This window comes from Colias philodice, chromosome 26 (genome assembly GCF_061535455.1).
Source record: "Colias philodice isolate Cphi_HAF_F1 chromosome 26, ilColPhil1 Martin Lab GWU primary, whole genome shotgun sequence".
Lineage (NCBI taxonomy): Eukaryota > Metazoa > Arthropoda > Insecta > Lepidoptera > Pieridae > Colias > Colias philodice.
In genome coordinates, this window is record NC_143111.1 from 6,114,623 (window position 1) to 6,402,980 (window position 288,358).

The following is a 288,358-nucleotide window of genomic DNA, read 5'->3' on the forward strand; positions in this document are numbered from 1 at the left end:
TTGACATAAAGATTGAACAAAACTTATTTCTGCCATAGGTACATTCAAAGCTTGGCCCTCCGCCCTGCCAATTTTATGTGTACCATGTTTTATAGGAACCATAAGTTTAACCCCAATTGCGCTTGTCCTAAAAACAATAATTCAATTACGACTCTTCTGTTAGTAAAATTTACTTGGTATGATACCGCGTTATCAATTAATTAGAGGCTAGAACAATACTTGTCCGTATCCTACATACAAAAGGTATTAACAAACTAGTTTACGTGATCTATCACACCGTCATCTGGTCACGCAACGCGCTGGTACATGGTACGCATGGAAGGCTTTGTGGTCAGGATGTTGAGGATAGCTGTTGCAGCTGTTCACACGATCATAGCTATAGCTATTTTGTAGCCGTGTGAAAGGAAAGATATCTTATTATTGAAAATTTAGTACTAGGCAAATGTGTGTGTGTGAAAAGACCCTTCTTTGCTCTCTTTACTCAAACTGTAATTAATTCGGAATGTCACTTAAACCTGAAAAAAACTCTAAGAAACAAGTGTTTTCAAAATATATTTTAATAAACCGCCCATGTGTCTATAAGGCTATAATTTCACGCTTAGTGGTGAATTTAATTACACGAAAGAGTACTATAACAGAGGTCATAAATATAATGCTATGATTTTACACAGTCTATTTAGAATTTGATATGAAGATTACAGAAACTTATAAGTAAAATAAAAATAAAACCTCTTGTATTTTTTAATCAATTTTCTTTTCTTATATTTAGTTTCGAATTAAGTTTCTTGTATGCGTATCGCCTCAAGTGCGTCAATTTCAAAGTAACAAGAGTTTATGTACGTCTATAAAACTAATATTTCTATGACGATGACGCGTCTACAATATTTATATAGGAATACACGGTATAAATTGACGTAAGTACCTGAGTAGCTTCGCTGGTCATTCATGCCTTGAGAAATCATACAAATAGCAGGTAATATTTAATTTTCTTTGCCACAACCTCGTTCTTTCTTCTTCATAAACACATTGTTTGTTTGGATGAATAAATGTTTTTTACTTGTTATTTTTGTTTAAGTATAAATATTTTAAGACAACTATAACTTTAAGATGATCCTGGCTATTAAAAAAGTCATATTGAAATATGAGATTAGAATGTGTACAAGACTTATCACTTTCATATAATTTAGTTACTACGTAACTTCCACTAAAACCAAATGCATAGTTCAGTGAGGATGAACGGTTAATTAACGACCTCTTGCAGATGAATTAGTAATAGTTTTTCATAGGGAAGTGTCAGCGAACAAAAACTGACCAATTAAGACTATTTCGCTCCATTTCGCCTTTTGATTGAATCGTGCAAAAAACATTGAGGAAGCTTGTTCCGAGTCACTGGACGTTGAGATGGGTCTCTTTTGAACCTTATTATTCTAGTACTTTCCTGCGCATTTTGTTATTAAACCCCTATAAGAAGTTGCGTATTTCACATGTTTGTCTGTATCGCAGATCTGAAACGGATGAATCGATTTATGGGTGTTTTGTTTGAATCGATAGTGTTGAAATGATTGGCAGCTCTTATGTGAGGTAGATATTGAAGCAGTCCTATCTTATTTCAAAAGTTTGATATTTAGATTAAGAAGTATTTTCAGGAGGTTTTAATAACATTTTTATTTGAACTTGTCCCTAAAGTGAATAAAATATGATCATCTTATTCTATGTTAGTTATCTTTCTTATTGGCAAACTGGAAATCGCAGGTTTGACTCCAGGGGCGGCAATCATATTAAATTATAAATATTATCGCAAATCCGACCACTTATTAACATTATGTCAAGGCATGAAAAATAACTTCGTTTGTAGATATTAAATATGTATTTATCGTAAAATGCGAGTTGTCCTTATACGAGTATTATACACGCAGGGCTTATTAAGAGCCCTTTGTACTGAAAGTTTAGGCATTTTAGGCACTGAGATGGCTCGCGCCCGCGTTGCGCAGGAGCCGGCGCGGCATGAACTCCGGTGACCTATGAAGGCGGGTGATTATGCCACAGTATAAATAAATCAGTAGTTCGATTTTATTTGCTATCGTAGGAATGTTGTTGATATATAAATTTACTACTTATCCTATACCATTAAACGAGCAATATTTGCATATTTATACAGGGTGTCCCAAAAAGTAGTGATATACTGAAGCTGGGAGGTAGAGGACTTAGAGGGCTATCCGAATCACCCCCATGTGTGTTATGCGATTTTTCGTATTTTCGGAGTTATTACATTTTTTTTCAATTTTTCATCTATCGCCGAGTACGATGAGATTTTTATTTATGGTGACGTGAATTATTGCGCTAGATGCTTGTTTTTTTTTGTGTGCTAAGCTGAAAGATAGGCCAATTCAGTATGGTAACATTTACTATCGTTAGATCTTCGAATGGAATAAAAAAAAGAATTAAATGCTATGAAAGATAAAATTACCCAGTATGTTCATAACTTCAAGGGCCCATAAAAAAATAAAATCACATAAAAAAGGTTTTCCATTTGGCTTTTAAAAACTTGCTCTATCGATCAGGTAGCTACCCTAAAAATTTCATTTTATTATTCTGAAGGCTTCAATCGAAAAATTGAAATCTAAATGTGGTAAGTGCAAAATTTTTATTAACATGATGATTATTAAAACCAATAAATAGGTGTTTAAAAATGAATTTTTTTTAAATAGCCCCGCTGTTGCTCAATGCAAGTGCGACATCACCGTAAAAAGTTGTCTTTTTAATGTCTGAATGCTCTTTTATCATTTTTAATGGTTTCTTCTGCTACTATGAATTTCCGGGTTATTTCGTCCAAATTGTGGCAGTCTCTCGTCTTTGTAGTATCCCCACGGAAAAAATTCAATAGGGTTTATGTCCGGAGACCGTGGAGGCCAGGCTAAAGGGCAAAAATACCCTGAAAGATGGATTGGTCGTTGCAGCCTGCGCATGCGCCGGTGACGCCTGCTTTAAAGCCTGGCCTCCACGGTCCCTCGAATAAACCCCATTGATTTTTTTTCAATGGGGATACTAAAAAGACCTCGGCTACTTGAGAGAATGCCCCAATTTGGACAAAATAACCCGGAAATTCATAGTAGCAGAAGAAACCATTAAAAATGATAAAAAAGCATTCAGACAATTAAAAGACAACTTTTTACGGTGATGTCGCACTTGCACTGAGCAACAGCGGGGCTATTTAAAAAAATTCTGGTAATTAAACACCTATTTATTGGTTTTAATGATCATCATGTTAATAAAAATTTTGCACTTACCACATTTAGATTTCAATTTTTCGATTGAAGCCTTCAGAATAATAAAATGAAATTTTTATGGTGGCTACCTGATCGATAGAGCAAGTTTTTAAAAGCCAAATGGAAAACCTTTTTTATGTGATTTTATTTTTTTATGGGCCCTTGAAGTTATGAACATACTGGGTAATTTTATCTTTCTTGGCATTTAATTCTTTTTTTTATTCCATTCGAAGATCTAACGATAGTAAATGTTACCATACTGAATTGGCCTATCTTTCAGCTTAGCACACAAAAAAAAACAAGCATCTAGCGCAATAATTCACGTCACCATAAATAAAAATCTCATCGTACTCGGCGATAGATGAAAAATTGAAAAAAATGTAATAACTCCGAAAATACGAAAAATCGCATAACACACATGGGGGTGATTCGGATAGCCCTCTTGGTCCTCTACCTCCCAGCTTCCGTTCATCACTACTTTTTGGGACACCCTGTATATTTGTTTGTATATATACAGTGTGGAAATTTTCGATGTGCCCTGAATGGAAAGTACTTGAAATACTAGGGATAGCAAATTTTTCTGAAAAGAAACATTCCTTTTTCAAATTTTATTTTATTATTCAAATCGATAGAAACAATATAAAAGATAATTTATTGTTAATTTCTCGTAAAAATTTTTTGGTCTATTTTATACATACATTTAAAGTTTAAAATGAAACTCTCGTTCTGGATACATTAATTTATTTTCTTCTGAAAATATTGGTAATAATAATTTAAAGTAAAACAAATAAAAAAGGCAAAATAATAATTGAATATAAGTATGTAATAAGTAAGTTAGTGTATTCTAAATTTTTGAAAATCTTTGAATGCAGTTCTATTTCTTTTTAAAAATAAAGGAAATTTGCTATCTCCAGTATTTCTAGTACTTTCACCCAGGGCCCATCGAAAATTTCCACACTGTATTTACAAACAAATATATTAATATGCAAATATTGTTCGTTTAATAGTATAGAATAAGAAGTTAATTTATATTTACAACAATAATCCTACGATAACTAACAAAATCAAACTACTGATTTATTTATACCGTGACATGCTCGCCGTTTTACTCGCCGCTCGGTTCTAATACGCGAACGGCGACTGCAACGTGGTCGGGAGCAAAACTAGCACAGGTCCTCCCTCGATAACGTCCGGCTGGACTCTGGCTGCACTGACGTGGTGCGCGCGAGTCGCATTTTACGTATTATATTTTATATAGAAAAAAATAAGGGCTAAATTAAAAATCTATCCAAAAACTTCCCTGTAAAACCTGATTAGTAAATGAAATGTCAAATTTTCATAAACATAGCGTTCCCCTAATTCTCATAAAACTGATTATGCTTTTAAAATCGATGTTACTTCTGATTTTTTTTTGATCGAGTCAAATGTTTAATATTGTGTTTTTATCCAAAAAAGTCACTAGATCAAACGTTTATCTGTGCTATATATTTTTTTAGGATTTTAAATATGATGATTTCTATCCAAAAACCATGATTTAGAAACATACATTTCGGAGCAGGGCCCCTTAAAAACTGGTTTGTCATGAAAAAACTGTTTTATATACGTAAATCAATGCAGCTATCAACTCATGTTCACAAATAGTAGTGTTCTATCTATACATCTATACAAATATTATAAAGAGGAAAGGTTTGATTTTTTGTTTGTTTGTTTGTTTGTATGAATTGAATAGGCTCCGAAACTACTTGGCAGATTTGAAAAATTCTTTCACTGTTGGAAAGCTACATCATTTCTGAGTGACATAGGCTAGGTTTTATCCCGGAAATCCCACGGGAACGGGAACTATGCGGGTTTTTTTTTGAAAACGCGGGCGAAGCCGCAGGCGGAAAGCTAGTTTTATATAAGCTATAAGTATTCATATTTACTTGCACCGGTAGATATTATATTTTAAAAACGAAGTACCTATCTAATTTGAGTATGATTGTATCCAACCTTTTCTTTAAAAAATCAAATCAATGAAATCAGTAAAAATCGATGGTTTAGTAAATGTATAGCAAGACACACACATACATATATTTAATTAAACGTGAGATGTTGTCATGCACATGGTTTAGCCAAATGACACATTAATGTAATATAAACCACGACCCTTTCAATAGGTGTAAGTAAATAATATTAAAAAACCATCTCGAACTTATCCAGTCGTAACTCGTATAATTACAATAGAACCTCACTTCAGGACAAATCTAAGAATAAAAAGTAAAAAAAGTGAAGTCCCATGTCCCCTAGTGGGGTAAGGGGCAGATGCATTATACATCTGTTTCACTGATCGATTTTCTTTAGGGACAAGTAGGTGATCAACCTTCTGTGTCTTACCAGACCGAGACATTTTTTTTTTCTTCGTCTCCACCGGGAATCGAACCCAGGACCCCTTGGTATTACGCTCACGCGTCAACCACTGCACCAAGAAGGCGGATATAAGAATACACGAGCACAAATACTGTTCCCTATACAATGCTACGAGTTACGACGAATAGCCACAGTTCATTGCCAATGTCGATCCATTAGGTTAGGACTTCGTAGCCTCAAACAAATGGTTAAGTTCATGACAGAGAACACGCGAAGGGAAATAACAAGGTCACAGGGAGTTACGCGCCTTTTCGTTGTCGATGGTTATATTGGTTGTATTCCAAAGAAGTTTGTGATGTTCGTTGGAATCGACTGCTGTGTTCCAAATTTGAATTGATATCTGATGCACGAGCACGAAAACTACCTATCGTCAAAGAATACGTATTTTCTTTTAGCTAAGTATTTATTTAAAAATATTGTTTAAGTTATGTAATTTTTACTTTATGATAAAAGTACTTCCTTAAAAGAAAAAAACATGTACATGTTAACGCCCGCATACAACTTATGCATGGTTTTTTATCAATGCCAGAACAATAACATAAAATATATGAAAATGATAACATTCCTACAATCAACATAAAAATGACAATGCTAATTATGCGGTTCATTAATTCATGCATTATTTACAAATAATCAAGTTCATCGACCCTCCATTTATCGATAGCAGACATCACTACAACACGGAAGGTAGCGAAGGACGCGCCTTGGCCCTCATGGTCAGAATATGCCCTTCCGACGTCGCTTTCTCTGTTTGATATATTTACCATAATTATATGGTAAACTGTTTTTTAGTATGTGATAAGATATTATTAGCCTTTATTCGTTTTTAAATACTCTATTGATTGGTGTGAGGGATGTACAAGGTTTTATATTATGCGGTTTTATTGTGTATGTAGATACCTATCTTGTTGTTTACAAAGACGTTATTGTGATGAAATCTATTAATTTAGTTATTAAAAATAAAAAATTGTTCATACCTACTCACTGGATTTTGATTATGTACATATATGTATTACTTATTTGTTTTTATACAGATTAAGGCAGAAAGTAAAGAGATGTGCCATCTGATGTTAAGTGGTCACCACCGCCCATAAATACTAGCAGCATTAATTTAAAATAATGTTAATGCACATTCCCAAATTTAATGAATCGATACGTATCAATTTTATAGTTTCAAATTTAATGTTCTTTGTTTTATAATTTATATTTTGGAATGATAACATGTTAGTTTTTCAATTAATATCCAGGACAAATATCTAGAATACTAAGCCCCGATAGCCTTCTTCTAGTTCTAATCTGCTAAAAACATATCGTAATGTTCTGCTAACCGATACAGCGGTTATTGACCTTATGTAGAGATAGCAAATAAATAATTGTTTGTTTTTTTTATTTTTTTTCAAAATTATGTCTTTGTGAAACTTATCGTGAGAATTATTTTAAATGAGTTTATGTAACCTTAATTTTAGTATCTCAGTGGAAGATAAGATAAATAATGAGAACGTTAATTACTTACTTATTTGTTTAAAACGTTTCTCTGCAATATTTCCTTAAAAGATTTAAAGAATATGTGCAAAGATAAAGAAGTAGTCCGTAATTGTAATACCAAGGTCTTTTAGTCAAAATGTCGATATAATATTTGCATATTTTATCAATTAATTCTAAGTTGTATGTACCTATGTGTATAATGTAGTGAATTTACAAGTAGAATGTTAGTTCAAAAGATTTTGGGATCCATTAATAGTAGAATTCTATTTAACAGTATTTCATTGAGATCGGTTTACGCTAACAGGTGACCTGTTTTAAAGGATAACATTAGATTTCGTAATCCTTTTTCCTGAGATTAGCGCGTTCAAACAAACAAACAAACTCTTCAGCTATATAATATTAATATAGATTTGTGCTATTTTATACGGAAGGGTAACCGTTTCTTTGTGAAAAAATAGGTTAGTTGTTATACATATGTAGTTCAACTGTACAATTATAATAGGGACACTTTCATGAAATAAAAGAAACGTATAAAATAGAAAAGACGGACCATACAAATACTAGTAAATTAAATGCTACATAAAAATACTTCCTATTTCCTACACAAACTAACAGCTAGAACCTAATACAAACAAGTTTACTTTGCACTTTGCAGATTAATTCAAACAAGTAACGAATACAAAACGTTTCAATATTTTAAAATGATTAAATATTTGTAATAAAAACCTTCGGCCTTGTAGATAACATATACAGCTATCTACAATCATTAAAGGTGACGTAGAATTAGCAGACAATAACTATATACATAATATAATATTATGTATGTCCAATATTCATGTTTGAATGATATCATTTTGTTCTATTTTATTCTCCGGATTTAATTACTAATAGGTACGACTATAGTGAGAAATCCTTCATTTTTATTTCTATTTATATTGATGTCCAAAGCTTTCCTAATTTTTCAGTGTTTCATTCAAATCAGATTAAACACACACGTTATCCTAATTTGACGTCCGATTCCTAAAATACATACCTAATTTAGGAAATAATAAAAAAGGTAGGAATATTCTTGTACGTGATGTCACGGATATATTTTAACATAGCAAAAATACTAATACTTTACTCCATAACTTTACCTACTTCCTCTAAAGATTGCGCCTTATTTCATTGTTTGCCAATAAAAATTAAGATAAATCCCGCATTCCCAAAGAACTTTATAAATTCCATTCAATAGTGCAATAATACAGGATGTTTATTTTTTATTGCGAAGTCAACGTACGTAAGTAACGCAATACTAGATACCTACTATTAAGTATTACGATATTTTATAATGCAAACAATACAGTAGGCTGTAGAAAAGAAACATACATTCAAACAAGAAAACAATAAGCTCGATTTTTGTAATCTTTCCTATATTAAACAAAAAAATGACATAGACAAAATGGAATTTGAAAAATGAGTCTTTTCTCGGGATATAAACTTCTTAGTACATATATTTCTAGCTAGAGTTAGTACTTTTTTTTAATACTTGACACACACTTAGGTTTTCTTTTACGGCTCGGTATAGTGTCCTAATTTCCTGTACCTTTGTGTTTTTATGACTATTTCACGGCCTCAATGCGTTTTATAGTTTTTTTATTTCGCATTTGTCTGTAAAAGACGTATTAGTTGTGGGCTTAATAATGGGAGACTTGTAGCAATGTAAACATTATTTTTGGTGCTCCATCAACTATTAATGAATCAGGTATATTCGTCACAAACAAAATAAAATGAATATACATGTCAATTCATGAATATTCCTTTGGAGTCGATTATTGAGTTTGGAATAAGCAATGACGATGTAATAACATCAATGATCAAAGGCTGAAGAAATCAGCTTGATTTACTCTGTTGGTAGCAATACTCCTGTCGCCTTCTTGGTACAGTGGTGAACGCATGAGCGTAGAACCGAAGGATCTTGGGTTGGATTCCTGGATTCTGGAGACGAATAAAAAAGTCTTGGACAGGCAGGATAAAAGGCTGATCACCTACTTCTTCTGTGAAACAGACACGGGACGCGGGAGTCGCTTCTCACTAGCAATCCTACTAATAATAGACAAAGCAGTTTATTTTACTGCATAGTGGCGATAGTCTGTTTTCTTTTAGATAAAATTGTATATTGTATATTATATCTCTTGGTTGGTTGTAACTAAAAATGTTGCGGTTAAGCAGTAACACAAACACGCTGCGGTCGTGCAACATTATTACTTGTAAAACCAATTATAGGTGAGCATTAACTATCATGTTTAAATATATTAATGCCACATACTAATTCCTCTATTTGTATGTAGAAAAAACATCCCTTATCCAACTCTTTTTAAGGAATAACGTTTCCCACTTCGTCATTTTCACTAAGCTTGTAGTTCACACATCGGTTCTTATTTGGCTTTATTTCAATGTTACTTTCCAGTAATTTATTCTCTCACAAATATTGCAAATTCTCTCGACACATATTGTACACATTCATCCCGAATGTGTTAATCCTGTGTTTTTGATTAATTTAAGTCCTTTGTACTCATTTTCTGGTCTAAGGGTTTTCAATTACGCATTTAATGGAATTCTTTCACATTTTTACATACGTACCTATACAGAATATTAGGTTTAGAGACATTTATTTCAAATAATTTTACAATTCACTTATTCTAACGATTTATAATAATACTAGCGACCCGCCCCGGCTTCGCACGGGTGCAATGACGGCCGGCCGGTACCGCCGCAAACGCTGCGTTCCGCAATTTTTAAATCTGTAATATCTTCGAAAATATTCACTTCATACGGTGTAAAGGGCCATATAGATCTATATTAAATGAACAATGTATTCAAGGTATTTAATTGGTTAAGGATTAATGATGTATTGGTTAAAATCGCTTCGAAAATTATCCATTATTTGTAGTAAAAAGTAAATGACAAAAAAAAGTTATTGTGGGTTATCCATAAGAGATAGACATATACCATCGCGGACTTTTCTGTAGACCTTTTCAATGTGTACAATACTTAGTACATTATTTTGATAAAACTCGTAGGGTTCAGCCTGCGTTTGCAATATAAGCGGAAAAAAATGTAATTATTTACGACATCACATTAGAAACCTCAAAAATAACAGTACTTCTCCACTATTTAATGGATGTTATTATACATATAAACCTTCCTCTTGAATCACTCTATCTATTAAAAATAACCGCATCAAAATCCGTTGCGTAGTTTCAAAGATTTAAGCGTACAAAGGGACATAGGGATATAGGGACATAGGGACTGGGAAAGCGACTTTGTTTTATACTATGTAGTGATGATGCGCTGCTATATATACATATACGTTTACATTTTCCATTGCGTATTTTGTACAAAAGTCGTGAGCCTTCTAATTATTATTACTTAATAGAAAAATGTCGTGACTCCTCACAATTGGAAACGTGTGGAAATATTGTTACACCATCGATAACTTTAATAGGGTATTTAATAAAGGTCATATCGGACGTCGATCGAAGATTTTTATTTAATTGTTTTGTTATCTGCAGAAATATTAGGGTAAAATCTGGCTATAGTCATTTGTATATTCTATTGTATTATGTGTGTAAACTCAAAATATCATGTATCTATAAAATCATTCATTGAATTCTTTTAATTTTCTGCCTATAAGAATAAACCAATTATTTAAAAATATACTATTAGTTATAAATACTTACAGTTCTATATTTAATACACGTATTTTTTACTTAAAAACAGTAAGTAATTCTATCTTCGCAATTTTTTTTACAGATTTTATGTAACTTGTACCTTCTTAGACCGAAGCCTTTCTTTCATCAGAAAATTAATGAAGCCTCTATTATTATGCGGTTATTTTAAAATTATAACTAAGTATATTTAAAATTTTGTGTACATATTGTATTTTCGGTTTTCTTATTTTAGACGACTTTTAAAAACCAACATTTTTATAATTAACCTGTTTTATGCATTTTGCTAAAACCTTTTGTTTTAAATAAATAACATATTTCTTTTAATATTTCTGCCAATTGAAAAAAGGGGCCTATCTATTGGTATTAAATAAAATATAAATAAACTTATTATTTTATTGATTGCTACGGTTATTGACCGCGGTTCAATGACCTTTCCATCTGTGTGTTTGTCCGTGACCTAATTGCAATAAAATCCAATATGATTATAGTTTCTTTCGATGTGTTTATATTTATTTAATAGGTTTGTTTAGAAATTTTATAAACATTTAATTTTTCAAAATATGTTTAGAATTTAAATTTAGCTTGAATAATCGAAATAATAATGAATTTAAGATACAGATGTAGGTTTTAAGCTCATCAAGAAAATACTATGAAAAGTCTAGATTCCGTTAGGTATATACGTGCAAAAACTGCCTACGTGAGACCTAACATGTAGCCTGAGTCCTATAATTTGGAAAGGCATGGCACGAGGTTTTGTGTCAACTTCGTGTCAGATTTACATGTTATGTACGAGGCTTACTGCACATAACTCGTGTTACTAGATAGTAGAGGTCCGCGCCACGCCGGCGTGCCGCCGCCGAGAGACCCCGGCGCGCCGCCGCCGCCGCCGGGTCACAGAAAAATTGGCGCCGAGTTCAAATTTTGCGCGCGAACCATGTGTCACGCACGCGTTGTTGTCTACAACACGGCAACGTCGCATCGATATAGTAGACAATGTCTACTATATCGATGTACTATATCGATATATCAATTATCCCACCTCAAAGGAAAGCCTCAATGAGAGTCGAAACAAACTTGTGTCTGAAGTCGAGTCTTCTTTCCAAGAAGTCTCGGATTGGGGCGAACTTAATCTTGTCGAGTTCAATCCCCTAAAGATACAAGTTTGCGCGTTCATCGCTAAAAAGACCCCATTTGTCGTAGAACATCGGTTTAAAAGTACTCCCCTTAGTATATCGGAATCCTCGGAGTTGAAATCTCGAGTGACGTTCAATTCCGCAGTCATTTGGAAACGAAAAAACTTGGTGTGCTCAGTAGATCGAGACAGTACTTCAAGCCGGCCCACCGACTTCAGCTGTACAAGGCTCAGGTGCGACCGCATATGGAGTACTGTTCTCATCTCTGGGCCGGAGCCCCACAGTATCAACTCCTTCCTCTTGACCGCATCCAACGTCGAGCAGCTCGAATTGTCGATGACCGTAGGCTTTCCGATAGGCTCGATCCACTGTCAGTGCGAAGAGACGTTGCGTCTCTCTGTATACTGTACAGAATCTACTATGGGGAGTGCTCTGAGGAATTGTCCCACCTTTTACCTGCCGCACAGTTCCACCACTGGACCACACGCCGTAAAAACCAGTTCCATCCGCACCATCTGGATGGTTGGCGCTCCACCACTGTCCACTTCACCCGCAACTTCCTTCCGCGTACGGTGTAACTATGGAACGATTTGCCACCTGCGGTGTTCCCGAACAACTACGACATTGGGGCCTTCAAGAAAAGAGCTTATTTGTCCATAAAAGGCCGGCAAAGCACCTGTAACACTTCTAGTGTTACAAGTGTTTATGGGCGGTGGTGACCACTTAACATCAGGTGGCCCACCTGCTCCTTTGCTTGCTCTGACATAACATTGCCAATAAAATTATTGGCAATGTTTATAATTATCATGTTCATCACTAAATAGTTAAGCTACTTGATTTTAATAAAAATATTTTTTTTTATTAATGTTAAAGAGAGATTTTTCTACTCTATACTCTATACTCTACCGCCCACCCCCTAATAACTTTAAAAATAACTAGCCCACGCCGGCGACGCCGCGCCGCGCCGGGTGCCGCACCCGGCGCGCCGCCGCTGGGCTTTTGGACTGCGGCGCGGACCTCTACTAGATAGACTGGTTTCTTTATGTATATTGAAGGTACAGTCACGAGCAATAATATATGCCTAGGGGGCGATGTGCAAAAATATCTGTCACTAGAACTAATTCAATAATATCTGTCTGCCCGTATACAGCAAAAATATCTGACATTAGTAGGCAGCATAATAAAGTGGCATCAAAATTATGTGACGAAAATGTTACAGCAAATAATTGTGACAACCTCTCACGGCATAAATATGTGACATCAACTAGGAAGCAATAATATCTGACACAATTTCATATTTCTGTATTTTGCATCGATTCCTCATACAAATCTATAGTAATATTATAAAGAGGAAAGGTTTGTATGTATGTATGTATGTATGGTTTTCACGCATAAACTACTGGACCGATTTTGATGAAATTGGGCACAGATAATCTTTAGACCCTGAGAAAGAACATAGGCTACCTTTTATTTCGAAATATGTACCACGGGCGAAGCCGGGGCGGACCGCTAGTCATAAATATGTGACATCAACTAGGTGGCAATAATATCTGACATAATTTCATATTTCTATATTTTGCATAGATTCCTCACAAAAAGCATAAATATGTGACATCAACTAGGAAGCAATAATATCTGACACAATTTCATATTTCTTTATTTTGCATCGATTCCACACACAAAGCATAAATATGTGACACCGACTAGGTGGCAATAATATCTGACACAATTTTATATTTCTGTATTTTGCGTTGATTCCACACTAAAAGCATAAATATGTGACATCAACTAGGAAGCAATAATATCTGACACAATTTTATTTTCAATTTAATATTGAATTAATACAAAATAAATAAATTTTATTTTAACTACGTTGTTTTAAAACATTATTACCATATTAATTAAAATGTGCCGTCGTTGTATATATACTACATATTGTATGTCTAGATATTATATCCTACTAGTTTAACACCCGCGGCTTCGCCCGCGTTTTCAAAGAAAAATTCTCATAAAATCAATCAAAGCTCTCATAAGCGTTAATCCAAGTTACCTTCTATGTGTGTGCTAAATTCCATTTTCTCTTTTATTTGTGTGAAAGAGTAACAAACATCCTTACATGATACTCACGAACTTTCGCATTTATAATATTAGAAGGATATCATATCATGACAAAATTAAAGTATTCATATACTTAATACTTATATGAATGCCCACTTATTGTTCTGTGGGTAGATCTATTTTATTTGAAGGTTCAGTGTAACCTTCGTGTATTATTTAGAAATTGTTTTGTCACATGTTTTGTTATATTTGACGTTAGCGGCGTTTGACACGATTGCTCCGTTATTCATTTTCATTTACCTATAATTAGCCTATAATATTGCTATTATTTTATTGAGTATCGAAAATTATGGCAAGTTTTCATATTATCGTAATAACATATTATTAAAAAAAAATATTTACAAAATATAATGTGTCTTTTGTTCATATTCTTACCCCAGCAAAATACATAACACTAATTCAATAAATAACGTTTTGCCTTTTTAAAATCCTATCCTATCTTATCCTACTAGTCCTACTATAATCCTACTTCCTATCCTACTAATCTAGTATTATTAATGCGAAAGTTTGTGAGGATGTGTATGTGTGTGTTTGTTACTCTTTCATGCAAATACTACTGAACCGATTACAATAAAATTTAGCAGACATATAAAGGGTAACTTGGGTTAACACTTAGGATAGGTTTTATCCCAAAATTCCCACGGGATCGGGAACTATGCGGTATTTCTGTGAAAACGCAGGCGAAGCCGCGGGCGGAAAGCTAGTGTCACATATTTATGCTTTTTGTGAGGAATCAATTATATTTTACAATACAGAAATATAAAATTGTGTCAGAACTCAGACATTATTGCCTCCTAGGTGACGTCACATATTTATGCTTCGAGAGGTTGTCACAATTATTTGCTGTAACATTTTCGTCACATAATTTTGATGTCACTTTATTATGCTGCCTACTAATGTCAGATATTTTTGCTGTATACGGGCAGACAGATATTATTGAACCCGTTCTTATGACAGATATTATTGCTAATCTGCAAATGGTAATATATTTATGCTTCTGACTGTAGTAGGGATACTTCATGAAAGTTACTTTGTTGCTTTTAACTGAATAAACTTTTAGTTATTTTTATACGTGGAAAACACGAGAGCTATGCTTTTGACACTGTTTTATGACATAAATAAAAAGCCCTTTGTATATTTTTTCTTGCCTTTTTGCGCATTTGTTAATGGAAAAGTTTATGTAAAAATAGTGTTAATTTACGTCTTCAAATAAAGTTTAATTTAAATAAAACGAGGTAAAATGAAATAATTGAGCTTTAAATTCATTCGATGAACCTTCATATTATTGGTTCAGGTTATTAATAATTTGTTGTATTGTTCTCATTCAATACTTAAAACGGAACAACTGCGCAAATAAGAATTTATTTTTCAGAACGGACATTACATACGTAAATTATAATACTAGGTATGAATTGTTTGTCACAGTTGTGAGTTGATATTATAAGGGCAATAATTTCCGTTTCTCAGTAATGAAAATACAAACTTGAGGACAAGCGATGGTTTTCTTCGAATCGCCAATTAGGCTACGCGAGTGATTCATTACTTCATTAGCCACATTATTAAAACAACTAACGTCATGCTATTGTTACAGGTGCCGGCTGTCGTGAAGTACCTCGCCGGTTATGGGGCAGCTGTTGACTTTCAGACCCGTGTTATGATATCCTAGCACCACCCATGCGGGAGGCTGCGTCGAAGACGATAACTCTCGCATAGACTCCACTCGGATATGACAGCGTTCTCAAACTAGTGTCTCGATAACGATAGCAAGAACCCGGTCACACTGTGTAGAATCGTGCGCGCACGCAGACGTGTTCCGCGTTCGAGCTGCATTGACAGTACGTAGCCGAAGTGAGTTTCGATTGAATGTGCAGTGTTTGTTGTTAAAATGCGTGCGGAAGACCTCTGGTCGGGCCTGGCGTTGAGCTGGGTAGTGACTTTAGTGGGGTGCCACTCTCCGGGGAGCGAGCTGGAGTCGGTCCGCTACGGGCCCGGGGACGAACGCTTCACGAGCGACACATACACCATTGCGAATATAAACATTACATACGAGGACGAACACGGCGAGATCTTTAATGATACTTCTGAGGTGAGAAAGACACACTTCGCAAGTCAATTCGTGAGTAGATATTATGGACATTCGTTTTGTTACATTATTGACGTAGTGTAAGATGGTTTTTGCAACTAAACATTAACTAAAAGAATAAGATATATATATGTTAAATGTATACGTATTCGACATAAAACCTTGCACGTATCGTTATATTCTTATCAATACAAAAAATATTAAAAGCAAATAAACTTTCGTATGTTCATTTTTTTTGCGAAAACTAGGCCGTAGATATCGTATCAAAGACCAAAGTAGGTACGTTACTCTTTGAAATTTTATGTTTCTATTCAATTAATGTTGTGTTAAAGATAAACCAACGGTTGCTATGCTGTGCGAGGTATTTATTTTAAATTTGAATAAATTATCTATAAAAATAGATTTTTGCTGGCCGGGCTTATCGTACAATTACACCTATTATTTTATAAACAAAAGAAATCTACGTCAGACGATATACATTTTCCGTATAAATAATAAGTACACAATAATATTGTGGAAGCGATAATTGTTCCAGTTTTTTTAAATAACGTCCGACATTTGTTTATTGTTGTAAAATAAGTGATTCTTTTCCGTTGAATAGTGAACAAACATCAAGAACCTTATATAAGGTATTTACTTAATACTTAAACATTATTCTAGAAACGTCCATAAAACCTAAATACGTGTATAATAATAATTTTGATAAGAAATGTTTGAACTAGAGCAGTTGAGTTAGTCTAGTACCTATTTGAAATTTAAATACCTACTTACTTTAGATAAATGTAGTTTTTAATTCTTACCTTACAAAAAACCGCATCAAAACCCGTTGCGTAGTTTTAAAGATTTAAGCATACCTACATAGGGACATAGGGACAGAGAAAGTGACTTTGTTTTATATGTACTATGTAGTGATAAAGGCTGTAGCACTGTATACTAAATAGCATGCAATGGGATGTTTGTTTGCACTATTATTTAAACACATTTAATCGTAACCTCCATAAACAAATTACTAAATACATAATTAATTGCGTCGGGAAACATCTAGAAATATCATATCACGTAATTACTCTTGTAGCACGTAATAAAAACGTATTTTTAACATTAGGTACATATATCTTATTTATTTTACATTTATGTGTTTATTAATTTTTTTTTTTTTTTTTTTTTTTTTATGAGAGAGGAGGCAACAGAGCAGACGCGACGCCTGATGGTAAGCGTTCAGCGTCGCCCATAAGCACCCACAACGCCAGGGACATTGGAAGTGTGTTGCCGGCCTTTTAGGAAAGAATACGCTCTCTTCTTAAAGGTCCCCAGATTGTAACCATTCGGGAATACCGTACTAGGAAGCTGGTTCCATAAGACGGTTGTGCGCGGAAAGAAGCTTCGTTTAAAGCGCACAGTTGTCGACCGCCAGCAGTCAAGGTGGTGAGGGTGGTATTTCTGTTTATGGCGGGCTGTGCGGTAATGGAACTCAGCGGTGGGTAATGTTCCAAACAATTCCTCAGAGCACTCCCCATAGTAAATGCGGTAGAGAACGCATAAGGAAGCGATATCTCTTCGCAATGCCAGAGTATCAAGCCGATCGGTGAGACTCGGTTCGCCAACGAGTCGTACAGCTCTCCTTTGAATGCGGTCAAATGGAAGGAGGTATTGTTGGGGTGCTCCGGCCCAGAGATGGGAACAGTATTCCATGTGCGGCCTGACTTGCGCCTTATAAAGATTGAGGCGATGGCGCGACGTGAAATACTGTCCCGCTCTACAGAGCACACCAAGTTTCTGAGAAGCCAACTTGGCTTTGCCTTCCAAATGACAGGAAAACTGCACGTTACTCGAGATTTCGAGACCGAGAATACCAATACTAGCTGTGGCTGATAGAGGAGTGCCCTGAAAAATAGGGGTTACATCGAAGGGAAGCTTTTTAGCGGTAAACGCGCAAACCTGTGTCTTCTTCGGGTTGAATTCGACTAAGTTTAGTCGACCCCAATTAGAAACTTCGTCTAAAGAAGCCTCAATTTCAGACACGAGGTTGTTCCGGTACTCAATGACGCGATCCTGAGAGACATTGCTACGGCCGGTGTAAACTGCATCACCAGTGCTGTCGTCTGCATAACAATGAATGCTGCTGTTGAGCAGCATATCATTGATATGCAGAAGGAACAGAGTGGGAGACAGAACGCAACCTTGTGGGACACCAGCATTCACAGGCTTAGGGTCGGAGCAAGAACCGTCGATAACGACACTCATGCTACGCTCTGTGAGAAAACTGGCTACCCACTGGCAAAGTCTCTCGGGAAGCCCATAGCATGGAAGTTTTGCTAAGAGCGCTTTGTGCCAAACCCGATCAAAGGCTTTCGCTATGTCCAAACTGACCGCCAAGCCTTCACCTTTGCTCTCAATCGCTGCAGCCCATCTGTGAGTTAAATATACAAGAAGATCACCAGCTGATCGACCGCGACGGAAACCGTACTGTCGGTCACTAATCAGCTGGTGATCCTCCAGATATTTCAGTAGTTGGCGATTAATAAGGGATTCCATTATCTTGGAGAGCAAGGAGGTGATTGCTATAGGTCGATAATTGGACGGATCAGAGCGATCGCCTTTTTTCGGGATTGGGTGCACTAACGCTGTCTTCCATGAGTTCGGGACAACGCCTGTGGAGTAGGAGTACCGGAAGAGTCGCGTGAGGACCGGTGCTAGCTCAGGTGCACACATCTTCAGCACAATTGGAGGAATACTGTCGGGGCCACTCGACTTGTGGACATCTAGGGCAAAAAGTCAGTCAAGTAATTATTTATTAACTAGACAGCTAGCTCATTGCAGCATCAATTATTATTTCAAAGTAATTTACTTCATTCTTAATATGTAATCAAATTTTATTTCACTGTTCGATAGTCCATTTATCGAGGAAGTCTTATCGGCTAAGACCAATTGGGAGCGGCGCAATGCGGGTAAAACCGCTGTGCACAGCTAGTGTATTCAGATAATTGAAACACTTAAATTGTAACAGCCTCATTAACAGATAACTCTCATAACAATGCCCAATGATTTAAGGAAGAACCCCGTAACTATTAACTGTAATGTTTATTTAACCGCAATTAAACAAAACACGGATAATATTATTGTATAATTAGGTGAGTTAGCGGTAAAATGTTTCAAGGTATTTGAAAGGCTAAATATAATTAAGTTTTTATTCCTTCGGTGGCTCGAATTTTCTTTTCTGTTAAACTAACTCATCGTAAATAATGTGATATTTATTTAGTATGCTTGCCTACCCTCGTCAATATAGCTACTTCAAGTCTTTAAAATATACTCATCTATTAATATATAATATGTTGTATCATATATATAATATATTAATTGTTGTATCAAAATAAATAAATAAATATAAAAAACGAAATACATATTGTATTTCGTTTTTTAACCTTTAGAGATCACTGCACAGCGATAGAGCCGCCCTTTGTGATTTTTATTTAATGTCATATTATTACCTTTTTGTACCAACTTGTTGCTATGCAGAAAAATGTCTTAAATTTAATAAATAATTGTATGATAAATTGAGTATTAAAAGAATGCAACATTCGACAAATTTTCCTATCATCATGACTAGACATCGGATTATATGCATTTGCATATTTGCATATGCAAATGCATAAAACTCGCTAATTACGGCGTTAGTGCATATTTTAGCCTTTTTCCCCAATAGTGCATATTTCGTTAAGTAACGGGAGTTTTGATTGGTCGACTAACCTTTATTAGCCAATCAGAACGCTCAGCGAGTAAACAAACCCTATTTTGGCATGGTAAAATGGCGAAAAATTACAAAATGGGCTCCATTTTAAGTAAATTTTGAGCTATTCAAAATAGGGCTAGATTACCCTAAAACTTAAAACATGGGTTGAATTCCAAAAAAGGGCTAGTTTTAGCCCGGAAAGGTCTAAGGTGGCAACACTGGGCTCGCGGGTGACAAACGTCACAAATTTGGGCTCGAAAATTAGGTAAAAATGCCTAATTGTATATTGGCACAAAAACTATACTAAATTTCATGAAAATTTCACTGTATTTGTACAATCTTTGATTTAAATATATAAAATAATAAAGGTTTTTTGATTTTGTTTTGTGCATATTTTAGGCATATCAGTCGTTTTTAGTGCATATTTCGGCCTTTTTTAGTGCATATTTGCATGCATATTTTGGCATTTTGTTAGTGCATATAATCCGATGTCTAATCATGACCATAGAGTAAAGCTGATTGTACAAGCGTATCTAGTATTACTTCAACAAAGTGTATGTATCATCGCGATACATTGAGAAATCTCTCTGAAATACATACGAGTTTTTTTTACGTTTAATATATAAAATATTAGTATTGGTATAGAAAAAAAACTGTTTACAAACATCGTGTGAATGTACTCTACGCTTGTTGGCTCGGTCTCAAATTGAGCCTTTAGATACATTGTTGCGATAAATTTATCAGTTGTTAGCCTCTACGAAAATATCTGATTAAATATTTCTTACGTATTATCCGAAGTATTGATAAACAACTTTATTATTGGACAAAATATATAAGTTGATGTCTCGTTACTTACTAAACTAAATTCTTACATCTGAACGTCTGAACGACTGCTGAATCGATTTTCTTCATCTTTAAACTGTTCCCTAAAGTCTAAACATTTTTTTCTGTTTTGTAAATTTCCTGAACCCTCGTTTACATATTTAGATTATTTGTTTTACAGCACTACCTTATATTATAGCTTTCTTACATTTTATTTCACAGTTTTCTATAGCAGGGTAGTAAAATTTCATATTTGTATTTTTACGTTTCAAGGATTTTAAAGGCACATCACAAGGTTTGCGCCACAAGCTTTGCCCGCGTAGTCAAAGGTCCCATGGAAATGTGATGTGTAATCGCGGTAAAAAATAATTAGAAAATCATAATACCACTCAGTTGTATCGTGAAAGACAGACAAACAAGCACACATTTGTAATTTATAATATTAGTAGGATTTTATGATAGTAGTATATAGATAGTAGGACTTTATTTTGGCTCGCCATTTCGCTATCACATTGGGGAAGTTTGTTGACTGCCGTATCTATAGATATTGTCTGTAGATATTATTATTATCTTTATTATCATATCTTGAATTTAAATCCATAAACAATATTACTAGAGATATGTTACGTAAATGTAACACACATTCGACTATTCAATTGTTTCATTGTTTCACGGTGGGTTATTTTACTACAAAGATACTGTTATGAGAAATAAGAAATAATCTAGTTGTATGAAAGCTTATATCGTGGCACTCTGACTATTATTATCGAGGTTTATTTTTTTTTTGGTATCATATATTAATCTTTAGTAGGTATTTCTGATTGTTTTTCTAATTAATTTATATTTTTGCTCTCTCTTTAAAAGACTCATGTTGTAGATACGGATTTTCTGGAAAGCTGTAACTCTTGTTTAAGAATAAACAATACGAACGTTTTACTTTATAATGTCTATTTTAGTCATAAATGCAATTAACCGTTTGGAATTAACAGGGAATCCCTACGGGTTTTGTAGTGATAAAATATTTCTGTACTTAACGTTTATTCCATTGAATTAAGATTAATAAGTAGTCAATTTTTACAAAATTACTTTTTTAATGACTGTTACTATAAATATACACAAAATACATACTACAGACAAACATAAAACCTCCACCTCTTTGGGAGTTGGTTAATAAAAATATACAAATCTTCGTAATACATATTTTGTTCCAGTTAAAAATTTCGGTCAATTAACAATATCAAATTGAATGTCATTTGTATGACGGTAGGGTTGACTCACGGTAGTAATGAATAGTAATGATTTTTCACAAAACAATTAGTCATTGTTCAGAGGCAATCGATTGTTAATGATTTTGGCGTCAGCATTTTGAATTGTTAATTTGTTACAATGTAACATATCAAAATGATATTTGCGGCAACCCTGAGCAAATTTAGTCTTCATCAAAATCCAATTACGTACACAAAATTGTTGTTATTTAAAGTAATAATGTAATTTGTGTAATTAAATAAATATGTAGTAGAAAAGGTATCTATCGACCTTTATTGTGCCATTATTTCTTACCTTTATGGCCAATTTGCCAGAAGTGAAATACAGAATTTTGAATATGTGCCATATTATACAACATCTTAAATTAAACTGAATGCTGAATTTCTCTCTCTCTCTCTCTGCTGTTATTTGCTCCTTACACAGTACATAACATGACGAAAGTTCTTTTAAGAGCAAATAAATGTCGTAACATAGATAAAATCAACACACTAAAGGGCATTGGATATCATATATCACGATGCACGTTATATAACAACTTTCACTCAATTAATTAGCTTCATAATAAATGACCTTTACCTTTCGCCTTTTATACGTAGATGGAATAATAACTAACCGTTATTATCTTAGCTTTAACTAATTTACTTGTTAGGAATAATAAGAAGTTATTTAGTATAGTTGATTAAGGGTATGTCATTGAATAAACAACTTTCTTTTTAAATGTTTTTTTCACGTTTTTTTTTCCAAGTAAGTGTAGTAATTGAACCGATAGTTCTATTTGATAGATATTTGAAGGATCGGTATTTAAATTGTAATACGAGTAATTAGGTAACGTATGTAGTTTACTTTTATTGCAACAACTTTTACTCCGTAATATATTGGATTGTGAGTGATATCCACTTGCTTGCACTTGTAGTGAATGTTTTTCTGAGAATTAATAAAGATTATTGTTTTTATCAATTGTAAATGTTAATATATTTTTAACCAATATATGACTCACGTTAATTGTAAAGCTTTCAACATCGCTTAACAAATGCAAACTGCAAGTTACGCCCACATACGGTTTGTTAACTGTACTAATTTTATTAAACGATAACGTATTTACTGCGAAATTCTATAAGTTGTAATATGTAGTACAACTTATAGAATGTGTATTTGTTCATAAATGTATCTGAGTGTAAACTACTCGATTATAATAAAATTACATTGACAAGTTCAGAGGATTTCTTAAGTACCAGAAATTTTGGTGTAGATGTTCCACAATCAGTAAGTTTTTTATAACTTGTTTTTTTTTTTTGAGTATATAGTTTTCTTTATTATATATGGGGCTTTCGTTGTACTAGCTATGCATCCCGGCTTGGCGTGCTGTATACTATACAGTGCACTGCGCTGTATAGTTTACAGCACGAGGTACACACTGTCGAAGATAAGTCGTACCTTAGGGTCGTACAAACTCAAAAACGTTCGTGAGCTCATGCACAACGTGTGTGTGTTTCTGTGCTGAAGAACATCACATGATCAAATTCATAGTTTACACTACTATAAGGGACATAAAGACAAACAACATTTATGCAAAGGTATGTTATATAGGTAGTGCAAATACCATTACGTGTGTTACAGTGTCGGTTATCATCACAATTACGATAAGCTGGGGATATTAAATACTTTTATACTAAAACACGTTTAAACCAGGAAGTTTAAGGACTTCTTTATAAACCAGTATTGCCATTTTCGCAAGTTGACTCAGCTGACCGTTACACGTGTGCAAAAAACCTTGTCGACGTAAATGTACATAGTTTTTGTTTCATTTATTTTATAGTTGTCTTGTTTTTTTTCCTATAGTTTGTATGAATCAACTGAATAGTGTAAGATGGTGTAATTTTGGTTCTAAATTATTGACAAATCATTGCTGAAGATATATTGTCGTAATAAAGCGAAGAAGAAGAAAAAATAATCTTCATACAAATATTTATTTTGATAAATCGTAAAACTAGTAAAAGTGGAAAATTTTTGGAACTTTTAAACATGATAAAGACGTCAAGTCTCAGTAATTTCGACTCGATTGAAACTTAGCAAAATTGTAATATTGTGAGCCGATTTTTTGATTGATCGAAGCCAGTAAAACTTTGAGAGATAACAATTTAGTTCGTTCGATATTATTTTGCTGACTGTTAGCTGATAAGCGGCTTACAACTTAATCTTCTATCTGGGTATGTTTTCAATCTCGATTTGTTAGTTTATTAACTCGATAATCAGTATTTATTGTGCAAACTGTCGGTATTGACACTAATTAAAATAAACAGCATGTGTTTTCTATTTATTTGCAGGAACAACTTTATACATATCTAAAGAAACAGTCTTGCAGCTGTTTAAGGGGCTCAAATCCAACGCTGTTGGCATCGATGGTTTATCTTTGGATATGATGCAGATTGTAATGTCAGATTTATTACCCGTTGTTACTCATATTATCAATTTTTCACTAGACTCGTGCACTTTTCCGTCTCTGTGGCAGCGGGCAATTGTGAGACCACTTCAGAAAAACAATAACCCTACTGATTTCAAAGATCTTCGACCTGTTAGTATACTGCCATGTCTCTCAAAGATCTTAGAAAAAGTTGTGTAAACCAAATATCTTATTATGGGAACAGCAAAACAAATTGAGAAGCTTGAAAAACAGCAAAATATAGAAGTGTCAATTAAGGGCACGGTCCTGCAACGTGTTAATGAAGCCCGCAATCTAGGAATTATATTTGACGAAGGTTTGAGGTTTGAAAAACATGTGAACAAAATAATTTCAAATTGTTTTTATCGTCTTAAGGTCTTATACCGTCTGAAGCGTTATATAAATTCTGAAGTAAAGGTTAGATTATGTGATACATTAATTCTCTCAAAATTTGATTATGGAGATACTGTATACGGCCCTCGTTTACTTAAAAGAACTAAAAATGCTATTCAGCGGGTTCAAAATGCATGTGCTCGATTTTGCTGGAACATACCTTCTAGGCATCATATATCACCTTATCTTAATAAAGCCAAAATATTAAATATGGAAAATCGAAGGCACATGCATTTTGCCACCTTACTATTTGGAATAGTAAAGTCTACTAAACCTGAGTATCTCCATAATAAAATAACTTGGGGGCGTAATATAAACAGCAGGTATAATACTAGGGCAACTCCGTATATAATGTATTTTCAAAAATTTCATACAAACGCATTCAGAGGCAGTTTTAAGTACAATGCAACTAAATGTTGGAATAACCTGCCTCCTCCTTATCGTAACATTCAATCTGTGACTAATTTTAAAAATAAATATAAAAATTATCTAATCATAAGGCAGGTAGGCCAGCTTTAGTTGCATCGTAACTAAATGTTTCACATTGTTTGCTCCCCTTACAACCTAGTCAATATATATGTAGTAAAGTTTCTATAATTCTATAACATACAAATTATAATGTAATTATGTATATTGTATATTTATGTAATATGTTTTTCTTTTTTAATATATTAATTATTTATGTATACCTATCGCTTTCTCTTAACTATATAAATATATTATTTAAAAATTTACACTGTTCCTTTGACTGTCGAGGAGGGCCCACTGAAAACCGGTGCTGCGATGCCTCTGCATCACAGAATATCACCGAGTGGTTCCCTTTTTTAATGTTTGATGCTGCACAGACCCTATGTGTTAATGTTAAAATCAGTATTGAATATAATTTTCTGTTTTCTTCGCACTCCAAACTTTATTGTATTTTACTATTCTCTGTTTTTTTCCTGTGTGGCAAGACATTAAAATAAATGTATTTTCTTTCTTTCTTTCTTTCTTACATAGATACCTATATGTCTTATTATTACCTACCTTAAATCTCAGATGCAGTTATTTATTCTTCTATTAAAGTCATCCTAAAACGAGGACGCGTAGGTATTTGTTGCTAAAATCTTTTAATATATTAACAACTAGCGGTCCGCCCCGGCTTCGCCCGTGGTACATATCTACGTTTTCTCTACATAAAAACCATCCTCGTACTTCAAGGAATATAATAAAAAAAGAATTATCGAAATCGGTTCAGCCGTTCTCGAGTTATGCACTTACCAACACATTTTGCGATTCATTTTTATATATAAGACTAGCTTTCCGCCCGCGGCTTCGCCCGCGTTTTCAAAGAAAAACCCGTTCCCGTGGGATTTTCGGGATAAAACCTACCCTATGTGTTAATCCAAGTTACCCTCTATATGTGTGCTTAATTTCATTGTAATCGGTTCAGTAGTATTTGCGTGAAAGAGTAACAAACATCCATACATACAAACTTTCGCCTTTATAATAGTACTAGCGGTCCGCCCCGGCTTCGCCCGTGGTACATATTTACGTTTTCTCTACATAAAAACCATCCTCGTACTTCAAGGAATATAATAAAAAAAGAATTATCGAAATCGGTTCAGCCGTTCTCGAGTTATGCGCTTACCAACACATTTTGCGATTCATTTTTATATATAAGAAGATAAGAAGATTATACCCAGGGCCGAGCCGCCCCTGTGTGCGAAGTGTGCGGCGCACACAGGCGCCAAGACAATAGGGGCGCCGCGCCGCCACTGCCACCAAAATTATTTTTGTTACCTAGGTATATGATTGTTTTTTGTAGTGGAGTATCGACAAGTAAGTAGGTACAATAGGCGCAACATAGGCCTTGTAAACAACAAAACATCTATAACGCTTCTTGAACAAGTCTCTCAATATTTAATGTTTATTATTATTCACGTTTATGGTTTCATTTTACGTTTAGGGTTACATTTCTTACGAGCTCAACGTTAAAACGACGGCAGTTCTTTGAACAAGAGAAAAAGTACTAGTTATTTTAAACCGTAGAGGCGCCGAGTTTGTATGAGTATGAAATTAGTCCACTCATTTCGTTCGAAAAAAAAGGCAAATAAAAGAAAGTGAATTTGCGCATCTATTTTTTTGATATGTTGTAGGGGATACCTAGAAAAGCTTAACTTGAGTTTTTCGACCAAGATTTCCTATGAGCTTTCGTCGCCATCTTGAAAAAAGGGGTAAAATTGGTTTTTCGGCAATAACTCGGCTATCCGATGAAATTCGGAAATCACTTATAAGACACTTTTTGTTCCTTTTTTAATGCTCTACAATTAAGTCCTGACCATTTTTACTGTATCGTGCATAGTTATCGAGATTATAAAACCTGGCATCCGTTTTGACGAGTGTGTTTGCATTTTTTCAATTACAAAATTTTCTTGAAACCATTTTTCATTCATTTTACCGTGTGTTGTACTTTTTTTCGCTCAATTGTACAGTTCAACTTTTTTTTTACTGCACAAACAAATTATTTGTTTTAAAAATATACTTTAGTGTGATCTTTAATTTGTTCTAAAGTCTGGTCTATGTACTTATTTTTTATCCCATCAATTTCCTAAACAATTTCCCATTCGATTCGCCATGCGAACACAACCGAGCGAGCAGCTCGCTCGACGGTGAGCGTGAATTCACCGACTCTGCGGCGCGCTGGAGATCGTAATTTTTGTCCAACTAAAAAACTCCAAAAAGAAAATTGTAGGTCTGCATATTCTCTACAAGTTTGAATTCTACGATTTTTTAAATACATCTATATGTATTAGATACATATTATACATAATGTAGGTATATGTATTATGTCCTAAACAAAAAAAAGCAAAAAACTAAAAATGTGTCCTGAATTTTTGAAGTGAAACTTCTTTATCGGGGTTGGAAAAAAATTGAGTGTAACATTTTTTCGTTACGCGTTACGCGCCATCTTTTTCTTATCCCTACCACGCGTGATTCGACGTATTTCTGTAAAGTTGCATATAGTAAATTATTTTTTGAAAAATAAGGTCATAAAGAAGTTTCACTTCGTACGTGTGTACACTAGTACACGCACACATTTTTTTTACTTTATCGATCAATATCTCGATAACGATGCATGATACGGAAAAAATGGTCCAGACTTAATTGTAGAGCATAAAAAAAGGAACAAAAAGTGTCTTATAAGTGATTTCCGAATTTCATCGGATAGCCGAGTTATTGCCGAAAAACAAATTTTACACCTTTTTTTTAAGATGGCGGCAAAAGCTCATAGGAAATCTTGGTCGAAAAACTCAAGTTAAGCTTTTCTGGGTATCCCTACAATATATCAAAAAATTAGATGCGCAAATTCACTTTTTTTTTAAATGTATATAATGAGTGGACTAAATATGAATGAGTGAGTTTCTGAACGCAACCCGATGCGATGCGTGCGACGCAAGCGGGGCCCGGGGGTGGGGTCATGGGTATTCCCCGATTTTAACGAACAAGATAGCTAAGGCAAAACAAAACAAATGAACAATCATTTGATTGTAAGTGTGTGTGTGTAAGGTGCGCATTGAATTTTTATAAAAAAAGAGGCGCTTCATAGGTTTCGCACACAGGCGCTGCCGGGGGTCGGCGCGGCCCTGATTATACCGACATTAATAACTGTTGTTGTAGTTAAAATATTTTCACATTGTGGTACTTACCTATCTAGGGAACTGTTTACACTCGTACAAAAGTTTATTGACACTTTAATCCGAGATTTTTGGGGAATATATTGATATCGAGTGCATTGGCCGTGCCAAATCGTATCATTGGCTGAGTGCCATGGGCTTCTATAAAAACTAAATGACCTCAGGTTATAGACCTGGATTAAAAGGGCGAATACCAGTTGGTCCTAACATTTATTAATTTATATTAGAAATGATTCGAATGATCGATGACAAGTGAAAATAATAATTTGGAAAATCCAAAAGTGCACGCCTCATAATTTTTTTTTAAAAAATATTTATTGATTATTATTTTTTTTTATTTAATAACAATTAAACCACATCGAATCAGACCCTGAAAAATGAAAGGGTTCTATTCCTGAGCATACTCAAGCGTAAGAGAAAAAAAAAGACTCGATTAGTAAAGTATTTCAACAACGTTAACAAGAAAAAGGATCCGCACATACAGACACACGGACGTCCAAGACAGAACTTTTTTAAACTGTTTTTTAACTAGTTTAAATAACAAAAATGACATCAAAAATATCATGAACGTTAAAAATAGTGTTTTTTCTTAATATGTGTGTGTATGTATTATCTTACAAGTGCAATGTATGATACATAAAGACATTTTAAGTTTGAAAAATCAGATGTTTTGCGCGAAGTGACAGTAGTACCCACCTCAACGCTTCGCTTATGAGGCGTGCAATAAACTTCCTTTACTCTAAGTACTAAGTACCTAGCAATTAAAATGCTAAACATATACTCATTTGATATTTAGTGGTTAAGTTTTGACCGGTAATATTTACTAACGTCGTTTAGGTATCAACTATCTCATACTCTAATAATATTATGTACGTATAAATATGTATTTCTTTTTTTTTTCAAAAAGTTAACTTACGAATGTTATGTTTCTCAATAAAGTTGACATTGATTCTGCGTGCTAATTGTGGGTGTTGCTGTTAAGTGTTAACGAAATAAGTGAATATTTCTTGACACATAGGTACCTACTACAATTCAGGGCTACATCCCTGACCTTTTGTAAAATAAAAAAAAAAACCTATTAGTGTTCATAATACAAAATGACTTTAACAAAATGAAAGGAGGTGTATTTTTCCTGTATATTTACAACTAGAGAATCCAATCCCGCATCAAAATCGCGATCCCGCAAGCCTGCGGGATTAAGATCATCAATCCCGCGGATCCCGCGGGATTTGCGGGATTGATTTTAATTATTATTATTTTTGTTTCATGTAATTTAAAGAAAGAAAATACACACAAATATTTTTTTTTATGATTATTCTTATCAACATGAAGCAAAGTTATCACTTATATATATTATGAATTAAATATAATGATGATGTTTAAGACAATACAATATTTCACACAATATTTCACGTTTCATATTTAGATTTTTATTTGAAATAGAACATATTCATTGGTTTTAGAGGTATTTTAAATCAGCTTATTTTTTTTGAAAATACTTTCGAAGAAATGATAAAGTATCAAACTTTTCATCTTTTAGATTTGATCTTATGTTGTTGCATAAATAGCCAGCGGCGGAAAAAGCACACTCGGCTTCCACACTTGTAGGCGGAATTGACTTTACATAAGTATAAACAGCTTCCAAATACTTCCCCCTATTCCCTCCACTTTCAAAAAGTGTCAATATCAAATCAGTTGAATTATCTCGAGTGGGTACACGCACAGCAGCTCTAGACTCTGCCACCCATTCAGTACGCGCAAAGTTAAATCCCCGTGCGCCGTAGTGGAATCCCCAGTCATAGAGTACCTACTGGAACTGACATTGATTACGTTCCGTTCCGTCCGATAATAGTTCAGATCATCGTCTGAGCCTATTTTTCTTACTTTTTTTCAATCCCGCGAACGTGCGGGATCCCGCATGAGTAATCCCGCATTTTTGATCCCGCAAAAAAGGTGCGGGATCCCGCATTAGCGGGATCCCGCGTTTGCGGGATTGGATTCCCTATTTACAACAGCTGTTACTACCCAGCTGTTTATAGTAAAATATTTATTAGTACGTTTGTATCAATATTTGAACAATATTTTAAGTCGCGAGTGATAAAATTTCGGTAGAAAAACAAGAACTACAAATATATTTATTTGTTGAAAAATTTACTTTATAACATTAATTTAACGATTTTAATATAGATTGAAATATTACGAATTGCCTATCAACATACAAATGATTGCAATTTGCAATTTCATACATATTATACGCAGATAGATATGAACAGTAGTAACTAGTAACACACTAGTCTTTGGTAAATTATGGTATTCTTTGGGATAAACTGGAAGCAACAGGAGTTTCTTACAGCGTCTGTTGAGAGTCTGGTACGGAAATCAAACAAATTATGTCAGATGGGGCGACTCCATGTCTAGCGGGTATAGGTTAGAATGTGGAATACACATGTACAATTATATTATGTACATTGTAACTTGCATATGGGAACACAATATGTCCTGAAATAAAACAATTTTATTTATTTTTATTTTAAAAGTTTCCAAATAACATGTGATAATTACAAAATTTTCATTAATTGCTATCTTACACAGCATTGCGACAAGTCAGTGAATAACATTACCGTAATGATAGGATTTGTATACAAACGGTAAAAAGATAAAACTTAATATTGACTTCTGATTCATTTTTCACCATTCCGTGTGTTTAATGATGTGCCAATATTATATTAGCTTATCATTTTTGTTAGTTTGTCTATATGTATGGTGTTTGAGGCTCAATTTATATTAAAACACAAGGATGATGCAATCACTTTTATTTGACACCACAAACTGACATACGATCGGTGACATTATTTGTGTGTACCCTCACTAATATACTACAATCCCTCCACCTTTAGTTACAACTTAATGACTAGGTATTACAAAAATTTACGTTTTTTACGTATACGCAAAGGATATCTACGAGGTGTCAACTGATCGTCACTCCGGGGGTCTATAGGGGCGGAAGGAGAACTCACGCTAGTAGTGACAGAGCTTCCTTCAGAATCTGAGCCAACTGGTACCGACTCACTCCTCTCCTCCTCTACCTGTTCTTGTTGAGGAGCTGGCGATGACAAGACGTTTGAATCATGAGGAACCCCCTGCAATTGCGGTGGATCTTGTTCCGTAACATGTTCCCCAGGAACTGAAGATTCAGTCACCTCATTAGAAGTGTAGTCCCCGAAGCAACTCACATCATCAGAAACATGTTCATTGTATTTTTTAGAACCCTTATAAATCAAAATTTGGTCTATATGTTTGCGAACGTAGACATTTTGTTTTGGTACATAAACCAAATACATCCTTGAGCCAATGTTTTTCTTAATTATACCAAATTTATAAGTATGTTTGGTTCCATTTTTATAATAGTGTTTAAACAAAACTTCATCTCCGGTTTTAAATATAATTTTACGATGACCCCCATAGGCGTTACTTTGTGAAATCTGTTTAGCATGAACATTATCCTTAATGACACTTGACAAAGACTCTGAGGTTGGTGAAGTGCCACCAGCCACCGTACTACGTTCACAAAGTAAATCTAAACGGCAACGTAACTTACGGCCAAACATCAACTCTGCGGGAGAGACACCGGTAGTGCAGTGAGCCGAATTTCTATAATTAAATAAATATTCGTATAATTTATCAACCAACATTTTGGAGCTGCCTTCGTTTAAAATCACCTGAATGCTGCGTTTAAATGTTTTCACAGTATTTTCGGCCTGACCGTTAGACGCTGGGTGGTACGGTGCAATGGTTACATGTTTTACTCCATTGCGTTGACAAAAATTTTCAAAATAAGCTGAACAAAAATTAGTTCCATTATCCGTCACTATAACTTTAACTAAACCAAATCTACTAAACATTTCACTGACTCTCAATACCACCGCTTCACTATCTGTCGTTGACATAATAAAACATTCTACCCATTTAGAATATGCATCAACTGCTACTAAAAAATTTTTATTGTTCAACGAAAACATATCTAAATGAATGCGCTCCCAAGGACGCTCGGGGTAGGACCAATGGGCGAGGGGCGCGCGCGGGGGGCTGCTACGAAAAACATTGCAAATACTACATGAACCAATTTTTTGCTCAATATGTTTATCGATGTTAGGCCACCACATACGAGTGCGCGCTTCGTTCTTAGTTTTAACGATTCCAAAATGAGAACTATGCAATTCATTCAATAAACGTTCACGTAAAATGGTAGGAATTACAATCTTATGGCCGCGCATAATGCAACCATCTTCATATGAAAGTTCATTTCTACACATAAAATACGGTTTTAAATCTACATCCGCAAGCTTTTTAGGCCAACCGTGCTTAATGAAATTTATAATTTTAATGAAAATATTATCATTTTCAGTGGCGCTCTTAATTTCGTTAAAAGATATAGGTTTTAAAAATAAATTCGCAATAAAATTAACGTATGAACATGAGTCGGTTGTATTTAAATCACATTCAGATTCAGACGGAATTTCTAGAACCGATCGAGACAAAAAATCTGCAACATTGTTATTGCTATTAATATATTCGATATTAAAATTGTATGCCGATAAAAACAACGCATATCGCTGCAAACGGTTCGCAGCGAGTTCGGGAATACCCTTTTTTGATGCAAATATCGACAACAAAGGCTTATGATCAGTTCGTAAGGTGAAAGGAACAGTACGACCGTACAAATAATGATGGAATTTTTTTATTGCAAAAACTATAGCAGATGCCTCTTTCTGAATCTGCGCATAATTACGCTCCGCGGACGACAACGACCGCGACGCATACGCCACTACCCGCTCAGCGCCGTCCGGCTGCCGCTGTGCCAGCACGGCGCCCAGCCCCGCCGGCCCCGCGTCTGCCGTCACTATCGTACACAGCTCGGGGTCGAAGTGAGCCAGCACCCGATCCGAAGATAATTCTTGTTTAATTCTACAAAACGCCTCATTCTGTTCACGGCCCCAAAACCATTTTGTATCTTTTTTTAGTAACAAATGTAACGGATCCAAAACATTCGATGTGTTTGGTATGAAACATCTATAATAATTTACCATACCTAGAAAAGATTTCAACTCACTAACGTTCTTTGGGCAACTTGCGTTTAAAATAGCTTCAACTTTTTGTTTTGATTTATGTAGACCGTTTTTATCTATGACGAAACCGAGATATTCGATAGATGTCTGAAATAATTTACATTTCTCTCGTTTTACACGTAAACCCGCATCCTGCAATCTACTCAAAACCAGCTCCAATCTCTGCAAATGCAATGCTTTTGTAGGACCCGTTATCAAAATATCGTCCAAAAAGACGCAAACTCCTTCAATACCCACCAATAACTGATCCATAGTACGCTGAAAAATGCACGGAGCGTTCGATAAACCAAAAACCAGTCTATTGTATCGAAAGAGACCCAAATGAGTGTTGATACATGTCAATTCTTTGGAATTATCTAATAATAATTGATTGTAAGCCCTAGAAAGATCTAGCTTAGAAAATTCTAACCCTCCGTGTAATTTAGAAAAAATATCTTCGATTCTAGGCAGCGGATAATTATCGATGTACAGCACTTTGTTTAAAGTTACTGAAAAATCCCCACAAATTCTTATATTACCGTCGGGTTTTAAAACGGGAACGATAGGTGTTGCAAAATCAGAGTAATCAACCTTTTCCAAAATACCTAAATCAAGTAAACGATTTAATTCCGCCTCCACTTTAGTTTTCAATGGAATCGGCACCGGTCTAGGTTTAAAAAATTTCAATTGACTCCCTGGTTTGATTTTTAAAGTCACTTTATATTTATTAAACGTACCTAAGGTATCACTAAAAAGTACAGAATATTTATTTAAAATCTTATCTGCAAGTCCGTTTGATTCTAAACTGTTGTAGTTACACGAACTAAACTCCAAACTAAAAATAGAAATAAAATCACGGCCTAAAAGTATCGGTTGGTTTTTGTGTGTGTTTACAATAAAAAAATTAATCGGTTTAACGATATTATCATAGGTAACATTCATACAAATATAACCCAATGGGTTAATTCTAGTCCCGTTATAACAATTAAACACCACACTACTCGGTTGTAACAACAGTTTACGTTTAAAATATTTTTCATAAATAAGATATGGCAAAACGGATACTGCACTACCGCTGTCGATTTCACAAATAAACTTTAACGAATCCAACAACACCGAAAGACGCATAGGTTCTCCATTTAAACATTTAATATTAAATAACTCACCAACTTCAGAGTCCTCGCCGTGCATTTCTACATAATTATTACGCTTAACATTAACGTTACAAACTCGTTGTAAATGCCCTTGTTTACCGCACTTATTACAACTATAACTTTTAAAACGACACTGCTCTTTTGAATGGCCTTTACCACCGCACACTACACATAACACTTTCTCACTGAAGCTGGGGCCCCGGGCCGCCCTCCCGGGGGCGCCGGGACGGACGGCGAACACACCAACCGGACCTCGTTCAACTCCCGGCTGCAAACTCGCCGATGATGCCGAATCAGCACTTTGCAATGCCAAGCGGGCACACTGCACGCTTAATGCCATCTCCAACGCCTTGTTGAAAGACAAATTATCGATATTCTCAGCGAATAACTTTTCTTTTTCTTTGGCATTTACTAGACCCAATACGAATCTATCACGTAGTGCTGTGCCCAATTCGCCCTTGAAGCCACAATGTTGCGCTAAATGTCGTACTCGCGCCGCCCATTCAGATAAATCTTCCCCCGGTCTTTGTTCAGCCTTATAAAACAAATATCTTTCAGCAAAAGTACTTCTCTTCGAGATAAAATGATCGTTTAACTTCTGTACGAGTGTGGCGTACTCGATGTTTTCTAAATCCGAAGGAAATACTAATAGACCGGGAGATACTGACACAAAATTTCGAGTCATTTGTAACAGGATGGCGGTTCTACAGGGGTCTTAGTACGCAATGACAAAAAGAAAAACGATGGCGTGAACGCTGGTACCGGCGGCTTAGTCGCGTGGGCGTTAGTCGAACTCGTCGGAAAATAGCGAAAGTCAAACGATTTGTAACAGTATGGCACTTATTTTTCCTGTAAGTTTGAGGATCAACAAATATAAATACAAAATTTCAAAGATCTATGTGTTGGAAATCTTCACTTATATAAATTAATAATAAATTAAGTTTTCAAGTATGACAGCACTTTTTCCCCCTACTAGAAGTATGGCAAATATAATAATGGTCATATTTTATCAAATACTCTCCAAAAATCCAAATGCAATACTGGTACAAAAAGTATGGCGAAATAAAAATTTTTTGCAGATTTTCGGCGGTATGGCGACCATTTGGAATCGTCCGAAAAGTATGGCATGGCGATTTTCGTAAATGGCTGCACGACGATAGTTACCTGTGCAAAAGTTAGCCTGGTACAAATGGTTGAATGATTGTTTTATTTAAATCAACACATTCGCGTCGGTATGGCGGGCTGTAAGTCACACCGGAAAAGTATGGCATGACACTACCGCCTACTACTTTTTTATGGGCTATCGGTAAATTCTAAAATTTTTGTGTTACAAATCGTTTGACTTTCGCTATTTTTCCGACGAGTTCGACAAACGCCCACGCGACTAAGCCACCGGTACCAGCGTTCACACCATCATTTTTCTTTTTGTCATTGCGTACTAAGACCCCTGTAGAACCGCCATCCTTGTTACAAATGACTCGAAATTTTGTGTCAGTATCTCCCGGTCTATAAATCTTTAGCGACGCGATAAGTGTCTTCTACCAACGCTGTCAACAACAACGCGCGGCGCTTCACCCCGGCTTTGTCTGTATTTTCATCAATGCTGTTAGCCGTGCAATACTGCTTAAAACGACTAATGAATATACTCCATTCTTGCGCGCGGTGGTCGAACGTGAGATTGCTGCCAAATGATGCATTTCCAACAAAAGACATATTTCACTGTATTCTTTGTACTTTTTCACGTGTGAATTACTATTTCCTCGTCGCCAATTATGGTGTTTGAGGCTCAATTTATATTAAAACACAAGGATGATGCAATCACTTTTATTTGACACCACAAACTGACATACGATCGGTGACATTATTTGTGTGTACCCTCACTAATATACTACAATATGATATCAAATATATGTGATAAAAACTTATTTTATCTTATTTTGTAGACGGAAATTGAAGAGAATCTGGATATTTGGACTGGATATCAAAAGTGAGACTATTTTTTTTGCATAGCACAGGTAGAATCTTTTAAAATGTATAGTAATGAAGCCGATATCATCATCATCATCATCAATACATATAATAAAATTCTAGAAAAGTGGTGTCTGTACAATGAAAATATGTAAAAAAAAATTAGCAGGGGTTATTACTAAATCGATCCCAAACCCAAAACTGTTGTTAAAAAAATTTTTGTCTGTTTGTCTGTTTGTCGGTTTGTCTGTTTGTCTGTATGTTTGAACACGCTAATCTCAGAAACGGCTTATCCGATTTAGATGCGGTTTTCACTAATATATTGTGGTAAGCTTCATTTAACATTTAGTGTTTATTTCATGTCAATCGGTTCATAAATAAAAAAGTTATGACCATTTAAGTAATCACAGCGAACATTTGCTAAGGCATTCTATACATGAATTACTTTATTACGTAAATTATACGCTAAAGTTATTCCTTGACATGTCCAGATGATCATATTATCGAAAGTCCCCAAGCGTGGGGGGGGGGTGGTTATGCTGAGGGGGTAGTAGGTAGGGGGGGTCAAAGGACCTTTATTTAGATTTTTGCTCATAAGTCTAAAACCTGCACAAATAGCATTATGGTTACTTCTATATAAAAGGTCTTTGAAATTATATCGTAGGTATTATATTTTTAACCCCCGACGCAAAAAGAGGGGTGTTACGACCGCTATGTGTGTATTGCGTGTCTGTCTGTGCCACCGTAGCTCGCTAACGGGTAATACGAATTAGATGCGTTTTTTTGTTACATTAGTTGTTTATTATATTATATAGGGGTAAGTGGGAATGAAAAAAACGAATGTTAGTTGTTAATGTAGGTTATACCCAAGTGATATATCAAATGAAAATAGACGACATGTCAGAAACAATTAGTCAAATTTTATCAAAATCGGTTCATCCATTTATTTGATATAGGGGTAAAAGTGGGAGTAAATAAATGAATTTTATCAAATATACTCAAGTGACGTATCTAATGAAAGACATGACGTTTAAAGTACAATAAGACATATTTTATCAAAATTGGTTCATCCATTTATTGGATATAGGTATTAAAGTGGGAATAATCAATACATATAATAAAATTCTAGAAAAGTGGTGTCTGTACAATGAAAATATGTAAAAAAAAATTAGCAGGGGTTATTACTAAATCGATCCCAAACCCAAAACTGTTGTTAAAAAAATTTTTGTCTGTTTGTCTGTTTGTCTGTTTGTCGGTTTGTCTGTTTGTCTGTTTGTCTGTATGTTTGAACACGCTAATCTCAGAAACGGCTTATCCGATTTAGATGCGGTTTTCACTAATATATTGTGGTAAGCTTCATTTAACATTTAGTGTTTATTTCATGTCAATCGGTTCATAAATAAAAAAGTTATGACCATTTAAGTAATCACAGCGAACATTTGCTAAGGCATTCTATACATGAATTACTTTATTACGTAAATTATACGCTAAAGTTATTCCTTGACATGTCCAGATGATCATATTATCGAAAGTCCCCAAGCGTGGGGGGGGGGTGGTTATGCTGAGGGGGTAGTAGGTAGGGGGGGTCAAAGGACCTTTATTTAGATTTTTGCTCATAAGTCTAAAACCTGCACAAATAGCATTATGGTTACTTCTATATAAAAGGTCTTTGAAATTATATCGTAGGTATTATATTTTTAACCCCCGACGCAAAAAGAGGGGTGTTACGACCGCTATGTGTGTATTGCGTGTCTGTCTGTGCCACCGTAGCTCGCTAACGGGTAATACGAATTAGATGCATAAATAGATTTTTGTTACATTAGTTGTTTATTATATTATATAGGGGTAAGTGGGAATGAAAAAAACGAATGTTAGTTGTTAATGTAGGTTATACCCAAGTGATATATCAAATGAAAATAGACGACATGTCAGAAACAATTAGTCAAATTTTATCAAAATCGGTTCATCCATTTATTTGATATAGGGGTAAAAGTGGGAGTAAATAAATGAATTTTATCAAATATACTCAAGTGACGTATCTAATGAAAGACATGACGTGTAAAGTACAATAAGACATATTTTATCAAAATTGGTTCATCCATTTATTGGATATAGGTATTAAAGTGGGAATAAAAGTTGTCAAATAATATACCCAAGTGGCATATCAAATGAAAGGGCATGACCTGACGTGAGAAGTATGATGAGGCATATATAATCAAAATCGGTTCATCCATTTATTGATTTATAGCGGTAAAAGTGGGAATGAATAATCGAATGTGGTCAAATAATAATATAATCAAGCGGCATATCAAATGACGTGTGAATTACAATTAGTCATGTTTTATCAAAATTGGTTAATCTGTTTATTACATACCTACTAGATTTCCGCCCGCGGCTTCGCACGCGTTTTCAAAGGAAAACCCGCATAGTTCCCGTTCCCGTGGGATTTACGGGATAAAACCTATCCTATGTGTTAATCCAAGTTACCCTCTATATGTGTGCTAAATTTCATTGTAATTGGTTCAGTAGTTTTTACGTGAAAGAGTAACAAACATCCATACATCCATACATCCATACATCCTTACAAACTTTCGCCTTTATAATAGTATTAAGATAGGGCACCTTAGGGGTGATAGTGGGGATAAATAATCCATATGGAGTACCAAACGAAAGGATATGACATGTACATAATATATAGGTATGATTAGACATGGTTTAGATCAAAATCGGTTCTGCCATTTACTAGGGGTGAAAGGGAAAAGTTGAAAGTCTGTGAAAGTAAAAGGAATATGGGAGCGGGAGAATAACCACATCCTGGAAATTTTGAACTCTTCTTCTTCGTACCTAAGTTTTATAGCTCAGTTTAGTAATAAATTTTACTAACAGTTCTTTTGTGTTATTATTTATATTATTTCTTAACTTTATAATAATGTGTAAGTACTTATAATTTAGTTATATATGATAGTACGTGTCTCAAGACGTGTTTACTCAATAATTGTGTGTTTAGTAGTAACTACTATGCAGTCACTATTCCGCGCGGACGAAGTCGCGGGCACAGCTAGTGAATTAATAAACATTGTATGTAGTGCATTAAAACACAAAAAATAACATAATATAATAAAATAACATACATATTTGTAGGTAGGTATAATCGTGATGTTTGAAAGGCACTAAGTACGTCAGAGAATAATTAATGCTTATCAGTTACCGGTAGGAAAAAAATTACCTTAAAAATACTCACTTATAACTAGGTTATACATACATAAACATTTATACAACCGTCGTTCCCACAATATCCATAAACCATATCCTAATTACATATTATTAAAACAAATCGTCATACAACACCAAAAAATAATTGTAATTAACACACAGTTCAAAGTCCATTTGCATGTTTATTATACAATAGCTTAATAAGATTTAGATAAGCGAATGATTGTTTATCTCGATATATAAACATACAGTAATTATGTAACCCATCTTACATAAGGCTCATTATTGTACACTAGCTATGCCCCGCGGTTATACCCGCATTGCTCCGCTCCTATGGCTTAAGCGTGTTGATATAATATATAGCCTAAATGTTGACCCGATCTGTTAGTACATACTTAGTAATAGTGCAAAATTTGAGTTTAGCTCGGACATACATACAGACAAACACAAAAATTCTAAAAAAAATCTCAAATATTTTTGTACTCTATATCGTTTTTGGATCACGCCCTAAGTATTCTTTAAAAAAATATTCAATGTATGTAAATTATATTTAGGTATCTGATTATGAAGCGTTTTAATGATGCAAAATAGAACAAAACTATGCGTGACTCAATGTCAATGTAAATCCAGAAATACAGTCAGAGAAGTTAAAATAGATTCAGATGGTTCAACGGATGTCATCGATCAATGTGTTGTTTTGCAAACGGTGTGTGATATACTGAATATTTTATAGTGTAGCTTATGATGGAATGTAGCTTAATGAATCATTTAACACCTATACTATCCACAGTAGAAACAAAAAGTAGGAGTTGGTTTAACAAGATACTGTAAATGGCTGATCAATTAAATTTATCGATATAGATATTATGTATGAAATTTCCAAAATTCCAAATTTGTCAGTATCATATAGCCAGAATTTAAAACGATATGAATTATAAAGCCTAAGCCATTTGAAGTGCGAATTACATATTTCTTAAATATCTTTTCAATACAAAACACATACATTCAGACTTTCTATTATGTATTATTAATGCATAATTTGATCTATTTATTCTTGTTACGTTTTCAAACCTCAGCCCTAGTCAATATAAAACATATAAAACAAAGCTGTGGACAGAAACTTAGAAAGCATGAAATAATAACAGAAATTAGTAGTACAGTCATGTTTTAGCTCTACATAACTACAGAAGTAATGATAGATAGTTATTTGTCCGCAACCAAAGTCATTCAAATCTATTATTAAAATAAAGGATAAACCAATATCCTATTCCTGAATGCGATCTGTTATAATTATGGCGGTTTTGAATGACATTTATGACTTCCAGTGTGATAAATGTATATATTGTTTATGGTCCGGGAGCCAGCAGCAGATTTTATGACCAAGTTCCTCTCAAGCGGTAATTAGTAAAATGCATCAAAGTATAGTATTATGAAGCCTCGTGAACGTCAGCTGGAGCTCGGTTGGGGGGAAGAGCGGTTGTAGCCTCCCGTATCAGCTGACGGTTTTTCCACCAAGATACAGCCAGCTGACATATATATTTATCCACAGTTACATATAAGCTATCATCAGGTAAATTTTTGTTTGAGAGGAAATAACGGAAAATAATTTTTTCTTTAAATTTAACTTTTATGTTCGAGACACCAGCTGACGTATAATACACCATGTTGTAACCAGCTGACTATTTTTTTTCGTTGAGATATTGGGTTAGCTACAATTTGACAAATTTTTAGCTGAGAGGAAATGAATGAATGAATGTATTTTTTTTCCTATGTGCGTGGGAGGCTACAACCGCTCACCCCCCCAACCGAGCGCCAGCTGACGTTCACGAGGCTTTATAATACTATACTCTCATGCGTCTGACGAATTATCGCTTGAGAGGAAATAATTAACCAAATTTGCACCTGGCTCCCTAACCATTATAAATAACGAGCAAGCTCGGCTATAATGTAATAACTCTCTAGAGTCAACAATATCGAATTAAGCTCGCTACCGTTTTAATTGAAATGTATGCGTTCAACAACTAATGTTGATATGACTATTAATAAACATATAATATCGAGCCAATATACTCTTTATTACACTCTCATTACGCTTGTAATTGGTTGCACTATTTTCACAATAATGAGATATGTTGTGCGTATACTGTTTGATTTCCGTGCACATGACTCATGAAATAGACGTGGTCTCCAGTGACCTCAAAGTTCATCGCGATAGTTGTACATCTTATTATTGTATAATATGCAAATACTTTTACGGATATTAAATATTATAATTAATCTGAAGAGTACTTGAATTGGGTACATTTTCGAATTTACTTCTTTATTTGTTTTTGGCATTTTGTAAAGTTGAGTGAAATGCGTATTAATTTTGATAAGAATGTTAATTTTAAGACGGTTCGATTTGTATATAAATACTGTAAATACATGCTTAATTCAAAACAGATATTTCTCTGTTTGTAACTTGAGATTTTACTACCAAGTAAATTATAAGGATGCGTGTTTATAGAAATTACAAAAGGGTTTCAACTTTCATTACCTAAAATTACTCATGAACAGTAAGGAAAATATGCCAGGAACATCAAACAAGTATCATAGATATAAATAGCACACAACAATTTGTGAAAATTATTCCATGTTAACATTATTTCGTATATAGTATTTCGTTCTTTTAATAGTATTAAAATGGCGTCTATTGCATTGCAGTGATCGATTTTCAGTCCTGGATAGTTGTAACTACGACATTACACAGTAATTTGTTATTTCAGGTGTTTTTACAGTTATTTTAATGATGTTAGAAGTATTATTGCTTATGTTGAAGTGCTTTAGTCGGTACAAAACATTAGTTCAGGTGCTGGGTCTTTTTTGTTAAAATTGAAGAATTTCTCTAAATTTTCTAATTAAAAATATTGACGTATAACATCTTAAAAATATAATGAACAGCCAAACAGCAATCATATAACGGTGTATCATGAGGTTAACTGAAACAATATATCTACGGGATACTATCAATGGATATCTTGATTGTCAATATTGGTATGTATAATACAAAGTTACTTTGTTTACATGGTTTTTGTTTTTGTGTGATTTGGGAAACTACAGAATTTCATTGCAAAGTCCTTATAATTGATAACCCAAATAAATGTCCGGGCGTCACATATAAAATGAAATACACATGACAAATTAAACGTTTTCAAAACAAGCAAGTTACCATACAGGGAAGCGGAAGACTCGATTGGTCCATTTGTATGCAGAGTATAGGACCGAGATCGGTGATATGGCGACTTATGTATGTGTGACTGTTTTAACTGTACTCAGTTTTAAACTGTCAAACATATAAAATTAGTTTATTTTTTACTAAGCTTATTGCCGCGGCTTCGCCCGCGTATTTAAAGAAAATGTCTTTGGAATATAAGTATTGGGGCTTACACCGCGGTAAAAGTAACCTATGTCACTGTCTAACTTCCTAACTATCTCCAGACACGAAAGTGGAACAAAGTAAAAGAAAAATCAACAAGAAAAAGACAAACATACAAACTTTTTCATTTCACAAATAATGTAGTAAATGATATCAAGTAATAATATAATGCATGTCCGAAAGTAAGAAGGAACTCGAAAGAAGTAGGAACTGCTCTTATAAGTTGAAAGTATCACATTCGTCATAGGTACCTATCAAATATTTACTTTATGATTTATTATATTATGATATTATCTATACGAGTGCAAAGAAGACTATGGTGGATCTTCATGATTTTATGAACGTTATTTTTATATTTTTCTATATAAAACTTCATAAAACCCATTATTTCCAGTTCAATAAGTTAATCGTAGGAAAACGCTTCCTATAATTGTTTTTATATAAAAGCTTGCATCATGCATATAAGCTTAGGTATTAAAAATAAAACAGAATAAAGCTTAATACAGAATTTCGTAGAAATTTGTTATGTAACAGAACAAATTCTTTCATTTGAGATGATGTTGAACAGATAGGCCTCTTGTACACACACGGTTTTTCAGGACACAGCTGTACGGGCTCGTCTACAAGCTTCCATTATAGTGACCCATACAACACTGACGACCATGCCTACACACGGCGAATTAACCGTAGATTTTCAAGTCGGAAAACCGTGTGTGTACAAGAGGCCTTAAGCGTACGGTTTTACAAACATTTATGTTTAGCATGGCTTTGTTTGAAAATTTAACAATACATTATGTCATAGTTTTGTATTACCGGTATGTACTATGTACCAACAACATTGAGTTTAGAAATTGTAAATTAAAGTTGTTTGAAATTACGCTATTAGAAATATTTACAAAATTTACAACACAATAATAGATCGATTTATTTAACACATGTTTTATCTTGTAACTAATCTTATCATATCGCAATTGTGCAACTTCTAAGATATTAAAGACAATTATACCAGAAGTTGAATAGAAAACAATTACCGATTGTATTGTTATTAATAATCAATCTTAATTATCGTGAATTCGTGACATAAAAGTAACATTAGCCTTATTATCAATAGATTATTATTAAAAGACCTTACATACAGTAGGTAGGTCTCATAGTGAGAGAAACTTCGACTGCATACACGCGTAAGAATGTCAAAGAATAAACTACACAAAAGAATAAAAGTTATTGTAGTGCAGTACCGATACCGATAAATAATACAATTATTACAAAGGAAGAATCCTGAAAAATTAAATTCCCGATAACTTCTTTGTAATGGTTTCAACTTTCAACACAATACGTTTTGTATACTATCTTAGGATCTCGAGGCTGGGCTACATTTGCAAGTGTAATGACAGACAGATGTCAAACCTGGCTATATTAAGAGTATGCATTGAATATATAATAGCAATTCAAGGCCGAAGGCCCTTACGAAAATACTCTGTAGATGAGAAAATGTATGAAAATTTAAAGAGGAGATTCCATTTTATGACCATACAATTTTCAGGCTTGTATTGCATATTATATTATTGATACAAGTGTATGTGTACAATTATTGTGTTTACTATATCCAAATTTGAATCGTCACTTGTTTGAGTTTTACAAAAGTGTGAATACAATAGTAATCCATTGCCTTGCTCTGATTATATCTGTTTTTAAAACGTTTATTTTTCACATTGTTTGCGTTAATAGACTTGTAGATAAAAAATGTGGGGAAGGATAATGAAAAACATTTTCCGAGTTACGAATTTTGTATATTATATAGATTTTATATTAAACCTATAAACAATGGAGAGGAAATATTGCAACGAATGTTTTATATTGTAAAAGTAATATGTGTGATATTCTATGATTTTTAGCCATGTATATCTATATAGAATGAATCTTTTTACCCCTTTTAATATCTGTACCATATAACAATATGATGCAGCAAAGCTAACTGAGAGGTTGATGGCGAGAAAGAGTTAATAAAAATTAAAAATATTACAAAAAAGTTTTTGCGTGGGGATACAGAAAATTTATCAAGGTTTATTACAGATTACAGCAAACGGAACATATTTTTAAAGATCAGCATATATTATTACTTATATCAAAAGCGTTTTTCTTGTTATACTAACATTAATTTGGCACTCACTTTTTATAAACTCTTTTGATCTTTGGACCAATTCCTTTGATGGAAGAAAATACTTATTTGGATTTATTTATTTTATGATATTACAAAGTAACGAGTCTTCTCAAAACGTAACGCGTACTGTATGATGTATCGTAATTTTGTAATTACAATTGCCAATACTCGCAAACTTATTCCAATGTATAAAGGACTTGTATTCTTTCTGGCTTCTGTTATATTTCAAAGTTTGAATATCAGCTTTATTAATATATAGTCCGCTTTATTATTTATTATTTAGTTTAGGTTTCTACCCCGCACTGTTGCGCTTAGGCGCTGTCTCTATATGTAATATGCTTTAATCTTTAAAACCGTGCAACATATTTTGAAGCGGTTTTTTAATAGATAAAGTAATTCTTCAGGATGGGTTTAGTAAATAATTTGTTAAATTTTCTACAAAACGAACGAAGCCGCACGCGAAAAGCTAGTAAATAATAATATAGGAAATATCTTCTTTATCCTATGTTTATCTTCCGTGGTCAACATATAAATGCTGTAAACTGCCATTAAATATATATAAGAGGTTTGTTTGTTTCTGGTGTAGGGAAGCAAATGCTATTTAATTGTTTTAACGACTTCCTTGTGAAATAAAATTGATCAATAAAAAAGATGCATGTCTTGTACATACTTTTTAAGTACATACTTCTTACGTCATGCCATGCGTAATCAGATGAATGAAAAGTTTGAAAAAGTATCGTTACTTTTTACGTATTCGTCTAAACCTCTTAAAAAGTTTTTGTACGGAAATATTAATAGAATTTTCTCAAAGGAAATGGACTTGATATCATGGCTATAAAACTGGAGGGGTGTGATTATTGCGTGTAAACGCGAATTTTCTTAGCGAACAAAGGAAACAATATAGGAAAAAATATTTGTACATTAACCATCAATACAATAAAACAACTAACGGTATGTATACTAGCCACTAGGTATATACCTACGAGAACATTTCTATAGTAAATACTGCGATCAATTGGCGATCAAAGGTACCTATATTATACATTCGCAAAGTTGACTATTCATAAACAATTCAGCACTGCGAAACTTTTGATATTAAACACAAATCAATAATCCCAAGCGAAGTTCCTGTATTCCAAACAACGTTTTGCACTGACGCTTGTTTTGTTGTTTAGTTTAAGGCGGGGATTCATATTGAAATGTTTTCGAAGAGCTGGTATAAATCATAACAAATGTTTACCGAGAAAGAAGTAAAGAACCAATTTATAGTAGAGATGAAGGCAAAGTTAACTGAGCACGCATTATGAATAATAACTCAAAAGTTGCTCGTTAGTTCTACCACAGGTTCTACATCAAATCTGCCAAATGAAGGCGCCAGCTTAGGTACGCATTAATAATCATCAAAATTGATTTACCCCATAAAAAAGAAAGAAGTCTTTTGACTAATTAATCTGTTAAAAACCTTCAATATCTAAACGTTATTTCCATTCTTTACAGACCGGTAAATACGGCGAGGGCTACATCGGCTCAGCGCGCGGCATGGCGGTGCACGTGCGCGCGCGAGGGCCGGACGGCGCGCACGACCACACCGGCTGCAAGTGGCCGCTGCTGTCCGTCGCCGCGCCGCACGACCCGCTGCCCAGCGAACCCTGGATAGCTGTGATTCGCCGGGGCAGCTGCAATTTCGAGATCAAGGTATTACATATACCTAGTCCTAAGTATACTCGATATCAGTTTCTAGCTGACTACAGCTTTAAGCTTTGCTGATTGGATGGAGGATGGATTTGTACAACAGTCAACACTAACTGCCAACCGCTTTTGCAACATTTATCATTGGTGGCCCGCTTCTATTGGTCGTAGCATGATGTTTTGTAGCCTATACAACCTTCTATCCAACCCAAAAAGAATATTTCAAGTTGAATAAGAAGTTCCTGAATGTAGCGTGTTTAACTAAACGAAGAAAAAATTGGTGGGATTTATTATATGATTTTTATAGATTAAGTCATGGGCTAGGGCTATACATCCTGCTGACAGGGAAACTTTTATAACCGAATATGTAGGTCAACATGACAGTCCTTTAAACAGAGAACGTAATGTAAATATGTATGGAAAATACTGTAAACAAGTATGTCATAACATATCTTAGTCTGATGAAGTCTCACTTATTCGGGTCAATGAGCTAAGTCCCAATTTTAGAGATAAACATCTAAATTCTCTGAAATGAAATGTTGAAGTTCAACTTTTTTGATGTACACCGTCCGTGTAAATAAGGCCAAATTACATTACCATCTAACACAGAAAAAATGAATAGGCGATATTTCTCAAGCTAAAAACATCAAACATCTTAACAAATGAGTTGTTAATAAAATGGTCATTGTTATTCAGTTCACGTATTTATAAACATGAGAAATATGCAAATTAATCCTAAGCTAAGTAATAATTTCTTAGGTAATTGCATCCATGAATATATTTTACGTGTTTTTGGGACTATGTAGTGGCAAAAAGTTTGTCCACGCTTTTGTTATAAGTGGCCATACAACCGAAACAACCATATTTTTATAGCTTGAAAGAGAAAACGATTAAATAAGATAATTAGCAGTTATTTTAACACAAAAAATATACAAATAATATAAGGTATCAAGATCAGAAGAAAATAATTTCTAATATCGGCGCGGTCGACTTAGACCATTATTTTCTGGGTGCTATAAATGTGTTTTCAGATTATTTCCTTATTTAACACTGTTGCACTAGTCTTGCAAGACTCGATTACGACTGGAACAACTGAAACGTTTTGAATATTTCTTTTTGTTTTTAAAGTTTATTTCTAGAAACAGAAAATTGGGAAAATCCGAGTCGAATCAATTTCAGTTGAAACCAAGTTCACCGGGTCGTCTAGTTTTAATTGAATTGCAAATAACACAGAATGACAGTTATATTTTTGTTTATTGTAGATGTTGCAAGCACAGGTTGCAAGTGCTGTCATTTTCATTTCTCTTATTTCATCCCATTTTTCACTTGTTAGCAAAAGGAGGTCAAACATGTGTCTGTGAATTGAGGATAACTAAATATGAGGCATAATAGATTCACATGTTTATTTTTTATTACAAGAAAAACGCGTAAATGCCTTGACCATCCACAATTGTTTAGAATTTAATGTCTCAAACGTAAAACAGAATACAAAAAGCTGCAAATACATAAATACTTTTACGACTATTTCAATGTTATTCACAACAATATATGTATATTCCTATATTTATAGGCTATATCCAAACAAGTAATATATAGCTTGAAAAATTTGTTTTAACGCGCTAATCTCAGGATCAATTTCAAAAATCTTTCACCGTTTGATCCGTGATGCCTTGTTTTTACGTGAGGAAATTCATCATGTATACCGGCTACTTCGGGGGCAGCAGCACGGTTATGTCAGACTCCTACTGACTAAAACTTCACGGCCTACAACTAAGGAGGGGATCCCGTGATCTCCGGTGGGAGCGCTCACAGTTTGATCCGTGATGCCTGCGTGCTATAATAGGCTATACATATATGTACCACGAACGGATCCGAGGCTGACAGATAGTATGTTTATTAACATGATATATACATAGTTTAACATAAATATAATCTCTTACAGGTGCAGAACGCGTGGCGGGCGAATGCGTCGGCGGTACTCATATATAATGACAGAGACACCACTCTGCTGGAGAAAATGAAGCTATCTACTGATAGTGGACGTAAGTGATGGCAATTTATATGTAGCTATTAATAATATAAGATGGTGTAGTTTTGCGAGAGATATTATCCAAGTGTACAAGATTACATAGGATTGAACATATAACTATAGGTACATAATATTATACGTAGGTTCCACGGATGCTATAGATTTGAAGTATCGTATTAAGATTTTTTGAATCTCGAATCTGAATCAGCTTATGTATGACTCTAAATGTTAAAATAAGGAATGAGAAAGTTTACGTTGCATTGATAAAATGATATACGCGACCCTAAAGGAAATGAGATAATGATATTTTTAGATCACTATTATTAGAAAAAACAGAAACTAAAACTAGAAAAGTTACAGAATGTTGTGACATAATTTACCTTACATTTTGACGAGTACCTACTACGATAAAGAATAAGATAATATATCTTTAAATAAAAAGTTTTCAGCAAAAAATATACCAATAGTTCCCTTGAACCCCACAGTATCAACTAACAAAATTTTAAGACGATACACAAAAAAAAATCCACTGCTTGGCGGGCGGAGTCTAATAGCTCGCTATCGCGAACGCGGGTGTGCGCGAAGTCATTCTTGCAAACTCGCCGCGCTGCCGCTGGCCGACTCGGGACAAACATGTATGGAGTCGTCATACAGTTATAATATTGTCATACATTTATTTAATTGTTGATTTATTGGTTTTATTTTCTTGCTTATAAACAAATAATCTTCTTTTTAACAACTACTTAGACATTATTAATAATTATTATCATTTCGTAATGTTTACTTTATTACAAAATAATACAGGTTATAAATAATCTTTAAAATAACAAAAAATATTGTTACTCTGAAAAAATGAAATGGTACTCAATAACGCGGACTACTGAATTGATTTAGATAGAATTTGATGCTGACGTAGATATTACATCATGCCCAGAAATGAAAGGTACTATTTCTGAAAGAAGTTATAAACCCTAATTCTTCTCAGTCAAAGTCAAGAGTGGAAGATATCACTAATACAGTAAAACTGATGCGAAACTTTGGATGTTAATTTGTATATTTTTTTGTTAGTTGTTACTTAATCTCGTCAAGACTACATTACCAATTTTGATAAAATATAGCTAATTGCCTGGATTTACACATAGGATACTTTTTATCCGAACTGAACACTTCTGTGGGATAAAACAGGATTCACGATATAACCTAATTCCAAGCGGGCAAAGCCGCGGTCGGAATGATATTTTTTTAAATAGAAAAATTGTTTTAAAAAAAACACAAAATATATTGACGCATGTATTTATTTTTTGCACTCTATATAATTGTAATTATTCATTACAAATAATCAAAATAAAATAGCCAGAACAAAGTTAGGCCCTGGTAGGGTAGGTAGGCAGGTACAGCAATGTGAGACGAACACTGGCTTATTAATTATACCAATAATAATGTATTATAAACATTAAATTAAGTTTACAACAAAAATACATAATATTAGCTAATGTGAAAACGAATCAACCAATCATCCCACAACAATGAAATGTGCACACAAATATTCATCCAAATCGGTTCATGTGATTAGGAGGAGTGACTGCAGCGCCATTCGCCGGGCCCAATTGTGTTTCCAGATCACCCAGGAACTCAATTTAATATACTTACACAAAATTTTTCGAAATTAAAACTCACATTACTATGTAAATATGAATATAAACCTGTTTTAGTACTAAGCAATTTCCCGCACAGGTGTAGTAAGTATAAATGAAATAAATATCAACATCAAATTCTTTATACAACATACTTATCTACCACCTACTAAGAAATGTAATTCTTGAAATTTTTTCGTATTTTTTTTAAATATAATACTACTCCAATGAGCTCCTGTTCCATATCACGTCCGCCATACTTCCACTAAGTTCACCATGATTTTTTATTTCTTTGCACTTTGTTGCTTTTTGCTAAAAATGGAATCATGCGATAAAACCAGTAGAACGTTGATAACATACATTTTTGACTGAATAAAGGTACTTACGAAGGAGTGGGTTCACATTGTGAACAATCAGTGGGTTTATTTTCCTTCTGGATTCCGGATTTCTGAAAAGATTATCTATGCTATAAATGAAAAAAATCTTACACATTCGTTATGTACTTAAAACAGGGGTACATATCAAACATCGTCTATAATACAATTATCATCAAATTTAAAATAAAACCAACTTCTTCATTAATTTGTTTCAATTGTAAGCATTCTTTTTTCTCCAACCTTTATGTTTCTTCTTCTTATTTTCTTTATTGTCCCCATTTGTCTCATTTTGTCTTATCGTGTTGTCACCCTTTTTTACGATTGCGCGAGCGACACAAGTTCCCCGTGTGACGGCCGTAGCGGGAATGACTCGTGCAGCGATCGGGGTAGGAAGGTACAGGGCGGCTCTCGCTATATTGGCTGGTCGCGCGCTAATTTCAAGTATTTCTAGTTTATTTCAAAACCATCGCATATTTCAAAATTCTAAATCGGTAGACGTATAGGTTGTATATTTTATAGTTAATATCCAAAAAGTCGTAACTTTACGTTTGTTATTTTGAAGATGCCAGAGATTATAAAAAAATAACAATGAGAACTTTGTATTTTTTTTCTATCTAGAAAATATCATGGAATCATGTTTCTAAAACGGTAGACGTATTGAACTTTCTTGTCAAGAATTTTCATCACGACAACTTTAATAATATAAAAATTACGAAGGTTTGAAAAGGGCCGTAAATGTTAGAAAAATTAATTCATCACCTTAACTTCATAATACGGGCGTGACTAGGCTATTTTAAGTAAGTTAGTATAAAAAATCATCAAAAGGGCGATCATGTGAATAAGGGTCAATTTAAAAAGGTTATTGTTATTTTAGTATAAAGTGTCACCCCAACTCAATTTGTCTAATGACTTAAAAAACTGGTTTTAGAAATGGTTATAGAAAATATACTAAATGTACAAAGGAATAAAAAAACATATGTATTTGTTAAAACTGCTTTAATAACCGTTTTGAGTATTGTATTAATACTTATAATTGAGTTAGTTGATATTTTCTAGAACTCTTGAACGACTTATCTAAGTTATTTTGTCTGCAATAATCACACTAACAATATTATAACCTAACGTATGGTTTCTGTAACATTATTTATCTTATTATATCGTCTGGAATTAAAATTAAAGGAATTATTCATTATGATGATATACAGTTGACTAGTTATGTTATCATATACTAGACTAGCTTACCGCCCGCGGCTTCGCCCGCTTTGACTTAAACCTAATAAATTATATACTAAAACCTTCCTCTTGAATCACTCTATCTATTAAAAAAAACCGCATCAAAATCCGTTGCGTAGTTTGAAAGATTTAAGCTGCATACAAAAGGACATAGGGACAGAGGAAGTGACTTTGTTTTATACTATGTAGTGATAAATGGGCTATCTAACACCGAAATAATTTTCAAATCGGACCAGTACTTGCACGTTCAAACAAACAAACAAATTCTTCAGCTTTATAATATTATAGTTATAGAAATATCTCTTTATATTATAGAAATATCTCTTTACAAACAAAATAACGACCTGTATGAAGATACTATTTATATGTAAATACACAGTAAATATATCAGAAACAAAAGAACTGACCTACCTTTCACATGAAGACGTTCTTTGTTTATCGAAAATGATGACAATATAATATTATGTTACATATTGTGTTCGTCTAATGTACAATGCTTGCTTATTTGCTTATGACGATAAATTCTAGATGTGTCATTGTTATCAGAATCCATCACAGATATCAATATGGTATTTATAGATAGGAATAAAATATTTTAAGTATGAATCCTATATCCTACAAGTCCTACTAATATTAAAAATGCAAAAGTTTGTGAGGATGGTTGTATGTGCATGCATGTATGTTTGTTACTCTTTCACGCAAATACTACTGGACCGATTTCAATGAAATTTAGCACACCTAAAGAAGGTAACTTGGATTAACACATAGGATACGTTTTATCCCGGAAATCACACGGGAACGGGAACTATGCGGGTTTTTCTTTGAATACGCGGGCGAAATCGCCGGTGGAAATTAGTGTCCGACCGAAACTGGTTTCCAGGCCGAAACCGAAACCGAAACCGAATGTTCGGCCGTGGCTTCAGTTTCGGCCGAAACCGAAACCGAAACCGAAACTCACGTGGTCAAGTATGAAATTTCTAAAAATACTGAACTTTGGGGGATTTTACCTATTATTTTGCCTTAATTAGGGCATAAAATGAAGACACAGTATATTAAATTTGTTGTAATCATTTATTTAATATAAGATAAAAAAATAATATTTTTAAAATATTAATAACTAACGGTCCGCCCCGGCTTCGCCCGTGGTACATATTTCGCAATAAAAGGTAGCCTATGTTCTTTCTCAGGGTCTAAAGATTATCTGTGCCAAATTTAATCAAAATCGGTCCAGTAGTTTATGAGCCTATTCATTACAATCAAACAAACAAACAAACAAAGTTTTCCTCTTTATAATATTAGTGTAGATAACAATTTTATAATAATTATAACGCATGTCATTAAAGAAACGAATCTTAAATGGCGGCGCTTATCATTCCCTCTTGCTTACACACGGCCGTACGACATGCAAAAAAAATTGGGAAAAGTAAAATCACTAAAATGTATTTGATTTTCCCTATAATAGTTTTTATCATAAATTAACAATGACTATTATGTATTTGCGATAGTACTTACTACGTGACCAAGCCAACTAGACCCTTTTCAACTGTGACGTCACCCGCCCATGTCTCGGGTACAGATAGCAAAAAAAAAAATATTAATAATATCACTGTTCGCTCTCCGCTATGAATAGTCTTATTTTTCCCCATTTCGAGGGCTGTCTATGAATAACAACACAGTAAAAACTTAAACAAATAACAACGAAAAACTTAACAGTCAACAACAAGCTTTAACGATTAATAATAAAAAGTACAGAAATAACTAGCGATGCGAAACGTACGAATGCGTCGATGCTGCGAACCGTACTAAGGCGAACGCGGTACCTGAGGCGGTAAGCGGGCGGGGAGGCCGCATTCCACCCGAGCGTCTAGTTGGCTTGGTCGAATAATAAATAATGTTTTTTTTGGAATTTGACAAAATATTTTCTTTGGGAAAAGTTGCTCAGTTTTATGGGCTCATTACAAGTATTATGGGGATTTTGTTGCATTCTGTATACGTAAATATGATAATTCATATAAATACACAAATACCATAACAAAAAAGTTTGTCAATAAACAATTTGAAATAATTAATAAAATACCCTACCATATGTCAGTGTCAGCTTTGGCCGCCATTGAAGATTCGTTTCTTTAATGAAACGCGTTATAATTTTTATTATTTTTTCAAATTAAGTTCTCAGTAAAATCAGTCATCTAAATCAAATCAGTAATTGTAACTGTTACTTTAAATACTAAGTATTGGTATTTTGAGATCTTTTTCTTTATTAATAGAGTCTTTAATACTTTGGATTGGTATTTGTACTTAGAAGAATAATCTCTTTTAGGTACCTCTTATATAAAAATAATAATTATTAATTACTATTACACCCAGTTCCAATCTCAACATAGATAATCAAAAATTGTTTCCACCAGCGTGGGTCAACCAACGCTTTGACAGCGTCCGTCAAAGCGTTGCCGAGGAAAACGAAGTTAGGCGAGCGTGAACGTGTGTGAACTACGTTCACTGAACTTGCGAAATAAGTTTCGGTTTCGGCAAAAGTTTCGGCCGATTTTGGCCGAAACCGAAACTGCGGCCGAAACTTGATTTTTGGCCGAAACTCGGCCGAAACCGAAACCGAAACCGAAAGTTCGGTCGGACACTAGTGGAAATCTAGTAAACTTATATTTTTGCAGCTATCTACATTTTTATAACACATCAAACAGTAAATTGTAATTATAGAATTGGTTTACAACTATAGATAAGATTTATTGAATAGTAATAACTTTTACATTTATTGTTCGTGAAATTTCGAATATAACAAAAATATTATCTTATATTTTATATTTCATCAGCTGTTGCTCTATAAATCATGAGAAGTTATTATGTTTGGATGTTTACAACTCAATATCTACTGTAAAAACAACGGACTTGTTTTGGTTGAAATTTAGTTAGTACCTTTGTAGTAATTTATAACCTGGATTTGAAATTCTTTATCACCTTTCAACCCGTACGAAGTTTCTTTTTATTTTCTTATAGCATCATTAATCTATACTAATAATAATATTATAAAGCTGACGAGTTTGTTTGTTTGTATGTTTGTTTGTTTGAACGCGCTAATCTCTGGAACTACTGGTCCGATTTGAAAAATTATTTCGGTGTTAGATAGCCCATTTATCGAGGAAGGTTATAGGCTATATATCATCATCCTAAGACCAACAGGAGCTGAGCAATGTGGGTTAAACCGCGGGGCACAGCTAGTATATTATATGAATCTTCAATAATAATAATTTAATTAAAAAGGTATACTAATTGCATATTACTGTGTATGTATTAATACTATTTTATCCAAATTGATTGTAGGTATTGTAAGTAGGTGGCTCCTTAGTTCTTACTATATTCTCGTTTACAGTTCCTAGAATAAGAAATTAACCCAGTTTAGGACGGGTTTCAATACTATATATATTCTGAGTCTATACTTAGTAACTGAATGCGCCAAATGGCAACATTAGGTGCAGGATGCAGAAATATCTTGTGAACTAACATTTGTTTATGGTCACTGTAGCATAGGTACTAGTTTTTATAACCTTTTAAAGGAGTACTTATAAATAGAATTTATACATTTGAATTAATTCATTTAGAATATAAAAATATATGATAGTAGTTCTAGAATACGTTTTTAAATGTTTTATGTATGAGATGTAGGATAAATCTTATTACCTAGCTGCTCCGCGTTTAGGTTTCACCCCCGTGGCTCCACCCCTGTTGGTCGTAGCGTGATGATATATAGCCTATAACCTTCCTCGATAAATGGGCTATCTAACACCGAAAGAATTTTTCAAATCGGACCAGTAGTTCCCGAGATTAGCGCGTTTAAACCATCAAACAAACTCTTCAGCTTTATAATATTAGTATAGATGTACTATTTTTTTACTAAAAACATGCTTGGAGTTTGGTTACTTTTGACGTATACATTATACAATAAGCGCTAAGCATATTATGAGATTTTTCTCATATTATTATCTAGTGAATTAATGTTACATGTTTTATGTTCTATAAATTGCTGAATTTAAATTATTTTTTAGGTGTTGTTTTCGTTGATACCTACTCGCAATTCTCAGACATAATTTAATTTCCATAAACATATAAATAATCAAACAGCAAACAATGTGTATTTGCTTGCAATTACATGACATATTTACATATTTATAAGACCTGTCATGTATTACATAAATTAAAATGCTACATTCTTAGTTTGTGTATCACGTAGGTCTACCTATTGGTCGTTAGAATATTTAAGTATTATCTATTGAATCTATATCGTCTGTTACTTCCTCGATTATCTAACACTGAAAGAATTTTTCAAATCGGACTAGAGATTAGCGCGTTCAAATATTAAGTATAGATATAGACAATCAATTCTAAAATTAATATTCGCCTTAAACGCAACAAGAATCGTCATATGTTTTTCACAAAGTTAATTTCTAATACTACGCCATAAGAAAACATCATACTGCTTCTGTAAAACGTCATTCCAAAAGCACAACCACTACTTGTGGCACGTGACTTGTTAATTAGATTTAACCAACTCTAACTTCAATTTACTAGTGATTAATTTTGATAATTCTTTGTAAAGGCATGAACACATATGTATGTTTGAACACGTGCTTTCGACGGATTATTTTGTCGTGGTTCGAATAATTATACGGTGTTATTAGTAGAAGTACTAACTCAATTAGGTTATATTTAGATGGAAACCAATAGTTTTGAAGTCTGGTCACGTTTGGTAAAGGTTAGGAACCTGGGGATAATGTAATGAATAGTTGTGTTATGTTTCTATGTGAAAGTTTCAATTTTAAAATGTACTAGCAAACCGGGCGAACTTCGTTTCGCCAACAGAGACACCTTTTCTTTGCTATAAACCTCACGGAGCCCGAGACCTTTCCAACGAATGCATAACCGTGGAAATCGGTTCGTGCGTTCTGGAGTTACAGCGTCAGGAAGGAAAACCCGACTTATTTTTATATAGTCGATTAAGGGCTAGGTTGAAATAGGTATGTATAAATGTATTTGAAATGTACAGGAAAAATGCATTATCATTTTATTGAAAAATAGCATCAACTTTTTTACCTTATCGTCCTACAGATAACATAAAACCTGCAAAGCCAAGTGGATAGCTAGTTGCTTAATTCTGATAATACCGTCATTGATGAGCATTCGCCTCTATAAATAATACTCAGGGAAGTACAATGTACTTATGTGTTAATGTGTGGTATAAAAAGTTTCCTTTTAATTATATTTAATGTTTTATTTATTCTTAAAATAGGAAGATACTTTTATTTAGCAATGCTTACAGTCAAAACTGTGATATTAAAAAAATCCATCATTGCTTAAAAAACATCGCCAACATAGCTTTCTATCTTCAGCTATATTTACACAAGCACAGTTGCATGCAACCTTGACAATGAAACCCTTTTAAATCTAATTAGTTCACCATAAATACATAGCTGCCTCAGTTCATGTAATAGTGTAATCAGTGAACCACCAGGGAACGGGTATAATTTGCGACTAAGTTGATTAACGGTAATATTCAATTATGAATAATTGCGTTATGGAATTGTGAAACTGAAAATCCTATTATACGCCTATTATTATATTGTTTATGTTATTATAAATCTATGGGGATTCAATTCGATACAGATAACGTTTATGTTATACCTGCATTGCGATAGTGAAATACATTTCGTTATTAGTTAGTCAACTTTGCAATGACAATGTATAGTCTTATCATTCGTACTAGCTGAGTTCCGCGGTTCTAGTTGCACTGCTCTGGTCCTATTGGTCGTAGCGTGATGATAATATAGCGTTAATCGATAAATGGGCTATCTAATACTGAAATTATTTTTGTAATCGGACCCGTAGTTCCTTTTTTTACGTGAGGAAATACCTGAAGTTCCTGAGATAACCGCGTTGAACCAACCAATCCAACAAAGTCTTCAGCACGTCTCGATTAAAAATTTGTAAATATAATATCCCCAACATATAAATGATTGAAGAAAAGGTGTTTTAAACAATCTGTTAACGATTGTATGATATGGTATCATAAGTAATTTTTTAATTAAAGAAATTGTATCGTTTACTGCAAAATAAACTGATCTGTAGAATAATCTAGAACAATGTTCCATTATAATTTAAGTTGTGGCCAGATAAAAGCAAAGGAAATAAATGTAAAAGTCAGCAATGGCTCTGTTTATTTTTTCAAGTTGTTATAACGTCGCTCGGTAAAATTAAATTTTGTATTTTTTATTTGTTGTTTTAATATAGGAAATTTCTGTTTGTTATTTTATTGAACAGTCTGCTATTATGTTTACCCAAAAGCATTATTTTAGACAAATCGTCTGTTTAATGTTCTACAACAAACAACGTTTTCTTCATAGCCTTTACAAGCACTATTTTAATATTGGCAATAAAACAATGTCATTAAATATTATACAATGTTCCTTATCCGATATGTAAAGCCATTGATATTGGTATTTGTTATCCGATAAAACTAATATGCGGTGACATTATACAGAACAATTTTAATTCATAATATTATACAAAATACTAGTTTTACTCCAGATTTTGAAGTGAAACTTCTTTAGGCGCGTTGAGAGTAAAATTTCAAGGCCGCTTCATTGGAATAAGGCGACAATTTTTGTACCTTTGAATCTTGCTAAAGAAGTTTCACTTCTGACACGTGAGCTGGCACACACGCTCTTTTTTAAACAAATAACAATAAGATCTTTACGTTCCTAAAACTTTCGGTTTTATAATACAAGTAGGTATTAGGTAATATCTTACTTGTCTTGTTAATTTCTTATCACATACATTATCTGGTAAATCGTGTGTATTTTTACAATTTCCACTGACAAAATCGTGCAACTATGATGTTTACTTTCACTCGTGATTCTTGATCTTCAAGCTATTTGTGGTTTAAGATAATTTGATCCGCAAATTAGATTTCAATAATATTATGATCGTAGTATTGAGATCAAAATAAAAACCTTGTGTGGAAACTTACTTAACGTGTTTTTGATTCTAATGTAGGTATGTAATATAAACTGACAACATTTTAGCACCTTTATGGATATATCTGCGTATATTTTTATAGTATTATTTCCTCAAAAATATGGTTAATTCAATTCAAAGGTAACTTAAAGGTTTTCAAGCTTTTGTGATAAAAAAAAATATTTTGGCCGAATTGATAACCTCCTTTTTTTTGAAGTCGGTTAAAAACAGAGTTTACTTACTCTACTATTTTTCCAAATAAATCTTATATTTTATTCTTAGTGAAAGAGCAATAAACATCTCCATAATAGATGTGTACATATTAGAAGCCTTTTTTATCATAGTAGGTATTTGACCATTTGGTAGTCGAGAAATCCCAACTATCTCAATTCTCAACTAGTTTATTTTTTCTAATAAGATAATTCATATGAAAAATATTCTTTTTCAGGAAACATAAGTGCAGTATTCATATATAAGTGGAAAGGGGAAGAAATCACTAAACTGGTGGACAATGGCACGCGCGTCATGGTAGCGATCATCAAGGGCCGGACCTTTACACATATCAACAATAATATTAATAAGTTAGTCAAATTAATCGAGTATATCAAATATCAAATCATAGAGATGATTGTAGATGCGGAATACTAGTGCTAAGTAATGAAATGTCTGAAATGAAAGGCTATGTCGTATGTCTCTGAGCCTTTTCTTTGCAAAAAAGACATGTCCTATACTTTACTAGCTAAATTACCATTTCGAGTGTAATTATATACATAGGGTCTATTATAGATTTTTAATTGAACAACATTGACCTTGTACCCTAAGGGATTAAAATATATCATCATCATCATCATCAACATCAACTGTTTACTACTTCTTTTCTTATCATATTGTATCTATCATATAATATTAGCTTATCGTAACATCCCTATAGTTTGTTTCCCCTCAGTAAATACAAAACAAAATTATGTAGAAGGTGATGATGATGATGACTTGTACATTCCAGAACATCGGTGCTGTTCGTGTCGATATCGTTCATAGTGCTGATGGTGATATCGCTGGCGTGGCTGGTGTTCTACTACATCCAGCGCTTCCGGTATATACACGCTAAGGACAGGCTCTCTGTGAGTTCATATTACACTAGATTTTCTAAACAAAAACCTTCCTCTTGAACTACACTATTCATAAAAAAAAACTGCACAAAAATCGGTGTTATATAATTTTCGTTTAGTTATTGTTATCCATATTGCTTGTGGTGAATTCGATAATGCATTTATAAATTTAGAGTATGATTAAATTTCTTGAATACAATAAGATATTGAGCTATAATTCACATAAGAACATTTTGCTTTCAATATTACAGAAGCGACTGTGCTGCGCTGCTAAGAAAGCTCTATCGAAAATTCCAGTCAAGAGCTTAAAGACTGATGACAGGGTAAGCATTAAAACTTCTTTACAATTCTTTCGAGATATAATTATTCGATTGATAACATTATCAAACGAATAATTATATATTAGATGTATTGTTATTAAATTATCTATGAACATATTATATTTTATATTTTTTTTTATATTTCAGGAGGTGCAGGGTGATGGCGAATGTTGCGCCATTTGTATCGAGCCCTACAAAGTGTCGGAAACGTTAAGATCTCTTCCTTGTAGGTGAGAGAACGCTTTATTTTTTTGTACTTTTAATATAATTTAATTCATCATTAACTTCGAACTTAAAGAGCTAAAATCAAAGACTATCCTATAACTATATAATGTCTTTTATTGGAAATATATTGTATTCTTATGATATTTGCTATTTTTAGATATTTTTATTTTTAATTTTCTGTCAAAGTGACATTTCACGCATATATCTGACATTTAACCATTTATAAAGGATACAACCATGGATACAACACTTTAGAAAGAATAAACCTTTTATGTCAAACATTCTAACATTAACTCTTTTAACTATTCATAAGGATAATATAATTTTATATTATAAACAAACAAACAGACACGACTTCCACAAGAACTGCATCGATCCGTGGCTGCTGGAGCACCGCACGTGCCCCATGTGCAAAATGGACATACTTAAGTACTACGGCTTTGTGGTGAGTACTATATTTATATGAAAAATAAATAAAATATATAAATAAATTATACTGTGTGTGATTTATAATTGCTTTATAAAACTATTCTAGTTTTAAAAACATAATGAATGTATGAATAGACTATGAGATTGAGAATCATCAAACATTCGATGGAAGAAATTATTGTTGTTTCTATAAAGCTGGTTGTGTACTACGTTTTCACAATTTTTCTTCGTGTAATTGAATGCATCTATGGTCGATAAAATTAATGGCAGTTAACGTGGGCGAAACCGCGGTCAGAAGCTAGTCAATATAAATAAAATAAATAAATAAAATAAATAAATATTACTTTAAAAAGTCTAGTTGTAATGTTCTCTGATATAAACTTACCTACAATAAAGAATACATCTATTATTTTAAATTAAAGTAATGCAGCGCATTTCGGTGACAAAGGTATTAAATCTAAAATTTATTTGCACGCTTCTATATAATCAGGCGGAAAGACACGAAAGGGCGCGACAAATTGTGATTGCTCCAATTCTTCAATATTACGACGAAATATACTTTTATCCTTCTGCACGGAGGTCCTTATACAGTACGTATGAAATACTATTCACTCGCCCTGGGTTTACTCAGGAAAATTTTATAATGATTGTTGTTTCGAAATTGGTTAAGTATTTTGAATGTGTCTATTAAAGACGATTTCACAAGTAGGCTATGGGTTTGTAAAAAGCACACAAAATAGTTATTTGGTTTTAATGTGTTTTCACACGTATAGCTATTTGATACGTACTGTATTACTGAATTGTATTTAAATTTATTGGGTGTGGTCTGTCATGCTTTATAAATTTTTAAATTCATCAACATTTTTAAATTCTAAGGCGATTATCACACTGCCACGCATAACGCACCTACGCGCGTATGTGCGAGCTGTTTTACGCACTCACGCGCGTATTTGACTTTCATAAATACTCATTTTATACAAAGCCGTTTAATACTCTTCTAAAGTTACGCACTCCGCTTTTAGGCGCATAATCATAAGTTAGTAGCAAAGTATTAAGCTATATAAATTAACGTGTGTAGATTGTTTATGCGTGGTGACGTGGGCAACGTTAAAACACGCATTAACGCATACATTGTACGCTGCGTGTTGCGTTATGTATAGTGGTTATTTAATTACTTTTTTATAGCTATAGTTACTGTCAATTTATGTCTATTTTTAACAAGTATTGCGGTATGATTTAATTTGTGTAAACGTGTGTGGTGCAGTTCACGGGCAGCCAGGAGAGCATCCTGCAGCTGGACGTGGAGGAGGCGCGCAGCCGCGCACTGTCGCCCGCGCTGTCGCCCGCGCGCACAAGGCATCCGCTCACTTTGGTGCGTGCTTACTCACTGACATTTTGCTTTTGAAGTGAAACTTCTTGAGAGTAATTTAAATTAAAAATTTCAAGGTCGCGTCATGACAATAGCGTCACGTCATGGAGTAGTGGAGATTTTGGTATATTTGTATCTTGCTAAAGAAGTTTCACTTCTGACATGTGTGCTGGGCATACACGCTTTTTTTTATTTTTTGTTTAATTTTAATAATTTTTATTATAATGTTGTGCAGTTGTCGAGCGACAGCGGGTTCGCTGCGTCGGCGCGCGGCGGCGACAGCGCGCGCAGCAGCCGCGCCGCCTCGCCCGACCAGCTCGTGCGCAGAGACGACTTGCAACACGGGTAACTAGTCACCTATAGTCTTCCTGGATAAATGAGCTATCTAACAGTGAAAGAATTTTTCAAATCGGACCAGTAGTTCCCGAGATAAACACGTTCAAATAAATCAACATACCATAAAATAAAATGTTCAACTGCGGGTAACTAACTAACTAGTGCACTCATGTGTCGGTTACACTTGTCGGCGACAGCGCGTAGCAGAAGCAGATATATCCTATAGTCTTCCTCGAAAAATGGGCTATCCAACAGTGAAAAAATTTTTGAAATAGGCCCATTAGTTTCCGAGATAAACACGTTCAAATAAACTAACAAACAATAAAATAAAATGTTCAACTTTATATACACAGAATATAATAAGAACTGTAACATATCACCTAGTTCATATTTCCAAAGATCATGCAAAATTCTGCATATTAATATTCATTTTTTCTTTTCCAGACCCGATAACGAAGATTCCCCAAGCGAGCAGAACGAGGACTGTTCGCCCGAAGAAAGCTCCGGTGCGGGCCCCAGCGACTGATGCCGCAGCTCCTCCCACTCCGTGCCAAATACCCCCCAGGGATGTCCCCCCTAGGATAATAGCTAGGATATCGTCCCTAGGAAACAATCACGCTAGGATATCCCTCTAGGATGCCTGCCCCTGGGATTACGCTAGGATATCTACCCTTGGACAATCCTCTATAGGATGTTCAGTGTCCACCCTAGAATTCCCGCTAGGATTTCCTGCTCAGGATGCTTGAAACATTGTGGAACCTTCGTTAAGATATCTGGGATACTCGAGGAATAAGATATACGCTGGTTACATATCCTCGGAATAATATGCGCTAGAATATCAAGGATGTGTTCTGACTGCAGAGGACGCGAAATTATCCACCATTATGAACGAGATGAAATAGACATATCTTTTGAAGATAAGAGAAGAGATTGTTTTGAGTTCTTCCATCCTAAGATATGAGGATTTGACTCCTAAACTGGGATTTTTATAGTGGAAAGTTTGAAACCGTGCAATGATAAGTGTCGATAAAGATTTGTAAATATGGACCAATTAGCACATCGCGATTTGATGAGTTTTATAATAATTTACTAACCAAAAGTTTGAAGTGAATTGTGGATTTTTTCGTTCGCCTTAGCTAACGTCAGTGACCAAATATGACCATGTTGTAGGGGTGTTTATCAAAGTATGGAAAAAGGCGAGTTTTATCTAAAAACCTAATTTCTAGGTTGCATCCTTTAGCCTATTTTTCAACTTTGTTAGAACTAAAACTAGAATTATATGTTGCTTTATTGTTGACTCGAAGTATACTATAATAAGGGTAATTCACAGCTTATAGATAATGTAGACGAGGTAAATTGGTGTAACATATAATTCTAGTATTAGACAATTCATTCAGAAGCAGCTCATTGTAAAATAGTTAAAAAATCTGAGTTATCACATGATAATAAATTTCATTACTCTGTGTTTTTTGAGATAGTTTTCATTAATATTTGAAAAAGTGTCAACATTTTTTTGTATTCAATATTTTCACAGGAATATGAACTTTATTGTCATAGATAAATATGTCAGATTTCTTTAAAGTATCGTGTATAAGCTGCAACTGTCGCGCCCCTTACCATTGGTCAGTATTAGCGCTAGTGTTTCCTTGTGTTCATTTATCACTAAGCTAAGGAAAAATACTCAAAAAAAGGCAAAAAAAAAAACAATCTTCCAGTGATAAGAAAGAATGGTGGACAAGTGATATTTTTTTAATGGACTATTTAGCATATAGACTAGTTATATACACCGCGATTCCGCCTAGTCAACAAATTTCATGGTACAATGGATCAAATAATAAATTTCTTTGTTATTATGCTTTTTAATGAACTATTCTGCTAAATATTCGTTGACACGACTTGTTATATCATCTTTTTGAAAATCAATTGAGTTTTTATTATTGCTTTAATAAGAGAAGTGTTGATATTTAGCAGAGTTGTTGATCCATTGTCTTACAATCGAGCCGTCGAAATTGTACTTAATCCCATTTGGTTGATCTCATCATTGTATCCAAACATTTACAATCGAACGAGTGACACGGTTGTGTTGGCCCTTCCCGCTTGTTATATCAATATCGTCATATTATTATAAGATGTCCGTCCATAGTATAATTCTATAACACTATTATTCTAACGTTTGCTTAACATTCTTTCCTTTAACGTTTTCATAGTTCGCTAGTTATTTTAAACTTATTTGTGTTGAACTTTCTAGAAATTCTTTAATAAATACGAATCGGGCCAAGCAACCAGCCGGATCAGTTGGTCTAGGTAACAGCGGTAGACTGCAAAATTCGTGGCTCTAAATAATTTAGTAAATAAATTCTAGTCTGAACTTGGAATTTCATCGCTTTCTAATCGTTTCGTATTATTCTCTTTTGGTACGTGGAATTCAACCAAAGCATCGGTACGAAAGCGATGTCATTCGTGTTATTTTTAAGTAAAAATATATTAAGTTTCGTAAGTGAGCATTTAAGTTATTACTTACTGTACTTCTAAGGTACTTATTATTGAAAATCCATTGGATTTTATATTAACAAGGAGACTGGTATGTACTTTACGGTAACAGCAGTTATGGTGTAAAAGTTATATATATGTATTTACATTCCCCTCATAAATATTCTAATGTACTCTTCGTGTGTACACCAAGTGTTAAAATAAAAACCAATACAGTATTGATATTTGTGTTTCATTTAATACCTTGTCCATACCTAACATGATGAATGATACAAGAGAAAAGCTAACTGCACAAAATTCAATAAAAAAAAAAAGTGTGTGCGTGTAACCTTTACGCGCGATTGAAGTAAAACTTCTTTGGCGTTGACGACATATATCACTGAAATGATTAAATATTAACTTAAATAAATAAATATTATATTATAATTTAATTATATTTATTATTCATGTGCTTTACAAAGATTATTTAAATGTTATATTAATATTTCGAAACAGGTAATTGAATGTCATCATAATTTCTTACGTACGAAATTATAGGTTTGTGGTAACTATAATGTGAAACATAAATTTTACTCTCTAAATTTGCTACTTTTCTTGAAAATACAGCATCTATCGTTGTACCGAAACGCGTTGTTGAATGAAGTCGAGAAGTATTCATAGATAAATCAAATTTTTCTTCTAAAAAATCAATTAACGGCTGAGATTCCTGAGAGCGAAAATTAACATTAAAATCTCCAGTTAGAATCATCGGTAATTCATGATAATTACTATTTAAAAGTCGAGAACCTTCAATTGTGAAGTGAAGTAATTGCTGATGAATAAATTTTATGATATTTGTCAGGCTAGTATTTGTAGAAATATAAATAACAACGATAATCACAGGTTGGTCATTCGTATTAACACATCGAACCAAGGCGATGTCACCAATTTGTGAAACCTCATCGGAAATTTGTGATAATATAGTTGGTGAAATATTTTGAATTGGTGTTACATTGTTCAGTGTATCTGTAGATGAATGATATACAGCTACTCCACCAGCAGTTGAGTTGGGTCGTTTGTATTGGGTAACGCAATAAAAATTTTCAATAAGAATTTGTTCGTCATTTTTCATCCAAGTTTCGGAAAATAACAGCAATGTGGACCTTTTTAATACTTTATCATTCAGATCAGAAACATGAGCACGTAAACTTTGGCAGTTGAAGGAAAATAGTGTAATGTTACTCTCATTTACAAGGTTATATAATATATAATTCTTCCTGTTGTGTTATTAGGCGAGAATTTGAAAGTCTTTCAAATTCACACTGTAAATCAACTATTCCCCCTGGACGCTTTCTTCCATGATAAAATTTGTTGTCATCGGTGTTTGAGACAATGAACAATCCATTTATATCAGTTACTCGTGATAATGCTACATATAACAGCTGCTGACTGTGACTTTTATTGTATTCATAAACGATTTGATCAAAAGTACCACCTTGAGACTAATGTATTGTAAGCGCACAAGCAGATACTAATGGAAAGTGATTTCTCTTTGCAAATATTGTCTTATTTCTATTCATTGGTACAGATGACGATCTTCGTAAAATTGGGACTGCTGTTCTACTAATGTTTAGAGTTTGAATATGATGGGCAGCTTTTTTCCTAATTTTCTCTCCTATCTTACCAGGAAACTCAAGCCTTACTCAAGCCATAAGCGTATGATGTTATCACTGTCATCACGTTCAATATACACTAACTTTCCAACACAACCGTTGGCTAAGCCATCAGATACATCAATATTGGTTGTAATAATGTAAAATTTGTTAAGAACTAATATGATTTCATAAGGCGATCCTCCTGTATCAATAACTGACATTTTATGAAATTGTTGGCGTACATATGCTTCTTGTTCAACTGAATGACAACCTATATACATATCTGTTGCTATGGATACTACTTTGTCTTCAGCAATATTTAAAATAGATTGATTATAATCCGCAACATGTTTATTTTTATTTTTAATTTACTTATTTTAAAAGTAATAAATAAACAAGTATATTTAGAGATTTTCAAAAAATTTTGCAATTTATAATAATGTTTTTAAAACTGTTGAATTTTTCATTCACTTTGCTATTCACAATTGATCCGTTTGAAAATTTGAAAATAAATAATCCTAATTGATTATGATATTTGCCACTAGCTGGCGTATAAGTCAAGAAGCGTGTAGTATATGACATATACTTACAACCAATCAGAATTATTATTTTTAAATGGCGGAAACTACACAGACTATAGTAAGCGTTACTTCCGTCAGAAAAAAAATCTGAGTTACTCCCTAGTCGCGCCTAAAGAAGTTTTACTTCAAAAAGAATAACAGAAATCGTCCGAATGACAGAAATCTTTGTATGTTTAGTTTCACCTTTTTTCCAAAGTCAATCTATGCAATGCAATAAATAATTGTTCTTTCTTTCTTTCAATGTATAACGGAGTATGAACCCTAAGCATACAATTTTTATTTGGATAAATTCAATAGTGACAATGCGGTACCAAAGTATTTACAGAAATAACAACAACTTCACACAACACAATTACCTACTTAGAAATAGCGAATCTTAAAATACTCGTAGACGAAAAATTCAGATCATTTTTAGTGCAGAGTGATGCGCTAGCAGGATTGTCTATAATTTATCTACCTACTTGCTCACTAATTATTCTGTCTGATGCGTAGGATTACACGATCAATTATCAAAATATTATGGTCCGGGAGCCAGCAGCAGATTTTATGACCAAGTTCCTCTCAAGTGGTAATTAGTAAAATGCATCAAAGTATAGTATTATGAAGCCTCGTGAACGTCAGCTGGAGCTCGGTTGGGGGGAAGAGCGGTTGTAGCCTCCCGTATCAGCTGACGGTTTTTCCACCAAGATACAGCCAGCTGACATATTATATATTTATCCACAGTTACATATAAGCTATCATCAGGTAAATTTTTGTTTGAGAGGAAATAACGGAAAATAAATTTTTCTTTAAATTTAACTTTCATGTTCGAGACACCAGCTGACGTATAATACACCATGTTGTAACCAGCTGACTATTTTTTTTCGTTGAGATATTGGGTTAGCTACAATTTGACAAATTTTTAGCTGAGAGGAAATGAATGAATAAATGTATTTTTTTTCCTATGTGCGTGGGAGGCTACAACCGCTCACCCCCCCAACCGAGCGCCAGCTGACGTTCACGAGGCTTTATAATACTATACTCTCATGCGTCTGACGAATTATCTCTTGAGAGGAAATAGTTAACCAAATTTGCACCTGGCTCCCTAACCATTAGGGGTGGCAAATTTCTTTAGCGTTGACGCAGTAGTTAAAAACAAGGAAACGAGTAATAATTGTATGAAAGGCGCGACAGTAGCCATGCGCAATAACTCCTCCACATTTCACTTAGCGCTACAGTTACGTGCCGCGTAATATTTTGGCCTGCACATCTTAAATGTACAGAATGAGTGCTGTTATATTTTCCCCACTATATTGGCATAATAATATACTTTAATAATACGCTCTAAGAATACGCTCTATAAGCTTTTATTTATATTTATTGTTGAGATAAAATGACAGGTTTTTACTGTAGGTACTGATATAATTACTTCATTTATCATGAAGTGAGGTATGGTTAATGTGATAAGAAAATAAAACTCTTGTTGGTATAAATTCATACTTTATTAAACATAAAAAATTAAAAAAACACCAACTACAAGGTATTGTAGTGCACATTTTTTTCTGATATTAAAACACAACAAGTAACACTATTTTTGATAGTACCATCTATCAATATTGATAAATTAAAATATACTGATTTTTCTAAAAATAAAATAGCAGTGTCTTTATTTCCGATTTCACACATATCTCACAAAACGTATTTAAATCAACGATTAAAAACACTTTCACTATTATTTGTGTTTAAAATTTTTTTTCTATTCATCAATTTCAACCTAATTTTAGCTATTTCACAGCACAAATGTATTTAAATATATTTTTCAGCAGGACTGAGGGCTTAGGATTAAGTTCTTGCAGTAGCAAGTTAAATAAGTGTTGATTATATAAATAAAATTAACTAAAATTTTCCTATACACCACATATTATCCATTCATGTGTATGAACTTGATATAAGAACACTTAAACATGAAATATTACAATAAAATTAGAACCGTGGTTTTTACCAAATTAAATTGAAGATCATTTTAATAGTATAAATTAATAATTATAATATTTTCATATTAACATACATATTTTATTGATACAAAAGTTGATGCACTTAACGGTTACAAATTGAAATATCGTAATTACTTTTTCATACATAAAAACGGTATTACACACACGGTTTTATCAAAATATTTATAGCAGACATTTTTAACAAGAACAAAGTAACCATACATAATACATTTTATATTCAAAGGTGGGTAAAACGACTTATCCCCAAAAAATATTGCCTACAACACAACGAGATTTCACTTAGTAATTATAATAATATTTACAAAACAATATATTTGAATTAGTTTGGGTAGTTATTTATCCCAGAGGCCAGCTTCTTTCATTTTAGCTTGGAAGTATTTTTCCAACGTATTCGCGCATCTGTAAACAAAAAATACGATTAAATGAATATATTTTTTTTTAAAGAAAGGTCAGTAAATTTCTTATTAAATAATTTTATTGATATTAATTTGATTCCTTTAATTCTTACTATCAAAAATAGTTTAAGATCATTCACCGTTTTACTGGATAATTAAATATAAAAATTCCTATTAATTAGTTCATCAGCATATCATACAAGTTAAATTAAAAATTAAATTAATTTAAAATTTGATTTCTATTTTGTCATCTATCGAGTTCGAGAAGAAGCAATTAAATTGTAATTAATTGTACATAATATGGGAAATACCATTATTTAATTTTTATTTTATTGTGATGAATATATAATTATTACTAGCCGTGCCTCGCGGCTTTGGGTCTTAGCGATAAACTTTGAAATCGGACTCGTAGATTCCTAACATAAGCATGTTTAACTACACAAACAAATAAACTTCAACGATTACAACATTCAAACTCAAACATTTATTTATTAAATTAGACTTCTTCTGGAAGCACTTTTGAATCGTCATTACATATTTTTAACATTTACCACCGATTCGGAAAGCGAATAGCTATGGAGAAGAACCGACTAGAAACTATAGTTGCTCTTTTAAATCATTTTTATTTTTTATTTTATTTATTTAGGTCATCCAACATTAGTCACAACAATACTTACAGCTAGGGTACATTATTATGTACCCTAAAGAACCCTATTGTGACTAATGTTGGATGACCTAATTATATTTAACAAAAAAAAATTACAATTGTGACAAACATTTACAGATTGAACAACATGATTTTTGAGTCAAGTCACTATGTGGTACACAAAGCAAAAAATAAAAAATAAACAAAATTAAGATAATTCCTACTTACATACTTACTTGCCTATACTTGCGGATCTTATTACAATTGTCGTGAAAAATATCAATAAAATTGTCAGTATTACAATTTAATTTTACAAAAATATGTATGTTGTTATAATATGCCAAAGATAAGTATAGATTACCTGTAATAATCCGTATCAGGTGAGTTATAAAGCCGGCAGTTGGTAAATATACGCGTCATGTCGGCTATGAACAACCGCTTGGACACGTAGTAGCGCGCCTTTAGACGCTCGCCCATTGTGCGCAGGTCTGCAAATGCAAACAAAACGAATTAGATTGTTTTAACTAAGAATACTTTCTTTTTTATTTAATATCTATATCTATATAAGTATTTAGTTAAAATTATATACATATGTATGTTTATCAGCCATCTGGTTTCCATAACACAAGCGAAAGCTTAGTATGGGATCAGATCGTGCCGTATGTGAAAATTGTCCCGAAATATTTTATATTTTTAACACGCTTTTATTAGCTTCACAGTATTTTTATTCTATGTAACCCACTCCTTTAGACTCGATTTTGACCCACTTTAAATGGACAGATTCAAACTTTGTACTTTTAGCAAGAATCGGTGACAATATTTAGACAAATTTTAAGAGTTTAAGCGTGATTTGTTTAGTTTTTTTAAAGTACATGCATTATTATTTGGGTTTTATATAAAAAAAGAAACAAGCCCTTCACTTGCATAATGTGAGTATGTATTTTGTTACTAACTTCGTCTACAATCAAGTAGACGGAGTTAGAATATGAATTATCAAGATCTTTTCTTTCCATTTGATACCTAAAAAAAAGTGAAACAATATACTCCAAATTAAAAAGCCTTCATACAGTAACTTACCCATGGGATATTTAATATGGTCATAGTAATCAGGTACTTCGGTTTTGTCTACCGGCTTCAGGAAGGGCCAAGCGGCCGCGTGGTTCTTCACCTGAAATTATAATTAATTAGATATTAAGCCGAATTTTCATTTATTTTTCAGGGAAGACATAAAAATGTTGCAATGGGGCTTTTTTAGTGAGAGGGCGCGTGATATGCGTTGCCTGTTGTTATTGTATGTGTTTCATGTGTAAATTTACATAGTGGAATTTTGGTAATGCCACTGGAATGGAGGGAAATTACTCATAATATTGTAGATAGAAAATTCTACTTTTGAAAAGAAAGAAAACTGCGTTCAAAGATTTCCGATACCCCGAATAGAACGGAGAGAATTATATTAAGGATGGAATATTTTAACAAACTCGATAAATCAAATGTATGTATGTATGTGCATACCGCGTGCTGTATGTTGCGCAGCGGCTCGTGTAGTGTGTTTGGCTCGTAGCTGTGTTATGTTGTGTGTTTTCTGATTGTGTGTTTCGGGTGTCCTTATGTTTTTCATGTACACGTGTGTACTGTGTGTTTATATGTATGTTTGTATTGAGAGAATTATAATAGAGTAGTTGTTATGTGGCTATACCTTCCTATTATAATGTGCTCTATGGTGTACAACATAATGTCGATATTGAACTGATATGAAATGCATGGGCTTACGGGCCATGCTATGGTTTATATTCCTTGAGTCAGTAGCTCGATGATATCGTCTCGGTACTACCATCGACCGCGCAAGGTGTGCGCACTGAGTCATTATTTAATATTATTTCACATATCTACCTACATATCTAGTTGTTGCCCGCAGCTTCGCTCGCGTGGAAAAGATAAATTTTCATGGTAAAAGTTTTCATCCCCTATTTTAGGTACCCCTTTAGGGGATAAATTTTCTAAAATCCTTTCTTAGGGGACGCCTACGTTATGACATTTACCTGCATGCCAAATTTCAGCCCGATACATCCAGTGGTTTGGGCTGTGCGTTGATAGATCACTATATCAGTCACCTTTGAGTTTTATATATATAGATTATGGAGAGTTATTTAAATTCTCCGATATGTATATACCGCATGCAGCATGTTCCTAAGCGGCGCGGGGTCCGCGTCGTGTGCCGGCTCGGGCGCGGCTCGCGGCGCCCGGTAGCCCGCCTCGCGCAGCCCCGCTACTGCCTCTATGGGGATACTGCGCACCTGTACACACAGCACTTTATTATTACATTTAAATAATTTATTATTATAAGCTATTGCATAGCTTCTATCGCGGGTCTTGAGCGCGGGGACCGAATCCAGAAATTTAGTAACGAAAAACCTCACGCTCCCCACTCCGACGGGCACGGAGGTGTGGCTTGAAGGCATAGCATGCAATAGCTTTACCGCGGCAGTCCCCGAGTGCCACACTTTTTTTTATTATTATTACATGCCCCACGGGGAAAACAAACGCATTGCTCTGCTCCTGCTGAACTTAGCGTTATAAATGGGCTATCTAACACCTAAAGAATTTTTTAAATCAGACAAGTAGTTCCTGAGATTAGCACGTTCAAACAAACTCTTCAACTTTATAATATTAGTATATATAGAAAAAAATCCCTATGCACGTATGTATGTACATAATATAAAGAGAGAAGTAGGCCAACTCCCGGCGTTATGTACATAACGGATATTGCGTACATAACGCCGGGTTAACCACTACATAACCTTTGATATTGTCAATACAATGGGAGGGTTTCAAGATAATTTTTTTTGATATTTCTCGATTTATTTTAAAAATTTTATTAGGTACGGCCATTTTACTCATTAGGTTAAGTACTTTCGATATCAGTTTAAAGTTTTTTGTTATCTGTAATAGTTACGGAAAAATCGCCTGTGCACACTTAACGATTACACCCTATATACCAGTCTTGAATTCTGTTTTGGCAAGTAAAAGTCCCTGATAGAAAGCTGATTAAAATTCATTTATTAAGACACATCTCCACATATTGAAATCGAATCGACATGCATTGTATAAGTCCTGTAAGAAATTATACATATAAACTCACCCCCTCTTTGAAACATGTTAAGCCAGGATGTATCTTTCGCACCTCTTTCTGTCGCATATCAATCAATTTCTTAACGATCTGTAAAATAAAATACGATTATCTTTTTGTACCGAAGAGCAAAATGCACTGAGCTAAGTATAAAAACCGGAAAAGTTAACACTATTTCTTAATGCTGCTTCAAGTTATTTAGAATGCCTTATTACACATTAATTTTCAATTATCAGCCATAAATAAAACAACAAAAAACACAAATAACGATTCTCATGCATTTTACATTTATAACTACATAGTATATACAAATAATCTTACCTCTTTCTGTCTGCGTATAACAGACGTGAACTTTGTATACACAATTCTTGGATTAAGTTCACAATGCATTAGCGTAGCTCCTTCGTAATCCTTTATATAACCTTGGTACATAGCACGGGGTAGCTTTATATCCTTACTGAAACCTTGCTTCTTGAAGTAACCTGTCGACATTTTAGTTATATGTTAGGAAAAAATAGATTATTAAATACAAGCATAATAAAGAATGAACAGATCCGGCTCGAAGGACCAAAAGCTAATTTAATGAACTAAGATTAAGATTAGTATCCAGAATCTATTGTAGTTAAAAACAATTTCTTCTTCTGCTTATGGGACCTGCAATTGCTTCTCAATTTGTACAAGTTCTTTAAGAGATTTACTTTTATTATTAATTATCTATCTCTTGATTCTATTTCTTGTCATTCAAACCAAACTGTCCATACTGAATAATATAATATTTCCACGAGATCAAGATATAACTAGGTACATAATTTCAAGTTGGTTAAACATTTTTTCATCTACCCTCAAAAAAACACTTACCAATAGCAAATTCGTCAGCAAAAGTGAGAAAATGCAGTATATTGTTACGAATGTGATAATCCTTGAGATGGTTCATGAGGTGTGTGCCGTATCCCTTCACTTGCTCGTTCGATGTCACTGCGCAGAATACTATTTCACTAAAACCCTAGAAAAATATAAATTAATATAAATAGTAATAGAAAAGGTAGCTTTTTAGTGGGAATAAATTCACTTATATTTGTGATTAATAGAAGGTAACTTTATATTTTAAATACAAATTAATTTGGAGTTCCACTTATGATATTTATTGAAATAATATGTTAAAAAAAGTAATAGTTGCCCTTAAAACAAATAAAACCTATTATAATAATACCTGAGAATGAAAAGTCCTAAAACAAATGCCACCAATCGGTCGCCCTTCTTTGATAAGAGCTAATGTTTTGTGTTTTCTGAAAGAAAAGGAAATATATTGGATATAACTTTCTTCTATTTTCATAAATATAATCTGTACAGTCTCAAGTTTACATCAATACTTTGTAGAGTAAAAAGGGTTTTATAAAGTCAATCAATTATAAAGTACGCAATTGTCTTTCATTTATTTATTACTAGAGGTACGCCCCGGCTTCGCCCGTACATATTTCGCAATAAAAGGTAGCCTATGTCCTTTCTCGGGTATCAAAATATCTCCATAGCAATTTTCATGCAAATTGGTTCAGTGGTTTAGGCGTGATTGAGTAACAGACAGACAGACAGAGTTACTTTCGCATTTATAATATTAGTATGGATTAGTCTTGCATTTATTATTTCGCGGTAATTATTTATGTAAATAGTAATAATAGTAAAATATACTCACGGATCAAAAACTAGTTGCGAAATGTATTCCTTAGTCATTTCTGGGAGCTGATGCGAAAAGACGTTGTGGAGACCTGCATTATAAAATTTAATCATTTTCTTAAACTGCTTAAACATTAGCATCAGAAAAAAAATGTGATAATGAGGATTTTTTTTTTCTATTGTTACTTTTAACCAACTTTTCCAAATAATCACGATTCGCTATCTGTTCAAACATACGAAAAAATGACAACCGATTACCATAAATTATTATTAAAATAAAAATGTAATAAATATATTTGATCTCGAAGTTCAAACTACATACTTTGTACAAATTAATACAGAATATCCTACCTATAAGCCACAACATGGTCTGTTTATTGACGGGTCCAGTAAGCGAGTTACCGATAACATGGAACTCTATGAGCTTTCTTTGCTCTTCGAGTTTGGCGGCTTCATCCCGCGGCGCTTGCATTTGAAACAATGCCTGAAAAAAAAAGATTATTTAAAAAGTAAATACACATATAATTTAGAAATTAAAGATTTTTAACGGATTTTAAACGCGATTTATTCATTATAATATTTTCCCGACGTAGCGAACACTTTACAACGAGCATGGTCACGAGGAAACTGAGATGTTATACGTTTTAACGGTCATTCAAAAATTGCTATTTGTAAACTACCTCCACCTATTTCTTCGTAGTTGATATGTGGAGTATTTTTCCGGATGTTGGCAGTATTGACTTATCGTGTCTTCTAGTCTTTTGGTACGTTTGACATGGAGATTTAAATTTTTAATAACAGGATCCCAGGTGTTAGAAAGCTTAAAATTAGATCAAATGAGAGTTAGATAAAATATTATAAACCAAAAGAGAGGAATAACTTACTACCAATTGCTGTATCGGGCAAATCATGAGATTTATCTGGATTTTTCATTGAGATAATGTTTAGATAGCCTAGATAGATATGATTAATCTCAGATATTGCACTACATATATCACATCAATCATTGGTATTTTACATTTGTTATTAAACGGTAAGTTAATGATGTTATGGCAAAAAATAATCTGGTTTTCTAACAAAGGCTCTGATTGTATTTGTAATTACATTTCTGTAAACGTAAAGCAAAATCGATGAACCACGGATTGGGGAGTTTGAACTTGTTCTATAGACAAAAACACAGACTACCATGAATTTGACACATCCACATAAAAATATTTTGTTTACTGTTTATTGTGTATGTATATTCCCAGATAATGGTTCAATTTTATACTCACATCAGGTCCACACATATAGTTAGGATCAGATATAGTAGCCACGATCTCGGCTACCGTTCTTTCGCTGACGTCATCACTCTCTTCCAATCTCCTTCTCTTGCCAGAAGAGATCTCCGAACGTGACTCTGCGCTACGCTTTAGGTTCTCTTGTTTTATGCAACCTATAATTTTTTAGAAGGATTCATTGAGAAAATAAATAAAAAACAGCACACAACTGGCTTAAGTATCAACATGTGCTATTGGCTATTGTGACTACTTTGCAGATTTCGGATTTTTTGAAATTTTTAATTACATGTTAAATTCAAGAATATGCTATTCTCTTATGGGAGTTGGCGTCTTTAGGGTAATGGTTGGTTCTTTATCCTTTTACAATTTATTTGTGTTGATTTTTACCTTTAGAAAACAACTATCAAAGAAAAGACTAATCGTCTTTGATAGTTGTTTCTTGCGTCTTTGTTAGTTGCGTATTTAGTAGACGCATACAATAACAATTCATTAAAACTAATTCCGATACATAAAATTACCGTGCAAAATTTCATGCAACCTGACCGAACAGACAAATATTTATATATATAGCAATCAAAATACCTGAGGACAGCGACACAGTGGTGAAGCCGTCTTTGCTTTCCCCCGTCGCGGTAACACGTTCGAATTCACCGCGCTTACCAGCTGATAAAAACAAAAATACTCTACTGAGGGACTTTTGCTATAATAAAATACTAGCGGATCGCCCCGGCTTTGCTCGTGGTACACATTTATTTATATATTGCATATAGGACTTAGGGATCAATGGTGAAAGAATTTTTGAAATTGATCTAGTAGTTCCTGAGATTAGCACGTGCTCTACATAATTATTATATAAGGGCTTTAAAATGTAATGTGCAGAAATTTTCCATTTAAATAAACCAGGTGTAAAATAAAAAAAATATGTAACCTATAGAAAAAACTGTATTTTTGTTAAATCACAAAACTTTAAACCCTCCATCAACATAAGGTCCATACATCTCTAAAAATTATAATAAGTTTATAACAAAATATTTTACTTATAACTTACGTGTCTTATCTAAAATAGTCTGTAGATGGTTGGGCGGCATTTGCTTAAAGTCGGGATCCCATATAGGCGAGTTGGCGCTAAATATCTCCTCCTCGAGCAAACCAAGGAAACGTGGGAAGTGGTTCAATACTAGTACCTGGGAAATAAAATTAATAACTATAAGGGCCGATTTTTCAATCGTTGGTTAAAATTTATCCATCCAATAAAGTATTACACGAACATTTTAAAATGTCACCTGTATACTGCCAAATACGGACAAATATAATATATGTATTTTTGAAATGGTAGTTTAATACGTTATTCGATGAATAAGTTTTAGCCAAGGATTGAAAAATCAGCCCTAAAAGTTATTTGGTCATAACTAGATGAACAATTAGGAAGAAAATATTCTGTAACTAAATGTCCCTCAAATTTCATAATACTAACAATATTTAATTTTGAATACACAAAACAAAACCAGATTAACTCCATTCTAATTATTATAATAGCAACAAACTACTTGACATTTTATATATTACTGAGCAGCCACAACAGGCTGCGACATGTATTATCTGAACAAAATATTCTTTCATAAACCTTGTGCATAAACTTGTGAGTCAAATTATATTCTTAAACTCTTATAAGTTTACATAAAAGAATTAGTTTCATTTTAAGATTAAATTAAAAGAATCACTTCACATGACCAGCCGGTTGGCTTGGTTGGTAGTGACCCTGCCGTCCAAGCCACAGGTTGTGGGTTCGATTCCCACCCAGGGCAAATATTTGTGTGATGAACACAGATGTTTGCTCCGTGTCTGGGTGTTAAATATCTATATAAGTATTTATTTAAAATTTTATATGTTTATCATCCATCTGGTTTCCACAAGCGAAAGTATGGGATCAGATCGTGCCGTGTGTAAAAATTGTCCCGAAATATTTATTTATTATTATTTTTTTATTTTTTGTTAATGATTTACCAACGTTTCTTTACATCACAGATAAAACATCAAAGTTAAAATACAATTTTATATGACCAATGTAAAAAAACACTTATAGGCAAACACAGCATGCGTAAAGTAAGTTTAAAAGTATGTATACAATTAATGAATTAACTACTAAGTACCTTCAACAATGAATAAAATATTTCACATAAAAAAGAGTACTCACTCTCTTCTCAGGCGGCATCCTGTCCCTCTCCGAGTGACACTTGTCCATCAGCTGACGGCAGACTGATTTGAACACTGCTCTTAATAACGTTCGTCCGAAGACGAGCGATGTGTCGTAGTGCGGCAGAGAGTCACAGAATGCCGGCACGTGACAGAATACCAGCCATCTGAACGAAAAAATGATTATTTTGTTAGTAATTGAGACTAAAATATTACTATTTTGATTATTTTTTATGAAATGACTGTGTTGAAATCTTCTAGCAATTCTACTAGCTCTTTACCCGCATTGTCAAAGGATTTTCGCTAGGAAATGTTTCACCATAATGGCGTAAGTGCCTTTTGGCTACAGCATCTTAGTCATTGGTGTCACAAACAAACATTGAATTTATTTATTTATACTTTACTAGGTTTCCGACCGCGGCTTCGCCCGCGCAGTCAAAGGAAAACCCGCATAGTTCCCGTTCCCGTGGGATTTCCGGGATTGCGTCATTTTCCCGGGATAAAAAGTAGCCTATGTCCTTTCTCGAGTATCAAAATATCTCCAAATCAAATTTCATGAAAATTGGTTCAGTAGTTTAGGCGTGATTGAGTTACAGACAGACAGACAGAGTTACTTTCGCATTTATAATATTAGTAAGGATTGTACATATATACCAGACAGAAAATAATAAGATACAATAATACAAAAAAAGAAACACGAATAACACAAAGGCACATATGTACGAAAAGGCGGTGAATGTTTGTTTACAGAATTTGTAGTGTCTCTAACCACTCAAACTCAGATCCTACACATTCGGGAATTTTTTTAGGATAATTAATTAATGAATGGTTTTTACCTGGTGTAATTTATTTGATATGCAGATATATCTTCGGGATTTGAAACTTGCTGAAAACAATCAACTAATATCAATTTTCATCTTTAAAACACCAATGATTTTATAGAATTTTGTTACAGAAACAAGATTATATATTTATATTTAGTCTTAAGCTAGTCAGTTGATACAATAATCAAACAAATTATAGTTTACATTCCATAAAAAAATATATTTACCAGTTTCCTAACGCTAGGAGTTTCAAAATTCCAATGATTGAAGCAATGCAGGAACATCTTCGCCAAGTCATACATGGTCTGCCACTCCCTCTGCGGCAGGGTGTTAAACTTGTACAGCACAAAGTTGGTGATCGCCCGCGCTATGGACGGCTTCTCAAAGGGTGGCTGGCCGAGGGGACCGTCTATTTGTGGTTCGGAACGCGTGAGGATGCACTTTCTTAAGAGCTGAAAGTTTAATGATATATTAACAATACCTATAGTTACAATCTACATAACAATTGATAAATGAGAAAAATATACCTTTTTTTCAACAAATTGGTATTAGGTAAAATAATTGGCGATTATTTTAATCAATAATTAATTAATAATTAGTCATTGCCACATTGTTTAGACTATTATAATACATGTTAATGAAGAATTTAGTAGAACCTTAGTAAAGATTTTCAATTATTTTTAACATTTAAAAGATAAAAACATGTATTTTATTTTAGTTCTCAGTATTAAGATATACTGTGAATAAAGCAGTTTGTATTTAATTACGGCAATGCACTGAGTACACCTAATACTCACACTTAAATAAATAAAGAGAGATTTAAAGTTATTCTATACCTTAAACAAAAAATAATACACTCTCTTTGTATCCTGATCATCCTCTCTATGCATTGACATAAATATATTTTCCACATCTACTACAGCTGCTAACAGTCTATTGATTTCCGCACCTGATAGTCCTTGTAGTTGCGTCACATGTTTTTCTGTAAACAAATGTTATGGCTATCATAAAAGTGGATAGAGGTTTGTAACTAGAACTATTGAAATAGGTTAGATAAAGTTATTTTTCATGTGTGTTATTTCGTTATTTGTAATCTTTAGCAAGTAATATATATTAAGTTTTTACTAGTGTATTATATAATATTAGTACTACACAGTTACAAGTGTTAGGGCCGATTTTTCAATGCTTGGATAAAACTTATTCATCAAATAATGTATAAAACTACCATTTTAGAAACGTATTCTAATTGCCCGTATTTGACAGTTTAAGTGACATTTTAATATTATTGTGTAATACTTTATTGGATGGATAAGTTTTATCCAAGCATTGAAAAATCCACCCTTAACTGAGAAAAAAATATTTGTGTAGCGAACAATTTCATGTAATATATCAGAAACCATAATCAGTATCCAGTTAAAATGTAGTAATAAATTTAGTGATCAGCCTTGAGCCTACCTAATATATGGTTGCAATTCCGGCAAGGGTCTGTGAAGCTGGCCAGCGGTTGGTTATCTGTCCTCGTGTTGGGTCTGGCTGTCTGCTGCGCCACTGGAGTCTTCCACCCATTGCAGTTACATTCTGGGGTCTGTGTAGAAAGTCCTTTCAGGTTATAGCACAGAATACATAATAGTAGCTAAACGCTACAGAACGGACACTCTCCGCCTCCCGCCAAAATTAAACACCTTACCTTACCTTACCTCACCCCGCACGATCAGTCTAAAAATGGTCCACATTTTTCTACAGGGACTATACGCAACGAAAATTGACAACATTAATCAAATTGACTTAAAGTAATTTTATTATTTTGGATTTGTGATTATCGTTTTTCGTAGAAAATGGTGAGATATTGTGCTATTTACGGATGTATTTCATCAGAAAAACGCGAATTTTTTTTTACGCTAGTCAAAATGTGCCAACCATAAAGCGTTAACACACACATTTGCAGTCTCTACAGTGTGACTGTCAAAACGATAATTTTGTATGGAGTATCCGGGGTGTGGTTATAGTTTAATCAATATGTACCTTGAATATTTGCTTTACTTTGCTGTATTTAGACAGGGAGTGAAATATGTACATTTATTTTAATAAGCAGGCAACTTATTTAATAGAATAGAGCAAGAAACATCAATATTTACAATATAGGAAGTCTTCTACATTTTCAATCACATTTTTAGTGCAACTATGATTTCTTAGCAATAGCAAAGAAAATTTAAGCATTGTAGTAACAATAACAATCCAATTGAATTATTAACACAATGTAATACTGAATATAATTCATTTTTACCTGACAAGCAGAATAAATGGCCAATTTCAGTAATTTCTTATTATGCGGCCAGTTGTACACTTGCAGCTTTCTTTGCTGAATCCGCTGCAAGTTTGATTGTCTGGACGCCTGTCCCTCGCTGCTTGCGGGGGTAGCTGCATTGCTTGACGAACCATCGTCAGCGTTTGCACTAGACGAGGCTAAACCACAGTTTATTCATTAATTAATTTACTTTACATTTTTTTTATAATAATTATTATTCACATATTAGCATAAGAATCATTTTCCGTATAAGTTAGGATAAAAAGTACAGTTTAAAAGTTGTTTATTTACCTTCATGAGCGTGTGTTTGAGAATCAGCATCAGAACCGATCGCTATGGCATTTATGTCATCTGTCATTGGCGTGGTCATTTTAGTGCAAATCTCTAAGTTTTGCCTATTTTAAGCTTCTAGTTACATGCATTAGTGATATTGTATGTTTAAAAATAAAGTATAATAACACAAATGTAGTTTTAAAGAGATATATGGCAGTAAATACAAAAAAACAGACGCAATGCAACACAACGTTACGATCGAAACGTCAATGTCAATGTCAATTTTTTTCGAATGAGTTTGGATAATTTTGGCATCAGCCATCAAGGCTTTTCGATGTGATAATTACTTAAATACTTTAATTTGTGAATTAAAAATGGAAACGTTGTTCTTGATAAACATTTTTTGTCTTTAAAGATATTCGGATCGGGAGACAAATTAAAATTTATGAAAATGAATTTTATATTTTTACAAAAAAGGTAGATGCATAATGAATCACTAATATTTTTGTTTATTGCAACTTAGAAAATAGAAACTATTACATTAAACATAAATACATATAATAGACTATTAACAAGCTAATAACCCGCTTGGTCCATACAAATATCCTTAAAAAACAGTTGCTTTGGCTTTCCTCTTATGTGTTATAACCACGGTTATCCCGTTGACCATGTGTCATGTGATTTAAAAAGTACTTTTAGCAAGATTGGCTATAAATAAAGCCCTTTCGTTTCGATTAGATCTAGTGAAAACCCTTTTAGGCTCAAACACTTTCCTAGGAAACCACTTGAAGGTGAAAGACTGGCAAACGCTTGATTTATTTTGTGCCTATGTTAATTATTCTCATTTATAAGCCCCGCAAGTTGATATTGCGATGGAACCTTGTCACAATAACAGCCGCGTAACGTCATCCGTCGCTAAAAAGTACAGATAGCAAAAAAAGTTTTAATAAAAAGTAAATATGCTAGGGTAATGGGCACGGAAATATAGAAATTATATATATTTCCATGGGTAATGGGTTTATTTGTGATAGCGAGACGGCTGTTTATGACCATAGGTATATTTCTAAGAAATTTCGGCACCATATAAAAAAATTGTTTTGTATGCTGATTATAAAAAACAATGATTTCACCCTTATTTACGTAACAATTATATTGTTGATGTGTAAATATGAAAATATTTTTCAATTAATGTTATGTTATTATAAATTATAAATAAAACCAGGTTGGTATGTAAAAAACATATGTTTATTTATTAGCGAACGGTACTGACGGGGAGACGTCGACTACGTCACCAAGATGGCCGCCAATCGCAATATCAACTTGCGGGGCTTATACATATTTACCTTTTTTGCAAGTCGTATGTGATATGGCTTTACAAAGATAGTACATAGGTAATCTTATATATAAAAATGAATCGCAAAATGTGTTGGTAAGCGCATAACTCGAGAACGGCTGAACCGATTTCGATAATTCTTTTTTTATTATATTCCTTGAAGTACGAGGATGGTTCTTATGTAGAGAAAACGTAAATATAATGTACCACGGGCGAAGCCGGGGCGGACCGCTAGTATATTATAATATTTAACATACATTATTGCCTATAATTATTATTATATAAGTGTCAATAGGATGAGAACAAAAATGTTTTAATGCATCTAACCAATCTAGAAATTTAAAAAATAGCAGTGGCTATGTGTAGGTATGTGTATCCATTTTCAGTAGCCCCAACAATGATAGAGTGATCCAATTCCTATTTCCCACCAATTCTCAGACAATTCCAGCAAAACATAGCAAAATTACTGTTACAACATTGGAACAACCACGTCATAAATTACGATCGTAAAAAGTTTTAGTAGAAAGTCGTATCTAGGATATTGGAAAAGGAGTTAGCTTCAAAGGTCTAGTGTAATAAGTCCTGGCTGAAACAAATGACGGTTTTTTATGAAACTTTCTAAAGTTTAGTAAAAAAACTTAGGACTTTATACCTACTAACTGAGTTTATATTAAATACCTAGCGACCGGATAGGAAGAAATAAGTTAAGTTAAGTTAATAAGTTACCATACTAATTGTAGTGTGTTACAAAAAGATATATCACTTACATCTAAAAGAAATAAAAATACTACATACATAATTATAATGAATAATTATATTCGATGTATCAATGAAAATATTCACATTAATGCTGTGTAACCAATTTAAACAAATGATAAAATGAAAAAAATTTATGGCTTTATTCTTCTTAATTGCATCTATTATTCATTGCGAAAAATAAATTCCAATTGAGTGCGTTACAATGCCTCATGAAACTGAATAATTCTGGTTTTACGATATCCGAAATCGTTTGAATGAATGAAACTCAGAATCACAATAGAGGAACAATTCCTTTGCAACGACATAACTACCTATGTTTTAAAACACAATAATTATAAAAGTTAAAATATGTTTTTAATTTTTTATTTATTTATTCAATTAAAATTTTCGTGTTTCTAAATATTAGACTACTAAGCTCCTCTGATTAAACATTTTTATGGCTTTTTGTGTCACCTACCGAATAGAAAATTGTGAGAAAAGATCGTAAACTATTTCATCGTTTATATTACAGATAAAAAGAGAGATAATTCTATTTAGATTTGATTCATTTTTTAAGAAACGACTATTTTTCCGCCGGCGTCTTTTACCGGCCATTCTAAGGAAATACTCAGGGGAATTCAATGTTTCACCGCGATAAAAGATATCCCATATCGTACTCTGGCCAACTTACTATCTGGATACAAAAATCATTTCTTGAAATAGCTTTTTTGCGACGTGAATGAAATATACAAAAATAAACACACTTTCGCATTTATAAAATACCTATTAGAATTTAGAACTTAGTAGCAAAATTCTAATGCAATAAGTTATGCTAACGGAAAACTGCTGAAAATCTTTTATGTTGTGTATACTTGCTCTAGTAACATTAAGGTTGCTAGACATTAATATTGTTTGAACGTTACAAGCATTATGCAAACCTTTTAAAAGTATTTAAACAGGGTTTAAGCAAATATGTGCTTTAACATTGGGTCCTATGATTTAAATTGCCTCATGCACAATAGATGACCTCACTTGACTTAGTCGTGTTAAATTTTCTATCAGTAAATATTGGCTGAACCAGGAAGTTGAGTATCGGTCTGTAGGTATTATGTAGTATTGAGCAACTTGGCAAACTTAGCCTCCTTTGACAACAGCTATAGCGTAATGAAGATTCAACTTCATACAATTAAATCTATTTGTTAGTTAACTAAACATTAATTTGTTGTTGTGTTACGCTGAATCGTAATTGGATTTCGATGAATACATAATATTATGTGGTTACAAACTTTATCTCACACACAGTCACATTCAAGTCCCTTTTGAAATTTACCTACTTGTAGTTGGCTACGAAAAGTCTACGATAAACCGTAGATCATCGTGCTACGAGAGTGAAAAGGAAATAAAACTAATATAATATGTCTACAGTTACTACGGTATTAAATGCTACGAATGTAGAACCCATATTCTATACTTATGTCACTAAAAATAAAATCATTCAATACTTTTTTTTTCATAAAATACAGTGTATAGTTATATTATATGTATCTGTATATTTAAACTTAGTATTTTACTCCTATATTTATTGCATTTTACTATGCCAGCTTTTCCCTAGTCATAAATTGTATGTAAAACAGCAAAAACTTCGAACCAGGAAGTATATAAAATCGCTCAGTAGTCTTCGACAACCCGAGCGGACGTAAATTTCCATAAAGAACATAAAGTTGGTATAAACGGAGCTATAAAATCTACCATGGAAAATCAAATTGAATAAAATCGACATGAGGCTTATCATTTTGTCATTCTGTTCAAGCATGTGAAAGTAATGTGAAACACAAAGGGATAGTTTTTCAATGTAAGTATTGCCTCTTGTCAGTTGCCAGTAGTTCGTATTGTATGTATGTATAGTAGGTATATTATATGTACATATATTGTGTATTCGGTAATCGGTATTGGCATGTGATCAGCGTTGAATTTGTATTTATACATTTTAGTCATTAATTAGGTATATAATTGTGGATACGGTAAGAAGGCGCACGAGTTCTAGAGCACCGCTGTTTGCATGAGTTTATTAATAAGTAAGTAGATAATTAATGTAAGTAAGATTAACGGTTGATTATTTTGCATAATCCCTCAAAAAATTTATCTTTAGTCCCTCAAAATCTGAAATTTATTGCCGAATTTTAGAAATCAATTATTTGTTTCCACACGTTTTAAATCCTCACTTATTTTTCCCTTAGTTTCATCTTGTCTCTACTTTAACTTTAAGGACACTGACATGGTAAATTATTGCCGGATTAGAAACTTTTTCACTTAAGTGCATCTGGGATTTGAAATTATTACTTTGATGTTACAGAAAATTCTAAGTTATTAGTGTCAACAGTATGGACGAAATACATTTGATACCTGCGATATTTTCCGCCTTTATTTCCATATATTTTTAAGAAAAAGCTTTTAGATTTACGCCAATATATTTTACAGCCACATATAAGTATTAGTTAGTTTTATTCCTGTTAGTTTACAGCGATCTTTATTATTTTATTTATAAAAGGTTTATCCCAAGAAAAATGAAATAACGGCTTCAGAAACTAGATTAACAAGCTTTGATCGATTTTCAGTCCCATAAAAGTTAGATAAGATGACCGACGACAACTTTGTAACTAGGTCCAGGGTTCTAGATACATTTTAATAAATATTATAGTTGATAGATAACTATCCTTATGTATTTATGTACGTAACGTATTAAGTAGTACGAAATTTGCTGAGTAAAATGGATTAAAAAAGGGTATTTTGTGTTATTTTTTACCTGGTGTAGTGGTGACTGGTGACAACACATGAAGCCAAGACGTAAGGCTTGTATAATACATTCTTATACCTCACAACCAGAAATATATTTTTAAACAATACATTACAAAACATACCTTCTATACCATTATGTGATTCGTGATATCCAAGTTGTGTTTATGACATAACAATTATTTCTGATTCATTTCGGTGAACATAACACATTAAAGCTGTCGCTTTGTCTACACCTACAAACTCATCATGTTACATCTTTTGTCTTAAGTATTTCATACTTGTTCGAGCAGCGAACAAATATTTTATTTTAAATTACTTATTATCCATAGTTACATTACAGTAATGACAATTATTGAGCAATAACGTAAATGAGGTCAAGCTGCCTCAGCATTATTATCGTGCGACGGCCGAGCCGGCCGGAAAGCGCAGTTCTTCCATAGCAGCGCCCGAGTGCTAATCTATCCGCTCGAATCCGCGTAAATTATATATAATTATTAGCGATAATTAAAGTGTTCCCAGTTGTCCCATAATATCATAGCATTCTTAGCAGCTTATAACGCGACCTAAATACAGTCCACATTCGATGTAATACGTAAACCGTACATTTTCGAGCCGGATCACCGTAAAAAAGTGTGCCGCGTCGCGAGTATAAAGTGTGACGTGGAACCGGAAATCCACGTGTCCCTTCTTCCCCCGTGATATTTATTCAGCGTATTATCTTATAACTACAAGCAAGCAGCATATCATTCAACAGCAGCCAAAATTAGCATTTTAACGAGATACAAAATCCAGCATTTTCAAGCCATAAAAGAGCTTGCGTCAGCTCCACGTGTCGCCACGCGCATCGCCCCGAGCAAACTACAGCCAGCCAGCAGCAAAACCCTCTACCAGAATATCTAGCAGCAGCATTCGAGCGGAATAGAAATTAACAGAACAGCAGAATTAGCAGAATCAGCAATTATCTATCAGCGACCAGCATATAGCAAGTAGCAACCAGAAATTATCTATCAGCGACCAGCATATAGCAAGTAGCAATCAGAAATTATCATTCAGCGACCAGCATATAGCAAGTAGCAATCAGGAATTATCTATCAGCGACCAGCATATAGCAAGTAGCAATCAGCAATCCGTGAACTGCAAAAGGCATCTAGCAACTAGCATCTAGCAACCAGCAATTAGCATCTAGCACTTGGCATCTAGCCTCCAGCATCTAGCATATAGCAAGCAACAATAAGCGACCAGCAACTAGCATTTAGCATCAGCATCTAGCATCCAGCATTAAGCGACCAGCAATTGGCATCGAGCATTCAGCAGTCAGCATCTAGCAATCAGCAACTATCAATTAGCAACAGACGATCAGTGACCAAAAATTAGCATCTAGCAATCAGCAAGCAGCAAATAGCCATCAGAAATTAGCAACAAGGAATCAGCAACCAGCAACCAGCAAGACGTAAGCCAGCCGCCTACGTCAGCAGCACGTGCCGCCACGCGTCAACCGCCACGTCAGCCAGCAACAGCAAGCAACCTAAGGTATCCGGGGACGTAGCCACGTCGACCGTATCCGAGACAGCCAAGTAAGAATTTTCCATTTTATTTTTTATTTCTACCGTTTGATTATTTTATATTACAATGGAAGCTTTATATACGGTCCAACTTGAGATCAAGGACAAAATAAAGAAGTTATTAGCGAATTTTAAAAAAGATAGTGCAGAGCGTAAGAGTATCGAATATTGCAGACAGCGTTTAGATATATTAGAATCTTTATGGGATGAATGCCAGAAAAATCATGAAAAGCTTTTAAAATATGAATCGACACAGCATCAATATTTTATGCGGGAAGAATTTATTAACATTCACGACATTTATATTCGAACAAAGGAAGCGATCAGTGAAGCATATGATAATTTTTTATTACAAAAGCAAGCCCATCTAGAGCCGAAAGCGGGAGGATCCGGTTTAGAATCTCAAACGACGCCTAGGTCTACAACATTTCAATCACGGGGGACCAACAGCAAATTAGACGACTTATCTCGAAAGCAGGAAGTCAATCTTAAAGCATTTATCAGAGCAGTAAGCAATATTGATGTGAATAATTTGGAGGAGAAGTGGGAATATGAAGACTCCCTTCGTATTCTCCACAATCGATGGTCAGCGGTGGAAAATCTACATTGGGAGATAGTGGGTGAACTTGGAGAGGAAGATGAAGCGTACGAAATTAATTTTACTAAGCATGAAAAAATATATATCAATACAAAGAGAGCTATAAACTCAAAAATGTGTGCAACAAGTCATAGAGATAAATCAACTCCGCAGATGGATATACCGACATTTTCTGGCAATTATCATCAGTGGGTATCATTCAAAGACCTTTTTAATGAAACTATACATAAAAATACATCAATATCGAACGCGCAAAAAATGCAATTTTTAAAAGCTAAAGTAAGCGGGGAAGCCGAGCGCCTTATACAGCATTTGCCTATCAGCTCCGATAATTATTTAGTTTGTTGGAACATCCTTAATCATCGATTTAATAACAAAAAGCTAATTTTTACATCGCACGTTAACATATTTCTCAATTTACCTAATATACAGCAGCAATCATATCTAGCAATCAAAAAATTACATGACGTCACATTAGAAAGCTTGCACGCTATAAAAAACCTAGGCGTAGATATAACTACTTGGGATCCGCTATTGGTACATTTATTATCGCAAAAATTAGACAGCGAAACTTATTCTGAATACGTAGAATCATTAAAAAGCAATCGAGAGCTCCCTATACTACAAGAATTTTTGGATTTTCTTGAAAACAAATTTACATCGCTTGAATCATCACGAAGAAACCAAAACTCAGCAGCAGAACAAAGATATCATAGAACATCAAACCAATTATTAGCAACGAACAGACAGCACATACATATTAATTCAAATAGAATTAATATTAATAATCAAGGGTCACTGACGTCAATGCACACCTCAGCGAAAAAATGCCCCTTATGCAATTTCGAACACGCGCTCACTAATTGTCCACAATTTATTAAATTATCATTTATGAATAAACTACAAACGGTTAAGCAACTACGGTTTTGCATTAATTGCATTTTTGATCACAATGGAAGTCAATGTACTTCGAATAAGCGGTGTCATGTGTGTGCTGGCGCACATCACACGTTATTACACGAATGTTTTAAGCAGCAAGCTAGCGAAAATTTTAGAAATAAAAAATTGATGAGTAGCAACACCCAAAGAAAGGTCTATTACAGCCCCAAAAATCAATCGAATATGTCTCAGCAAGATGATTCTGAAGTACTTTTAGCCACCGCATTGGTAAAGGTAACAGCTGAAGATGGCAAACAGCACATAATGCGAGCACTGATCGACCAAGGGTCTCAAATTAGCATCATAACCGAACGAGCAGCACAGCAACTGGGCTTAAAACGTCAACAAAGCAAAGGGATCGTCCTTGGTGTAGGGGGCCAAGAAAACAACTGTCGTGGAAAACTCAAGATTAATTGCCAATCTATATATAACAATTTTACCTTCAACGTCGATACATTCATTATGACTAATCTTATAAAAAATCTACCTAATAGATCGTTTGAAAAACCCGGCTGGTCGAAATGTATAGCGCACTTAAACTTAGCAGATCCAGAATTTAACAAAAGCCGAGCAGTAGATATTTTATTTGGAGCAGATATTTATTCATATATTATGTTAGATGGGATCATTCGAGGCCGCGAAATCTCACAACCACTAGCACAGCAGACGCAATTGGGCTGGTTATTATGTGGAGGCAGCATAAATACCTTCCACTGCAACGTTATTTTGAATCATATACAAGCAATTATATAAGCAATTGTATAAATGTGATGAGAATAGCATAATTGAATTACATGGGTTCTGCGATGCCTCAATAAAAGCCTATGCATGCGTCATATATGCCAGAGTCGCAAAAAATAGCGCAATCTCAACTATAATAATAGCAGCAAAATCCAGATTAGTACCGAATAAAAAAGAAGTATCTTTACCTAGATTAGAATTATGTGCCATGGAGTTATTAGCAAAATTAATGAATAAAATAAAAAATAGCATCAGCAGCACGAAAGTTGAAGTTTATGGATGGAGCGATTCAATGGTAGCCCTTGGTTGGATTAACGGCAACCCCGACCGTTGGAAGCCCTTTGTAGCAAATCGAGTAAAGAAAATTCACGAAACAATGCAACCTCAATCATGGCGCTATGTAAAAACGAAGGAGAATCCAGCTGACGCAGCGAGTCGAGGTCAAACAGCATTACAATTAAAAGAAAATTTATTATGGTGGCAAGGTCCAGAATGGTTATTGAGTTCAGATTTTAAAAATAAGCAGCAGCAAACTAATTATACGACAAATTTAGAAATAAGAAAACAAGTTAATATTATTCAAAAAACATACACATCAAGCATAATAGATAATTTATTAAACAAATATAGTTCATTGATAAAAATAGTACGAGTATTAGCATGGATATTACGAGCAATTACACCGTCATTAAAACAAAGGCCGACGTATCTCACATTACAAGACGTGAGAAAAGCTAAAACGGCAATTATTAAATATGTTCAATCGACTGAATTCTCAGCTGATATAGAGCAATTAAAAAAGGAAAATAAATTACGATCGAATAGTGCATTATTAAGCTTAAATCCATTTTTAGATGAAAATGGTATTTTAAGAGTTGGAGGTCGTTTAAAGAATGCAAACATCAGCGAAGATATGAAATATCCAATAATTATTCCATATAGCGGGCGTTTAACGGAACTACTTATAAACGAAGCACACGAACTTTCTTTTCACGGTGGAGCAAAAATTACTATTTCAATTTTAAGGCAAAAATACTGGATAGTTAAGGGATATCGAGCAACAAAGAAGCAACTTCGTACCTGTATCACATGTAAAAAGCGAGAGCCTACGAAATTACATCAACTAATGGGAGATATGCCTAGCTATCGTGTTAATCCAGCTCCTCCATTTTATCATACAGGAGTCGATTTTACAGGATTCGTCAACGTCAAGATTAATAAAGGTCGAGGAGTGAAAACCACGAAAGGTTACATAGCGTTATTCATATGCATGGTTACGAAAGCGGTACATATAGAGATAGTTTCCGACCTCAGCAGCACAACTTTCATAGCGGCTCTGCGACGCATGGCAGCTCGACGCGGAACCCCAAAGCATATATATTCAGATAATGGCACAAACTTTGTCGGAGCTAATAAAATTATACAACAAGAATATAATGAATTAATAAGCAATTTTAGCGATAGTTTTTACAAAGAAATCACCGAAATGGAGATAGAATGGCACTGGAACTGTCCATCGTGGCCTAGCGCAGGAGGAATTTGGGAAAGATCAATAAGAAGCCTAAAACAGCATATAAAGAGAGTAGTGGGAGAGCAAGCATTAACCTTTGAAGAATATAGCACAATCCTTGCCCAAATAGAAGGATGCCTTAACTCAAGGCCTTTATGTTCAATTACGGAAGACGTAGAAGATTTCTTAACACCGTCACATTTTTTAAATCAGCGAGCGGAGAATACTCTAATAGAAACAGCACATGATGCCAGGACTAGATGGTACTTAGTAAATAAAACTTTTAATGATATTTGGAAACGTTGGAAAAATGAATATCTCAGCCAGTTGACGGTTCGAAGCAAATGGTTAGAACCTCAAAGAAACCTTAAAATAGGGGATTTAGTGACCATTCACGATGATATTATGCCAGCCGGGAAGTGGCCAGTGGGCCGAGTAGTAGAAACCCATCCAGGAAGCGACGGGTTAGTAAGAGTCGTTACATTAAAAACAAAAAATGGAATCTTAAAGCGGCCAGTAGTAAAGTTATCATTATTACCACTCGAAGAAAAAAGCAATTATCAGCAAAATAATAATATATCCATTCCAAACAACAGCAGCGAATTGAAAAGCGAAAGAAAGGAAAGTCGAATCATTCAAAACAACAGCAGCGAATTGAAAAGCGAAAGAAATAAAAGTCGAATCAGACAAAATATTCCTTCAAAACTTGTAAGCATCGTATTATCATTAATATTTTTTATGAGCATTTTATCGTACTCTACAGCGGAATATAAGTTAAAACAGCTTGAAAGCAATCTATCCATATACTTTGACTCGATGGGCGAAATGCAACTAGCTAGGGACAAATGGAAGCTAATCGCATATTTTGACATGTCTCCATATTGGCAAGGGAACACAGCGGCAGATCTTTTATCGGATTACTTAGAAAAAACCTGCACTAATATGAATGAATCGAATCACTGCCAGACTATCTTGTTACAAATACGTCACGATTACAATGAACTGCAATACTACAACCAGCTGTTACTGAATCAGCATTTCGACGCGCGGTCAAGAACCCGGCGCGGTCTTTTCAATGCGGTCGGCTCAGTGGCTAATTCATTATTCGGAGTACTTGATCAAAGCTTTGCTGAGAAATATGAACAGGAAATCGAGCTCATTAAAAATAACGCCAATCATATAACCCAACTTTGGAAGAACCAAACATCAGTCATAGAAGCCGAATTCAACATATTAAAGCGAACTGAAAAAACCATCGAAACCCAGTACAAAATCTTTAACAGGCATTTAAATATCCTAAACAATAAAACAAATGTAATCCAATCAGAAATTGAGACCATTCAAGAAGTGACCTTATCAGCAATAGCGTGCAACAATTTGATTCAGAATTTACGGAGAATACAAGATACTCTATTGGACACTACCACTGAAATTTACCACGGCCAGATAAATGTACACTTATTGTCACCAAAGCAATTGCACGACGAGCTGCAAATTATATCCAGCCAAATTCCCAAGGACGTCACATTACCCATAGAGAACATACATACAGACCTGTATAAAATCTATAAATTAATAAAGGTAAAAGCTAGAATTACCGAAAACTTCTTTATATTTGAAATACTCATACCACTGATTAGCCGGGACAATTTCCAACTATATAGATTGATACCCATACCCAAGCAAGTTAACAGCAACATGATAAGTATAAAACCAATAGCGGAATATATTTCTATAAACATAAAGAGAGATGCCTACATTACATTAACATTAGCCGAACTACAAGCATGCCAAAACCAGAATGATATTTATTTTTGCCAATTGCACGGTCCTATAATAAGCTTTAGCAATAATGAACGTTTTTGCGAATTAAAAAATAATAAATGTAATTACATTATAAACAGCTGTAAAAGTAGTTGGATACAATTACACGATCTAACTACATATTTATATTTTCAATGCGATACGGCACACGTATACGCATTCTATGTGACAATGACATTCAGTCGCGCCAAGTCAGCAAGGCCGGGCTTATATCACTAAACAAACAATGCATAATAAAGGGACAAGATATCACACTGTACTCATTTAAGCAACTTGAAAACAAGCTATATCTGAAACCCGACATATTAGAAACCAAATTAAATCCCATTCACAATCTGATTAACTCTGCTCTGCCTATCGAAAACTACTCCGACGACGAAGATATCAACGCATCATTAAAAACTCTTGGGGAGAAAATAAAAATAATGAAAAACGCTGTCGAGAATACGGATACCTTAGGTATTTCAAAACACGACCTACACCAATACGCAGTGTCATATGGAACACTAACACTAGCAATATTAGCAAGCATCTTTTTCTTCGTGTGGTGGCGAAGGAGTCGAGCGACTCCACAGCAGAGCGTCCCAGCAGCCCAACAGCAGAGCGTCCCAGCAGCGCAACAGCAGAGCGTCCCAGCAGCGCAACAAACTATTCAGTCTCGGACAATACCCCAAGAGTGTGTCGATTCTAGTGTGTGTGTGCACCAAAAAAGTGTTACTAGTGTTCGTGCGTCTCCCTTACCCGAGCGGGGAGAGTGTAGTGAAGTATCATGCGAACAAAACAGGCTCAGACGATGGGCAAGTGCGCGATTTAAAAGGAGCGATAGGTCGACGTCTCCAATAGCTCACAAACGCTCTGCTATAAGTGAATCAGTGGTGGAACTATAATCTTTATGCATTACAAACATTTCCAAACTTATAAAATTTTATATATATCTTCTGTGGGCCTCGGGAGCATGTTCGAGCAGCGAACAAATATTTTATTTTAAATTACTTATTATCCATAGTTACATTACAGTAATGACAATTATTGAGCAATAACGTAAATGAGGTCAAGCTGCCTCAGCATTATTATCGTGCGACGGCCGAGCCGGCCGGAAAGCGCAGTTCTTCCATAGCAGCGCCCGAGTGCTAATCTATCCGCTCGAATCCGCGTAAATTATATATAATTATTAGCGATAATTAAAGTGTTCCCAGTTGTCCCATAATATCATAGCATTCTTAGCAGCTTATAACGCGACCTAAATACAGTCCACATTCGATGTAATACGTAAACCGTACAATACTTATAGAATATATACATATAATACGTATACACTTCATAACGTAGTATACAAAGTATACAAAATAACTAATTACGGTCCTCTGTGTCTATAGAACCTATTCAGTTTTATTGCACATACTATTGTTCCTTCGACGTAACAATTGATGTGTGTACAATCATTTGACAACTATGCATGTAGGTGTTAAGACGATACACGAAAAAAAATCCACTGCTTGGCGGGCGGAGTCTAATAGCTCGCTATCAAGAACGCGGGTGTGCGCGAAGTCATTCTTGCAAACTCGCCGCGCTGCCGCTGGCCGACTCGGGACAAACATGTATGGAGTCGTCATACAGTTATAATATTGTTATACATTTATTTAATTGTTGATTTATTGGTTTTATTTTCTTGCTTATAAACAAATAATCTTCTTTTTAACAACTTCTTAGACATTATTAATAATTATTATTATTTCGTTATGTTTACTTTATTACAAAATAATACAGGTTATAATAGGTGCGGTCGGAATGATATTTTTTTAAATAAAAAAATTGTTTAAAAACAAAATGTGTTTTACAAATAATCAAAATAAAATAGCCAGAACAAAGTTAGGCCCTGGTAGGGTAGGTAGGCAGGTACAGCAATGTGAGACGAACACTGGCTTATTTATACCAATAATAATGTATTATAAACATTAAGTTTACAACAAAAATACATAATATTAGCTAATGTGAAAACGAATCAACCAATCATCCCACAACAATGAAATGTACACACAAATATTCATCCAAATCGGTTCATGTGATTAGGAGGAATGACTGCAGCGCCATCTTCCGGGCCCAATTGTGTTTCCAGATCACCCAGAAACTCAATTTAATATACTTACACAAAATTTTTCGAAATTAAAACTCACATTACTATGTAAATATGAATATAAACCTGTTTTAGTACTAAGCAATTTCCCGCACAGGTGTAGTAAGTATAAATGAAATAAATATCAACATAAAATTCTTTATACAACATACTTATCTACCACCTACTAAGAAATGTAATTCTTGAAATTTTTTCGTATTTTTTTTAAATATAATACTACTCCAATGAGCTCCTGTTCCATATTACATCCACCATACTTCCACTAAGTTCACCATGATTTTTTATTTCTTTGCACTTTGTTGCTTTTTGCTAAAAATGGAATCATGCGATAAAAAAAAGTAGAGCGTTGATAACATACATTTTTGACTGAATAAAGGTACTTACGAAGGAGTGGGTTCACATTGTGAACAATCAGTGGGTTTATTTTCCTTCTGGATTCCGGATTCCTGAAAAGATTATCTATGCTATAAATGAAAAAATCTTACACATTCGTTATGTACTTAAAACAGGGGTACATATCAAACATCGTATATAATACAATTATCATCAAATTTAACATAATACCAACTTACTTCATTAATTTGTTCCAATTGTAATCATTCTTTTTCCTCCAACCTTTATGTTTCTTCTTCTTATTTTCTTTATTGTCCCCATTTGTCTCATTTTGTCTTATCGTGTTGTCACCCTTTGTTACGATTGCGCGAGCGACACAAGTTCCCCGTGTGACGGCCGTAGCGGGAATGACTCGTGCAGCGATCGGGTTGGGAAGGTACAGGGCGGCTCTCGCTATATTGGCTGGTCGCGCGCTAATTTCAAGTATTTCTTGTTTATTTCAAAACCATCGCATATTTCAAAATTCTAAATCGGTAGACGTATAGGTTGTATATTTTATAGTTAATATCCAAAAAGTCGTAACTTTACGTTTGTTATTTTGAAGATGCCAGAGATTAAAAAAAAATAACAATGACAACTTTGTATTTTTTTTCTATCGAGAAAATATCATGGAATCATGTTTCTAAAACGGTAGACGTATTGTGTTACTATTGAACTTTCTTGTCAAGAATTTTCATCACGACAACTTTAATAATATAAAAATTACGAAGGTTTAAAAAGGGCCGTAAATGTTAGAAAAATTAATTCATCACCTTAATGTATGTACGTAGATATATAGATGCTTGCAAGTGAGGTAGCAAATAGCAGATACACCTACCCGTGTTAACATTGCACTTATGTGTCACGTTTCCCAAAATACTCTCGTAAGATAAAATGTCGTGTATAAAATGTCCATTATTTACGTATAGTTACTATTCCTATTTATTAATAGAGCTTCTTTATTAAATTAACCAAACGGTGTTGATATAAAACTAAAAAACAACGACGACTACATTTAGTTTGATTTTGACTTTGGTTATATTAGTTCGATCATTTTAAGTATATTTTTCGTCTCTATACAAAGCCTTTTATGAAACTATGTAATCGTCACCGTAATCGCACGTACAGCGACAAATTGGTTAAATTCATTAGTTGTCGATTTAACGATAGCAATAAAACTTATCTCGTTATTTCGGAAAGCTTTATTTAGTCACCATTCAATTACTCCCAAACTTCGATTGGGGCATTCAGCTTCGGTGAAATAGTTAGAGGTGATTTGTTTAATATAAGATGCTCGACTATTTTTTATTAAATTCAATTTATTATCAGCGTAAAATTACGCTGAATGTAAAAAAATACACTTTCTAAAAAATCGTTTGTTTTGTAAATAAGACATTAATATAAAGATCAACTTTAATAATAAATGTCAACATTACTTTTTTTATTACAATATGAACTTTATATGAAACTAGAGGTCCGCCCCGGCTTCCCCTACAATAGGTACATATTTCGCAATAAAAGGTAGCCTATGTCCTTTCTCGGGTATCAAAATATCTCCATACCAAATTTCATGCAAATTAGTTCAGTAGGGGTGATTGAGTAACAGACAGACAGACAGAGTTACTTTCGCATTTATAATAATAGTATGGATAAAGACTTTAACATTTTGGTGGAGGGCACAATTGTGTGTATAGTATCAGAATTGGCAAGAGGCGTGACAAGACTTCAATAAAGTACCTCAAAATCCTAGGTTCATATTTAATCCACGGTATTATGCGTACAACAAAGAAAACTTATTTCTTAATTCTTATTTATTTCATTCTTTAACTTTTAAAGCAGAATAGATTTATTTATGACTCAAAGTCCTAATATTATTTATATCTAAACTTTTCTAAATTTTTATAAATATCAAGAATATGTTAGTTAATAAACGTTTTGAAAACGTACATTTTTATTTTTTACTGACGTAAAGACTTTCTAAAGAGCTCCTGAAGCGTGAAAATAAGTTTTTAGCTAAAATTAGCTTAAAGTAACTTATGAAATCTTCTACCTTCAGCCGATGCATATTTTAGGCTTAGGTACTTTGCTTAGAGCTTTCTCATTAGCGACAAGTAGGATGCTTATATATTAAAATAACATATACTTACCTACATACTAAATAATAATTATCTAATAGTAAAGTATTTAATTACTAGCTTGTGGGATTTCCGCGACAAAACCTATTCAATGTGTTAATCCAAGTTACCCTTTATATATTGTGTGCTAAATTTCATTGTAATCGGTTCAGTAGTATTTGCGTGAAAGAGAAACAAACACACACATACACATCCTCACAAACTTTCGCATTTATAATATTATTAGGATAGGATTATAAGAGAATGGTGTATTAATTTTAATTGTTCTTAAATAACGTTCATCTACTCAAAATAAAAATATTGGAATCGGACTATTTGCCGAGCTTCCAGTAAAATTTATTCATATGAATATTCTAAAAAAGTCCTGTCTGGAATTAATTGTCGAATAAATTAAAATACCATATCCCACTGGTGTTCAAAATGTAAATGCATGTTGTCATACTAAACAGAGGTATAAAGGTTTATGGATACCGTATAAAGATTGTAAAGGCCACTCCTATAAGTTAAAATATTTAGTTACTTATTATTATATTTAAACCTTATTAAATAATGAATTAGGTACACAGTCTAGAAATAGGCTATACAACATGGTGGCAAGACCACACTTCATTATTTGAATTTGTATTGTGTTTGTATAGGTATAAACCAGTTTCACTTCCCAAGAATTAATGAGATCCAGAATACTGATAGAGGTAAAGCCTTAGTTTAAATGTATGTACATACATATTATTGGGAGGATGAATGGCAATTTTATTTAGTAGGTACTTTAATTTGGTAGAATAATATTATATTTAATCGATGCTAAAGAAGACACATATCGTTTGAAATATTATATCGTTGGTAATTTATATAAAGCATTATTTTGACTCAATGAAAAATACTGGTCTTTTATTATTCACGTTTTTATTAATGAGGATCGAGTATCATGTATTGTGTGAGACTTATCACCTTTAATATGTTGGATATTTTTTTAAATTTATTTAATATTATGAAAATTTAACGTAGTTGAGTTTCGTTTAATTAAATTAATGGTAATTATTTTTTTGAAGTGAAACTTCTTTAGGCGCGTTAAAAGTAAAATTTCAAGGTCGTGTAATAGCAATACCGTCACGTCATGGAATAAGGCGATAATTTTGGTATCTTTGAGTCAAAGAAGTTTCACTTCTGACACGTGTGCTGAACACTCACGCTCTTTTTTTACTCTATAGGATAGTTAAAAGTTTCTTTTCTATTCTTATAAAACTTGAAAGCGCTACCAAGAGTATAGAGACCACAGACATGTATCAAGATAGACTAAGCGAGTGTATGTACTTCCCGTGTCCAAACTAAGATTATGAAACTTACTTGACGCTGGCCTACACTCAGTCCGCGCTTGCAGTTCGCCAAGGAAAGACGTGAAGCTGAATAAAGTAAAATGCCGAATTACGCCGTTATAAACTGTAGAAACTCCACAGCTGTGAGTGGCCGAGTTAGCAGAGATGTTTCCTTCCACCGGTAAGTAATTTTCTAATCAGAATATGCACTATTTATTTTAAAATCAAATAAAGAATATCTGTGGAAAACGATCGTGACAAACACGGATACCAAATCATACGAAATGATTCGGAATACATTGCGGCTTTTACTTGGCACGGTAAAGATCGAGTCGTATGATAACAAGCAATGAATAGCGTCTTCTCATTTTTCTGTTCTCATTTTTCTGTCCAATTTTGTGGTTAGTGATGTTCATTTGATGCAACAGTTCTCGATTCTAATCGATTTTATAATCGAACAGAAAAATGATAATTTGAAGGAGCAATTTATCAGAAAAAAAGGCATAGATTTTTTTTTGTCATTTAATACGACTTGACCTAGAACTTTTAAGTATTTTAATACAAAGGTACTAAAAATAAATATTATGACATGGACGCCATTAGTTAAAGTGTCATCTTGGGAGTTTTTTAAGAAAACTCCTTATTGCTTAGACTATGTTTGTTTTTTCAGTTTTCCAAGTAACCCGAACATAAAAGAAAAATGGATTGATGCAACGGGACATAAAGATTGATTGATTGACAGTTTCATTACTTTCTTTCGATGGCCTCTCTAGTACGTAGTACACGGTAACTCAATGGGCATATGTAAGAAAAAGCTAAAACACATTAGTTTACTTGTTAGAATATTAAAAGGTTTATAAATTTATTTTATCATTCCTCTGTCTAAGGTAATTATCATTTTTCTGTCTTGAATCGATTTAGTAATCGATTACGATTCATTTATTTAATTACCTCTTAGACATAGATCTAGTTTGATCTGATTTCTTTCGATTTACTTCGATGGGATAGGACGATACTAGAATCGCCGCGGGAGTGGCGTCCTAATCGATTTAGCGTAAAATGAAATTACCATCACTAAAAAGCGCTCGTGACGTCATAACGCGTCAAGGTCAGTACAAAAAATATGACACGCTTGGTTTTCATACAGATCGCGGTACTTGCGTAGTCTATCTATGTCTGTGATAGAGACATATTTTTTTGCAAAATAGCATTATAACTAAAATGTTTTCCAGCTTTGAGGTTACTACAGTAAACTTAATAGTACTATTCCTTTGATATGTAAATATCTCTCTGTAGACATTTTGTCCAGTATATAAACACAGAAATTATTGTATTTTCAGTATAAAATGTTAACGGATAAAGTAAGAGAATATTTAGAACAATTATTGCGTTTAGAAGTACGTTGTATTTCTTATGTACGAGTGTATATAACTGCATTAGATGTTTTTGACATTTAAATCTTATTTATACCAACTTAATAGTCAATTTTCCAATCCGATTCGTATTTTGATAAATAAACCTATAATATTAGGATTGTGTTCTCATCAAGAGACATCTTGCTCTACAATAACATAAGTAGGTTAATTTCCGGACAGAACCGAAAGTGTCCTAAATGTTTGACCCACTTATTCTTTGGTCAGGAATATAAGAGAAGAACTGTTATGAGGATATAGTAAAGCCGCTTGTGGACTGTGGTCTGTGCCAGGAAACTTATAATATTGTCTTTACTTGTTACTTTAGTCTTGTCTTGCAACAAATTTAGAGCACTCGAGCTTAATCTAATATATCTCTGAGTATTGTATTATAAAGTTGTTGTGGTCTTGAGAATGTTGTTACGTATTAACTCGGAAAAAAATGTGTTTTTTGTTGCACCGGTTGTTTTATAGTCTGATGCAGTTTCAAGAGACAAAGTTAAATATATTCAAAAGGTCATCGCTGGTATCAATTAAACGTCGTCGACGACGAGTCAAAAACGAACTCGCCGTCACGTAGCAGTGCAATAATTAGTATCCAACATTTAAATTAGTTTGAGTGGTATACAGTATATATAAGTGCTTAAAATTGTGTGTACTCGTTACTGGCACATCAGTGAATAAATTCAGTGTATAAACATTCACCGTAAGTCTTTAAAAACATTAAAAAAACATTTTTTCTTTCGAAACTATCAACAATCAGTGAAGTTTACGTAGTGTGTTATTAAAACGCGTAAGCGACGCTCATTGCACGGCGCTTACGACCTTCTTCTCGGACATTTTTACACTGCGATACATCGTGAACAATATTATATTAATATTACCCGCTTGTGTAATTTTCTATGCACCCAACTATAATCAACTAACAAAGGAATCAGCTGGTGCGTTACTACAAAGTTTTTATTCATAATAGTCAACTTTATTAATGAACATGGATTGCTGCAAATTATGCTCGAAGATTGTTACTGATAAGGAAGGCATTAAATGTACGTCATGTAATTTGGTTCTGCATTTCTATTGCGTGGACATGACCGAATCAGACTTTAAAAAAATTTTGCCTATGAATAGATTGAAATGGAAGTGTCCTACATGCAAAGCTAAGAAGCATACAACCGCCCCAGTTTCGTCTTCACCTAAAGCGAGTTTGGCGCCAGCATCGATACTGAATGTAGACACCGATGCGCTAACTCGCTATATGGACACAAAACTCGATAGTTTGCGGCAGCAATGGCGCGAAGATTTAAACTCTGCCATCATAGAAGTCTCCAAAAAATTTGATAACGATATTAACAACCTGGCGAAACGTATGAACTGTTGGGAGGAGCGGTTAACGCAATTAGAGAAGGGCTACGGAAATCATTTGCAATCTGTGCCGGACAATACGTTGTTACAAGAAAATAATGCACTCCGCGCGGACCTGCAAACGCTAAGCTCTTAGTTTGAAGACCTCGAACAAGCTTCACGAAGTTGCAACGTCGAAATACAAAATATACCCGAACGCAAGGGGGAAAATTTAATACATCTTAGTTTGGAGATTTGCAAACTGGTGGGCGTCAATTTGAAAGACAGCGATATCAGGAATGTACACCGTGTTGCACCAGGCATCCCCTCAGACCGCCCAAAAATATCATATTGCAACTCACAACTCGCCGGCAACGCGACGACCTGATCGCCGGCGCGCGCGCGCGGCGCTCCCTCACCACTGCTCAACTTTTTGGTGCGCCTACAAACGCCGCGGATGCAACAAAAAATACGCGCTTCTTTATAAACGAACACCTTACACTTAAAAATAAAATTCTTTTTAGTAAATCTCGTATTCTAGCCAAAGAAAAAAATTATAAATACACTTGGGTGAAAAATAGCTGTATTTTGTTGCGCAAAACAGATGATTCCAAGGTCATTCATGTGCGATGTACTGATGACTTGATTAAAATCATATGACTAGCTGTTAACTTTACACTAATTATAAAAAACTTATTTATAAAGCATGCTAAATTGTCGTCGTTTAAACACGTTTATTCCCTGTTTAATAATTATATTAACTATTCAATGTCTTATTTTAATTTTGTATTTGATGCGGAGAGGAACACGAACACTATTACTAACTCTACAGTCGTTTTATTGTTAAAAGGAATAATTATATCTTATTTCTATCTTATATCTATGTACAATGCATTCTAAAACTTTGAATATATTTTATCAGAACTGTGGAGGCATAAAAACTAAACTCACTGAACTAAAATTAAATATTCTTTCGAGTAATTATGATTTAATAATATTGGTAGAAACCTGGTTGACATCATCTATTTTGGACGCGGAGCTTCTAGCAGATGGTTACGTTATTTTTCGCCGCGATAGAAATCTCACAATTTCAGGTAAGAAAGGGGGAGGGGGAGTGTTAGTATTTGTCAAAAAAGAATTAAACGCTGTGAGAACTTCCGAACTCGAAACACTTGAAATAGAAGAAATATTTTTACACTTTCCGTCTAATTCGGGGCTGTTGCTAAACGTATGTTATATTCCACCGGCTTTAAGTAACATCTCATATGATACATATTTTCGAAAACTCTGTGACGTATATTCTAGTTCACGTTTTAGTAATTTTCTAATCATCGGCGATTTCAACCTGCCATATATAAAATGGTCTTTTGATAACTCAGACGCCTTTCTTGGAACCGTGCACACTGAAACATCAAAATCTCTGATGTATACCATGTCATTTATGAACCTAAAGCAATCAAATAGTATTTATAACGAAAATGCGAAACTGCTTGATTTAGTACTATCTAATATACCCAATCGTGTTCAATCTTCTGCTGATCCCTTATTGAATGTTGTCCCTCATCACCCGGCCTTAGACATAGTATGCTCGATATCTGTTTCTACCGTGATGCCTGTGAACTTATTAGCTAAAAGGAACTTTTTTAAAGGTAATTATGACCAAATTAACTTTGAAATAAATAATATAGACTGGTTCACTCTACTGACACCTCTTCCAACGGACAAAGCAATTGATATTTTCTACGAAAATATTTACAACATTATTAACACACACATTCCTTTGGTTAAAGTAAAGTCCACAAAATACCCAGTCTGGTTTTCTAAATGTTTAATTCAAGCCTTAAGGCGTAAGCGTAAACTTTGGACGCGATGGAAGACTTACGGTTCTCTAAGAGATTATCAAGAGTTTTCCCTGTTACGAACGCGAGTGAAACAGCTTCTTACTACATGCTACAATAATTACACGGCTAACATTGAAAAGTCTCTTAAAGAAAATATTAAGTACTTTTGGAAATACACGTCTTCTCTAAAAAATTCTAAGTCGGGGTACCCACGTGTCATGAAGTTGGCGAATTCTAAATCTGACGATCCAAATGTTATAGTTGAAATGTTTTCAAAATATTTTCAGTCAGTGTTCGAGCCAACATCCGCTGCGGCATACAATGTGGATAATATTCTCACAGACAGTCATTATGATAACACGCACATAAATATAAATTGCATTCGTCTTACTAAATCCGATATACGCGCTGCCTTGCAAAACATCGATCAGAACAAGGGTCCAGGACCGGATAAAATAAACCCAGTTTTTCTTAAACAAACCAGTAAAACACTCTGTACCCCTTTGGAGATTATCTTTAATAAATGCTTGAGTTCTGGTTCCTTCCCAAATATATGGAAGCAAGCATACATAACACCTATCTTTAAATCTGGTGAGAGAAATGATGTAGAGAATTACCGCCCCATTTCGATACTTTCGGCCATTCCCAAAGTATTTGAAACTTTAATACACCGACACATCTATTCGAGTTTAAAACATCTCATCTTAGACCAACAGCATGGATTTGTCGCTGGTAGGTCAACCGTATCGAATCTTCTTGTCTTTTCCAATTACTTATTCAATGCACTGGATCATAAACAACAAATAGAAACGATATATACTGACTTTAAAAAGGCATTCGACAAGGTAGATCACTTACTCTTACTACAAAAATTATCATTTAATGGAATTAAGGGAAATCTGCTACGCTGGTTTGCTGCTTATTTAAGCAATCGAGTACAATCAGTTGTTATTAACGGTTACACTTCCACTCAAGTTACTGCTTCCTCGGGCGTCCCGCAGGGCTCGATCCTCGGGCCCCTGCTTTTTGACTTATTTATTAATGATATTTCACAATGTTTTGAAAAATGTAAATTCTTGTTGTATGCAGACGACCTAAAGTTGTACTCTAATGTTGTTGATACCAAGGATATACTTCATATTCAAGATGACCTAAATAGATTGGATGATTATTGTAAACGCAATAAATTATTTTTGGCTTATAATAAATGTAAACATATTACTTACTCTAAAAAGAACAACAAAATTCCAACAGTATTTAATCTGGGAGGTCACCAACTGGATTCGGTTTCCTGCATTCGTGATCTCGGTGTCTACTTCGATGAATGTTTAATACTCGATCAACATATAGACCACATACTCAGTAAGTCTTACCGCATGCTGGGCTTTATTACACGCGTTACTAAGGCTTTCAAGGACGGAGACGCATTTGTATGTCTCTATAAAACTCTTGTGCAATCTCAATTGGAGTATGCCTGTCCCATCTGGAATCCGTTTTACAACATTTACATAAATAAATTGGAGATGGTTCAAAAGAAATTTCTACGCATCCTAAATTTCCGCCTAAGTGGTGGTCGGCAACATTACGAGGATCTTTTGCGTCGTTACAATTTTCTTTCGTTAAGTCAGCGCCGAAATTTAATCGATTCTCTCACGTTAAGAAAAATCTGCGTAGGAGAAATAGCCTGTTCAGAACTTCTTAGCTCAATAAATTATCGCATCCCATCCAGATCAACACGCTCAAAAGACTTATTTCATATACCGACCGCCAGAACCAATACGGGTCTTCGTGTGCCTCTTCACAGAATGTCCAGTTTTTATAATACCTATATGAATGATCTTGATATGTTTTCTTGTTCCTCTTCGTCTTACAAAATGAATGTAAAAAAATTGCTATTCAACATGTAAGAATGTTAATGTGTAAAGATTTTGCAAATACTTGTTTACCTCCGTTTTTATGTACGCATGATAAATATTACTTATCGATTATTTTTTCTTGTCGCTCTTACTGCTGAGTGTTGGCAAAAATAATAACATATGTTCCCAGTGAAAACACTATAAGGAGGCATTTTCATGTATCTTTAGTTAATAAGATTTTTTGTTTTATATATCTCTGTCTTTGTCTCTGTATGTTTTCCAATAAAGAAAATAAAAATAAACAGATTTAGACAAGATTTAAACTCAGAAGTCTTATTTTAATCAACTATCTATTGAATACAATTATAAATAATAATTTTAAAGACGATTAAAAGGCAAAATAAAAGGGAGAAAGACGAACGAAATTATTTTATTTTGATTAGATATAACTTTCTTTACTTTACACTATTCTCGAATATAATTAAACACCTTTGTTTCTGATTTAAATTTTAGAATTAAAGAAAGGGGAAATTAATCTGTTGTAGATATTTTTTATATTAGGTACCTTATATTACCTACAATCTTCAGTCTGTAGAGCCTTCTAATAATAAGGACGAAAATTATTATTACTATAGTTAAATTTTGCAAATTACAATATATTAGGTAGGTAGGTAGGATATAGGTAGAATTCGAGTCATTAACCTATCATTGATCGTTAGAAGATATTCTCTGAAATTTTTAATACAATAATAATACTGAAAGGGATACCTACTTCCACGGGTCGTTTAATTTTATCAGCACACATATTAGTTTACTCCATGTCCCGTTAGAAAATGAATTTACGACGGTCCAACCTTCCATATTGAACTACGTAACTGGGTAATGGCTTGGTTATATTTTTGCCTATTAGCCAGTTTACAAAGTTTTTAAGTGATTTTACATAAATATAACACAATGAAGGCTTACAAAACCATATTAAAATATTATCGTCGTTAGCAGTAGTCGAGGTGAACTGTTTACAACTTATCTCATAGAAAATGTCTACAAGTCGTAACCGTAAACAATATTAATAACGACAATCGGCTCCTCAATGTGAATTTTTTTCTTATTTGTTGGCCCAGACATGGCTACTTATTTATAGCTTTTCACATTTTTGTTGATTTCACGAGTTTGCTCGAACATCACAACCCAATATAAAGATAATTTTCGATAGGATAGTTTCTTCGGAAAATACATTTAGTTTATATGTAGCTACGATAGCTCGTCGCTTCCATTTGGTTGCACAAAAGGTTAACCAAGAAGGTCATCTTATGTTATATACTAGCTATCGCTTTTTGTTATAATTCAAAATGTTTCTAATAATAATTATAGAAAGATTTTGTCCTTGATTAGATAATTTGTTGCTCCCACGGGTAAGCTGTTTCAAATTAGATTTCAATCATTTTCATTTGTATATTCTGCTGATATGAATATTACACTTTTACACATATTACCTACAAGTACATTTTCTTATCTCTATATATTTTCAAGTAGCGTGGTAGCGGTCTTTCATGTCCCACTGGTTTCAGTTTCATAGAGCAGGATCAATTCAATTAAAAAGAACTTTAAAATATTAGAAATAATCTTAAAAGGTCTTTAATATAGCTCATATTACAATAGTAAAATATATAATTTCTGTGAATTGCAATTGAGATATACTTAGTGAAGGATTTCTAGGATTTAAAAGAACGTTGAAGACCCCTTGAAAAGGGAGTCAGCATTTCTAAATATCTTATTAGCGTCTCTTCAACATTTAATAAAATGAAATAATATGCTATCATCCTTCATTTAAAAGGGCTCAAATAATTCCCTGCAAAAAGGTACGCTGCCTCTGAAAAAATACGACGAGCGAAAACATACTCTGTCTATTTACTTTAAGGTACATTTTTCAAATAAAGTGTTTCACTGAAACGTGTTTATCTATGTAAAGAAATTGAAATCTCCACGAGACTTGATTGTCGTAGGTACACAGATACTTCTTTTGAGATAACGAGCTGATACTACATGTTTTCCTTTCTATTATTTATTTGGAAATACATACAATTTTAGTATACAGTTTGATATAAATAATACCTAATTGAATAATTGTATCCTTTATTTTGATTTTTGCAGCGTTGATTCCGGTAAACAGTTTTTATTCGTGAGAAATCATTTAATACACAAATCTGGTTGAATATTTGTTGGTTATGAATTCATATATTTTGATTATTTAAAAATTTGATACCTATTTATTTTCAGCGGATTTTAATCGCGATTTTATCGTTAACGTTTCTTAAGATGCGCTATACAAATGAATTAAATTTTTTATTTATATTTTAATTATAAGTTTATATCTACATAGTTATCCCTATCATAGGTATTCAATTATGTTTATATACTAAATATCTAAACCGTTATAAACTCCATAATCCAATTAATCAAAATATAATATAAATTCGGTGGAATTCCTTAAGGATGTCACTTCCATGAATAGTTGTCGACCCCGGTCCCCGACCCTCGTATAAAATTCTTGAAAACATCTGTCGAAAGCTTGTTATTGCATACTTTGGGCACAGATAATATAATACTTTAGGAAAATGCTTATTTTCTTCACTTATTACAAATCCCTGGAGTCTTGATAATATCTAAAGTCTAAGGCACCGATTTATTGATTTAAAATAGGAACTTTATTAATAATAATTAACGGTTAAATAAAGGTTTGTAAAGGTTGAAGCTGTCACCAATTCGGATCGTTGAATTCTTAGTTTTTGAAACCATTAACTGTGAAATTGACAATAAATTATATTAACATCGATACCAAGAAACATTCTTTTTTATTATACTACTAGCGGTCCGCCCCGGCTTCGCCCGTGGTACATATTTACGTTTTCTCTACATAAGAACCATCCTCGTACTTCAAGGAATATAATAGAAAAGAATAATCGAAATCGGTTCAGCCATTCACACGTGATGCCGTGACAACGCGAAACGGGTGCAGACCCGCCGCCTTTTTAATTTTTATAGCTCCCGCCGCGCAGCGCGTCGAACGCGGCAACTGATACACAAAAATAATCCTTATGGCATGATTCTGTATTCACGCGCGATGACTTATAACGTATTTCATGTATAACTTTGGTGTTTCTACACCGATTTACATGATTCTTTTACTATAACCTGCCCAGGAGTATGAAGAATAATTGTGCAAAATTTAGTTAAAATCCGTCGGGTAGTTTTTGTTTCTATACCGAATATACAGACAGACAGACAGACAGACAGACAGACAGACAGACAAAAATTTTACTGATTGCATTTTTGGCATCAGTAGCGATCCCTTATCACCCCTTCATAGTTTTTTTTTAAATTTATTTCATGTACAGAATTAGCCTCTCTACAGATTTATTATAAGTATAGATTAATAAACGTTGTTTAAGCTGTGTTTCAAATATAATTTATATCCTTCTACCTTCATCACAAACAAATTTCAAGCATTTCCTGTATCATGACCGTTTAATACTGATTAAACTAAATTGAATATTAAAGAATGAGATAAAATCACTTGTAAAGGTTTCGTTTCCGTGACTTGTATAAGTGAGCATTTTAACATGATATTACTAAAACGTTAAAAGGCTCTTTATTCTGGAAACCAGATAGGGAAAAGTACTTTTGTTTGGGAAACCCAGCTATACTAGAGGACCCTTCTGGCTAATCAAAAACAACATCAAATAGAGTTAAGTTTAATTCCTCTTAAAGAAAATATGAATTGGTAAATCTTTGAGTCAAATATTGTAAGATGAAACGGACGCTTGGAAATGTGTTTTGCTTTCCATTTTACCTTAATTATTTAACAATAACAATATTTCAATTAACTTGACAGTTCCTTTGATTAATTTATTATCAACAGCTTATTCCAACACTGAATCTGTTGAATAAGATGTCCGTTGTCCTTCAATATTAAATTTAAATAAATATTTTAATACAAAATTGAATGCTCTATCTTTTCATTCTCATCAGAAATGTAATATGGGTAGGTAATCATTTTGTAGGAGTTTTAATAAAATACAAATAATTCGTAGATTAACCTCCTACATTCATAATATGAAAAAAAAAAATGTGTGCGTGTACTAGTGTACACACGTAAGAAGTGAAACTTCTTTATGACCTTATTTTTCAAAAAATAATTTACAATATGCAACTTTACAGAAATACGTCAATCACGCGTGGTAGGGATAAAAACAAGATGGCGCGTAACGAAAAAATGTAACACTAAATTTTTTTCCAACCCCGATAAAGAAGTTTCACTTCAAAAAACATCCTTGTATCTTGGCATTAATATTACGTATAATTATTTCCTTTACTATGTAAGTCGACCAAAAATCTAGGCTTATAAGGTAATCAATAAGATGTTGTTCAATATTATTCATGGTGAATCGCACTGTATAGTTTAGTCATATATCACTGTGTTCCATATCCAAAAGTTTATATCTTCGGCAATAAAAACATAAGTAGGTATGTATTAACTTCACTTACCAAGAAATCAGAATTCAGAAATTAGGGACATTGCCTAATAAATAACCATATAAATATGAAGGCACTAGAAGCAAACAACCTCCAAATAGTACCTATGTGCAATTATGTGAATATTAAATGCCCTTATATTGAAACGAAATAATCGTAATTTTTCACGATGATACGATAAACTTTTAATAAACCAGCCAAATACGCAAAAAAATCTTAAGACAATAGTTATTGAAATTTATTCAAATTAGACCAATTTTATGACTTCTATATCGTGTTTAATTACGTAAAAACGTCCCTATTTATTAAAATATAAACATTCAAATAAAATTGTCCGTATTTAAGCAAAAAGGAACCACCCAGCAAAAACGCACTTCTGAGATATCAAAGGATTTACAAAAACATTTGCAGCTCTGTTAGATGAAGTAAAATTAAAATTTATTTTATTTAAATTCATTGATAAATTACTTATTTAAGTATGTGTATATAAATTTGCTCTGAATATTCTTAAACTTTCTAGATAATTAAGAAAATGTGCATGTGGTTCCTTTTAACATTTATCAATTGATAGGTTTTCTCTTATACAAAAAGGAACCACATCCCAGGGATTTAATGATATAAATGAAACTATGTATTTATAATATCGTAATTAAAGCTTTAATTAATAAAATATATAAAATAATACTTATATAGAACGTTTATTCGACGTTATCATCGAATTGGATTTCGAAATCCATCATGTCTAGTCCATCTATGTGGTCTTCTATTGCATCATCACTAATGAGACCGTTATAAAAACTGTGCATCTTGTGGAATGAGATGTAATATGGACTGAATATCGCTAGAAGGTGAAAAAAGCTTCTCCAGAGGCAGCGACGTATAAGGTTCTTCGTTATCTTCTGTAATAAATAGAAAAAAGCTTTAAATCAAAATAATAAAGCCGCGTGGCTTTTATACGTAGGTAGGTATATGGCGACAGCAAAATATTATTAGTTCTTATAAAGCCGTGTCCCTACTAGACGACTAAGTATGTTGTATGTACATGCGCCATGTACAAAAAACTGGCTAAGTGCGAGTCGGACTCGCGCAACGAAGAGTTCCGTACCATTATCTATAAAAACGCCAAAAAAATCACGGCTTATTGTATGGGAGCTTCTTAAATATTTATTAAGCTATTGCATAGCTTCTATCGCGGGCCTTGAGCGCGGGGACCGAATCGAGAAATTCCGTTACGAAAAAACCTCACGCTCTCCACTCCGACGGGCTCGGAGGTGTGGCTTGAAGGCATGCTATGCAATAGCTTTACCGTGGCAGTCCCCGAGTACCACACGTCTTTTTTTTATTCTGTTTTTTAGTATCTGTTGTTACAGCGGCATCAGAAATACATCATATGAAATTTCGACTATCTAACTGTCACGGTTCATGAGACAGAGGGATAGACAGACGGACAGCGGAGTCTTAGTAATAGGGTCTCGTTTTACCCTTTGGGTACGGAACCCTAAAAATTATGCGCAACAGTGGCAACCCTAGCAAAAAATTAAATAAACTTGTTAAAATTTTGAATTTCGCAGGCTAGGGCCTTGTTCCGGTCAAAACAGTAGCCGCGCGAGTTTTAAAATCAAACAAATAATTATATGCGCTGAATGATGTGGCTGAATGTACTGTACTGAATCTGAATCTAAACGTATTTTACCAAAATAGTAGGTAGGTACCTAGATCATCGACAGTTATTTTTAAAACAGGGTTTAGACTTTAGTAGTTTCATCTCACAATGACAGATGAATCGTAACAAAATGATCTCTTAATTCGACTCGCCGCGCCTTCGTGAACAACGACATTGTCGTTAAAATACGTAAATCCACAGAGGATTCCTCTTGTACTTACTTAATGAACTATCTTCTTAAAATCACACCACAATCGGGAATGAATCAAAAGTGGATAAAGCGTACCTGCATCTGAGATTCAATAAGTACTTAAATGCATTAAATAAAACTACTTACCCGTTGTATCTTCATTATTATCTTCGGTGTTCGTCTCCAATGCTTTTCTTACCAATTGCTTGCTTATTTATTACTAAACATTTTCACATTTAATTTTAAAGGTAATTAACAAAAACAATAGAACTTACTTCGCGGAGGAAAAAAACACCGTCACGTATTCGAACTACTTCGCTGAATGTCACCTATATTGACAGATGTTCGACGTTTTACTTAAAAAATTGGAGTTTTGCACTTAAGTAATGAAATACGTTGTTTAAAGATGAGAAGCATTGTAACAAGTCAAGGCATTTGGTTCCATATAGCGATGATGGGTTTCAGAATGTTTTACAATATTTATTTATGCATAATAGAACCGAATGCTTGTGGTTTTATTTTGCAATAAAAAATTACAATTAAATTATGTATTTATTTTACGCATAACCATACCACAGAAACCTGGTTCTATTTTGTGTATTAAAAATAATTGTTATTAATAGAAATATGTGTAATGTATAATGGTACCAAGTAGGTGTGGATCTGTTTTGTATAAAATGACATGATAGTAATATCGTTTATTTGTTTGAACAAAGCAGTCCCGTGGTGCTGTGGTTCGGTTTTGCTTAATATGGTATTATTCGTTGTTGCTGGTGGTTCCTTTCTGCTTTTAGTATACCTTGTTTCCAACGTAAAAATCATGTGGTTCTTGTTTGTATAAGAATTTAGACCACTTTTGAATGAGTATTCTTCAATAAAAGTAAAAAACGAAATTTGTCGAGTGGTTCCATTTTGCATAAATACGGACAATTGTCTCCTCTACTTTCCAATCCGCGGTGTTGATACCGAACCTAGAATACATAACAAACAATTATTATAATAATGCAATGTATTAATATTTAAGCTATAATTTTACAAAAAAATTCAAAATAACTCTTATCCTCTGTGTAAACAACTGTGTAAGACGAAATTATAGAAGATATATAAACTGCCCCTAAAACTATTCAGTCTGAACTAGGTTAACTTATCACATCGTCACTAAGTCCCAAAAGTTTTAGACTTGACATTCCTGTTTCCATAAATTGTCTTGTTTGTCAGGCTTTGAATTGCTTATGATTAATTAAAACAACATTTTCAGATGACAATTTTACAGCATAAAATTGTATACCTACTTATAATTTATTTACAATTCATTTACAAAAGTTCAACTGATCAAAAAAAGTTTTATTTTAAAAGAATAAGAAAGTTTTATCGAATTGTATATTGCTTTTCTAGCGTTAGCTACTATGTATTAAGTATTCTGTGCTTTTACTCGAATACTATGCGTATCACGTGTCTTGTCATCATATATCTAATAGCTCCTAATATAAATATAGGTGAATTTGTCTGAAGTCTAAACTATAAACTGTAGGTAAAACCATAACCTAGAGAACGCTTAGAACATTATAGTTAAAATCGTCTCACTTATAGAAATAACATAATCTATAGGTCTAAAACTCTAAACTATAAACTGTAGGTAAAACCGCAACCTAGAGAACGCTAAGAACGCTTAGAACATTTATAGTTAAAATCGTCTCACTTATAGAAATAACATAATCTATAGGATAAGTCAGATTCAGTCTTACATTTGAATAATTAGTTAATAGTTTGTTGAAATAAAAAAAAAATTCTTGTTATTAACTACGGAAATGAATAACAAACAGCCCCTTAAATCATTATTATGTTTTAATAATAAAATGCTCTCATTCAAGGGAAACTTCCTTAGTATAATAACTTATAGGTACCGTAATAAAAATTTATTCCTAATTTTATCCGATCTGAAAACACAATAAATAACGATTGTACCTTCATTGAATTTTATGTTCATTGAACGATAACATTAATGGGCGAATAACCGATATTAGGATCATATTGAGAAAAAACAGAAAATACCAAATGTATATTTCGTGACAAAAATACATTAGATTTTTATTTTTGTACGGTACTTTTAATATAATGAATCTTTATAGTTAGAGGTGATTAATAAACTGTTGAAAGAAGAGGCTACTGCAAGCCTAATTTTCGCCTACAAAAAATGTCTTTAAAATCCGTGTCTGAAGTTCGAAATAATTTCACTAATTTGTCAGGTATCATTTTTCACTTAAATTCAATTATGATGATATTAGCCGTCTACACTCTACTAACGATCGCTTCAAGTTATTTCTGTCACAGTCATTCTAAACCAGCAAATATAAAGAACCAGATAGGTAACGTTTACGATAGATTTTGCTATTGGTTATGTTATTTTCCCCTCATGAATATATCACTATCCATCATCAATGTAACAATGTTATAGCTTGTTTGGTCTAGTTAAAATGCCCTAAGCATTTCGTATCGGTAATCAATTTAGTCAAATACTTGTCCTTTTTACGAAAATACCCAACAATTGCCCCAATCTTTTATGCCCTTTACGTGACTTTTTTATAAAGGCGACTTTTTAAAGGTTTTCAACTACAATATTTAACATTCTTATCAGAAATCTCATTGCAATTCTTGGAACTTGGTGTTCATTTGCATATGTAATTAAATTTATGAAGTTTGCAGCTGGATTCATATAATCTATCTCCATTCATTTGGAAATAGATTGCAGCGATTTTAATATACTTGTGCAGGTGTGTAGGCAGTAAATTCTCCAAGAAATAGACGTGCTTGAATTAGCAAACGACATACACCATTGCCATACAGGCATGTTACATACATACAGGTATGTTATCCAAGCGGCCATGCAATATGTAATTGTTTCTTTTTCTTTATATATTGGAATGTAGCAATAGCGCTCAGATACATGTGAAATGTTTTATATTAACTCTAAGATATTAACACAGTCTGTGTCACAGATCACTAAAATAAAGTTGATTTGAAGTTATTCTCATAGAAAAAGTAATACATGTCATTTCTAACAATTTATAACATTTTCCTACTAACATTTTATATTTTTGCATGTCTAGACTGTAAATTAATATTTTACGCATGTCTTACATAGTTAGACACCCGTGAATATTTCTTTTTTTTAAACGTTATAAATCTTTCACTCTCTTTTGGATTGTTTAAATAAAATATCTTTGAATTATGCCATCATATTATACATCACTACATAGTATAAAACAAAGTCGCTTTCTCTGTCCCTATGTCCCTATGTATGCTTAAATCTTTAAAACTACGCAACGGATTTTGATGCGGTTTTTTTTAAATAGATAGAGTGATTGATAGGAAGGTTCTAGTATATAATTTATTATGTTTTAGAAAAAGCGGGCGAAGCCGCGGGCGGAAAGCTAGTTAAGAATAAATTGTATGAATTTCAGGTGTAGAAACAAAAGCTCTAATCTTAACACGATTCACTGAATATTTCCGTCACAGTTGAATGATATGCTGGTTGTAGACAGTTAATTAACTACTGTTGAATACCCAGGGCAAATTTATCGTATGGAGCCCCCAATTAAGAACCTTTGTCAACGATAATTTTTATGTTCTAAGGCGTTTATTTACTCTGCTATGAAATGTAATGTGAATGAACTTTTTTCAGATTCAGAGAGCTCCATAGAATTGTCGATAATATGAAATTCAATAAACAATAAAATTTACCACCGGGGGAGGACGAAGCAGGGATGAAAAGGTAGTTTGAGTTAAAAATTAAAATATGAAATGAATTTTTTCCGCTCTGTCTCCATACACCTACGTCCCCATTCATGTTCACTTTAGAAACAATAGAAATATGGGTCATTCATTTTTTGTTTTCAGTTTTGTGGAAAGATAACGATAATAAATTATATTAATTAAGTTAGGCCTAACAAAATTTGTTCTTAGTTTTATATGTTGGGTCAGTATTATTGTAACGAATTTAAAATGGCTGCCTTTATACTAATATTATGTATTTTAAGAGCAGATGTTTTAAGAGATTGTGTACAATTATTGAAAAAATCATCAACTTAAATGAGCCCCTTTTAAACCCTAATATTTAATATTAGGTAAAAGGGTGAAATACCCTTTTAATAAGTTAATGTACTTACATTAATATGTTTTCGATTCAGGTGCCGATAAGGGATTAGGGTAAAAGCTTATATGATTTTAAAAATATAAGTTAAGATCTATAATATATAAAAATGTGTAATATTTTCCTTGGTATGTAATTGGAATTGCGTCATTTGTTAGTCACATTTCTTGATCTTCATGTTATTAGTTTCGTTTGATAATGTCTGTTCTCTGACAAAATAACTCAGTCCTTTTTCAATGAAGTACCTAGTAAAAGTAATATTTAAAAGAATGTTTCAAATAGCCAGGGCATATCTCGATTCACTAAACTTTTGAAATATATAATCCAACTCGCTCGTTCATATATCTGACATATTATCAAGTTACACGAACCACTGTGGCTAGGTTTAAGTGCAAATAGAAAGTTTGATTGCAATCGCTATTGTAATATCGAAATACGTTCACACATGACACATTTGCTTCTGCCAGAAGTTTCGAAGGAAATTAGATCCACTCATATGCATTTATATATTATAAATACCTAAACATTCCCTTGAATGAATCCTTTCGCATTCACGTATGTCACCACTGTTGATTATGTTAATACGGTCTTGTATAGTATTATATTATCTGTGATACGGTGCTACACTTATAAATATTTTAATGCAAAATGTACCTACTGAAGTTTGACAAGTTTGATGTAAAACGATATTTGTAGAGGATTAGACATGTGTTCAAATCTCTTGAGTTTACCCTGTTAAAATCAAGCAATTATCGCGGTAGGTTTATTTGAACAGGAATGTTACGGATTACCCAGTTTATATTCAAATACTGTCATGGGTAGTTTCAGTATTAATGTCCTTCAGATAACTTTTCTTGTAACATCTTTAGAAACTTCCGAAACGACTTGAGTGAATTTTATGAATTTTTTGTGTACATTCGGTAGTTCTTTGAATAAGTCGTAAACTATTTTTATAGCCCTAACTGATAAGGAAGCCCCGGCAGAACAATGTTTACAAGGTCGGCTAAAAAGATAGCTTTTTTTCTTTTTCTTTTTACAAAGAGTCCGCCCTCAGGTCATAAGGCTATATCTAGTTAAAAGATAGCTACATAATACCTACATATTCTAGAAAAATCTATATAAAATACGCATCGTAATTGACAGATGTGATTTCTCCCTTAATCAATCGCATCTGGATAGAAGATTAGATGAATATTTATGAGCAACCAGCACGTGTCAAGAAATTCGTATCATTGAAATATTCCCTAAAATATGATTAAACTAGAGAGCCATGCAGATGAAAATGGCAATAATTAATTACGTACACCAGCCACATAGTAAATTAAGATGTTATCTCGTAGAAGTCGTAGATATATATAGCGCTTGAAGTCTAAATTAAAGTCTATTACAACATAGTTAATATAATAAACATAGGTACCAAGGTTTTTGCACAGTATTACAATATTATTTCCTATAGATATTGTAATACTGTGGTTTTTGATTGGAAAAAATAAAGAATTATTGAAATAAAAAATGGAAAATATAATGTGAGTTTTTATTTACTATTCCATATACTACTGTTTTCCGTCTGGTAATCTTGTGGAATTTGACCTTATGTAACTTTGGCACATTTCACAAGAAATTAATACTGTTCTCCACGTAAAATTGTTTACCGTTTACTTAGTAATTTTAGCAAGCACTTACCCTATGTGACGGTGAATTTAGTCTTCTTTTATAAGGTTTTGATTACAGAAACATCAAACATTTTCAGAGGTAAGTAGATGATTAATATGCACAATCGTTATAAAAGAAAATTGCCTTACCTTTTAAAGACTTTGAAGCCAAAAGTAAAGTTGTTGTGATTGATGTGTTTGTGTTCGTAAGATGAATGCCTTTATTTCATTTCATATAGTTGATGATTTCAAAGATATTAATAAAGTTGGTTGGGAACCTGGCTGGCTTAAAGTAACATTAGGGTGTATTTTGTATACAATATTATATACATCTACTAGTCAGATGCAAACATGATTAGATAAATTATGTTTCTAGAACCAGTGACTACAGTTTATTCGAAAAACTAGATACACTCATATATGTACAAATGTACATACTTATATGAGCATTAAATAATGCTACTAGATGTTTGATATTTAACAGGATAGGAACAGAAAAACACACGTACGGACATTAACGATATTTTATTTTATAAACATCAATGAATTAATCAATTTTAATTATATTTACAATTACACACATGATCCTCTTAACATATTTTTACGTAAACACATCATATTTACAAAATTTGCTTTAAACATAGACTTACTTTACTATATAAAATACAATACTACTTTCATTTAATATTTTTATAGAGTATATCGAAAATTGAAAAATCTACAAGGGTCTGGAAGTGACGGATTTTCTTCAAGATAAGACTGAAGACATGGTTTAGAACTTATCATAGGTTTTATATACAAGTAGGAGTAGTTACCTACTGCTTACCATAGATTACTAAATAGTAAATATATAGTTACTATGTAGGACATTGTACATAGAAGGCTTTTCGGAACTATATTCGGAATGATATTCTACCAACTTAAATATATTTATATGGCACGTTTATTTTTTTTTAGTAAAACGCTTAACAAAAAATCCCCAATTAATATGATTTCAATACGTAATTTCCCATAAAATATGTAATGCATTTTTATTATTAGATTTCACAGCATGAAGGCAATTAGCGTCGTCAAAGGGCTCTTGAGAGGAATTTGCGAACTGAACATCGACTTTACACACAAAGTAAAAAGCTCAAAGCAAATGATGCTCTTTATGAAAGGATCAAAATGGCAACTGACAAAAATTTACGATAATAAAACCAGACACTCAGACAGTTGTTATTATTAAATATTCTCATAAGTGTTGGAGTTTAAAGCTAAGAATTGATAGGTAAGTACCTATTCTTACCAATAATTTAAATGCAAAACTTTGTATGTATGTATGTTCCTAAATAAAACCAGAATATGTGAACAAATCGCGATGATGTTGCACTTTGGTGTAAAAATATTGACATTGTCTACGGGCTACGACGTCTACGAGGAATTTGTTTTGGAAAAATATAAAGGCATGTTATCTGGATATTTAAGTCAATATAACTTTACAATGCCTAATTATAGTTGTGTTTATTTAAGAAGTGAGTCTTTTTAAAAGTGTTTATTTGGGAACAATTTCGTAAATTAAATTTTGACTAATTTGATGGACAGAAAATAAAGAATCATCCCAAAATAAATATTACATATTATATCTACTTCTACTATCTATAATATATTTTAAAACCATTCTTAATAATTATCTAAAAATACATCAATTTTATTTACATGGTGGCAAATAAAACGCTTTCTATTTCTATTTCTAAATTCCAATAATTACCTAAATTGTAATGTTCACTGAATTCATATTATTCACAATATTAAATATTATCAATATTTTCCCATACTTTATTATTTCGATAACAAAAAATGGTTTTACAATAAAACTGGTCAATAGTTCACTTCTGAAGATACTTATAAAAACTATTTCTTAATTTATCTAAATATATAACAACATCGTATTAAAATAGTTACGAGATCTTCATACAAAAATCTATTACAACTATTACAAATACACAATACTATCATTCGTATTACATTATATTATAACAAAATAGACTATTTTTAAAATGTCATTGTTTGTTTCTTCACTAATTTTCTTTAAGATACATGATATCTTAAAGAAAATTAGTGTGAATCACTACACTGAGTTTTCGTTTAAACACTAAAAGATCAAGAAAGAATGCTCTAGCTCTATGTTCGTTTGATGTAAATGCACCGTTAGAATGATACATTCACTTAAAATTACATCTGATTCTTGTCACATTTATTACTTATTGATAAATTAAATCAATAAAAAATTAAAAGAGTTTATACTTATACACATAATTTATTTAAAAATTATAAATTGACTGCGCTGAAACTTCCAAATTCGCGGCAGACGAAGTACGCAATCATGAAATAGCCAAAAGTTCAATTATTAAGTTTTATTGGATCCAGTTCTGTGCCATTTGGTATCGATTTATTATCGTTGGAGTAATAAAATATCACTTCTTCGTCTACCTTCGTTTCGATGCAGAAAGGTCGGTGGTTTTCTTTAACGAAGTCCACCTTCGCTTGGCGCGATTCGCCATAGAAACTGGAACGAACTTTTGTTAAACTGGACATGGTTGTCTCACGTCTCGAGTGATCGAAGTTTTTGGAACCCCTTCGGTCTATTTTTCGACAAAAGAGCGTCTCCTTGAATGCTAAGCGGTACCTGCAACAAGAAATGGAAGTACATATTAGGATTGCTTGCAGCGCAAAAAACTTACACCTACCTGTAGTATATTATCTATGAATCTACCTAATAATTAATTTAACATTTATTCAAAATAAACGGCAGATAGTATGAATAAACTAGAAAAAAAAAACTGCACATACTACCTATGTTAATTTACATAGGCAGTATTGCAAAAAATATTATTGAATCTACGAAAGCTCCAATAATTAATTTAAAAAAGAATTCTGCCACCAACAACAAAGTTAAATAATTAAAATATCGTTTCACATATTGTTCAATAAAATACGAAGTAATTGGACGCGAATTGATATAATAATATGTAACAGACACTATAAAAGGAATTCAATGAATTTTCAGTTGAAATTTCACTCGAATACAAGCACTTTGCATTCAATTTCGTAATCATACAGTTCAACAAATATAACTGGGTTTGGGATAAGTACCAACCAATCATTAAAATGTCTATAAATATCCTTATTTATATATTGGGAATAATTGGGTCTGGTTCAAATGATGCGCGTGTAGTTATCAATTTAATAAATTGTATTTAATTAATATCTGTCTATATACATAAAGGAATAATATTTATCCCATCACATCATATTCTTACAAGGAGCTCCGTGTCTATTCTGTCTGTTATTCATTAATTTCTAGAACAAAAACACGCAAGTGACACAATTCGCAATGCATGAAAATAATATATCAAAAGAATTTGTTTCTTTTTCTGTTTCTTTTTTGTTGTATGATAACATAAATGACTTTTACAAAGATAAAAACAATAGCAGTACCTTTTAACATATTTTATGGATCACTAAGAATATCGAAAGGATCATTTTAAAAGGTAATATACAGGGTGTAATCGTTAAGTTTGCACAGGCGATTATTCCGTAACTATTGCAGAATATATCAAAAAACTTTAAACTGATATCGAAAGCCTATATATATGGGAGTGTTTAATGTAATTTTTTTTGGATATTTCTCGTTTTATTTTTAAAAAGTTATTATTGTTAGGCATAGTACTTTCGATATCAGCTTACAGTTTTTTGATATCTGTAATAGTTACGGAATAATCGCCTGTGCACACTTAACGATTACACCCTGTATATTCTAACTTTATAAATCGATTAAAAATTCGAAAGAAAATTCCACGATCATCTTTAATAAAAACTTTATAATCGAGAATCTCTGGAAAAATGCTTATGCATGCCAATATTTTAAATAATATCATTTATGAAAATAAAATAGCGGACAATGACTTACAACTTTTTAGAATACATTTCATTTGAAAATTGAATAGATTTTAAACATGTAATCTGCAATAAACATCTAATTTACAATTTAAGACTAAAATTTAACGTGTAATTACTCTCAAAGGATTTTATTTCCTTAAAATGTTTGTGTATTTTCTAGCATGATAGATCCTGATCCCAAATGTGCCTAGTGCGTGTGACGTCACCGTATTATTTATCAACTTCACATACAGCTGTTGTACATGGAAAATAAAATTATAACGATATTACACAAGAAAGAAATTTTATAGAATTATGCTAAATCACAAAGTTTGATAAGACTTAACATATTACGGTGCATATTTACTGTTTACATCAAACGAACATAGAGCCAGTCAAGCTAGAGCAAGAGCATTCTTTCGTGATCTTTTAGTGTGAATGGAAACACGAATTCAGTGTTATATTAGAGCATTGCATAGAATCTTTTCGAACGCCTGTTTACACTAAAAGTACTATCTCAATCTGGTGTTAGAATTAACTTGTAGTTTAATCTTAATGCACCGTGACATATAATCGTGCGAAAAATAATGTTATTTGTGAAAAAAATGAATTACAAAAACAATATAATATCGTACAATTCTATTAATTAAAGGGTTTGTAGAAGCGTTTGTGGCCAGGGCAAGATTTAATTAAACTAATTTGTATTTAGCAAGCACTAGCCCAAAGCCTGGGGCTTTACTTTGTTAGGAGATAGCCGTTTTCCTCTTTCAAGTTTCAACCCTTCCAGTTTCTTATTTAACATACAAAATTGTTAGTATTCCCTTCTGTCCATTTTTTGGCTTTATTTCGCTGATATTGTGATATCTACTTATATCCCTTTTTCCATCATCACCACAGACATATGTATGTCTGTGATCATCACTATATAAAACAAACATTCCGCCATCAGTGCTTATAGATCTTTAAAATTACGCAACAGATTTTGATGAGGTTTCTTTAAATGGATATGACTACGATGATTCGAGAAAGGATTTAATAAATATAATTTATAAGTTTCCAGAAATAGCGGGCGAAGCCGCGGGCCGAATGCTAGTAAATATATAAAAGTTAATCTCCAAATACAATACAGCCGTCCGAGCAAGCAAACATAACAGGCATAGAATTCGCATTTTTAATATATTTATAGATTTCATACATTTCATATTCCCAACCAGACTCGACCGAATACAGCGTTATACCATTTTTATTTCACGTCGAATACTTTCAATCGAGTATATTTCCAATCATCGTAGAGCTCTACAGAAAATTGCCAACAAAAATAGGATTATCATTGAAATAGTATTACGGGATAAAGATTGGTATGGTAGAGTTAATTAATTGCGTCTCGGCCAGAGCTTATAACAATAAATGCTAATAATTATAAGCTCAAAAAAGTTTGTGGGCAAGGGTTATTGGTCGCGCCAATATAAAAAATATACGTAAATATATTTCTCGATATGAAAGTGGACTGTATTGAGATCTACGTGGTGTTTAGCAAAGAGGGATAGACAGGATCATACGGCACATACCTCGTCGGAGGGAGTAGCGTCCAGAACACACGCGCCGCCACGCGGTCAGGGTCCTCCAGCTCGCGGCGGGCAAGAACGGCGTCCAGTCCCACACTCCACACAAACACACACGCGGCGGTGAGCGCGACCAAGGGCCGGGGCACGGGATACCCCGGTGGTGTTACAAGGGCACAATGCCTGATGATCTAGAGAGCCTCGTGGAAGCTCTCCGGCGGTGGCCGAGTCCCGAACCTCGCGAAGGCACGGAGCGAACCCGACTGACTGCAGCGACAAGCACGTCGCGTTCACGTCTTATTGGACGTGTCACGTGGTTAGTGACCACGCGGTGATTGGTTGTGCTCGTATGTAGGGAAGGATGAAGGAACACGCCACAAATAATAAACGTTTAATTTCTACATTTACTATTTTAATTATATTGGCGTTACCATATCCACCCGCCCTAAATGGGTCACCATTTAAAACCAATCATAAGATACAGCGAAAAACTATGACTCTAGGATCGCATAATGCGCGCGGGTTAATAAAAGTCCTAAGAGCCACGGCGGTAATATAAATAACAAGTTCTATGGCTCTAGGAGCGCAAAATGCGAGCGGGATAATAAAAAATCCTAAAAGACACGGCGGAAATATAACTAACAAATTCTATGACTCTAGGATCGCGTAATGCGAGCGGGGTATATAAATTCCTAAAGTCACGGCGGTATTATAACTAAGAAATTATAAACGAAAGCGGTGCAAAAACTTAAAATTAAACTTAACTAACTGCGGTAATATACTATATGCGGTATGACTATTGTCTTGGAAGCGGACATAAACGAACGACCGGGCGAAGGTAAGTTCCCTTGGCGGTTCTAACTGTACAAACGCGCGCGACGTCGTCCTTTGAAGGATGTACTTTCTCTACGACGGCTAAAGGCCAGGTTAGGGGCGGTGCATTATCATTTATTACAACCACGACCGTTCCAGGAGTAATAGGTGTGGAAGGCGTATTCCATTTCTGCCTAACCTGCAGACCGTGTAAGTATTCCAATCTCCAACGTTTCCAAAACGACTGGACTAACTTGTCCAGTAGCGAATGCCTATAAAGCAAACTGACGTGACTCAGATTGACGTCAGATTTGACTTGCGGCGCGGGTAAAGCTAATAAAAGCGCGGTAATTAAAATAACACGAAACAAATGCGTTATGATATTCATATATTTAATATGATAATAGTCAATGATCATGATAATTATGTGATCATTGCGCGGTAATATCACTGGATGCTTATGTGCATATTCCAGGGCGGAATCGCTTAGACGTCCGATGAGGATAAGTCTGTTGCGAATAAAAGGCCTCAAGCGGTTGAAGGCCTGCGAATAAAATTTATAAAAGAGTATATTATAATACTCCTCTGCAAAATATTCATTTTGCAGGGCGGGAATAATTTTATTCTCAGCGAAATTAGGTTCCTCTACGGTCATCATAACACCGCGGCGGGGTAATAATATAAGGAACCTATAAATATAAAATACACGACGCGACGAGACGCGAAGGGCGGTATCGTATAAAGCGCAATGCTTTATAGGCGAGCACACAGTGTGTGTTAATAATTTTCGTTCGGGAATGTCTGCAATAGACTCACCATCGAGACTCCTAAGAGGCCATTCAGATGGGTCCGAACGAGCCCACTGGGGTCCTTGGAACCACAGAGGGTGCGGTACGAGATTTTGTGGCGTAATGCCACGCGAAAGAATGACAGCGGGAATTTCAATACCAGAAACATGGTAGAAGTTGTCTGATGGGATGTTATACACGACTGTGGGAGCAACGGAGCCCATCATGTCCCACAGACGGGCGGCAATTGACAAGATGGAGTGCTTAGTGCACATCACATCGGCGGGTGCGGTAATTTTAAAATAAAAACAATTATCAACAGTTGACCAATGCAGACCAAGTAATTTATGTTGCACGGTCTTATCAAACTCTACCGCGGAGGGTAAAAATTTGTGCGAAGCGGGAAGATTATCTAACACATTTTTACTATTACTATTCCATTTAACTAGATCCCACTGAGCTCCCTTAAACAAATCGATGAGCTGCTGCGACGCGGAAACTGCTTCACATTCCGTGGGAATAGAGAAGGCGATATCATCCATATACAACGAGGAAGACGCAATGCCACTCGCGAGCGGATATTTCGCGCCGTCATCTTCTACGAGCTGTCTTACCGTGCGCAGTGCATGATAAGGACTAGACTTGATGCCGAAGCAAACTCGATTAAATTGATAAAGAAGCAGCGGATCCTGCGGGCTGAAACGATATAAAAAACATTGAAAACGACGATCAAACTCACGCACGAATATCTGCAGAAACTGTTGGCGGCAATCGGCGGTCATGGCAATCGCGTGGAGACGAAAACCTAAAATTATTGTAAACAAATTGCCTTGTAAATTCGGTCCAACATGCAGAAGGTCATTCAATGAACGCTGGCTTCCAGAAGTTGGCATGCTAGCATCTAAAACCATGCGCAGCTTAGTCGACGATTTATCCTCGCGCAGAACAGCGTGATGCGGTATAATATAAATAGGTGTAGGGTCACGCGGATCATACGGAGGCGCGGGTGATATATAATTTTTCGTTAGATAATCTTTTATAACGTCATCATATGCCAACCTTAATTTAGGTGAAGCTTGAAGCTTTCTTTCGAGGCACATGAAACGTTTTGCGGGCAATATTAAATGAGTCACCGAGAGTGTAGAAATCATCCTTAAATGGAAGCGAAACAATATATCTACCACTCACGGGATCGCGGGTTGTAGTTAATTTATAATATTCTTCACATTCAACATCATCGGGATGTTGAACGGGCGGTGCGGTAGGAAGCTCCTCGAGCTCCCAGAAACGCCTGACTAATGAGTCAATAGCGGCGGTCTCTTGAACGTGACAACACGTCAAGGGCGGTTTATGTATGTTAGGTATGGTGGGTACTGAACCCATTATTACATAGCCTAACACCGTGCGCAATGCAGCGGGCGCCGACGAGTCACGAGATGCATGAACTACGTCGGGGAGAAGCAGATGAGGGAACAGAGAAGCACCGATTAATAAATCGATTTTATTTGGCGTACCAAAACTCTCATCTGCGAGCGGTAAATGCGAAATATGCGATAAGACAGAAGTGTCTATAACAGCGGTAGGTAATAAATCCGTAACATGATCAACAACTAGCGGTGAAATATTAAAAGATATGTTGTTGTCAAGACGCGAATAAAATTTTATATTTACGGAATTACTATTTACAATTTTTTCTGAACCACCGAACCCCTTAATAATAGTACGTTCGGTTTTCTGCGGTTTAATACCTAAGCGTTCACAACATTCATTTGTAATGAAGTGACTTTGTGAAGCGGAATCTAAAAGCGCGCGAATAATAAGCCGTTCGCCTTTACAATTATAAGCTACGACTTCAGCGGTTGATAATAAAATAGTATGTTGTTTATTCGCGGGCGCGTTGCATTGAAATGCGTTATCAGTATCAGCTGTATAGCTAGCGGTACATAGCGCAATGTCGGAGCGGACGCACTCGCCCGACGCGGACGGCGGTGACGGCGCAGGCAACGGCGGTGTGCTGCGCGGCGGGGGGTGAGACGCAGGCGCGGGAATGGAAGATTCGCGTTTCAAGTGTAACATCGTATGATGTTTTAATTTACAAATGCGGCAATTAAAATTAGACGAACAACTAGAAACTCGATGTTTTATACTGAGACAATTTATACACGCGTTTCTATCCTTTACGTATTTCAAACGTTCCTGCGGACTCATTTTATGAAAACTTGAACATTTAAATAAATGTTGATGCGTAATATTTTTACAAAGACAACTATAAGCGGAATCAGCGGTTGTTACGTAAGACTGATACGTCTTAGGCGGTGCGGAAGAAATATTATTTGAACTGCGGTTATAATTATTATACTTTCGAGGCGGTTTATTTATTCCCGAATTTGTGGAAGGATGAATGCGTTCTAATACCTTCGCACGAGTTTGAATAAATTGAACTAAGTTATCAAAAGTAGGCATTTCACTACCAAACTTAGTCTCGAAAGCGCGAACAGTATCTGAGTCTAACTTCTTCAACGCGATATGAACAATCATTAAATCTGTAATATTATCTAACTTTATATTCTGTAAGGCGCGCACTGCGCTGATAAAGTTATCAGTAAATAAATCAAAGTTTGTTGCGGACGGAGAAAGCAAAGGTTTAAAATCAAACATTTGATTTAAATACGCGGAAACTAACATACGTTTATCATCATATTTATTTTTTTAAAGTTTGTAAAATTAAATTATAATTTTCAGCGGAGGGGGTTATACGAGCTATAACAGTTGTGGCCTTCCCCGTTAATTTACCTAGTAAATAATATAAACGCTCGGCATCTGTAAGGCCGGGATTGTTGTGAACAATTGATTCAAAATTCGAAAGAAACAGCGGAAATGAGCGAATATCACCCGAAAATGGTACTAATTCGATAGGCGGTAATTTAGGCCTATTTTTATGCAAATTATTAATATCTCCGTGTGACGGACTTGGTTGCGAATATTGCGATTTAATTCTTATAACTCTGCTATATAAAGACTCGAATGCAACGAGGCTTTTATAATCAGGTTTCGCGGTAGGTGTTAATAATAATAAGCGAGTATTGTATTCGTCTAAACACTTTTCAAATCTTTCACGTAATGATTCTATCTGCGCGGACTCGTCAAGGAAACTTTCCATAAGCGAGGCGTTGTTATGAACGTTTAAAGACAAATCATACATTTGTTGCACCATTTCGAATATAACTTCGCGTTTAGCTAATAACATGGATAACTGCGAATCATTTATATCTTCCGAATCATTAACATCCGAAGCGTCACTATCAGGTAACTTAGTCATTTTCTTAGGCGGCATTTTTAATAACAAAAGTATATATTCAAACAGAGAATGTTACAATACAAGTTACAATAACAAGTAATACGACTAAATAAAGTAGGTCAGCGACGCAAGCGTAATATGAACCGAGTATGAATTTTCAATATGGTCGGATTATAACAGCGGATCGCGGAATGACCTAGATAACGTTATAAATTTCGAACGCGGGTAGCGGATAAATAAATATGATGAAATATGTTCGATTTATAATGATTTTAGCGTTATAACTGCGGATAAACGATATGAATATAGTTTTAATTAACTATTTTAATAATAATATACGCGTAACTTAATGTTACGGGCGGAATAAAATATATTTTAAGCAAAAAATAATAGATGACGCAATGTCGATCTATGCGGTATATTATAGTTATTTCACAATGAATGTACTATTATGGCTGGTTCACACTTTGATTAGTGCGAGTGCAGGTGATTAGTGCGAGTGCAGGTGTGTAGTGCGAGTAGTGTCCAATTCAACTGCGAGTGCAGGTGATTAGTGCGAGTGCAGGACAATGGTGAAATTCGCGACGCTACACACTACGCTAAACACTAAACACTAAACACTCCTGTCCAGACGTGTTTAGGCAGGCACACTGCGAGTGAGGGGGAAGGGAGGGCGCGCGGGACGTGGCTACTCGCAGTCCACTCGCAAAAAAATAGAACACGCTTCTATTCACTTTACTACACAGCCTACTAAACACTCGCACTAAACAGTCGCTGTCCACACGTAGTACTACTCATCACCTGCACTCGCACTAATCAAAGTGTGAACCAGCCATTAAATCGCTTATTAGGGCCTACAATGAGTATCCTAATAAGGGCGGGTTTAAAATATATTTTATATGAATAGTAGAAGACGCATTGTCGTTCTATTATATGCGGTATATTATATAGTATTTCGCATTGAAGATACTACTAATCGCTTATTAGGTCCTACACAATGAGTATCCTAATAAGGGCGGTGGAATCATCAGGCATTATCCTGCTCGAAGTGACCACTCAATGGTCGCGCCAATATAAAAAATATACGTAAATATATTTCTCGATATGAAAGTGGACTGTATTGAGATCTACGTGGTGTTTAGCAAAGAGGGATAGACAGGATCATACGGCACATACCTCGTCGGAGGGAGTAGCGTCCAGAACACACGCGCCGCCACGCGGTCAGGGTCCTCCAGCTCGCGGCGGGCAAGAACGGCGTCCAGTCCCACACTCCACACAAACACACACGCGGCGGTGAGCGCGACCAAGGGCCGGGGCACGGGATACCCCGGTGGTGTTACAAGGGCACAATGCCTGATGATCTAGAGAGCCTCGTGGAAGCTCTCCGGCGGTGGCCGAGTCCCGAACCTCGCGAAGGCACGGAGCGAACCCGACTGACTGCAGCGACAAGCACGTCGCGTTCACGTCTTATTGGACGTGTCACGTGGTTAGTGACCACGCGGTGATTGGTTGTGCTCGTATGTAGGGAAGGATGAAGGAACACACCACAAATAATAAACGTTTAATTTCTACATTTACTATTTTAATTATATTGGCGTTACCAGTTATCATTAATTGAACTTGCTACGGTATTTACAAAATTATAATAATTTTTGTATCACTCCGTCATTGGATAAAACCAAAACACAATTGTTTTGGTTTTAGTTTTGCTCTTCGCATGATATTATAATTATTAAGCTATTGCATAGCTTCTATCGCGGGCCTTGAGCGCGGGAACCGAATCCAGAAATTGCGTAACGAATATGTACCTAATACTGTATGTATTATGTATAGTGGAATTTAGTTTAGTTCTAAGTTAAGCGCGTCTATAGAACCGCCATCCAGTTACAAATGACCCGAAATTTTGTGTCAGTGTTTCGGGTCATTTGTAACAGGATGGCGGTTCTACAGGGGTCTTAGTACGCCGACATAACCCACGGCTCCTTCCCCGGGGGCCGTGGGTATCTTTGGAAGATTTCCCCACTATAAAAAAAAAAAAAAAAAAAAGGGGTCTTAGTACGCAATGACAAAAAGAAAAATGATGGTCAGAACGCTGATACCGGATACCTTAAGATACTGTAATACATATTTTATATTAGAGAATCTTAACATAAAATATTATAGTAATGTTATAGTTAGTGTCCGACCGAACTTTCGGTTTCGGTTTCGGTTTCGGCCGAGTTTCGGCCAAAAATCAAGTTTCGGCCGCAGTTTCGGTTTCGGCCAAAATCGGCCGAAACTTTTGCCGAAACCGAAACTTATTTCGCAAGTTCAGTGAACCTATACTTTTATTAACAAGTATAGGTTACGATATTAAGTATATTTTAAGTTCATATTACAACGATCATATTATAGGGGAATACCTAATAAAAAAGGTAAAATAAAACACCTAATAAAACAAATTCCTATCGTCATCTTGAGATGTACTTGAGTACACCCTAACCAACTCATCTTCACGCAAACATAACATGGACGGGATGGCATCCTTGAAATCCTAATCCTTGAAATAAACCTTTTTACTTTCTAATATACTAATATACATCCTCTAATTACTGAACGCTTTACCTCCATACTTATAACCCTTCACGTAAAACACTCAGTGGCTTTATAAGGGTGATTATACAAAAATGGGGTAACTTTTGAGGATATTTTGTTTACTATATTTTTTATATCAGATTGTTACAAATTAGGGTGTATATGATAGCTAATCTAATGAATATATTGTTCCAAATCGGGCCAGCCACTTTTTTAAGTAGATTGTGAGATATTTTAAATTTTCTGGAATTGGCCTCCAGGGGACTGACGAGGCTAACATGGTACTGATAAAAAACACAATTTTGTAATATTCTTAAAGAAATTGAATGAAAATTAATACAAATCTCTCAGTTTTAATAATGGCACATGTATTTTACGTACTTAACACGTTTAAAAATGATAATTAATAATATGTGTTACTGGGAAAAAACAATGTCTCAATTTTCAAAACAGCCTTCTGACATTTAACGCAACGTGAATATTCTTACTCTCTTACTTAACTTTTACTACTTTGAATTAGTTTTACTTGATATTTTAAGTAATTCACAAACAATAGAAACAAAAAAACGGCCAAGTGCGAGTTGGACTCCTAACAAACCTATTTTTTATTATGTTTGTAACTTAAAATTTACACTTTTAGCAATTTTTCCTTTATCTGTGTTATAAGACGTTGCTATTTACCAAGTAGAAGTAAACTATATAGCAGTTTATAGTAGACTGTATACACGGGAAGCATCCTGTGTGTTTTTTTATTCCCTTGCGAATATTGAATTTTGCGGAAATTTGCAGTATTAACGGATGTAGGTATCTTTTGATTGCGTTGCGTTATAAGTTTGATTTTTTTACAGCCCCAATATATACCTATACTTGTTCACACACGCACACGCTCGCCTAATTTCGTTTTCCTCGGCAACGCTTTGACGGACGCTGTCAAAGCGTTGGTTGAAACAATTTTTGATTATCTATGTTGAGATTGGAACGGGGTGTAATAGTAATTAATAATTATTATTTTTTATATAAGAGGTACCTAAGTACAAATACCAATCCAAAGTATTAAAGACTCTTTAATAAAGAGAAAGATCTCAAAATACCAAAACTTAGTATTTAAAGTAACAGTAACAATTACTGATTTGATTTAGATGACTGATTTTACTGAGAACTTAATTTGAAAAAAATAATAAAAATTAAAATTGTTATTAGTTATTAATATCTTAAAAATATTATTTTTTTATTTTATAGTAAATAAATGATTACAACAAATATAATGTACTGTGTTTTCATTTCATGCCCTAATTAAGGCAAAATAATAGGTAAAATGCACCAAAGTTCAGTATTTTTAGAAATTTCATACTTGACCACGTGAGTTTCGGTTTCGGTTTCGGTTTCGGCCGAAACTGAAGCCACGGCCGAACATTCGGTTTCGGTTTCGGTTTCGGCCTGGAAACCAGTTTCGGTCGGACACTAGACTTATAGTATCTTCACCGTGTGTGACGCGCTTTAGAACTTTGAATACTCTTGTTTATGGTATGTGTAGCTTAAGGTTTTAGTAAGTTTGTGTTTAAGTTATAATATTGAATATTAGAAATTAAGTAATGGATATAAAAATTATGAATTTACACAAGATTTCAAGAATCACAGTGTAAATTCATATTTTAAATAGACGGAATATATGGGGGTATGGTTTTAATGAATAAACACTATTTATTTGATCACGGGTCTCCAAAGCTTCGCCTAATAAAAGTTGTAAAAAGTTTTTTTTTAAAATGCAATTTTTATATTAAAAGCTACTTATATCGCTAGCGAGTTTTAAACAAGAATATACCCTTCTGGACGAAATATATGTGCCTTATGGTAAACATAATGATTTTCCGATTGCTTTGAATGAAGAAACGCCTGTTCACTGTTCAGTAATTATTTTAGCATACAAATACTTGTATCGTTGCATATTAATACATATTATATGTATGCTTAGGTTTCTATTGATTGCGGAACAACAAAAGTTATTATTACAATATAATTGATGATCAACGTTGACAGTTTGTAAGGTGACTCTCATTTTCATTTGTACTACGGCTCTGTTCAGGATAAGCCAGGAAATGTTCCATTCACGTACAAGCTAGTCATCGTGCGTACAAAACAGCCAAGTTGCTTTTCCTTTCTTTTATTTCTGTGTATACTTGCTTGTTAATCTTTCTCTCTGTGCCTATAAGCAATTTTGCTGATGTACAATCTGTTTAACTGCTTTTTTGGTAGTGTGCTTTAAGCATAACGACGACATCTGGTTCAGTGGTTAACGTATGAACTTTTAAACTTATAATCACCGTCTTTACCACTGAATTTAGATTCCTTGTGGGGATTAACAAAAGAATAGCATGACAGGACACAGAAGGCTCTCTCATCATCTTGTAGGTAAAGAAAATTGTACCTACTATTATACAAATGTTATAATTTATCTGCCCCATCCCCCACCACGGGAACATAATATACAGTCTTTATGAAGGGAATAAGCTACTTTTGGTCATAAAATGAATCTTGAAGACACAATAGAGTTTAAGTATATACGAAGAAAACGGCGATGGAAAGTAAATTTTATAAAATGAAAAAGAAATAAAATGATAGTCGTGTATAATGTACATATTATATAGTTGATAGTGTAGTATACAGCTAAGCTAGTGCTTCGGCCTTCGCCATATACCAAACTACATGTAATCTATTCATGTAATAAAATACATACGGAACTGTCATCATTCATCTTATTTTGCGTGTAAGAGTTACAAATATCCAGACTTTCGTACAAACTTTCAAGCTTGTACAGAATGTAATGTTAGTAAGATACGATAGGAAATATGATATAAAAATATCTGTAACAAATATACATTTATCCTCAGGTTAGATAAATGCTATAGTGATATTTGGAGATTTAGCTGACGGATTTCTTATGGTAAATTTGTAGGTGAAAATACAAGGAATTGCTTAGCTTGTAAGAATTACAGGAAGACGGAGTATACGGGTGATAAAAGCACAGATAAAAGGCTAGGAGACAATACACATGTTTACCTTTACATCTACGCTATTGGTAGGTACTGACTTATGCAAGACACTTCTTAAATAAATGACAACTTTTTTTAGTATAACAATACAAAAAAAAAACATAATAATATATCAAGTCGGTGATAGGCCGAGAATATTTGCATACGAGGCTGTTTTCTAGAGATTTAGTTTCAGCGAAAACAACATACCTTTGAATTTAAATAAATTATTGTGTAAATAAATTATTGTATAAATCTGTATACTTTTATAACTTATAATAATTCTGAATTTTCAAACTGCTAGAGATAGATCATGTTCATTTTATATGAAGTTTTCTTTCTCGCGAGCCCTTCACGATTCAAATACAAACTACAATCCATCTGTTCTATAATAAAATTATTTTGTCCCTAATGCTAGTAAAAATTGAATTTTTCCATTTTTTGTTATGTTTGTTGGTACGTTGCATGACGTTATTATCAAATTATTTTGTTACTTCAAAAGATAAGGAAAATAATATATAAGCTTTAGGTTTTGTTAGAAAAATATTATGCATATAACTGGATAACTGGAGAAAGGTCAAAATTACAATTATTTCAGCAAAGAACATGAAAAGCACGTTTCTAGACATTGCAATGTGGTTTGTTACACGTAGCCGAGTGCTCGTTTGCATTGACAAGCGCCAAGATTCGATACACGTCTTCTATACTGTAAAATATTGGTAATATATCGTAGAATATTCTAGAACATTTCGTTGTTGTAACTATGATATTCAGGTTACTACGGTTTACATTCATGATACAGACACCATTATTTTTATGTCTCTTTCTCAGAATTTAATAATGATTCTATAGTCTAAAATATTGATATGATGATTGGTAGAAATTTCTGAAACATTTGCATCACAGAACTGGAAGCTATTCAATAACTCTATACATTTCTCTCTAGTATTTTATAGCATTCTCTTGCAGAGCAATGAAGTGTAAATCGTATACGAGTTAAATGGCCTAAGGCACTGTAAGAATTGATCGGTAAATCACTTAGGGGTATAACAATGAACCCCTATGTCTCGGAAGCAATAGATTGGTTAGACGTAGAAGATAAATCTAACCAAATACGTTCGAGCTTTTAAAACTATGTCTTCTCTAACTTAATACTGAATGATAGAATCAACAAGTTTTAAAGATTTGAATTCAGCTCACACAAATAACTAATATATTATTTTCGTATCTTAAAGAAGGCATTAAACTCAGCTTTGTTCGTATAATTTCGCCATGTGTTGTCATGATATAATCTAAGCTTAAACTTAAATTTAGTGACATTTCTAAATCCGTAATAAATTATAGTTGTAACTTTTGTTCAGATTAAAAATTTTATTTATTGCTCGCACACGATTCTTAACTACCTTCTCCGTTTTATTTATTCTATACTTGCTTATGACATTATGTGCTTGTGATGGATTCTATACAGTCTTTTACAGCAATAGCCTTTTCTTTGTATGAGTCGTGAAGTTTTCGTTCTATATTGAGCAAAAATTTCGATACTATTTATAAGATTAACACTTGTGCTACATTAAAGCGGTGAAGATACTATAATATTTTATCTTAACAAATGACCCGAAATTTTGTGGGTCATTTGTAACAGGATGGCGGTTCTACAGGGGTCTTAGTACGCAATGACAAAAAGAAAAATGATGGTCAGAACGCTGATACCGGATACCTTAAGATACTGTGATATAAAATGTTACAGTATCTTAAGATAAAATATTATAGTATCTTCACCGTGTGTGACGCGCTTTAGTGTTTATGTGTGACTACATAACATCTATCGAGATATCACACCTGCCCCTTTTCTGGCTCTACCATAAAAGCGCTGTAAACATTTTTTAACTATTTTTTCCTCATTTATTATCCATAGAGTTATAAATTATAATCATAGAAATCTTAATTATTATTTAGATTTCTATGGTTATAAAGCATCACAATAAAACGTGGTAAAACGTATTCAGGCTAGCTATTCGCAAATATAAGGTTCGCAAGTTGATGGATGAGATGGCCACGTCGCATTAAGATGATCTATAGTATAAATATTTTTTTCAAATTCAAAAATTAATTTAAACATGTACATGGTAAACATAATTCTACATTTTTGTTTTATAATTTCGACAATCTGGGGTTCAAATATAGCAAATCTCTATACATTGTCATTTGTACGTATATTTTTATTGATGAAATATTTTAGAGATGCCAATAACAATTTGTTTAACGTTGAGTGCTCTATGTTTTTTTAATCGCCAGATTACTCGTGTTTTTGCCAAAACATTTCTTCGATCGAGCTGGTTTGTTTACGTTTTATGCAGTTTTTTTATCTACAGACTAAATGTATTTGTGTAGCTTAAATTTATTTAAAAAAAACATAAACTCAATGCCAATCACGACTGGATTGAGTGATTTTACTACCAGCACTGTTATTATACTAAGCCATAATTTTATTTCGTTTTGGATTTATTCGCAATAAAGTTTACTTTTCATTCAATTCGTCAAAGAAACACTGGATTTTCTCATTGTATTTATCCAACGAATGTGACACGTGGAAACTTGAGCCTTTATTAAGGAATAACAAGGATTATATTTTACTTTAATTCTCATAGACATTGAAAAGCTATGTGATGAAATATTATTACGTATGTTATGATGGGAAGAACGAATTTAGTATTATGTAACATTTTATATTCGACAATATACATAAGAGCATGTATGTCCAGCACACGTGTCAGAAGTGAAACTTCTTTGGCAAGATTCAAAGATACCAAAATCGTCGCATTACTCTATGACGCGACGGTATTGCCATGACGCGACATTGAAATTTGACTCTCAACGCAAGAAGTTTCACTTAAAAAATAGACAATATACCTAACTAAATATATTTTTATATAAAGGGTAAAAGTAATTTCATTGAAATAAGTTTCTTAGCAACGATTTGAAAGGTTCAAATAGATTTCTTTTATTATTTATAGTTTTCCTTATCGCTAATAGATATGGCTTTTTCGTGTTCTCTTGAGTATGAAATCCCCTACTTGCGTAATGTTATAGGCGGTTGAGCTGTAACAATAAATAGTGTGTGGAGTAGAGTGGAGTAGAGATAAATCTCTAAAGAGATTTAGAGGATTTTCTTAAAAGCGTATAATTTTCTAATATTGCGAAAAGCTTGATGTGCTTATTATAAAAATTAAAAACTGAACGATTATTGAAAAAAATTGCATTTTATATGATTAAAGATGTAAGGTAGAGCCTAGATAGAGCCATACTTATATACATACTTATATACAATAAATAATAAAACATACATCGTTTAAAAAAAGAACTAAAAACACACTTTAAGACAGACTAAACATACTACAAGATTCATTCCGTTTATTTTAAAAGAGTCGGTTACATACAAACATTTAGGTAGAGCTACTATACCTAAGCGTGTTAAATAATACATAGCGAGTAATAACTAATAACCACGATACCACATCCAAAACTTACCTAGCACTCATAACATTATACAATATCGGGTTGACCGTCGCGGACACGTAGTACAAAGCGCCAGCTACATTGAATAGATGTTCATTGATCACGTGGAACTGTGGCAGGCTGTACCCGTAGATGTAGAACAGGCGTTGGACGTGGAATGGTGTCCAGCACACGAAGAACGCTATTACCACGGCCACTGGTGAAATAAGGAATTATTAACAATGCTTTGTTAATGAAATATTTAAAATACATGGTTAAAAAAAACAGTAACACACAAACACACGCACATATAGATGAATATTGATAATTCAGTAGAATTAAAAAAAAAGTTCCTTTATTAAATCATAAATCAAAATACGGTGCTAAGAGGTCATTTTGAAAAAAATTGGATACATTTAGAGCGTGGGTCACGCTCGCTGCAAACTTTGCGAAACGTCGGTATAAATAGTGCATAAATCGTTTTTAAAATCCGTTAAAATATGGATTTAACTTTTTTATATAATATTCGGGTAAAACCAAACATAAGAAAATACTATCTATACATATAATAAATCTGTAGAAGGGTCAATTCTGTACATTGAAAATATTGAAAAAATAAATAGCAGGGGGTGTTACTGGATCGATACCAAACCCAAATATGTGATTAAAAAATTTTTTGTCTGTCTGTCTGTATGTGAAGGCAAAAACTAACGGTTCGATTTCGATGAAACTTGGTATAATTATACCTTATTATCCTGGGCATAAAATAGGATACTTTTTATCCCGGAAAAATACGTAGAAAAAAATAAATCTTAATTTTTCTTAATTTTTCCAAAACGTTTACGAAATTTTGATATACATATTTAAGTTAAGTCTCTCGATCTTACATTATTTATGTACCTACCTATCTAATTGAGATAAAATGATTATAAGTTTCAAAGTCAGAGTTAGGTTTAATTTAAAGTACGAGCTGTGAAGATCAATTATATCTATGTTTACTTATTTTAATCTCGAATTATTACTTACAATACAAGAGAACATAGCGAAAATCATTTCAACAAGAAAAATAAACTTCTAAATATACTGAAAGTTACAAATAATAAAAAACTTTCATGGATAAACATTGCACACAAATAAACTGAGAAAATACATTTCTTCGAGTTTTCATATAAAGTTTCGTTTATCATTATTAAACACTAAACTTATAAATTAATCTAAATCCATTGAATCTTTTGTATACACGTACACTAGGAAAATTAATAAGGTTCTTACAATATCTGGCAATAAGTGAACCTATCCCTGTATAGGCTAGAAGCTGTAGTTTCTATTTGTACTTCTGAAATAATTTGGAAAATCCAAAAGTGCACGCCTCATAATTTTTTTTAATAAATATTTATTAATTATTATTTTTGTTTATTTAATAACAATTAAACCACATCGAATCAGACCCTGAAAAATGAAAGGGTTCTATTCCTGAGCATACTCAAGCGTAAGAGAAAAAAAAAGACTCGATTAGTAAAGTATTTCGGTCGCTATCGTGTTAACAAGAAAAAGGATCCGCACATACAGACACACGGACGTCCAAGACAGAACTTTTTTAAACTGTTTTTTAACTAGTTTAAATAACAAAAATGGCATCAAAAATATCATGAACGTTAAAAATAGTGTTTTTTCTTAATATGTGTGTGTATGTACTATCTTACAAGTGCAATGTATGATACATAAAGACATTTTAAGTTTGAAAAATCAGATGTTTTGCGCGAAGTGACAGTAGTACCCACCTCAACGCTTCGCTTATGAGGCGTGCAATATGCAATTTATGTACTTAAACTTCATTTATTTATTGAAGTGAAAACTTCTTTAGCGGCGTTGGGTATAAAATCGAAAAAGCGTAAGACGGATGTTTTTTTTTTAGCTCTTATATTCCATGCGTAAGACGGATACCTTCCAAAATATCAAACATGCTGAACGTTTAATAATCAAGTTTTCACTTCTGCCGGCACTCCCGGAGTGCATTTTTTTTTTTTTTTTTGTGTGGTGTCTCTCAATGTTAGCCAGAAGGGCTTCTACATTTTAACGCGGACGCGGGGGTGAACTGAAGGTTCACCCTGGTAGCGACATGCACAAGGGCGTCCCCCCTTGACGGGGACCACGAACCTCGGCTTGAGCTGTCGCTTGAGTGGAGGAGGCCAGAAGGGCCCTAATCGGACGGGTCCCGGAGTGCAACCCGTCTTTTTTTGTTTAATGCTTATATCTGAATATTCATATTTGTGCGCAAGTCAGAACAAAGCAATTTTCAGACCACTAGCATCGTGTTTCGATTGAAACATCTAATAAATTGAATTTATATGAGCCTTAAGAGCGGTATTATGTAAATAAGAATCTAAAGATTTAGGAAATTTATTCATAGTGTTATTTAAAGCGACCCATCGATCACTTACTTGAGAGTAATCACGGACAGGTAAAAGCTATACATAAATAAGGCAAAGATCTTGCCCTTAATTTTACAAAACCTATTTTCTATATTAATTTTCAGATTGAGCACAACAAGTACAACTTCTGTCTTTATTATCAAAGCCTATAATATTGATTTAAAATACTGTAGTTAAAACGTACCAAATAAATTAATATCCGTGAGAAGACTGACTTGAAATTATAAAACAAATTGAAAAACAATAAAAATAATTCATATCTACTTATTCATTTACTTACACATCATTTGTGTTTAATTCATATATAGTAGGTTAGCCATTAGGTTAGGTCTTACCTATAAATTTGAAATAAGTCGACTGAAACTTTTTGATTAAGCCCCGACATTGATAAGAATTTTCTATTTCACCAAGTTCATTAATTTAACCTTCATTTCGAATTAATGAAAATTTGCCAAGAACTAAGGCAAAGGTATGTTGTCAACTTTCTCCTTGATTTATTTGACAAATTTAATACTTAATATGGAACACAGTACTTTAATTTTCAACAGGTTTTCTACTTCGTTGAGTAAAGCAAATTCTTTATTAATTAACCAAAGTAATTTCAAGAAAGCTCCAAAAACCATTACGTTGATTGAATATTGGATATTAAACTGTGTTTATCTTAATCTTAAAGGCGAAAGTTTGTAAGTATGGATGTATGGATGTATGGATGTTTGTTACTCTTTCACGTAAAAACTACTGAACCGATTACAATGAAATTTAGCACACATATAGAGGGTAACTTGGATTAACACATAGGATAGGTTTTATCCCGGAAATCCCACGGGAACGGGAACTATGCGGGTTTTACTTTTATTTCCTGTTTTGTTTTAAAATGATTTCAAGAATATTGCAATTGCAAATTCATCTAAGACACTGATAGAAAAAAAAGATTAAATTTCTATTCTACTATAAAATCTACATTCATTTATTTCACATTAGAATAAAAACCAACCTAGATATCGTACAAGCCCTACATGACTTAGGCAAATCACATTATTAGGGTCCTAATTTAAAGACCGGCCGCATGATGTAAGAGGGATCTGACCCTAACGAGACATGAAAGTAAAGCTAATCGAGGTCTTCACATTGTTGTAGTAGGTTAGGGACAGGAAAATGGGAAAGTTACTACTTACTAATGATGAACGAACTTCTAACTGTTTATGGTATGAGACAGCCTAATGGTTTCAAAGCTTGTGTTTATCTTTTGGCTGTGTGGTTAATCTGTTCTTTGATGGTTTTCTGCCATCGACCATACTATAGGAGTATAGGCTAAGGAAAAGACCCATGTTACGGGCGTACTTTGATATTTAAATATGATATTTTAATTGATCAGCTTTTCTTCATGATTACGTTAACTATGTAAGTTTTTAGTATGAAGCTTTCTTGCCTTCACAGACTGAGAATTATAATAATATTGTTAAGAGATTGTTGTTTGACCTGGGACGGAACGAAGATCTGTCGTTTCACGGATAAATTTTTACCTATATACCAAAGGGGCGGTTATGCAGATAAAATACGAGAGTTGAAAGTCGTAAAATTGTGTGCTATTTCGAGATATTTGCATACCTAAGTTCAGGTGAATTGTTCGTAAAGTCTTGCGTGATAGAAATACAAAGAAGTTCATATTCAAACTTTTAGATTTATGTCTAGAAATAAATACAAGAAACGGGATGGAATTATTTATATTTATTACAAATGTTGAAAGTGTATGATGTATATAGGCATAAATTAAAGTCATCAATAACTACCTAAGTACCTAGAATTGTAATGACAAAATAAATGAGCAGCGCAAGGAAAGTTTCAATGAGTGTGTTTTCATAAATTATTATTGATAGCAATTGTTTTGAAAGCTAATTAGCTCTATAGCATAATAATGATTACAAAATAATCAAAAAGAACGTTTAATACCATCTAAAACTACTTTTATTTACACTTATCGTTTAAAACGTCAACTTTAAATGAAACAATATTATATAAGTATGTTTCATAATAATTCCGTACGTAATTTGAACCAATGTTCTGAATACCTCTTTCCCCGGAAATCCGAAACCTCCGTAACCCTCCGTAATTGTAGCCAGGGCATTATAGTCCTAAACACAAAACCTATTCTTAACCCATAGGCCTTACCCTTAAAGTGTTTCAGAAACTTGTTCAATGTATTACATATATTAGTGTTGTGGTTGTTTTTTGGGCAACGTTTTTGATGAATAAGCATCATAATATAAACTTTGGAATAACTGAGTCATAATTTGAATTGTGTGACAGTAAACAATTAGGCAGAAAACATTATAATATCTTGATCTATGGATAATGTAAATGCGTTGAAAATTCAATCTAGATTCCCTTAGTGTCTAAATAATAGAAGTAATAAATATATCAATTACTACTAACTCCAGTTTTCTTTGTCACACGCATATTACCCTGCTAAAAAGAAGGATATATGCTTATCCAGATTTATGTTAATCTTATCCCGATCTCATTGAAATCCGATAATATGTTATTTTTGCGTGAAAGCCAAATACCTATATGTCCCTCCATCCATCCTCATAAACTTTAGAGCTCTATATATCAAGATATTTATATTTTATACAATAAATGCTAGTATTATTTAACCCAAAACATGCTGACATATTATTTGAATAAACAAAACATTATATTTTCGGGTCATTCCACTTGGAGCGTAGTAGCGTTGTCAACAAAATTTAAATCTTGCAAAAAATGCTACCTACATAATATCCTGTTGTTTATTATTACATGGTACCAAATAATGTATTTTTGTCCGTTTTAATAAAGTCAGGGTTCGGTTCAATACGGAATATATTTTTCGCCAGAAAGCATGAATCTTTAGCAATACAATTTTACTATGTATATAGTAGTTATCTCCCTTTAGTAATGAGCAAAGAGAAAAAGTATGTACTATTCAGTAGGTATATTAAATTTATTCATTCAATAAATTTTATATATGTGGTTAGAAATAAGTGGAATACTAGAAAAAATACAAAATAAACTGTATCGCAAAACATCTGCCTCATTAAGGAAGTCTGTAGGTATATTACCGAAGCTACTGGCTTCGGTAATATACTTACAAAGATCTTGACTTGTAGCAAAGTATGGGTACCGGATATAGTCAGAACAATGTCTGAACATTAAAGTACAGTTGCTATTTATTTTGTGCTACCTACATATATTTATAGGATAAATATGTTATCGATGTGATTTTTTATAGTGTGTAGAGACGTACTCCATAACATTTAGACAAAGTGCCAAATATGAATATTCTTAACTAAACATACATTTTAATTAACAAATATAATAGTAGGTATACTTATAGGTACCTACCTATAACATATACCTAATCAACATAAAATATATTCGTGTAAACTTTTACAAGATTTTTTTTAAACTACCACCCGACTACATCGATTCTAAGCAATAATATAATTTGCAATCGAAAAGATAGGTAGGATTAAGCAATCATATTTTTACATAGTTGAAAAGTTCTTGATACAAATCTGCAAAAACAAAACCACAACCTTGAATATTATAATTTCAGTGTATCAAAAAGTTTCTTTTGATATAAGCCACTATAAACAATGTTATTTGTGGATCAGTTTCGTTTAAACATGTAAAAGTTTACATTCGCACTGATATTAGAATTACATAACATTTTCATTTACCTTGATGTAATACTTATTCATTGAAATGTGAATTATTTATACTCTTACCTACTCAATTACATTTTAAAGCAAATGTAGTAGGTACATATATGAATAAATCGTCTGAAAAGTAAAATATAGATAGATACAAAACATTTTCTCGTAATCATTTAAAGATAAAGTTCCAAAGGAACTCACACAAATGCATGTGCATTAATGTGGTCATGCATTTGTGTGTTTGAGTTCAAATGTCTATTATCTGATACCGCTATCTTTTGAACTCCATTCCGTTAATATAGCTAAACACCAATAGATATAAGCATACTATCAGCTATATAAATTTCACTTTTATTCGAAAAGCAAGGAATAGATACACCTCTAAGAACAAAAAGCTAAGAAACAAATACATACCTAACATTCTGATAATGGCTTTCCTGGATTTCGCCTGCCGCGTCTCTCCGTGGATCTGACCGTTCAGTAGACCCTTGCTCTTTCTATTCACCCGTGTTGACCTATTACATCAGAAAATTAAATATTTAATAAAAAGGGAAATAAAATTGTGGACTACTATTATGTAATTTTATTGATAACATTATAAATATAAGTACCTAAGTAAGTTAATTAAACAATGGATTAGTATTATTATAAATCACGTACTCCAAGGACATTGAAAAACTGTTTACCACCGTATGTAATAGATTCAGTTTAGATTAATACATTTTATATACACTACTAGCTGTTGCCCGCGACTTCGTCCGCGATTACGTCGTTTTTCGTCATTCGTCGTTTAAAAAAAATACGTGACACTTTATTTTTGAATGTTCTTAATTGTCTCTTAAAAAAATAAACTACATTAAAATTGAATACTCTGATAAGAAAATCTTAAAATCGGAGGACATCGAAAATCTGAGGAAAACATGAATTTGATTTAAATTCTACATTACTTAGTAATTCAAATAATAATCTAAATTAAATGTAGATTAACAGTTTGAGCGCATCATTATATAATATGTACCTAAGTATTAAATTACGTTAGTTTACATAGTAATTTTACTAAAAACACGATGACTTTCTTTCGCGCTCGGTACAACAAACTAAGCATGTTTGTGGTACGTGGCCCGCATCACTTGACCCCCCGCGAGTTCCCCTCCGTTACTATGCGAAAATACATTCGTCGCCCTACTGTAGGAAAAATTGTAATATTTTAAATTCGAGAAATATTGATTTCTTGTATTCGACTATTCGTTGTAGTCGAATACAAAATATATTTGAAGAAACTTAGGTTGGCCTTCAGGCAAAAGGGATCCTATCAAATGATAAACTTGACCTTGTATCTTAAAAGTAAGCATGAAAGGATCCTCTGATAATTGTTGAGCACCAAAGGATCATTTAAAACGCACTACTATAAGAGCGAATATTGTCTAAGAACTGTTTAGATTGCACATGTTCCTCTAAAAGTAGTGATTTCAAAGGTTCTGGTGTATCTTCAAACGAAAGCCGACTCCTTACTCCTCTTTAAAGCATTACAAAAAGAACATACTACTTGTATACGTAGTATATTATTATTAGTCTGTGATACTACGTTAATATCGCCTATACAGAAGATGATCTGTAATCAATTGTGAGGTTATAAGCAAACCCACTTTTATATTTGTCGGACCACACCACCGAATTCGTAGATTGATCTTCTATGTTTACCTCTTAAGTCATTAAGACTGTCGAAATCTGTCTACAGTAAGACGGGCCTCTCGCTATTCGTCCGTTTCAAGAGACCAAATAGTTTCAATTCTTAATCTTTCATTAAACAAACTTATTAATCGTACTTGTCTCAAATAATCTTGTCTCAAATAATGGTAATATTCGCGTCCCTACTCTAGTCATTGCTTATGCTCATGTTCATCTTCAAGAGATTGAATAATATTATGGTGCACCCTATCATTTGTCAATCGGTCTTCATATTGAATAAAAGTTTCAGATTATCGAGATAAAATATGCCATTTGCGATCAGCTGTGAGACGTTATACCCTCTCAGTGAAGGTTTCGGTCTCACAGGATAGTACATGCCGTTCGCGGTCAGCTGTGAGCCGCAATTCTCGTTGTGAAGCGGTTTCAGGTTCTCGGCATAACACAATATGTTGTTTTCGGTCAATAGTAAGCCTCTTACCTCTAACGATCCTTGAGGACTCTTATTTCTCATTTTCTTAGCTTTGCTCGAATTTCGATATAAAGATTTTTTAGGTGGCACTGATGCGAGTAAATAAAAATTAAGTTAAAACGGACTGAGAGTGTTATAATCATCAATCATCATCATCATCAATACATATAATAAAATTGTGGAAAAGCGATGTCTGTACAATGAAAATATGTAGAAAAAAATTAGCAGGTGTTATTATTAAATCGATCTTGAACCCAAAACTGTAGTTAAAAATTTTTTGTCTGTTTGTCTGTATGTTTGTGCACGCTAATCTCAGAAACGGCTTATCCGATTTAGATGCGGTTTTCACTAATGTATTGTGGTAATCTTCATTTAACAGTTAGTGTTTATTTCATGTCAATCGGTTTATAAATAAAAAAGTTATGACAATTTATAAGTAATCACGGCGAACATTTGCTAAGGCATTCTATTGTACACTGTACAGTGTACGATAAAACGTAATTTATCTGTTATACGCTACAGTTATTCCTTTACATGTCCAGATGATCATATCAAAATTCCCCAAGGGTTTGGGGGTAAGCTGAGGTAGTAGGGGGGGCGGGGTCAAATTAACATTATGGTTACTTCTAATAGGTAAATTTTCCACACAAAATGTCCTTTAAATTATGTCGTATTATATTTTTAACCCCCGACGCAAAAAGACGGGTGTTATGTGTTTGACTGCAATGTATTTCTGTGTGTGTGTGTGTGTCTGTCTATGGCACCGTAGCTGGCTAACAGGTAAACCGAATTAGATGCGGCTTTTTTTTGTTAGGCAGCATATTTTCCGACGCTGGTTCTTAGATAAATTGTATCGAAATCGGTTCATCCACTTATTATACCTACATAGGGGTAAAAGTGGGAATGAAAAAAATGATATAATAATTTATTTTTAAAGATCGTTGGGAAGTTTATGAAATTATTTATTCCTTTTTCTATACACTTTTCTTCGTCTAAACGGTTAAGTTACGTGCTCCCTCTCTCTCTCTTCAGCCTTAAGTTACGTGCGTGAGACAGGAAACATCTAATTTGGATTTGTTGCTGGATTTGATAAAAATTGAGTATCGATTAAGCTGATCAGTGGCTGCACCATACATTATTAAAAACATCCATTTAAGAAAGGAAGGAAATAGAATTTGCTCCTCTCCCCCCCTGGTTCCTAAAAAATAATATGACATAATTTAAAAGAAATTTTACGTAGAATTAGTTAGGCATTTCTTTTTTGATTTTCGATATTATATACTAATCATATTTTTTAATTACAATATTATGTAGTAACTATTTGGTATAGGTTAGGCATTTCATTTCTTGATTTTCTTTAATAAGTTGGTACGTAAGTTTTTTAGCTCAGTTTAGTAAGAAATTTTAATAACAATTCTTTTAATTATTTATGGTAGTACGTATTTACTCAATAATTGTATGTTAAGTAGTAATTCAGCATGGGCGTAGCCACGGTGGGGCTGGGTGGGGCGCTTACCCTGGCTTTGATCTGGTAGGTCCAATTGTGAAGGGGAGTGGGCGTGGGCGTTGGCGTGGGCCTGGGAGTGGGCGTGGGAGTGGAAGCATGAAAATAAAAACAATTATTGTTGCCCCACCCTGAGCCCATGGTCATAGGTCCCATAGTCACTATTCCACGCGGACGAAGTCGCGGGCACAGCTAGTAGACAAATTTAATCAGAAAGCTTTGAACTCCTAAGCTCAACCATAAAAGATAGACATTAATTATGATGTCGGGAGATATTTTTTATATAATATGGAGAACATTTCTTTCATACTAATAATTGTACCAAGTTTCGTTTAAATCCGTCGAGTAGTTTTTGTTTCTATAACGGTTATACAGACAGACAGACGGACAAAAATTTTTGGCGTCAGTGTCGATCCCTAATCACCTCGTGATAGTTATTTAGGAAATATATTTCATGTACAGAATTGACCTCTACAGATTTAATATAAGTATTATTCATATAATTAGATGCCAATTTCCATGTAACGTTAAATTCGACTATACAATAACTAACAGACAACGCAGGTTACTCTCGTTTCCGTAAGTTGAGGCGGCTACATATTTGGTCCTCATAACTTCACTTTTTGTGAACGAAACGACAGCGCGGTTTAATTCGATGCCAACACCATCAAAAAAAGGAAATATTTTTAATTGTGAAAAAATATTATGATTTACACTATAAATAGATACTATTTTAACATTAACACAAAATATAAGACTGTGAGTGTGTAAAAATAAATCCAGCTAGTTTCACATCAAACTTATGTTTTTAATTAGGTATACGACATGAAAATATATTAATTACCAAGCAATAATCATACAGGTAAATACTGAACAAAAGTATTAACAGTCAAAGTATATTTTTACTTACAACATGTAAATGATGAAGGAATAATAATTATCAACGAACTAACCTTTTTGTATTATTGTTTATAAATATAAATTCATAAACAATAAATTTATAAAGAATAGAAAAAATTCGACCACTAAAGAATGCTGGTTCGAGTCCCGCCTCGTTATCGAATTTTTAAAACACGAAGATTTTTAAAAATGTAACCAATGAACACAATCAATATTAGATTAACTGTAATGGTGTCTAGTTTGACTTAAAATAATAAACATCTACCCTCACTTTTAAAAATGTAGTATATTCACACGAATTATAAGCGCACCTTATAGGGAAGGGAAGATATGGGTTAAAGAGTTAAATAAATAAATAACATAATTATATTTAAATTATTAATTTTTAACATTGTGTTCAGTAGTGTTAACATGTAAATTGATTTGATTTTTACGAAATCTCATAGATGGCGCTGTTTCAAATTTGTATACTAATAAATTCATTAAACTGATTCTCTGCCCAAATTACGTAAATGACATAGTTTTTATTGTGTAAAGCTAGATAATAGCATGGCTTACCCGAAACCAACATTTAAACATGAGTCTTTAGATTGTACGCTGTCGTAATACACGGAATACGTAAGAAAAAAAAAGGTTCACAGCTCCTCCCCCGGAGGTGATAGCATGATAATATGTTTAAAAAAGCCTCACCCGACCTGTTAGTAATATTCATGCAAAATTTGAAGTCAATCTATGCAGTACTTTTCGAGATTAGCCTGGACAAACATACAGACAAACAGACAAACAGACAAACAGACAAACAGACAAAAATTCTAAAAACTATGTTTTTGGCTTCTATATCGATTATAGATCATGGATTATGTATTCTTTTAAAAAAATATTCAATGTACAGTTTTGACTTTCCTACGATTTTATTATATGTATAGATTAGTACACTATTAGATACACACTAGGTTTTCATTTTTAAAAGCAATAATTATGTAACACGGACAATAGTTCAAGTTGCCCAAAGATCCCAAATAACAGTACCTCATCTGTTATCTATTTAATATTTATCTCAACGAAGATAGCTCATTTTTCGCAGCCACTGTGTACCAACCTTCAGACAAAGTACACATGCGACCCTAACTCTCTTTAACTTGCTAAATGTCAATAACAAACTGCCGAGCTCCACAGGGCAGGCCTTTATTTACCTCGGAATGAGTTTTATCGGAGAGTTGGTACATTAAAAAGCTAACTATGCTTTTACCTGACGTGGTGACCAGAAATTAATTAGAGCAAGTTGCTTAGTTAAAAACGTATAATAAATTATGTTCCGCCTGTTACTATAAATGTGAAAGTAGCATTGTCTTTTTGGCGATGTCTCTGTCTGTCTCTTCTATACGCCTAAACCACTGAACCGATTGAGATGAAATTTGATACAAATATAGCTTGAAACTTGAGAAAGTACATAAGATACATACAGTAAATAAGGTACATATCCCGGGAACGGAAACTATACGAGTTTTTCTGTGAATACGTGGGCGGAAAGATCTATTTAGTGCCGTAGGTAAGAACTGTAACAAAATATTCGTATTTAAAATTAGAAATTTTTCATCGAGAGACGGGTAATGTGACTACAAAAGGAGCATTGTTTGCTGCATCATAGTGTCACAATTATACAATAATAATACTTCGATAATACTTCAATAATAATACTTCAATAATAATACTTCAATAAAGTGTCTAATGGCGTAATAACGGGGAAACCCGCTCCGGGCCCGAGGGCCCGCGATGGTGAAACCGGTGCCGCACCTCTCTACACCCCTAGCCGTTCAGCTGATGTTGCCCCCTTGTTGCCATTATCGGTAACCTTTTTGGGAGCCCATCGACCGAACTGGCGAGTCACCGTCTGCCATATTTTTCAATTTTTAATATTGAAAAGGCAGACGTCCATAGTCCCCATAGACCCAACCTACCGATCCACCGAACACCTCCTTTCCATAGCCTAGATTCGTAATTCCCATATTTTGCAATAGTCCTACATTGGCCGCGGACTGCCCAGGGCTGTATCTCTATAGTGCAGTCATGGGCAGGCTGCGGCTGGTGTCCCAAAACACATTAAAATTCTCTAAGGGCCTCTGCGTGTTGGACCTGTGTCCCCACGTAAGCCTCCCAAAGGACCGGGTATCTTCCTTCTGGTGATACCCGTGTATTATGGAGAGATACTTCAATAAAACATCCAAAAAATACTTAAATCGAGAGACGAGAAAATCTCTTGTCAGATTAATTGGGTAATAAAAAAATATTCATTATGCTGATTGGTTTTAACGTCAATTCGATTCGGCAATTGAGTCGTTAATTAACCAATCAATCTAATTCACTTGTCTCAAATGAATCGTCTCAAAATATTTTAGTGCTAATGTGTAATGGCAATGAGGGTTCAATTGAATTGTAATTAAGGTTACATTGAAGGATAATTGATGAGTGTCGTTGCTACCTGGGATCGTGAACAATTACGTATGAAATTAATAAACATTTTGTCATCATGAAAATGTATTTAATTTTACATCAAATAAATGGTATATTCTTTAACGATTAAACGGTACAAAAATTTTTTCAAAACATGTTCATAAGATTTCAAAACATGTTCATAAGTTTAAAAAGCTACCAAAACTTGGGGACTTTTAATTTCAAAACCATCTTTTAGAATTATTAAGTACTACGACAATTGCCATATTATTGTGAGGTATTTTACGCCTCTTTTATAGTGCAAATTAACTCCCTAAATTTCCATTAGAGCGTAAGCGTATCGCAATTTGAATTTACAGCCGATAATACTTCTACGTACATAATGGTATTTAAACTTTAATTCAGTTACTGAGCAAGCAAATTGCTTCAATCTATCTAATGTGTTATGACATAATAAGTATTCAAACGCGCGATGAACGCAATTTCATGAAAATATAATAAAACTAGAGGTCCGCCCCAGCTTCGCCCGTGGTACATATTTCGCAATAAAAGGTAGCCTATGTCCTTTCTCGGGTATCAAAATATCTCCATACCAAATTTCATGCAAATTGGTTCAGTAGTTTAGGCGTGATTGAGTAACAGACAGACAGACATGAGACAGAGTTACTTTCGCATTTATAATATTAGTATGGATTTATGTTCCTTGCATTAGATATATTATCTACTAGCTTTCCGCCTGCGGCTTCGCCCGCTTTTTCAAAAAAAAACCCGCATAGTTCCCGTTCCCGTGGGATTTCCGGGATAAAACCTAGCCTATGTCACTCAGAAATGATGTAGCTTTCCAACAGTGAAAGAATTTTTCAAATCTGCCAAGTAGTTTCGGAGCCTATTCAATTCATACAAACAAACAAACAAACAAAAAATCAAACCTTTCCTCTTTATAATATTTGTATAGACAATAAAAAGAACAAATCATTCGTTTCCTATTTGCATATTAATTTGTTTCTACTTAATGGATGTTTAAAAAATGACATGATATTTACCAATAAAGTGAATAAACTATACAATTCCCATCGCCTAGAGCATTCTACAACTCATTTCACTCCAGAAATGTCTTTCCAAACTCTTGATATTCTATCGATTACAAGAAAGTATTTATGTGAGTGAACAATTACAAGTAAATAAAGAATTACCTTATATGACATCCCATTGTAACATACAAGCATAGGATGAGAATGGCTGGCACGAAAAAGAAGAATATACTGCTTAATTCTAGAAGGGGTGATGACGCCATCAACGCGCAGAACGCTGAATCCAGAGATATGTTGCCGGAATCTATAGAAGGTAAAATATTATTATTTGTAACTAACATATATACTTATATTTTTTCATTACAAGCAAAGAAGATGTTGGTCCCTTCCTTGTTCTAAACATATCAATTTAAAAAAGTAATTAAAGATTTGCAAGAATTAAATGTAAACGGTGTAAATCTATATGAATAACAACTATCACAGTTATGAAAACATAAAATGCGCTGTAACAATTAGATAAAAACATAATTTTCCTTAAAATAATATAAGTAGATTTCTACTCTCTACTCTGAAGGTTCTACCGATCTGATATTATTTATGGATTAAGGATAAATCCTGCCTGAAATAAGATAAGGTACATAATGTATGGAATGATAGTAATATACATCATATTCAATCTTCGGACTAAAATATTAATTATATGTCTTGCATTAATCATATTTCAGGCTTGTACTTATTCACAAACCACACGAAAAACACTTATATATTATGTTAATAAAATTAGACGAAATGGCACAAATCGATTTCAATATTGCAAAAGCTAACATCAAGCGCTCTATATAAATTAGTTAAATATTGAATTAATATTATGTTTGCGAACGTTAATGTTCAGCTTATGTTGATTTTGCTCACGACGTTGTATTGAGCTGGTTTCTATTTCATATCAATTTAGTTATTATGGTAATATAATTTTCATTATCTTTATATTATTAGTTGCTTAGTTTTTACAATCAATAAATAATGCTCGACCATTGTTTTACTACCTATCTCTTCCACATTGCTCCTAATAGTCTTAGTGTGATGATGTATAGCTTAAATATATCCTTCCTCGATAAATGGACTATCTAACAGTGAAATAGTTTTTGAAATCGGACCCGTGGTTCCTGAGATTAGCGCGTTCAAGTAAACAAACAAAGCATTATAATATTTTCATCAATAATAATTATTTTAAGCATTAAAATATTTTTATCAATAATAATTATTAATTAAATTCAAATTTAATGGCATTCATATGAAAATAACAGGATAACTGGACCATAGTTAGGGATTTTATCTGTTCTAATTGTTTTTAAAAACGTGCTTAGTCCAGCATCCACAGGTATTAAGTCGTATATTCTCAAAACCCGTGAAAGCTCTGGCAAAAAAATAGAGATTTATTTCATTTAATTTCGTTATTGTTGAAACGTTTATAGACTAGAGTAGATAATTTTTGAAACAAAAAAAAATCGCAGTCGGATGAAACCCATTAGAGAAGGAGGGGAATATGATAAAAATGTAAGGAAAAATAAATTACGGTCAATGCGAGTTCGGGAAGCGGGAGGGGGGAGCTTTTAAGAGAAAAAAATGGTTTCTCTCAATTTCCGACAAAACTACAAGTCCTATAGAAAAAAGTTCAATGGCAAAGTTGTAGGTAATTAAAAGTTCTACAACTTTTGTATTCACAATTTTTTCACATAACCTAAAAATTTTGGTAAAAATTCAAAAAACCAAGTTTTTGGTCTTTTATTTCTATCTACTTCAAAATTTATTTTTTTTCTACGAAATTTGGTGGAAACTTACTTTATTATGTCCCAAATACACTGTAATTTATTTGATTGAAAATATTTATTTTTTCGCCTTAAGAATTGTGCCTGATTTAGTAAAAGCTAATTTTCAGACTGTTTGTATGCATTTCCTGAGAACATTTACTATGGTGGTGTTTATTTTTTTTACACCATATGAAAGTAGAGATTTCAATGAATAAAAGGCACCCCAAGTTTTTGAAAAAAGCTGATATTTTGACGGGTGACTTTTCGATTGAAAATTAGGTTGTTTTTTTGGTATTAATTCAAAATAAGGCGAAAAAATAAATATTTTCAATCAAATAAATTACAGTGTATTTGGGACATAATAAAGTAAGTTTCCACCAAATTTCGTAGAAAAAAAATAAATTTTGAAGTAGATAGAAATAAAAGACCAAAAACTTGGTTTTTTGAATTTTTCACCTAAATTTTTAGGTTATGTGAAAAAATTGTGAATACAAAAGTTGTAGAACTTTTAATTACCTACAACTTTGCCATTGAACTTTTTTCTATAGGACTTGTAGTTTTGTCGGAAATTGAGAGAAACCATTTTTTTCTCTTAAAAGCTCCCCCCTCCCGCTTCCCGAACTCGGATTGACCGTAATTTATTTTTCCTTACATTTTTATCATATTCCCCTCCTTCTCTAATGGGTTTCATCCGACTGCGATTTTTTTTATCTTTTCATTATTTTCAAAGGCTTCTACCCCAGTCTATTAGAAACAATGACGGCTTATAATTCAGATTATAGTAATTCATACATAATTACCTACTTTTTAATTGGGATCTTTTTATCTACTTACTGTCGTTACTAGTAGCAACCCGTAAATAATGAAACAAGAACGTATTTTAAACGTGAGATCTTAGCTTGAGATATAAAATGTTAATTCAACATTTCTAAAAGCCTTGAATATAAAAACGTATATTCTCAATCTGACTTTCTCAATTCCTGAAGTAATAAGTGTGGAACCTTCTAATTTCGGCGTTTTTACTGATTTTTGTGCAAATGTTATTGAGTTAAGGTAAAAAAATCACGTGAATTTATCGGCTCGCAGGTTAACGTTAAATGAATCCATGATTGATGAGTAAAAGGGAAATTAATTCCAATAAAATTGATTTAGCGCCGTTTGCTGTGTGGTGTGTCAACTTTATGATATTTTTAAAAAGCTGTTTATGACATTGGTAAATAACGCTGGTAAACGTTTCATATATGTATATGTTAGGTAGCCAATTTTTCATATTTATTTTTACAGCCGTCGCATGGTTACTTTAAAATCCTCAGTTTAATAAATAAAGAATAAAAAAAAATAAAAACACTTTATTTTGTCATTTAGATCATGTCATTCAGATATAAGATTAAATGTACATTATTATTATAGAAGGTGGCGAACAAATCAAAATCACTTTATTTACATGCCCTATTTATAACATCATGTAGCTGAAAAACAAAAAAAAAATAGGTACCTACCTACATAATTTAATAAAAGTTTCTCGTACTGTCTGTTAAAGGGAATTTACATACAACAAATAAGCACAACTATCTCCTGAACTTAGTTTTCAACTAACCTACGTCATAAATGTGTGGATACTGGAAACACACAGAATCTATACTAATATTATAAAGCTGAAGAGTTTGTTTGTTTGTTTGAACGCGCTAATCTCAGAAACTACTGGTTCAATTTGAAAAAAATATTTCAGTGTTAGATAGCCCATTTATCGAGGAAGGCTATATACTAGGGTTATCATTACGCTAAGACCAACAGGAGCGAAGCCACGCGGTTGAAACCGCGAAGAGCAACTGCTTTTCACTAACTAGTCACTGTATAAAACAAAGTCGCTTTCCGCGTCTATTTGTCTGCTTAGGTCTTTAAAACTACGTAAGGGATTTGATGACTTTTTTTTGAGCGACAAAGAAATACAATCGGACGTTGTCGGTAAACCGACTTTACAGACAACCAATTTTTTTTCTACAAAACGGGCGAAGCTGCGTGCGGAAAGTTAGTAACAACATAATGTTTGATTCACATCTTACTTGGCGGATAGTCCCTGTAACTAATATCGGAGTAAACAGCAAACGGTGACGCACAGACAAACGCAACCACCCATAGCACTAGGATGATCCTTGAAGCCCGGGTCAGTCCTGCCATGGCGTACAGGTGCAAGGGATGACATATAGCGAGATAGCGCTCCAGTGTGAACGCAGATATCGTCAGAACGGACACGTAGGTTGCCCTGAAAAGGAAACGCATTTAGAGTCGGAATCAAGACAAAATGGAAAACAATTCAAAAGCCTATTTACAAATAAAAAAATACTAAGAGTGCCTGATAGATTCTTGTATAATCACAAAACAATCTAAAATGCACCTTTTTCACAACAGTCATTTCTTTTTATTATACGATCTAGGAAAAGCCACTTAATTGATATTAATTCATTTATTCAATACTAGCTTCCGCCCGCGACTCCGTCCGCGCGGATTTCGGTCTTCGCGTGGATGGTTTATTTCTCCATTTTGAGTAACTCTGACAATGACATCTTATAAATATCTATTGGACCCAAATACGGCTAGGCCTATAATAATACGCAACGTGTGTTCGCGGTTCTACAGAACAACGTCTATAATTAATAAAACTGAAAAATTAAGATTAATTTTTTTCTACGTATTTTTCCAGGATAAAAAGTATCCTATTTTACGCCCAGGATAATAAGGTATAATTATACCAAGTTTCATCGAAATCGAACCGTTAGTTTTCACGTGATGCCTTCACATACAGACAGACAGACAGACAGACAGACAGACAGACAGACAAAAATTTTTTTAATCACATATTTGGGTTTGGTATCGATCCAGTAACACCCCCTGGTATTTATTTTTTCAATATTTTCAATGTACAGAATTGACCCTTCTACAGATTTATTATATGTATAGATATAGATCTATGTCTGCGTCAATTAAACAGGCTAACTTGCAAAACTGAAACCTTGGCCATATATTATGTTGTGAAGGCCTATGTATGCATAACGCTTTAGCAGTGATATCTTAACCTTATGAGAAGGAATCTAATGTATCTATTGTAGAAATCAGTAATCGTGCTCAAGCATAATTAACTGAGAAATTCATGAAATGACGCAGCGTCTTATTATTCCTGCTCTCTCAGACTGAACAAATGTTCAAAACGAAAATGCAATTATCCCTAATTTAGTTAACCCTTATTCAAACGCGAGCCTGTGGAGGAGCTAACAAAAAAGTAAGATACGTTCCTGGGTAATTTTGGGTCGTAGATTTCAAAAATACACACAAAAAATGGGTTAGTGGGGGGGAAGTACCCTTTTTTCGGTGGGAAGTATATATCCCGTCATCTGTTCTCTCTTGTAAAAAGTTTGGAAAGGTGGGAACTCCCAGTGTCCACTCCAGACATCAATATTTTAAAACACTAGTTAGTTGCCCTGACTCCACTTGTGAATTTAATGTTATCGTAAAAAATTATAAAGATCAAGTTTTTTAATAAAGGAGGTGAAAGTACTCATCAATGCAAGTTTCTTTTACTGAGGGAAGAATTCGGGAATTGAAAAATGAATGACTTCAACATAAAAATGGCATTTTTATAAAACAAAATAAAAACAATAGGTATATACTAATGTATTGAGTTAAGATTTCTAATTATCTCATCAGGAAATAACGAATAACAATAAATAAGTTGCTTATACCAACTAAAAAAGATTTTTTAGACACACAGATTTTATATATAGAATTTCCGAATGTCGTGTGCAGTGACGAACACTGGGATGATATCTTCCCACTTATAGAATTAATTTCAATCGACTCTACCAAGGTATAAACGAAAGATTCTGGGCATATTTTTCCGTTTCACGCAACCGTAATATAGTCTAGTTTACATAGCTAGAACTCAAATCTACTTATCTAATTTTTTGGTGTAGTGCTCAAAAAGAGCACTACACCAAAAACTAAAAAATAACGGTCGTTTTCGGCTGCAAAATCACGTCACCTGACTTTGACGTGTGTTTACCATGACATGTAATAATTCTCTGAAAAGCGTTTCCATGAAAAAAAGTTCTCTAAAATGTTAAGATTGCGTAGATAAATATTACACTGCATTAGGTTTAAGCATATAAAAATAAAACACGATTTTCTTCAATCTGAGACGTGGGAAGTATAGCTCCCAGCGTTTTAATAAGGGTTAAAATGCACCCGCTATTTCGACTTTGTGCGACTTATCTGCTATTCAAGTTACAAACTTGAAGTTGGCGAATTCAAATAAGATTTTAATAGAACTTTGGCCACTTGAACTTTCAAAAAATTGGCTATTTATAAACAATTTTAAAGTATTCATGAATGAATAAGTTTTGAGTATGAATCCGTATCACAAATTATGATAAAGAGATTGATCATTTCATAAAATTGTTATACCTATGTCATAAAATCTAAATGGACAAAGTTGATCGTGATGTATTGCCTATTGGCAGTTAGTAAACCTAGTACTTATAAAAAATGATGGAGCCACACATATCGAAAAGGGCTCGTTAAAACATTCAAGGTTAGGATCCTAAATTAAACAATTGGGATCCCAACGATAAGCTAATAAATTCGCATATATATAAGGATCTAACTGTATGACTAGTTATTAAGTCTATTATTTAAAACGATTCATGAAATTCAGAGATAAACGTCCTATTCAAGCAAAGTCGATTTTCAATTCCTCTTTCGCTTCCTAGTGGTCAAATCATGGTTTTAATTTTATTTGCTTCGTGAAGTAACTAATAAAAATCGCTACCCTTTATGAAGGTAACAGAAGTACTAGTAATTGTACAAGGTTCTGTAAAGCAAAACGCAATTCACAAACACTATTATTTTAAAATCAATATTATAATTTTGATTGTATCTTGTATTTGTGGCTTGTGATTATCATGTTCGACTATACCTACTGGATAACATAGTAGCAAGTAATTATGCCAATAATTATAATGAATTTATCAATAATTGTCACAAATTATATGAAAATAGAATTCTATTCGGTACACCCACTGAAATTACACCAACGCAGCTTGTAAATTGTCATCAAATTTAATTAACACATTCAATTAGTATACCACAACTTATTAAGCATTCCTTTAATAATGCCGGCGTTAAAAATGTCAGAAGTTGAAATAATTATCTATTTAATCATTATAGAGGTGGTACCTGATGTTAAGAGTATATAAATCAGTAAATTATGGATTTATTTTTCTAAAATGCTGATGAATCTAAAAATTATAGACCTGCAAGGCTGACTCTTAGAAAGTTATAGGATCATTAGTCATTTTAATAGTTTATCTTGATGATCGTAACAAAAAAAAAATATTTTCTTTAAGCTTTCTCTAGAAAAATAATAATGTATAACAATATCATGACTCGGCAGTTAGTGACCCTAATTATTGAGCCAGGTGTGCTCGATCCCAACTGTTTCATAAATATAATGTATTGAATATTGTGTTTTTTCTTGAAACGGGTGTTCATAATAACAAGCATAATATTATACAGTAGAGTAAATAGACAGTTATTTACAATTGTATACAAAGCTTTGCTTTGAAAGTCGCTGTTTGCGTTGTGTGCAATTTTCAATAATACATATATTTATCCCTAAAACATTTATTACAATATCATTTATTATTACAGAGCCAGAAAGCGGTAATCTAAAAAACAGTAAAATTAGAAACCGTTTATACATAGGTTTTGCTAGGCCCACAAATACCGAAAAATCTGATTTCTTCTTTATTATGTATTTGTATGAATATCGAAATTATAACACATTTATTTATTCTGAATTTTATTATATAAAGTATGTACTTAGTTATGTATTTTTAAATTTATCATAAAGATCTAAAAAGCCGGAATGTTAAAGATCATTAAAAACAGAATTCACCAACTTGTGATCTTTGGACGATTTCTTTGCTCAAAATATAAGAATTAGGGCGAAGAAATCGCCAACTGCCATAATGCTAAATTACTGTATTATTTAAATTAAATAACGACCTCCATTTAATACCACTGATGATAATAGACCTCCAAAGTTACGAGACGTTTAGATAATATTTTAAAAAATTCTCTAGATTTTTAAACATCTTTTTTACCAATCTAAAATCAACATACAAGGAAAAGCGACTATTTAAACAAAGTGTTCTTAACAGAGACGATATGAGTAAAAGGAGTTGTTTCTAATTAAGAAAGTGCACTAAAATTTATATTCTCTTTAGCTTTGACTAATAAATTTGTACAAACTAAACGCTTAAACATAAACTTACGCTTCTGATATTAAAGCTCGGAGCTTGCAGAACACCAGGCCCAAACTGTATGGGTATTGGTGCCAGTAGACTGTTAAATCGTTGGGTAGACCTTAAACAAAAGAGAACATAATATTATTTATTAATAATTTAAAAAAATCTTTATCAGAGATGGAATTTCGAGAAAATTTTACTTTCAGGAGTAGAAGAGAACTGTTATTAGAACAAATAACTGTTAACCTCTTGCGCTATAATATGCCTATTGCCTTGCTTTGTCTTAACAATAATTCATCGTTTAATTCTATAAATTTAATTATCACAGATTCATTTATTTTAAAGTGAAACTTTTATTACATCGTCTCAAACTTTTTGATCTGTGTAGCGCATGTCGCGTGTATCGCGGCTGCCGAGTAGGTATACCTACTCGGCAGCCGACCGTCACGCGACATGCTCTACACAAAGCAGTGTTCAGAACCGTTCGAACAGTTTCACTTTTACCGTGGTTTCATAAAACCACACAACATTTTTTTGTATATTCTATATTAATCTCTTACTAAACAATAATATTGTAACTAAACGATTATTTAAATTACCGAAAAAGGGAATAGAAAATCCAGAACTGAATAGGTACACGAAATTAGCAATAGTACCTAAATTTGTAAAATTGTAAACAATAATCATGATGCACATAGTCGTGTCATCGTCTGAATTTATATAAACATCCGCTGCTATTGATGCGAGGTTAAAAGCTGTAACAAGGTAGGTATAACAAATACCTACGCTTTTTGATTTATGAATTGCGAAAATAATATCGGCAGTTCCTGTATTCTATTGCCATTATCGTTACCTATAATACTATATTACTTGCTCTGTGGTTACCAAAAATAACACGAGTAAAAAGTCCAACCTAACCAGACATCCAGACATACCAATCTTATCATAAAATCGCTACGTTGCGACGTAAAATAAAGACAAATAAACACACTTTCCAATTTTGTAATACTACTAATATTCACCATCATCGTAATTAACATTTTAGCTTTGTTCAGGAGTTTGAACTTAGATTTAATACTGAGCGTTGAAAAGAAACAATCAAATAATAAAAATTGCGTGTTTATTTGGTACGAAATATTGTTTCTATGTAGATTCATTAACACAAGCTTCGACAGCTGTTGTTTTCCACAGTCCAAATCACGCGGCGCCAATTTTTTCACCTTTTTTTTTCGTTTTTTTCACACAGATATGTATAAATAATGTGATTCAATGTTATTGACAAAAATAGCTCCCGTTTCTAATTTTCCAGTTATTATACGAACTTATTTTTTATACTCTTTTGTACACACTACAAAATGGAAAAAATAATTTTATAAACAAAATAGCTTGTAGACTAGTTCTATAAAAACAGACGTACAATAATAGCCATAAGCCATTTATTTCTAAAAAGGTATTGGATTATTTGTAAATCGTTCACGATTTCTCGCAAATCGTAGAATAGATGAAACTATTAGTTTCTACGACATTGGTAACTTTATAGGATTTAGGATATAGGTTTAGCTTTCTGCCGAACTGTGGCTGAACTGACTAAATATTCACCTTCAGAAAATTCATGAAAATATCCTTTAATATTTCTTCTCATGAAAATCTAACTAATTCTCTTTGTAAAATTAAAACCTATCCACACAAATTTCATCAAATAAAAATTATCATAAAAATGCAGTTAAAACAAATCCATATTATAAAATCCATCCAACCACTACTTTGTTCATTGCTCTTAAAAAACAATAGTACAAATATTCCGGAGTCATTCGTAAGATGGAACAAGTGGGCTTAAATAGTTTTCTCAGCCTCTCACCCTTCACACTATAAATATCCTTTATCTTTACAAAGGCGCAAAAGAGAACTTTCCGACCTATCTGTCGCCAAACGCATATAAATAGTCCCTAAAGTATGAACTTTGTCCAACAACGTCTCAAAGGATCGCTTAAAGCGAGATAAGATTACACTTCCGGCTATTTGCACTACATTAATAGTTTCCTCATGAATAGATACGTCTTTAAAGGTCAGCCCATACTTCAAATAGCTGCAATTGATAGTATTTTCCTAAAGAAAGGTCAGCAGAAATCTCTATAAAGAAAACTAGAATAGACGGTTTCTTTACGAGACCTAGCCTAAGGCATTGACGTCAAATAAAATGCAAATGTTGCTGTGTAGGCGTATAAAGAAAACTTCTTATTGGAATGTAACAGATACCGTTCTGAACTTTTAGCACATTATCGTAGTTTCGTACAAGATTATGTTAAAAAAACCGTAAAAATCAAACCCAATTACTTGTAAGGAAAACGATCTTGTGTAAATCTTATACTACGCAAAGTATACAGAATGTTGACGTGACGAGAAACATAAATTTGTTTTGTTTTAGCTGAAATTTGCTCTGCTAAGTGGAATTTCGCAATGATTAATTTAAAACTGATATAAAATTTAATGGAGTTACAGTACAATAATAACGAAAAGCTCAGTTAAAACTGAATTAACCGGAAAAGTGAGCCTTTTAAGTCCATTGGCTACTAACGAATCAGGATAAAAATATTGGTATAAGTAGGAATTAAAAAAAATGTTATGTACATACATTTACATGTTTTTTTAGTATATACATTTACTAAAAAAACCTAAATTCATAGATATTAGTTACCTAACAGCTTCTCAAATTAAAATCTTTTTTATTTCTTGTGTGTTATAAATATACAGTCAAAAATCTTACAACTGTATAAACGATTAAACTATAATAATAAATCAGTCAACTTTTGAAATTCATGTTTCTCGAGGTTGTCGACTTTTGCGAGATGGAGCTTTGAAATTCATTTTCGTTTTATTTAGAAATAGTTCAATTATTAAAATGTTTTCTCGATATTTTAAATAAAAAGCTTCAAAGAATTCCTGAAATTAAAATAAAGTTAAACGACGTTTTTAGTCAATTAATCAAATCAAATTTGTAAAATCGAGAAAATTAAACAGCTATTTATTATTTTTATTAAAGATTTCTTTAATGGACATTTTCCTTTAAGTTATTTCTATAAAACCACATAACTTCTTTGATTCTTTACCTTGATGTTCCCTTAGGATTGGTGAAAATTTCTCAAGTGAAGGTAGACCGCTAATAGGTCAGCAAATATTTCCTCCGAGAACGACTTTCCTTGTGGAATGCTTTTATGGCTAAAAGTTCTATAACAATACTTATAGGGTCCACATATAATATAATATACTTACATATAAAACATACATGATACAGTAGACCGTACTTTTATTTGTTTACCAATAGATAATACATGCTTATTATTACTTGAGAATTTCGCTTTTCGATTCATAAATAGTAAACTTTATAATATTATAAGCTTATTTGCTCATTCATGCAACGATATCATCCAAAATATGCAAGCCGCTATACATTATTAGATTTATAGATAAATGTTACTACGACGAGGAAGCAGAACAGATAGGTACCTATATATTATAATCTAATAGTATACGTAGCAGGCTATTATCGAAGAAACTTAACTTAAAAATGTTGGAACCGGTTCAAAAATTTATATGGAAAACGTTTTACGGGTGATAATGTGAAATATACCCAAGGGACGCTGGCGTAAAGTTAGCGAGATGAGATTCCAAACCGTGCCTTCCGCCTCGCCGACGGTCGTCCAAAACTGGCCTCACTAACCCACCTCAGAATTTAATAATGACAGTCGAATTTGTTCTATTTCTGTTGTGGTGTTGGGAGTGTCCCTTAACACCACAACAGAAACAAATAACTAGTCTGGTCATAAGTTCTGTCATTATGTTAGATTTTCAAATTGTTAATGTTTACCGCAAATTTCTTTTTCACGTTCGATTTTTGATTATTTTACGCGTTAAAAAAACGACACACTTTATTAGAATAACGAATTTGTTACATTGTAGTGGACGCATAAAGAAGACAGAGTCGCTGTTCTCGCTCTTCATCGTAGCGGTTACGCGCCAAGAGAAATTTTCAGTTTGATTTAAAATTTACAAATAACCCAGAGATTTATTTATTGCACTATAAATCGATTTAAGTAACATTCAAGAGTAGAAGATAGGAATAGAAATGGTCTTTGTCGTACGATTTGGACGACAGCAGTGATAAATGCAGTAAAGGTGCGAATAAGGAAAAGTCCGGTCCGAAATCGCAAACAGTTAGCACTGCAGATGGGCCTTAGCAGTACCACAGTTAAAAGGGTGTTGAACGAGGACCTAGGACTATGGGCTTATTGTAGAAAAACATCGCAACTTCTTAACACACGCCTGAAGAAATTAAGACTGGATAAATGTCGCGCTTTACTTAAACGATACGCGAGAAAAATGTATCGTGAAATCCTATTTTCAGATGAAAAAATTTTTACAATGGAGGAGTGCTGCAACAAAAAGAATATCAAAGTGTATACCCACAGTAGTGAAGAAGCGTGTCAACGTGTATTTCGAGTCCAACGTGGCCATCACCCCTTATCAGTAATGGTTTTCCTGGGAGTGTCTTATTTTAGCCTAACAGAGGTGTTTTTCTGTGAAAAGGGTGTGAAAATAAGTTCCAGTGTTTACTAAAATACGGTCCTAACAAACCTCGTAAAACCTCCTGACCTGACCATGTTAAAAAATCAGCACTGGGTATTCCAGCAGGACTCAGCACCTGCCCACAAAGCCAAGGGTATCCAAAATTGGCTGGCCGCCCATCAGATTGACATCATTCGTCATGAAGATTGGTCATCTTCTAGCCCGGACCTGAATCCTCTGGATTATAAAATCTGGTAATATTTAGAGGAGAGAACCTGCGCTAAATCCTACCTAAATTTGGAGTCACCCAAAGCATCCATTATTAAAGTAGCTGCTGAAATAAACATGGACATGGTTCGTGCTGCGCTAGACGACTGGCCGCGGAGGTTGAAAGCTTGTATCGCAAAACATGGATGCCATTTTGAATAATTTTTATACGAAATTATTAAGTAATATGTAAGCTTTATTGCCACATATAAAACAATAAATATATAAAAGTAACTTTTTGTTTATTCAATAATACATATGTGACAGAACTTACGACCAGACTAGGTAGTAGGTATATAACTCAGGTAGTTACATAGAGTAACAAAGAGAACTTATTATTATTAAAAGTTCCTTAGTATGTTTTGTTAACGGACAAATTACCTGTGTCTGTTTTAACATTTCATTTTTCTCAAGTAAGTAGGTATTCAATAAAATAAGAATTTCCTTTTGTTCTACGACCATAACCTACATACTACTATACTACTATATAATATGCGACAGAATAATGAACTTTCATAGAACAGAATAGAATGATAGATGCAGGATTACGAAAACTAGCGGTCTATTTAGAACCCTATCTTCCCGGACAGATGCTATTATATTTAGATTGCATAAATATTTACCGTAACCCTAGTTAGTGTGTGTATCAGTACGTAGCCCTTGCCCAGACGTATAAGTTGGCATCAACCAGTAAATAAATTTGTTCTTGGTAACACAGCGAAAATGTTTGATATTAGTTGTTGCTACAGGGATTGCGTTATGGGTAGATATATATTACACTATAATTAGTACTTATACTTACTCAGTAATATTTGTAGGATTTATATACTTAAAAAAAATACGAAAAATGAGGGGACAATATTATAATGCGATGTTTGTTCGTCTTTCTTTCACATCCCAAGGCGATTTGATGGTATCTATGATAATCGTGAAGATAGATAGCAAGCAGATGTGAAAGTAACCTTACAGCTTGCTTTGCTCTAGCTACAATAATTTAACGAATAAATAACTAGTCCTTAGCTTTTATGAAATTCAGCCAGTGAGTTTACTATAGTGTTCTTAAATCTTTTTAGGGGAGTGTATTGTATACTTTTACCATTTATATTTAATACCTTTATTTATACTCTCACTTTATCAAAAACTTTTATATTGCAAAACTTCCAACACGAAAACAATCCGTGGTTTAATTTTATAGGTTTTTCGATCCTTGTAAGTGCTTTTTGGTAGTTTGACACGCAATGTCTTCGCATTTATTTATTTTCTTATATTATTTTTCCAATTAACTCCCCGTATATTGAAACTTAAGTATTTTAGCATTTACGATGTACATCCAATTTGTGGCGCAAATCTTTTTTCGTATAGTCGGTACAATGAGGTATAATTTCATAAACATTTTTTTTTAATCTATTTTGATTGGATGAAATAAAATCGTGTAAAGTATAGAAAGAAAAAATTCAATTCCAACGTATAGTGCATTAGAGCATTACCAAAATATCAGTCTAGTTTTACAAGTATATACGTACTTTAGGTACCTACTACGTAGATCATGAAATATGATGAGGCTTAAAACTCAACTTATTCAATAAAACTACCCATTCAAATATATTGCACCATAAAAATAAAATAATAATGTATGAATGCCAGCCACGCGATTCGAATTGGGGTAAAGTGGTCGCCACTCGTCGTTACACATTATGATCTTTCTCTTGAAGTTTTCCATTAGGAAGAACGATATCATGTTTTATTATTATTTTATTCAGTTAATCCCATCCTACTAATGAAAATCCATGGTTGGATGGATGATTTACAGATATTATTAACGTCTGGATAAGTACATGAGTAGATTTAATACCATTCCATCATCATAATTTAATACCATTTGAAGCGTACTTATTCTCTTACAGTACTTACTTACTTATAAGTTACAGTTACAAGTAGATACAGGTATATTTTTTAAGAGAAGCTACGTTTATAATCAAAAACAAAACAGACCAATTGCAACGCGTACTGTACCTTCAAAGGTTGTAGGTATTATTTAAAATAATTACGAACAAAAAATAAATCAGTTGCTGGAAGTTAAGGGTTTTAGGTTATTGGCAGGTACGTACATGTATGCCTTTCGTGGTAATTAAAGCTAGGTAATACGGTATAGATTTTTCGATGTAAACGCGTCAGGTCATTCGGAAAGTGACTAATGGATGCCATTTATCAATCTCCTTACTTGGAAGAATTAGAAACTAATGACGGCCGATTTGTTGGACCTCTAGCGCAGAAATTATATTTTGCTCCAATATAGGTATTAAGAAAAATATAAGAAATAAGCGCTCATATCTTGTAGAGGATTTAAAATGACCGCTGGAAAATTGCCTGAGTCTACTTTACCAATCCACAAGTGTGCGAAGTCTGCTTGAGTAATAAAAATAATAAATATCTAGTGTTTTAAATTTGTAGGTATCACTTAATTTCAAAAAAAAAGTTTCTCTTTGTATCATACTGAATTATTATTAAGATGTTAAAAGATTAAAAGATTAAACGGACTCAGAAAAGGAGAAAAACATTTTTATCAATTTAGAATTCATCCTATGAATGTTAACTTTGATGTTCGTCAAGATAAACAGATCAAAATAAAACACAACACGTACAAGACATTCACCTTTTATGTTTAGCATATTATGTAAAAATTCTTTAGAATTCCTTTAATCCGTATCCGTATTTCCGTATTTACATATAAATGGATAACAATTGGACAAAGGACGATTTCCTTCAGAGCATTACAATAGGAATTCTTCATTCTTGGACTAATCCTAAACAGAAAAATGTGATAAAATGTAGAAAGAAATTCTCGTTTTTCACGTCATTCCGAAGATCCAATGCTGTGTTGTCTAAATAAGAAAATAAATTGACGTATTTTGAGATATTAGGCGTTCAAGAGTGGAATTTGACAGGGAGCTAATAAAAACAATATAAATCCAGGGAACCACTACGTGACTTAATTTTTGATAATTTTATTTTTACATCTAAATATAGCTTATAAACTTAATGCGATATTATACACTGTTCCATAATTTTAATGCATAAACATTGTCCTTAAAATACCTACAGCTACGTAAATAAGTCATTTATCTCCTTAACTAGGAGACAATGTCCCATTATCTATAAGCTTATTATATCCAATAGCGTTATCGTTATTGAAACGACAACGATACCCAATTTATAGCTAACTCCATACTTCAAATAACGAGAAGTAAAGTTTCCGAAACAAAACGCAAATCGATGGTTTTCAAAGAGAAATTATGTAGGAAGTCAGGAGTGGGATATAAGAGGATCATACATTATTATAATGTATTCTTAGCAATAATTTGGGTAACAACATGCCTTATTAGATAATCAATTTTGTTCTTTTGTTTATCTCGTTTCGTACGTATTGTGACGATACGGAAACAATATATGTACTCAAATTAACAAATAATATATTAAAACATTGAAGAAATGATTCCCTCTACTTAATTAAATTTGATGTTTATACCAAGTAAAAATATTTGCATTAGAGACAAGAAGACCGGTAAACATTTTGAAACTTACATATTAATTTCGCAGAGCACGACAAAAGAGTTATAAAATTAAATAAACTCTTCCATTTCCAGCGAGATACAATTTCTTGGCAACTATTGGAACTCGTGGAAAGATGTACCTTGTATAGCATACATAATACCGTATAGAAATTAAAGACTTTTAAGGGATTTTAAACGCGATTTATTCATTATACACTATTATCTATATCACACATACTATTATCTCAGTTTACTAGTTAATATAAAAAATAAAATTAACAGTTCTAGTTCATGTAAACATAGTTACTTGTTTATCAATTAATTTCATAGTTCTCTACAAGAACAATGACCACGACAATACATGCGTACAAAATATTGTATCTATAAGTAAATACATATTATTCAAATTCTATACTTTATAAAAACCCTGGCAGAGATTTATGTAAATTTCTACAAAATAACATGCTTGTTCTGTTGTAAAAGGCCTATTGACTATTTATCTTGCATAAATAGAAAAATCAATGCGACCCCTCGTTTAAATATATTTTTACGAATGTCTCATGAATGAAATATTGATAAGGAAATGTTTTAGAATGTTATTTCAGGCAGCAACTTCAGTCCTGCGACATCCGCTTCAAAGAGACTTGAGTCAATTAAACCTCCAAGGGAATAAAATAAGGGATGAAAGTTTGTGCCATGAAGATTTATTTTGATTACGCGGACAGAGCTGCAGGCAACAGCATGTCTATGATAAAAATGAAATATTTCTCATAACGAAATGATTTTTCTTTATCTTTTTCTCGTTGGAAATGCAGTCGCCTTACAAAGATAGGTTTCAGGAATAAAATGGAATAAATTAAGAGGAAAGAAAGAATTTAATTATATTACAAACTAGCTAACGTCCTCATCTTTATCCGCGTTAAATACATTGAGATAATATTACTACGTATGGAGGAGACACCACGAACAAAATCTGTGCGCCATTTTTTTGCTCTAACTAAGTTTTAAAAATTATTATCTAGTTAGGTACCTAACGATGAAAGTTATTCCTTTGCACTTTTCCGTATTATTTGTATTATTTGTGCAATATCGTAACACACACGAAGGCATGTTTGATGCGTTTCACTTTAAAACCATTAAAAAATACCGCTCAACATACGTCACATGACGTATGTTGAGTGGAACATAAGTGATGTAGGCGGTGTCGTCTCCATATTAATATTATCTCAATGGTTAAATAAGACATTTTGCTGGCTCTTTTACTTTCTTTTAAATAAATTCACTAACTATGCTTGATCGTGTTACATATATTTAAATGCATAGTCCGAATTTAATAAAGAAAACTTGTTCTCGTTCATTTACAAACAAATAAAGACGAGATATAATACTATTGCTACACTATGCATTTAAATATTGGAAGTTTGAACCAAATTTGAACCTCTCCTTTCAACAAATAACTATAAAAAATTCTAAAGCAAGAACATTACCTAGTTTCATCTACATTCATACTATGAAGAGCAAAGGTTTTTTGCGTATTGTATAGAGATAAATCATAAACTATAATACTTAAACTATTTAGAATATTTGATTACAGATAACCCCCTTTTCAGGTTATTGCACTTTTGCCTATTGTACCTATAGAAAAATATGTTGCCATGTGAAATATATTGGTAAAAACGCTACGGTATCTTTTTAGCATTTGATACATTATATATTTGGCGATAACAAAGGACACAAAACTTATCTCTGGCCACTCGAAACTCATTAAGGGATTTTAGATAATATGGGATTGCTGCCATTGTTCCAAATTTTAACAGCTAATAACTAATTATGCAGTGCTCCGTTATTAAACATTAGAATTAATCGACCTTATTATATTGGTACATTAGTATCTTCTAACATTACGTTATACGTAATTGTTTATTTGTAGACATTATGCTTTAAAAACATTAAATTGATAGCATTTGAAAGATTAAAAAACTCTTTCCAATATTGATAAGTCTAAAAATTCAATTAAGTAAATAAATGAAAATCACAAAAATAAGAAAAAAAGTCAACGCAAAAGCAAATGAAAGTTCCACCACACACTATCTAACTAACACATTGTTATTGACAAGTTACGTGCTTTTTACAACTTTTGGAGCCAATTAATAAATTTGCGTCGATATGTATAGCACTCCCGGAGTTGCCAATTTTAAATTACACCGAGTGCTTTAATTATGAAAGTGTCAAAATTTAAGTCGACGTATTTGACAAGGGTTGTGGTTGTTTTTGGCAGTCAATAAATATTTGGATAGCCCTTTGAGTGATAACATCTTTGACCTTTATCTTACGAAAGACATTCTACATACTATTATATTATCTGTGAATGTAAAATGATTACCTAATAAAATTGGTCTAAAATGGCGACCTGTGACAGGGTCCAAGGTCCAGACACGCCGCAGAGCGTTTTATAAATTGATGAGAAACATATAAATGTCCCCGATTGAAAGCAAACCTATCCGTTAGATCCTAGATAAATTGACATACGGGTTAGGATGATACCTATAAAAGAAACCGTTGGAACGCAATCCAGGGAAATGAACGTTCGGTTATGGTTATTCTTGTATGGTCATCCCAAATAATGTTTTCTATTTGGACTAGATTTGTGACGAAAATGTGTTTGGTTTGGGGAACATTTATATGATTTGGTAAATTAATTTATGTGCAAAGCAATGAAAGGAATATATAGAATTGATGTTACGCTATTGCTTTGATAATATAACCATTATATTTGGAATTAAAGATTTTTCCAATATCTGACGGTTTACCACGAATGAATTTCCACACAGATTGTCCATTTTTTGTGAAACTGTGTGAAATGCAAATTTTATGGCAACACATAAAGGCTAGATTGGTAAATTTTGTGTACTAGAGCTGTTGCTGTGAATATTTTTCATCTGTATTTTTTAACAAGGACCGAATAACTTTACGTAGGTATGTATGTATTACATTTTTTTTATATTTATCTGTAATTAAAATAAATGATAACAAATATGTTGTTTATTTTATTAATTGCCCAATTTGCTTGTTCAGCGATTCAGAATAGTTCAATAAGAATAGCTAATTTTGTAGACGTAGTTATTAACACTTAACTTTGATTTGTTTGAAAATAATATATTTTTCACAGATCTTAAATCAACTTAATTAGTCACTTTGATATACATTCTCAATATATTACAAACAATTCAACTGAAATATGTATATGAAATATATTGTAATTAGTTTTTATTATAAATTATGTAACTATTTAAAAAAATATGACTAGGTAGGTGCTTAACACCAGTCTGGTTGGTTATTAATCTCAAAAACCAATCACTAAGATCTAACTGAAATAATCATGCTATATGGACCTGAGTGTTACAGTGCCTAGGTATATAGTGTAATATTATCTGACTATAATGTGTAATTCAATAAATGTTGGATATAAAATGTTATTTAATAAACAATTAATTTCCCTTAGGGCCGATTTTTCAATGCTTGGTTAAAACTTAACCGTCCAATAAAGTATATTACACGATAATATTAAAATGTCACGAAAACTGTCAAATACGGACAATAAGAATACGTTTTTAAAATGGTAGTTTTATACATTATTCTACGAATAAGTTTTAACCAAGGATTGAAAAATCAGCCCTAATTAGAAATTAATTACGCAATAAAGCTGTACGTTCAATTTAATCACCAGATAGCAAATTTCTAAACGTCTAATGACGAAGTCTAAGTTTAAGACTCAAGTACCGATAAATCACAAAGTGGCACTCTAAAAACAACAAAGTTTTCATTCCGTCTACAGTTTTAATACTACAAAATTAAATTCAGAGAGTTTATCATACATATATATACATTAATTAAAAGCTTTTACAGAAACCGCTTTTACATTAAAAAGTTTATAAAAACAATCAGAACATTGAAATTGATATTTTTTGTTTTATGACATTCAAATCCATACTAATATTATAAATGCGAAAGTCTGTCTGTTACTCAATCACGCCTAAACTACTGAACAAATTTGCATGAAATTTGGTGTGGAGATATTTTGATACCTGAGAAAGGACATAGGCCATATTTAATATGTTTAATATGTACCACGTTTAATATGTACCACGGGCGAAGCCGGGGCGGACCGCTAGTGCTTTATAAATATAAATTTATAAAGAATAGAAAAAATGGAAAACCCGCATCCTTTCGCCCCGGAATGGCGCGAAAGGATGCGGGTTCGAGTCCCGCCTCGTGATCGAATTTTTTCTATTCATTATAAATTTATATTTATAATCAGAACATTTTTAAACTTGGCTGGCTGTGTGCAAGTGTAGCCGTAAAGCTGGTGCAAGTATAGCAAAATAAAACAATATTTTCTTTCAGTTTTATCATATGAAAATAAGTTTTACAAAATAAATTACCACAAATTAAGTAACAAGGTACCTATTTGCATTTCTGTAAAGTTAAAATTAACACAGGCCGATTACGTAGGTACTCTGTATTCACGAAACAATGATAGTATGTAAACTAAGATCTTCATTAATTTGACATATAAGTAAATTAAAAATTATTATTTCCCAAAAAATTAAATTCAAATTCAAGTCTATAATATAAAAATGAATCGCAAAATGTGTTGGTAAGCGCATAACTCGAGAACGGCTGAACCGATTTCGATAATTCTTTTTTTATTATATTCCTTGAAGTACGAGGATGGTTCTTATGTAGAGAAAACGTAAACATGTACCACAGGCGAAGCCGGGGCGGACCGCTAGTCTATAATATAAAAATGAATAGCAAAATGTGTTGGTAAGCGCATAACTCGAGAACGGCTAACCCGACTTCGTTAATTATTTTTATTTAAAATATTCCTTAAATTACGAGGATGGTTCTAAGAGGAGAGTAAACGTAAACAAGTACCACAGGCGAAGCTGGAAAAACGTTAGTTGTAAAATAGATTCACCTAATCGAAAGTTGGATAACAAACAACCACAAAAAATATGATCGAATTGAGAACATCCCTTTTAATCAGTTAAAAAAGCTTTCTACGAATATTAATTGTTCAATTATGTATACTGTTTAGAAGAACCTTCGACTTAACGATTATGTCTTAATTCGGAACTTATTATTATAACAACAGCACTTCGAAAACTTCTAATGTAGTCACAGCCGTCGTAACGGAGGAAAGTCGGTTCTCTAACCGCCCTATTATCTAAATGGTTATATTTTAAATTGATCTAATTATTCAATTTTATACAACCGGTACATAAGACAAAACCTAACACTTTAAATACCTATCCTCCTATACCAAAATATATCCTACAGATGTACGCATAATACATCTACCCCTTACCCCATATGGGAACACGGGACTTCACTTTTACTTTTTTTTATACCTATCTACTAGGTACATAATTAATAATATATCGTTTATGAAATACGCTTCCACAAAGTTCACAAAATTTATTTAATGTTATGTTGTTTTATTGTGATTTATATTTTGTTTAGTTTTTTGATAAGGTTTGATTTGGGTAAAGTTAAAAAATGTTGAGTTTAGTTTGTTTATATTTGATAGGTATACCTTATTATTTCGTAGCAAAAGCCGTACAGATATTAGGTAGGTATGTGAATTATTTTCTTTTTTTTTGTTTCCTAAAAATATTTAAACGGTTAAAATAAAATAAGTTAAGGCGTAGGTTGATATTTAGGTACGTAACATTTGTAGTGGTCATATACATACCTATATTATTTTCAAGTATGTGTTTTCATGATTACAAAAGGGAATATGGAACATGCTATTTACAAACATAACGAGAGTAATTTGAGTATCAAAATTTGTATATTGGCTCATATTAATACGAAATTCACACAACTGACAGTCCCGAAAAGTTACATGATGTTTGATTACAAAAGAAAATTTACATGTAAGTATGTCACGAGTTTTAATGGAACACGAAATTACATGATGTTACATTAGCTTGCGGAAGTTCTAATAAGGTGTATACCTACCTTTTTGGTTTTGTGGTTATATCGATGACTATAACGAGGTTTGCAGTTCGATTAAAATACACACACTGTTTATTTTGGACTTTGGATTAGCTTTTTCTTAACTTCTTAAATTTATGTTTTAATTCATGCAAGCTTGGGATCAATATTAGGGAAGGAACAGGTCCCCTTAATACAGGTTATACCTAGTAAGGGGACCTGAACCCCAATCCAATATGTCAAACTTATGTATGAATTCAAAAGATTTTATTTATTTATTTTTATTTATTATATTTTTAATGATTATATTTCTGTCCTCTACATTTGTGTAAGTGTTGGTGTGTATATATCAGTAAACTTAGATCCATATAATTCCATAAACATACAACTACAAAGTAGTTCTCTTGAAATGTACCTATGTTCAATTAAATATGTGGGCAGACTTGTCCATGATCAAGTTACGGGTTATGTGTAGGTATTTTGCTTTGAAAATCACTCACCAGTCATGTCCATCCGTCCAATAGTTACGCGACAGAGTAACCAAGGGCGGATCCAGCTTTAGTGCCAGGGGGGGGTCACATAGACGTGGTCAATTTTCAAAAGCTATTTTTTTTAATTTAATTGATACGTAGATTTAAAAAAATGGTCAAGTGCGAGTCGGATTGGCGAACCAAGATTTCCGTACAAACATTTTTATATGTTTTAATATTAAATTTATGCTTTTTGCGATTTTTCCTTTATCTGTGCTATAAGACGTAAGTTTATATTAAATAAAGATTAAATATCAAGGTTCTGTGTTCACGGGAAGTACCCTGTAGGTTTTGATTCCTGGCAACACTTGCGAATGTTGATAAGCATGAAATGTATGTTTTAGCAATTTTTCCTCCATCTGTGCTGACATTGCTTTTAACCAAATTTCAGAACTCTGTGTTCATAGGAAGTAGTACAATACCTATAGATTTTGATTCCCTTGCGATAATGTCGAAATTTGCGATAATTTACGGCATAAATGGCTGTATAAAGATACAGCCATTTATGCCGTGGTTGCGTTGGCTTATAAGTTTGATTTTTTCATAGCTATAAGGAACCGTAGATTTGAGTATTCGGTATGAATTTCAGATTGATACCTCCACGCGTTCCTGAGAAAAAGGGTCTTCACAGGCAGACAAACTTGAAAAATATATATTTTTTGCAATTATTCCTGTATCTGTACTATAAGATGTTGCTTTGTACCGAATTTCAAGATTCTGAGTTTACGGAAAGTACCCTGTAGGTTTTGAGTTTTGATTTGAGTTTGGTTTGAGTTTTGAGTTTGGTTTTGTTTGGTTTCACAAAGGGGCGCTCAACCACAGATGCTGGAGTTGCACTTCTAACACATATATATAAGGCATGGGAAAACTCAAAAAATGCTCTGGGGATATTTTGTGACCTCTCCAAGGCATTTGACTGCGTTGAACATTGTACTTTGTTACGTAAACTTAATCACTATGGAATTAAAGGAAAAGCCCAGAACCTCATAGCGTCATACCTGCATGATAGGATACAGACTGTAGTTGTTAATGGAGAACGTTCTAGCGGTGCGTCAATTAACATTGGTGTTCCACAGGGGTCAATTTTAGGTCCCTTCCTGTTCTTGGTATATATCAATGATCTTCCCTATTATTTGCAGGATAGGTGTGAAATAGTTCTGTTTGCAGATGATACCTCATTAATTTTTAATGTGGATAGGCATGACCCAAATGTTGACGAAGTGAACAGTGCTCTTTTACACATATCTGAATGGTTTACTGCCAATAATTTATTATTAAATGCCAAAAAAACCACTTGTGTTGAATTTTTACTTCCTAATGTAAAAAAGTTGAACAGAGGTATTACCTTGAACGGGGAGGTATTGCATCCTACTGAGTCTACTGTATTTCTAGGGTTAACATTGGACGAGAAACTACAGTGGGGAGCCCATGTCAACACCGCTGCAGGTAAGCTCAGTTCTGCTGCATATGCAGTCCGAAAAATAAGGCATCTCACCGATGAAGATACGGCTAGATTGGTTTATTTCAGCTACTTTCATAGCATTATGTCCTATGGAATTCTACTGTGGGGCAGAGCTGCAGATATAGAAACTATATTTATCTTACAGAAAAGAGCCATTCGCTCTATATATAATTTACGTGCTCGGGACTCACTAAGAGATCATTTTAAGAATACTGGTATCCTTACTGTACCATCACAGTATATATTTAATAATATTTTGCATGTACACAAAAGCTCTGACTTACACACAAGAGTAGGAGATAGACACGATTATGGCACAAGGAACAGGAATAGAATTGAAATGCCATTTTTCCGATTAGCTAAAGTTAAAAATTCATTTATGGGTCAAGGTATACGCTTATACAATAGAATTCCTCACAATATTAAAGAGTTTAGTAGTTCTAAATTTAAAACTTACATAAAAAATGTACTAGTTCAGAGAGCGTACTACAGTATTCAGGAATATATGGACGATAAAGACCCATGGAGGGTTGTCGCGTAAAAACCACAGGACAGTTCTTTGGCATATTATGTAGTTAGATATAAGTTACATATTATGTAAATTTATTGACATTATTTTAAAAGAGCAACTATGGAGTTTCTTGCCGATTCTTCTCCATAGATACTGCTTTCCGAATCGGTGGTAAATGTTAAAAATACTATGTAATGACGATTCGAAAGTGCTACTAAATAGTAGTCTAATTGAATAAATGAATTTTTGAGTTTGAGTTTTGAGTTTGAGTTTGATTCCCTTGCGAATGTCGAAATTTGCGAAATTTTTCGGCATTTACGGCTGTATCTTCTGATTCGTTGACATAGAAGTTGCGAGCGAAGCCGCGGGCGGTAAGCTAGTCTGCGTTATAAGACGTTTGATTGTACTAAATTTCATAACTCTGTGTACTCGGGAACTACCCTGTAGGTTTTGATTTCTTAGGGAGTGTCGAAAAATTTCAGCAATTACAGCTCATCTTTTGATTGCGTTGCATTGGCTAAAACGTTTGAATTTTTCACAGCATCAAGGGACCGTAGACCGTAAGATTTCGACATTAGCAAGGGAATCAATACCTGCAGGGAGCACCCTGTCCCGTAAACACAGTCTTGAAATTGAGTAAAAAGTATCATGTTATAGCACAGATGTACTGCGAAAACCCTAATTATTTAATTAAATTAAATAATAATATATTTTCAAATAATTTTAAACTTACAATCCCTTTACTCATGAACGTCTACATGTATTTAATTGATATTCACATCAGAACTCAGGTCTATGATAACTTAAATCTGTTATTTAATTCAAATTCTATGTCAACGCAATCTGAAGAAAAAGCAATTAGAGCCGCATATTCTGTAATTCGCAACTACTTGCAAGGGAATCATCAATCAAAACCTACAAGGTACTTCCCGTGAACATAGTCTTGAAATTTGGTTAAAAGCAACGACTTAAGCACTTACAAGCACAGATAAAGAAAAAAATCCTTTAAACAAAATTGTAAGATACAACATAATGAAAAAATATGTTTGCTCGGAGTCCTCGGTGCGCGAGTCCGACGCGCACTTGGCCGATTTTTTGTTGTAATTTGACTGTATTTTTATAGTGTTCATTTGAAAAAAAATTTTGCTATTTTATGTCTTATCCACATCTGGGATATTTCGATATTTGAGGTTTTGTGTGAAAAGTGTAACAGCAAAAGTTGTAGAAAAAAAATTAATTACATACAACTTTATCATTACACTTTATTCCGCAGTTATACATAGTTTTTTTTAATCGAAAAACCTGTTATTTGTCCTTTAATTCCACAGGTCGACCCTAATAAATTTTTTCTATAATTTTTGTAATATTCTCTTCCGTTACCGTTTGTAATTGATTTCATTGTTCTATATTACTTTTATGTCTCAAAATTGAATAAAAACATCATATTGAACAGTATTAATTTGTTAATTTAAAAAAGTTAATATTAAATTATTGGTCCACTTAGGTTGTGGACCTAGCCCAGGGGGGGGTCATGACCCCGTGACCCCCCCCCTGGATCCGCGCTTGAGAGTAACAAATACCTACATACATCTTTAAAAAAAACTTTCGCGTTTATAAAATGATAAGGATTACATGACAATATTGGCAGAGCAATAAATTGGAATACTTTTAAATTTTAATAAAGCCCGCGCGAACGACGGATGAAATATGTAGGATATTGAAAAAACGATACATCGATCCTGCTTCGAAATACTCTTTGATTTTCGTAGTTTCAAATGCTACGCCCGCTTTGGCCTAAAATTCGGCCTCGCTATGTTCTGCGCGGACGTTACGAAAAATACCCCTATTTATTACTAGGCCCATAACGTAGGTATACATAGACAAACTTTTCATAAATTGCGTGGACTGTCCTTAGAGAGACTTTAAACAGAATGAGTAAAATAATATTATTAAATATTAAAAATTATAATTAAATTTATTGTAATATAAATAAATTGGACTTTCGTGGCGAGTGAATGGCCAGTAAGTGGCTGGAGTTACTGGCCAATCCAAGGCGTCTCTCAAAGCTCTAAGCTTGCCAAACAATATTTTTCTATTGTTTCACTTTTTTATACATACTACAATTTACAAATATTAGTGTTGTCACTGAATGATACCGAAGTACAATAAGTTTACCTACCTATATTTATGCATGCAGGTAGGTTAGAGTTATGTTTACAATTTGTTACTTTTTGAAGATAGGAATACTTATTTATGTACCTAGTCTAGGCAGTTGAAGCATAAAAATATTCATCGGAAAAGTCATGTAGGGTGATAGCAAAGTAAATGAACTAGAACAAAACTAGATCACACTCAGAAAAAAAAATTCTAACGAAAATTCATGAGTCGCTAGTCGAGTCGCATTAAAAAATTGAGCAGATGTGAGCTTTCTTGCAGTTTGCGTGGAATCAATTCATTTTAACGGAAACTTCGTTAGTACAGATACTAGTATAGTATTATTTTGTCTGAGGTACTGGTAGTATAATACTGTAGTAGGTACGTGGCTTCACTTGCGTTTAATCCAAAAAAAGAATACAAACCCGAAAGATAATCTATTTCTATCAAATTTCAAACAGATCCGATTTATTTTGTATTTTAAAAGAGTACCTAAGTGTGTATGTTACATTTATCTAGGAGTAAAAAAGTTCAACAGAGTAATAGATACAAAATAAATCTTCCTCACAAACTACAAAGGAAATGGAATCTTCAGAAATGACACTTCAGGGAGCACAAAACTATTAATCTTCAACCAGATTGTGTTATTAAACCAGAATATAATTGCAGCTAAATAGTTTTATTGTGATAAATAACTGGTAAAATGAAAGCTATCTTGTAGAATATGTGCCATATTAATACAATTTTTTTTATAATTAAACTTATTGGAATATAAATAGTATAGAAAATAGGGTCTAATAAAGAAAAATTGCATACCTATTCTGGACAATGACACCTAGGTTGTTAATTCATAATGATTATTAATATTTATAATTTATATGTATATTTAGGTATAAATAAATAAATATTAATTGCACTCACATACCTAGAAATACTTTTATTTTAAAAATGAGACTGAGTCAGTAGCAAGACTGAGTGATATCAACCACAAATTTGTTATTCCGAATTTCTTAAAACTCTGAAATGGCGCATAAAATTTGGAATGTTTGTAAAGCATAAAAAAAATGTTCGTGATTCATGCAAAATACTTACCGAACAACAACAAAAGAAGATCGCTTACAGCCAAACTAAACAGATAATAATTTGTAGCCGTGTGCAAGCCGGGGTTCCGTATAATCACTACGCACACACACACATTACCAATAACCCCAGTTAAAAAAATAACCACTAACACGAAACTAATAGGGATTATTTCTTTTAATGGCAGCCGACGTGACCCCATTATCCACCATAACATTTCTTCCTCGCTACAATCAAAGTTCGACAAATTATTGCAACGATTATAAAAGTCTTCGTACGTTTCATTTTGGCGGAGGAAAACTTGCGAATCCATTTTTAAATAAGTTTACATTTGTTTTTAATTACGAATGGTCACGAGTTTTTGAAATTCGAATGTCATTTCAACTTTTTTTGCGTTTGGAAATTGCCAGAAATACAATTGAAAAATATATTTTTATTATTAAATTGTTTTTATTTATTTAATAACATTGAATTCACTACGATAGTAAGAATATAATGTGTTGGTATACAGACGTCCTCACCGCACAGATTTACCGCGTACACTGCTATTGAAATTTGAAAGCTGAAAATTTCATTGAGAAACGCAGCAGCGGTGTAAAAGCGTAGAAAACTTTAATACTCAAATACAATAGGTACATTGTTCTCATAGTACTGAACATCTCTATTAGGTAGAGATGAGCGAAACGTATAAATATACTTAGCACAGAAATATACAGTATATTTAAAGTTTCAAATTTCAATAATACATATTTCAAAACTGAATAATCTGGTAATTTTCTTTATTACATATTTTCAATTTGGACGTATTTACCATTGATGACGATGATGAATACATGATTAAATTTTAACGAGAAACCTATAATAATAAATTTATATGAACAAAAAGGTAAGCGAAGTTAAATTTTAGGAACCCAATATTAAACTGAAATTTTGTTATTTGTAAAGAGTTTAGAAGTATTTTTGTACGATGATAAAAACTGCTTAGAATTTCAAGATGAAATTTGAAACATAACTTTGTAACCCAGCTTCTTCAGGCTTAATCTATCACAATGATACATATTTCATGATTTAGGAAGAACTATAATAAAAATTCATTGTAACAGGAAGAATCCGCTCACAACGCGTACACAACAAGACAGTTGAAAGTTCAGAAGCCTGTCCTTATTTGACTACAGTGCTACAATTATGCTAATATGACCTTATTGTCCCGAATTCAAACACCTGTTTTACATAATCACAGTTTTTGTTAGTTCAGCTCTTTTGTAGATAATCGCTATAAACTCTTATCAGAGCTGTATGTTTAAAAAACAATGGTACAAATGACAAAAAGCTGTTAAATAAAGAAAATGACGTTTTGAGATGTTTGGTTTTTGAAACTGATAAATTAGATTTTTCTAAAAGGATTTGGTCAAACTAATTTATATTTATTATTTAATTTAAAAATTTCAAAACAGTGTTTTAAAGATAGTAAACAAATTCAATTTTCACTTGACTTGAACTTTAAGGTTAAAGTTAAAAAAGTTACCTAAGTAGATAGGTAATTACGATGAGTTTCCACAGGAATACAAATATCTCTCTCAATACCATTACCACCTAATAGCGATTATAATTTATTTTATTTTATAAAATTATGCAAAAATAAATTGGAATGAAGTATTGATAGGTATGCAATGGCGTCCGTAGTAGGTAATATTGGATAATAGTCATGGGTAATAAATAATAATGTTGAATTTAACCATTATTCTTTATATTCCTTTCTATATAATAAAACTATCTCAAACGTTATTTTTATTAGGAATCCATTGTCATTCAGTGGATTTTTCCTTTTTCTTCTTTTATCCCTTCATTCCATTAACATTGTATTGGATGAAAAATATTCACTAACGAATTCTTGTATAAGTAAAATAAAAATATGTATTTATGAGGAATAAAAATAGTTTGGCACAAAATACTACTAGGATTTGGCAAGTTTCTAGTTCAGAGACCCCGCGGGTAGACGTGGATAAACCGCGTTAGACAAACTTTACTCATTTGAAAGTATATTAAACAATTTTGATACTAGACCAAAAGTTCAAGAATATAATATTATTGCCGTGTTTGATTAGCTTATCCATCATCTATACTTATCTTTAATTAATATTATAAAGCTGAAGAATTTGTTTTTTTTTTTTTGTTTGAACGCGCTAATCTCAGGAAGTACTGGTCCGATTTGAAAAATTCTTTCGGTGTTAGATAGCCCATTTATCGTGGAAGGCTATAGGCTATAATATACCATTACGCTAAGACAAACCGCGAAGCGCAGCTAGTCACTGATATATTTGAATGTTGTTAAACACTGGTGTTTCTCAAATCAAAAATATTGCGAATTTCATGCAGCTTATTATTTTAAACTGGAAAAATATTCCATTCTTTTATTAGAGAATAAACCTTAAATAAATTGGCTGGCGTTTTAACTTTTAATAAAGAAGGTAACAACCAAGAGTTGAAAATTCACAAGCTCAAATAAAATGGTGAAAATATCTCACGGCATCTGAAATAAGTATAAACTGTGTGCGTTCCCTATAATCCTCAATATTATGGCGATATTCACTACAAATGGGATATAAAATATAATAAAAAAGAGCATTAGTACGTAAACGTATGTTAGTACCTAGTTATTTAATACCTCCGTACTTCGTATATTCGAAAGAAATATTAAAGAAATATCCTAGATAAGTAAATGGTTTCATTTCTGTTTTAATAAAATAAAAAAGAGCATTAGTACGTAAACTTATGTTAGTACCTTACCTCCGTACTCCGTATATTCGAAAGAAGATTATCCTAGATAAGTAAATGGTTTCATTTCTGTAGCCGTAGATTCTTTATAAAAGATATGATAACGTTGAGAGATTCCAATTCAATGTCGAGGAATTTCCACTAATAAGATTATTAAAGAAATAAATTTGATCCTCTCCATAACTTGATCCGTATCTAATTTCAACAAGTCAACGACACAGGTCTTCATTGGTTCCTGTCATAACAGATATTTTCCCAAGCTTTGAACAGCTTCAAGTTTAAGTAATTACTTACCCAATTTACTTACTTTCAAGAACGAAAGACGAAGTAAAGATTTGTAAGATTTTTACCTTATTAGTTACTTACCCGTCTTTTTATTACCTAAACCAATATTTATTTTCATAATTTAACTCAATGTTAATGTTATAAACTCATGGTAGTTTAACTTTTGTTGGTTTTCTTTTATTAAACGTAAAATACTTAAATTTAGAAGAAGCTATTAAGCAGATCAGGATTATTAGATATCTTAATATAGCTGCTTATAAAATGCCAATACCAATAGATAAAACATTGAAAAATCGGTGAGTTATAGAAAAATCTATTTTCGTACATTCATCAATATTATATTTGAAATCATAACCTCCAGCAGCGTATTTCCACCCCCCACATACAAATTTATTCCGCTGAAATAAATTATCATAGTTACACCCAGCTTTTTACAAACTAATAAAAGTTGAAGAAAGTATACATTGTAAGTTTAATTAATTTGGAGCTTCGATATACCTTTTTAAACTAATAAATAATATCTGCTTAAAATTATATTCAACTAGCGGTCCACCCCGGCTTCGCCCGTGGTACATATTTACGTTTTCTCTACATAAAAACCATCCTCGTACTTCAAGGAATATAATAAAAAAAGAATTATCGAAATCGGTCCACCCGTTCTCAAGTTATGCGCTTACCAACACATTTTGCGATTCATTTTTATATATAAGAAGAAGAAGAAGAAGATAATAAGTTTGTTTTAAGCGTCACCTTAACCCAACAGTAGTCGCGTATGTAAAAGTGACGTGTGAGGTTGCGGTCGTGGTCTTCAAGGGTATACCATTTTTAAAACATGAAAAAGTATACACAAATAAATTAAAATGTCTGTTTATTTACTTATAAATCATCATTACTATGTATTTTCTATTTAAAATAATCAACAAAACATAAAACCATATCTTTTATGATTAGAAATACAACTACAACAAAAAATACCTCTTTTTCGGTCGTAATATCACAGAATTCACATTATACAGGGTGTAATCGTTAAGTGTGCACAGGCGATTTTTCCGTAAGTATTACAGATAACAAAAAACTTTAAACTGATATCAAAAGTACTTAACCTAATGAGTAAAATGGCCGTAATAAATTTTTATAAATAAATCGAGAAATATCAAAAAAATTATCTTTAAACCCTCCCATACATTAATATGAAATATGAATATTCCATATACATTTAATATGTGTGTTCCGGATTTTAGCTTTCTTTTTCTTTTTTTAGTTTTCTGCTTTAATTACTTCGCAAATTTGAAGTGACGTTTTCCACGTTTTTCCGGACATTTTCACGCATTTTACGGATATTTTCCGTACATTTTCCGGACATTTCCCAGGGATTTTCCAGGCATTTGCACGCATTTTCCGGACATTTTCACGCATTTTCCGGGTATTTTCCAGATATTTTCCAGGCACTTTCTGGACATTTCCCTGGCATAGCCTGTAAATGTCTGGAAAATGTCCGGAAATTCCCCGGGAAATGCTAGGAAAATCCCCGGAAAATGCCTGGGAAATTTCCGGATAATAACCAGAAAATGTCTGGAAAATGTCTGGAAAATATCCGGAAAATGCGTGGAAATTTCCGGAAAATCCCTGGAAAATATCCGGAAAATGCGTGAAAATGTCCGGGAAAAACCGGAAAATGCGTGAAAATGTCCGGGAGGAGCGTGGAAAATGCCTGGAAAATCCCCGAAAAATGCCAGGGAAATGTCCGGAAAATGTCTGGAAAACATCCGGAAAATCCCCGGGAAATGCTCGGAAAATCCCCGGACAATGCCTGGGAAATTCCCGGAAAATGCCTGGGAAATGCTCGGAAAAGTCTGGAAAATATCCGGAAAATGCGTGGAAATTTCCGGAAAAACCCTGGAAAATCCCTGGAAAATATCCGGAAAATGCGTGGAAATTTCTGGAAAAACCGTGGAAAATGCCTGGAAAATGCCTGGAAAATATCCGGAAAATGCGTGAAAATGTCCGGAAAATATCCGGAAAATGCGTGAAAATGTCCGGAAAATGCGTGAAAATGTCCGGGAGGAGCGTGGAAAATGCCTGGAAAATCCCCTAAAAATGCCAGGGAAATGTCCGGAAATGTCTTGAAAACATCCGGAAAATCCCCGGAAAATGCTCGGAAAAGTCTGGAAATATCCGGAAAATGCGTGGAATTTTCCAATGGCTCCCTATCCGCTTCCGTCGGTACGCTCACATGCTGCATTTATTGTATGGTGTTTTATTTGATCCTAAGACTCCCTCCTATCTTAAAGAAAATTTTAAATATCTGAACGAACATAGTATCACTCTCCGTTCCTCTATTCTTCTAACTTTAAGCATTCCTCCTCACCGGTCTAACTTCTTCCACTCCTCCTTTACTATCACTGCCATTAATCTCTGGAATTCGTTACCCGAAGAGATAAGACGTGCTGAATCGATTTTCATTTTCAAAAATAAAGTTAAAAAACATTATTTAACACTGTCTCAAGCTCGCTGTTAATTTTGCTACTTACGTGCTCATATGTATACGTATGTATGTACATTGTATTTATGTGTGTATTTATTATATGTATGTATATATTATGTATTATGTATTTATTTTATTTATCCACGATATCTGTTTACATATATGTATTTATTAGTATATATATAAATGTTTATTAATATATGTATAAGCCACGAGGAAAAAATATTTGTAGTACATAATATTATTATAATAAAATCTTTAATTTTTAATTTATTATGCTGTATGCACCACTGTCCACCATACTCAGCATTTGTCCTAGTCAATTGGGTTGCCTGGCAGAGATCGCTGTCAGCGATAAGGCCGCCCTCTTTACATTGATATAAGTTATTATGTGTTTTAAATTGTCCTATATGGTGTACAATAAATTATTTTTCATTCATTCATTCATTCATTCATTAATGAAATCTAGTTTGAAATTACTTTGTACTTTTAATGAAGAATGTTACTAGGTATGCCAAATCCCTTGAAATTGTGTCTCAGTAAAGCCTGTATGTATACAAATACACTAGTTTTTGTCGTAGTCAAAAATACCAAGTAGTTTTGATTTTATACGCATTCAAAGTTTCGAAAAATATCGAGTCCCGCTAATAGTCACGTGACCGCTTGTGACGTCACGTCACAACGCACCGCGCGGCCGCGTCCCCGCGCGGTGTGTATAAAGCAAAATTACCAATCTTCTATTGGATGATACGTGTAATATTCAAGACCAAATCTAAAAAATAAAATATATATCAAACTAGATGATATGTTCAACGATTCTGTTTAATCAAAAACATAAAATATTAAAATTTACTCGATAAAAAAAAATTACCAAGTTAGCTCTAATTTCCACACTTTTACGTTTTCTACTTGACATGGTAATACTTATTATGATTTTTTTTCATAAACAATTATATTAAAACATTTGCAAGATATTCGTCAATCATTTTGTGTAATTACTTTTAGTTTTGGTTTTATTTTTGGCGCTCTTTTTTTCTCGAGATAAACGTTTGGTTTTGTCACGATAAAAGTGGTTTATCGCAGATAAAACCAAAACTAAAAGTAATTACTCAAAATTCTCTGACAAATATCTTGCAAATGTTTTAATATAATTGTTTATGAAAAAAAAAATCATAATAAGTATTACCATGTCAAGTAGAAAACGTAAAAGTGTGAAAATTAGAGCTAACTTGCTGATTTTTTTTTATCGAGTCAATTTTAATATTTTATGTTTTTGATTGAACAGAATCGTTGAACATATCATCTAGTTTGTTATATATTTTATTTTTTAGATTTGGTCTTGAATATTACACGTATCATCTAATAGAAGATTGGTAATTTTGCTTTATACGCACCCTAGTATCAAGTCGGCAGCGCTGTAGTAGGTGTTATAGCTTGCGCAGTATTTTGATGGGTTTTCGTCCGCGAATTTCGTTAATAGTCCAATAATAGTAATTATTATTCGTTTAATAAAATAACAGTCATGCCAAAGTTTCATCTTTATTTAATAGTTTCTCAAAATATTCTATACGATTGCGTTTTTGCACTGCTGATCTCTGAGGTTTATCTTCATTTTCCTGTTGACATTTGAATTTGTGTGGAACTATACCCTGTTTTTGTTTAATTCTTCCCCCGACCAACTTATATTTTAGTATAGTTCTCCATATCATTCTCAACTTAAAACAAGAAAAAATCTTACTAGCCATCTACCTATACTTAGCCCATACGAGCAGAGCAGAAGCACAGTCTAGTATAGATTAAAACTTGTATAGAAAACAAAGGTTAACGCAAAACAGCTGCAATGTTCTCAAAATATTATAATATGTAGCTTACTTCCTTTGCAACTATAAAAAACAACTTATCCGGCGAATTGGTAGTTGTATTTTTACATTTAGGAACAACACATGATTTTCTGGTATTTGGATTGGACATTTTTAAAAGTATTTAATTATAATTTCGACGGCGCGGGCGCGCGATCGCTAGCGGACTGAGTGAGCCAGATTGAGCGTGTTGTAGTGTGACGTCACACCATCACCGGGCGTTTACAACTTGTTTTACTACTAAATCGGAAAATAATTGACGTATCGAAGTAATTTTTTCACTAGTATTATTTATTTTTGACAGAGAATATGGAGTGCTAATAATCAAAATTAGTGAACATTCTCCATTCAAAGCACTCTATAGTTTTCTTTAAATAAGTTGCTTAGGGCTTATTTTATCTTTAGGCTATGGCATAAATTAGAGATATAGATTCTGCTATTGTTAATATCTCTCAAGGTCTAATACTTATTAAAAAATGGAAAGAAATAAAACACAAATTATTTTATCACATATATTAGGTATAGCTTTATAATAATCAATTATAATATATTATGTTAAACAAAAGCTTTCTTTAGTAAGTAAACATTGTTTTTAACCTTAAATTGAAAACAAGAAACAAAACAAAAAAACAAGATATATCCTCCTAATTAATTTACAATTACAACTTACTTATTAGAAGCATTTTGGATTTTATTTGAAACCGATTTAAAAATGATGCCATACGGTTAAATAAAACACTAGTCACTACAAAAAAAATAATAAAAAACGCAACTATCTGGCAAACTAACATAAGAATTAAGAACTATATACTTAAATTAATAAACCGTATTAATATACCTTATATGTCTATAATAATAAGTTTATAGAGTGATAACAATAATTATTATATATATAAACAATCGTATTAAATTTAGTGTTTTTACTTATTAGTAAAAGTAAAACTAATGCGCTATTTACATCAAGCGTTTGGTTTAGTCATTAGTGAATCCATGTTACTTCATAAAAAATGATATAATGGTACAATGTAAGTAAATTTAATGCTATCCTTATTGACTATTTGAGGTGGATTGCCATAGGTTGTAGTAGTAATTTAATGGAATATTTTACTGTATTTATCATTTTGTTGTTTAATTTTACATAACATAAAACATGTTAACAATTAGTTTCATCACATCAACGTAATAATCGATCATCAGCCTATAGACGTTCCCACTGCTGGGACACAGGCCTCTTAGGAGGGTATGGGCCATTATCCACCACGCTGGCCAAGGCTGGGCAAGGTTGACAGATGTCAGTCAAGTCATTGAACGTTTGATTCTTCGACATATCAGTTTCCTCACGATGTTTTCCTTCACCGTTTAATAGTTATATCATGGAGTTTTATGTTATAAATTTATTCGCCTGATATTATATTACTTACATCGTTCGTACAAGATTAAATATCAAATAATTAAGGAATAATTTTTTCATCTGTCCAACTGTAAAACAAACCAAAATGGTAAATACAATAAAATATATAGATAAATAAAATTAAGTATCAAAGGAAACTTGTTTTTAACTATTCCATAGCGTCTTAGTGAATATGAAAGTAAGAGATAGAGGTTAGATGTTTAAAGTATAAGCTTTCCAAGATTTTTTCGTCTTTTAAGTCACAAGTCAGTTGTATAAAATAAAATTTAAAAAAATACAGCCTTCCGTGTTATGGATAACTATTCTACAACAAGAAATAAAATTCTACATACTTAAAATAACGAAGAAGTAAAAGCATTACTTTTTAGTTACTTTAGGTAGACATGCCTTATTTTTTACTCTGTGTGCAAACATTTACTCTGAGTCGATATTACGATATACATCCAAGTAATTTTTTGTCTGATTAGTACTAACGCAAAATTTATATATTTATATAGTAACGCAAAATTTAATTAATCTTTAACTGCTTTTGACTTAAAATCTCGACATCCTAACAGCTATAACCTTATATCTACATAAACTACAAAAAAAAAAACACAAAAAATAACGCATCTATACATTTCGATAGACCATCAAGGCGGATTGCCGACAAAAACCGTTGTTTAACAAATTACTCTAAAGACTATTGTCCACAAAAAATAACTTGTGGGTGCAAATAAAATAGAATTATATAGATATTCTAAATTTTTAAACACATATAGGTACATCAAATACAATGTATAAAAAAAACTGTATAGGTAGTTGTTACTTGATATTATCTTTATAGAAACAAAAAAAAATCCAACAAACCCAAAATAATTAAAATCCGTTCATCCATCATTGTTTTGTGTAATTTCTGAAGCAATTCGTCAAACTATTTTTAGTGAAACATTGATAGTAATTTATTTATATTTGTGTCTGTTTGCAAAAAACATAAAAAAGGAAACATAAAATGCTAATTTATTTACACCCATTTTTGTTAAAAATCAACTTAAAAACTAATAATTGAACGCAGGAAGTACGAAATCTCATAAAAATAAACTTCAACTAAATATAATTGCAACAAATAGGTAAAAAATACACTATTCCACACATATTAATATGCTTACAATAGAAACATACTATACTATATTTACCGAATATACGAAATTCCGTCAGGCGGAATCCGAACCGGCGCCCTTCGTCTAATTTATTATGTAAGCTATCTAAAAGCAATATTCAGAGACCTCTATATTTACAGAATCTCTTACTTTTTATTTTGAATAAACTACGAAATTGTGATCATCCCTCATTTTTTTTAATCCTTAAATACTAAAACATCAACTACAAAATTGTCTGTGTATAGTTGTATAATAAAAAAAAACAAAGATTTTGAACCCATTGCAACAAAAAATAAACTCTATTAGCAAAAACCAACACCGAAATGGATAATCTATTAATTAAAAGTATAATAAAAAATAAATTCGAATATTCAACAAAGGGCGACCTACCTCATAAAACGTGTTTATAGTATCTCTAGAACTGTTTACTTTCGCTCTCAAATTATATTTAAAATGACAACGAACGTGACAAAATATTTCAGTTATAATAAAAACACGTTTATTGGTTGGTAAATGAAAAATAAGGGCTAAAATTATACAAAGAGAATCCTTACGTTAAGTTTTTAATACTATTTTAAGCTAATATGAATCATATAATGATTTCATAGATAATATTGATTGGAATATTGTTTTTTCTAAACTATGATACAAAAAGACCTATCCATATCCAAGCGGAGATAAATCCAGCAAACCAAAAGTCGTTAAAATCTGTTCTTGAGTGGCGTAACTTAAAATATAATAATAAAAAAGTAGTGGCGTAACTTAAAATATAATAATAAAAAAGTAGTTCAAAAAATCATCTTCAAATCTAAAAAATATTCGAGAACTTAATGAAGTATTTAGATTTGGATGATACTAAAATAGTACAATCTTTTTTTCGTCAACGAAATTTAAATCTATCCATTAAAAGTTAATTTTTAAAAGTTCATTCCATTTTCATGTTGAAGATTACTTATGAACGACACTTTTATTTATATACTTAATTATTTATTATAGTGTAATTCTTGATTACATACTTAAACCTAATTGGCGGTACGTGGCGTGGAGCAGCGAATATTTGATTCGCAATAATATATGTACAAAAAAAAATTAAATTGTTAAAAAAATATCTACACACTACTACCATAGTATAAAGAGAACAAGTAGGCAGACTCCCGGCATATAGGAGCGCACGGTACCTAAATTCGCGAGGCGTAGGGTTGTCACTTGTCACATTGATATCTATAATATAAAAATGAATCGCAAAATGTGTTGGTAAGCGCATAACTCGAGAACGGGTGGACCGAGTTCGATAATTCTTTTTTTATTATATTCCTTGAAGTACGAGGATGGTTCTTATGTAGAGAAAACGTAAATATGTACCACGGGCGAAGCCGAGGCGGACCGCTAGTTTTAAATAATTGTATAAACAAACACCGACCGTTCACAGCCAGAGGTGGCTCGTGACAAAATTTTATGGGTGTTCACTTGAAATAAAACACTGAAAATACATGGTGTAAAGCAGTACAATTTATTAAAAAAATTACTTATAAAGGAAATGCATACGTCGTTCTTTTTGGTGTGCAAAAATATCTATAACTTTTTTGTGAAAATCAGATATCTGATTAATCAGTCGTTTTTCTATTGATATCATGTACAATGCTTTTAAACGGTGCTGTGAGTCACAGCAATGGCGCGCCCCTCACGAGACCGGTCCATGGGAAGAAACCGAGCGGCGTTGTGTGCGTGCGTCAAGCTTGCGTACAAACGGCGCGATGTACCTTTGTTCGAAGATAACCTACTTGTTCTCTTTATACTATGTTACTACTTCTACTACTACTATTTTTGTTCTTAAAACTAATGTTCAAGGCCTAATCACCTCTAAATACAATCGCTTGTTTAAAAAACTACCATTGTATCACTTACTTGACGAGTAGCTATGTCATTTTTAATGACGTATATCCTATTTCTACGTTTTTTTTATATAATACAAAACCTTCACTAAAAGGTAAAAATACTATAATATTCATAAACAACTTATTAAATATCGAGCCGAAAGCTCTTAAAATAACTAAATCTATTACCATGTTTAGAGTCGCCATATTCAATATATGTACAATCCTTAACACCTTATAGCTAGATTATAATAATAATTAATAATACATATACCTATTATTAAATTTAACATTTCAAAAATATATGGTAATATAATATGTTATAACAAACTCTGATATAAATACAATGGGAAGATATATTAAGACGAATATGAAATTAAACAAAAAAATTACATTTCGATAAACATTTCATACAAAATTTTCAACACAAACAAAGGTATAATGTAAATAGTAATTGTCAGCAAAAAAAACGAATACTCGAACAAAAAAAAAACTTAAAAACTAAAAAGAGTAATCAATCCATTAGTAAGGTTTCATTTATTCTTGCTTCAAAACACCAATCTCTTGAAGCAATGCTTCTATACCTTCAGGCATGCGCCCTTGGTCCAACTCTAAGTTCCATTTGTAATACTGAAAATATAAAAAAATACTGTGAATTAAAAAATAATATATGTTTTATTTTTAACATCCACTTTGTTAAACGTTTTGAAATTCATAAATTTTCATATTTTTTGTTATTACATGCTTTGTACGATTGCGATAAAGATAACATTGCAATTTGCAGTAGACAACGGAAGCGCACCTGGCGACTATGTCATTTGGTGACGTCATATTACACTTAACGTGTAACTATGACGTCACACCATTATGTCTGATCGTTGCCAACATCGACATAACCTCGTGGGTAGTTGACAAGAACAATAGGCATGACGACAGTATCCATAAATGATCGTATTAGTGTTTTTAAGGGAAAATGTACAATAAATAAATTCAATATAGTGACTTAGAAATCTTAAAACCATTAAGATTGATGAGATTATCAATAAAATAAAACATTGAAATTCTGCAGTTAGCCATTTTGACTAAAACACGCGTGACGTCACGCTTAAGTAAACAACTCGCGTCAGATGTGTTTTGTTGCTATGAATATGTTGAGAATACGCATTTTTATTTATTTTCTATTGTTTCACGTATGCTTTATCGACTCAGAACAGAAATACAATTGCGAATTCACGAATACGTGGTTCGGGGTTCTCCGCACCAACTTTATACAATCATTTCTTATTATTTCTCGCTTGAAATAATTACTAACACATTTTTCAGCATTATTTTTATGTGGACTCATACTGCAATACTGCACACCACTCATAAACTTTGAAATTCGTTTCTGTAACACATATTAAATAAAGACTTTTTTAATTTTCTTCGCAATGCGTACAAATAATTACGTATTTACCAAAGTTTGACGTCACGCCTACGCCATGACACCTGCGAGCTGTTTTGGCACAGATAATAAATATTTTTTGAAAAATGGCTTTTATCTTTGTTAAATTTAAGTATATTACCGAAATATAGGGTTTTTCTTGTATAGTAAACGTATACACACATTATGGAAGAGGATTTCAAAATCTTTCGTCATGCCTATTGTGCGAAATTATCACTTTCACAATGCCATAGAAAAATGAAATGTCTGATTTCAAGAATCAATATCTAGTTACTCTTAATTGAAATATAACGCAATAGCAGTTTATTGAACGCAAATGTGGTCTGATCGAAATGATTAATTAGTCATAAGTCATTAGAACAAGCCGCAAGTTCACCACAGGACTGTAACGGCAAAACAGTAAACACAATAACGTATCATATTCATCATTAATCAAGGAATACAGTCAAAATTAAACTCTATTAACGAGACTAAGAAGAGACTCGATGAAAACTTCCTTATTCCGAAAGATGTGATTATTGAACGCGCTAATCTCGGGAACTACTGGTCCGATTTGAAAAATTATTTCGGTGTTAGATAGCCTATTCATCGAGGAAGGCTATAGGCTACATATCATCACTAGTGTTGCCGCTCGATAGTCCACTATCGATAGTCTATCGATTAACTATCGATAGTTGGGGAAAAGCAATAGTATCGATAGCACTATCGATACTATCGATAGTGTCGATACTATCGATAGTATCGATAGTCCTATAAGCGTTAATACTATCGACACATAGCAATACCATCGATAGTATCGATACTATCGAAGCTCAATATCGAACGAACTATCGATACTATCGATAGTGTCGATACTATCGAAGCTCAATATCGAACGAACTATCGATACTATCGATAGTGTCGATACTATCGATAATATCGTCCCATCGATAGTGACCTTTTTCTCGATAGTATTGCTTTATCAATAATATTATAGTGGATGACAGAGAACTAGATGTTTGGTTATAATACTTTTCAAGTTATCTATTGGCGCTTTGTACAATCCATTTTTTTTAGTTCGTTAATTCGTAATCCAATAAGCCCATTGACTGACCCATTATACCAAGAAATCGTGAACAATACTATTGCACAATTTACTACTATCGATAGCTCAAAACTATCGATAGTATCAGTACTATCGATAGTATCGATTGTAGTTGCAATATTCAGTAGCAATAGTATCGATACTATCGACAGTATCGATAGTATAGCAACTATTGGCAGTCAATACTATCGATTTTATCGATACTATTGCAGTTCATCAATAGTATTCCATGATTAACGCTATCGATAGTATCGATAGTATCGATAATATCGATACTATCGATAGTGCTATCGATATTCTGACTTATTTTCAAGGTCAACTATCGATAGTCAAACTATCGATAGTTCGGCAACACTAATCATCACGCTAAGACCAACAGGAGTGGAGTACTGCGCGTGAAACCGCGTATTTATTTAATAATTTAAATTAAAAATACCTTATCCAACTCCTTCCTCAGCGCGAGCACAGATCTCTCGCGGTCGGCGACCAGCTCCTCCAGATATTGGTAGCGGAGCTTCTTGCGCGCACGGCATTCGCGCGCCGACTGACGGCTGCGTTCTGGAATCGTGTGTAACGTCATGTCAAACTACCCACTTTTTTAATATTTTATGTTTATGCTATTTATTACTTATTAGTCAGTAAGTGTAAATAATTTGAAAATAATTTGGAAAATCCAAAAGTGCACGCCTCATAATTTTTTTTAATAAATATTTATTAATTATTATTTTTGTTTATTTAATAACAATTAAACCACATCGAATCAGACCCTGAAAAATGAAAGGGTTCTATTCCTGAGCATACTCAAGCGTAAGAGAAAAAAAAAGACTCGATTAGTAAAGTATTTCGGTCGCTATCGTGTTAACAAGAAAAAGGATCCGCACATACAGACACACGGACGTCCAAGACAGAACTTTTTTAAACTGTTTTTTAACTAGTTTAAATAACAAAAATGACATCAAAAATATCGTGAACGTTAAAAATAGTGTTTTTTCTTAATATGTGTGTGTATGTATTATCTTACAAGTGCAATGTATGATACATAAAGACATTTTAAGTTTGAAAAATCAGATGTTTTGCGCGAAGTGACAGTAGTACCCACCTCAACGCTTCGCTTATGAGGCGTGCAATAAGATTTCGTTTTAAGAGAATTTAATATTCCTAAACTTCATATCCTAATCCTTAAATTTTTTTATGCAAATCTAAATCCAACTCAAATCTTACAACAAATCTGTACACTATTCATTCTACTTAATATAATGCAGTTGTAACTGAGATTTCTTCATAATAAATTATTTATTAGTTCCTTTAAATATCTAGTAACAGAGCGCCTCTATTGTATGCGTTGTAGCCGAGATAATATCATGAGTTAGATCTCAGATAAACACATAAAAAGCAGAACTGATTTGCATTGTACAAAGCACAGAACTTTACCTTGAAGCATCGACAATGATCTATACATTTTAACATACATTAATCTTTTTTTTATAAGGCATCGCTAACGACGATCTCGCCTGATGAAAACAAGGTTACAGGAGCTGTAACCTTAGAACTGATCGTGCTTTCCTAAGACGTACATACTACATTCAATCGAACGTACGTACGATCGATCGATTCAACATACGTACGGTATGTTCGTTCAATCATCTCTTGAAGCCACCCAGAATTTACTAGTCGGGGAACATAAAAGCATGTTCCAGTCCCTCGCTATTAAAAAAAAAACAAAAGTCTTTCCATACTAACCCAATTTCGCCTTCATGTCTTGCTTGTCGAGCTGCGACTTCCTGCCGGGCCTGCGGCCGCGCTTGCCCCCCTCTCGCCTCTCGCCCCCGTCAGCGCCGGACGCGCCCGTCGACACGTACGCACCGCCCAGCGATTCCTGCACGACTAACTTGTTTAGTACTTGTTGGTGTGAGTAGATGGCGCTGATGCATATCGACATACATTGCTAAATTATAATATTTAACGTTGTAAATATAATATATAATAGATTCAAATCGTATACGAATAAACGCGAATGTTTGAAATATGCATATGTATTGTAAAATGTAAAATGTAAAATGTCCAATATGCATTAATGAGATTATAGTAATTGTCATATGTTACCTAATTAATAACTGACCGCACCCACGAACACAAATTACCTTATAATACAGTTATGTAATTCAGTTATTATCATTTAAATGAATACAATAGGCATCTAATTTCACGAACATTAGATTAACATTTATGATAATGTTAATATTAACATATTAAGTATTAACTATTAAGTAACTCAGTTGGATAGATTTTTTTATTTTTTTTTTATTGTAGATTTATTTTTATTTATAACTGATGTCTTCCTTTTTTTATTACATTATTGCAGTAACAATAAGTTTTATCAATAAATAATAAATAGGTAAGTATGCCGATTGTAATGTTATGTTGTTAAAAACAAAGATAAAAAGTTACTGAAACTTAAACTCATCTAAAACCTACTTAATTTCTAAGTATCCATGTACTTTTACGGAAGTTTGTAATTGACTAGATAGGTAGGTAATTGTTTTCAACATCCTTAATTGTATACAAAATGTACTGATTCGCCTCAATTAATTCCTATACTTATCAGAAAATAGCTTGAGCTACATTTCTTTCATAACTACAAACTACAATATAGTATAATAATTTTAGAATAACAATTCTCTTAACATATGACCTTAATGGTATCCCAACCTCAATCACGTTTAAAAAATCCTACTGAGCCTACTGACCTACCTACTGAGAAACTGCGCAATTTCTAGATATTTGCGCACACGCAGTTTTTATGCGGATCACTATTCACTATAGAGTGTTATAAAAACTCGACCTAAAGGCAGTCCTTATCATTTCCATTGAGTACACTCAATGTTTACTTGCATGATAATGGTCTTACAGGAAAATTTCTGAGCGCACAACATAACAACAGGAATATTGATATACTTATACTTAAGGATGACTATAGTTTCTCAAATTTAAGAATACCTACGTATAAATTGTATAAATTATTCCCATATAATGTTGATGAATCGAATCATTGTATTCCTTGGGTAGTTCATTTTATTAAAATTTGTATTATGATCATTAAATTGAACATTGAAAAATTTTCTTTGATTTCAATTGAACGTAATTATAAATCGTAAATATATGTACCTAAGTAAATTTTGTTCCAATTATAATGATGAATAAGGTATTATTGTAATAAAATTTGAACATAATATAATAATTACTTCAACTCCCCATGGAGTAATGGCGTTACAGACGCACATTGACTAATCCTTCTCGAAATCTCCATTTCCACAAATACCACGATCTATATTCAACGCAGCGCTGACAAAAGCATTGACACACGTAAACAATGTTGTATGAACTCATATGAAAGTCGTAAAATCATCAATATCTTCATAATGGGCAGCGCTGGGCGAGTAGAGGCAATCACGATAGTGTAGAGGGCCTAACTATGATCAGACGTCGTTATAGATGTTTATTCATATTCACCGTAATGGCGACAAAAATCGACGATCATTTATTGGGCCAACGCTGCCCATTGTGAAGAGGGCGCATAATATATTATATATCGAGACGAGAGAATCCTTGCTTAGGCATTGTTCGTATCAACGGAACAATGAACTTCGTTGCTTGCTAATCGCAAGTAACTACGTCGCAATAACTTTGCAACGCAATTTATACAAATCGAGTATGCTACTTAATTGAATTACAATAATTACTTACGCCTTCTCAGGAGTGGTAGAATTTGAAAATGTATCGATATTATACTTAAAATATATGAACAAGTCTATCTGCGGATGCTTAAAATATAATATGTAAATTATAAGTCATGAATCGGATATCCAAATCTGTACAGATGATTTTAATTAGGTAGGTCTTGTTATTTTAAAATACTTGTAGTAAGATACAGGCTAATTCTATTAGCATTGGCAAAATGACACAGCCAAGATGAAATCCTATACTCAGTCCTTCATGGTGTTTGAATTTCATTATCTATTACTGTTATTTATACGTTACATAGAGAAAAGAGAAAACTAAGAATACCTACCTAACTATATAATATGTCAGCTTTTACCCATTCTCTTAAATTGTCCCCTATTTTTTATTGCAATAATAAAGAAACATATGCAGTTCTAAATACATAACTGCACTTTTAGGCGGATGAGCAATGTGTGTTTTAGTAACCTTTAGCAACCTTTTAGTGACTACATACAAAAATTGGTATTTTCTCATTCTAATTATTGTTAGCGCATGTGAAAAATAGCGTGACGTCACTGCGTAGGCAGTTCTGTTGCAGCGTAAATTCTCATTATAGGTATTATGTACTGTATCAGAGTAGTTTTGCCTTATAGACTAACATACCTATGTTATTAATGCATTTTTGTGTAGTTCACTACAATAAATGCGTTTTAACAATACTTGCATAAATTGCATCCGTTCAGAAAATGAGCCCTACCAATATTAATTTCACCTGTCTGAAAATAGAGGCGCGCGCAGTCCCCCCGATGATACCTAGATTTCCTTGGAATAGTATATACCTAGTATTCATATTATGCGTTGGGACAAATCAATATGCATCCTGATTCCTGGACGCACGCAGGCCCGATAAATGCACGATACCTACAAATAGAATTTTATTTTTGTGCCCGAAAATATAGAACTAGATTCTTTGCATTGGTCCTTCGAAGATTAAAAATGTAGTAGTAGGTACTATAAATAAACGCAAAGGATGCTTTGTATATTTTTTTTATCTCATTCGCGTTGAATGCAAAAAAAAAATATTAATTCAAAAGCCTAGTAAATTTATAAAGCATAAATGAATAAGTTAATAAATTGTCCGTATCGGACCTACCGCAAGTTCGAATTATTATCAGTGACTTGCATAGTGCGCATAAAGTTCTCAAAGCGCTTTGCGATGATTTACGCAAAAATATTTTAAAGTACCTAGGTATAAAAAAGTAAAAAAATATATTTTATACGTCTTAATTTTTAGCGTATACAAACAAATGATACATGCACGAATGAAATAATCGAATAACATTGTAATAAATACGCAATTCTCGTGTAACTCAGTTAGCAACAAAAGACCGGCAACCAAACTGCGTCGTTCGCGTCGACCTATCATTTTGTACGGCGTAGTAACTGTTGATGGCTAACCTTAAATGCATAGTACTTGACATGATTTACGCTGCTAAGAACCATTCCTTAATTGCTAACTTGTTTACCATTAGATTTAATGAGGTACTTCTCACAAGAATCTTGTTAGAAATAAATAAAGAAAACTTACGGTGTCTATCAGAACCGCGCCGCGACCGACTGAGAGACTGCCTCGACACACACTGACTGCTGACAGCGACGCGCTGGCCGCTGCGCAAAGCGAACGACCGCTACGTTTTATTTTTCGAAAAAAAAAGGACTTCGAAACAGCCACCGCTTATGGGAAAACGAAACTTAGTTGCATTAAGCATAAAGTAAGAATAAAACTGAATGCAAAGTAGTACGCTGCCAACGTAGTGTCGCAATGTATTGTACTCTCCCCACTTTGAATCAGACTGACCTTATCGTCTGGTTGCACTCGGTAACAACTGCATACATAGCTGCGAACAACTACCTAAGTTATGTCGCAGTTGCCAGTTACATTGCAAAATTTTGGGCGTATTTTGTGTGAACAATGTTTGAGAACCACATTACTTTCATTTCTCCATTGAATGCATAGCAATGCAAACATTGCACTTATTTACATAGCTGTTAAACTACAATGTAATAGTTGATTGGAATTGTTATTTTGTGTGCATTTATCATTGAATATTTGTTTTTTTTTTATGTAATAAATGATTCATTGTTTTTTAAACATACGTTATCAGTTTTAAGCACGCGTATATCAGCCATATCATTGTGGATTTAGGCATTTATCTTAACAATTTTGTGTGGAACGTCAACAATTATATTATGTAAACATATTCGTTTCAAATAGAATCGGTCAAAACAATGCGAATACGCAAACAAAACAGTCTCTAGGTGAAATTATATGATAATATTATACACATTATATTAAAAAAAAATTACTTCGAAGCAGTGGTTTTAAGATATTCATCGTGCTTTTTTTTTAATTTGAATTATTTATTTATTCGGTAGATCAAGAAAGATTGTAAACATTGGAAACAAAAACTTTTAACTTTTAAAATAAATTTTGTACGCAACATACGCTGTACGGACAGCTAGTAATATTATACATGTAAATAAAAAATATTTTGCAAACATTCTTCTGCCTTACTCGTATCTCATTTAGGGAGATGAAAAATACAACTTATGTCCGTTTCTTAGGCCTACCTGATATGCATATTTCATCAAGCCGATTCGGAGGAATTTTAAACACCGCGACGCAAGAATTTTATAATGTACTTATTAGATTTATCCCGACATTTTGGCGAGCGGGTCCGGGATCACAGGTTAGGATGTTACATGTCTTGACGGTAATACAAAAAATGTTATTTGTGAACTACCGCACTACTTGCATAATTTATAGTACTTACATATAACAATAACTTAACTAGCAATGTTTACAAGCAGAACTTCATATTATGCTTTTGAATGACACTTCCTGAATCCCAAATAAAGTTTACCAAAAAGGCATTTTCTTACTAGACTAATTGTATATTATGAACAATGAACTTATAGAATCTGAAGTAAATTAGTATATTAATATAATGCCATCTAGTGATCAAGTCTAAAACTATCAACATTGCAATTACTAAATATAGCGTCAGATCCATAGAAATCTAAATAACAAGACACTAGAAGTCGTAAGCGTGCGTGACCTTGTCACCACTCAGGTGATTTTCACATCACCAGTGCATTCGTCACTGTTCAGTTGCTCTGGAGACGTATGAGTGTACACATGGTGTGTTTCAGCAATTCCCATTGCGGAAATTCTTCCACAAGTTGTAATTATACTTATAAAGGAATAATATTTCATCAGAAAATATTTTTTTTTAGAAATAATGCCGTTTTTCCTTAAAATTATAGAATATTGCACGCCTCATAAGCGAAGCGTTGAGGTGGGTACTACTGTCACTTCGCGCAAAACATCTGATTTTTCAAACTTAAAATGTCTTTATGTATCATACATTGCATTTGTAAGATAATACATACACACACATATTAAGAAAAAACACTATTTTTAACGTTCATGATATTTTTGATGTCATTTTTGTTATTTAAACTAGTTAAAAAACAGTTTAAAAAAGTTCTGTCTTGGACGTCCGTGTGTCTGTATGTGCGGATCCTTTTTCTTGTTAACACGATAGCGACCGAAATACTTTACTAATCGAGTCTTTTTTTTTCTCTTACGCTTGAGTATGCTCAGGAATAGAACCCTTTCATTTTTCAGGGTCTGATTCGATGTGGTTTAATTGTTATTAAATAAACAAAAATAATAATTAATAAATATTTATTAAAAAAAAATTATGAGGCGTGCACTTTTGGATTTTCCAAATTATTTACAAGTATTACGAGTGTCACCATAGTAATCGAAATAACAATGAATGACACAGTCGACCATTCTTATTATCACGTTTGTTCGTATTGGAGCAAAAAGTCTCATATACTTAGGGATGTTATTCTAAAATAAACCGTAAATTCGTGCGTTAGGATACATATTCAAAAGCTTAATGTAATAGTTAAGTTAGTTTTCACTAAAATCAAGCTGTCCAATAAAAGGCATAGTTTACTTGTGTGAACTGTTTAGCTTTCGGTTTGAATGTGTTGATTTTGGCGACAGCAGTTTTCATACGAATTATGACATTATAGCACTTCTATGTGTCTTGTTATTTAGATTTCTTTGGTCAGATCTATCTACTAGTCTGCAGTTTACATTAATTACTAACAATAACTGAAACAAGTTATGTATTTCGGATAGGACAATATTATATGCCTAACTGGTGACCCACTGCTTAATAGGAGTTGAATTTTTAAGCTATTGCATAGCTTTTTAATTCACAGACTTTGATCGCGGCGGCCGAATGTAAAAATTCCGAAACGAAAAAATCAGAAAACCTAACACCTTCCACTCCAACCGGCACAGTAATGCGATGCTATGCAATAGCATTCCGCGGCAGTCCTCGAGTGCCATACATATATATTTTCAACAAGATTTGCCATAAGTTTGTCTAAATTAAATTAAATGAAGTTCAAATATACATAATATATTGTTGGTAAAGGTTTTAGACACTCAACTAGTGGAGAAATTATTATATCACAAAATTTATCCGCGGCAGTCCTCGAGTGCCATACATATATATTTTCAACAAGATTTGCCATAAGTTTGTCTAAATTAAATTAAATGAAGTTCAAATATACATAATAAGGTAACGGCACCAGTCGTGGACAAGCATCCAGTAATGGACAAAATAAATATTAAATTTAAATATTAAGACCAAAATTAACGTTATATAATTTGGCAATACTTAAAATAAAAGTTTGGTTCATAAGCTATCAAAATACGACATTTCATCTTATTTGGCCAAAATGTTTGAAGATGGCAGAACGTTATGTTTAGTTGCTGCGACTCGTTTCGAAGAAATCCGTTTTTACTAAGAAAATCCTTAAGGAAGTGAGGACACAATTTTGGTTATAAGAATTTTTGTATTAATGTCAGCAAAATTTGATATTACTTTTATTTATAGTAGTTAAGTGTACGAAATATTACACGATTTAGTATCATGATAGGTTATGTTGTTTAAATAAAATTCATCAGTGTTCATAACTGGATTTAATTCTATGGATATATCCATTTATGGACATATGTCGAAAATAAACTTTTTTTAAAGGTTGAAAATGACATGCGCTTTTCTGTATTGTCTTTTCTTTCTGATTAATAATATACCTATCACGACCATTTCAAACAAAGGGTTCCAATATTGTACAACAATTGTCCATGACTGGATTTGCTTTGGTTCCTATAATGGACATTGATATTTTTTGTTAAAATTACACTAATGGGTCAACATTATATCTATCTAAACATGAAGAATATATTTTAGAACAATGGGTCATTATGTGCTGTGCGACTCGTTCTCGGCTTCATTCTCTATCACTGCGTAGAGAAATCGCATACTTATGCGTATTGTAACGGATCTATCATAGAGAGTTCTCTGATGAACTGTTTGGATCATTGTCTGCTGCTAAATTCCACCACCATATAGCACACACGCTTAAATTTCATCCACACCATCTTGACAACAGTTTAAAAAAAGCTTTTTGCCTCGTGCTACAATTTGGAATCCATATCGATGGACCGATCAGATTAAGGCTGCTGGCGGATTCAGATTGGCGATTCACTTCACGAGTGTAGCGGAATGCCAGGAAACAGAGAGATACCTATGGCGGAACATCGTGAAGTGGGTAACATCTACCCCCCTAGAGTGATATGACGAAGACGAAGAAGTTCCAAAATGGATGGAATGGCAGTACTTTTTTTAGTCATATTTTTCATCCCTGACTTATTGAGAAAAAAAACCATATTGGTGTTTCTTAACGGACATAACTCGTATTTAACGATGCATTTTCCAATTTTTGCCTAGAAAATGGAAATTAAGACTGTTTTAAATATTTTAAGTATGCAAAATAATTAATAAGTACTATTTTTTATAAATACATCCCCGATTTATTGTATTCCAATCACCATTTTCAAGATTCTATTGATAACTATAAGTCTTCTCCAAGTGTAAATAACAGGAGAAACGACATTAGGTACAGTCCATAAATGGGTGTTCATAACTGGATGTTGTCCAAAACTGGGTGTCCATCATTAGATTTTTCACTGTCCAACACTGGTGCAAAAAAGTGGTTTTTTAATTTATAAATAACTTCATTATTTATGCATTGTAATCTTTTTTCTAACATTGGTTACGTTAAACTAACATAGAACTAAAGGTATAACTAAACAATATCCAATAAAGTTAAAAAACCTACGAGAAATTTGCAAAAAACTTCAATTTTTTCCTTAATCTGTACAAGACTGGTGCCGTTACGTTATATTGTTGGTAAAGGTTTTAGACACTCAACTAGTGGAGAAATTATTATATCACAAAATTTATCCGCGGCAGTCCTCGAGTGCCATACATATATATTTTCAACAAGATTTGCCATAAGTTTGTCTAAATTAAATTAAATGAAGTTCAAATATACATAATATATTGTTGGTAAAGGTTTTAGACACTCAACTAGTGGAGAAATTATTATATCACAAAATTTATAACAATATAATGATTATTCTATAAACGTACATATCTCAAGGGCATATTATAGAAAAATGTAATAAAATTTTCTTTTTAGCATACTTAATTTAAATGCTGTTAATAGTAAAATAAACCTACAAATATTAAGTTTGTAGTAGTAACTTGTATTCTCAAGGTTGTAACTCTGTTTCCTACTCTAACAAGGACATTATTATCATTAACAAAAATGTGAATTAATAATAATTATGCTATTTAGTAATAGTAAAACATGTTCTATAATTTTGATCTTATTATCTTTTTATGTACCATGTTTTTATGCAATAAATGAATAATTATTTATTTAAATTCAAAATTATCCTTTTTACTTATAAGTATCTATAAAATCTTTAGGACTTTAGAGGAGTTATAATAATTATTATTAATTGACCAAAATTTACACATGATACATCAAATTTGTTATCAAAAACCAGATAAAGAAATTAGAACAGTTGCAATATAATGGCATTCACTTAGCACAAAGTTATTATCATATTATTAGCTTTATTTCCTAATAATCGGATCTATTTATCTTTAAACTACATATTATAGCTAATAATAAAAAATAAAGAAGTATTAATTAATGACATAAAACACTTCTGTTACGACATTCTTTTTAATCAAATGTATTTGAATGCATCTTTACTCTTTAGCATGGTAGAATCTATGTTATACGATACGATACCTACAATAATAAATTTGGTCATCACCTTGTATGACGAAACTATTGTGCAATAGAAATTGTACAAAATTATTTATCAATAACAATGTTACATTCCAAACCAGGAAGTTATTGATACGAACATATGGACGACTTTTTTTCTATGACTTACATAAAAATATTTACATCCTCTATTGGTCTACGTCTTACCAAAACGACAATAATAGTAACGCAAACAAAAATATCGACAAAGAAAATGGGTGACTTACATTTTGGGATTCCTCTTCCAGTACAGCCATCGTCTCAAAATCAATATTCATTTTGAATGAAATATTTCTCAATTGGTATAAGAAAAACAAATCACCAAATTGTTCAATTGGTATATTAAAATGAATTTATTAATAATTTCGTACGTATTGTTTACAAACTCGCAAGGTCACTTGACATCCTTGACATATTGATATTATTTTACTAACGTCACAGGTCACTTGACGTCACAGACTATGTATTGATCCCATCTAGATAATTTTATTACCCTTGTTTTGTTCTATTATCTATGAATTTAAATACATATTATGTGATTCCATTTTAAATTGTAATATTTTAATTATTCTCTACAATTCCCTAAAATTTCCCTAGTAGATTGCGAAAGCAACGGATTAAAATACGTAGCACGAGTTTTTAATAAATTATTTATTATCTACGTATTTCAAACTCAGGCTTAATTATATTATCTGTGATCGTTGAGTTTGACGTTTACAAAAGTTGCCATATAAAATATGTTTACGTCAAATTTATTCGACCTCATAATTTTTTCTGTGATAAAGGCTGGCTGTAGTTTTTTATAACTGTACGTGTGATGTGGTCTTAGAAAAATTGATAAACATAATTAAAAAACACTGCATGTTAGAATGTTGATTGTGTGTATGGTTCAAAGAGTGGTGAAAATTTATTTTGAACATTTTAGACAGTAAGTTCAGTGTCATTGAAAGATCACGATGCGTATCGGTTTTGTGTTATATTGGTGCGTATTTGCTCTTCATCTGTGTAAAGCGGATGATGGGGAGCGGACAGAATCGAAGGATACAGGCCGAAGGATGCATTGGGGCCCTGTATCGAGAAGTAGTTCATTTATGAGCGACTCCGCGGCTGCAGCGTCAAACGAACTCAGTGAGTATTCTGTTACATAGTGCAATCATTAACACCTGTTAGCGTCCTTCACGCCGGGCAATAGATTTATTGTAGTGTTTAATTTAGTCATTAGAATTAAATCCGTATTGACGTTATATTATAGCTCGATTTGTAAACCATCAAACATTGACCTTAGAAACATCTGTTTACCTTATCTAGTTCTACCAGAATGTTCTCAGTATACCATGGAGGTCTTTTTTGTTGTTTACTAATTGTTAAAAATTATTTTAATTCTTTACAATTAGTAAACATATAACTATTTCTTAAATCCCATTTCAAATGATGAATATAACTAACTAGTAGGCATACTTTATTTAATGTGTAAAAGGGAATTAAATAATAAAGAAAACAACAAAACATTAAAATTTACAATAGGGATATAAAAACTTCGAATAAATAGTGTTTGGAACTTTTCATTTATTTATTATGTTGAATAAAACATTTTTCTCAAGTATAAATTTAATATTAAGAATTATTTGTTATGTATACAGTTCCACTCTTGCTCATGTAATTAATCTCAGAAATTTTAAATAAAAAGAAACTCTATAACAAATAAGTACATACAGTACAAGTTATAATAATACACTATACTTGTAATATTTACATCAAAAAAATATCATGTTTCCTTTGTGTGTTGATAATTATTACAAAATTCTTGTTAATCCAGTCTGTAGGTATTTATGCTCTACAAAAGGTGGCGTAGAAAATGTTTTGAAACGATATTGTTTAGGTATGAAAGGTTAATCAAAATCCAAGTTTTCGACCTTGACGGACCCAGGCGCTAGCCGCCATCTTGAATTAAAGGTGCTAAAATTAGGTATATTTTAAATAACTTCTCAATTGTTTACTAAATCACAAAAGTGTCTAGGAGGGGTTCAAAGAAGACAAAATTACCTACATTTTTTTCATACATGATTATTCTGTAAGTCTTAAAGGTAAAAAGTTACAAGCGACGGAAATAATAATATTTACAGAAATCATATAATTTTAATTTTGTTTAAAAATTGTACAGCTATCATTTTTTAATTCTCTTTGATGGCCCGGGCTGGTTAATGGTGGCTTCTTCATTATCGTCGCTGAAATTTTCTGTTTCATTGTCTGTATTTTTAGTTTCCAACCATGAAATTTCGTCATCATGACCAGAAGAAATCGAAGACGCTGGAGCACGCTTTCTAGTAACTTTTTACGGAGGGGACATGGATAAGGAATCCTTAGAAGATATCCGATATGAACGATTCATAAAGTTATCAATAAAAAGTAAATTTAATCGACGAAATTTCATGGTTGGAAACTAAAAATCACTTATGAGTAGATTCTATTTAACTTATTCTGGCTAATTATCTATATATATAAAAGAAAGTCTGTATGTTCCAACACTTATAACTCGAGTTCTGCTGAACCAATTTTCATGGTTTTAGATTCGTTGGATTTGTCTCCGTCCAGAATAGAAGAATAAATCATAAAAACAACAAAAACTAGACGAATAAATATTTTCCCAAAATTTTGATTTTCGTACTTACATGTCAATCATTAGTTGTCAATCCTGTCAATTAAGGAAAATAATGTTTGACATTCATGCGTTCAAAAATGTATTATGTGTAAAATAATAAAAAATTAAAAAGGGTGAATAAATATTGTTTGTATTTATTTTAAAATCAATTATTAAAAAGTGCAATAAAAGCAGATACATAAAAATTCCTCAAATGTTTGTGTTTACGCGTGTTTTCAGAAATTAATAAGGTATTTTTGGTGGGGAAACTAACCAAGAAGTTTAGTTCGATTAATTATTAAAAAAATTCAAAAAAAAATGTAAAAATTCTGACAATTATTTGTTGTAACGATTTCGTCGACTGCGTCAACAATATTGCTATCAAATTGCTATAAACAAGCTAAATTGCGTTTTGAAGATTACATCCATTTATGCGATGCAATTAGCACAGAAGAAGGTGCAGAAAATGTTGGTCTATTGATTATTTTACCGGCGACATACACAAGTAGCCCAAGTGAATATGCGCAAGATGCAATGACATAATAATATGTTCGTCATTATGGTCGGCCAGATTTATTCATTACATTTATATGTAATCCGAAATGGATGGAAATTATTCAACTGCTGCTTCCCGGACAAATATCAAGTGATCGGCACGACATCACCACAAGTGTTTTCAAGCAAAAAATCCGATCACTGATGAGTTACATTAATGGAACACATCTTTGGGATTATTCAATGATGGATGTATTCAATCGAATGACAACAATCTGGCTAGCAGCATGCACACATTTTAATTTGGTTAGTCGAAAGGATTCGGGCAGATAAAATATATGAGTGTGCGGGGATTGCTAATCCTGAAACCGATCTAGACCGACATAACGTTGTTATCACGAATATGATTCATGGACCGTGTGACACCATCAACCACCAATCACCATGCATGGTTGACAGTGAGTGTACCAAAAGGTATCCACGAAAATTGATGGCAGAGACCATCACAGGCAACGATGGTTACCCACTGTATCAGCGTCGATCGCCCAATGATAATGGTAAAATTATTATCATAACTAAAGTGAAACGAAACGATGGCGTGGTCGATAACAGTTAAAGAATGAAAAGAGTTCATATCATTCATCATCATCATATAATATATCATTGTATTGCGTTCATCAAAGCCTAAATTAGTTCAGCTAAAAGGTAACACAACATTCATTGACAGGGCGGTACAAAGTTCGCCGGGCCAGCTAGTAGATATATAATAACAGAGCATGACCATGATCTTAGGTACATATGCTTATAAATCACTTGCCCTTGAAGAAAATATTTATAAAAACGACAGGGAAATCATTTGCTCAATATTCTTCAATGAACAGTTGTATATCAATAGAAACATGTGACTAGAGAAATCTGTTAAAAGTCCCCTGTAAATTTTTGCCCTATAAAATTCATACTAATATTAAAAAGAAAATGATAAGCTTGATCACTGAACTTCAAAGTATGTTGAGAAATATGGATAGGCACCATTTATAAACAGTGGTATTTATAGGTGCTAAATGCCGGTTCCATAAACAGCCATTTGAACTGTTATAAATATAAACTAGACTACATACTGTAACAATAATAATTATTAAAGAATAGAATCACCCTACATTTGATTATTGACAATTTAATTAGCGGCAGAAGTCGGTCGTCGTAGCCTATTACTAGATAATCGGGCACCCGATGGGCTCGAGACGGTGTTTTTAATTACCTGAAGGAATTTTCATTGCCACAAACGATAGGCACCGTGATTTGCATCAGGAACTAAAATACGCGGCGACAACGCGTGACAAAATCGCTTTTCAGCATATCACGTGTTACAATTCGATCGTCTGGATTCGGTGACGGAAATAGTTGCGATCAGACCGCGTCTAACAGATCGCTGTACGAAATGATTGCGGACTTGATTCATGCTTCTTGAATGGGATGTTCTGATTGAAGAAGTCTCTCAAGTTGAAGAGACGGAGGACAGTTCACGTGGCTCAAAAATTGCTGAATGCCTTAAGGAGACTCACCGTTTATTGTTTTAAACATTTTTAAGTAACCGAAATGGATGAAACTGTGTCATCAAGCTATAGCTTACGATAAAATATTTCGCAATTCAAAATAAGGACTCAGGAACAAAATCATATATGTATGTTTCCACTGTCTGATAATGTAAAGATTTGACACCTATATTATCATTGAATCCACCTGAAAAACTGATTATCTAATCTAAATTATCTATATTCTATCCTAATTTAAAGTCACATTGACGTTTGGAAATTTACCATTTAAAAATTTAAGCCACTATGAAACGCCGCTCGTGCATTTAAAAGCAGGTAATGAATTACGAAAAGTTAATGTTTTCAGTTTTCACGCCAATACTTATTATACTGCAATATAGCATATAGCTATCTGTCTATTACTTATCTATAACTCACATACATCGTGACTCATAACAACGTCTAGCGATACGTGAAGTGGACCTTGTGATTTTGGCGGTTTATCGTCGATATACTTTGTGCTCTTGTGAGGTTAACGCCAAGGAGGTTGTGACCGGTTTTCATACGAGAACTCAGATAAAATTACTTTAAAGTACACAAGTTCATATTGAAAAGATCAATGTGAATTGTGTATTCAGAGAACTGACGGAAGTCTGCTTCGATGATGGACAAAAACTGAAGTGGTTTTTGTTGTAGTTCAAAATCTAGGTTGGTAAGGAAAATATCAAATGTTGTTGATAAATAGATTTTTACAAGTACAGGATCATAAAGATGCCAAGCTTTGTGAGATTGAAGATAAATGCCACTTAAAATTCGAGTGTTTTGTGTTTGTTTTTACAATTAGGCTTTCAATCTTATAACTATCTAAGAGCTATTACGCACTGTCGACCAGTCGCCAGACTGGACTTACTCCTGGACGACTGACGACTCAGTGCGCAAGCCCCTATTTAAACTATAGTAAGTCACAGTCGCCGGCGACTGAGTCGCCAGCGACTGGTCGACAGTGCGTAATAGCTCTTAGGGATTATCATTCTAATCACGTAACACACAGAGGACAAATTGCCTTGAGGAAGACAACTATTATCGAAATCGCAAAAAACATCGTGCATCCAATTTGGCCTCCGGTTTTCCCTCGTTCGGAGCCAAACTTCCAAAGACAAATGTGCATAGAATGAAATATGTTTTCCTTATCACAAGTAAAATGCTAACATAATATTGACGTATTAAAGCTTCATGTGGATTGTGGAATCTGGATTACGCGCAAACAAATGTGTTATCGCTAAAGCATGTCAATATTTGCAAAGCACGTGCATCACTAGATATTTTTTCGAGGAATCGATTCCGTAAGCGTTCTTAATTTTTTACGAAGATCCGGCATCGCAATAATGAAAAGTTCAGCGACACGGCGTCAGACTCTAGTTGGTGTATAAAATCGGCCCCAGTAGATTATATTTTATTCAACTTATTAATTACTAGCTTTCCGCCCGCGGCTTCGCCCGCGTTTTCAAAGAAAAAGCCGTTCCCGTAGGATTTCCGGGATAAAACCTATCCTATGTCCTTTCTCGGGTATCAAAATATCTCTATACCAAATTTCATGCAAATTGGTTCAGTAGTTAAGGCGTGATTGAGTAACAGACAGACAAACAGAGTTACTTTCGCATTTATAATATTATATTAATTATTGAGCTCTGTGATTCATGTTAAAGTGGATTCAAATAAAATATGTATTGTGTAATATGTAATTTAATGTTATTGTACCTATCTGTTTCATACAATTTTTATATTGTAACGTGAGTATCAAGGTGCAGTATAAAAAACCCAGTTATAAATTATTTAAGTTAATTTACTCTGAATATTATACTGAACAATACTGAAGGCAATATGTTGCTTGTGAGCCTTGATCTACATTTTATTGTAGTTCTCGATAAGTCGTCCCTTTATTGCTTCCTCTGTTCTTTTATTCTATACTTTATTTTGTACGCAACTAGTCAACTTTTTAACCAGAATGATATTTAAGATCTTCAGACACTAACTCAGCGTATGCGCTGTTTCATAACGACCTCCAATAGTCAAATCAAAAACAGAACAATAACAAATAAACATCGATAACAATTACATCGCATCCAATATAGGGAAGTATAAATTAAAAACGTAGACGATTCGCGACACACGTAAACAGGCAGGCAGAGACGTTTGGCACGCAACGCGCGCCGAAATATTGTTCCCATGCCTAAATTAGTACCATTTAGTGCTTTACAATGCACCTGATTTAACACGCCCCTACAGATTAGTCACGGATAATGCGGAATATTAAGATAATAGGATATTTTAATGTCGTCATTCCTAATGACATAGTGCAGAAGTGGGAAATTTTCTCGCAATGATAGAAGGTTGGGCTGATCATATTAAGCTCGTTGGCTTCACTACTTCTTTAAATGAACCGGAGTAGGTATATTATGTGCTGTAGACTGTAGAGTATGGTAAAGTGAAGCTTTTTTCTAGGAAATACATAATTTTATTCTCAAACATGATCGTAACATCAAGTATCTAAAACAAGTATACCCTGATACAGAGCTCAAATTTTCTGAACTCTAAACAAACAAGGCATTTAATTTTAATAATCATCGTTTATAGACTTTCCCATCTCAATTAATGATGTGATGTGAAGGTTAAGGAAACACTGTAATTACATTAAATAGCACATAACGCTCCGTAATATGTTACAACTTACATGCAGTTTCATTGCTATGCCACCACATGTTGCGCGAACTGGTTTATAAGGTCGCAACGATCTGATAAATTTTAAACGCTTACCAATATACTTCCATGTCTATTTTTAGAACCGTTTGTATGTTCTTTTCATGGCATTGTATCTATTTTTATCGTAACAAGTACGATTCATAAATAGGCAGGTCTCAGTGAAGTAAAAAATTTAATGAAATAGTGACCAAAATTTAGTGAGAATGATCATTTATCGTAGCACAACTTCTAATTTAAAAATGGCCCTGTTTAATGGTATAATTCCGCTGAAAGAAGAAGTTAATAAATGAAGTAGTTCTTAAATACAATGGGACTAATCTATACGTCCTTGCCGCACCGATAACACGCAATATATTGTTATCCTTGTGTGTGTATGGGTATAATGTGCGATTGTTAGCTCTATATCTTGGTAAGGCCGTGTATGCATTGTCAATGTTTGCGAATGCCATGGCCCCATGAATGAAGCCTAGGTTTTTATGTCCCATAAAACTACGCTAGAGTAACCTCATTGGAGGCGTTCAATGATAAAAACGGCCTTTCCTTAGCATTCGTTATAATCTAATTTGCACGTTTGCCGTTTTTTTAGTGCATTGTGCATTTTGATGTATTTTAAATTGCAGTCTAGAGAATGAAGTAAGAAAAGGAGGGCTCAGCGAAATCCTTGAATCAGGGGAATAATAATTGATTGTGTACATAATATGTGACCATCTCATCCATCTAATACTATTTCATGGTTTCTTAATACGACCTATTAATTTTTCCACCGGTTATTACAAAAAGATACATGGGTGCTGGAGGTAATTGTTTGGAAAATTCATAAAATTAAATAGATTACCACATCATCATCACCAAGAACACAATGTAAATGGGTAACACGCATTAATGACACATGAGCCAACATCAATTCTACACAGCAATTTGTATTCCATCGTTCAGATACAAGTTCCAAACATTAATTGATCCCAATAATGCAGAGTTAAGTGGCCGGGTATGGTATGGCGTTATTGCGCTATTGCCATACTTTTGTTTTCTACTTTGATTAACTGCTCAATTGTTGTGTTGCCTGTTGTGAAATAGTTACGTTGCATGTTTCACGTCTTCGTCGTCATTTAATGTCCTTTTTAGTAGGTGTCAATTGAAATGAATGGTGTCGATAATTTTGGAATTGTTCTCCTAATTAAGAATTGATGAAAACATCGAATTCGTCTGCTAATTAAGAACTGAAGAAAATATCCAATGAATAGTGGTCTATGTTCAATTTCTTTGCCTTCGTAGCATATTCTCGTATGTGACCTATTAATTATTATTTGAACTGGATATTTTTTTTAAATCTAATCCATCTCAAGAGTTGATTTTAATTCAGAAGAGAATGTATTCCGATTTGATTTAAGCTCTAAAATACATACTGGGTTATCAAAGTATTTAAGATTTCATGAAAACCCCTTCATCAATCTATGAGTCTCCCACTTTTGGTTAATTAAAACCATCGCTTTATAGAACAGTGGTCGGAATTGTTCACAGCTTGACGTAAACATACCGACGTCAATCCACGGACTGCAAAATTGCTCTGTAGTGATTGCTTTTGACTCCATTTTGTTTATTGATACAAGTTTTAAGTGTTCATCATCATCATTTTTTACGTAAATTATTTAACTTGTGATTTGATACCTAGAGATATCGCTGCCCTAGTTCAACAGTAAGATATTTTGAACAAAGTATGTTTTGAGTTATTCATACTTTTATGATTTTAGTGTCATTAATTCACTCGTTGTTAATTGAAATGTGGTTGATTTTTTAAAACTATAGTTTGGTTTAATGTGTTACGGAGTTATTTATATTTCAATATCAATAAAATAATTTGAATATTAGTTTTAAGGCTTTTAATTGTAAGATAACCTTATATTGAACTCAGACTAAATAAAACATGTTTTGTATTTTTAATGTTGTCTCTAAAATGGTTTATTAAAAATTAAGTTTATATTGTAACTCATAGAGTTATTGTTTTTTGTTTTGTTTAAGAAATACTAAAGATTTATCCAACCAAGCTTCCAAATTTATGGAAAATCCACTGAGATCGACACAATTTTAAGATATCTCAGTATTACAGTACATCGATATTTGAGAATGTAAGTTGTCCGACTAAATCCGCGGAAATGTTTGGTAACGGGATAGGAAAATTAATTAAAAACTGAGAAATAGTTTGCTTGTAATGTATTATTTATTATACCTAGTATCTTAATTGCACAAATCAGTCTCATATTATAAGTTCAAATCTTATTATTATTTTTGCACAAGTCAGTAACTATTACTAGCTTACCGCCCGCGGCTTCGCCCGCTTTGTCTAAAACCTAATAAATTATATACTAAAACCTTCCTCTTGAATCACTCTATTAAAAAAAACCGCATCAAAATCCGTTGCGTAGTTTTAACTTTTAAAGATTTAAGCATACAAAGGGAGATAGGGACAGAGAAAGCGACTTTGTGAAGCGAAGATTTTGTAGCCAAATTTGTATGGATCTTCCTTTTTTAACCGCCTTCAAAAAAAAGGACGAGGTTATCAATTCGACTGGTATATTTTTACTTGGATACATTTGATGTCACCCCATACAATTTTTTGACCATTTTCGTCTAAGTTGAAATTTTTCACCATTTTAGACAGTTTTTTCCAGTCATAAATCTGTTGGTAACCTATTTCATTGACTGTATAAGGTTTACCAGTTTTTTTGGCTGATTTTAATTTTTTTTGGCAGTTAGATGTCTCAACATAGAAATGTTTTTATAATTCCATTTAAGGACATTTGAAGATGTCTCTGTGTAGAAATAAAAGAAAAGTAAAAATCTTCCTGACTTTGTAAGATATCTTAAGATGTCAGATTCTTGAACTAAAGGTCGTTAAAAATATGCCAGTGAGACATTTAAATTTGGGCACTTTGGTTGCGTTTTACAAATATCTGAGTTTTGAACCAGACAGAAGAGCGAATTTTTCACATGAAACAAAACTTATCTCAATTTTGTTTTTTTTTAAGATATCTTACTGTTGAACTAGGACAGCGATATATACGTACATAACTAATTGGTGATAAATATTTGCAAACAAAATTTTGGACGTTGAATGATGAATCAGAATAAATTCAGTTGTTAACTTACAGAATATTATTGTGGAATGAATAATACTCTGAATTTTACAGGAATTATGGCGCTTTTCCTTATTCCTATCAGTCGTATATAACCAGTGTTGTGAAGCAGTTTAAAGTGATTGAATTTTAAATCCCAATGTTTTAAAATTTAGGATTTTAGTGATAATATGCGGTTTAAAGAATATCAAACTGAAACTAATTTTAAACGTGTGATTTACTTAATTTCTATAGTTATTGGCTTAACAATTTGTAAGTATGTAAATAATGTATGTTTAGAACCTTTGTTGCTACCCAGATAATTTTTATTTTTTCATTAGTATATAGTTACGGGAAGTTATTTTTGTATGTAAGGAATATACCCAAAAAATTCTCTATTGTTGTAAAAAAAATACTTGACCAATTGGAAATTTACCTCTTTACTAAGGCAATTTTTAATCTCTGATTAATCCCCGGGCAAGCAGCAAGTACCTATATTGTATACTAAGTGCGGATTGATATCTGAAATGTTTTCCATACTATTAGCATTGCAGAATTATATGCTAATAATATTTGCACTAAGTATAGAATGAATATCAAACTGATTTGAAAACTTCTTTGTAGCAGTGTACGAATCGATAGAATGTTCTAGAAGTGGTTGGAAAAGTGTAACAAATCGGCTGGTAACTATGCGTTTGAGAGTACGTGGAAATGTATAAAACAATGAGATCCGTGAACACGTGCGCGGCGATTGTCTGATTTGATATGCTAACGTGAATAATATTGGATGTTTTCAAATGGAACTAGAAATGTGATATCGTATAAGCTTTTGTAGTGATAGAATTAATAGCAGAATCAGGATCGTTTGTAGAATTGCAGGTATATAGGTTTATTATGTAGTCAGTTTAAACATGGTCATCGTCATGATTTAAAAGGTTTTGAAATTGAATTTGAGTTAGCTGGTTGAAGGTCGGTGGTTAAACCAAATTGGGAGTAGTCAACTATGAAAGTGTTTGTTTTGTTGCTTCCTCGTTCTCTGTTTCATGAATCGCAATTACAATAATGATAGAATGAAGCGATATGATTGGTGCTTTACAAACATTCCTCGCTACACATCCTCGTATATGATTGGTGGAAAAGCAACTTAAATGCTTGTCTTTTCCATTTTTGGTAATTCAAAAGCCGGATAATTTACATATGATAGCGAGCGAGTAATATTTCAGTTTATTTTATTTTGAATGGCTAATAGCTAAGGACTTTTCAGGTTAAGGTTGTTTGTCGGATTGGTTTGAATTACAATTGCGAATAGACCTATATATAGGGCAACATTTTATATTGTATTTACATGTGTTAATGAAACGACAAATGCACAAACGTTGACGTATAAGTATTGTACTTTGTATAATGTTAAAAGAGAATTGCTAATCTGCACTTTGTGCGCTATTTAGTAATTCTAATTTACATAATATGTTTGTAATAATATGTTGTACATATTATTCGACACAACATTGCAGAATAAGAATTTGTATGTGCCTGTACAAGTTATTGTTCTGTTATAAAAATATTGGGATAATTAGATACCTACCTACATTTGGGGAAAAAGCAGTGCTGGTGCAGGAAAGAAATTTGTTTTTCAATTCATCTGCGCATGTTGATAACATCACAACTGCTCGAACGGTGAATGAAAACAAAGTGAGGAAACCGACATGTCGAAGAATCAAAATGAAGATGATGATGACACTTGGGAAAATATATTTCGTAAAAGAAAAGATAAAACATAAAGTTTTAGCTCTTGTTTTGAAATTAAATCCTAGTTATTTGCAAAGATTAAAGCTAAGGAAGTTTTCATTATCAAAGTTTACTTGACCCAAATGAGTGCCAAAACTTTAAAATAATATGATGAATGAGACATACAATCTCATTCCATCCTTCCCACAACAAGAGACAATTTCTAGTATTGAGTCACAACAATGTTATAATTATTATTGTGTGTAATTTTAGAAAAGGGTGGTATTTATAAATATAGATATGATCTGATCATGATGAAATTATTTGTACTATGAATACTATTCCTTATTACAAATAGCATAGAATGCGTTGTCCTGATTTTGGTCATTTTGTCCATTATCTCTGATAAAAGTTCAAGAAACATCCGTATCTCTAGTATCATATCCCACAGTGTAGGCAATAGGCATCCGCTTTGTCGGCAGTCGGCACACAGCGGATGCTAAGAGCACTAATTGATGCCGAGATGTGATTTATCCTCCGCCCGCGCTGAGTGAACGCAAACGGTGCGTAAATTACTTTTATCGGTTATCTTGCTGAAATACAGAATAAATACGACGTTTTTGACGCAAACAAAATAGAGTGCCGCTCAAATATTCCATTAAATAATTCATTATTGCGCCATTTGCGTGGTGATTTCCTAGTTTAAGGATACCTAAATGTGTCTAAGTAACCCGTAAAATATGTTAATGGAATGAAGAAATCTTTGTCATGTAATGATGGAATATTTCGTAAGAGATAAGTCCATATGATATATTGTGTACTTAAATATGTTTTTGAAGGTATGACGAGTAGTTCCTGTCGGTGACTAGTATTGTAATACAATTTTATTTTAGAGTATGTACCTACTTACTTACAGTTTTTTCTAGTTATTTACTTATTTACCAAATGGGATTATCTGATTCTTAAAATAGACACTAACTATTCAAACATGCTATACTAAATACATAATTTATCATTACTTATTCATAAATTCTATTTAGATTAGCTTCCTTCCTGTTGACGTCTCATCCAATGCATACAAGCATACTATTTAATAAAGTACTATTAAATGTAAAACTAAAGAAGTATTAAATCAATGTGTGAATGAAAAATTTAAAACACCATACCAAAACTTTAAAACACCGTAGACGGTAGTTATCACTACATAGTATAAAACAAAGTCGCTTTCTCTGTCCCTATGTCCCTATGTATGCTTAAATCTTTAAAACTACGCAACGGATTTTGATGCGGTTTTTTAATAGATAGAGTGATTCAAGAGTAAGGTTTGTGTATATAACCTAATAATTTATTAGGTTTTAGACAAAGCGGGCGAAGCCGCGGGCGATAAGCTAGTAGGATATATTTTAAAAACTTAATGAAAAGAAGGTAAGAAGGAAGAAGGTAGAAGGCAAAAATAAAATTCCATTTTCATTCAGGTCCCTATCATATGGGTTTTATAATATTTAACATACCAACAATTATTTTTTTGCCCTTACCTTTACCTAAAATCATAGGGCATAATAAACACATAATATTGTCAAAAGCAATTAAACTGCAATAACGGCTCTCCTTTTCATAATTTAGGTTAATTTATAAAACCGATAGCTTAAAACATTTTCCGTGTTTTAAAATAAGTAAGTATAGCAAAGCATAGATAAAACCGTAAACAACCGTTTGACCGATAACGCTTATCAGTAGTGTGTGCAATTTATCATAATACAATGCTCTGTTCTTTTTATTTCCCTGTATTATATACCAGTGTTTGTAATTTGAATACGAAATAATTATTTCGGTGAAATGGCGATAGTGCCCCATAAGCATTATTAATTTATTTATGATTTCTATTTTGAAACTTTGCAATGTTTATAAATTATAATGCGAATTAAAACGTTCGTCACATAAGGATCAAACGTTTTAAGGATAACACAATGATTGAAACGGTTAGTTGTTTTAAAAATATGTAATAGATTAATAGTTTGATAAGATGTTATTTATCCCAAAGTATCTCAATACTTCAATAGGACATCAAATCAAACAATGTTTTATTTATAAATCGATCTTAATACATGAAACATGCATTTATGCCCTTATCATTCTGCGACAACATACGTATTGAAATTTATACAGAAAAATCATGGCATAGTTGTTGTTTATTAACTTAAACCTAAAAGTTTTTCAAATCTAAAACTTCAAACATTATATTTATCAATTGTATGGCTAAAAGATTCAATGAAACTCGAGCTGCTTTAATAATATTAATTAAATAGAACCTGGCCTTAAATGGTTACTAGGTAACTAGGTTAAGCCTATTTGAGACAAGTGAAGCCTTAATGTTTTAGTCATCGTTTTGATAAGAGATAAAAGTTATCAGCAAAGTGCGGATCGTGATTGCCGTGATAGTATGCGGATAATATCATGAAAGACAAGTGTCTGTATTATCGTTTCGAATAAATAAAAATAACGTTTGTACATGCCCGCGTGAAGTGAGGATGATTGGAAATTGTTAATATTATTATCACGCGGTAAAGTATGTCCCGCAGTTCCGTCCAAAGCAACCTGATGGAACACAGTGGGGTTTTAGTCACTAGGATACCCTCATAACCCTACGGCTCCTTCCCCGGAAGGCGTCGGTATTCATGCAAGATTTTGCCCATTAAAAACAAATAGTCTTGATAACTAGTATGGGATTTTATTTTTATTTGCATAATAAATCACAAATTGCTTCATTACAACGGACAATAAAGTATAAACATCATTTAATTAACTACTACATTCAGCTCTAATAGGCTTATTATTGTGAACGTAAACAAGGAATTTCACAAGGTAGTAACTTGTTTATATTCAAAAGATAAACCACGTCTCTAATATAATATGTTTGTACGTGTCTTTAGCGGGAATCCACGGTATTTAAATACAAAGAGCAATGACACTGCATCATATTATTGTGACACGTCATGATAAATATAGAACACTGAATTAAAAGAGATAATGAAGCGACGAATGAAAAATAAACATTTTTCAGATTTCGGCTCTCATTTGTAGAAATAACTTTTATTATTATTTATTATATTAAAAAAATAAAGCATATAAATCTTATATATAAAAATGAATCGCAAAATGTGTTGGTAAGCGCATAACTCGAGAACGGCTGAACCAATTTCGATAATTCTTTTTTTATTATATTCCTTGAAGTACGAGGATGGTTCTTATGTAGAGAAAACTTAAATATGTACCACGGGCGAAGCCGGGGCGGACTGCTAGTTATAGATAATTTTGATACAATTCTATTGAAAATACCTATGTAGGTACCTACCAACGTATCTACCTATTTAAATACATACATAGTTTACGTATTTTGACAATCAAACTCATTCGACTATCTACACTTTCAGTATTGCTGGAGGCGTGTCACAACGAGCCGTCCTGCCTCCAGGACCACGCGGGGTTGGAGGCGATTACGCAGCTTCACCGGCAGCTCGACGACGACGCAAACGGCAACGTCGACCTTAGTGAGAGTGATGATGTGAGTTTATGATTTTGTTGTGTGGTTACTCTCTAGAAAAAATGGCCACCAATAATGTGCGAGGATTTGTAGCGAGGAATGTGTCTGTAAAGGACCAATCATATCGTTTCATTTAGTTTTAAGCGTTTGAAGCGATACTATTGGTTATTTACAAACATATTCCACGCTACACATCCTCGCACATTATTGGTAGAAAAGAACCCTTATACGATCGAGAATAGTAGAAGTTGTAACTTCTACTATTCTCGATCTTACATAGTGTAAATTCTATAGCCGCTTTATACAAGACAAAAATTAAAATTTTCTTATTCACCTATTATTGACGATGGAAACGTCAATGACTGTCTCTCTCCTCCTCAATGACTCTTAGTTTATTTAAAAAAATACAAGAATATCAAATGATTTCTTACTTGCTGATCTTGTATGGTAATTTAGATGCTTTTTCGAGTTTTTCAAATGACTCAACTAAACCCCTCGAATACTCGTTACTCATAGGTTTTTATTTTCGGTGAACGCGTATTATAATAACAATCACACTTTGGGCGAGCCGTTTCGAACTTTACATATTATCATGTTTTATTTCCAACAATATACTGACCTACTAGTTTAAATATCACTGGAAACACGCATTGTTCATCAATCAAATGGCACGATTTCAAAGAAAGCATTGGTTTTATAAAACAAACAGCGTAGGTAAATGTTATTGTCGAGATTCCGGCGAAATTGTATGAATACGCCAAAATGGGTTCACTATCTTTACGATTTGTGGAAACAGTTAAACGTGTGCTGAGTTTTTGTGTGGGACTGTCGATAAATAAATTAAATGATATGCGCAAAAGCAATAGTGCAAAATTACGTAGGTGTGCGCGGCTGTGTTCTATGGAAATAATATGGTGTCTATATACTTTCGTTTTATTGGTATGTCATACTGTACAACTTTTTAAAACTCACCTAAATATGTTTTGTTGGCTCTGGCATGCTACATCGAAAGAACAAATTATCGTGGTCTTGGACTGAAAATATACAAGTATATATACTTATGTGATAATGTGAGAGTAACCTATATTTCTTTTTATTTGAGTTTGTAATAAATCAGATTTTTTTATACAAATAGTGCTATATCTTACCTTTTTGCAGCACCCAAACTCTTTATTCTAGTAAGGGGGCATAATAATTATTATTTTTATACATGGCTTACTTATTTATTACGGTATTGTTCCATTATTGTATATTATAGTGTCATATAAATTTATGGCTCTAGATTATTATTATCATGACAATGCATTACATAATTTCCTATACGATTATTTAACAATAGCCTATAAATATTGTCCTTCCAATATCTCAGAAATAATCCTGAATTATTTACAGTTTCTTTTTATAAAGAATTCTCAATTGTTTACAGTTTCTCCGTGAAGAGTTGCAATACGACAGCGGCTATGAGAAGCGGCAGCGGGCCTTCCACCACAACGACGATATGCACATATCCGTCAAAGAACTGTGGGAGGCGTGGCTGCGATCTGAGGTGAGGATATACTATCCTTAGAGTCATATTGCCCTGGTACTTTTTGATGCAAGTTGGCAATTCACGAAAACTAGTCAATGATGAAATTATGAGAGATAATGTAGTTTACGAAAATGTGCACAGCGTACCAACATAGAGTATTTACCAACTATTTCTTGGCGTTAAAATTAGTGCTGGACCCTATTCGTGTAGGGATCTCTCGATCTTTATTAAATATGCCAAGCACTTAGTTAATAGGGCAGCCAATATTTGCAAACAGTTCTTGTTTAAGTAGTGGCTTATCTTAACAACTAATACATATTTCCTGATGCTTCAACTATTACTGAAACTATCAAAACATGTTTTTCAAATCTATTGACTAGTCACAAGTTTTAAGGTATTAATATTATTATCCATTGAGACTAGATTTCTCACTCACACAAAGTATAAAAATAGCAAATATTTTACATACATAAAACTTTAGCTTAAAGGCTTGGTCAATACATGATGCAGCATTTCTAAACTATACTATAGTCATAGTGTAGTTTAGAAATAAAGGTTTTTATTTAATGTTATTTTCAACAGGTGCATAACTGGACAGTAGAGCAAACAGTCGAATGGCTGTCGGAATCAGTAGATCTGCCACAGTATAAGGCTCTTTTCCTGCAGCATCGCGTCACTGGTGCAACATTGCCAAGGTAAAATCACCCTTAATGTATAGTAATAAAGTTCAAATTCAATTTAACAACTAATCTATTAGGTTTTTATAGTCGTTTGTACATAATATAACTTTATTATCATCGTTAAAGTTTGTTTCATGTTTATAGTTCGCACAATGTAACTTTAAAATTTGTACAATGTAATAAACACCTAATACTGCCAAAAAGGTTAATAATACGCCATCTATCGAACTTTTACTAAATAAATTGCTGGTTACATTGTAATTAAACAACATAATCTAGATGGCGCTTTAACTATATAATATTTATTATGTGTATGTGGCTTTAATATTGCTTCTTTCTTAGGTTCGATAGAGAATAATCTCAATTAATAGGTTTATAAAGCGCTGAGCATATTGTTTTCTTAAATATAATGCTGAAATAGACAAGTTAGAGCATTATGCTCAGTGGCTTTGGTATTTAGGTGGAAATTTCTACTAGAATTAAAATGCTATAAAACTACAAATTAACAATATATCTTTAATGTTTTGAATTCCTTATCCATTCATTACTGCAGCGAACTGAAATCTTTCTTTATGATACATTTTTTAGGAGTAGAAAAAGTTCAATCAAGAGGAGGGTTTCGAGCCCGCGTCTTTCGCCAAACGCGATCGAATTTTTTATTTTTAAAAAATGTATATATGTAAAACATTTGAATGCAAAAAAATAACAAAATATCAAAATCTTTTTATATTCCACAGGCTAGCGGTGAACAATATGCAGTACCTGAGCAACGTGCTGGGAATAAAAGACCCCATACACAAGCAGAAACTCGCTCTAAAGGCGATGGACGTCGTGCTCTTCGGACCCCCTAAAGGTAGGGACAGTTTATACTGGGGTACGGATTATTAGGTTTTATATACACCTCCTGGGTCTTGGGTTCGATTCCCGGTAAAGACGAGGAAAAAATGTGTCTCGGTTTGGCAGAATACAGAAGGTTGATCACCTAAAGAAATCGATCGGTGAAACAGCAACAACAAAAACAACAGCAGTACATAATGCACGTATAATATTGAAAATCAGCAGCTTTTTACTAAATGCATATGCATGTATATTGTATTATGTATACACGCTACATAAATACCAAAATAGTCAATTTTTGTCTGTCTGTCTGTTTTGTTTCGAATCATCTTTGAAACAGGTCCAGTACTTACTATTGACCGGTCTTTCTCGAACACATAACGGGGGTCGTGTGTTGAGCCGGTGAAGATGTAACTTGTGCTACTTTTTATTTGTTTTATACACACAGGAGTGGTGATAAGAGGATATTTAAAGCTGAAATTGAATTGCTATTGTGGAAAGAAATTCATATGGATAATCTCTAACCGAGTTATTTATTTTTGTATGTGAACAAAAGATAAATTAACTATGTATTTAGGGTTTAGTATTTATAATCCGAACAATGCACGCAATTTGAAGATAACTGCAATGACAGAGAGAAAACCGTTTTCTTTTAATTGATAGAGAATTAATAATATTTTTAAACACTATTAGTAACTAGCTGTACGCTCCGGCTCCGATCGTAATTTTTCCAACTACCCAAAAATCTTATCTAAAGTTACATCCATACTAATATTATAAATGTGAAAGTAACTCTGTCTGTCTGTCTGTTACTCAATCACGCCTGAACTACTGAACCAATTTGCATGAAATTTGGTATAGAGATATTTTGATACCCGAGAAAGGACATAGGAGAAGTTTTATCCCGGAAATCCTACGGGAACGGGTTTTTCTCTGAAAACGCGGACGAAGCCGCGGGCGGAAAGCTAGTCATTACATATATAAAAAATGTTTAAACGAAATATGTTTAGCAAAACATCATTCGTTCATATATTTTTTCGAATCAGTGTAGCGTGCAATTGTACTTACAATTGCGCTATTATTGTCCAAAGTACATACAGTTTAGATTATTTTTTTATAGTTCGACCTTTTAATGATGGGTATTTCATATTGAACAAACAACATTTTTTATTTAAATAACAGTACGTAGCTGCGTAGGCGAGAAATCGTCGGATACGTGATGTCTTAATAGAATGTCTTTGAAAAAAGTGACAATGGACAAATACACAAATTAAACTAAACAACATTGTTAAACAATAGAGTATAGTAAGAACTATACTCTCCTGTTATTCTGGCTGTCCTCAATTCTGTAAGCTAAGCTTCCATAAATCCTATAGAAAAATTAAAATCCTCAGACAAAAGTTGTTCTGACTGCAAAAAATTCGTCATTTACAAGCACACTAACGTATTTTGCATATAGGTAATAATTAAATATTCCAAGACAATGCTAAGCTAATGTTAGTGTTTTTAAACGCGTGTAGGTTTTCCATAACTCGCCATTTCTTTAGGAATTCATTTGTTTCATCAAAATTGATCCACTATAATTGCGTATTGTAAGTGCTAAACTACTAACGAAAACTCATCGTCATATGCTAACATGTCATTGTTAAGTATTATTATGTCATATTTATAATAGGTTCACCACGCGTTCGAGATTTTGCGGTACTTAATTTTTTTATATTCACAAATTATGAGTAACGATTTAAAATAGAAACAAGATGGGTTGATCCTTTTGTCACTTTAATATTTATTACAATAATGAAACTATTTAAACAATATTTTTAGTTTTGCAGTGATATATATAAGATACATTAGAATTCGCATTTTCATTCTTAATATTTTGTTATGTGACCCAGTGTCATTTGTACTTCCATACGAATTTCTTTCTCATAATTGCACGCCTCATAAGCGAAGCGTTGAGGTGGGTACTACTGTCACTTCGCGCAAAACATCTGATTTTTCAAACTAGAATGTCTTTATGTATCATACATTGCACTTGTAAGATAATACATACACACACATATTAATAAAAAACACTATTTTTAACGTTCATGATATTTTTGATGTCATTTTTGTTATTTAAACTAGTTAAAAAACAGTTTAAAAAAGTTCTGTCTTGGACGTCCGTGTGTCTGTATGTGCGGATCCTTTTTCTTGTTAACACGGTAGCGACCGAAATACTTTACTAATCGAGTCTTTTTTTTTCTCTTACGCTTGAGTATGCTCAGGAATAGAACCCTTTCATTTTTCAGGGTCTGATTCGATGTGGTTTAATTGTTATTAAATAAACAAAAATAATAATTAATAACTATTTATTAAAAAAAAATTATGAGGCGTGCACTTTTGGATTTTCCAAATTTTTTATAAATACGAAAGTAAACTTTACTATCTACTACATTTCATATTCACAAATATAAATTCACAGTAAATGTAAATTAATTTAAGAGCTAATTTATATTATGGTACCCTAAAAATCGATATACGCTATTTTTTTACATAACTTGAAGAACTCAATAAGAGATTGATATAATAACCTAATAACTAACAACATTCTATGAACAACGCATTCATAGAATGTTGTTACTTCATTCTTCAATCAGATAAAACTAGTATGCAGAAAAAAACAGTCCACAAACAATCATGGCTCCACTAATCATTACACAACACAAACGGTTCACTTGATCGCAAAGCGCCGCCGCTAACAGCCCATACAGTGCGGCACGACCTTGTGCGCGGTTAACTGTCGACCCGTGGCAAAGAATATGTCATCAATAATTATATAGAACCGACACTGAAATCAAAATCGAGCAGCTGAAACCGGTGTTTGTTTATAGTGCGAATAGATCACGCACACATATGCGAGTGCAACATGCGAGTTACATCTGTTAACTGTTTGTGCCTGTGTAAAACAATTTTTGACAGCTTTTTGTGCGCTGCAGTTTTGTTTTGAGTGCGAATCGTTCACGCACACAGTTACATCAGTGAAGAGTCTTATGTGAATCACGAAATTTGTCATTAATGTATGGAATTTTTTAAGTGTTGTGTGCGTTTTTGGGTTGGTTTCGGCAATACGTGATGGCACTGGTGATAATGTTATGTTTGACACGCTGTGCCGCCTGAGTTTGCTCGCAGTTGATCATTTGGTGCAAGCGCGGTTTTATCTAGAAGGTAATTTGTTTTTAGCGGCCTATTTAGTGTTGCTAGCTTGAATGTATGCAGGTTCTATATTATGTTGAAACTTGGCAAATCGGTATGTAAAATTTAACCCAAATATCTTTAGTCTATCTGTTTTATATTATATGAGAAACATTTGAACATTTGCGATATTGAATCGAACATTTGAACGTTTGCGTTTGCTGCACGAAGTGATTTGAAGATTTTTATATTTTTTTATGTCAGAAAAGTGAATATAAACTAAATTTCCAAATACGTGTTAGCAATATAAAAACAACGCATTGTTGTAAGTATTTTTACATTTTCTAAGTTATCGTAATTAAATACATATAATTGAACGTAGGTAAGAACAATAATGTAAGTACATATAATTGTACAGGGTAATCCCCTTCAATGTTATCTTGTGTATTTACTCACAATCCTTCAAATATAATTGATAATATTGCAAACAAATAATACTAAGGTACAATAACTTCAATAAAAATCTACAGAGGCAATACGTGTTAGATAGACTTTTTATAGACTGATTTCAATTTAGAATTGAAATAATGTTTAACATTAAATTCCTAGGATAACCAGGTCAGTTAGTCGAAGCATTAGATAAAGATTTTTCACATATTTTATCATAATTACAGTTACTGTTTATCATGGTCGTTAGTCGGTCATTTCATAATGACTGAATTAATTAAACCTGTGAATTAAACCTTTGCAAAGGAATTAATGTATAAGGTTTCACAGTTGTAAAAAGTGTGTGATAACAAAATATATAATATGCTCTTAATATTATTGAAACTCTATATATCTAAAAATATATAGTTTCAATAAACTGGGCCAGGTGTAAGATGTCGTTAAATCGAAAAAAAAAAATAAAAGACGTTAGTATAAGATACTATGGATACTTAGGTAATGCATTTGTTCTTTCAATATAAAAATCTGATTGCTATTATTGATAGCAACAATTTTTTGTTGTCAACGTTATGTTTCTTCATTGCTACCGTTTAGATTTTAAGGATTGTTCTAATAGTTTTATCGAACTAAATTAAAACCAATGAAATAAATTCTTTACAATTTTGAACTCTAGTTTATTCGTACTACCTTTGAACACCTACACAACTTATTATTATTAGCGACAGGTCGTTAATGTTACAATGGTCGAGTCACGGCATTCAGTGTTTGAGTTTTCCGTGTTTAGTTTATTAGAACAAAAGTTTGTCATCTGCTTTTTATATAATATCGAAAATTACGTGATAGATATAATTACAAGGACGAGAAAAAAAAATTATAAAGATTCTGCCATCTTTGCAATTAAGTTAAATGTAATTTGTTTTGTAATTTAATTAAAATTTTAATTTAATTTATAACAGTTTAAACGAAATGAATGGTAACAGTATGACTAAAGCTTTGTTGAAGAACCTTCGAAACCATGGTATTTCTGTGTCTCCTCTGATTTTAACTTGCTACTTTGCATACTTGCAAAGTAGCAAGATAAATGTAAAAACCGTAATCAACTCATTACGAATGAGATACGATCATTGCCTTGCAATAAAGTTTAAGTTTTTTTTTTCTTTTCGTTTTCTGGTCATTTTAGATACTACGAAATAAGGTGATCATTAAGTTATTCTTACACCTCTTGAAATCATGCCTCTTCGTCATTTTTAACATTAAGTATTTTATATAATGTCAAATTATAAGTTTATGTCCATGACAAATATACACTTTATAGCGATATAATTGTATTCTGCACTAAAAAACTAAGTTTTGAAAAGACATCTATTTTTATTTTTTAGACGTCTAATTGTCTGAGTATAGACTGGACTTACCTGCATAGCTGGAACTTGCATGTTATGTAATTATACTCTATATTCTGCTTTGTATTTTTGTAATGAATTCATTGCATTTCAAAATATTTTCGCTGCAGTCAGGAGAAATGTATTTCCTCGCCTAGTATACTCCTTACCTTACTTTAGATGAGACGATGAGATAGACAATCTATACTATAACATTTTAAAGCTGAAGAGTTTGTTTGAACGCGCTAATCTCGGGAACTACTGGTCCGATTTGAAAAATTCTTTCAATGTTAGATAGCCCATTTATCGAGGAAGACTATAGGCTATATGATAAATATATCATCACGCTTAGATCAACAGGAGCGGAGAAATGCGGGTTAAACCGCGGAGCACAGCTAGTTAGGGTTAGGGATAAGAGGAAGTTTTTAGGATTTTAACGATTCTTTTAGTTCTAAAGTAAACTTTGATATATATGCGTATAGATAAATATCACAAAGGTTTACGCAAAAGCTGCACTAATCGTATCTAGTATCGTTTTGTTACAATTGTCGTGAGAAATAAAATATGATGCGTGACTAATTAAAAGTAATCTAAGGCATGTGATTCGTTTATTAGCGGCAGGGACTAGGGAGTGATTCAGGCGGTATTATAAATTTATCGTTATATATATTGAATACGTAAAACTATAATTCTTTGAAGACAACACAGAAAATCCTTGCGTCAGTATATCAAAATAGGCGAATAGAAAACGTATGAAATAATAATAATGTTTCAATAATTTTGGTATTATAGTTTTGAATTTCATATTTTGCTTAAACGGTTCGCAGTGAAGAAAATTAAAAATAATTTGGAAAATCCAAAAGTGCACGCCTCATAATTTTTTTTTAATAAATATTTATTTATTATTATTTTTGTTTATTTAATAACAATTGAAATGAAAGGGTTCTATTCCTGAGCATACTCAAGCGTAAGAGAAAAAAAAAGACTCGATTAGTAAAGTATTTCGGTCGCTATCGTGTTAACAAGAAAAAGGATCCGCACATACAGACACACGGACGTCCAAGACAGAACTTTTTTAAACTGTTTTTTAACTAGTTTAAATAACAAAAATGACATCAAAAATATCATGAACGTTAAAAATAGTGTTTTTTCTTAATATGTGTGTGTATGTATTATCTTACAAGTGCAATGTATGATACATAAAGACATTTTAAGTTTGAAAAATCAGATGTTTTGCGCGAAGTGACAGTAGTACCCACCTCAACGCTTCGCTTATGAGGCGTGCAAAAGATATTGTTTGGTTGGAAGATACATCTCCAACATAAGCTTTCATTAAAAAACAGAAGGAATAACTAACTTATCAATTTATCATCTGTTTTAATTTTAATAGAAATTAATTCATATTTCGTTATAAACTTGATTAACCAGTTGCAGTGTGCTGAATATTACATGGTTCCGATTTAATGACTTTATAACCGCTTATTAGTTTTGCTGCATACAATAGGTGGTTTTCCAAGTAATTTATACATTTAATGAATTTTATTAAGCTTTTCTGTATACGTTTTCATATTTGATGCTGATTCTGATTTGATTGTATAATATAATTATCACGAAAGCACATAGCCAACTCACCGCATGCGAAATAACGAATATTATCGGCAACATTATGATATCTAAAGGTTTAATTGGACCAATTTATTTATTTATTTATTTTTTGATAGTACATATAAGGTATCATGTATGTATCATGTATATTACTGTAATAACATAAATAAATAGTTTTTGAGTTAAATTGTAACATACTATAATATTACTTAAAATTACCGGTGTAAACGCTACAGAAACTTGTGTAAAGCAATCTCGACCATTATCGAAATTATTACGAAGTGCATTAATTGAGAAGTGCACCAGTTGCTAAGTTCACAATTTGAACATGGTGTATAAGATTTTATGTGCACTAAATGCGTCAAGCCCACCACATTCACGGCGACGTACATTGAAATACCCCGTGACTTTCAGAAGGCAGTCGATGGAAGGACTGGCTCCTCGCGTCGTTGCTGCTGTGCGCGGTGGTGGGCGGCTGGGCGGCGCTGCGTGCGGGCCGCGCGAGCCGCGACCAAGTGCAACGCATGCTGCGGGACATGGAGCAGCTAAGGAAGGCAGAGATGGCGCTCGATGATATGCAGAAGGAGCTTGAGAAGGCCAGGCTGGAACAGGTCAGTCGATTAGAGGAGATGAGCACTATATGTTCTGCAGGTGTATGGTGGAACAGCTGTCAGTCGCTTGTTAGGGGTGATATTCTGTTGTCTGTTATACAGCTCGGCTATTTTAAACTAATTCATCGTTTTAAAGTGACATTTTTATTTAATCATCTCAAAATTTTTCGTCTGTGTCTTGCACATATAGTTTTCGATAATGTGAAAAAACAATACTTTTTATGTTAACATACCTATAAGTATTTTTTTCTTTTAGGAAAATGCAACAAAAGAAAAGCAGCATTTGGAAAAGACACTAAGAGAAGCAGGAGATACACCTCTATTGAACTCCACCTCGTCGGATCTCGAAGTATCGCAGCTGAAAGGTGAAATTGAAGTAAGTTCATCGTCATCTATTATAATAGAATTTCAGAAAGTTTGATGTATCAGTCTTGTATTTTATTGGAACGAATTAAATGTCTAATTCGTTCACGAGCTTCATTCGGTTCGTTTCTATGATATTTAGTGGCATGGCGACAGACGCGGGTTGGAATCCCGCTTTGTGATCGATGATTTTTCTATTCTTTAAAAATTTCTCACATGGAAATATAGCAAAATGTTTTGGCACTTGCAGATGCTACGCGCAGAGCTGCGGCGTGCAGAAGGTGAACTGGAGGACCGGTGCTGGGCGCCGCCCGCCGGCCTGCAGCAGTGGCTGCAGCTCACACACGAGGTGGAGAACCGCTCCTACCTGCGCAAGAAGCAGCAGGCCGACGTGCAGCTGCAGCAGGCGCGCGACGCGGTGAGTGTGTCCCTGCAGCAGTGCAGCAGCTCACACACGAGGTGGAGAACCGCTCCTACCTGCGCAAGAAGCAGCAGGCCGACGTGCAGCTGCAGCAGGCGCGCGACGCGGTGAGTGTGTCCCTGCAGCAGTGCAGCAGCTCACACACGAGGTGGAGAACCGCTCCTACCTGCGCAAGAAGCAGCAGGCCGACGTGCAGCTGCAGCAGGCGCGCGACGCGGTGAGTGTGTCCCTGCAGCAGTGCAGCAGCTCACACACGAGGTGGAGAACCGCTCCTACCTGCGCAAGAAGCAGCAGGCCGACGTGCAGCTGCAGCAGGCGCGCGACGCGGTGAGTGTGTCCCTGCAGCAGTGCAGCAGCTCACACACGAGGTGGAGAACCGCTCCTACCTGCGCAAGAAGCAGCAGGCCGACGTGCAGCTGCAGCAGGCGCGCGACGCGGTGAGTGTGTCCCTGCAGCAGTGCAGCAGCTCACACACGAGGTGGAGAACCGCTCCTACCTGCGCAAGAAGCAGCAGGCCGACGTGCAGCTGCAGCAGGCGCGCGACGCGGTGAGTGTGTCCCTGCAGCAGTGCAGCAGCTCACACACGAGGTGGAGAACCGCTCCTACCTGCGCAAGAAGCAGCAGGCCGACGTGCAGCTGCAGCAGGCGCGCGACGCGGTGAGTGTGTCCCTGCAGCAGTGCAGCAGCTCACACACGAGGTGGAGAACCGCTCCTACCTGCGCAAGAAGCAGCAGGCCGACGTGCAGCTGCAGCAGGCGCGCGACGCGGTGAGTGTGTCCCTGCAGCAGTGCAGCAGCTCACACACGAGGTGGAGAACCGCTCCTACCTGCGCAAGAAGCAGCAGGCCGACGTGCAGCTGCAGCAGGCGCGCGACGCGGTGAGTGTGTCCCTGCAGCAGTGCAGCAGCTCACACACGAGGTGGAGAACCGCTCCTACCTGCGCAAGAAGCAGCAGGCCGACGTGCAGCTGCAGCAGGCGCGCGACGCGGTGAGTGTGTCCCTGCAGCAGTGCAGCAGCTCACACACGAGGTGGAGAACCGCTCCTACCTGCGCAAGAAGCAGCAGGCCGACGTGCAGCTGCAGCAGGCGCGCGACGCGGTGAGTGTGTCCCTGCAGCAGTGCAGCAGCTCACGTATTTTTTAGCTGTTGATTAACTGGAAGGGCTACTGCATCTTTACGCGGACGCGTAGGTGAACGCTGTTCATCCTGGTAGTGACATGCGCAGGCGTCCCTCCTTGATGGGGATCGCGGACGCAGCTCGCGATGCAGCCGGTGGATAATGTGGAACAGGGGGTGAAACGTGCAGCCGCCAGTTAGTGTGACTTTCAGCCGCCCCCGGGTGGTGGTTACGGGTGGGTTGCATTCAAGCAGCTTTGCGTGTTTTGCTATCGCAAAATTCATAATGTTAGTTGATAATTTAGACGTAAAGCAGAAGAAGAAATTGATTGGTCTTGCAGTTTGATATTAGGTTTTTTTTATTAATTAATAAAGTTTTTCTGATCTAGTTTTTGCAACACTGCCAATATTGACAACAACAGGATCACTTTTTTAATTAGTGACTCAAGAGTATTCAGTTTTCACTTTCTATGTGTTATTTATAATTCACACAAAGTAACCTTATCTAATGACTATATCTCTAATACCACAATAACCATTTTACCGTATACATTTAAATATTCCAGTGCGACAAACTCCGCAAGAAGCGGTCGAGTCTGGTGGGCGCGTTTGTGTCCACGCACGGCAAGTCCATCGACGATGTGGACCGGTCCATTGTGGAGGCCAGGACCGCGCTCAATGAAGTCACGCAGGAGTTGCAGGTAAATAATTAATATTAATACTTAAAAAAAAACACGCTTATACTCATGAAATTATGATATTGTATTGATCGTTGATGTTTCGAGTGTATGTTTATAAGTGTAAATCGTCCATTTATAGTGGGTCAAAACTCAAAATCGATTGTAAAAGAGTCGGTTACATAAAAACTTACAGGTGAAGCTAATAGGAAGAAAGAATGAAAGTTGAAATTAAAGAATAGAAAGGAAGTTTAATTTAAAAAAAAATATGTGCGTGTACTAACTACTAGTGTACACACGTAAGAAGTGAAACTTCTTTATGACCTTGTTTTTCAAAAAATAATTTACTATATGCAATTTTACAGAAATACGTCGAATCAAGATGGCGCGTAACGGAAAAATGTCACGCGTAACGATAAAATGTTACACTAAATTTTTTCCAACCCTGATAAAGAAGTGTCACTTCAAAAACTTAATTATAGCTATACTAGATTTCCGCCCGCGGCTTCGCCCGCGTTTTCAGAGGAAATCCCGCATAGTTCCCGTTCCCGTGGGATTTCCGGGATAAAACCTACCCTATGTGTTAATCCACGTTACCTTCTATATGTGTGCTAAATTTCATTGTAATTGGTTCAGTAGTATTTGCGTGAAAGAGTAACAAACATCCATACATCCATACTTACAAACTTTCGCCTTTGTAATAGTAGTAGGATAAAAAATGTATGCGTGTACTAGTGTACACACGTAAGAAGTGAAACTTCTTTTTCCAACCCCGATACACTACACGTTACACTTAATTTTTTTCCAACCCCGATAAAGAAGTTTCACTTCAAAAACTTAATTATAGCTATATGTTAACAACCATATGTGGCAGTGAGTAACTTGACAATCCAATTCAGTGTAAGGTGATAAGGTATTGTTACTACTTTTGTACCGCCGATGATTGTCGTTTGCATCCAATAAACACGCCATTTATATCACCGTCTATTTGTTTAACATAGACCTATTACAAATTGTAAATAGCACCATATACAGTATTTTACTATCTTTTATTATTTTTTTATCTTTTACTATTTTTAAGTTTTATCGAAAGCTGGATGAGAGGCAGCTGCGTTATATATTGAAACAAAATTGCACAAAGTAATCCTAATCATCAAATAAAATTAAAGACTATCCCAACAGATATACATTTAGAAATAACATAAATTCATTCAAATCTTATTCATACATATAAATCTAATTTGAAATAATTTTCAGGAACGAATGCATCGCTGGAAGCAAATCGAGAGACTTTGCGGATTCAATATAATCAACAACAACGGCCTACAATTCCTCGAAAGCACCCTATACCGGACTGCTAACGGCCGACAGCCAAACAGAGGTAAATATTTAATATTTATTATTAATAATATATTATTTATTAATATTAGAGCGTTAGGTTGACAGCAAGATGGTTTAAAAGTTCTCATTTCCTTTGAAACGCACACTATGAGGCGGCGGTGACAGCTTTGGAAAACGAGGTAACCATAGCAACGGGTTTTGGGTCTTCATATTAGAATTTTTTCATATATGAGTAGGTAAATATAATCCGTCTTATAAAAAAACACGGAGTAACTAAAAACCGGGTCTAAAACAAATTAATAAACAGGTTTTAGCGTTAAACCATAGACAGGACAGATAGGACAATGGATCAGGATAAGTTTAAACCTCTGTACTAAAGTTAAATCAGTTGTTTAAACCACGTCTATTTCAGTTTTTGTAATAAGACGATATGAGTAAGAAAAAGCAAAAAATAAAGCTCCAGCCAGCACACACCAGCAATATTTGTTTTTGAAATCGCATACAAGCATTCCAACTTAGTAGTCATTTATGCGACGAGAATAAAAGTAACATTTAAACGTAGCTATATCCTACCGCTCTAGCTACTTCGCTATTAAACGTTCAAATATGTTCAAACATTTCACTTTTGTATAAAAAGCGACATCTCTTAAAACTGTTGCAATATTATTTTTCCATTAATAAAATTGACCATTACTACAATTAATTTAAGTAATAAACCGTTTTATTCTATTACACGTAATAGAATAAAACTGTGTGTTTTTTTTTTCTTTAGTTACTTTACTTACTTCAATAATATTATTTGTACTTTAAAAAGTTAAATAACTATTTTGATCAATCTTCAGGCCGTATAAGCAGTTCGCAAGATGACCTGAGCGTCGGCGATGACGCGTCGATCTGCGGCTCCGGTAAGTTGGACGAAGTGTTTCTGTACCACGAACACAGCGACTGAATACACAACCAGACCCAATAATAATTATATTATAAGTAAAAACGTATAAAATCAGTTCGAAGGGGGTTACAGGGGATATAACTCCTCCCCCAAATCATATTCGGCAAATAGAAAAGGTCATAAACTTTACAAAATAAAAATGTTCGCTTATAAAGCAAAATGCTTCCATTTGTTGTATAATCAGCGAAATAAAATTGTGTATTATGGCAATAAAGTCTAATTTACGTCTAGATATTTGTGACGAAGATTGCGATCACGCCCGCATGTTAAATGTGGCTAATTAGCCATATTTTACTTAAGCTGTCTCTTTGTCACTCACGATATTTGAAACATATCTTTGAAGTCTAATCGCGTGTGCGTTAGTGTGCCTTTTTTGAACATCGAATATAGTGTTTCAAACTTTTTTACTTATAATATCATTGATATGGCCAGAGTTACTTGAATTCGGCTGTCGAGTTAGGGAAAATACCAAATATATGAGAAATATAGTCATTACATTGTGCCTTCCAACGTTCGAACGTTGGGTTCAAGGGATTTTTCTTAGTGTACCCTTAATTTGAAGAAAAAAAATCGTATCAAATTTTGATTGGAATGTTATACGTTTTAAAGGTGTTGTGAACTTTGAAAATGAAAAATATTATGCGTTTCAAAAATAAATTGTTAAATCGCTTGTTTATTTCCATATTTTTACAAGCTATTAATTAATTAGTGTACTATAATAAACTCTTCGTAAAATGAAATTTATTTTTAATTGACATGTATTGGGTATTTTCTTTTCCGCTTTCGTATTGATAAGCCTTTCCTATGGATACTAAATGTGACTTATATTGTTGTACAAATTAAATTTTAAAATTATATAGAAATCGCTGCACTTTTTGGCAAAGGGGCCACTAAATCCTAAGATCTTGTGACAATAATAAAATTAATAGTTTTTTTTTTTGTAGTAAATTAATATATTGTTATGTTCAGTTTAGGTAGTAAATTAATATATTTTTATGTTTGTTTAGGTAAGTATTCAAAATATTTATATTTAAATTATATGACAATATTTAAGAATATACGAAAAGTACTTAACCTATTAATCGTTGTTTATAATTTTTTTAATTAATTTTAAATTTAACACTATGTTTCGACTCTTTGAATTAAAAGAGAGGCTCAAACTCGGTTGTAAGAAATCAAAAAGACAATGTTTGCTTTTTAACTCTTATAATTTTTATCAATACAAATCATTTAAAATAAAACTACTAGTTTTCTAACATAACAATAGTTCTCGAATAATTTTAACGTGACTAAGCTTTTTCTATTTAAAGTTCCTCTAAGATCTGAAAGATGTAATTTATGTGATAAAATACAATAATCATTTTTCTTTTTATCATTATCTACACAAAATGGGCTTCCCAAAAAACGGATTGTTCAATGTTAAATGAAAAAAAATATTAAAAAAAGTGAACAAAATTCTTTTTTTTATAGAAAAAAAATAATACCTATATTTAAAATTCTTATCACTAATTATTAGGGGTATTAAGAAATTTTAAATTAGTTTTAATTAAGTTTATAGTTAGTACGAATAGCTTGAAGCTTATATTAAAAGATATTTAAATTTAATGCTATGCCCTATTTATTTAATTAGTTTAAGTCACTTATGTATATGTGTATATTTTTTCATTGTTTTGAATAAATATTTTTATGGATGTGTATATATCACAATCGGTAGGAAGCTTTCAGGCTTATGTTTTTAAAAGCATGTATGATATAATATGTAATAGATTAATTTTAGTATTTAGTAGTATAGAGGTTTATTTTTTGGGTGTGGGTTTTAATTGCATGTGTGTACTCTATATTAATTTTAATATACATAATTTAATTGTAATATATAACCTATTAACCAATTAAATAATATTAGACGGACTTTTGCAATATATTTTCTATAGGTATAAGTATTCCAGAGAATTGTCGACTTTATGCCATTAAGCTTAAAAGCAATTTTTCATATCGAGAATAATTTAATCATCCCAACAATGATTTCAAAAACTATAGATATGTTGCGTTCATATCAATTTACTATCTGTTCCGAGCAATCTAGAACTTTTATGACAAGACAAGATTCGCATCCTTATCGCTCTCGTGTCAAAACTATATCGCTATCTCTTTTTATCATATTAAGTACAGACGTATTTGAGTTTTCACAACGCACACGCTTTTAACGTATCTATTCCTTGTTTTATATAAGATTATTTCGACCCACCAAACATTAATTGAACATTGATTATATGGGAATTGATATTTTTCCGATTGCGTTAAATTTAATTTTTTCGTTTTTAAATTGGATGGAAAAACACAATTGTTATGCATATAATCGTATCATTCAAATAATGTCTGTTGTCTAAATTGTTACATCTGAAAACTTAACGATAATCCTATTTATATTAAAGCTTTCACATATTCGGATGCATTTCTACCAATAATATGCGAGGAATTTGTTTGTAAATAACCAATCATATCGCTTCATTCAGTTTGAAGTATGAAGCGATACTATTGATTATTTACTAACACATAGAGATGATCTAATCTAAAACTGAACGCCCCTCCACTGTGTTTACGCTCACATTCAAAGTAGGTGTATAGACGCAATACACACAAATTGGTCTGCCTCATTGGTCGTTCGGTCGCCAGCTAGACACGAACAAGAGAATAACCTGAACAACAGGACCAGTTGGCCAACTAGTGCATATTGCATAAATGACGCGATGCACGACAGAACGGACGTGTCATTCCGTACAAAGTGAGCTCTCCCCGCCATACAATCCTAGGCAACTGAACTGATCGCCCCATTATTTAACAAACCGGTCAAAGTTTTCAGTAGAATCGCCGCACGCACACAGATAAAGTGGTTCAATAATTATTTGCTCTCACACATTGGAACAATTAGGTTTAGTGGAGGGGCGTTCAGTTTTAGATTAGATCATCTCTACCTCGCTACACATCCTCGCACATAATTGGAAAAGCATCCTCAAAATGTGTCTCAAAGTACTTAACAGTACTTAATGTAATTGTGATTATTTGTCTTCTTAATATGACATCTAATTGAACAATCGAAACTTTAAACAAAAGAAACTAATTTCCAAAATTTAACACATAACATTGCATTGTTTATAATGTAAGAAATAAACGCTATCTGCTTACAAAATATAGGTAACTAACAATTCTTAACTAGGTATGCTTGCTTTCAAAGGATATATTTAGAATTTAATAGAAGATGGGCTGAAAATTTTCTCCCAAAGAATGTCTTCCAAATTTCGGTATCCCTTTGCACGTTTGAAAGCTTTTGACGATTGTGATGTTTGTTTTATTTCGCAAATACCTAGTTACCCTTAGTGTTGCAAGATATCCCCTTTTAGTTGCTTTGCTATGGCAACACTGCTGTATAAAGGTAAGATTTTTTATGCATTGATTATTTATTTCTGTTTGCTTTTACTGGGGCTTTAATATTTCATACATGCTTTTAAAATATCGTTACGTTGTTCATTATTTTTTTTATTGTCACTGAAATTATTGTATTATTGATACATTATTAATATATGTAACAGTCAAGGTGTCACAATTATATTTATATATTTATAGAAATTATATCTTATATATTTTTAACGTTGAAATCACAATGAAGACGAGTTAAAAAAAAGGTTATAAGGAAATTTACAAGAATTCACAAACTAATCATTTAATTTGATTCAACGAAAAGGAACATTGTAAAAATCATCCCTTAAAACTAACATTGCCGTACCATCAATAGAATTATTATTTATATAAAAAGTTGAATAAAAATGCTTTATTTAAATATGTTTAAATTTATAGTAATGGATAACTTCGGGTGGAAGGAAGATTCTTCAGGTAGCGAGGCGGACGCACCACACTATCCCTTGGACCTAAGACTTGCGGAAGCAAGGTATAATAGAGATTACGTTTGCATGATTTGAGGATAATTTGTAAATAATTTAGATAATTCGTTGGTAAAGTAGGGATTGGGTTGTGATTTTGTGTGTATATGTTTGTTTGGATGGCATACGCAAACAAAAAGTGATCTCTTTTCTGGTGATTTCGGTGGGTGTAGCTACGGAGGTGTTAGCTTAATTTTAATGTTACTGTTTGAATTGATAAGATCGTAAAAGCTATTTTGCTTATGGTATGGGATTGGATAAAAAATAAAATACATAATAGGGATAGACTTTAATTATAGTTTTATGACGGATGTGAATGCATAAACATGCATGACTATTTTGAAACATATTTAAGCAGCCTATCATTCTCAATATCTAATGCAAATATATACATACATCCATTCTTATTTATTACTAATTAATTTTTAGTGTTCTCAAACTATTATATTCTTTAATAATCGCAGGCTACAATTAGAAGAGCGTCTAGCGCAAGAAGCGCGAGAGAGACGCATGGATGAAAGAAGAGAAGACAGAAAAGAAGATAGGAGAATAGCGGAAGAGTGTAAGAGAGGGTCTTACAGTGACGTCAGGAAGAGTCCCACGGAGGACCGGAGGAAGGAGCCCGTACACTTTATATTGGGAGGAGATAAGTTAGTAGAACTTACGTACTGTGGATTTGCTACTAACGAACTAATGTACTAACCTTTTATTTGTAGAATCGAACTACTAATTGTGATAAAGGCAAAGAAAAGGAATTGGAATGATTGTAAAATTTTAATGGTTTTATCTAATAAATAGTTCAATGTTTTGTATTTTATTTATCTTGTTACATTTTTTGATGTAACATAAAAAATATAATACCTTCTATTCTTTGTATTTTATGTAAAATTGTTGTGTACTTGTGACTAACAAATCTTGTTTTAGATATTAAGTCTTTTAATATGGAAATAAAGTCTAAAATTTATTTAACAACACATTACTAATTAAGAAAACCATCGATTATTCAAGTGTTAACAAATCACTATAAGATAATCTTTTGTTCAGTTTATTATTAAATAAAGACGATACACATATTATGTACATAGAACTCGTATGTTTCTATTCCATTCCATGAAGTAGATAGAATAAATAGCACTATTTAATTATTTTCACACACCACACACGTAATCTCTATGTATAAAAATAAATCCCTATTTCCTTCGGTCATGACATCACGCGTGATCGCCTATTTAGAAAAATGTTTAAGAAATTTGTGCCAAAATTTATAAAACTTAACAAGTACTTGAAATATTCGACGGTTTGTGTGAAGATAAACGTCTGTCGATGCAGCTAGTAATATAAATAAATAATTTATTTCACTTAAAACATTCCTAAGATAGTAAGAACTGTTTTTCAGGAGCCTGTGTCTTCCAATTACAGTTGCACGACACGAAAAAAAAATCAGAGACAATTTAAATAAAATCTATATGTATTTTTCAGCGTGAACTGGACGGGCGAGGACCTAACACGTGCGGTGCACTCGCAGTCTCAGCCGCAACTGCGCGCCGCGGCCCGCACCGCCCCCCTCCCCCCGCCGCGCCGGCCCCTCTCCGCCATCGCGCGCTCCCGCAGCACGGACATCGTCCCCCACACCCTCAACCCCGCGAACCCCGCCAACCCCGTCAACCCCGCCAACCTCGACGACCCCCGCGCGCCCCGCCCGTTCACGCGACAAAAACCCGTGCCTGAACACGCGGAACACTCGAACACGCCGGAGGAGGAGTCTACAGACTCGTCGCTGATGGAGGACGAAGCGGTCGCCAAGCCGAGGAAGCGTCGCATCAACCTGCCGTTCGGTAAGAAGGCGAAGACGCCCGCGTGACGCAGTCCCGCTTGGACCCGGCTCTTTCCTCCCGGTAGGTAGGCATCGGTAGTCGATTTTCCGAGTCTTCCGCGATGATTGTAATAAAACGTCGTTGTAAATTTGAATGTTTCGCCTTAATTTTTGAGAATTTTTAGACTACCGATCCGGGCTCACGATTTCGACTGAGTGCGCCCGAACCCGCTTTATCCGCGAGACTGTCGAATGTCGAATTGTATAATATCGTTTATTGTATGATGTGTCTCGTCGACGCAGATGTGTAGCGCGTTTTTAGATAATTGATATTATTTTAGTGTACTTATTGTGGTATCGATCGCTTCCGTTGATTTTTCGCGCCGTATCGCCCCTAGACTTTAAATGGCGTGATTTTTCATTGTAGAAGCGCGTCAATCCACGTTTTAAATGAAATCAATATATTTTCCTACTTAGAGTTTAATTTTAATGAATTTATCTTTCTTGTTTATGAAAACTTTTGTAAATTTTGATCCATTTTGTGTGTAATCGTTTTAAGTTGGAATGTTTGTTTCGATTTCCATGTTTATTTATTTATTAAATAAAATAGAAAATATTTCAGAAAAATTCTAAATTATTTTGAGTATTGCCAAGTTTTAAAATGTTTGGTTTTTCTTTTTTATTCTCGTTTTTTCTTCTTCAGGGTTTTAAATATTTTGACGGTAAAGCTTTTGTTGACTTATCATAATTAATTTTGACAATAACTTATTGACTTTTAAAACTTTTTTGCAAAATGTAGAAATCTTTGCAATGCATGGAGGTAGTCATTATTTTTTTTATATAAATATACTTGAGGAGGTATATTATTATTATTACATTAAAATTTGATGCAATGGCAATACTTATTTATTTAACAATCCTTATTCCTTATTTATTAAATATTATGAGTATAAGTGGATGAAGACTAGATAATGCAATGTAATCATGTTTATCTTGTGAGAACCATTCCTTACGCCTGAAAAAAAATAATAACATTAATAATAGATTTGTGCCCTTTTATTTTTGTATTAAATATTTAGTTTTTAATAATGACTTAACTTGCCTTTGAGTGTTTTTGAAAGGAAAGGTTCTTAAAAGACGGATATGTGTCAGTGTGATGTAATGATGGTTGTGTGTAGGGTTGCCAGTCTGAGTTTTCCCCACATTTGTGTAGTACGACTAATGTATTAAACGGATTATTATGATCTGTAAGTTGATTTAATTAGTTTGTAAACTTTGATTTCGATGTATTTCACCGGCAACCCTACTTTCAAAGCCTTTAATGTAGAAAATTTCACACCTTTACATATTTTACCCAAAAACTATCAATTCACGGTATTGCAATAATTTAAATATGTATAATGAAATATTCAGTGCAATATTTATTTCGACCATCGCGTATATTCTCAACAAAAGGTCGTGAAATTTAGTCTAATTTTAATAACAGTTCAATATCGCATCATTCCCTTGTTTTTGTAGTATGATAGCGATATCGCCCGGTAGCTGAGTAGATTAATTTTAAGAAATTTGGTGCTAAACAAACATTAGTAGACTGAAAACCGCGAATGGCTCAAGTCGCTCTTATTGTTGATGTTCCTGACGCCGTGACGCCAACTGAAAAGTATTCAGTATTTTGATGATTTTTGTATTGGAAGTAAATATAATGCTTGTTATATGGCCACATTGTGAAGTCCTGTACTTAATTTTGTATATTTTATTCAATAGTACAATCAAAAGCCATACTTATACGTCGTTTTCAGTTTCTGTTTCTTTATTGGAACTCCGCCATCGAGCAATGTCACAAAGTGCGCAATTACCAGCATAGCTATAATTTATATACAAATGAAATTAATCAATGAAATTGTTAATTTATAGACTCAGATCTGATGTAATAAAAAGACAAATCGTGATAAGTTGTTACTTCTTTTAAAGAGTTAATAAATTGGTACTAAAATGAAGTTTGTTTTTCTTTTTTACCTATACCTTTACCCAATTTAATGAATGAAAAGCAAATAGCTAGCTTACTTGAGAAAATAAAATTACCTATACGAATAACAGACAATAGATTCCATAATATAGCATTATTTTAAAATAGTATTTTTTTATATAATAAAATCCACACATTTACAGTAATAATTTATCTTATGAATGGGTCCGGATTAATAGTAGAGGAGCAAGAAGGGATTTTGGTATTTACTCGAGCGCGACAAATATAAGAGACTGTTTCTTACCTATTGATGATTACTTCCAGACAGAATGAGCAGTTAATATTTGTGGGTGCGCTCAGGGCACTAGAAAATTTGAAAAATCCATCATTTCTTCCACTTGTATAGTAATTAACTGCCCCATATCTTAATTTCACGCGCTCGATGTATATTATTTTCATTTTTCACTTTCTTTAGTCATTAAATTACCACTTAAATCGTCAGATCAATGTATTAATTATCGTGGTATTTAATGGGTATTTATTATCATTAGGCAGCGTGGGCTCCGTTCTAATTGCAGTAATATCATATTTTTCGAAAATCTTTCAGGAAGTTTTATTTATTTTTAAGAATAAAGGAATGTTTCCATTCGGCAAAATTGTCTATCTCCAGTTAGTACTTTTGCAGTACCCGCACAGAATTTCTAGCTAGCTTTCTTATCGCAAGTTGGCGGTTTAACCTAACTAATATAGGTGTTCACACGCATATACACTACATGATGCCCCAAATGCATACGCAACTTACTGGCGTGTTTTATGACTTTCTTTTCGCCAGAAATAAAACCTAGGTTTAATTTAAGAGGATTATATGAGAAAGCAACAACAAAAACAATCAGGGTCAAACCGTAAGCGAGCCGAGATAATGAGTTTGCTATTGCGTTTTTCGCAGGCGTTATAATTAAAATAAATCTTGACTGGAAATATTATCACAGTATTACAATTAGGAAATAATATTGTAATACTGTGATATTATGTATCATAATGTTCTTTTTTATTTATGTAGACAAAATAAAGTTTATTGGATGATTATTATTACTTTACTTAGGTATTGAATGGTTTTACTATCTATACTTATAATAAATCTGTAGAGGCCAATTCTGTACATGAAATATATTTAAAAAAAAACTATGAAGGGGTGATAAGGGATCGCTACTGATGCCAAAAATGCAATCAGTAAAATTTTTGTCTGTCTGTCTGTATATTCGTTATAGAAACAAAAACTACACGACGGATTTTAACCAAATTTGGCACAATTATTCTTCACACTCCTGGGCAGGTTATAGTAAAAGAATCATGTAAATCGGTGTAGAAACACCAAAGTTATACATGAAATACGCTATAAGTCATCGCGCGTGAATACAGAATCATGCCATAAGGATTATTTTTGTGTATCAGTTGCCGCGTTCGACGCGATTCGCGGCGGGAGCTATAAAAAGGCGGCGGGTCTGCACCCGTTTCGCGTTGTCACGGCATCACGTGTGAACGGCTGAACCGATTTCGATAATTCTTTTCTATTATATTCATTGAAGTACGAGGATGGTTCTTATGTAGAGAAAACGTAAATATGTACCACGGGCGAAGCCGGGGCGGACCGCTAGTTAAGTAATAAAAACCGAATCGAGTTAAAAACTAAAAATATAAAAGATTGCTATTGCTTTCGGGCATTACTTTAAAATATGATATGGAAATACGTATGTAATTTAAAATATGGAAATACGTTTATTGATAAAATGGGAATAAGGGTCGCATCTTATCGAATAACAAGTGATCAGTCTGCAATATTAGGACTTTGCAGACTGATCAACTTTTTCCAAAACGAGAAACAACAACAAAATATTTTTGTCGTTGCTCACCGCGGAGATCGAAATTGCAACTGCCCTTATACTTGTTAAATATTATGTAAAAGATTCCTTATAATACGACCAGTAATTATTTTGATCTAATAAACAAAGCTAATAATTTTTTACTTATTTTATTAATATTAACTAGCTTTCCTTCCACCGGTTGTTTTTCCCATGGGAATGAGATATTTTTATTTTTGGAAAATATAAATTCAATGATAAAAAGTAATAGCAATCTTATATTTAGGTTCTCTACAAATTACCTTTTCTGGCGAAAAGAAAATAAAAATTGTGCCAGCAATGTATGGCCAAAGTTGCATTGACATTCAAGGTCTCGTTCTCGCGGCACTGGACTCAGTCTATTGTAATCATAGAGGATCTATCACTCAGTAAAAAAATCAAATTGATGGTTGAAATAAAACACAAAAGTTGTTAAAATTTAATTTATTTAAAAATGTTGTGTACAAATACCCTAATAGCTGACCGGTGTATGCAGTACATATGCAACTTGCACACACGTACTAGGCCTTGGCTCGTCTCAAAAACTAACCGCCTTTGTTAAGGCAAGCGTACAATTGATCACAATTATACAACTAGTACAGTCTTAAAGACAGTTAAAAGTATCGAACAGCTGTTCACAACAAAATACAGCCGATTTTAACTACTATCACATAATAAAAGATGGTCTCGCTTGTTGTTATGAGCATATAAAAATAACTAAGGGCATACTTAAGCATGTTAATTTACCGTTTACGGAATCTGCGTTTTACACGCGTCTATCTATGGAATATTATATAGATTCGCATAAAACAATATTTCAACAAACATGTGCAGTATTTAAAAAAAATGTTGACGTATCCATGTCTAAAAGCACCTCTCAATTTTTAACCAAACAGACATTCAATGAAAGGCGGATAATTATAGACTAGTATATACAGTACGGATAGGAATGTCTACAAAGACTTTACATATTATGATGGCTATATTTAGGGACTACACAACATTAGGCAGTGGTTCGACCGAATATCACACCAACCAGAATACTGCAAATATAAACAATTTTAAAAATAACGTATCAATTTATTTAACTAGTTCGCCTTAAATGTAAGTTATTTAACGTTATTAGTTATTACATAGAATGTGTAATAACACAACTCAAACGCAAGCCGTGCTTTTCTCCTATCATAATATGAAGGTAATACGTACATAATTTTTATGCATAATTAAATTTTATCCTGACAATAAAACAGTGTCAGATCTAAGGATAATATTTACATCGTTAGACACGTTATCGAAACGGCACTCATTACGAGCGCAATTAATTTGAAACCCTTTACAAATTACAAGTGTTATTTCGACTTTTATTTACAAAATAACACAGAATCACATCAGTGTCCGAGCCTAAACGTGATACGAAATTTCTTTGGATGCGGGGCTTGTTATAGAGGGTGAGGTTTCGCCTGGCGGGTTGTGCAGGGCGCGGGGCCCCGAGGAGCAGGGTCCCGGGTCCCCGAAGGGGCAGGGTCCGGGGGCCCGGCTACTGCTGCTTGCAGCCGGCAACGTCCGCGTTCGGGTCCGCTTCCCCATCCTCATCTTCGTCGTCCTCCTCATCCTCCTCCTCCTCCTAGTTGCCAAGCGGAAATGCACGACTTTTATAATCATGTCGCTGAGATTTTAGTTTTCTCAAATAACCATAGTTTATTCAAATAGCTCCTACTGGTACCACATAAGTAAATAAAATTTAGAGACAAAGATAGATACGACGATCACGCGAATCGGTTGCATTACTACAAGCACACGGCACGTGTGTACCTATCGGGTAAATGTCATTACTTTTCGTGCATCTCTGTACATTTTATCTACTCATGCTCTGGTAATCCAGTGTATGAAAATTGATATGACTATTAAATTTTGTATTGTATGAATAAGCTCATATGAATGAGGACAAACAGAATTTGAAGTCAATCTTAATGCAGCTTAACAGTTAACATCAGACAAGTGCTTTTCATATTATGTTGTGGAACATACAGTAAAAAAAATATGATCATGTAAAAAACGAACAAAATTGCTGCTTTTAAATAAAAAAGAAACCTAAAAAAAAATTATTATTCTACAACCATCTGTTTGCCGTTTAACTATAGCATGCAAAATAAGGATCAAAATAAATAAAACACACTTTAAAAAGCTTATAATTTTAATGTCATCAGTACGTCATCATGCTAGAACATAAAAGCCATAACCGATACAACTAGCTGCTGAAATATTCGTAGTAGAATATATATTTATACGCTAACATCTTCGTTACATAAATAAAAACATAACTATTCTAAATACATCTCCAAGAGACAGATCACAGACGAACGTTACAGATGTAAAATGCTTTTGGCACAGAGATTCGTTAACATCGACATATTTTTAACTCGAACTTGGAATGACGGAAACTTTAAATTTCATCGCACAACATAAATAGCCTTAGAGAATAATAATAATAACACAAGAAATTTAAAAGTACATAAGCGATACGTTAATTTCTTAAACAAAATACACTCCATTACAATAATCATTCATGTATAATAATAATAAATAAAAACGAGAATTGTATAACTAACTAGAAATGCAATATAGGTATCGTAACAGACTAACTAGTGACATGCATATAAGGCACCGCACCGGACGTGTAAACCTATCTAAAACATATTTATCTGTGGGCTGATAAACCACGCATAGACAAGTCGCTCGGTACCACGCGAGCGAACTTTACACGATCCGTCGAACATTGCGAGCATGTGCTCGGAGCGCTCCGAACACGCGAGTAAATAAATGGTACAGAGACAAAGCATCTAACTACGTGCAAAATTCGCACCTATTTTTGTAAAGTTGTTACAAATTTAGTATTAATTTCTAATTATTGCTTTCGAGGCTTGAATGGATACCTTATTTTTAAAGTATTATTAATACACACAGTGCAATAAACGATTTAGAAAAGACCGCTTTTCCATATTATATAAAAAATCTTGACAACCACCGTGACATCGTCACCTGGCCACCGTCAGAGCCTAAACATAACTGTTTGTATCGCGAAATTTGACTTTCAAATTGCGTCATCTAGCGAGCACGCACACGTCTACGCGCCCGTAGCCTAACCAATTCGCGCGCTAGTAAGCTTTGTCTCCGCAACTCGTATTTGGTACAATTTAGTGATATGAAAGGCACGAGAGCGAGGGGGGCTATATAAAGGGGCTATATAAAGTTCTGGCGGCAGTCGTCGTCGGAGCCGTCCTCCGCGTCGGAGACCTCCTCCTCACCGGAGCTCTCCTCAGAGTCCGTTTCCTCCTGAAAGCAAACACACCGCTGTTGGTCCGCGGCCCGGCGCTGCAGCACGGTTATGCTATGCCGTGTGTTCGATACGGTCACCGACGCTAATGTAGTCGTAGCTTTACTATAAGCTTTAGCTAATACGATACTGTTAAAAAAATGTATGCGTGTACTAGACTACACACGTAAGAAGTGAAACTTCTTTATGACCTTAAAAATGTCACGAGTATGGCGTAACGCAAAAATGCCACGCGTACGGCGTAACGCAAAAATGTCACGCATACGGCGTAACGCAAAAATGCCACGCGTACGGCGTAACGCAAAAATGTCTACGGCGTAACGCAAAAATGTTACACAAAATTTTTGTCCAACCCCGATAAAGAAGATTCACTTCAAAAAGCGACAGTAGAACGATAGGGTACATTTAAAAAATGTATAAAACGTATCTGAGAACGATTAAAATACATATTGACGGACAATACACATATCGACATGCAAATCTAAATAAAATCGATGTAAATATCGAATTACCGCATAGCATAACCGATATACGGCAGGCCTATAGCTCCATCTGGTGGGGAAAGCCTAGCTAAACTGAAATCATCTACCGTGCAAGCTAAGTCGAAGCCAACAGATGGCTGTAGAAGCGTCGCTTGACACAACAATTACTATGGTAAATAAAAGCAGCATTTTTGTGTTGTGTTTATTTATTATGTTATGTGTATATTTGCTTTGAATAATTAATTTGTGTAAATTGAATTATGTTAATTGAAAATGAGAAAAATTATTGATAAAGAATGTTCATATTTGATTTTACTGAATATTTTTTTAAAGAATACTTGGGGAGTGTAATCTTGGAATAGATACCGAAACCAAACATATGTATTATATTTTTAGAATTTTTGTCTGCATGTCTGGGCTAAACTACATGCTTTAACCCTCGTGCTTGACTGTCCCAAGTATCAATGTATCTGCCTATGTATGTGTGTGTATGACATGTGTGTGTGTATGACGTGTGTGTGTGTGTGTGTGGGTGCGTGTGTGTATGACGTGTGTGTGTGTATTACGTGTGGTGTGTGTATGTGTGTGTTGTGTGCATGTGTGCATGTGTGTGTGCACGCACGAACCTCCTCCTCGAAGTCGTCGTCGTCCTCGAGCCCCTCGCCGGTGTAGAGCAGCACGGCGCGCGACACCACGCGCTCGCGGATGTAGTGGCCCGTTTGGAAGTCGAGCGCCAAAAGCGTCTGGAATTGGGACATTATTATTATTATTATTTATTATTAATAGAATATATTATATGATTTTTTACTATTTTGAACACACGAAAATCAAACTGCACTAAGTCCATAGTATGTATTATAAGTGTGTGTTAGATGACTGCAAGAGATAGGCTGGAAAACAACTTTTTGTGACATTGTATTCTGAAATGATTTTTTTTTTAAGAAATTTTTCCTTTACTATATTTTTATGAGTTTAAGTGTAGTATGGGGTACCATTTTTTTTAAGGGGCAGATGCATTATGCATACATTTGTTTCACGATCTATGGACAAGTAGGTGATCAGCCTTCTGTGTCCTGCCAGACAGAGAAATTTTTTTTCTTTAACTCCACTGGGGATCGAACCAAGACCCGTTGGTTCTACGCTCACGCATCAACCACTGTACCAAGGGGGTGATCAGTAGAATTATATTTTATTTTTTGGATTTATATGCAACGAGGCAATCTGTGTTTAAAACAATTGGCCCCTATATTGTTTTAAAAACTTCTCAGAAGAAAATGTTTAGATCAAATTATGTAACTATCAATTACCTCTGTATTTGCATCGACCGTGGAGTCAGGGTCCTCAGACTTGGTAGCGAAGAAATTGAAAAACGAGTCGGTGGGCACAGTCTTCTTGACCGTGCGAACAGAGCCGCGCGACTTGTGCTTCTGTTTCTTCTTTATCGTCTTGATCGTTACGTTCTTGCCCGCTTTCCAGTCTATTTCACAACCCTGAACAATTTTTTTTTTATTAAAATAACAATAGAAAATAAAAAATGTGTACGTGTACTAGTGTACACACGTAAGTGAAACTTCTTTATGACCTTATTTTTCAAAAAATAATTTACTATATGCAACTTTACAGAAATACGTCGAATCACGCGTGGTAGGGATAAGGAAAAGATGGCGCGTAACGGAAAAATGTTAAACTAAATTTTTTTCCAACCTCGATAAAGAAGTTTCACTTCAATAAGTTTAAAATGTTAGAACCAACTAAGAGTACATTTTTTAGTGTACCAAATAATAAGGTAGTCATGAATTTATTATATTGTCCTTGATAATATTACAAAATTTGAATTACATCTGACCATTAAAGTAGGTCATAATATTTGAGTTCAAGAGTTTGTTACGGGTTACATACAAAGCAAAGGGAAGCTAATATAAGCATGTTAAAAATCATCACAATCTTGTATCCCTGTAAAATATTAACATATTTCTTACCTTGCAGGCATAGATCTCGGGACCCTCGAACTTCAGGGGGTCGTCTTCGTCAGGGATCAATTTCATGGAGTACTGCTTTGTGAGGATTGTGTTTGTGAAGTATTCATTGGGCGCAAAGTGGAACTCCAATGTGAAACCCAATGTGTCGTCATGCATTTGCACTGTACATAACATTAAAAAAATTAAATAAATACAATAAAAGAAACATTTCAACAAGTTATGATCAGGTTTTCGATCCACAATTAGAGTGAAATTTATTTAGTATACCTATTCATTTTTAGTTTTACATAATATTATAATGAAAAATAATAAGTTTTGAAAATAAAAAATTTGCATATACATATTTGGATTTCATTTTACTCTTACCTTTAATATCCTGTAGACATCTAAGTATTGGTTCATCATGCTCCTGCACCATGTCACCCAGCATGATAACATTCTTGAATATAGTAAGGTAGAAATCTGGGATGCCCTTAACATTAGCGTCCATGTCCTCAGCAGGTCTGAAAATGGGGGACATATGTTAAATACTGTCAGTAGTAACATTGTTTATTTTATTGTAGTGAATATAGCCTCAGTTGGTGATGCATGTTAGTGATCTATCACGGCATTCAGATCTTGGTGTGTATAAGTCATCATGTCAAAAATATGAAATTTTACATTCAATATTGTATTAAGCACTTTTAATCTTTATTGAGCAGATCTATCTATTAGCTCAAATATTACAGCCTTAGAGCCTAGTTAAACATGGCATTATTTTGCTTTTTAGGGCGTTAGTACACCGACGCCATCGCGTGCGGCAGCGAAACAACGAAAAATCTGTCAGTAGTGTGGCACATAGATAGATGAAATAGTTGCGTCCTTGTCAGTATTGTTTCGCAAGGAACTGCGAAATGGCCATTACACAGACGCATTGCGAAAAAGTTGCGAAAACATTGCTGAGTACTAACGTTCCGCAGATATTTCGCTACGCAGTAGTTTCGCAGAGATTCGCTGCCGCACGCGAATGCGTAGATGTACTAATGGCGTTAAACTTTTAATAAGTATCAACATACTCTTTAGCTTTGATCTCCGGTGTTTCCTTGTCAGTGAGCGCTGTACTCTGGACAGCTTCAGCGAGGTTCTCCTCCAAATCATCATGCCAGGGTATATTACACTCTTCATCGGTAGGCTCGTATGTACCGTTCACTACTTGCGCTCGCTGCAAATTACAACTTGTTATAGAAATGTGTAGTGATGGAATCACAGGGAATGGTAGATAATAAAAGCCTCAGTTGGTGATGCATGTTTGTGATCTATCATGGCATTCAGATCTTGGTGTGTAATAGTCATCATGTTAATTTCAATATCAATTTTATTTTCAAAAAATTTTAGTATCTAATATACTTTAATTATAAGTTTGAAAACTTTTGCTTAATATTTATAAATGGTCATACAGCAAAACATTTTGTTTATCAGTTCATTAAAAAATTCAGTTCTATATAAATAGATAGAAGTAAAAATTACCTTTTCAAATAGTGGCTCGTACAATTTTGCGTATTTACATTCGAGCTCATGCACCTCAGCATAGAATTTTGACTCTATCTCGATGAACTCCTTTTGAAGGACCCTCAACGCGTTGATACGTCTGCGCACTTTGGGCGAAAGTGCGACCATGTTTTTAAAAGCCATACTAAGACAAATAAAGAATTTATTTAAAAACAGAAAAAAGAGCATAACATAAAAAAATTACAAGCTAATATACTAAATATTATTAGGAGATTGCAACTAATAAGAGGTTACATCTTTAAAAAAATAAAATCAAACAAAATCATCATGAAAATTTTTATAAATTCTTTTATTCAATGTAAAAACTACATTAACTCTTTTCCTAACTACAAACTAGGCCAATGTTTTAAATACAGCAGGCCTAATTATAACTGATGTTAACAGTTTTATGACTTTACTCTGGAAATTTATTACTGTACCAACATCACATGACTATGATTTTTAAATTCCATTCTACAGTGTCTATTGCAGATTGATATAAATTAAACATTGATAGACTGTTGTTCTTTAAAAGGATTAACATTTTCACAAAATGTCTTTGTAATAACATTGTACATAGGTATATATGTTGTGATAAGTAGAAAGATGTATGTCTGAAGGACACTTGAGTAATCTACTTTTTAAAGAAAACTGGTGCTTTGGTGGAAAATTTGTGATATGATGCATGACCTCCTTACGAGATGTAGGTAGCATTTAATTTTTTGATGTTTCTGATCCAGCTAATTGTTTCAATCAGTTGTTCTAATAATAGCATAGCTCCTTCATTAAAAGGTGGCCTTAATACCTTACTTTTTGCCTAGCCAATAAACTCAAAATTAGATCATCGATATAGCCATATTAGGAATAAATGAATAAAAAAAGTTCCACCTAACCACTTTTAATGTTAAAAAACTCAGACCAACAAAAAATAATTTCAATACAGTATAAGAAATCATTGAACAGATTATAACAAGCAAATAACATGATGTAAATGGAGCATAAAATGAGTCACAAGTTCATTGAACTGTAATCAAAAGATCCTTGTTCTATAAAAACTGAAACACCTCATGTAAAAGAAGTTTTTAGGAAACACATTTAACATACAAAATTATTAAACAATGTATTAGTACATGCGTGTACTTAACCTTATCAAAAACAGCTTATCAATGTTGCCTCATGTTCCTACACTACACGTGCAACATTTGACACAATTTGGCGAGAAATCGTGAAAAAAATTAAGCTGAATTTATTTAAGTAATGCTCCTCTTTAGAAGTAAATAACAAAAACAACATGTATTTCTTTAAATTGAGTACCTACCTTGTGAACATGTTGGTTAAATTTTGAAAAGCCTTGTCGTCTCCTAAAATAGCGTCTTCTTGTCCCGATTCGTTTTCGGATGAAGACGTCCGACCACTTCGTGTTTTTTTACTTTGTTTCACGGAACCCATATTTTATCTAAAAAACACAAAAGAACATAGTATGAAATAACTTCGCGCCACGTTTATTTCCAATTACCGGCTTCGAGTAAAATAACTGCTAAAAATTAAATTTATTCACAAATAGTCCTTGCTCTAAAACACATTTGAAAGCGGTACCTGAAAGGGGTCTGAAAACGGAAACAAATTACTTTTTTCACTCAAACTTAATGCGCAGTTACATTATAAACCGCTTTGGTAGTCGACCACATGGTCTACCTGTCTCTCGATTTTAATTGAGGATCAAGTAACACAGGTATTTAATATTTTATAATGCCTTTATTATTCTATTTATTAAATTTTAAGTTTGATTGGGTAAGCCAATAATGAACTGACGGTTAAAATAAAATTTACTAAATTTTAAACTTACCTTTCTGCCGATCAGACTTGTATGAAAAGAAAGATGGCGGCGCAATGCCGAAACGAGTATGAATGCAATTTATTGAAAGGCATTTTATGGCAACACAATCGTTTCCGGTTATTATCTATGGATTCAAAAGCGTAATGAGTTCGTACTTCTTAAATTATATTTTGTTTTTTAGAAATCATGATAGGTACAATTATTATCCATATAATCTTAAAGAAAAATATAATCTTTATATTATTACAGGCACAAGATGTGAAATGTTGTATGACCACTTTATGACTCCTTTATAAAGCTATGTCTACATGTATGAAATATTTTTCAATAAATATACACTATTAACTATACAATTACTACTTTAAATACTTCAAAATCATACTCTACTGCAATATATACTTGGGTCACCTGGAAGAGATGGCTCTGTAGCCATAAGGTCACCCATTGTGCAATTTGTTTGTATCGTATTTTATGTTATTTCTTTCAACTGGTGTGTGCAATAAAGAATTCATTCATTCATTCATTCATTCATTCATTCATTCATTCATTCATATACTCTAAGACCTCATTCGCACGAGAGTTAAAAAAGCGTTGCGTTAAAACCCGGCGTTGGCGCTTTTTAAACGTTCTCTCTGTGGTTGTTCATACTAACGCTTTAAAATCACTCATGTCTCGTCTCTGGCTTCAGTAAGACGTGGAAATGGTTTCTTCTAAAATAATTACGTAATGTCAGTTGCGTAATATCTTTATGATATTTATATTATTATATTTGCTTAGAATTCCTCGGAAAGTTTGTTCTTAATAAACCACTTGTAGGTACCTACTTAGGTATTTGTTCAAACTCGTCATCGATAAACATGTTACTTAAAGGAATATGATAAAAATACCTACTGTTTTAATTTTTATATGTTAGGTATATTTGAAAGAAAGAAAGAAGGAAAGATTGGCACTAGCGATTTGTGTTATTAAAAGACGAAAAAGAAAACAAAAGGCATTCTGGGTACATCCTCTAAATGAACAGAGATACTTAAAAGGGCAGTTTGTGACACTGTACGAAGAGTTAAGGCAATACCCCGGAATTTTTTTAATTATTTTCAAATGTCTATAACGATTTTGAATACAGGAACGGACGAGACTCCACATCTATAATTAATAGTTCGGGATCAACAATCCACGACATCGTATCGATTTTCTGATGATTATAAGCACAACAAACACGTGCTACCGCTGAGCGAGCGTGCGGCATACTGAACGCAGCGCCGGCGCTTTTTTAGCGCTCGTCTGAATAATAGTAAGAAGTTTCCTATGGTCTATTTTATTTAACGCCCAACGCCGAGCGTTGAAAATAGAACACTGCGCGATAAAAAAGCGTCGCGCTTTAAAAGCGCTGACGTGTGAACATATACTTGGGAATGCATTTGTTCTATTTGGACGCTTTTTTAACGGACGTTAAAAAAGCTCTCGTGTGAATGAGGTCTAAGGTCCTACTATGATACCTCTTTCTAATATGATTATTTGCGCGACCTGAGCCTTCCACCTTCGAAGTTCGGGGTACCGTAGTTTGTTTAAGACAAATTAGAAACATGCAACAAATTTTATATTTGCTAATAATAAAATAATCATAAGGCAACAAGTAAATAAACGAAAATAAGAGCACGGAAAGACAGTTTTTTCGCTTTGAACGATCTCTACCACGACCGTGAATACATAATTTATATACCTAGTCTTGTCCCTATTAAAACTTGAACAAAATCTACACCAGATACCTAGCTTAATTCAAATAAAAAAATCTGGACTGAAGTCTGAATCAAAGCATCGACCATAATCCTGGACCGTTGGGCCAAACATTTGTTCGACCCAATATCAATTACTCACAGCCTTACTCACAGGCTCACAGCACAGCTTACTAACTTAATAATTGGAAATGAAAATGGTTTCTTTTGTCCTTCTTACACCTTTCTAAATTTAGTGGTCACTTAAGGAATTTATGTTTGAAATACATTACAGTAGCAATGATCTAAAGCGTCTTATTCACGGTCCATCCCCGACGTACGTCGGCTCAAGGCCGCGGTGCTGGATGTATCCTACTGACGATCGTGCGCGCATCAAGCATGGCTAGGGTTGCCAACTTTTATTTGAAGAAATAGAGTATATCTGATTTTAAAGGAGGTAAATAAAGAGTAAATAAATATTTTTAAAAATGTATTTTTTTGTACTTTTTGCAGTAACTAAGATTTTTTCATTATTTTTAAATGAATTATATAATTCCAAACATTCCAAATCTAAATTTATATATTTCAAGAGCTCATTTTTAATTAATTTTTAATGAAGCTCGGTTTCTCTCTTCCCGCCACTTCACATTCATGACCGAAAAGACTCTTTCAGTAAATGCTGAAGTGGCGGGAACAGAGAGTATATAGCTAATAATTTTTTTTAAACAAACAAATTCGTCAAGATATTTTTTTTAAATAAATTGCCATTTTTCTGCAGTGGACTTTTGCATAAAATCTGTGTTATTCAACAATTCGCCTTGGAGTTCTTTTAAAATAATAACTTTTGAATATAAACTGTCCATGTGTACAAGGTTGATCCAAAAGTAATGATAATTGGGATTTCCTGTGTACATAAAAATATAAAATAACCGTTTCTTGCTTGCTCATGTACTCTAAGTTATCACAAAAAAATCATATCAATAGGCCACGTTTCCAAGTATTTACATTAATTTCTATTGGCAACACTAATCTGCTGTACGTCCGCGCTATTCACTGTCCATCTGCACGACGTTCGCGGTGGTGGGGGTGCTCGCTGGATGAAAAGTTGGTCGTGCACATCCAGCAAGATAATATAAAAATATAAACAGACGTTCGAATTTGGTACGGACCGCACCGTGACCTTGGTGCGCTCCGGACCATATTCGATCATGTGTACAGTGATCCGCCGGACATAATTATTATTATTGACGGTACGGTTGGTTCGATGGTTTTTTCTTCCGAACTTGGTGCGGACCGTACCAAATTCGCGCGTGTGGACGGGCGATCGCACCGGACAGCGCATTAGTCATAGACTATATACTTATTACAGCTTTAGTCACAGTTCTACCGCCAAACAAAACGGACGTCGGTCGATCGTTATCAATGGCGATGGCGTCGGATGACGTGGCTAATACTGAAAAAAGATTAATAATATAAATTTTAGAACTCTACAAAGATTTATGATATGACTGCATATGTCTGAATGAATTCCTGTCTTTTAAATATAATTTTGCCCATTCTTCTCTCTTCGTTTTCTTCTTTTCAATTGTTGTAACTTGTACTTGTACTCGTACCAAAAGAAGCCTTGAACTGAGGTCTACATGTGAAAAAAATACAACATTCTAACCACGAATTTATTACGAGAAATAGATTTTCAAAGAATTCGGTTTGACTTTTAATGAGATTACTATGAACAATGCTCGAAATATTCACAAAAAAGGAGATTAATTTGTATTAATTTGATATTATTGAATTGTCTTATAAATCTAAGATATTTTTTTTGTTCAGTTAATTTATTACATATAAGGATTAAGTACCTACCTATAATAATATATTGAAATATCGACTATAACTAACGACTAAAACATATACAAAAACTTGGTAATAGATAGATGATATATATAATTTTGTTTACTAGGGACAATCCTGACATTCTTTGAAAATCTATATCTCGTAATAACTTCGTGGCTAGAATGTGGTATTTTTGTCACATGTAGAACTCAGTTCAAGGTTTCTTTTGGTACTAAACAGAGCTTCTACTAACGCCTGCATATAATATAAAAAAATAAAAACGAAAATCAGTAAAAATTACAATACTTTCGCCGACAATATCGAAAATTTCAAAAAGGGATAATTTGCGCCTTTAATCATTTCATATATTAGCAACATAATAAATTATCCAGTGTATCTATTTTTTTATACGAATTTATTTATCTTAGTCGGCCGCGAAAATTCCAATACATATTATAAATGTTTTTTTAAAAATCGTAAATTTAATCGTAATTTTTAAACAAAGAATATTTTCTTTGTGCGGCAATGCCTGGACGGATAGCCGAAACCGATTGAATATTCATATTGAAACTGTAAAGGCGAAGCTGCAAATTAATTAAATGTAATTTTAAATTATCGTGCAAAGATTTTTATACATTCGCTTTAGAAAATGAAGAGCTATTAAAAGCTGTTTCTTCCAACAGCAAATATAAATGCCAAAAATAAATTTTCTCTATTTAACATTGCTGTTTTAATTGTCTCCCGTAAAAAATAACTAAAACTCGTATTTTTGATGCTGTTAACCCTTAAATCAAATACTGGCAACCCTAGGTGCGGTGCGGTCGTGTGGCGAGTCGATCGCACCGCACGAGTACGGTGGTCCGGTCGCACCAGTTCGAACGTCTGTTTATAACTTTTATTGACGTACGTCAACGCTATTCACTGTAGTTTTGCGTCGTGCATCGTGTATGACCTTGGTGGGACGTACGTCAAGATGGACCGTAAATAAGACGCTTTAGGTAGCAATAAATAAATTTACGTGTCGACTGTCGTGGCGTGTCGTTACGCGCCAGGAGTACATCGATTTTAAAAATTTTATACATTATCTGTAGTATTATTTATGCTATGTCAATCATAGTTCGTTGTCAAATCACTGAAACTGTTTCTGTGTTTCTGTTTGTACTTGTCTGGTCGATGGTGACTTTGTAGCGTTGTGTTTTTAAAATGTTATATAGAATGACAAAATGAAATATTCTTCTATTTTATGATACTACTAGAACTGTTACTAGATCAAGATTTTTAAGATGCCACCAACGGTTCAAACTAATGAGCCTGAAAGGGAAAAGCGACCTCAGCGCACAGGTGAAAGAAGGTTAGTTCATTCTATGTTTATTTCTAAAATGTTTACAATTATTGTTGCAATAACTAATAGTTGATTATTATTATAGGTCGGAACTCGTAACTCGCATAAAGTATTGTAATACGCTTCCTGATATCCCTTTCGATCTAAAATTTATTACGTATCCATTTCCTTCGACACGATTTATTCAATACAATCCTACGTCATTAGAGAAGAATTATCGTTATGAAGTACTGACGGAGCACGATTTGGGTGTCCACATAGACTTGATTAATCGCGATATATATCAAGGGGATGGAAATGCGATACTAGACCCGGCGGACGAGAAGCTTCTGGAAGACGATGTGCTTACACCACAGGATTCCAAACGGTCTCGGCATCATGCTAAGAATGTGTCGTGGCTGCGACGTTCTGAGTATATCTCTACAGAACAGACAAGATTTCAGCCTCAATCTATGGAAAAGGTAATGAATATGCTAATATAATTACAAACTTTTATTCACATCAATAGGATTGTTGTTTTAGCCAATTACCCATAACATTTATTATATTTGGTGTTTTGAAAGTTTGAAAATTATTGTGTGTGAGGACCAATAATATTAACATTATCATTATTATTTCCAGGTGGAGGCCAAGGTCGGTTACAATGTTAAGAAAATATTCAGCGAAGAAACACTATACATGGATAGAGAGAGTCAGATCAAAGCTATTGAAAAGACGTTTGAGGACAACAAGAAACCTATCGAGAAGCACTACAGCAAACCTGGTGTTACTCCAGTGGAGGTGATGTCTATATTCCCCGACTTTGACATGTGGAAGTATCCTTGTGCGCAGGTCATATTCGATTCAGACCCAGCGCCGGCTGATAAGAATATTGCTGGACAGATTGAAGCTATGTCGCAGGCTATGATTCGGTGAGATTTTTTTTATTTATTTTGTAATTTGGATAACACTTTTATTAAAAGGAAAAGAAAATAACAAATGTTGTTGTTGGTTTTGTAATAATTGTGATTGGAAAGAGGTTGAATAGCCATTTTTTTTTCAATTAGGATGTACAGATTTAAAGTCTTTAAGATCTCAATTCCTATTAAGCCTAAATATGAGAAAAAAATATTATTAGTGCATGGAAAATGTGTTTTAAAAAGATATTTAGCAAGTTTACGGTACTCCTACTTTTATTAAATTTTCTGCTAGGTAAATTTAACCTATTAATTGATTGCTGCTGTGGTTACCTACTCAGAATTGTTCCACTTTCGGCTTAACCAATAATAATTAAATTCCAGAGGTGTGATGGACGAAAGTGGAGAGCAGTTTGTGGCATATTGTCTTCCCACTGAGGACACAATACAGAAACGGCGACGCGATATCACTGAAGGCATACCGTACATGGACGGTGATACATATGAATATAAGATGGCTAGGGAATACAATTGGAACGTTAAAAGTAAAGCCTCTAAGGGTTATGAAGAGAATTACTTCCTGGTGAGAATTAATTTGATTTTCCTATTTTAGTGTTTTAAATTGAAACACATTTCTTATACATATTTTCATAACAATTGATTTTTGTTAGTCAAATCTATGCCAATAAGTTAACATAACATTAATCTTATACTCTATACATTTAATTTTTATAAACTTTTCCTAAATACTAAAAATATGTTGAGAACTTAAACTGTGTGTTCAAATTATTTTAGTCATTGAATTCGTTAATTATTTTTGAAGTGAAAACTTCTTTAGCGGCGTTGAGCACTTTTTCTGTAATGGGTATAAAATCTTAAACTCGATCGCGTCAGGACAGGACCTGATCGAAAAAGCGTAAGACGGATACCATTCCAAAATATCAAACATGCTCAACGTTAATAATCAAGTTTTCACTTCTGCCGGCACTCCCGGAGTGCAACCAGAGTCTTTTTTTTATAATATAATATTCCTTGAACTATCATGGAGAGAAAACTTAATCAATAAACAGGTGGTCCGCAATCACTGCATATACTACAACGAGTTGGAGACACGTGTGCGTCTGTCCAAACGACGCGCCAGAGCAGGTGCGGCTGCGCAGGCGCTCACGAGACTAGTGGTCACTCACCGACCGCTCAGCGCAGCGGAGCATCGCATGCTCAGGCTTAGGGAGAAACAGTTGGAGCCCGCACAGGTAATATATTATTATGAAGTTGTTTTTGCCGTGATAACGTTTTTAAAATCGTTTTAGTCGGGTGACATGTTCAGAAACTTGTGTCACACCAAAACCTCACGAGCGCGATCGCAGGTATAACGAGAGAGAGACGGACCGATCTCCCGTCTCATCTCGAGCGCTGCCACCAATAAGACGTTATCACGTAAACATCTCGATCGTAAACCTACTTTACAAACAACCAATTTTTTTTTTGCCTAAATAATGAACCTAACAAGGGTACCATTATTGAAAATTACGATCTAGCCTTATACTATATGCTAATAGTACAGGAGCTAGCAACATTTGAAATACAAGAATTATAGAATATGTAGTTGGTTTTATGATATACTGTCCCTCTTGCTCTTTCGGATAGAGGCCGGTAAATGTAACTTAATTTGCTAGTTGTAGTATATCTAAGAAGTAAGAACGTGTCCATTCACTTTCCTTAATGTCTCTATTAAGGCAAAGACACTTCGTTCATGTGTTCTTTATGTAAGAGAGTATTTTGAAGTGAAACTCTTTCAGCACGAAAATTTTAAAATTTGAGTAATGGCAATACCGTCACGTCATGGAGCAAGGCGTTGATTTTGGTATCTTTGAATATTACCAAATGTATTACCTATCTTTGGATCTTGCCAAAGAAGTTTCACTTCTGACACGTGTGCTTGGCTCGTTTTATTATTTATAATTTTTCTCACTTGCAGGAGGAAGACGAAGAAGAAGAAGAGGAGGATGAGGATGAAGAAGAGGAGAAACAAGAACAGAATGGGGAAAAAGAGAGGTAATATACAAAAAAATGTTGTATGGTTTTATGAAACCACGGTAAAAGTGAAACTGTTCGAACGGTTCCGAACACTGCTTTGTGTAGCGCATGTCGCGTGACGGTCGGCTGCCGAGTAGTAGCACCTACTCGGCAGCCGCGATACACGCGACATGCGCTACACAGACCAAACAATTTGAGATGATGTAATAAAAGTTTCACTTTAAAATTGATTGCTGCACAATTGACTGTTAATTCATGAATTTGCATATTTGTCATAACAGAACTTTATGATCTCACCTCATAATGTTTAATTCAATAAAATTGTTATAAATAATGATTTTCAAATCAATTAATTTTTTTTAATGGCAATGTTGCTTTGTATATAATTATGTTACCATAATGTTTACATATTTTCAGATCACGCTCTCGATCTAAATCCGGTTCCAAATCACCGCAAGGATCGGAGAAATCGAATAGATCGCGGTCAGGGTCTCGCGAGAGGTCCAAGTCTAGGTCTAGGTCCAAGTCGAGGTCCAGGTCCAAGTCTAGGTCCAGGTCCAAGTCAAAGTCCAAATCTAGAAGTCGGTCGAGGTCCGCGTCTGGCTCGCGTAAATCCAGATCTGGCTCTGCACAGTCTGGATCTGCGAGGTATGTTATTTCTTAAAAATATTAAATAGGTTATAGTGATTTAAATTGGATTAAGTTTTTTTTATTTATGTTTGGATTGTACATTAGTTTATAAGTTCCATTCAAGTTTAATACCAGGGCGCACCTTTCATCCACGCGTTCGCGATAAAATGTAGCAGCCCTTCTGGCAAACATCAAGACACCACACAAAAAAAATGCATGATTTGGAAATTCTGTATGAGTATATATACTCATACAGAATATATATATTAATTTTATTTGTGGATTGTATTTTCTTCGTCATCATCAGCAAAACAAAAATACGTCACGTAATTTATGGACGCCCACTAATGATAAGAATTTATTAGTGCTATAATATTGTAATAACAACACCTATATTTATTCATTCTGGCAAATAAATATAATTTGAATTTGAATTATAGGTCGGCGGCATCCCGGTCCCGCTCCGGTTCGCGTTCGTCCCGCGCGTCTTCGCGTTCGTCGCGCAGCGGGAAGGGGTCTAGGGCCAGCTCTAAGGCTAGTGATAAGGTAACGTAATCCTATGTTTATGTACATTTAAATTTAAATATTTTAATTTTAAAATAACATGAATTTGTTGAATGATTTTTAGTTTAAAAGATATATATAAGTTGAAGTCATTCAAATATAACTATTTCAACTTTCAACTGTTAATTATGAAAAATACAAATACAAATGAGCTATTTTTTTAAATGAAATTTCTTTAGGTAGGTTGAGAGTAAAATTTCAAGGTCGCGTTATGGCAATACCGTCAACTCATTGAGTAAGGCGACGATTTTGGTATGTTTGAATCAGGAAGTTTTACTTCTGACACGTGTGCTCGGCACACACGCTCTTTATTTTATTTGATCAAAGCAGGAAGGAAATTAACGATATATTTTTATTTCATCTTATAGATTGGCACATGTTTCACTGCTAATTTATGATTTTACGGGTGTCATCGTTATTTAAGTTTAACTTTTTTACACTGCAGGGTTCAAAAGCGTCATCGAAAGCAAGTTCCCGCGCGTCATCACGCGCGTCTTCCAAAGGAAGTTCGAAACGCTCCTCACGTGCGAGCTCAAGGAAACGTTCGAGCGCTTCGGAACGTTCTAGAAGCCGATCGGCGAGTGCTTCTAGACATGTGAGTTTTTGTATGCGGACGCGGTTCAACCGAATACCCGCGGCCCCGTCAATAAAGCGGCACGGCGGAACACAGTGGAGTTTAGTCGGTAGGACCACTCAGCAGGGTGAGTCCGACATAACCCAGGGCTCTTTCTCCGAGTGCCCTGGGTATGCCTAAATGCATTCTCCACTATAAAAAAAAAATGTGAGTTTTTGTTGATGTACCACATTTAGGGTGCTTCACCAGGGATGTACTATGCTATTCTACGATCATGTAATAGCCATGCTATGAAACTATGTGACGCTTTCCACATATGCTACGCATTGAGATAATATTACTACGTATGGAGGAGACACCACAAACAAAATCAGTGCGCCATTTTTTTGCTCTAACTAAGTTTTAAAAATTATTATCTAGTTAGGTACTTACCGATGAAAAGTTATGTTAGTCACTTTTCCGTATTATTTGTGCAATATCGTAACACACACGAAGGCATATTTGATGCGTTTCACTTTAAAAAAAAATAAAAAATGAGCGTGCAGTTAAGCCATATGGCTTATGTTGAGCGGAACATAAGTGATGTAGGCGGTGTCGTCTCCATATGTATATCTCAATGATGCTACGCTATATATACGCGAGTAAGATGCACATCTCGAGCTATGCGATGTATCGATATGCACATTGCACAAAGCAGGCATCCATAGCGCACACCCTTGAGTATAAAAAACATACCTTACCTGAGACTATCATAATTCTTGTTTTCTATTAGAGAGACAGAGAAACGCGCACGCAATACGGCTTACAACTATAGCAAAAAATGTCATTAAAACTTGGTCTTACTTCCGTCTAACCTCATTTCAATTATTAAAATGTATTTTAATTCATTTTCAGGGATCTCGAAGTGGTTCAGCATCGAGTGCGTCATCACGACACAGTGGCTCGGATTGAATTTCATAATTTATATATATTTTACCTAGTAATAAACATATTGATGGCATCAATTGTGTTTTATTTTTAAATCCCTTTAATCTATGAGAAAACACATTAATTAAAGTGCGTGATAGGACTTTTAGTACGGGAGCCAGGTGCAAATTTGGTTAATTATTTCCTCTCAAGAGATAATTCGTCAGACGCCTCAGAGTATAGTATTATAAAGCCTCGTGAACGTCAGCTGGCGCTCGGTTGGGGCGGTGAGCGGTTGTAGCCTCCCACGCACGTAGGAAAAAAAATACATTCATTCATTCATTTCCTCTCAGCTAAAAATTTGTCAAATTGTAGCTAACCCAATATCTCAACGAAAAAAAATAATCAGCTGGTTACAACATGGTGTATTATACGTCAGCTGGTGTCTCGAACATGAAAGTTAAATTTAAAGAAAAATTTATTTTCCGTGATTTCCTCTCAAACAAAAATTTACCTGATGATAGCTTATATGTAACTGTGGATAAATATATAGGTCAGCTGGCTGTATCTTGGTGGAAAAACCGTCAGCTGATACGGGAGGCTACAACCGCTCTTCCCCCCAACCGAGCTCCAGCTGACGTTCACGAAGCTTCATAATACTATACTTTGATGCATTTTACTAATTACCGCTTGAGAGGAACTTGGTCATAAAATCTGTTCCTGGCTCCCGTACCATTTCAACATAAATTATTTCGCACATAAGACTTACGATGAACATCTAGTTGAACCATTAAATTAAAACTATATAATAATATGGTGTTTCTCTTATAAATAATATATAATCATCACATCGAACACATGGGATAAATAAATAAATAAAAACCAAAATTATGATACTTAGCGATATTTTATTAGTGCATTTCATTTATCAGTGTTATATTTTAGCTAAAATAATACATTTAATCCTTGTTCCCAACGATTGCAAGTGTTAAAAATAAATGAGGATAAAAATACGTTACGTAATTTTGATTATAAAAAGAGTATAAACATTGTGCCTCCAGTTTTGATCATCATCACTTCGGCTATTGTAATAAACAAACTTGTAAATAGCTTTTATTTATTATGTTTAGCATTTGATTAATAATTTATATAATTTAAAAGAGTCAACTCATAGAAGTATGGATTTAGTTGATTAGATCATTAGAAAATAATAATGGGACATACAGTCCCAAATAAATGCGGAAAAAATAACATAATATTATAATATTATTATTATGTTCTGAAATCCAGTATGAATACCAAATGTAAGAAGTCATTTTATTAAAAAAAACTGTCACCAATAGGCATGACGAAAGATTTTCAAAACCTCTTCCATAATGTGTGTATACGTTTATTAAACAAGAAAAACCCTATATTTCGCTAATATACTTAAATTTAACGAAGATAAAAGCCATTTTTCAAAAAATATTTATTATCTGTGCTAAAACAGCTCACAGGTATCATGGCGTAGGCGTGACGTCACTCTTACGTAAATACGTAATTATCTGTATGCATAGCGAAGTAAAATTAAACAAATATTTAATTATAAAGTGTTATAGAATCTAATTTCAGAGTTTATAAGTGGTGTGCAGTATTGCAATGTGAATCTACATAAAAATAATACCCAAAAAAAGTGTTAGTAATTGTTTAAAGTGAGAAAATAATATGAAATGATTGTATAAATTTGACGCAGAGAAACCCGAACCACATATTCGTGAATTCGCAATTATATTTCTGTTCTGAGTCGATAAAGCATACGTGAAAAAATAGAAAATAAATAAAAATGCGTATTCTCAGCATATTCATAACAACAAAATACACCTGCTGCGAAGTTGTTGTGAGTTGTTTACGTAGACGTGACGTCACGCGTGTTTTAGTCAAAATGGCCGACTGCAGAATTTCAATGTTTTATTTTATTGATAATCTCATTAATCTTAATGTTTTTAATATTTCTAAGTTACTATTTTTAATTTATATATTATACATATTCCCTTAAAAACACTAATTCTAACATTTATGGATACTGTCGTCATGCCTATTATTTATTTATTATTTATTTAAAGCCAATACAATTTGTATGGAATGCATAAACAGTGACTTGATTCACTGTTGAAATATAGTCTTCATAGTTCATACAACTTAAAAAAAAGTTAAAGTAGGACTTATGTAAAAAAGATTTTTCGTTATGAAAATCAACAACAGTAAAGAATACATTCAAACGTGTTTGTGTGTGTGTTTCTTTTAATAATTTCTTTAGGTATTGTATCTATAATGAAATTAAATGTTCATGAACAGGTTCTAGAATTAACATGTTCTAGTTATAAGTAGATATTTTCTAGGCGGCTATATTTCCAATTATCTATTTGATTGTTAACGTTAATATCTTATTATTAGGTGTATAAAAGGTATAAAAAATTTCAGGGCTATAAAAGTATTCTTTTTGCTAAAATTTGTCGTAATATTTTACGTTTCGTTTCCTAAACTTCTGAGTTCTTTATTTAATTTCATTTTTGAATCACATTATATATTGCTAGTTATAAACTAAATACTATGATTGTAAATATTTGAATCTATTGGAGCGCTATAACATTGCATGTAGAAATTCAAAGTCTATTAAATTCTTTACTAAAAAGTAAAAACATGTTTAGTTGTTAGTGGTTACAACAGTAACCAAATATTTAAATAGGTAATACATTAAAAATACATTGCTAGTTAATAAAAAAGGGCCTTTTCGCAGGCATATTTGCTTAATTCTTACACAGTTCTGCAGCGATAATTTCCAAATAATGATTAGTGAACACAGCTTTATTATGCATTACATATCGTAGCAAAGTCCCTGAGACATTAGTTAGTTCTTTAGTGAATGCAGAAAGACCAACTGGAATCTGTCTAGACCCACCCGCACAGACTAGAATTACTTTTAGGAACTCTAAAACCCGTTGACCTGAAAAGAAACAAATATATCATTAGAAATTAAAGACTGCAACGGATTATGACGCGATTTATTCGTTATACATATTATTAACTTGACCTTCGTCTCCTTGTGACTATGAATAAACCGCGTTTAAAATCTGTTAAAGTCAAATTTATAAAAATAATATTATTTTCGTGTAAAATGAAACAAATAAAAACTATATTATTAGTCAAAGGTATGTAATAACATCTAATGTAATTGAAATTAATAATGAATTTAAGAGCTATTACGCACTGTCGACCAGTCGCCGGCGACTCAGTCGCCGGCGACTGTGATTTACTCCTGGACGACTGACGACTAAGTGCGCAAGCCCCTATTTAAACTATAGTAAGTCACAGTCGCCGGCGACTGAGTCGCCAGCGACTGTTCGACAGTGCGTAATAGCTCTTATGAATATACTATAAAGTTGCAAAATAAATGAATACTCACGAACAATCTGCCTAACTCTATGCTCCGGATCTCCCAGAGATATAATTTGAGTGCGAATCAACTCTTTAGTCTCTGACGTAAGAGGATCTTGGCCCATAGTGTCCAATAGTTGCTCCGTCATTAGTATAACTTCTTCCGCGACTGATGGCAACACTGCTTTTAGCTCGCTATAATAACAAACAAATAAAAAATAATATTTTAACTTTTAAATTGGTCTATTGTTTAAAACCAATCTGTATGCAATACCCAATATCTAATAATATTACATATTATATTATTATTATTTAATATCATATGAATGTGTGAAATAAATATGCGAAAATGTTTCTAGAAAAGTAGTATCGAAAGAGAATCTAAAAAACATGCTTATAAAATTATTGTATTGTCACTGATCCTTGACAAATGCACAAACTTTAAATTATCTGTTTGATTAAAATGGGTCAAAAACGAGTCTATTATGCTAAAAAGCGTACTAAAAAAAATTGGTTGTCTGTAAAGTCGGTTTACTGACGATAGTTGAACGTGACAACGTCTTAAGGCAGATTGTGCTTTTTTGTCGCTCGTTCCGCGCTCACGCTTGCACTTCAAGCCTTACGGAACGCCTCAGAGCGAGGTAACGCCGCATGAGTCATGTTTTTTCGTGCGTGCAGCCAGCTCTATCGAATTATAAGACGTTGTCACGTCAAAAACTCACACATCATTAGACGCATTATCCATGATGATATCTATCTTGTCTTTGAGTTGTTGTTTGTATTGCGCGTTCGGATCGTTGCCGCACGACGGGCTGACTAATAGCAGTGAGGCGACGCAAATCAGGCGGTATACTTGCAAGCCCAGTTCTACGAATCGTGGCTTGTCCAGCGAGAGGGTCTGAAAGTTTAATATATGAGATTAATTTTTCTATATTTAGTTTTATAGCTATTAAATGAAAATCCATACTAATATTATAATTGCGAAAGTAACTCTGCCTGTCTGTCTGTTACTCAATCACGTTATAACTACTGAACCAATTTGCATGAAATTTGGTATAGAGATATTTTGATACCCGAGAAAGGACATAGGCTACTTTTTATCCCGGGAAAATGACGCAATCCCGGAAATCCCACAGGAACGGGAACTATGCGGGTTTTTCTTTGATTGCGCGGGTGAAGCCGCGGGCGGAAACCTAGTATGTACTTTATAAATGAGAAATTTATCAATATAAATCACGAGTACCAAACTCGCTCCGGCAAATGACGCGGGTTCGAATACGGTTTCATGATCGAAATTTCTATCCATTGTAAATTTTTTTATAACCATTCTAGAATCGGAAGTAAATTTAACTGTTTGGTTTTGGATTTCTTTTCAGTAATTTCAATTCAATTTTCGCAAGATTCTTTCATAAATCAAATTTAATAAGCTTTTTTTGCTTGCTTTTAAATTAGTACTAAAATTTTCTCCTGTAACCACACTACCCATCGGTGAAAACCGAATGAAAATCGAGACAGACGCAGAGAAGGAATATTTTAAATATGCGTAGGCATAATTGCCGATTAAAACTATGTCATAGTCAAAAATAATGAACAAAGTCGATAAAAAACTGGTTATTATATTAATTTTTGATACATTCAACAACATTCAAAGTGCAAAATATATCAATAACTTATTTATGAATGTCGCAATAATACCTCAGGATAATCCTTAGACTCGTCCCACTCGAGTAGTTCCAAATACGCCTTAGCCAAGGTTTGAGCTGTAACGTTTCTGATGATGTTCTGATCACTGACAGGTAAGCTCAGCCCCGTTTTATCAATGTGCCGTTGTATCCATTCTTTCGTGTGCTGTAGACCATCTGAAATTGTAAATACATATTTATACTTTTTGCATTTTTTTTAAAGTGAAACTTTTATTACATCGTCTCAAACTGTTTGGTCTGTGTAGCGCATGTCGCGTGTATCGCGGCTGCCGAGTAGGTGCTACTACTCGGCAGCCGACCGTCACGCGACATGCGCTACACAAAGCAGTGTTCGGAACCGTTCGAACAGTTTCACTTTTACCGTGGTTTCATAAAACCACACAACATTTTTTATTCTTTAGTGGCTGTATCTTATTTAAAAAAATCTGTGAATGTAATAATATAATAAAATGTTTACATTTTTCATAACAATGAAAAGATGTCAATAAAAAAGTCTATATATTTTTTTTATTTGTATTTATTCCATAGATATTAACCTGTAACACAGTTTTTAACTAACAGGCATTAGTTTCTCGAATTATAATATTATTGATATCATTTTAAATTTTTGAATAGAGATTTATTTATTTATTTAAATATTAAAAAAAATTACTTACCCTCCGAAACTTTAAGCATTTCGTCAAACTTATTCCTTTCATATTGTACACTCTCCTTTTGTACATGAGGTCGAATCATCGCTATAAGTGTGTTGGCTAAGTCTAGCTTCAATACTTCTAAAGTTTCTAGTATTGCACGGAAGATATCAACCTGAAATTACATACTTTTATTATAAGTCAGCTGTTTAAATCTAAAAAAGAACGTGTGTGGCGAGCACATGTGTCAGAAGTGAAACTTATTTGGCAAGATTTAAAGATACCAAAATCGTCGCCTTACCCCATGACGTGACGGCATTGACATGGCGCGACCTTGAAATTATACTCTCAATAAAAATGTATACAAAATCGTTGTGTGCCATTTTTTATAATAAATATTTTACAATAAGTAGGATTGAACAAAGTTCAAAACTTTGATTTAATAATAATTAGCTATGCATTTTAATCAAATGCTTTTTAAAACAATATGTCATAAATTAAGCAAATCAACTTTTGATAATTTTTATACGAATAGAATTAAAATAATTTGATCCTGAGGCGGGATTCGAACACGCGTCCTTTACTCTTTCACCATTCAGTTTTAATCCCGCCTCGTGATATAATTTTTTCCGTTCTATAAAAAATATAATTTATAACGCATTTGTATGCTTTAAAACTAAATATATCAAATCGATTTTTAACCGACTTCAAAAAAAGGAGGAGGTTATCAATTCGGCCGGTATGTTTTTTTCCCGACTATTCTTTAATAACTATTCCATATAAATATAAATATTTCTCACTGTATCAGTCAACTGTGTTATATTCTGTATCATCTCATCCCTCGCTGGTGCCGCGAGTTTGGCCATCAGATCTATCACGAAAGTCGCATACTTCTGGAAGTCGAGGCTGTTATTCTCCGCTTGCTGCTTGATGAAGTCACCGTCTAACACTTCTTCAATCATTTCCTTGATGCGCGTGTGTCTTGGCAACAGTATTGCGAATAGACCCTGAAAATAAAACATAGTAAAATTAAGTGATTCGAATCCTACTAATATTAAAAACGCGAAAGTTTATTTCTCTGCCTGACCAAACATTTTGTGTTCAAAAAGGTTGATAAAAAGTATTGTAAAAAGGTGGCTTGCAAACTATACTTAATAATAGAAAGCTGAAGAGTATGTTTGTTTAAACAGGCTAATCTCAGGATCTACTGGACCGATTTAAAATCTTTTACCACTAGATATGTGCACAAATGCTATTTATTGGTAAAGCTTGGGTGGACCTCTTGTATATATTTTTTTATTATTATTCTAGTGCTGCGATTGCATTATGTTAAATGGCTTTAAAATCTAAAATAAAAGAAATCGTTTAGTTAATTTATTGAATCGGAGTAAAATAGAGGTCATAAGAGTCAACAACATTCCATTTAAGGAGAGGAACCTTTTTTTTGTCATAATAATAAAATCCTAAGTGGTGACTTTGAGTATGTAAATATTCCTTTGTTAAAAATTATCAGTGTAAAACAATATGCAGCTTTCCTTCAGATAGATAAAGACTTTTTTTTTCCCTGTCACTGTTTTGTCCCTGTAAGAACTAAGAATGTAGTAAAATTTAAATTTTATTAAATGTTAACATTTAAATTCTTTGTTTAGTAACAAAGGAGTGAAGAAATAAATACCTGTTTAACATCTTCAAGTAGTATAAGAGCTTGCTTGTATTCTGGTGGATCTGCGTTAAGCTGCTCTCGGAGTATATCAAAATATGCTCTGTGCATCGTTTCCTTCACCAACTTCTGGTAGCTATATTTGACAAAATAAAGTTTCTGTAAGAACTATAAATCATGTCTGTTCATTATTTGATGTCCAGGAATGTAATAGTTTCATATTTTTATGATAGAATATTACTAAAGTTGATACTGCTTATTACATAGGACTATGACTAATCTAAAATACCTTGGTTAACTATTTACACTATAGATATGCTTATGCTATTTCTTTATTGCAATATTATTTGTGAAATATGTAAAAAAAATTAGTTACTTATACTATGTAGTTTATACTATGGTAGAACTATTTCAGAAAACTTTTCTTTTATTTTTACGCAAATATTAAATAAATTACCTATTATCCGGAGGTTCAAAAGGTTCCAGCTTGAAGTCTTGGTCCACAGCTATCTCATGAGCGAGTGCCATGTTTTGCATGCCGTGGGCAGCTTTCATAATGTCCTCCAAAGTGACGAACTTAGGAGGAGAAGCACCAGTTATTGTTGAGCCTCGGACTCGAAATTGGAGGGGTTCACTTGCAAAGTAGCTGTAAATAAAATTATACTTTTGTACAATTTTGTAAAATTATAGTTTTTATCTGAAAATTATTGTGTTTGTTTATTCAAGGTTTTGAGTTTGATGAAATTTAAATAGGGATACCATAATTCATATTTCTAATTTGATCCTTTCAAGGAGAAAAAATTTATAATAAATTTTATAAAATATCTACGAACAGGCATTATAAGATATTAAACGATACCCAATTAAATAAATATTGAACTGTAATAATAAAAGGGAAAATTATTATTACTTGGTTAACTAATCTTATTGTGTGATTAGATTCAACACAAGTCTTTGTTACATATATTATTATGAACAAAGAAAAACCGTTGCATTTATTAATAATATGTAATTACTAAAGTATGACATTACCTTGGTCCAGTGGGTATAGGCCGTGAAGGAATTCGCATATTTTGGTCATTTTTCTCTCCGTCTTGGGAACTCGAACCACTAGCTTTCTCTCGATCGCTCATCTTGAAATCTTTGTCTTAACTGACCGTAAGTTGAACCAGGAACAAAATATAAACCCTTTCAACCCATATAAGGTACGTTACATGAACTCACGACTTCAAAATCTCATATCATCTTGCAACTTAATCACCTTGAGTCATAAGAATACATAACCTAATACACGATTGGTATTGTGATAAAAAAATAAAGTCGCTACACTATCGCTGTAGAGACAATAAAAAGTATTTCAAGGCTATTGTATTTTTATTTACGATTTTTCTAGTTTTTCTCGTTGTTTTCGTTTACTTGTCAATTTTATGCATCTGTCAAAAGTCATAACAGCTGTCTATTGTCTAAAAATGAACGCAAAAAACTAAGTCATAGATGAAAATGTGTCATCTATTTTAAGATTTTAAGCAATGACGAATGTTTAAAGATAGATATTAGATTGTAGGCACACTTTATGCACCGCTAATCGGGATTTACTTGTCCAATTAGGTAATAATTCTCTACGCCGAATATCTGCGTAGTCCCTCTATTGAGTGGAGACGTTAACAAAGAGAAAAAGAAGAGAAGGTAGTAAATAGTAATGTAGTAGTAATGAAAGGAATTTCGCAAACCTTAAGATATTAGTTGTGGAATAAATTTCATAATTTTTAATTTTATCTATAGTGGTATTTTATAGAAAGATATAGCGGTACCTACAAATTCAAATGACAATAATTGACAAGCGTAATCTGAACATTTATAACTACCCTCGTGCGGTCGTGCGGCGTGCCTTACATAAACGAAAATATATTTCTCCGTCAAGAAGACGGAAACAGATTTTCATGATCAAGTTCTTTCCTCATTAAAATCACCTAAGAAAATATTATAGACCAGAATTTAACTTAGTTTAACAATATGCATAATTCAAATGATAAAAAAATATAAAAACAATAAATTTCACAAAGACAATAGTTAGCTGATTATTACAATTTTCATTTCTCATACCTACAAAGATGATTACCAGTCATATTTATCATAACTCCCGTTTCAAAGAATCGTTTAAAGAAATTGGCTAGCCGGAGTCAAGAAGGCAATCTAACTTTTTCACAGACAGAACTAGCAACTAATTTACGTACGTAAACTGAGTGCCGTCGGAGTGGATTACTTGGTACGTATTCCATTTTGAACTGAAAATATTTACAGTCGCCTCCTTTGCAGAGATAATTTATTTTCTCACTGCCGTTCTGTATTGGGGTGAACTACCTACTTCGTAAGTTTTATCGTTTTATATTTGAATTCTGTGATCGTATTGGTATTTTTTTCATCGGTAATCTTGATAAATAAAGGATTGAATATAATGTGATATCGCTTAAAATGCGAATTCCTTATAAATTACTGTTCCTTATTTATGAAAAATATCCTGTAGTAGGTACCTATTCAGGGAGCTTCGCTGGGTAGACCATATCTACTAAATATTGTTTTTTTTTAAAGTTTACCCTAAAATATTATGACATCTTATAACATAATATTAATTAAGACCAAATTACATACATGAACCTTCAGTGGTTCTCGGAAGTCGTAGCTAATGAGGCTCCGGTTGTAGCCATAAAATTATACAGATATTGATAATATGGAAATTGGATGTCTTAGTCTGTTCGTGAGTATTGTTTTTGTTACATCCCGTACGTATAATTAGCATTTCAAGTGCTTGATAAAGCTAATTAATTGATGCTGCTTGCCATCCGATCTTACTAGAATTATAATTTTAGCAATTTTATCGTCCTTCACCGATCTGATAACCAGATGAGACGTATTTTTTATTAAATATTTTTTACAAACAAATATGCTTGCCTATCGAAAAGTGGTCATGGCTAACTTTTATCGATTTTCATACTTTTGATAACCAAATGAAATTTATTTGACTGATAGTTTTTGATACACAGAATATGCCTAGGTATGCTTTTTTTCACCTATTATAGTAGTAATATATTATTATGTCGATACATTTTTTTTTTATAAAATTGAACTTTTTTATATCACAGTGTCGAAATATAATCTATGTTTGATTATCTAATGCATTTTCGTACGGGCACGCATCGGCACCGTGGCTTAGTTGGTTAAAGCGCCTGTCTAGTAAACAGGAGATCGTGAGTTCGAATCTCGCCGGCGCCTATACTTTTGTATTGCATTTTGTTTTTATATTTTTTCATTTGATTTATTACATTTTCTTTTTAGTTGGGTAAGTATAAAATTTTCATAATGAATAATTATAACAAGGTTTTTCCTGTATAAGATTAGTGTGTATAATGTAGTAAAAACTATGAAACCTACCTATGCATTTTTTCGTCGATTTCGCTATTAGCATAGTTTTGTGGGACGAAACACATCAATTTCCAAGACATTGGACACAAAATTATTCATGACCTTGAAATCATTCAAGTTCTTTACCTACTTTATCGAAAGTTTGTATGGATATATGGATGTTTGTTACTCTTTCACGTAAAAACTACTGAATGGATTTGAATGAAACTTTATCACAATATAGCTTATACATCAGAATAACACATAGGATAGGTTTTATCCCGGAAATCCCACGGGAACGGGAACTATGCGAGTTTTTCTTTGAAAACGCGGGCGAAGCCGCGGGTGGAAAGCTAGTTATATCATAATAATATTTAAAAATAACATAATAGGTAGGGTACTCTTAAAAGGAATGAAATCGACATGAAATTAAATATTTATTGCAATTCAACAAAACCATCTGCAACGTAAAAACAAAGAAATATAAACCAATTCGAAATTCAAATTGCTTCAAAAACACGACCAAGCAACTTAAATTAACTCGCAATGGTAACATTATGAAATAATTCTTTCAAAGTTTAGAAAACTGTTAATATTCTCCGCGAATCGCGCAGGGTAATTTTCTGTCTCAACTCTTAACTTTACGAAACTGCGTCTTAGGTAAACAGCCGCCCCCATTAAACATTTTCCCAAGAACCAACCGCGCTTCATAGTTTTAAATTAACATTCTACCGTTTGAAAACATTTTCGTATTTGGAATTCGAAAATGTTATACTTAACTGAAATTTCCTTAGCATTTTATTAAAAAAAAACATTTTGTTTAAAGAATATGGGAAAATAAGTTGGCGGACTTTTCAGTTCTTTGGCAGTATCGTTTGAGCTAACAATACAGAAACAAAGTAGCAAAAGTTTAAGGTAAAAATGTAAAGCGTATATTATATTCCATACAATTTCATCGTTTAAATATCATATTATAAGAACTTAAATCGAATAGAATAAATAAAGTAGTACCTAGGTTTACAACTTAAATCGAATGGACTATAAAGTATTGTACTTCACCAGGGATACGTTATTTCGAGAGATCGTGACAGAGGCAATTACCACAGATTACTAATTCAGAGTTCTATTCTGGAAACCAATAAAAAAGAAAAATGTTGAGTTCTGAGTACTCTTTGTTAAAATAGAAAGTTAGAAACGTACGAACAGCGTTCATTTACAAGTACCTAATACCTGCGATAATATCTGCGATAAACCACTTTTGGCGCTCTTTTTTTCTCGAGATAAACGTTTGATTTTGTCACGATAAAAGTGGTTTATCGCAGATAAAACCAAAACTAAAAGTAATTACACAAAATGCTCTGACAAATATCTTGCAAATGTTTTAATATAATTGTTTATGAAAAAAAAATCATAATAAGTATTACCATGTCAAGTAGAAAACGTAAAAGTGTGAAAATTAGAGCTAACTTGGTGATTTTTTTTTATCGAGTAAATTTTAATATTTTATGTTTTTGATTAAACAGAATCGTTGAACATATCATCTAGTTTGATATATATTTTATTTTTTAGATTTAGTCTTGCATATTACACGTATCATCTAATAGAAGATTGGTTATTTTGCTTTATGCGCCCCCTTAATAACCTCTTTTCATCTATCAAGAGTAAAACTTAATAGTTCGTTGCAAGTACCTACATCCGTTAGTACAATTTAAAAGCCTCTCAACTCTGAGGGCTTATTAAAAATGGAGTGGGATTACGATTGCGAATAGTTTCAACGGCTTTCCGATAGTTGAACCGACTTCGACTTACTGACTTACCGACTTACCGCTAAATAGTTAAGTGTATCGACGCCTTTAGTTCTCAACTTTTGTATAAGCTTGATATTTCCGAACTGTGGATGCTACGATTATCACAATTATATTAGGTATGTTGTAGGTTTTATTTTCCGTAAAATACGAGTGGTACCTACCAACTTCTCAATATATACTTAAAAGATAATGTTCTAGCCAAACTCCAAAGATCATGAATGTCTTGTTTTAAGCGTAGAAAAATAGTAACGCTTTCAATAAATTACTATTCTCATCAATATTTTTATACATTGATAGAAATAAAAAGTTTTAGCCGGCTTGTAATGAAGAAGTAGAACTTAGGTAATTAATCAATTCTGGAACCTCGAAATACTTTCTTCCTAGTAGATTTATTTAATACATGTGAGCGTAATAATTACATAAAACAGGATTTAAAGTTAAATTAACACGGGTCCCGGGGTGTGGACGATATCCAATGAATGCGATGTTTTAACATACATTTTAATCTGTTAAAATAATTTAAAGTTTTAATCCATGTTTGTGGAATGGATGTGATCCGGCCGCTTGTTCGCTCGCTTAATTTATTCTTTTTGTTTTGCTTTTTATACGATAATTGTAATAATATAGTTGACTGCAACTGTTTTTTATAGCTTATGTGAATCAATTAAATGTACTCAGTACTTACATAAAATATCTTAAATGCATGCATTTAATTGAAAATGTAGAGATTTTAATGCAAACAGTCTTATAAAGGAACATAATGGTTATTTTCATTAAAATAAGTACTTAAGAAATCATAATTAATAAGGACGAAGACAGAAAAAAATAAGGGCAAAGTTTATTTTTAGGGTGGGTGTAAATAAAACTATTAAGTGTTAAATTAGTAGTATAAATTTAACATGCATGCGTATTTATTTATAACGTTTGAATAGAACACAGGTTCTAAATTTAACCACATACATTTCTGTTTAACCGTACGATTTTATTTTAGTTATACAGTATTATGTTATTTTAACTATGATTCGTACTATTTTAGATTTAAAAAGATACTAACTTGAAGTAAATCAATTAATGTTATTTTGTTTACACTTTTACATCACGATTTTTACATATAGTTTTACCTAGATACTGTATATTAATAACTTATTTCGTCTACAAACTATTTGATAAACTACAAAACCAATTTGCTAGAAACCGCACAATGCGCTTGATATTTCGGATTCCACCATTTTCTGAAGCTGCTATACGAATACTGCTGGATCAACCGTGCTGGGTTGTTCATCAGCTCACAAAGCGCACACCCATCCAACCCTGAGGATTTGCTGATGATGTAGTGGTTCTTCCACCTGAAGAAGTCGTAGTATAGCTCCCTATTTCTTATTACGTTGTACATGGCTTCCGCAATTTGAGAGGAAGTTTTTTTGTAGGTATCGATGTAGGAGCCGGGTGGTAGGTATCTAGAAATATATTTAATTGATAAAATTAAAGGAAAACAGATGAGTTTATAGAACTAACATTTATGGGAAAATTATTATTTAATACCTGACATAATTAGCTCCACCATACACAATCGGCACAGCGTTATTATTATACGCATAAAGCACTATATCCGTGATATAATCCGGCGATAAAGAATCCTCAAGAGCTAGATAGAAATAGTACGTCTTCTTGACTCTCCAGAAGCATCCGTGCATAGTTTTTCTCTTACATTGTTTGACACTACACGCTCCAAACACGTCAACTGTAAAATTAAATCTGCTTAATTCCTTCTGCAGTTCTTTCACTAATATTTCCCGTTTGCTCCTACTGTGGCACTCGTCAAGGAATATGACAGCGGCTTTAGATTTTGTCTGTAATTGGGATTTTAGTTTCGCATCGATGGGTTTCATGTTGGTGTTCCAGTGAAAATGGCTGCCCAGTTCTTCGTATTGCAAATTGTGAACTGTTATGAATTTGTACGGTATCGTTGAGTCGTATCTGGAAATATATTTTTGTTCCAACAATTTTGTATCTTTATAGCTCTATATTTTATACTAGCTGTGCCCCGCGGTTTCACCCGCATCGCTCAGCTCCTGTTGGTTTTAGGGTGATGATATATTATATTCTACAACCTTCCTCGATAAATGGGCTATCTAACACCGAAATATTTTTTCAAATCGGACCAGTAGTTCCTGAGATTAGCGCGAGCCTTAGATATTAAACAAACAAACTCTTCAGCTTTATAATATTTGTATAGATAACTAGCGGTCCGCCCCGGCTTCGCCCGTGGTACATATTTACGTTTTCTCTACATAAAAACCATCCTCGTACTTCAAGGAATATAATAAAAAAAGAATTATCGAAATCGGTTCAGCCGTTCTCAAGTTATGCTCTTACCAACACATTTTGCGATTCATTTTTATATATAAGATTATAGATAGCATACATTGCACTATATAAGATGTAAAGCTATATGGATACGTATTACGTAATAGGTACAGTAACTGTGCACTTTATGTTATACTGTACTGACTGTATAATATTTTGTTTCGATCGCTACGCGTAGCTGACATGGATATTGTGTATTATGGTATATAAATTTATCATTTATTTTATAGAATTTAAGAATAGGTACCTGATATGTTCTTAAACCTACATGCGTGGTAGTGGTATGAAAATGGAGTGATTAAATGCTAAATTAATAAACCAACTCAGTCTACCTACTCTTCTTAAAAACTGAATTAGCAGCTACTCTGAAACATCTATTCTAATATTGATAAAAATAAATATAAGTAAAACTCACTTATATGTCCACGTCCAGTTAAAAAAGTTATCATAGATCGAATCACAAACAGGGTAATTATGTGCGGAACTATTTGCCACAAAAACATATTTTTGATTATTACTTCTGATATATGGCAACACTTGTGTGTTCTGGCTCACATCTTGCAAATTAAAAAGTATTAAATCAAAATATCTCAAATCACCAAAGAGGCTTTTGTTTTTCGTTAAATAGCAGTTGAAGTAATTGCATTTTCGTTTGATAAAATATGATTGTCCATTGCTTTCCAAATCTTGAATATCAGTCCAAATTAATATGTGTTTCATATCGGGTACAAAACGAGTTATTTCATTAATTTTTGGTAATTTGCGTGATGTTTGTTTTGTTATTATGTATGCGAAGGCCGTGAGTAGAATTAGATGCGAAATGATTTTAAAATACCTTTGATTTCTAAGTAAATTCATCTTCACATTTTATCTTATTTTTTACTTTCAAATAGAATGAGTGATTCAATACGGTCGTAATTAGGAACGAGTACACTTATAAGTCTGATAAGATAATGGCGCTAAGATGGCAAGCTACACGTAAGCTTGTATTTACAAACATGTATAATGTTCCAGATTCTCGGAGAAACACAATTAGTTACTACGTCAAATCCTGTGTCGTTATTTCTGCTACAAATTCAATTATTTATATATCTTGGTCAACTGTATCATGACGACAGGAAACCCACACGTGTATTCTCCGTACGATAAATATATTTATCGGTCATTGATTTATCATTTGAATGTATATTTTTTGTTAAAATCGATAATTTAGGTTCAGCGTATGTTTTTAAAATTATAGACTGGATTGAATTAGTTAGCATTCACTTACATGAATTCGTTGTTACTAACATAGGTACTATTCGTTCTCATAAACATACATTTTGTTTATTTTATATTAACGATGTTAATGTTTTAAATTACTGTAAGGAATTGAATCGTTTGGTATTTTACACATAAGTTAACTTTTTATTAACCATACAAAATTATGTACCTAATAAATGGCGCGAGAAAATTTGATTTCATTTGTCACGGGAAACTGACATTTTTTTCAAAATGGCGTCGCACATGGCATTGTGCACATGATGTGGGTCCCGGACGGACGGTCCCGTACAAAATTGTACAAGTTTTTTGAATGGACGATTGCCGTTGTTACAGAAATCATTTTGATGGGCGCTTTTCAAATTGTATTTTTGTCGCGATTGTGATGTGGATAACGAGGGACCGGGCGTTTATTGCTACGCGTTTTTTTGGGGAATTGTTTTGTAATGAATTGTAAATGTGGGTTTTTATATTTGCTTTATAAATATTAGGAAACGCTGATATAAAATCTTGTTCTGTAATATACTTAATTTGTAAATTTTAAATATAAAATATAGTTAAAATGAATAAACAATGCTAAACAAGAATAAATACTGAGAGATTTCAAACAGACTAATTAACGACGTATTTAAAAGCATCTAAGTTTAATTTTACGAGTTTCAATGAGTTATAAGGGAGATTAGTAACTGAAAGCGAAAGTCAACCACGTACACAATCTCAAAATGGAATTGAAGAAAAAGTCATTCCAATGCCGTGTAAATAAAAAACATTTTCGTATGCAGTGCGAGGGAATGTTTCAGAATTAATACGACGCTGCTTCAGTATTCAGTGGACGACGGTGATTTTCCAATGAGCGAGCTGCTGCGAATGCAAACGCGATGTCTTCACTGTACCCTTGGAGGACTTATTCTGGGAATTAACGAGATTTTTTGGATGTTTTGTTGACTTTGGGAACTTGGGAATTGTTTGGTTTAGACTTTAGAGCATTAGTTTAGTGTTTTTGTAATGTAATGTAAATTGTAACAATGCGCGGGTTTTAACGATTGACTCATTTTTTTATATATTGCAAGTCGGAAAACTTTTTATTACATTTTATTTTATTACGTTTAAATGTAGATAAGTATATATTATATAACTTAAGTGTAAACTACTAATACAGTTTCATACACATGTTTACCTACACAGATCATCATATAAACTAAAAACATTCAAACCCATCGCAATTGTAGCAGCTCGTAGAAGTTATCGTCATTCATCAAGACATTTTCTTAACGTAGCAAACTAAGGTTGCATATAATAGATGCTACAAATCTACAATACGCTTCTTTATTAAAGTATTTATCCACCAATTCTGTCGTACAATTACAATATAATACTATACTAGTACTATGTATTACTAAAATTCCTAGCATCATAAACTCATCTCCCAGAATAACACTCCCGCCTAGGTAGCGGAGTCGTCTTGCTAATGAGATTCTTTGGCTCGCGGTTTGCATTTAAGATCAGATTCGCGCACATTGTACCACTGAACTCCTTCCCTAGTAATGAGATTCGTTTAGTTCGCGAATTCGAAAATAATCCGTTTATCAGATAAACTGGGTTCGCGCGAATGTTTTTGGTTACTTTTCTGAGGATTTATCTTTGATGTTTAGATACAAAACAAAGTATTATGTGCACAGATAATTAAGAATTAAACTGAACACAGCTTTAGCGTCATTAGAATGGTTAATAATATTATCTGTACAAGTATTAATTGGAGTAACAACTATAATTATCCGTAATTAGAAACATTTTAATTTTAACAAAGATAATTCTATAAAGATCTTTTAAATTCTCTTCTTATAAATATGTTTGTTATAATGGGAAATAGATGTCATTTTAATAGAATAAGTCACTTCCTAGTTCCTACATAGAATTTCTAACAAATAATTCAATATTAACAAAACTGTAGAAATGTCCTTCAATATTATTTCATAGTGCTCCATACAAGTGTACCATTTAAAATATGAGTCGCATAAAAGGAAAATAAATTGTAAGGCAAAGACGTTACAATATCACAAAATGTTAGAAGTATGCAAAAAATCCTTTTATTGAAACTAGCGAGGTTGTTATCCATTATGTATTAGGCATGGAGTAGCGTCTCCATTGTTACAGGAAATTGTTTATAGAAAAAATAAAAAAGTCTTTATCTACATTGTTTTGAATTTTCTATATGAAATACGTAATGAATTTTGTTTGAAATAAATTAATTTAAAGCACGTTGTGAGTTTATTAACACTTTTATAGTTATTACTTATGTGTATTGTTATTTCTGTGAGCCTGAATACCTATTTATACTGTAAAAATATAACGTACGTAGTAGTCAATTTCTTCATAATAATTATTTGAAAGAAAGAAAGAAAAAACATTTAATCATTTAATATTTAGTAGTACCTAGAGGCTAGATGCCAGAAATTCATTTATATAATAATTATTTTAATGTTCCACACATGTAGACATGTTTTGTTATTTATTATCATTCAAATAAAATAGCAAATAAAGCATGAACAAATTGCCAAAAGTATTACAAGTGATGCACCCAGGTCACAAGTGTCTGTACGTAAAATGTCGTGTCGCCTCTCACAACGAACACGTGCAGCAATAATGTGAACATATCTGCAATTTTCAGTTTTTGCCCGTCTACCTTGTCCCCGGGGGCCCACTGTCTATGACACATGCGTGGGCCGGAATTCGGAATGGTCCCCTTGAATACATTAGCTCATCCCATATGAAATGTCGCCTTTTTGTCATCGTACGTGCGATGTGATAGTTTTTATGTTTACATGCTTATAAGGATGAGGTCCTCGATGATTGAGTTGACTTATTCCATATTCGTTTCGGTTGAATAATGGATGATTATGTGAAATTCCATGTGAGTTTGGGGCAGATGATTTTAAAATGATATTTTGTTGAAGACAAGTATTTTTCTGTCTCTAAGAAAAAAATATCAAATCACGCAAGGGCGGACATACAATAAAAAAATACAATCGTAATGTTACCTAGAGGCTTAAAATAACAGAACGTCTAATAAGCCAGGCAATAATCAAAATAAAAAAATTAAACTTGAACGAATTTTCTATAGACGCAGTAAACAACAATTCACTTCGAAAGCTTTGTACGGCTCTATTTGCCTACATCAAGATTATTAGTCCGGGATACATCGCCCATTTTTGCAAGTGATTACTATCAAGCTAATTTTTCGTGAGTAGCTTTATTTTGATGAGATGCCCAATAATTTCATGTACAAAACTCTCGATTGTGGTAGCTACCAGAGGAAACAAGGATAAAATATTTTGATTTGATGGTTCTCAAATATTAATTACTAACTGAATGTTTTTTTTTGTTCAATCTCAAGATAATTATGTAAATTATTCGAAAAAATATTTGTCCTACAAAATCTATGGTTTGATCAAAGAGTCCCCCTTTCCAATGTGTATCGATAACGAAGTCATCATAAATGATTACTAACCAGCTGATTTTTTTATTTTCACTTATTTAATACTTATATAATTCAACAGACATATTGTCCTACAAATTGCGTAATAAATATTTGAGAACCATCAAAGCAAAATTTTTTATCCTTGTTACCTCTGTTGGCTACCACAATCGAGAGTTTCGTACATGAAATTATTGGGCATCTCATCAAAATAAAGCTACTCACGAAAAATTAGCTTGATAGTAATCACTTGCAAAAATGGGCGATGTATCCCGGACTATATCAAAAAGAACCAAAATATCATAACATAAGCTGAGCTATTCAAAATTAATATTAGCTACGAAATGTGACATATACCGACACATATACAATACCTGTCCGCGCTTTGTCGGCGAAATATGCAATTTCGCGGCGGCAGCTATTCGCGTTATTTCTACTTATATTACAGTTATTGAATGTTATAATTTCCTCACATAGTTCCCGTAACCAACTATTTAAACTGTATCGTAATTGATTTACGTAGCGGTTGTCTAAAGTTTGATGCTCGGAGTGCTGTTATCGAAGATTTTAATGGCGCATACTCGCGGCTGGTGGAAGATTGAAAAGTTTGTATGTTTGTTTTTAGTTATACATATATACTATTTGAAAGGAATCATGTTAATGTAGTGACAGGATTTTTTATTACTATTCTGGGATTTACAGATATTAAAATGTATTAACAACTAGCGGTCCGCCCCGGCTTCGCCCGTGGTACATGTTTACGTTTTCTCTACATAAGAACCATCCTCGTACTTCAAGGAATATAATAAAAAAAGAATTATCGAAATCGGTTCAGCCGTTCTCGAGTTATGCGCTTACCAACACATTTTGCGATTCATTTTTATATATAAGATTATGCCGTTGATTATATTAAACCTTTGCAGGCTTTTAACGATTTTTTTTACTAATATAATATGATACCTATTGAGTATTGTGTGATATCAAATTAAAACTTTTAGACTCTATGTACATGTGAAAGCTAGGTACTTTAATTTATTATTATTATGTAGGTAACTAATCATTTAATAATAAATAGTAAGTATTATGTTAATTTATCATAGTATATACGTTTACAATATGAAAATAAAAATCGTTTTGTCTCTTGTACCTTCTCTTGATTAATTATAAGAAATAGGTGCTTACCTATTATGATAATCCATTTAAATAATCGTCTCTTTTACAAATATCAAATTAAATTTAAGCAAATACAAAACACGTAAAGCATTCCCTTTAATTAGTTGGAACAAGCAGACCCAATTGGTAAGCACGGCTGGCTTTACAAATTTAGCTGTTACCAATTATTATACTGTATATAATGAATGTGTGGAAATCTGCAAATGGGATAATGAAATAACTATTAATCGTATTTTGTGTTTGCAATGGTGTTAATGGTTTAATGGGATTGTAGTTAAGGAATATTTTGCAGAGGTTTTTGGTGTTTGTATTAATACTGCTTAAGGAGACTTTATATTATTTTTTTTTACTTGGGATACATGTTTCTAACAAGTAAAAGATCACATAGACAGGAGTTTCCATATTTACTTGGTTTTTAAAATTACTAATTTACTGAAACTGTGTCCATTATACAACGGTAAACAGAACTAAACAACAGCGCAACAAAAACACAATCAATAGCGAATCACATATTACTGTCGACACGGCGTGACCATCCATCACTCGAGAACTAACTTGTCAGATTGGAGGGCGATCACTCAGCTCCTCCATTAAGCTGAGACTATTCTTCAATCGGGAACCGTGCTCATTGTTGGTTGCGACACGATTGTACGCACTGTTGTTCTCGT

The 288,358-nt window shown here is 33.4% G+C and overlaps 12 protein-coding genes, 1 long non-coding RNA gene and 1 other non-coding gene across 21 annotated transcripts in view; 5 read left to right on the top strand and 9 right to left on the bottom strand.

Moving 5' to 3' along the window:
- Positions 1-13,728: 13,728 nt before the first annotated feature.
- Positions 13,729-14,668, bottom strand: LOC149476949 (uncharacterized). Its single transcript, XR_016317779.1, has 2 exons — positions 14,054-14,668; positions 13,729-13,808 (listed from the first exon to the last, which is right to left on the bottom strand). It is a non-coding gene; the product is annotated as an uncharacterized LOC149476949 (long non-coding RNA).
- A 1,222-nt stretch (positions 14,669-15,890) lies between these two features.
- LOC149476950 (E3 ubiquitin-protein ligase goliath-like) lies at positions 15,891-66,033 on the top strand. Of its 2 annotated transcripts, none has more exons than XM_089711512.1 (11): positions 15,891-16,237; positions 47,046-47,243; positions 49,180-49,279; positions 59,982-60,114; positions 60,537-60,654; positions 60,894-60,965; positions 61,110-61,192; positions 61,536-61,632; positions 62,881-62,988; positions 63,221-63,330; positions 63,766-66,033. In XM_089711512.1, the coding sequence occupies exons 1-11, from the start codon at positions 16,007-16,009 to the stop codon at positions 63,845-63,847; spliced, it is 1,332 nt and encodes a 443-aa protein (XP_089567638.1). In that variant the 5' UTR covers positions 15,891-16,006; the 3' UTR covers positions 63,848-66,033. The 2 variants fall into 2 exon arrangements, with proteins under 2 accessions (XP_089567638.1, XP_089567639.1); XM_089711513.1 differs by having other exon boundaries at positions 15,891-16,207.
- Positions 66,034-69,485: 3,452 nt separating this feature from the next.
- On the bottom strand, positions 69,486-83,019 carry Gcn5 (Gcn5 acetyltransferase). The gene is made up of 20 exons (XM_089711574.1): positions 82,753-83,019; positions 82,441-82,619; positions 81,612-81,741; positions 80,993-81,138; positions 80,384-80,608; positions 80,169-80,218; positions 79,334-79,499; positions 78,188-78,323; positions 77,722-77,802; positions 77,134-77,294; positions 76,211-76,343; positions 75,879-75,951; positions 75,399-75,474; positions 75,047-75,191; positions 74,510-74,670; positions 74,201-74,278; positions 73,233-73,355; positions 72,139-72,229; positions 71,423-71,549; positions 69,486-70,419 (listed from the first exon to the last, which is right to left on the bottom strand). The coding sequence occupies exons 1-20, from the start codon at positions 82,829-82,831 to the stop codon at positions 70,353-70,355; spliced, it is 2,427 nt and encodes an 808-aa protein (XP_089567700.1). The 5' UTR covers positions 82,832-83,019; the 3' UTR covers positions 69,486-70,352.
- A 13,619-nt stretch (positions 83,020-96,638) lies between these two features.
- Positions 96,639-98,430, bottom strand: LOC149476952 (uncharacterized). Its single transcript, XM_089711606.1, has 4 exons — positions 98,393-98,430; positions 97,482-97,715; positions 97,294-97,355; positions 96,639-97,218 (listed from the first exon to the last, which is right to left on the bottom strand). The coding sequence occupies exons 1-4, from the start codon at positions 98,428-98,430 to the stop codon at positions 97,178-97,180; spliced, it is 375 nt and encodes a 124-aa protein (XP_089567732.1). The 3' UTR covers positions 96,639-97,177.
- Positions 98,431-121,691: 23,261 nt separating this feature from the next.
- On the bottom strand, positions 121,692-181,659 carry LOC149476953 (neuropeptides capa receptor-like). 2 transcript variants are annotated; one of them, XM_089711514.1, is made up of 7 exons: positions 181,262-181,659; positions 161,156-161,246; positions 156,890-157,089; positions 153,181-153,322; positions 145,389-145,489; positions 138,881-139,064; positions 121,692-122,035 (listed from the first exon to the last, which is right to left on the bottom strand). In XM_089711514.1, the coding sequence occupies exons 1-7, from the start codon at positions 181,560-181,562 to the stop codon at positions 121,750-121,752; spliced, it is 1,305 nt and encodes a 434-aa protein (XP_089567640.1). In that variant the 5' UTR covers positions 181,563-181,659; the 3' UTR covers positions 121,692-121,749. The 2 variants fall into 2 exon arrangements, with proteins under 2 accessions (XP_089567640.1, XP_089567641.1); XM_089711515.1 differs by lacking the exon at positions 121,692-122,035 and having other exon boundaries at positions 138,877-139,064.
- On the bottom strand, positions 125,647-127,604 carry LOC149476954 (uncharacterized). The gene has a single exon (XM_089711504.1). It carries the CDS (start codon positions 127,600-127,602, stop codon positions 125,647-125,649), a length of 1,956 nt encoding a protein of 651 aa, XP_089567630.1. The 5' UTR covers positions 127,603-127,604.
- Positions 181,660-192,690: 11,031 nt separating the features above from the next.
- Positions 192,691-207,003, bottom strand: REPTOR-BP (REPTOR-binding partner). The gene is made up of 4 exons (XM_089711525.1): positions 206,831-207,003; positions 197,346-197,481; positions 196,042-196,163; positions 192,691-193,707 (listed from the first exon to the last, which is right to left on the bottom strand). The coding sequence occupies exons 1-4, from the start codon at positions 206,879-206,881 to the stop codon at positions 193,615-193,617; spliced, it is 402 nt and encodes a 133-aa protein (XP_089567651.1). The 5' UTR covers positions 206,882-207,003; the 3' UTR covers positions 192,691-193,614.
- A 354-nt stretch (positions 207,004-207,357) lies between these two features.
- Stim (stromal interaction molecule) lies at positions 207,358-245,282 on the top strand. Of its 2 annotated transcripts, none has more exons than XM_089711502.1 (14): positions 207,358-207,731; positions 222,301-222,431; positions 223,837-223,956; positions 224,521-224,633; positions 225,356-225,471; positions 232,475-232,671; positions 232,928-233,047; positions 233,285-233,452; positions 235,137-235,271; positions 236,505-236,628; positions 237,431-237,493; positions 241,390-241,480; positions 241,937-242,122; positions 242,952-245,282. In XM_089711502.1, the coding sequence occupies exons 1-14, from the start codon at positions 207,560-207,562 to the stop codon at positions 243,331-243,333; spliced, it is 2,118 nt and encodes a 705-aa protein (XP_089567628.1). In that variant the 5' UTR covers positions 207,358-207,559; the 3' UTR covers positions 243,334-245,282. The 2 variants fall into 2 exon arrangements, with proteins under 2 accessions (XP_089567628.1, XP_089567629.1); XM_089711503.1 differs by having other exon boundaries at positions 232,478-232,671.
- Positions 245,283-247,578: 2,296 nt separating this feature from the next.
- Positions 247,579-256,419, bottom strand: LOC149476957 (nucleosome assembly protein 1-like 1). 3 transcript variants are annotated; one of them, XM_089711518.1, is made up of 9 exons: positions 256,318-256,419; positions 255,790-255,927; positions 254,451-254,616; positions 254,000-254,145; positions 253,311-253,447; positions 252,945-253,105; positions 252,273-252,455; positions 251,592-251,708; positions 247,579-248,773 (listed from the first exon to the last, which is right to left on the bottom strand). In XM_089711518.1, exons 2-9 carry the CDS (start codon positions 255,918-255,920, stop codon positions 248,687-248,689), a joined length of 1,128 nt encoding a protein of 375 aa, XP_089567644.1. In that variant the 5' UTR covers positions 255,921-255,927; positions 256,318-256,419; the 3' UTR covers positions 247,579-248,686. The 3 variants fall into 3 exon arrangements, with proteins under 3 accessions (XP_089567644.1, XP_089567642.1, XP_089567643.1); XM_089711516.1 differs by lacking the exon at positions 247,579-248,773 and adding an exon at positions 249,326-250,482; XM_089711517.1 differs by lacking the exons at positions 247,579-248,773; positions 256,318-256,419 and adding exons at positions 249,326-250,482; positions 256,068-256,091.
- A 4,587-nt stretch (positions 256,420-261,006) lies between these two features.
- atms (RNA polymerase II-associated factor 1-like protein antimeros) lies at positions 261,007-266,897 on the top strand. 2 transcript variants are annotated; one of them, XM_089711505.1, is made up of 10 exons: positions 261,007-261,201; positions 261,278-261,653; positions 261,814-262,103; positions 262,473-262,671; positions 263,159-263,341; positions 264,067-264,143; positions 264,543-264,773; positions 265,196-265,301; positions 265,765-265,914; positions 266,788-266,897. In XM_089711505.1, exons 1-10 carry the CDS (start codon positions 261,134-261,136, stop codon positions 266,842-266,844), a joined length of 1,737 nt encoding a protein of 578 aa, XP_089567631.1. In that variant the 5' UTR covers positions 261,007-261,133; the 3' UTR covers positions 266,845-266,897. The 2 variants fall into 2 exon arrangements, with proteins under 2 accessions (XP_089567631.1, XP_089567632.1); XM_089711506.1 differs by having other exon boundaries at positions 264,070-264,143.
- Positions 266,898-268,859: 1,962 nt separating this feature from the next.
- LOC149476959 (T-complex protein 11-like protein 1) lies at positions 268,860-275,667 on the bottom strand. Of its 2 annotated transcripts, XR_016317773.1 has the most exons (10): positions 275,241-275,667; positions 274,666-274,854; positions 274,224-274,344; positions 273,349-273,555; positions 272,573-272,723; positions 271,909-272,072; positions 270,936-271,111; positions 270,242-270,408; positions 269,132-269,782; positions 268,860-269,089 (listed from the first exon to the last, which is right to left on the bottom strand). XR_016317773.1 is itself a non-coding variant. In XM_089711508.1 (9 exons), exons 1-9 carry the CDS (start codon positions 275,339-275,341, stop codon positions 269,586-269,588), a joined length of 1,473 nt encoding a protein of 490 aa, XP_089567634.1. In that variant the 5' UTR covers positions 275,342-275,667; the 3' UTR covers positions 268,860-269,585. The 2 variants fall into 2 exon arrangements, 1 of the variants encoding a protein (XP_089567634.1); XM_089711508.1 differs by having other exon boundaries at positions 268,860-269,782.
- A 1,737-nt stretch (positions 275,668-277,404) lies between these two features.
- Positions 277,405-277,478, top strand: TRNAT-AGU (transfer RNA threonine (anticodon AGU)). The gene has a single exon. It is a non-coding gene; the product is annotated as a tRNA-Thr (tRNA).
- Positions 277,479-280,586: 3,108 nt separating this feature from the next.
- LOC149476961 (lewis-type alpha-(1,3)-fucosyltransferase-like) lies at positions 280,587-282,640 on the bottom strand. The gene is made up of 3 exons (XM_089711289.1): positions 282,198-282,640; positions 280,958-281,392; positions 280,587-280,872 (listed from the first exon to the last, which is right to left on the bottom strand). Exons 1-3 carry the CDS (start codon positions 282,638-282,640, stop codon positions 280,587-280,589), a joined length of 1,164 nt encoding a protein of 387 aa, XP_089567415.1.
- A 3,289-nt stretch (positions 282,641-285,929) lies between these two features.
- LOC149476962 (uncharacterized) overlaps positions 285,930-288,358 on the top strand; it is a 3,339-nt gene continuing 910 nt past the window's right edge. The window contains exon 1 of the mRNA XM_089711591.1: positions 285,930-285,953. Coding sequence (XP_089567717.1) covers positions 285,930-285,953 — 24 coding nt within the window. The remainder of the gene's footprint in view (positions 285,954-288,358) is intronic.

Coding starts and splice junctions, on each gene's coding strand:
- LOC149476950 (XM_089711512.1), top strand. CDS start 16,007: ATGCGTGCGGAAGACCTCTGGTCGGGCCTGGCGTTGAGCTGGGTAGTG. Junction 60,966..61,109: donor GCTTAAAGACTGATGACAGG/GTAAGCATTAAA, acceptor TTTATATTTCAG/GAGGTGCAGGGTGATGGCGA. Junction 61,193..61,535: donor TTAAGATCTCTTCCTTGTAG/GTGAGAGAACGC, acceptor ACAAACAAACAG/ACACGACTTCCACAAGAACT.
- Gcn5 (XM_089711574.1), bottom strand. CDS start 82,831: ATGACCACGCCAATGACAGATGACATAAATGCCATAGCGATCGGTTCT. Junction 75,475..75,878: donor TCGCAACTAGTTTTTGATCC/GTGAGTATATTT, acceptor CTTTTCTTTCAG/AAAACACAAAACATTAGCTC. Junction 74,279..74,509: donor TTATACGCAGACAGAAAGAG/GTAAGATTATTT, acceptor TTTATTTTACAG/ATCGTTAAGAAATTGATTGA.
- LOC149476952 (XM_089711606.1), bottom strand. CDS start 98,430: ATGAATTTAACCAATTTGTCGCTGTACGTGCGATTACG. Junction 97,356..97,481: donor AATTGGAACAAATTAATGAA/GTAAGTTGGTAT, acceptor TAATCTTTTCAG/GAATCCGGAATCCAGAAGGA. Junction 97,219..97,293: donor CAATGTGAACCCACTCCTTC/GTAAGTACCTTT, acceptor TTCCATTTTTAG/CAAAAAGCAACAAAGTGCAA.
- LOC149476954 (XM_089711504.1), bottom strand. CDS start 127,602: ATGATTTCTACACTCTCGGTGACTCATTTAATATTGCCCGCAAAACGT.
- LOC149476953 (XM_089711514.1), bottom strand. CDS start 181,562: ATGGATTCGCAAGTTTTCCTCCGCCAAAATGAAACGTACGAAGACTTT. Junction 161,247..181,261: donor TCTTCTTTTGTTGTTGTTCG/GTAAGTATTTTG, acceptor CTTTTGTTTAAG/GTCTACCCAACGATTTAACA. Junction 153,323..156,889: donor TTACAGGGACTATCCGCCAA/GTAAGATGTGAA, acceptor TACCTTCTATAG/ATTCCGGCAACATATCTCTG.
- REPTOR-BP (XM_089711525.1), bottom strand. CDS start 206,881: ATGAATATTGATTTTGAGACGATGGCTGTACTGGAAGAGGAATCCCAA. Junction 196,164..197,345: donor AGACATGAAGGCGAAATTGG/GTTAGTATGGAA, acceptor ACACGATTCCAG/AACGCAGCCGTCAGTCGGCG. Junction 193,708..196,041: donor TGAGGAAGGAGTTGGATAAG/GTATTTTTAATT, acceptor TTATATTTTCAG/TATTACAAATGGAACTTAGA.
- Stim (XM_089711502.1), top strand. CDS start 207,560: ATGCGTATCGGTTTTGTGTTATATTGGTGCGTATTTGCTCTTCATCTG. Junction 235,272..236,504: donor AAGTCACGCAGGAGTTGCAG/GTAAATAATTAA, acceptor AATAATTTTCAG/GAACGAATGCATCGCTGGAA. Junction 241,481..241,936: donor CTAAGACTTGCGGAAGCAAG/GTATAATAGAGA, acceptor TAATAATCGCAG/GCTACAATTAGAAGAGCGTC.
- LOC149476957 (XM_089711516.1), bottom strand. CDS start 255,920: ATGGGTTCCGTGAAACAAAGTAAAAAAACACGAAGTGGTCGGACGTCT. Junction 253,106..253,310: donor ATGTCTACAGGATATTAAAG/GTAAGAGTAAAA, acceptor TGTTATGTACAG/TGCAAATGCATGACGACACA. Junction 250,483..251,591: donor ACGACGACTTCGAGGAGGAG/GTTCGTGCGTGC, acceptor GTTTGCTTTCAG/GAGGAAACGGACTCTGAGGA.
- atms (XM_089711505.1), top strand. CDS start 261,134: ATGCCACCAACGGTTCAAACTAATGAGCCTGAAAGGGAAAAGCGACCT. Junction 265,302..265,764: donor GCTCTAAGGCTAGTGATAAG/GTAACGTAATCC, acceptor TTTACACTGCAG/GGTTCAAAAGCGTCATCGAA. Junction 265,915..266,787: donor CGGCGAGTGCTTCTAGACAT/GTGAGTTTTTGT, acceptor ATTCATTTTCAG/GGATCTCGAAGTGGTTCAGC.
- LOC149476959 (XM_089711508.1), bottom strand. CDS start 275,341: ATGAGCGATCGAGAGAAAGCTAGTGGTTCGAGTTCCCAAGACGGAGAG. Junction 274,855..275,240: donor CCTATACCCACTGGACCAAG/GTAATGTCATAC, acceptor TTTTATTTACAG/CTACTTTGCAAGTGAACCCC. Junction 272,073..272,572: donor AATGCTTAAAGTTTCGGAGG/GTAAGTAATTTT, acceptor TTACAATTTCAG/ATGGTCTACAGCACACGAAA.
- LOC149476961 (XM_089711289.1), bottom strand. CDS start 282,640: ATGAATTTACTTAGAAATCAAAGGTATTTTAAAATCATTTCGCATCTA. Junction 281,393..282,197: donor AACTGGACGTGGACATATAA/GTGAGTTTTACT, acceptor ATATATTTCCAG/ATACGACTCAACGATACCGT. Junction 280,873..280,957: donor GGTGGAGCTAATTATGTCAG/GTATTAAATAAT, acceptor ATATATTTCTAG/ATACCTACCACCCGGCTCCT.